Source organism: Lathamus discolor, chromosome 1 (genome assembly GCF_037157495.1).
Source record: "Lathamus discolor isolate bLatDis1 chromosome 1, bLatDis1.hap1, whole genome shotgun sequence".
Taxonomy (NCBI): Eukaryota; Metazoa; Chordata; class Aves; order Psittaciformes; family Psittacidae; genus Lathamus; species Lathamus discolor.
The window spans coordinates 124,356,701-124,610,844 of NC_088884.1; the positions used below are offsets into that span (position 1 = coordinate 124,356,701).

At 37.2% G+C, this 254,144-nt stretch overlaps 1 protein-coding gene across 4 annotated transcripts; it reads right to left on the reverse strand.

The window, feature by feature from the left end:
• Positions 1-44,395: 44,395 nt before the first annotated feature.
• Positions 44,396-240,132, reverse strand: SPOCK3 (SPARC (osteonectin), cwcv and kazal like domains proteoglycan 3). Of its 4 annotated transcripts, none has more exons than XM_065694107.1 (11): positions 239,978-240,132; positions 239,705-239,878; positions 164,197-164,242; positions 142,036-142,150; positions 111,242-111,368; positions 94,728-94,842; positions 62,208-62,327; positions 54,720-54,941; positions 49,011-49,073; positions 47,622-47,759; positions 44,396-46,596 (listed from the first exon to the last, which is right to left on the reverse strand). In XM_065694107.1, the coding sequence occupies exons 2-11, from the start codon at positions 239,876-239,878 to the stop codon at positions 46,424-46,426; spliced, it is 1,293 nt and encodes a 430-aa protein (XP_065550179.1). In that variant the 5' UTR covers positions 239,978-240,132; the 3' UTR covers positions 44,396-46,423. The 4 variants fall into 4 exon arrangements, with proteins under 4 accessions (XP_065550179.1, XP_065550194.1, XP_065550188.1 ...); XM_065694122.1 differs by having other exon boundaries at positions 240,060-240,111; XM_065694116.1 differs by having other exon boundaries at positions 240,041-240,082.
• Between the last annotated feature and the right edge of the window lie 14,012 nt (positions 240,133-254,144).

A 254,144-nucleotide genomic window follows, 5' to 3' on the forward strand; every position in this document is an offset into this window, starting at 1 on the left:
AACAGCTCTGTCAGTGTGCAAGTTTTGATAAAAAATCCATTAGACTCATTCTGTAATTCTTATTGTTAGCCCAGAGCTACTGGTCACAGTAAACGCATTAATTCCCATCATCTAATAACATAAAAAAGAAGGATGTGTATGCCACATTGATCTTCCTTTTGCTAACTTTTGCCACTTACGTGCTTAACCACAAAGAACATTCATAACTGTTTCTGATTTATCATATAAAAAGCTCTAATGTAGATTTACACGTTAGAGAACAGACTAATTGGCCTCCTTTTAGAATCTGAAGCACAAAACTATTTTTTTAGCCAAGAAATCATACTTCTGCATCTAGTATTGTGTAAGTATTTACATAGTGTAACTCACTCTCCCATCAGACCATTAAAGTGCATGCAATTAATAATCTAGACTCAAGCAAGTCTGAGTTGCTCTATCTGAAAAAGTAACTAATCACAAATTTAAAAGGTATTTGACCAAATTTGAAATTAAATAATAGTATTCAAAGGCCAGATTCTCAGCAAGCACAAATGTAGGTCTGAAAACTTACATAAGATGACAAACAAACTCTTACTGGCAAGCTTTCTCACCTGACATTAGACAGACTTGATTTTAATTTTTCCTTTACTACAATGCAATTATTTTAATCAGTGTAGATCATTGCAGTTATTTCCACAGTATTATATTTATTAAAAATACCAAGAAAATCACTCATCTTATTAATCACCTTTCTTGTTAACATAATAAGGGACTACAGTACAACATGTTTAAGCTCAGAAAAATTCGTTTAATCAACCATATGAACTTTATTCACTAAATGGTACTGGATCTGTCAGCCTTATCATGTATGGTTTTTCACTGTAAATTTTCCTGGTTATTTTAATGTATATGTTCTTCTAGTGTGTGTACTAGATAGATACCAATTCCACTAGTTATTCCTAACACTAGTAGTCATGCCACATGTAATTTGGAAGGTAATTTTTTTTTTCCCTTGTCTTGCAGAAATCTTCAGATTTCCTTAAGCAGCAGAAATATCAGCCTATTTTAATCATTCTCAGCTTCAGTAACTCCTACTAGCTCAAAGTAATTGTTATTTATGATCACCAGTAGCATGCGGTATAACAGGCCTATGAGTTGTCAGGGACAGCTCAAGTTCAGCATTACCATAGGATTTTCTCTGGTGTGAGAAAATTCTGAAAGCCAGCACTATATCAAGTGTGACCACTGTAAAATAACTGGGAATTCTTGCATACTGCTTTTCCCCTATGTCATTTACAGAACTTTACAACTCTCAGCAGGTTAACATTTTACCTATTTATTTCATTGTGAAGGCCTCTTGGAAATTTGCAATTTCCTCTCAAACTGACTTTTGCTGATCATGCATACCCTGGGGAAGACAAAGCTAAAATTTGTATTTCTTTTAACTGTCCTGGTTTTTACTGCAACTATCAAACTTTGTACTTTTCAGAATCTAAACACTCTGTGCAATGATCACTCAGGACAAATACTTTCTTAGAAGAAAGGACAGCGTATTTTCATCAGTTGGGTAGATTTTTCTAAGCAGCAGTCATGCTCTGCTGTTTCAGATTCAAAATCTGTTCTCTTTTATTGCTTAGGCCAGAAAAATAGGAGTTGTTTATGTCCTATATGATTCCATTAGGTTTGAGTTTAGTATGTATTTCAGATGCGTTTCTCATCTTGTTTGTCATCACAGTTTGCAAAATTAAGTTCTCCATCTTGACAGATAAATTTTCATTGCACTTCGGTGTTTTGGGTTTTTTTTACAATGTATTTACACATAAAATGGTCGGATTTATCTTAGTTGACCAGATTAAAAACGAAAGCATTTTTAAAATGTTTTATCCAGCAAGAGCATATTATATATTATGACAGGATATCATATAAATTAAGTTATGGAAGTATATAATGTTGCATTTTGTCTAATGGTAGAGTATAATTAAGCTATAAATACATGTTTAGATTATATTAAGTGGCATATTTTCCAGTTGGTGCACAGGAAATTAGCTGTGAATGTCCTATTAGTGTTAAGTGGAAGCTGTATTACTAAATCTGTTTGCATCACTCTAAGGGTTTACCACTTAAGTTAGAAGTAGTCAGGAAATTCAGTGAGAGGGAAATTGTATCTGTCTCTCCATATAGATGTCAAGAGTTTAAAAGCCTCAATATATGACAATATTCATCACATTCAAAAATAATTTTTAACATCTGTTACATATGTATTACTATACATATCAATTTAAAGTAACAGGTAGACTACAGACTGAAGCAACATACTACCAACCACATAACAAAAATCCTTGAACTAACAGTTTTGGGACCCAAATCTGCATGTTATCCCCATTTCTCTTTTAAGACAGATTTATGCAATGAGACGGCACTTTTTGTTTGTCTGTTCCCCTGTCAGACATTGTCATAAAATTCACAAAAATAACACAGGTGCAGAAGATAGATCATGTAATTGCCCAAAGCAGAACCAAATCAAAAACTTCTGTGCCAGAGAGCTTGCACAATTCTGATAGAGCAATCGTGCCTTTCATCTAAACTATGGCAAAATCTTCACCTCCGAGTCTGCAGACAAGTCTCAACATTCAGTCCAGAAATCAAATGTTAGGAACTCTTGTAATTGGTACGCAGAATAGCCTACCCATTTTACACTTCATAGCAAATCTGAAAACCACATGTATATGGTTGTGTAGAGTGTAACATGCACAGACAAACCAGACAGCTGTCAAACTAGTGGCACTGTAGTCGCAGCTACATTGAACTCAGTAGGCACAAATTTATTTTGCCTCTGTGACTACAGTATTGTGTGTTTTTCTAGGGGAATATTTTATCAGAATAATTCTCATATTTCCATTACAGAACGACCAGGATAAAGAGTTTTGATGTAGAGCCTGTCATCTTGGTGATTTACTTAAAACAGCAGATCCAGGTATTTTTAAATATTTTGATCAAGGCTTTAAAGATTTAATAAGAATTTTCTGTTGGAAAATGCTGACTTATAAGTACTAAAAATCTTTACAAAAAAGGTCAGCTTAAGTGCAGTTTTATCAAATATATTTCTAGAAGTCTTAAACACTTGAAATATTTAAAATTAACATTTTCAAACTAAAAAAAAAATAATAATAATCCTGTTTTCTCATTCCAAACCCATTTTTGGAATCACGGTGCCTACATTGTGAAATCAAGGAAAGACTATTTGTCCACAATTTTTACACTTGAGAAAGCACAGTTCAGTTGCAAATCACAGGTGCAAAACTTGTTTATTGCTTGTCATGAACCCACAATCATATCTTTCCTCCAATCACAGTGTCAACAGCAATAAGTTACAGCACTCTGTCTTGACACCTATGAGCTTTACAGGTTTTATTTCCAAGCTTTTCTTAATACTCTTAATTTTTTTCTCTAAGCATTACAGGGAGTTTCACAAGAGTACATCCATTCTTTTTCAACTGGTTTTACTTTTCTTGCTACCTATATTCATGGGTTTGTACCTGTTGATTCAGTTCAGTGAAAGGATACTCATTTACTTTAACAGGTATTAAATCAGATCCTAAATCTAAGAAGTCTACTAATGATGTAGGAACAGTTACAGTGAAAAGATATTGAGTCTCAGGCTGATTTGTTTCTCTAGTATTCCAATATGCTATAAGTGGTTTATTACTTGATTTGTTAGCTTCATGTGATATCAAAGAGCACGTCTGCTGGTTCCATCATACCATGGAAAGAACCTTCATTCACCAGTTTCGCCACAGCTACACTAAATTCTTCAAAATTGTCAGTGCATGAAGCAGACTATCCACATAAATAGAATCGATCTTTTCAGCCACATCAAGACTGATATCAATAATTATCCATACTGTGAAAAAACCCAAACACATCCACTAAAGATTTTCTTCTAGGAAAAATTTGACACCCTTCCAAACCAGCTGTGAATATTTGCATTGCCAAACAGCATGCCCAGAAAATTATTATGACAAAAAAATCCTTTATATGCTTCTGTTGTACAAAACATGTAAAGACTTCATTTGTTAAGGAGGTTAAAGACTATGTCCCAAAGGAAAACATTATTTTAGTGTTAGCTGCAGAGTGCACTTGAGTACAAAGACAAATTATTAGTGAGACGAGAAGATGCTAAGAGAAAGACCTGGCATTTCTTTCATCTTGGCCCTGAACACCACGGAAATATCCTTAAAATCTATCATATAAGAAAAGAAGTATGAAGTAAAAGGACGGCTGGGCTAAAGACAAACGGGACTGAGTTTGTTTTGCACATATGTGTGCATAGCTGTGGACTCTGTCTAAAGGGAGAGCTGTTTATGGTACTACATAGGATCAGAAATGGGCTGTCAGTCATGACACCACAGCTGAGGTCTCATGCGGACAGCCATGAAGCAGAAAATGGAGCAGAAGCTCCTTAACTTTCATTGTAACCCTATTCCCTCAGATGCAAACATTGAACTTTTACAGGTCTTTTAGCAAATACAGTTGTTTTTCAGTGACATTGTGGGCAACTTTTTTCTTCTACCTGTGAAAGAACTTCATAGAGAATAATTTCAGATCATTCAGTTTCATGGAGGTTTTGTACAAACAGGCTATAATATGAGATTTCAAAATTAAAATTAATGGAAAATGGAAAAAAAATGCTTATATAACTAAAGCAAGCAAAAATCATGTAAGGAAATTCACATCTTTTATTATTTATGCCCCTAATTGTTCCATTATCTTGAAGTGCGACATCAAAGGGATACAGGTCGCAAACATGACAAGCCAATGTAACCACATGTTTCTTATGAAAACAGTTGTGCAAATAAAGAAGAGAAGTTATCATGCCCATAAAAAGCCTATTTAAAAGTCTGCTTTTAAAAACAAACATTCTTTTCATCTACCTTTTACAAAGTAATATTTAAAATGCATGAATCAAAACCAGTCATGGACAGACAGCAGTATATACAACACATACCATAAATGAACAGCCACAGCCCCTACTATGTGCTGCAAACCAAATAAAAACACTACTCTTATATGAAGCAGTGTGTTCAAAGTTCAGATTTTTGTTTTTAAAAGACTGAATGGGCATGTTTATGATAAATTCCTAGTACAGAAGCTTGTTTTTAGTTTAGGTAGGGGCTGCCAATTGTAAAGATGGAAGTTGATAGAAGCATGAGTAGATAAGTTTTTATTACTACTGGCTTTAATGCTATAGTTTTGTAGGAAGAAGATGTAAAGTAAAAAAAAAAATCAAATAATATTTCTGTCTCTGGTTATTACAGATTCTATCTGGAAAAACAGAACTTGAAGCTGCTAGCAGTCCACAATGTTATGGAGTCTGCAGAAATCATTAAGTCTGAATGTCACCTTGCTAGCTTCCTGTTGCGTTGAGGAATAATGATCAGGTGCTTCCTATCACCACATCATTTGCTATTCAAATACCTTGATGTATTTTTCTGCAGTGTAGAAATCGCAGTAATGAGGAGACACCTGGAGCTGACTCCCATTTACTCGTACAGACAGTAATAAGAAAAAAAAAACATTAAAATAATCTCAATGCCCCTAAAGACATCTAGTGCAGGTCTCATTCTTCCTCCCTGGATGTATCCATTCAGCTCTAAATGTTAACTACCGTGCCTCCCATGACACAACTACTCTAAGCTTCTTACCAGAACGGTAACCAAGTCTTTTCTGATACACATTGATTAGTGCTGCTTGTCAGCATCTTTGGTGGATATACCCTTGGAGAGAAATGCAAACATATGGCAAAGGCAGAACTGGGGATTGGAATCACCTGCAACTCAGCACTGCTTGGTTACGAACTGCTGAACATTCGACCATTGAAAAACCTGCCCTGACACACTGACTCATAGCAGAGTGCACCCAGGGCTGCCACTCTGCATTCTTTTAAACATAAACAATCATCACATATACTTCATTATCAATTAGAACATGCACAAAAAATGTATTACAACCTGTGGGCTAAAGTTTTCAGATATTACTATCTTCTAGGAAAACAAGCAATGGTAATTTTAGTGCTTATAGATAAGTGTCGTGGTTTAAACCAATCCACACAGCTCGTCCACTCACACACACACACCCCCACACCCCCCCCGACCCTCCCCGTTCCCGGAGGGATGGGGAGGAGAATCAAGAGAATGTAACTCCCACGGGTTGAGATAAGAACAGCCCAGTAACTAAGGTATAACACAAATCACTGCTGCTACCACCAGTGATAATATTGATAAGAGAATATAACAAGAGAATACGATACCACCGCCAAACGAGTTCAACCCCCCCAAAGAGAGAGTGTGCCCTTCCGGGTAACTCCCAGTTACCTCCCTGGGCATGACGTGCTGTGGTATGGAATACCTCTTTGGATAGCTTGGGTCAGGTGTCCTGTCTCTGCTTCCTCCTCGCCTCCCCTCGTCCCCGGCAGATCATGAGACTCACAGAGTCCTTGGCCAGAATAAACATTACTTAACAACAATTAAAAACAATCGGTGTTATCAGCTCTCTGCCCAGGCTGGAAGTCAAAACACAGAGCTTGCACCAGTTACTAAGAAGGAGCAAAACGGCTCCTGGTAAACCCAGGACAATAAGAAAATATTTTCTTGCATGTAAATACAGTACACAAAGATGCTGATTAATATTTATGTTTACTTATGAAAATTCATAGTTTACATGAGGCATACATAAAATAGATATGCATTTGTCAACTTGTTATCTTACCCTAAAATTAATCTATTCTGCATTCTGCAACACGGGGGCAATTTCAAACTTCAGGACTTGGTGTAAGGTAACCTCTTAGAAATTCTACCTCCTGAAAGAAAGTGTGTCCTGTGATAAACTGCACACAGTAATAGTTTTAACTTCTTGTGACAGCCTCTATTAATGTAGAGTTTGTGTCACCTTCAAGTCAAATGTTTGTTAGCATATAAAATAGTATTTTGCTGTTTCCATTTTAGCGTTTCAGGGGTTTATACAATCCAAGCTTTTAAAAATAAGACTTAGATTCATGTTTCCATTGTAAAATTGCTTAACAGACTGACGAAAATATTTATTCTCGAATAATTATTCTACCTACAAACTTGCCATACATTCTTCTTTGCAAAGAATTATTCAGAGAAGGCAGGTATACAAACTGCCAGAATAAATGTCATATATTTCTTTAAGAACAACAAGTTGAACAGCAAACACATTTCACTCTTCTGAAAGCTATGGGGAAATAAACATGAAGCCTATAATACTGATGGAGGATATATGTTTCCAGACTCTATGATTGGATTTTAAAATTATGCACATTATTTAAAATAATACTAGTTATTGCATACAGTAACACAAACAATTGTATTTTTCTTTCCATAGCACACATAGTGTGTGACCAATCCCATAAATAATGTCACACTGCTGATGATTTCTCATCCAAGAAAGCCTCCCCTATGCAAACCTTAGTGAGAAAGACAGATAGACTTCAAAATTGATGGCACACTGTGAAAACGTTAGTTTGTATGTCATACACAGTGTTATGCCAGTTGTGAACCCATTTTATTTTTGTGTGATTTTGGCAGTTGAGAAATGTTTTGGCTCAACAACACTAAAGACACAACATTTATCTACATCATGTGGAGGCAGAGCACAAACCTTTACATTCTGCCCTCCTACATATATGCCTCATGCTACCTTCAATGAAATAAATCTCAGCTGTAGAACAACCCTCTGTGATGTGGCAGAAAATAACCCCATCTCCAAGCTTTAATGCTAAAAAGGTCAGAAAAGGTATAAATACTATTTTCATGTTGAAAGTAACCATTCACAAAAGCTTGTGAATTAAAGGAAATCCTTCTAATGGCAGCAAAGGACCATTCATCTGAAGGAGATAATGGTGAGACTTCACAGAATCACAGAATCACAGAATCCCAAGGGTTGGAAGGGACCTCAAAAGATCATCTAGTCCAACCCCCCTGCAAGAGCAGGGTAACCTACAGTACATCACACAGGAACTTGTCCAGGCGGGCCTTGAATATCTCCAGTGTAGGAGACTCCACAACCCCCACTTCAGCATTGACATGACCAAGAGTGCATTCAGTTTGAGGGCTATAAGGATGCTGATTTTCAGAGACTTTTAATACCCACTGTTTCTGAGTCCTCAATATGTTTTAAAATCTCAGCTCACTTTAAAAAAAACAATTTCATTATTGTTTCCACAAAACAAAAATTTAAAAATTTAATAATTTTTAAAGCAAATTATATTTATAAATTATAGTTATTTTACTAAGTAACATCTATGTGTATATATATGCATACATAAAAGATTTTTCATTCAAGCAACTAACTTTTTAAACTTGCATCTATCTTATCTTCAGTGAAGGCTTACAGCTGGTTCTTTCTCCATTAATTTGTTGGGATCTATGATAGCACTGTTCTTTTAAGAATCTTTTAAGGGTTCTATTAAGAGCCCTTCACATTTTCTGAGTTTTTTACAACTTAATTTACATGAAGTTTTTCTGTTTGTTTTCAACTTACATGCCTTCGGGATTGTCCAAATAGCTCTTTATTCCATACGTATCAATTTTATGACAAGAGAGAGTCATAGAAAGCTGTAATCTAGCCTTCGTCTGGTCTCTTCTGCCAGTACACCTTATTTCCATATCTAGTGTGCATACGCCAGTTGTTTCTATGCTCATTATTAAGATTTAGTACTAGCCACACAACCTTCCTCCCTATACATCTCTCTTTCAATGCAAAAAAGACCAGTCACATATACCTGATGACAGATATGATGTGTTGTAACCAGTGCTTCCCATTCAGCCTTCATATTGTAGTATCCCCATGTACGACTCCTGTGTTAGTTAGGCTGTTGCAAGCAACAGAACATCAGATTGAAAGCTGAGAGATCTCCTTAATTTAGTCTCATATTATCACTGGTAACTGTATTATGTAGTCTTGTCATAATAATTTTCTCTTAGCCCTGAATACTATATATATAGAATAACAGAATATCTAAATATATACCTACCAATGCCTAGCTGTTGGTAAACTGTGGGCTGGCAAAAATGAGAAAAAAAAACCCAAACCAAAAACACTAGAATTATTTTACTTTAAAATGCAGGAAGACACTTGGTTTGTTATTGTGGTACAGCATACCCATTTCTTGGACTATAAATACTTTAAGGTTTATGAGGATATTTTGCTATTTGAGAATTTTAATTTAAGTGGTTTGTCATACTGAGAAATATTTTTAAATACTTGTAAGATCATTACGACATTGCAAGTATAAGTGAAAATAGATATTTAATCGGGGTATAAACAATAATATACCACAAAACATTCATTGATTAGATGTTTTGAGTTATAAAGAGGCACACTTAAGAAAGAGTTTTCAGCAGCTTTTTTCCGAGGATGTCACCTTTTACATTTGTTGGCTGTTCTTCTGTATGAAGAAGGTTGTGAGTATTCAAGTAAAAACATACAGTTTGCTTCTTTGATCTTAATGGGCAATGATGACATTTCCCTTCCAGCTTTTGTTTAAATCCACCTTAGGTTTTCATTAGTAGTTCTGCATTGCGCAAAGAAATTACGTCCTGTTTAATCCCAGTCTAACTTGATGATCAACACCATTATATGTGAAATCGTTACTTGGCTATGCACTAGTTCGAAGAGAAGGATGACAGCTTTAATTTTTGCTGCATGCTAATGGTGGTAGAAGACTGGGAATAAGAGGTGGATAAGCATAATAGGGCTAGTTTTACAAACACATTTAGCAGAATAAACATGCCTAATTGCATTTAATATTCACTGGTTTTGATATATACCAGGATGGAAAAACTGCCATACTATTGTACTGCTTAACGAAAGAAACAAATAAAACCTTGTCACCTGATATGTGTCGACTGAGAAGCTTTCTTTTATGTAGTTACAGATGTTTTTATTAAACTGCAATGATACTGTCACAGAGAAAGCTATAACACTCTCCCCTGTACATGGGCTTAAAATTGTATTTCTGCAATTGTATTCAGCACTAGGTCTTTCCAACTTATTAATTCTTGACAGAAAAATTAAAATAGAAAAAATCAAACCAAGCTATTTTCTAGATTAGCTAAACAATTATTTATTTTCCGGAATTTTCAGCAGAATCACTTTTATTTAAATATGCAGGTACTTTAACTAGATTTATAAATGAAAAGGAGGTTTCAGAGCCTTTATTGACTCCCACTCTTTCCTCTTTTTTCACCCCTCCAGTAATGAGACTTGCCTTGATGTCAAAGACATGGATTAATTCAGAGCAGCAGTTCAAAACTGCCTTAATATGATTGCCAGTGTGTAGTTCTGTGGTTCCCAAGTTATGGCTCACAGGCAGTAACTCGCCCACAAGATCCTCCCAGGCTACTTGTACCTTCCACTTTCTGTAACTATGTCATCTCATAGGCTGACTGGAAAAGCAACATGTAATGTTGCTCGCAGCATCCTATTAGAGCGGAAGAGCTGCAGATCACTGCTTGGAGCATCAGATTTCATTCAAGTTGCTGAAGCAGCAAAACCCAGATAATGTTAATTGACGATTTTTTTCTATCACCCAGCAAATCTTGCAGCAGCAAGTTAAGGGGTGTTGGTGACTTTTTTTCTTTTTAAAGTGCTTTGGAGAACACATTGACGTTGTTTGTTAGTACCACAGCTGAAAACGTTGCTGCTACCACAAATAGAAACCAAATAATAAAATCTCAATTGATTACTGTACGTCTATTTCCAGCAATTCATATTGTATTAGTAATGCATTAAAACTCTCCACAAGCATCATCAGTTTCTGAAGTTAGTCAAGTACTAAGCTTTTCCTCATTATAATGTCATTAAGGATGGAAGCATCCCTTGATGTGATTAATAGAATCATGCAGAAATCTCTGCTTAAGCACTGATCCGTTTCTGGTATTTGCACTTTTTGATGCTTTTTGGTACTTTCTTTTATCTTTCTGGGATCCTTGCCTAAAGAGTCAAAATAGCTTCATTTGGCCTCAGTAACGTGTAACTTCTGCAGGAGGGAGAACTGGGGCCTGAACTGCCTGGCCCTTTGTTGAAAGCTTGTGTTAGTTTTTATTAAGCAAAGCTACCCCACTGATATGACTGCAAATCTACTGACTTATGTTGTGCCCATGGGAGGAAACTGTTCAAATAAGGGGGAGAAAGTGCTTCATTGCCTTGATTAACTGAGATCAAAGTGATTGTGCTGCTGCCAAAACCAAACCAATAGCCATGGTAACATGCCTCAAAGAACTATTCAGTAAATGTCATTGTAACATATTTTATATTTTAATATTCAACCTTTATTTTAAATCACTTCTGCATTACTTCTTTCCTCATTATGCAGTGTTTCTTCCAAGTTGGATTTTAGCCTACCATTATTTCAAGACTAATTTTTGTAGGTTTTCTTTCCTTGTGGGCACTATTTAGTTCCTACACTTTCAAGAGGTCTATTATGGAATGAAAAATAGACTCCAAATGTGCATTTCACATTGACAAGAAGATACAGGTGGAGTTTCCAAAAAGACTTCTCTGGTGAATTCTCACTGGCTCTAGTTGGAGCAGGATTGATACTTTGCCCTTTAGAAAATTCTGCATCAATTGCATGCAAATCTGACTGCTTACTGTCACAACTGTAGAGATGGGTCAGTCGCATTTGGGATGCTACCCAGAGTTCATGGGTACACAGGTGTGACTGCTGAAAGGGGCCATCATCAGAAACAATCCTCTAATTATCGAGATACCCTTTTAGCCATCAAAGTCTATGCTGTCACAGCCTGCTGCCTCCCACTCAGATGTTGCTGCTTTCAATTGTTTTGCTTGTATTTAACTCAGTACATGAAGAATTCTGAGTGTTTAGGTCTTTAGTAAGATTTCAAAATGGATTTGTGAAAGGAAGAACAAAGAAAGTATTGCAGCAATGAACTTACAAATCAATATTCACACACTAGTTCTGGTTTTCAAAAAGGGTTTTCTTTTATCATTACACTGAAGATCCACAATTGATTCTCATTCTCCTTTAAAGTTTCCCAGTATTAGAAATAAGAGATGCTCAGTATCAGCAAAGTTAACAATGGTAACCACAGCAGTTTAATCAATACTGGTGTTACTAATATTTTGCCTCTGTGTCAAACCTGCAACACAATGTGAAATAATACAGACCTTAGGGATATTTGTTCTTCATCTTGTGGTATATAAAGCCTGTTGAAATGTGGCCTCATGTTAGCAGGCAGACCTGATATTTCCTGTAGGCAAAATTTAATGGGCCAGAGAAAAAATATCTTGAAACAATTTGATGCCATGAGGATTTGATATTATCGCTACAGTGCAGGTCCTATCTATGACCAGAACAAGAACCTGAAAGTTGGTCATTTTGATAATATTCAGGGCCTCCACTTGTTCAGGATACAGCACGAATGTCAAAGAAAAGCTGTAGGAAAAGACTAGAAAATCTGAAAATAACAAACCTGCCAACTTTTTCCCCATGTGCCTCAGTGACTTCTCTTTTCCACACAGAGAAATCAGGCTATGAAAACTGCAGCTTTTTATCTATTTCAACCACATTTCAGGCACAGTCTTATTGTGCAACCCCCTTTAAGAGCTCCTATAGTATTGTGCTATCAACCAAGTTGTTTGTTACAGCTTTGAATTTGCTAAGACAGTGATTTTTCTGGAAAGAAAAAAAGAAATATATGTTTCTATTGAACAACTATTTAAGACCAGATGGAATCTTTTCAGGTTTTTCAAACTTAGCTTTTCTTTATAACCATTATGAGAAATGATTCTGCAAAAAAACTTTCACCTGCCTTCCTTTTGAGTTGTTCTGCTTAATGAGGTGTGTATTTTGGGAGCTTTCTAGCTCCAAGTCTCTTCTGGGCTAGGTATACATGCCAGTAGCAAAGCAAAGGTCACCTATACCAGGACCTCAAAAGTGTACAAACAAAATTTTTATTCAATTATCTGGTAAGAAAAGCTCAAGTTTAACAGTTTTAATCATTCAGTAAGTAGCTATTTGAATGAAGATGGATGATTCGGTACAAGATGAAACAATATGTACAGATGTTAATGCTTTGTGTCACTCATAGTTACACTGAGGATTTAATAGAACTATACAGTGTCTAATTTAGTTTCAGAATTAATGTTTAAAACTTTCTATATTTTCCCCCTTACCCAAGGAGTTTTACACAGTGACAGGCAACCTTGGACTGGCAGTGTGCCCTACCTGAGAAGGATCGCGAATGCCTGGTTGACAGTTCTAGCCTTTCAGGCTGCCACAGTGCAGTTCAGACCAAGGGACCACATCTGGCTGTGGTTTGGACCACATAGTTAAAAGAACCCCTTTGCTTAAGCTGGGGTTTTGTGAAATCCCAAAATAGCCAGTGTAAAGCTATATGCCTTACTTGAATCCCTGCCACAAACTCGCTAGCGATTTCTTTATATCTTCCCTCTTCCAGCTCTCCTCCTCAGAATAAGCAGGATGGATGATGGCAGTATCAGACAGGGCATGACCACTTTGGATCCAGTGGCATTTCAAAGAGCAGACTTTCTACCCACAGTCAGAAATTTTAACTTCTGGATATTAATAATTTTCATATTGAGCTACACACTGGGAAGCTGCCACAATATAACCTGGAAAAGAAAGAAAGGAACAAAGCTGCCTGCTTACTGCTTACCACTCAGAGGGAAAGAGAGAGAGAAAAAGGGAGGCGGAGGGCTAACAAAGCATACAATTACGGTTGGATTAAAGCTGATTTTCCACCCTATTCCCCAAGAAAACAGAATACCCCGAAAATACGGAATACTTCAGAATGAAAGAATTTGTCTGCCACAGGTTAGTGCCAATAGCTTTGGGACCATAAGTACCATTTGCACTGGCACCAATAAGACTGATAGCTTTGTGACAGGACATAATGAGTAAGCTTCAGAGACATGGCCTGTACACATATTGTGGTCCATTTAAAAAGCTGGTGGAGCCCCTTGAAGATATACTACAGCAGCATCACTTGTTTCAGTATAGCTGAGTGAAAAATACTATGAAAACTTTTTCCTTATCATCAGAAATACCTTTCAGGAAACGGTGAAGAGTTCTGAATCTGCATTCTTGTGGTTTACCTGGTTGACTTAGTAAAAAAGTTCTTTGTGGAAAAATAAATCAGAAGTTCTAGTCCCCATTTCAAGCTGTTCTTGGATTTGCCATTTATTTTTACTTTTAAATTGTTTAAACAAAAATTAATTTCTTTCTTTAAATCTCTTTTTTCTTTTTTACAGGCCAGGCTTTTTTGGTTTTTTTGTCTTTTTTTTGGGGGGGGGAGGTGTTGGCAGGACTATAAGTGTGTCTCAGTGGAAAAGCTGAGAATCAAAATACCTTTAATTTATTCATTATTTTAAAAACTAGTTCAGCCAACTTGTGATTATTATAACATGATTATGTGCCTAATCATATTATAAACAAAGTGGCTGTAAGCATACACAGCGGAATGAACTATCATTATGAAAAGAAATCCCTGGCGTTTCCCTGCTTGTGTTATTAATGGCAAAAGTTAATCTGTGCTTTCCAACAATGAAGCCCCATCAGGAGGCAATCTCTTCTTTATACAGCAGAGGCAATAAAAGGTGATCATGTAAAGAATCTGTTAATAAAACACGAAAAAGCAGCTTATACTAATACTACTGCATATAAAATTTTTAGTTGGTTTTGTAGCCACAATAATGGGTCTGAGAAAAATATTAACAAATTAATTTTAATTAATGAGAATTGACCTTAATATTTTCAAACAAATAAAGCTCTCTTGCTTTTCTGCATCACCTATAGTAGCTTAAGAGTCGAAGCACACATCATGTAGAATTCTTTTAACATTTCAGGGCCAGAGGAAAGAAACACAGCATGTGCACATCACAACATCTGGAGAGAAGCAAGGAGAAAAGAGAAACAGAGGTAGTTAACAGTGTAATAGGTATTACGTGTTATAACTACTAGAGAGAGACTTTGAGGCTATTAGCTTTTAATTGGCTTGATCTTACATTAATTGATGTAACTGAAAATCTTTCCACCTATTTTAGTGGGATTTGGAGTAGTTTTCAGTATCTTACAGACAAGATGCAATTGCCAAAAGAATTTATTCATTCCTCCCAGGAAAAGTTTTCTGTACAACCTTCAGGGGCACTTAATGCATCTTAAGATTGAAAGTTACTGCTGAAGAAACAAATATGTGCTAGATGTACCGTACCAGAACATAGTCACTGAACAACAGGAACTGAAGGGTTTTTAAAAAAGAAGCAGGAAAACATCAAGGACATTTTCCCATCCTAATTAGTGAAAGAATTGTTGTTTATATTGTGCTATATATATAAACTGTGCAAGGATGCATTATTTAAAAAGACATTCTACACAAGAGTATCACTACTTATAACCACAAAATTTGTGCATTAGTATTAAAACCCTGCTCATGAATAAAAAGACCTTTTCTTTTCATATGCTCAGTGTAGGTATTGCACAAAGAAGCTGTAAAGAGATGTAGCAAGCACCTTTTTAACCTCCAAACAATCTCCACATTTGAATGTACTTATGTCTGAGAATGAGTTCTCCTTTGAGAGAGATTTTCTCCATCAGTATTTTAAAGGCATGTGTTACTTACAGGTTGCAAAACAGAGACATGGAAAAGAGGGCTGAGGAAGTAGGTAGAAAAATCTCTGTAGTAAAATAGAGAAAATAATAGCACAATCTTGGCAGTAATACTTTCAGTCTTGTTTTAATGAGGTATTTATTTGTTGACCGTGTATATACATGTAATATTTCTTTGAGTCTTTACCAACCGTCATTTTGCACATGTGAAGTCATGCTCCGTTCTTGAAACACAGAATCACAGAATCACAGAATCCCAAGGGTTGGAAGGGACCTCAAAAGATCATCTAGTCCAACCCCCCTGCAAGAGCAGGGTAACCTACAGTACATCACACAGGAACTTGTCCAGGCGGGCCTTGAATATCTCCAGTGTAGGAGACTCCACAACCCCCCTGGGCAACCTGTTCCAGTGCTCTGTCACTCTTACAGTAAAGAAGTTCTTCCTGATGTTAACGTGGAACTTCCTATGCTCCAGTTTACACCCATTGCCCCTTGTCCTATCACTGGATATCACTGAAAAAAGCCTAGCTCCATCATCCTGACACCTACCCTTTACATATTTGTAAACATTGATGAGGTCACCCCTCAGTCTCCTCTTCTCCAAGCTAAAGAGACCCAGCTCCCTCAGCCTCTCCTCATAAGGGAGATGTTCCACTCCCTTAATCATCTTTGTGGCTCTGCGCTGGACTCCTTCAAGCAATTCCCTGTCCTTCTTGAACAGAGGGGCCCAGAACTGGACGCAATATTCCAGATGCGGCCTCACCAAGGCTGAGTAGAGGGGGAGAACCTCTCTTGACCTACTAACCACTCCCTTTCTAATGCACCCTAAGATGCCATTTGCCTTCTTGGCCACAAGAGCACATTGCTGGCTCATGGTCATCCTCCTATCCACCAGGACCCCCAGGTCCCTTTCCCCTTCGCTACTTTCCAGCAGGTCAACCCCCAACCTGTACTGGTACATGGGGTTGTTCTTCCCCAGACGCAAGACTCTACACTTGCCCTTGTTAAATTTCATCAAGTTTCTCCCCGCCCAACTCCCCAGCCTGTCCAGGTCTCGCTGAATGGCAGCACAGTCCTCTGGTGTGTCAGCCACTCCTCCCAGTTTTGTGTCATCAGCAAACTTGCTGAGGGTGCACTCAGTTCCCTCATCCAGGTCATTGATGAAAATATTAAACAGCACCGGTCCCAGCACCGACCCCTGAGGAACTCCACTAGTCACAGACCTCCAGCTAGATTCTGCGCCATTGACCACAACTCTCTGCCTTCTTCCTTTCAACCAGTTCTCGATCCACCTCACTACTTGATCGTCAAGCCCACACTTCCTTAGCTTATCTATGAGGATGCTGTGGGAGACAGTATCAAATGCCTTACTGAAATCAAGAAAAACTACATCTACCGCTCTACCATCATCCCTCCACCTAGTCACTTCCTCATAGAAGGCTATAAGGTTGGTCATACATGACTTCCCCCTCATAAAACCATGTTGGCTGTTCTTAATGACCCCCTCATCCTTGATATGCCTAGTGATGGAGTCAAGAATAAGTTGTTCCATCACCTTTCCAGGGATGGAGGTAAGGCTGACCGGTCTATAATTACCCGGGTCCTCCTTCTTGCCCTTCTTATAGATTGGTGTGACCTTTGCCATCCGCCAATCCTCAGGCACCTCGCCCATTTCCCACGACTTACCAAAGATGATGGAAAGTGGCCTAGCAATGACCTCCACCAGCTCCCTCAGCACCCGTGGGTGCATTCCATCCGGACCCATCGATTTACAGATGTCCAGTTTGCATAGCTGATCCCTAACCCAATCCTCATCTACCAAAGCAAACTCCTCCTTTGTCCTGACTCCTTCTGGGGCTATAGAAATCCGGGGCCCTCGGGGAACACAATAGCTAGCTGCATGTAAACCTGATGGGTCTTGTTTGATGCTGTTTTTTGTCTTTTTGTTGGTGTTTTTCTTTCTTTCTTTCTTTCTTTTTTTTTTTTTTTTTAAGCATCAATATCTGTTCAAAATAACATTTGAGTGAAGAAAGGTGAATCTTCAGAAATAAATAAAGCCAATTACTTTCCTGGAACTCTGCAGAGTACCTGGCAGCATTCTCCTAAATTCAAGGTCTCCTTAATAGTACTTGCTGTTGTTTGCCCTCACGCTAGAGCACAAGGAATCTTTAGCCCTCACTCAGCTTCAGCCTCCTTTTAAATCTCTTATCTCAGCAACAAGGTTTTTCTGACATTTATTTATAAAGTTCTTTATCATGAAAGAGAAAGCAAAGAAACTTGAGCAGAGGCCAATGTCATTTCAGCTGATGAATCCATTATTTCAGAGCTTTAGAGCTTCCAAGTGGTGACAAAACTATGCTGCAGAGAATAATTTAAAATTGAAAAATGTTCACATACAATAATGAATGAGGTCCGCATCTGAAACCTTATAAATCTCTTGAGCAAAAAGTCTAAATATTTAAAGGCATAGAGTAGAAGTACTTAGGACATAAAGTAGAGATAGAGCGTGTACAGATACACATGATGACGTGCCTGCCATAAAATCTAACTAAAGGTCACTTTTCTTATATAGACTTGCCTTTTCTTATATCTGCTGAAACGCTCAAAGGAAAACCTGCATGGAAGTTCTGAATAGAGTATCTATATTGTCTGTGGGAAGTGAGACAAAGGATGGCCCAAACAACAAGACATTATCTAGATTTCTTCTAAAGAATACCTCTGGTATTTCCTAAGTCTTAAACCTGTATGGCATAAGGGTTAATAAAAAGAGCACTGTCAGTGAATGGTTATACATAAATGTATGTCAGCGACTGACTGCAGACATACATATGAAACCTGAGACCTTTCTTGGGCCTGAAAGATTTAGAAATTATTTCATTCAGTTGTCTGACAAATGATTAGTCAACTAAAAATAAAGATTATGTTCAGAATATGAACCACAAAGAGAGAATTCTGGCATCAGCTTGTTTTACAAAGAAAAGATTAGGCCCAAGGCCTAGTTTTACTAATTATCTAAACTAATAACTACTTTTCCTATGTAGGAAAACTTTTTTATCTTTCCCTCACAAAATCTTGATAGCAAATGTTAATTAAACCAAAACAAACCAATTTTTGCTCTCACAGCCATACCAGGACTTAAATTTAATCCTTAAAATTAAGCACTCAGACAGACAAATGAAGCTCTTGCTGATCAGAGATGTTCTGTCTGGGGCTGGTTTCCATGACTTACAAAGGAAACAGTCCCACGTATCAGAAGATTTTCATGGGCTACTTACAACTTTCTAAAGAAAGAGTTGAAGTGTTCCTCTGGTAGAATCAGGTGCAAGAACTAACTGCAGACTCCCTTTGGTCAGAAGAAGGGCATTTCCCAGGGCTTCTACCCTGCCGTGCATATTTCAGTCATGAAGGGAACAGTGCAGTCCATTTAGCTGCCGAATGTGTCATCAAAGCAGTTCAAATATGTTACAATAGTGAATTATTGAAGATGTCAGCAAGGACAGACTCCTGGCTCATCAGAAACCTTTCTCTTCTGCTCCTAATCTAGCACTTTCAATTACCACAAGCACCTTTTTGCAGTGTGATCAAGAATATCTCAGGAACTCATGCTGTCACAAAAGAATTCTAAACACTCAGGTCATTCAGCTGGTTTAAATTCAGCAAACGCAACTATGGGCTCCAGCAGGAACCTGATACTGTTTTGTAGATATTTTCTTAGCATCAAAAGGTTGGAGATGTGTAAGTAGGTAATGATTTTGAAAAATAATTTGAATTAATATTTGAATAATATTAATATTTTTCATTATTCATAGAATCATAGAACAGTTAGGGTTGGAAAGGACCTTAAGATCATTCAGTTCCAACCCCCCTGACATGGGCAGGGACACCTCACACTAAACCATCCCACACAACGCTTCATCCAACCTGGCCTTGAACACCGCCAGGGATGGAGCATTCACTCAGAGTCCTCCTCTGGCATCCTTGTAGGCCCCCTTCAGATATTCGCTGACTTGTTGCTGTTTGGGGATATTACAGAATGCTCTACCCACTGTTAATGGATACCTTTGAGTGCATTCTAAAACATCTGAAATAGGTATTAGTCTGCTGAAGGCCCTGGAACAGCTTTCTAGAAAAGTAATTTTTCTTCAGTAAAGATATGAGCTATCATCTACAAGCTATTGGTCAAATCAGTTGGTGTATCAAATATTGTCACTCAGCATTTTCAGCTCTTAAGATTTGAACCTACTTGATCTGAAATTCTGGCAATGATGGGGTAGACAATAACATAATTTGAGAAATATTTTCTTGTCATATCTGTAACAGCTTGAAATGTTTTTAACTTCACAAATATTTCTGTGGGCAAGACTGATCAATATTTTATTCATGTTATATGATATTTAAAGATATGAAATAAGATGCTGTCCCAAGGGCATTTATGTTGGCTTTGTCACACTGAGTATTAAAGTCTTGTTGATTTTTGTATTCTCTCTGTTGTCTCAGGAAAAAAATCCTCAGGTTTATCTCATGATGACAGATGGCTTTGTTAATAAATGTGGCAACAACTCTAATGGTGTCATAGTCCTGGCAGCTGGTATTCCAGGGCACACTACACAGCAGTGCTGAGTGAATCAGTGCAGTGTTACACATCTATGGATCTGTAATCACCTTTTCTTCATTTTCTCTGAGCTGTTACGAGAACAACATGCCTCAGCTCATTTCAAAAGGTTCATGGTTTCTGAACTCTCCCTGGTCAGAGGGAAGTTTCTTTTTCTTCAGTGACACCACAGAACAGAAGGGGCAATGAGTTACTGAAAAGGCTTCTTTTATAAACTTGGAGGAAAAGTAGAGCGCACACGCACATACCTCTCTCCCTCTTTTCAACAGTACAGTTATGATGGCTCTTCAGAGTCTCTTCTCCCACTCCTTGAAAGTAATTTTATCAGTCTCAATGCCATGTCATTTCCTCATATCAGCAGCCTCTTCCTTGGACATGTCTGCAGAATAAGGAAAATACAGGAACTGGATAAAGAGAGGAAAATGGCATGAAGTGATTCCCAAGCAGCCTGGGTTCAGCAGAAAAAGGCACGAGAAAACTTTAGAGGGTAAATTATAAAAGGTTAAGTAAGACTGAATGTGTCAAAAGAAGAGTTAATAAAAGGAGGGGATAAGCAGATAAACAATTTTAATGAATTAATTACCAAACACGGAGTTGGAAGACATCACATAACAGATTAGAGTTACCTTTAGCCATTTTCGAAATGTTCATTTTAAATAGACTTTTCTTAATAAAAGGAAAAAGGTGTCCGTAATGTGTAAAAGAAGGATTTCTAGTGTAGTTACTGAAGGTCAGCTTTGAAAAGATTGCTTTTAGAAAAGCTTTGTTTCTTTCTCTGTCTTTTTAAAGCAGTGATAAAGGGCTCTATATCTTGCATGGTAGTATTTAGGAGAGATTTCCCCTTTTGAGACTCAGAGCTTTACAAATTCATCTTTTTTACATATAAAATGGGACACACTAGGCACATGATTTGACAGTATGAGCCAGCTGCCAAGACACCACATCCATGAACAACTATAGTCAATAATTCCAAAGGGAGCCTTGTAAATACTTTTCCAAATATACTATGAATACAGTTTCACTTTCCTGTCAAGTTGAAAGAAGAGAAGGTGAGCAGGAAAGGAATTTGGTAGAATAGCAGCTGAGCTGTGCAGCAAAGTATCAGAGACCCTAGGAGGCTTTAGACATTTAAAAACCAGTCTCTCTGAGCTAACAGACCAGTTTTAAAAATGGGTCCATTTTCTTTTTCCTTTCATTTTCTTTCTTCTACTTTTCCATTCCTTTCTAAACCATATCTTTAATTTTTCTTTTTAAGCTTCAGTGCCCAATAGCTAAAAGAGCATAAAAATCTTTAAAAAAATAGAAACCTGATCAGTGCTGCATTTTCATTCATCTTTCCAAAGACTGCCCCCTGAGTCTAGATTCCTTATTTGATACCAAGACAGAATTGGTAATTTGGATAATGCAAAAAACCCCCCTAGTTTTTAGTAACACTGTCTAAAAGAAGCTGTTTCTCTTCTACTCACCACCATCTCTTCTATTCAATTCCATTTTATAATCCTGTGCATTGATAAAGTGATTTGGGTCAGGTTTTTTTATGCCAGCACCCCTTACCTCTGCTTCTGCAATATGAAAAAAAATTAGTCTAAGCAATGAAATATGCTTCTCCAGGTATCTTCTGCCCCCTTTTCTCATGACAACTTTCTGCAAAATGTCCATTTTGAGGAGAAGACTCTATTTAATAGGTGTTTCGATATTATAAAACAGATTTTTCATTTCATCTAGAAAACGTTGTCAGATTCATTTAATCACACATTTCCTAGTCTTGGACAAACTTTACCTAAGTTATATATCAGCCGTAACAAAATAATGACAAGAATACTTGTGTTCATTCACATTTCAGGTTCTCTTTAAATTCAACAATACCACACTAAGATACTATTGCATGGAGGATAAAACCAAAACATAATCAGATATGGAACTGGCTGCTGTTTTATAAACTGTTGCTGTCCTCATGCATTCTGTGTGCCTGAAGGAGGAATGGATACCTGACAATGATTCCTGCAGATGAAAATAGTTACGGTTTAAAATAGACATATTGTACCACCACAGGAAGAAATAGTTACCTCTGTTTATTACCTTTTATCTTTCCACCAAAAAATGAAAATCTACAGATGTCATAAAGTGTGATACACTAAGATTCACTTGAGCCTATTGCTAAGGTGGCACTGAAATGTAAATCTGCCATTGTTCATTGGAAAATACAGAGAAATATCTTAGAAATTGATTTATTTCTAAAATTAGCTTGCCAAACCCTAACTGCCTGATCAGATGCTGATTGTTGTCTTTGTTTTCAGCTGTTAAATGACATTTAGAGATGCCAATGATGCTAAATGATGCATTGAGTGTTTTCTTAATATTACACTTTGAATTGCTGCCATTGTTAAAGGAATTCATTTGGTGGTAAATGACAGAGGGGCTGGCTCAGGAGATAACCATTCCAGTCTACCTGGAAGTAAAAGTTTATTGTTTCTCATCTCTCCTACTCTCTCAACAGCACTGAGTTGTAAGTACTGGTGTTGAAACACTGAGTTGTAAGTACTGATTTGTCATTTTAACTCTCCAACAAATTCAGAAGCAATTTAAAAAAAGGACTACAAATACCCCCACCCCACTCTCTTCAATGTTATTATTTAATCTAGGAATACTTTTTTTCCCCCCAAAGATCTGTTAGCCTTAACAAATCTTTCATGCTGGAGAAAATGTCTGTTTTGTCCTCTTAAAAATAAAATAAACAAGGAAAGGATGATGGGGAGATGACATTTTTGCCATTCATTTGTCATTTCATGAACTAGGGGGTCTGAAAATTGTGGACTCTTTCTTCCCTCAGAAATAAGTGTTTCATTCTCAGAGCCATTAAATATTTTTTTTTCTTGCACTCAGAAAAGCGAGGAAGTTACTGCCACAGAGAAAAGCCACAGTTTAAATCCAAATATTGGCAGGTGAAAATGTGATGGGCTTTTTCTTTCCTGTTTGTTAGTTTTGGCCAAGAAATTAAATTACTATTTGAGAAGGATCACAGCAGTGTATTGCACCTTTCACACTTAGCAGAGCCACAAACATTGTGACTAAAGACAGTTACTTTTCTCTTCTTAAAACACCTGACTTTACTCTGACAAAGATCATAACAGGTTAGTGACTGGAAGAAGAAAAAAAAAATCCCTGGTATATATGTTGTTCTATGTTTCTGTTTTGTAGCATTCAACTCTATGTCTTCCTTTTGATGTACACAGATGGCAGATAGTTTCTTGGAAGAGGGTGTTATTTTTCCCCTGACTAAATATCTTAAATAAATAGTAAGTCGTGTCATACCTTCATGCAAAGTCATGCAAGACATTCAGGTACTTGAAAGTACAAAACTTGGAAGTACAAAGTAGAATAACCCTTTAAAAACTTTTTAGAGAGCTCACTTTCATCTATACAACACGATAACAAAATCAGTTCTGCTTAGAAATAACATAAGTGATCTAGTAATTGAAGTAATCTTTACAATACAGCTTGTGCAGTCACAGGAGAAAATGCAAGGTATTTTTTATTTTCTGGAAAATGGCTCAAAGGCAAAGTGAGCAGAGCCCTTTGAGACCTGCAATAACCTACAACGAGGGCAATAGCCATCATACAGAAAATATAACAGATGGCAGCATGGTTGCCTTACTCGCAGATACAGGTTACTGAACAGATGCCTTTAGGGCTTAATATTAGATTTTTTTCCCCCCCTTCTTCTAGACCATGGAATAGCTTTGTGCATATGTCATTTATAAAACAAATGTAAAGCACCATAGGGAAATGAATAAAGTTTCAAATGGTAAAATGTCAACAGAAATACAAATTTACAGAGGATAATGCGATTATTAATGTTGCAAGTATAGGCTGAAACATAACCTTACCCTTTGCAGTACACTGTATCTATCACACATTATTTTGAGCTATGTTACCATAGTTCAAAAAGCAGACATGTAAAATCTGTTATAAACCCTCCATTTGCTTTGCCAGAAAGGTCAGCCACTCAACAAGCTAAAAGTCACCTTTCTTGTTTACCAGCTTTAAACACTCAAAAGCAACAAGACTGGAATAAGGTGAAAAATTGTCAAACACAGCTAGCATGAGGATTTCTGCAGATACCTGAAAAGCTAAATCATACAGAGAAATAGATCATCCATTGGTAAACCAGATAACAGCAAGAAAGATTACTTCCAGCTCCTCACACACCACAGAATTCACAACTTAACCAAGTCATTATGGAGATCAGCCTCCTAACTGCCAATCAGAAGCCAATTTCTTTCCCTGGAAGCCAATTATGTCATCTTACAGGACTTATTAAAACAAAATATTCTGGAAATGCAGTATAAGAGAAAATCCATCCAACCTACCCTACAGGAAGGGTGTTAAGTAGCTAGAGTAGGTTTCCTTCTTCCTTTTTGTCTTTCACCATCTCAAAGTATTCTATTTTCATAGTAAACAGGCAGACATTAACAGACTGACTTGCAATAAAAGGCTTTCACTTAAACAAATTTAAGTCTTTCACCTGATAGATTAACATGCAGAAAGGTTATATCATGAACTGGTTCATCTAGATAGGAAAGAAGGATGGTCCATGGGAATCAATATAAGGTATTGTGTTCGTCCTCATCTTCATTAACCATTACAATAAGGTAATAAAATCACAGAATGATATATAAAGATTAACGCAAAATGGAAGGAGACAAAAAAAAAAAAGAGGAAAAAATCAAGATAACTGACCTACAGAAAATCATATAAAACACAGTAAAATACATTTTGAAAGATACTGGCTATTTATTTTATTATTGGATATTTATTTTATTCAAATAAATCAAGAAATCTTATTCCATTATAGTGACACAGATACTAAATGCAAATGTTAAAAAATAACTGACAATTGAAAGAATTTTAGTCTGAAGATGGAAAAGTCCCAATCACCTTGGCCAAAAGAAACAAACGTGTCTCAGCTGTAAGGGTAGCAGAAATACTGTGCTCCATTTCCAGGCATGTAAATATAAGTGGAAGTAAGTAAGTAAGTAAGTGAAAGATAATTGTAACCTTTATGATGTTGTGGTTAAATTTCAGCCAGCAAATAAATGCTATGCAGGGGCTCTTTCACAGCACCACCTCCCAGTGGAATGGGAGGAAAATCAGAAAGAAGGTAAAAGCCATGGTTTAAGATAAGAGTTTAATAATTTAAGTAAAATATGATCATGATGATGATGATGATAATAATAATGGTAGTCATGAAAAGGGAGACAACAAAAAGAGAGAAGCACCCCCCCTTAAAAAAAACAGGTGATGCACAATACAATTGCTCACTATCTACTGACTGATACCCAGCCCAACTAGAGCAGTGGTCAGCCTCTCCTGGCCAGCTCCCCCCAGTTTCTATACTGGGAATGACGTGCTGTGGTATGGAATACCCATCTGGCTAGTTTGGGTCAGGTGTCCTGTCTCTGCTTCCTCCTGGCTTCTTGTGCCCCTCCTCACTGGCAGAACTTGAGAGACCGAAAAGTCCTTGATCAGGGTAAGTGCTACTGAGCAACAACTAAAACCTCAGTGTGTTAGCAATCAGCATCGCCCTCAGACTAAAGCCAAAACACAGCACGACACCAGCTACCAAGAAGAAAATTAACTCTATTCCAGCTGAAACCAGGACACATGATTATTAAGAAAGAGCAAAAAGAACAAAAGTGGAAAAAAGCTGGTGTTCAAATTGTCAAGTTTGGACTTGGCAATGCTTTTAAAGGTGTATAATATGGTATTATAAATATCTGAAAGGTATAAATCCCAAGGGGGTATAACAGATGTAGTGGTATGAACAAACCCCTCTAAGCTGAATTTATTGAGCAGCTAGATTTATTTTGGTTGAGGAGATCCTTAACCAGATTATTCATATTTCAGACACAGAAAACAGCTTCTTCTTGCCTCCTTCTGAGTCAGAAATATTTTTCATTTGAGTACTAAATATTCCAAGAGATCTGAACGTTTCTGAGAGTCCCCTTTCTTTTTATGCCTGTATACAAAAGGTTAAAAATGTGCAGACTACCAGAGGAAACTCCTTGATTTGACATTCAGACACTATCCTGCCTTGAGCCAGCAATATAAATAAAACTCGGGGTCTGCTCTCAAATGAGTAAGTTCCATGGCTGGTGATATAACCCATCACCAATTACATGCCTCATCTAGTTGAAGAAAGGTAGGCTGACTTTGCTAGAGATGTGCAGCAGCTGACTTCAACCTGCAGGGAAAACTGATTGCACATTTAAAGTATGACAAGAGGCACATTATAAACTGCAACACAAATTTAAGATGTTTGCAGATGATTTTCTCCCTTCTCTCTGCACCACTTCTTACCCAAAGCATGCACTACATTGCAGGCTGCAAATCACTGGTGTGGGGGAACATCTGGTTAAAAATGATTGCTCTTTTTCTTTTTATGTTTACATTCACTCACTTGTGTGTTACCAGACTGTTTTAATGCTCTGCTTCTAAAGAAAATAGTCTAGTTGTCTTCTGAATCCATTTCAGCTTTTCAGTGTTAATTGCCTTTTCCCCATATGTTCATTATTCTGTGCTTCACAGGTTTTGGTTTACTTTGTTTCTCTGGATTTAGGTTATGTTGACTTAATTTCTTCGTTCATTACTAGCACACAGAAGGTAACATTCTCCGAAGCCAGACCTTTCCATAACCAATGTATTGGGTGTATTATTTTGAAAGCCCTAAGGTGAATAATAACTATTTTAGAAAAAAACACTTATTAGACAGAAAATGGGACTGGAGCACCTCCCGTATGAAGACAGGCTGAGGAAGTTGGGGCTGTTCAGCCTGGAGAAGAGAAGGCTGCGTGGGGACCTCATAGCAGCCTTCCAGTACCTGAAGGGGGCCTATAGGGATGCTGGGGAGGGACTCTTTGTCAGGGACTGTAGTGACAGGACAAGGGGTAATGGGTTAAAACTTAAACAGGGGAAGTTTAGATTGGATATAAGGAGGAAATTCTTTCCTGTTAGGGTGGTGAGACACTGGAATGGGTTGCCCAGGGAGGTTGTGAGTGCTCCATCCCTGGCAGTGTTCAAGGCCAGGTTGGATGAAGCCTTGTGTTGGATGGTTTAGTGAGAGGTGTCCCTGTCCATGGCAGGGGGGTTGGAACTAGATGATCTTGAGGTCCTTTCCAACCCTAACCATTCTATGATTCTATGATTCTATAACCATGATTTTAAGTCCACAGATTTTCTTTTCCTTCCTTCCTCTTTGCCTCCTTCCTTTCATATAAATTCTTTCAGACCTAAGAGCTAGTAAAAAGTATGCCTCTCATTTTCTATACCAACTCTGCCTTCTTTTACTCAGATGCTGTACAAAAATGCTTACTGGTATTTTATTAAACAATAATCCATCCCATAAAAGCATAAACTAGATCAATTTGTGCATCCAGAATTCATTTGAAACTATGTTTCTTTTCTAAGTCAAATAGCAAGAGATAAAGTGTTCCCAATATCACTGGCTTAAGTAAAATTGACAACACGATCTCCATGAGAACATAGGAATGATTTCTACCTAACAAAGATGCAGCCTCATCATAGCCTCTCAAAGCTGTCCTGAGCACCTTGCTGAAAGAGCTTAATGTCCCTGAGATGCATAGAAATGTATCTGACAGTTTCTGTGGTGTCTGGTGTTCCCTCTGCATGATGCTGTGATGGAGACTGAGTGGAGGTCCGAGCACTCTGCCTATGGGTTAATACAGGGTATGCATTGCAGGCTTCTTCTCCTTCCTTCTTCTTCTATTTTTCTTCCTTTTAATTAGGAACAACAAAATCCCCCAGGAAAACCCACCCAAGAGCTAACAGTTCACCTATGACTTCAAATGCAGCAATCCTGGGGCAGAGCAGCTGATCAAGTGGGCAGACCATGAATTTCACAATATCGTTAATCATGATCAAGGTCAGGTTTTTATGTCATATTATATTGGGGTATGATAGCAATTTGGAAAAACTGCTGCATCTAACTTTGGATTTATGACATCCTTATAGTGTATCCTCAACGTCCATATGCTAGTTTCTATTTGTAATATGTACAGGACATGTCATGGCACAAAAAACTCATAGGCATTTTACAGGTTTATTCCAGTGGTAGCCATGCAAATTTTGCCTAATTAGTCAAGCTTATGATTAACAGGTCTCGTCACCACACATGTATTTTGTAGGCTATCGCCAAATTGGAATTCAAGGACTGCATAAAAGTATTGTGGACACATTCTGTAAGAAGAATATTAAATATTACAATCTATACATGTTCATATTTCCTTTCTCTTTATTATAATCTAAATCCTTTGTTCCATCTATTGTGTGTGTGGGTTTTGTTGTTTTGTTTTGTTTGTTTCCTAACAAAAGGCAACTGTTATGTTTAAAAAAACCCACCACCACCAAAAAACCCTGAACAAAACTCAGGTTAATAGATTTTTAAATAAAGGGGACTCTATAAACCTTTAGTCTGACCTGAAGAAACAGAAGTTGAAGCTTCCTTGAACTTCTAACCCTGAGACCAAACCCTCTAGCTGCACTGATCTGCTCAAGCAGGTTGCAGCCTGTCTCAACTTCAGCAGCTGTGTGGAGGGACTTTTTTGTGGCCCATGGCAACCTGTTTCAGTAGCTGCCTCTTCTCACTGTTAACATTCTACAACATTAAGCAAGACAGAATTCATCTTGCTTGAGCTCCTGGTCATCAATCCTTAAGAGTTTTAACTAATTATTTACAGCACTTAATGCTGGTGTTTTCCAGGGGCAAACTTGTGCAGTGTGATCCTCCTTATCCAGCACAAGTTAAGGGGGACTCCAGATTTATTCATTCTACAGATCACTGCATAAGTAGACTGACAGTACAGCAAGGCCCCACAATGCCCTGAAGTTCATGGCTGGATACCTGAGACACATTGCCTTAGTTGTCTTAATACTCCACTATTTATACAACCGTATTTACATTTATGTGGTGTTTGACGAAAATGTTATTCTGTGGCTGTGATCTACTAATTATTCTTCACAAGCCCTTTTCAGAAACACTTCTGACCAAGAGAAAAGAACATCATAGACTTCGTTGTTTGTTCCCCAAATATGTGGCTGAACCTTTGCCTATATTATAATTCTTATGGGAAGGCTGGGTCCAGCTAACCAGGGGACTGTGGCATTGAGTCTTTTAAAAATGTACTCTTTGCCTTTCAGGGTCCAAGGAAAACAAAATATTTAGCATCTTTTATACAGATGAATAAATGAGCCATAGGAAAATGAATGACCAGATCCATACAAAAGACACTGTGGGACCGGAGCTGAATCTCTGTGTCCAACTACAGTCCTGAAAAACACATTTACTACATTTACTTCTCCTTTATAACATTTTGTTATACCCTTGTGCATTGAGTCCTTTCACAATGCTCCTCAAATGACAGACTGACTAAATCAGTACCTATCTCACGGTTTAGCCTGGGGATGAATCCAGAAAACAGGACTGCTTTAGTCCTTTCTCTTGAGACTTTAAGTGTAAAACACATAAACATCCCCAGAAGATCTCATATTTCACCTCAAAATTCTTTTCCATGGATTAGAACTGTGGAAATGTGAGTACTGCCACACTAAAAATTACTCTAATTGGTAGGTCTTATGACAGAGCAAGGAAGTGAGAAGGCAGTGAGAAGTCAAGGGCAAGGAGGACATCACCTTACCTTTCCACAGAATAATCCATGTAGCTTGTGGAAGATTTGTCCAATCTTCCAGTTATGGGCTATGAGCTTTCAGTCTATTCTGTTGGCTTGCTTTGAGGAATCCCTCCTACTAGGGGCAGTTTTATCGATACTTTTTTTCTCTTTTTCTAATTTCAGTTCTGTCAGTGCTGTGTAAAACACAGCCCTTACTGTGTCTTTATCTGTTCCCATATGAATCATGGTGGATTTTTTTATGCCTGCTACATTTGAAAAAAGAAGGGTATGATGAGAAGGTGATTTGCCTGAAGGTGAGTTCAAGTGTGTCACAGCAGCTTCGGAGAGAAAATACTTTGCTGACTTTACACCCTGTAAAACCTCAGGGACAGCCTTCACTGATTTTTCTGAAGCTGCATTCATGCTCCTGAGAGGGGAAAAAAGAAAAACCAAAGCAGTAATACATTTTGTGGCTTTATACATTCCATGATTGAAACACGCTTCAGGGCAGGTGTACTAATGTGACAGAAGAGTTTTGCTCATTAACTTCAGTGGCTCAAGTTAGGATAAGATTTGGCCATACAGCATTACCTTCTAATCTTTAGATGAAAGCAGGAAAAGCTACTTATGATACACCAGTACACAGAAACAGATGTCAGCTGCTGACCACAAAACAAGCCTTTGATATGCCTAAAAAGGTGAGTGCTTTCCACAAATTCCTAATAGCTCTCACTTTTGAGCACACCTCTGACTTTCAAAGTGTCTGTCCGCTGGCATGAGCCCAGGTTGGCTCTTTTTTAAACTTCTGGGTTATATGTAAACTCTAACCTGTTTCAACCCATTCTGTACGCATTTTCTGCAGTGAAGGATTTTTCAAACTGATCTTATTTAAGAAGTGTTATTGAACTTCAGAAGAAGATAAATATATCTTCAGTATCAATAACGTCAAGAAACCCCTTATTCTGCAGTTGCTACTGTCAATTCTTTATAGCTTGTGTGCTTGTGCTACCAAATATATATTAAGAGAAAAAAAAAAAAAAAAAAGGAAAAGTATGTTCCTTCTTCAGACACAAGCCCTTCTTTTATGTTGTTCCTTCAGCTGAGATCTCATTTTGGGCAGATAGATGGGGGAATGGATAGCACAATCCAGTAACCATTATAAATAATCCATATTTAGGGGGAAAAAATATTGACTTCCTGTGCACACAGACACTTCAGAAGCTACTTTGAGGCACTTTGTCAGACAATATATTAATGGAAACAAAGAAGAGTTGAAGTGGACCTACATGAGCACTTTAGTTCAGATCAGGAGTGCTCCTTGAGTATGTGCTGATTGTCCTTAGTTGCTGACCTCTGCCCAAAGGCAAGGACTGCCCTGAGGCACACAAGCAGAACATTTTTCTGAATGTATATAACCATATGCATTTTAATGTTAGGAAATCTGCAGCTGTCATAGACTGTGGGGCTTCCTTACCAAATTCAGAAAAAACAGTCATACAGGTTTTATTTCCTGACCACACTCGAAATTACACCTGCAAAATCAGTGATGCACCACACTCACTGATCTTACAACCAAAATATTTTAAATACATGCCTGGGTTTGGTAGAAAAATCTGGAGGTGGGGGTTTGTGTTTTGTTTGGCTTTATTTCTTCCCATATAAACCCTGAGGCTGTTAAGAGATTAGAAAACTATCAAGCTAGAAGCAGCAGATGAAACCCTCTACTGTGTACAAACTCAGCGGAAGGAGCAGGGCTACGGCTTTGCACAAGAGCAAGTGTCACTATTTTCTGGGTTTGCTGTTGGACAAGGAGTGAGTTTGCCCCCTCCTTGCTGGTTTGTTGTGTTTACAAAGGGGCTCGTCAAGATCTTTTAGCAAGAGCCTGTGGAGAACAGCACCCAGTAACTTAATCACCAGCCACACATGGAGTTACAGACTAGGCTTGAAGGGTTCATTAATCTTTCATATTATGGATGGAGGTTTTAATCATATCTATGTTTATCCTACTTTTCTGTAATATATCTAGATGAGAAACTAAACAGAAGGGTGACATGATAGTGATAAAACAGACAGACACTATAAATGCTTTTCTGTGCTTCTTAAGTAAGGCACTAAAGCTGGCAAAAGATGTTTGGTAGAGATTCTCTTTACATCATTCACCCCTTGGTTGGCATCTGTCACATCTCGCAATGTCAATGACAGCCTGGCAGTAATTTCTCTACAACACAGTTATAAAGAATTTGCAATACAGTAACCTGTAATGGCAGGGACCACAGAAACACTAGGGTTTAGTTTCACACAGCCATGTATTCCTCTGTTTTCCTCTATGCCTCCCAGGTAGGTCTTGCACACATGCATGCACTAGGGAGAAGAGTAATTTAAGCCAAGGCAAAGCCCTTGAGGATCAGGGCCATCAACAATAAGTAACTCTTAGCAGTAACAAATCAATGACTTACAATATGGATCCAGGGGAAACAGCTTCTGAATACTAGGACAGAACTCTCTTGGCAAAATTCATTTTCATCCCTGTCAGCCCCATTCAGATAGATGCCATCTTTCCTGTTACTAAAAGGACCCATACATTTTTCCGACCACCAGCTCTGACAATTCTGCTGAGAACTGTCTTTTCCAGTATATCATTATAAGTTTGCCTTTAAAATGAGTTATAAGTATCTAAGCCTGAAATATGCCAGAATGGCAGTTAAGCAAGTTCAGAGGAAGAGAAAAAGGTGCTAAGCCTGTCAAGCTGAGACAGCAGAGTGTTATGAATGCAGACACCTAGCAAATCAGTCACGGGAGAAAGTTAAGCAAAAAGCAGCACTCTTCTTGAACTCCGCAGTAAATCTGAGTGTGGAGTATTGACTGTCCACTAGAAAAAAAGTTTAGAAACTTTTTACTGAGGCCATCAAATAAATTATCATGTGGTAAACCCCAAAATGCCAAGGTCAGGTAATTCTTCCAAAAAAAAATCCCAGTAAAATCATCCCCACACGTTTATAAATTTGCCACAGTAGCACAGAATTTAAAGCTGCACAATGACTCCACTTTGAAAACTGAGAAGCAAGGGATTCAGGTTCATGTGAATACTAAGTACCAAAGTTTAACCCTGAATATCTGAACCAAAAATGCATACAGCATCCAGGATTTTTCTTCAGAACATGTATATCTGAGTACACAATCTCTTTCAAATAATACAGTACCTCTGATTGGAAATAGAGGAGGTCAGAGTAACTAATGATAGGGTTTTTTTATTGTGGGGTTATTACCTGCATAAAATGAGTTGAAGGCTTCACGTTAAGCTAATGTAAATAGATGACCACAGAAAAGTTATTTCAAGCAATCTCTTTGCTGATGGCCTCAGTAAACTTTTCTAAATCGTTGTAACTATAAAGAACATAAAATCCTTTTACCCTGATGGTGTTTTTTTTCAGATAAACACATTTGTACATGACAACACATTTTGGGAAAGCAAGCCTCAGCCTATAGATTGATCCCTTAGTCTCCCTGGGCTTCAAAATTCATTCACTACAAAACAGTTGGAGGAAAGGCCAGTCAACATGCTAAGGGGAAAACATTCATCTTCCCAGCAAGTAAATGTCTGGTATTCAGAGATAATCCTTTTTACATCTCCCATAGTCATTAGAGAAGGTCAGTTAAGCAGAGTTCAGATACACATCCAAGTTTGATTTACTGAGGTTTACTTCTTAGTTTGTTTTAAAAAGTGAAAACCAAATTGGTCAGGACCACTATAGTATCCATACCTGCGTTAGGTTGCAGGGAGACTACAAATCTCCATGTTTTAGAATGAGAGTGACTAAGGACATTCTTACTTTCCTAGTGGTTTTCATCTAGAGCTAGAAACACCCAAGTAGGAAAGCATGTCCGGCTCATTATTGTAATAACAAGATGCTGGCAGTTTGTTATGGTTAAGTTCTCATTTCATAGACTCAGATAGTAAAATTGTAAGTGGGAAATACATTCCTTTCCCACCTTTCTATAGAACTAAATGTGGTAAGATAGAGCATTAGACCCTTTCAAAATTTTGAAATCAAAGTGATTTAAATGAGAGATGAATTAGACCATCTGGCTTAGGGACTTGAAATGACTTCCCACTATCATTTGGTATTTAACTGTAATTAGCGCAATCTATCTGAAACTTTTCAGTAGACCAACAAAAATGCCATTGCCCCCTTTGTCCTGCACATCTGTCCTCGCACATTACTGCACAGCCCCAAAAGTACAGGTCTGCCACTCCCTTGCTGTCCATAGTACATTTTCCCAAGAAGTTGGAAGTCTGCAAATAAAAATATTTTCTAGACCTGCTATTGGCTCCAAAGAAACGTAGGATCAAGCTTCCCATGCAATGCAACTCCGTCAGCCTGCAGCAGAGCAGCATGGGGGATAAAAAGACCTCTGAATCCTGTTAAATGGGGACAGCTGAAAACTAGAACTAAAGTGTTGATCTATAGCCGAAGGGATGCGTGCTGCTGTTGGACTCCAGAAGTAGCTTTGCTTCTCTTTATATACATTCTAGACACTGCATAGACTCATTTGCCAGTAACTTCATTACAGGGCATTTCCTAATTAACAGTGAAAACAATTACTTTTTTTAAGCTCTTTTTAGACCATTTTCCATATTTTTTACAGCAATTCAGGTGTAGAAATGTGAGAACTTGGTAATTATTATGTGTTTAGGGGATTAGCTGGACTAGTTTTTCTCACATTTGACAGGCAAATCAGCTTCTCAAGGCTGTGAAGTCTTCAGTGATAAAATGCTCTTCCGTGTGTTGTCATTAATTTGTCAAATTTTTGACTGCAAAGCACATGAAGGCCCCTCAGACCCAACAGGGGGGTTTGTTCCAGGGTGGTAGAAGAATTAAGAAATGTGCTCTCCTACCAGTCTAATGCCAACTCACCAAACTACCATGGTGGAGGTCGATGGTCAAGAATGGCACTAGAAAATCCCACAGTGAAGGAATCCAGTTTTTAGAGCAAACATGACCTGCAGCACGTACCTCACAAGGAACTTTTATTTACACCCTGCAATACTTAGGTAATAAGGCAAAACTAACATTTAATCAGGACAGATTCTTCAGTTTTTTCTCAGACAAAATACCACTTACCAGACAAGAAGGAGCTCCTTGCAAATTGTGCAAAGGCCTTTGCATTTTGTTTCTAAAACACAAAAAAATGCAGAGAATAGGCAAAAATATCTGGCATCCTGTAAATAATTCCTTTCATTGGAAGTAATACAGAAAGAGTTTCTTCTTTTATCCTTAAGTTGCCACATCACATTATAACTACAGACTTAATCAGAGATCTCACAGCATGCTGCCAGTCTATCCCAGCCCCTGCTGTCAGTAACAAACATGTCTATTTCTGTACGAAGTGTGGAGCTACTCACATCCTGATCCTCTTCACTGTTTAGCCACAACAACCTTTCTTTCCTGACAGCTAACATACAATAAATATTTAAGGTACATAATAGAGACAGACAGAAGAATAAAAAAACCATTCAAAGATTTTATCTAGTGCTTGCTAAGAACATGCTATTGAGAGTCCCAGTTTCAAAAAACTGGAGAGAGGATTGTTCTCTCATGTCACTGGGCTTCCTAGTGACATTTGCTTCAATATTGCTGGGTGAAATCCAAATTTCTTTTGTAAGTAGCCCAGCAAACCTACAGGTATCTGTTCCTGGCTGGCTGAAACAGAATGAAGCTTTTAATCCCAGATTTATTTTAACATCAGATAAGTAGTGAAATAAATCAAGTAGCAGGGGAAAGAAGCTGGTTACTAAAACCATTAGCAGGCATGATGCATAGACACAAAAAGGATAGAAATATGTTTAAGATTTTATCTTATCATACTCTATCATATTCCCACTTACCACCTTTGCTCCAGGACTGAGTATACCAACCTGTTTATCTTCCTAATATGAGCAAATCTTACCTTTCATTATCCTCGTCATCTTTTCCTGTAACTTTTATACTCTTTGGAAACAGGGAAGACACAGAGATCAGCACAGAGAAGGAGCATCATGTGTTTATACAGTGATAAAACTAATGTTCTTTGGGTTTTGTTTTCTATTTCTTTTCATTCTCCTCAAAATAATTTCTGATGTAGTTGCCTTTCTTTGACTGTCATTGAGCATTCAAGTGATGTTTTTAGAGAACATTTTGTTTAAAACTATTCTAAATAATTTTCCATTTCTGAATCAGTAATATTTAATTTAGACCTTGCCATGTATGTAAAGTTACTGTCTAAACACTATTTTATATTTCAGACATGGGAAAAAAAAAATCAGCTCAAACCTTCCAAATATGTATTGTTGAGCAGAAAATTGCAAAGCTACAAACAGTCTATGAGGTAGACTGTGAAACCCTGGAAAAGATTTCAACTCTGACAAACAAGGCAGGATGGAACATAACAGTGAATCACAAATCTCTGCCTAACTGTAGCTGATACTAAATGTTCTTAACTTTCACTTGGAATTATTTAAAGTTGCCTTGAACCTGCATAATTCAGCTCATTTCGTAGCAAAATAACTATGAAAAAATCCAGGGTGCTCTGGAAATTTCTCTGCAGCACTTCAATAATGTAATCCTTTGATGACACCAAGCTGAGTGATGCAGTTGACAATCCTGAGGGACAGGATATCATTCAGAGAGACATGGACAAGCTCGAAAGGCAGGCCAATTTGAACCTCATGAAGTTCAACAAGGCCAAGTGCAGGGACTTGCACCTCGGTTGGGGAAACCCGTATCTATACAGGTGGTGAATGATGGGATTGAGAGCAGCCCTGTGGAAATGCACCTGGGATGCATGAAAGACATGAGCCACAGTGTGCTCTTGCAACCCAGGTGGCCAACTGTATCCTGAGTTGCATCAAAAGGAGTGTGACCAGCAGGGAGGTGTTTCTACCCCTCTACTCTGCTCTGGTAAGACTCTTCCTGGAGTACTGAGTTCAGCTCTGGAGCCCTTAGCACAGGAAAGACATGGACCTGTTAGAGAGGGTTCAGAGAAGGGTGACAAAAATGATCAGAGGGCTAGAGCACCTCTCCTGTGAGGAAAGGGTGAAAGAGTTGGTGTTGTTCAGCCTTCAGAAGAGAAGGCTCCAGGGAGACCTTTTTGTAGCTTTCCAATACTTAAAAGAAGCTTATAAGACAGGGACAGACTTTTTAGCAGGGCACATTGCACTAGGACAAGGGGTAACAGGTTTAAACTAAAAGAGCAGAGATTCAGACTAGATATAGAGAACAAATGGTTTACAATGAGGGTTGTGAAACACTGTACAGTTTGCTCAGAGAAAGTGGTAGATGCCCCATCCCTGAAAATATTCCAGGTGAGGTTGGATGGGGCTCTGAGCAACCTGGTCTGTTGGAAGATGTCTTGGCTCATTGCAGTGGGGGCAGTTTGGACTAGATGACCTTTAAAGGTCCCTTCCAACCCAAAACATTCTATGTTTCTATGATTATTTCAAAAATCAACATTTTTGGTTCCTAGATTCAACTAAAGGAAATTATTGGAAGCCATGGTTTTCAGTGAGCCTTGCATGACATGCTCTAACGTCATCATTCTTACTGTGAAAAATAAAGTGATAACTAGATGTAAGATTGTGATTAAAATGCATAACTCTCAACGTGTGATTTTCTTTCTAAGCGATTTTATCACAAAAAGGTGCTATGCCAAAGGAAAACTGTAACTTTTGACTTTTTTGTGTGTACATCTGCTGCAATATCATTTCTTCCATTCTGAGGGAGAATTACTAGAATCTCTCCTCATGTGAAAAATGTAGCTTTGGCAATTTACAGATGTTTGCTGCATGAGCAGGTATAATCCAGGAAGTATGAGGATAAAGTCTTATCTACAGATTGACACAGGTACCGATTACAAGACTAACAGAACCTTTAGAAAAAGCAGGGAGAGCAAGAGCAGTGTCAGGCTTTCTCACCCTCACTAGGTTAGAATGAGAGTTTTCAGAACTCTGCCTTGGTAGTTCACTGTTTTTTAGACTTCTGCCTTGGTTTTTCTCCCCTTTGCTATGATTTCTTTATTTTTCTAATAGCTCAACCAAGAACACTTTAATTGCAAAGAAGAAAAAAATATAAACAAATCTCACAGCACAATATTTATTCCTTTTTGAGTCAGCTAAAATGGAAAATCAGCTAGCTATTCTGTGTTAATCTAACAGGGAGAAAGTTGACATACCTGGCAGAGCAAATGACTCTTATGAAGACAAAGTGTAGAGCACAGAGAGGCCGGTGTTGTGGGACTATCCAGTTTGCATAACCTCACTATGCAAAAGAGAAAAAATCTTTACCTTTCTTTCATCATGCTTGGCCAAGCAGCAGCAGCACTACCATAAGACCCTTAGGCTTAAGCCATTCCCTTTCAGTACATCTTGGTGGCAGAGCCGATCCCTTTGTGGTCAAGTCTCAACATTATGCATCAGCTACACAGGAGCATAGAGAAGAGTAACACAGAGATGAGATGTGCCAGGCAGTAGAGATGTCTGAAACCCTGTGCTGCTCGCTCAAAACAGCGACATTCTCTCTGTTGTGCCGAAGTAGATGAGGGCTGCATGGCAAGGTTCCTGTATGCACACAAAAAACCTATTTCTGCACAGCAGGAAATAATAGGAATTTTATGCAATTTTATCCATGCTGTTGAGGATTAATAGGCCTTTTTTTTCCTCATTGTTATGTTGTGGTTTTCAAGGAGCAGTGGAATGGGAGAGAATTTAAGATAAATTGACCTTCAATTAACAGTAAAAGACATATTAAATATTTGAAAGGGGAAAAAGGAGCTGCTTTCACTCACTTCCTTATAATAATTGAAATTTAAATATGGCCAGAGAACAGTTAACCAGGCAGCTAGTGCTTATGGTGTAAGTCAGATCTACGAATCATAGGTGTGAGTAGGGGACTGACTCATTACCTGTTCCACCTTAAAGCATACCTTGTGCCAGCACTGACATTTCTTTTATCTTTACAAAACTGATACAGAAAATTTACTTAGGTGGCAATGCTTTTTCTGCCAGTATTGATGATTCAAATGAAAATTACAATGCAGATAGCTTGACTTTCATGTAGTACTAGTTTAATTACCTTAATGGACAAGATTTAAAGCTTTCAATGGCATTATTCCACTGTTACATCAGAATCTAAGTAAATTACCATTTATATAAACAAAAATCATATACAATTTCCTTTCACTGAGTCAGGCAAGAATTTTTAATGGGTGGACTAGGTTACATCTGCGTAACACCTGCTATAAACTATTACTTCTGAGGAACATTTCTAATGTACCAGCAACATGTCCTCAGCTTCCAGGCCAGTCAATGGTGCAATTCCTACAGATATTGTAAGCCATGAACCCACTATAGGAGCTGAACTCCTCTCAGCACTCACATGACCACACCAACCAAGTCTTGGAAGGCAGACACAGGGACTATAAGAATGAAGACCTTGGGCCCACTGTAGGAGAGGATCTGGTCTGAGACCATCTTAAGAACCTGAATGTGCACAAGTCCATGGGACCTGATGAAATCCATCCGCAGGTCCTGAAGGAGATGGCAAATGAAGTTGCTAAGCCACTGGCCATCATATTTGAAAAATCATGGCAGTCAGGTGAAGTTCCCGACGACTGGAAAAAGGGAAATATAGCCCCCATTTTCAAGAAGGGGAAAATGGAAGACCCAGGGAATTACAGACCAGTCAGTCTCACCTCTGTACCTGGTAAAATCTTGGAGCAGATTCTCCTGGACAGCATGCTAAGACACATGAAATAACAACAAGGTGCTTGGTGACAGCCAGCATGGCTTCACTAAGGGGAAATCCTGCCTGACCAATTTGGTGGCCTTCTATGATGGGACTACAAGAACTGATGGACAGGGGTAGAGCAGTTGATGTCATCTACCTGGACTTGTGCAAAGTGTTCAACACTGTCCTACACAACATCCTTGTCTGTAAATTGGAGAGACATCAATTTGAATAGGTGGACCACTCGGTGGTTAAAGAACTGGCTGGACGGCCGCACACAAAGAGTTGTGATCAATGGCTCAATGTCCAGCTGGAGACCAGTAAGGAGTGGCGTCCCTCAGGGGTTGGTGTTGGGATCGGTCTTGTTTAACATCTTCGTCGCTGACATGGAGAGTGGGATTGAGTGCGCCCTCATCAAGTTTGCCAATGACACCAAGCTGTGTGGTCCGGTTGATATGCTGGAGGGAAGGGATGCCATCCAGAGGGACCTTGACACGCTTGTGAGGTGGGCTGATGCCAACCTTATGAAGTTCAACCACGACAACTGCAAGGTCCAACACCTGGGTGGGAGCAATCCCAGGCACGGCTACAGACTGGGCAGAGAAGAGATTCAGAGCGGCCCTGCAGAGAAGGACTTGGGGGTGCTGGTCGATGAGAAAATGAACAGGAGCCTATGATTCTATTTTATTTTCCAATATGAATTATACAGTATAAAGCTAGTTAAGCTACTAAAAACAAGTATGTGAGGAAATTGTGAGGGAAAAGAGCAGCATGAGCAATGAACTTAGAATCCTCATACTTTTTTAATTCAGTGATAGGAGCAGACAGCTACTCAAATACATGGAAGCTGCCCCAACACTGTCTTACTCAAATTTTTCTCCTGCCTTGTTTCCCTTTGAGCTTGCCTGACTTAGAGCATTATTACTTCTTCTTTGTACTAACAAAATTGTCTTCACATTAGCAAAGATTACATTGAGGTACCTTTTCAAGGCATAAATTAAAACTGTTGGCAGGTTTTCTTTACAGTAATCAGTCTTACTTAGAGCACACATTTTAAGCTACTCTGCTTTCAAAGGAGCATCCTTCTTACATTCTGGGATGATTTTTAGTGACAGATCCTAGAGCTCTTATTGCTGAAGGAAGGAGCTCTACTCAGCATTTGATTTTCTCTTCATACACGTGAAGAAATAGACTGGCGCCATCATCTTGTGCTGTTATAGAATCATAGAATAGTTAGGGTTGGAAAGGACCTCAAGATCATCTAGTTCCAACCCCCCTGCCATGGACAGGGACACCTCTCACTAAACCATCCCACACAAGGCTTCATCCAACCTGGCCTTGAACACCGCCAGGGATGGAGCACTCACAACCTCCCTGGGCAACCCATTCCAGTGTCTCACCACCCTAACAGGAAAGAATTTCCTCCTTATATCCAATTTAAACTTCCCCTGTTTAAGTTTTAACCCATTACCCCTTGTCCTGTCACTACAGTCCCTGACAAAGAGTCCCTCCCCAGCATCCCTACAGGCCCCCTTCAGGTACTGGAAGGCTACTGTTGAAGTGTCATTTCACATTGTGTATCCTCTCATCTGAATTGCACTAACACATGAACTTGTGACAACCATTGGGTCATAAATAGTTACAATGAAGACACAGCCCAGTGATATTAGCTTTGCACAAATCTTTCTCTCACACTGAGCAAACACAAAACCTTCCCAACATAAAATAAACTTCTATATAGATACAACTGTACTTTTCAGATGGCTGCTGCAGGTGTTAGAGCAGTAAGTATTCTTAAGACAGTTTTTAACCATTTCAACCTAAATTTTAAAATGTTTGCCTCATATGAACCAATGATGTTCTTATAGCAATTTTTTTACTTTGAGGGAATTGGATTTATACTTGTGATATCTTTAAAATAGTATCTAGATTTCTTCATCTCTTTGTTTTCTTCATAAGCAAATGTTTATAACTAAGAAACAGATCAAAGTCATCCAATAGATTTTGAATTAAAGCATGATTCAGTGCCATAGCACTAATGCAGCACAATGAAATACACAGAAGTGTAGTAAAACGGAGCAAGACCCAAAGCTGTTTTGCAAAATGCTCAAACTCAATTGATAATGAATTACAGTATGCTTTTAAATAACTGCATTATTCTTGAGAAATAAGGAAAAAGAGTCATCATTTTTGCTGCAAAATTATACTCTTACTGTAGATTGCTACTGCTGGGTGGTTTTTGTTGTGTTTGTTTTGAAAGAAGAGAAAACCTCAGTAATCTTTTATAGCTTTCAAACAATTAACAAAGTATTTTTGTTATTCACTACTATGTTCTAACATGCCAAACTCAGTAACAAGTTTTACTAACTTGGTGTGGCTCTCCAGTCCCCTCAGACACATGGCAATCAAGCAGAAGCATTATAGAAGAGATCCAACTTCCTCTTCTTCACAGGGACTAAGTCCAGTAGACAACTTAATCCCACCAAAATGCGCCAGTATTAAATTGCGAAAAGGGATCTTGAGAATCTTCCTAAAACTGGGTATCTGATGTTAATAGCAAGATTCAGAACACACCTTCAGTGCCCTGTGCTGCATACTTGCCTGATGAGTAGTATAATGACTCAAATTGGAGGAATGTGTATTCATGTATAATTCAGCAGACTTGCAGAATGAATTTACGAAGCAGCTGTGAATGTTAAAGGCTACAGCGAAAATGGGCCACCTCTCTGTCCATCTTGATTTTAACTGATAAATTTCAACTATCTCGGCAAAAATGGCCACAGACATGAGCATGAGTCCCCTGGATAACCTTGTCTGAAGTTTTAATCAGATTTTTCAATGGGGTCATGTGTAAAGCTGGTAAGAAATGTAAAACACTCCGTGTTATTACTTATGTTAGAACATAGAGATTTTTCTTACAAATGGAACACACATTTATACATAAAACTCACCTTCAAAATGACAGACATATTGTGCAGTAGTCTCTCTTTCAGGATTTGGTTAAATTAGCATCTGAAACACAACAAAAAATTCAAGCGGAGGTGTCATCCTTTAGGCTAGGCAACTGTTTCCAATTCTTGCTCTGGTTCCTTATCTTCAAAGAGTCATTCCTACTGCCTTTTCCCTGGATGAATTAACAACCTGGCAATCTGCACCCATCCTGTGCATTGACAGTGGAGATCTAACTCATGACATTATTTCAGCACGTCTAATACGGTACTTGCCCTCAGGAGCAGATTGGGGTTTTTTAAACTTTTGATATTTTAATTACTTACCCAGTGACAACTGGTTAAGTTGGAGATTTTTCCAATCCATTATCTTGCTCTTCATGTTTATTCCTGTTTGTGTCTTCAAAAAGAAACTTGGTGACAACTACTTAGTGTCCACTGAACTAGCTGAAATAAAATTGTAGATAATTTGCTACTACTACATTTAGATTAGAGGAAAAACAGTAAGGATTACTGCATTTCAAACAACCCTGTGCACAAAACAAAAAATTCCCTGCTATTATTATGGTCAATCTTCACAATCTTTTACAATAAACCAATTTTCATACAAGCAAACTAATGATGCTGATTCATTTGATTTACAACTAAGCAAATCTATTTGGCTGACCTGAAATATTCCCTTTGATGACTATATAACAACTTATTTCATTGAACTTGGTATTCAGTACTTTTTACTGAATCTGAGAATTATAACTCCACACAGAAAAAGTTTTCTGTGTGGAGTTATAACTCTCAGTATTTCATTGAGAATTATAACACAATCACTGTGTGAAATTCTTCCAATTTGTATCAGTTTCTCTGCATATTTTAAGTACATAAACATGTGCACAATTATAAGATCAGGAAAAAACAACCAATGACAGTGACACTGTAAAAATAATGAAGTTTTAAAATCAAGGACTCCCTACGGTTTTCTGACAGAATATACGCATGAGGACATACCTCAGTGCAAAGGTTTTGGATATGACAGAAAGAAGCAAACCCCTTCTGAATTGCTTAGTTATTTAGTGATTTTATATTATCAGCCTTTGCCTTTATTTATTCTACCTGCTCCTGGTCTCATGCATTTCTTTAATGCTGCAGTGAAGCAGTTTCTGGTACATTTGGTATCACAAAAGCAAATCAACACCTTCATATTAATCCATAGACAAAAAGAAGAATATTTTCAAAGAAACTCACACTATCAGTATTTTCTCTAGCTTTTCCTCATGAATGAGAAACAACCCCAGTGTTGTTGCTGATTTTAGTTTTGGACCACAGAAATTCTCCAAAAATGACCCTGAATTGGAATTGTCACTGTTCTTTAGTAAATTTGGCTAACTTGACATACTTCCGACTTTATGATAGGTAGCTTAGATACTCACGGACTAAAATCCATGCATATTCCCTCCTCTTTCAGTTCAATGGGGGATTTTCAGGGAAGAAAGAATCTGAGCTCTTTCATGCTCTTCTACATGACAGTTCATTTTAGAATGGCCTTCATACTGTAATCACATAAGGCTAAACTCATTACAAGTTCTCTTTCCATACTTTAATTCTGCTAATGTCACAAGTTTTAATGAAATCTGTTTTCAGTTTGTCATCTAATGACCATTTGTCACATCACAAAAAAACCACAACAAACCCACAATAATACTTGCTACATCAACCAATACTGACAACAATTTTTCTTTAGCTTCTTTATTTAAAATCAATTTATATATCAGTTAATTTCAGACATAAGAAACTGTCCTCTGGTAAAATCCCACTATATTGGAATGGTAAACTCTTAACTACTTTTATTTAAGAAAATAATATAAGTATGCCCCATTAATTATGACAGAGTTTGAAAAGAAGGATCTCCTTTCTTTACTATGTAATGAAGACAACATGATAAAAGTACGTAACGCAGCTATAGAAAATTCAGAAAAAACCCACAGAAAAGTAAAAGCTTCGTACGGGTTTTGCCTTAGTCAAAAATTCATTACTGTAAACTAAAACATTAATAAATGGCTTTACTCAAATAAATACATTTTTAATAGGTGAAATGTACCAAATAAATACATTTTTAATAGGTGAAACATTTAATTCTTCCTGTTTGAAAATTTCAAACTATGCAAAAATTCAAAATGATGGGCTATACTGGCCAATAGTTGGTTACAAGAGTCTTTATTTTGCAAACTATACAGAAACAGTAAAAAAGAAAATGCGTTATACTCTGCAATATTACATAGGATAAACATTAAATTTAGTATTTAATGTGTAGAAATTAATTCAGATAAGAAACTGATTTCCCTTTTAATTAATGATGGGAAACCAGTGATCCAATTTTGAAATTATACAACCTGTAGTATTACATTATACAGGTCACATCAATTTTATTGTGGGCAGAAAGCAATAGAAATGATATGAACAAATATGGTGGAGTCTCAAAATGTCTACACAATTAATTAACATGCCAACATAAATACAGTGATTAAAATAATTTTCTCTACAATCAAATCTTAAATGCTACTCTACACAATAATTATAATCTAGTCCACATGGTAATTACATAACAATAGGAGAAAGAAAAACCAGAACAAAACCAAACCCATTTTCTTCATTCCAGCAGCAGTACCTATACTGGTATTAATTTGGTAATTGGGTGTGCTTAGCTATTGCCTAACGTCCTATACTGGTATGCATGCTAAAACCTCTCTATTTCTATTTTGCAAGGCACCTTTACAATACGTTCTCTAAGTTTCTGCTCTAGTAACAGAAAGCAACAGGAATTAAGATGTAAAACTATTTCCTGAATTAAGAAAATAAAAAGTATTATTATACATTTATTAAAAACTACTTTGGGGCTAGTGCCAATACTCTGAACCACTGTCATATATAAAGGTAATATAATTGTAAGCAAATTTTTTTCCCCATGTAAAATATTTTACACTATTCTGATTAGAGAGAAATACAGCGAAACAACAAAGGGTGAAGCAATGTTTGAGTAAATAATGGTAACACCTATACAATCTTGACAGGAAAGAAAAAAAAAATAAAGAAATTACACGAAAACTTTACAATTACAGAATTGGTGCTTGTCCACGCTACTGCTTTTGAAAAATCCTTTCAATAACCTAGCCATTTCGTAAACAAAAAACATAACTACCAATGCAAACACAAAGAAGGACTTTGCTTTATTTTTCCCTCCTGAAAATTTATCTCCATACCTTCGGTTAATTAAAGGTTGGTGAGATGCTACTTGTGCACCAATGCTTTTCTCCTGTAAAACATGTTTGATTTATTAAAAGGACAATTTGCTAAAGCCCACAGGGCCTAAAACACCGACAGACCTAAAGTTAAGTTACAGTATGTGTTCTGAAGAGGTCATGCACAGCTCCAAGTAAGGGCATATATCTTTTCACCGGAGTTTTAGAGACCAGTTTTCTTTATAGTGTGTTTTGCTCATTTTTATTTTCAGTAGCACATTACATTTCTTTCTTCAGGCTAGACTTCCAATGTGTTTTCTTCAGCGCAAAGGCATTTAAAAACTCAAAAGCACGTAATATAATTATTCTTATTTAAACAAACAAAAAAAAAACTATGACTCCAGCTGCAATGTTTGAAATAATCATACAAAATATACATGTTTGTTTGAATCCTTTTGATCTTTGCGAGCAAAGGGATTTTATGAAATGTCATCTTTAGAATTTTGGAAAGGTACAATTATGAAGCCCCTAATATTATCAAATATATCCATCATGGTCATCGTCATCATCAACATCATCATCTCCTTCATCTTCATCATCATCCTCAATTTCATCTTCATCATTCATTATTTCATCTTCGTCATCTTCATCATCTGTCCACCCATGGAAATCACCAGAGGCAAAATCACCTGAAGTCTCTAAATCGATAGCTGAAAAGGTATGAGGGTTATAGAAAAGGAGCAAAAGATATACTACGTATTTGTTGCATAATATATATAAGCATTCAAAGGGGCAAACCAGCGTATTTAGTTTCAGAACAGTTACCTATTTTAAACTACAAAGTGTGACAGTCAGAAAAAAATAATATGAAGATCCTTTTGTCTTAAAATAAAACCACTTCAACAGGGATTAATTTCTCAATGTTAACAAATGGAGACAAATTTTATGGATTTGTAGAACTGTAATGAGCGTCAGGAACAGATTTATGTTTAACTTACAGATGACAATAAGGACTTATGAAAATATACACTGTTTATTATTCAGTTCTTACATACTATCTTGAATTATCTAGAATTCTCCATTTAGCTTGAAATGAGCCTGTGTTAGATGAACAATCTGAAGGCCTGACCTTGTAAATCAAACACTGTGTTAAATTTACTCTTTGTTTCAGGCTATGTTCTTTGTTGCAGAAGAAGTGGAAAGGAGTAATGTAAGGACTAATTCCTTAAAAAAGGAAATTTTTCTTTTGCCATTTTTTTTATATCTGGGACATCAAATAAAAGTGACATGGGAATTCTTGGAAGAAGCTGCAGAGTGCTGCAGGGAAGGAAAAAATAAGGAAGATTTGGTGTGCTAGGAACTTTTGCCAATTGCCTCAAACATAAACTTAAAAAAAAAATAAAAATAAATCAAATTGAATTCACTAGAATGCTGGCTACTCAAAGGGATTTCATCAAGCATTTTGGGGCTTGTGTAACATTGTTCTAGATAATTGATTTTTCCTAAGTTTATATACACTATGCCAAGCTCATATATGAAGTCTATTAATAGCTGACAAAGTGAAAGGAGTTGCAAAAATAATGAAGTAATACCAATAACAAATTATTATTTGTTATTGTTTCAAAATCCATGTACTTGGGTCCCCCCATCTGCTCTTACTGAAGAAATTTAATCTGGCTGGTAATCAAAGAAGAAACACCTCTAAACCAAATGGCACAAAGGGTTGTTAACTTACCACATTCTGCCGCACCATTTGTTCTGGATCCTGTCAACTCATTACCGTATCTGTCAACACACCAGCACTGCCCTACGCTTCCATGGCACTGACTCGGTTTGTAATACCCATCTTCATCACATAAGGGGATGTACTGCCCTGTGATATATAAATATTGAATAAAGATATCAAAAAATGCCTCTTGGCCAATGTAACAATTACAGCAAGAAGTAACTACATTTTGCTGGTTCTCCTCATTTCACTGACTGGTTTACTGTTACTGTTACTGGATTCAGTTAAGCAGAAAGTGACAGAATGTATCAAGTGTGGGAGGGAAATAACATGAATCAATCTTGGATTGATCTCAAGATATAATAGTGACCAATCTTTCTTGAAACTTCTCATTGATGCTGTGATACGCATTCCTTACTCCCTGAACATCTCAGTCAAGATCTTCACTGAATGCTCGGAGAAAGGCTCAAATCTAGGACCCAACCCTGAATGGGATATTCTGTAATCTGTGGAATACAAACAAGCCTAAATAATAAGGACCAGGCTTTCTGATCTAACAAATTATCTGCTACAAGGCTTCGGAGCTATTTTTAAATATATATTTTACAATTCATTTAGTTACCTACTAATATTTAATTACCCCCCAACAGAAGACTAATGCAGTGTAACACACTAATTTTATAAACAACAAATGTCAAAAAAAGAATGTTAAATTTGCATTTATATGAGAAACACCTAGGCAAATTAGACTCTAAACCAAAAGGGTTTCCCACCAGGAGTACAAGAAACAAAATCAGGCACTTATTTTGTGAGGCAGTGACTTGCCAAAGGCTGAATAATCCACTGTTTTTCATCTGGAGCAAATGGAGACTTTTTGAAAGAAACATGGTAGACAAACCCCAACGAACAAAACATTCACATGAAAGCTTTTTGAAGTGTATAGCTGTTGTTAGAAACTATCCTTTTCAGAAATACAGTTTTGACTACTTTGGGCCAAGCTTTTTATTGCAGCTTCTATACAGTGTCCAATGGTAAAACCAAGATTTTATATTTAAGTTATATTGATACAGGATGAACTGATTCACAACAAAGATTTCAATTACTTTAAGAATATTACAGGTAAAGGATCAGCAGAGATACTAATTTAGGAGTGCCTTAGACTGTCCCCTCTATAACTATAAAAATGTACATTCGATTAGGGTAATAAAACAGATGTAATATCTTTTGGTAGGTAAGGTAATAAAACTAAGTTTAATAGCTTTCAAAAATTTCGTAAATTCTGTTGCTGGAATTTACTGCGGCCTATCTTTGTTGGATTAATATTGATTTTATGTTGCTGTTTCGCTAGGATTATTTATGTAAGCAATAAAACCTTCAAAAGAATGATCTATGGCTCACCTAGGAGCTTCTTTCCTCCTTGCTGCTTCTGAATGTTGCTGAGTTCTGTGTGGCAAGGTGGGTCTAAAATGACATAAAAAATGTTAAACAGATTACACTGCATCTACGAAAGAAAGCATGTGACCAAGTTTTCAGTTTGCTATGTTCCAAGGTCACTCTTACTACTGATCTTAAGAAACACACACATCCTGTGTTAGTAGTCATGTTCTAAACTCTGAAATAAAACAATTACTGCACCTTGCTACAGCCCCAGAATTATGAATTAGAGCACCACCAGGATCTTTGCAGAACCCCATTTTCAGTTAACCCAGCTGTAAGCATCTAGTCACTAGTTTGGAAGATGGAGGAACGCTAGACCAAAATAGTAACTCTATCACACACTATTTTATCAGACTACAGAAATCAGACTATGACTGTGAAGCTCTCTTCATGTATTCATTAGAAACAGGATGTCTCTTTTAATTCTCTCTTTTGTCCTTGTTATAAGTCATGTTCAACTCTTGTATTTCACACACTACACTAACAAGATAAGAATTTTCTCCACTGAAGTCTGCAAGATTGTGATTCTGCTGCAACAGTTTGATAGGTACAAAGTCCCATGTTCAGCAAACCAAGTTAAAATCAGTGGCCAAACTTCAGATGGCTCTAAGAGGCAGAACAGGTATTAAACTTCAGTTTTCCATTCTTCAGTTAGAGCTAACTCCAGTTCCAAATAATTTGATTTTCTACTGTCAATAAAAACAAGCCACAGTATGACCCATGAATGTGAAGGAAATAAGAAGTGAATGTGTGCGCATTACTGCCAAATAAGTGAAAGAATAAAAGATTAGCAAAGGACTAATCTCTGAACACTGATATTGCATTCTACACTACACCATTAGCACAAAGGCATTTCTCATTCTGAATCAGCAATAGTATTACCAAGTTTACTTGCATACGTTTTTAGCTCACTGGGACTTGACATAATTGTGTGGGTTTGGGTTTTAAGTATTTAGTCTTTGAGTATATGGTGAGGCTCCATGATTTTTTACATTTCTTCTTATAAGAAGTGCTTTCATGATGATCATCCTCACTATTACGCCAGAGATGTTCATTATGTTTCAAAACTAAGGTTTCTGTCTTTCCTGGTATTTAGAGTTCAGCTCTTAATTGTACAACATTCTGAGGATCAGTTATTCTTAAACCAAAGGTATTTCCAATTACTAAGTAATCTAAAAAATGACAGTCATTTATGCACAGGGGTACCATGGGCTACAAGGATCTAGGATTTTGGTGGACTTGTCAGTGTTTGGTTAACAACTGGACTTGATGGTCTTAAAGGTCTAAATGATTCTACTCTATTCTGTCTTCCGAAAAAGATGGGAAATATCCTAATGGAGAACTAGTCAAATAGGAAAACGACATATATTTTGTTCTATGGAAAATAAGTCTTAAATTAGAAACACAGAGTTGCATACATAAGCACTAACATGGAAATGTAAAAATGACAAACTATGCCTAAAGAAAAACTATCTTAATTTACAGCTATAAATCTTCAGTGGTATAATTATAAAAAGGAATACCACTACCCAAAAGTTAACAAGGCAATGTGAGAACGTTACTTACCCGAAACTCTCTTCTTCTCAGAAGCTAAGTCTTCAAGATTCACACTTAAGCTTTGCTTCTCAGGATAAAAACATCAAAACCTCTTAACAATACTAAATCACTCAGGTACTTAAAACTGTCAAACAGAATGACAGGCTAGGAGTTCAACCATTTAATTCCTTTTGGTCCACAGCATATCCTTTTTCCTCTCTCCTCAGAGCATGCTGCTTCCTTCTTTATTTTGCAGTTAGTTCCTGAGTTTGGAAAAGCTTTCTTTTAGATTTCTGAACTTATTTCAACAGAAAACCAGTGTCACTGGACAGCTTTTGGGAGCCTTGAGGCAAGAAGAAAGAATTCCTTTACAAAAATCAGTCTGGTAGCTCCTTTTGAAACAGAAATGAATCAGACATCAGTCTTTCTGATGATCTGAAGACAAATAATTGAGACCTAATCATTTTCATCCTTAATCTGCTTCCACAGATGTGGCACGAACTGTCTCTCTGACAATAACACAGCATTGTTGAGTGATTCATGAACCATCAGTGCTCGAAGTTCTGATGTACACTAGACTACCCCACATTATTAATACTGCCCCTTGAGAAATCAATATCCAGTTGTGCCAAGAGATACTACAAAGCTAGTATGATTAAGGTTTGATTTAAAAAAGTAAAACTGGTAGATCTGACTAAGAAAGTCTAAGATTTTTAACAGACATGGCTCAAGGAACTTCTACCCACACAGTGCAACTCCAGCATTCACACATTCTTTCCCTTATTCAATTACAAAACAGTGATTTTCCATCTATCAGGTAGGTAATATTCAGTAGAGCCCACAGCTTCTGGCATGTGGCCCATTGCAGATCAAACTGCCAAGCTGTGCCTTGCCTGCGCTTAGGAACAAGTATTCTAATTGTTCTTGGACAACCAAGGCTTGAACTTTAGGGATTTGAAGCATCAATTCTGCATTTCCAGAAATCTTTCTGGGGATCTCAATTATGTGTTAAGGCACATTACACTTTCCTTTATAACCATCTATAAACATATTTGAATTCCTGCAATCTGAAAAGATCAATGTACCAAATATGAATCACAGTATTTATCATTCTTCTCTAAGATTGACTAATTTTAAAGTCATAGAGATGCATTTCAGCCTTGCAGGCAGAAAAGCATGAAAGAAAAAGGCACCTAGAGAAGTGCTGGACTACGAGACCCATGCAGAGGCCTGTGGTAAAAAAAATACTTAGGTTCTGAGAATTAATATTCCAGCAAAATAGGTACTCTCCTACTCTGAAGCAGCGACGCAATAAAATCAAGGCTGTAACAACGATCAAGTAGTGGCACAAAGAAATTCAACCCATAAAAAACAACACTGCCAGTGCCTCAGCATTAGATAACCACCGAAATGTTAAGCTAGAATCAAACAACTAAGAAAAGGTCTGAAGACGGCTGCTGAAGTGAACTGTAGTTGAAACTGGAGGGAAATACTGACCGAAGTGTACAGGAAGACTTGCAAAGGGCACTGTCAAAATGCAGATCTCGAAATTTTGCAGAAATTAGTGTCTTGGATGTATCTCAGAAATACTAAACTACACTTATAGCAGAATAAGGTCAAGAAAAAAAGCAATGAGCACCACTGATTGGTAGGTAAGTGTTTAAGCATTAGTCAAGGTGGGACAGGGAGATCTTATACTGAGCAAGAAAGGTCTGATATAAGTATTCATGAGAAGCTGTGTATATTGACTAGAAGTTGTGAGTAATGTGTAGTAATGGGTCTCGTGTACTGTAATGCATTGTGTCAAACCTCAAGCAGAAAGAAAGAATGAAGAAGACTTGCAAGAACTTGTCTGATTCTCAGTCTTGAACTGTGAAGCTAAGATCAAAAAGCAAGAGGGTTTTCAAAAAAGCACAACAGAGCTTCTACCCCAGTATGATACATCTTGTTGACTAAAATTTGTATTCACTTTGAAGATTGTTAATCAACAGCAGTGCTATAAAATTGTAGATCTGCTCAGAAAGCACCTACTATGCTCAATGAATACAGACAGCAGTCTAAATGGCTTGAAGCATTCGGTTAATATCAACTTATTTTAGTAAACATCAGAAAGAAGCCACCGAATTTCTCTACCTAGTCATCCCTTTGCTACTTATAGCAATGGTCTAGTTAAAGGCCTTATTTAGGTTGTTCAATCAAGTAAAACATAACCAAACACGAACACAGGGAATTAAGTAGGTCACTAATACACTAGGGAGTTAGGATTCAGATAGCTGTGCAAGAGATAATAACATGTGACAGAAGAAGACTGTTAAGTTTTTTTTCCTCCTTACATCTTCATACAAGAGGGATAATACAGGTTTTGTTGACAGCGTTCATCTGGAAGGACGGAGTACATGTTTAATATGTAAGGATAGGCAAAACTGAAATTTCACCTCACTTACCATTTTGAGGATACATTTTTTTTACTATACACTCAAGCACACTGTGGCACCAGTGTTTAAACTGCTGTTTAAATCAGCACCTTATCACAACAACTTGGTTAAGACAGTGAGAAAACTGGAAAGGAAGAAAAGCTTGATAATGTTGGATTCTGCAATGGGGAGAATCAGCGTCACTGAAAGACGGATCCCTGATTTTTGGCCTTCAGGGTACCATTAATATAATTTAGTAGTGTTTTAGATTAGTCTTTATGATACCATCATTGGCCCCTAGTGGTACACTGAGAAAAATATCTTAGACAGACAGTATTTATAGGCTATAGAATGCCAAACTATGTGAAACTCATCTGTGGAAGTGCTTTCTTAATGCCCTGGTTATGCTGTATATGCATTATATGAAATCGGTAGAAAAGCCAATTGGTATAAGAACCTTGGCCCGTACTAGGCCACACGTTATGCGCTGTACTTTCTCTGACAATTTAAAAGAATTATGCTGCCCTCCAAAGAGTAAGGATGTTCATACATTAAGCTGACATGATTCTGGTGATGTTTTTTTTTTTTTTTAATCTTAGAGACAACCAAACAAAACATGTTATGTTCTTTACTTTGTTCTTTACATGTACTTTATTTCTGGGATGGGTTATTTTCCATTTACTAATTTTATTAGCAGTACATACATGCTTATAAAAGGAAAAACCAAAATATTGTTCTACTATGAAACAAACAAGGTGTTTTGAATGATTAAATGTTAACTTTTTAAAGTTTACCAGAGAAGTTTATTTAGTACGTACCAACAGAAGCACAGCTTTATTTTTGTTTAGATTTACAACTGGCAGATGTGGCATGATAAAAATCTTTATTTCCACAGAAATCAGAGTCAAACCATAGATGTCGAGTGCTAATGGGAATTTACCATGAGAGTTTTAAGAACACAAGTGAGATTTAAAAACTGAAATTAAAATTTGGCTGTTTATCCCTTTGAAAATCTCATGTTAGTAAGAAAAAATAAGGGGCCATTCTGTGCAGGTTCAGCCAATATTTCATGACTAAATTCTTTGATTGATTACAACTAGTTTAATCACATAATTTCCGTGGTGTTTCACCTAGATCTATAATTGTTATATGATCCTCATGAAAATAATGCTTTTAGGTTGTGCTTATTTAGAGGAATCACATCAGGACATTAACAAGAAATTCATCTAAGCAGTAAAAATGAATTGGTTTTAGGTCCAAATGTCTGAAAATAACTTTATCCATAATATTCATTCAGTTATTTTAATAGGCTCACAAAATAGAACATTAAGATGCCCTCTTATAGATAAAAAAGTTTATTTATAATGTAGGCAAGTAGATTGGTAAAGAAACCATCTAAGTACTTTTATTCTTTACTTTGATCTCCTTTCTTTGCATGTTTACTGGAAGCTGGCACAAGAAACTGTATTGCAGTAAAAGCATTAGCCAGTCTTTTGCACTTCATTTAGAATCAGTGAATTTCTAGCAAGCCTTTGCATTTAGCCTGGGTTGTTTGTTTGTTTTTTGATTCATTTTAGGTATTCCCGGGAGGCAAAAATCCTTAACACAAATTCATGGTATAGCATTTAAGGGCTTGCAGTTCACTGTAATCTTAAAATGTTAAAAAAAGCAATACAAAAAGGTCAGTCATATACATATGCAGGTTGTTCTTATCTTTTACCTTGCTGTCTTTGGAAGCAGTAGCACCACTCATTGTTAGATATCAAACTGTCCTTGTATGTGTCACAAGAATTGAAGAACGCCCTGGTGCATGGCTCATTCTTGTCAAGATAAATGCTTCCAAGTTCTGACTGGTCCAACAAAAGGTCATAGTTTGTATCAAGCCTGTTAAACATCCAGCCAAGGGAGTCTTTGCAAATTGGCAAAATGCTGGTATCAAATCCTAAGAGGAAAACAAACAGCTAAATAAAATCATATAGCAGGAAAGATACAGCAGCTGCTGAGCTCAGACACCACAAAAGAATGCTGAATCATGGAAATTGCTCCAGCGGTACATAGATACAGTGCATGCTACTGAAATAATACACATAAATTGTATGTATGTCATCTTCATTTAAAAACAGTATTAAATTAACCAGGTAAAAAAATTAATCCCACCATCAGTCTCAAAGTATTTAGAAATACGAGTTTTCTTGTCAAACATTATACCTATAACACACATTATGTACAGTAATAAATGATCTACAGTGACTTCCTGGAAAACAATTCTGTTGAGGAATTTCAGTGACATTATAAATCAGGAGAGTGAAGCTTGAGTGGAGTGAAGCTTGAGTGGTTTGCAGTGGTTTGCAGTGGTTTGCAGTGTTTACAGAACTTAGAAGAGAATAAATCCAGGTAACTTGTTGAAGTCCTTTTTTTTTTTCCTCCTATACCATATATTCAATTCTATGAAAAAGAAGCATGATACTCAGCCTCATCGATGTCCTGAAAGTTATGATATTTTATCTTTACCTGATGTACTTTACAGATTGGAGGAGGCCATGGAAAAGATGATTGCTAAGAGCAGCCGGCTGCCAATATCAGGCCTCCTAATACAGCTTGCATCTTCCTAAACTGTTGCTTGGAAAAAGGTCCATCAGGAACAGGCTAAGTTAATCATTCCCGTAGCCAGAGCTCAGACTTCATGTTTGTTTTTCCTGCATTAACAGTAAAGTATGCAGATTTGCATATGGATATGGATGGGAAATTCAGAAACTGCCAGGCCTCTTGCCTATGTAGAAGACATTAGCTGCATCTGATACACACATATGCTATTATTTACAGGAACTCCTCTGTGGTTTACACACTAGCACTCAAAACATTTCCTCAAAAGGAACCAACAGAAATGCTCCCTGATTATTTCTCAGGGGGAGAATATCAACTCTTAGTAAATATAATCTGCTTTTCAAGGTGGAATATTGTTTTCCTGCTTATTAAACTCCTAAGTAATAAATCCTAGTGCACATTAAGGGAGATAGATAGCTTTTGACATTAGGTAGAAATCAAAACAGCATTCATACAAAATGGCTTACATATTGCATTATATAAAAACTGTTTATCTGATATGCCAAGAGAAGTAAACTACACGATTGTTTCCAATAGCAGTACACTGTCCAGTACAATAAAAGACACTGACAAATCAGATGTGAATAAACACACATGCATTCTGCTACAGTACTGACTGCCATCTAGACCATGGCTTTTACTTGTTCAGCATGCAAGATGCACAGCAAGAAGATTTTCACTTGTGATGGATTTGTCTACTATTTTGGCTATAAGAAAACTTTCAGTTAACAGCATCTCACAGCTGAGGCCTACTGTGCACAAGCTGGGAACACGTTTTTCTTCCTAACAGTTTTATCAGGATAGACCTCAGCCAGAAGGACTAAATTAAAAAGGACTATACAGACATGAATGTTTTCTGTCATATCTGCTGTTCACAGAAGTGATGATCTAGATGAGCCTCATCTGGCTCCATACTAGCCCAAGGAGCACATAGCATTAGGCATAACATTCTCTGTCACCTGTCTAGAATTGTAATATATTTATGCTCCCTATGATTACACAGTTAGAAGCAATGCCTTAGTTAAGGCAAGGCACAGGGAAGGTAACAAAGGTTTTACAATAAACCTAGAATAAGTGGCGTTCATTGTACAACAAAAGGTATACGGGTGTCCTGGGTTCAGCAGTAGCAGTCATTTTTCTCCTTCTTAGTAGCTGGTGCAGTGGTGTGTTTTGACTTTCAGCCTGGGAAAAGCGCTGATAACACCAATATTTTTTAGTTGCTGCTCAGTAATGTTTACCCTGACCAAGGACTTCCTGAGTCTCATGCTCTGCCAGGGAGGAGGGGAAGCCAGGACGAAGCAGAGACAGGACACCTGACCCAAACTAGCCAAAGAGGTATTCCATACCACAGCACGTCATGCCCAGTATATAAACTGGGGGCAGTTACCTGGAAGGGTTAGATCACTGCTCAGGTCAGGATGGGTATTGGTCAGCAGGTGGTGAAAGGTTGTATTCTCTCTCCTTGTTATTTCCCTTATCATTATTATTATTGATGGTAGCAGTAGTGATTGGTGTTATACCTTAGTTACTGGACTGTTCTTATCTCAACCCATGGGAGTTACATTCTTTTGATTCTCCTCCCCATCCCTCCGGGAGTTGGGGGGAGGATGGTGGTGCGGGGGGGAGTGAGGGAGCGGCTGTGTGGCCGAGTTGCCTACTGGGCTTAAAACATGACAGTTCTTTTTCGCGTCCAACATGCGGCTCGAACCCATGATGCTGGGATTAAGAGTCCCATACTCTACTGACTGAGCTAGCCAGGCTAGGTAGCCTATGGCCACACCACCCTGAAAACGCTGAACCCAGGACAACGGGAAATAAAAACAGCATAGCCTCAACATCCCTTTAACACCTGTGAAAGTTGGCATCCAGAATTCTCTCCTTTTCCAGAAAGTGTGTTAGAGAATTTTATAAGGTGGGGGATCAAGATGATTCCTATCGCTGAAAGCTACCAGTTTCCTAACAGACTGACAGTTCAGATGAAATGTATACTGTGGGACATGAAACTGACCATTTTATTAACAGAAGAGACCTGAGGAAGGAGAAATAAAATAAAATGCTACAATAAACATCTATATATGTTTCATTGGGTACAAGGATAATGCTGTACAAAAGATTGAGTCAAACCAAACTTCAGCCAGCAATACTGATTTAGTTAATTCAAAGTCTTAATTTTAAGCCAGGATGCATTAATTTAAAATTCCTGCTCAGAATTACTTCTAGGCTGGATTTCTTTTTCTGGACTCTTGCTGTAAGGATGCCTGGGCTTATGCTAACCTGACACATGCAGAAAGAACCTTGTACTTCTAGTAAACTAGAACTATGGTTCAGGTTGCTAACCTGCGCAACTTTGTAATACAGCTTATGGGACTTTTTCTGAGGTAATTTCAGGTAGTTGCTGAATTCTAGGCAGCCAACATTTGCAAAGCATCAAAAATTAAAAAGGCAGTTATTTTTATCTTTTATAACTATAAAATGACTGTGTGGGAGGGTATTGATAGGAGTAAGCAAACTCTTACTGTTCTGTTTACAAGTTCTGTCTGTACATTAGGGTTTCCAAATATAATTCAGCAATGAAGATCAGGGAAATTTAATTTATCGCTGCATAATGTCAGCTGTGTTTCTTCATTGATAAGGACTTAAGATAGCCAGAAGGAAGTAAAAACCTCCCAGCAAACATCTGAAATTCTTAATTTTATTTACACATTGCTATACAAGATTAGTCTTTTCCTGCTGCAAGTTTGCAAGGATATTTGGCAATTTAGTGTAATAATATCTTACCATGTTCATTCTAGACAAACCAATTACAAGTAATTTTCTTTCAGACTTCTTATATTTTTATGTTACTTTCAAAATTATTAGTGTTTTAGACTCCAAAAAATCATATTATGCCCAGGCCATAAGAAGATTCACTATTACCTTTGGCCTCTGGTCTTTCATCTTCTAATATAAAAAGGCACACAAGTATTCCTCAGAAATAGACTGCCTGTTAGCAGAAATATTTGTGGGCCTACAGTATTTTTTTGTGCTTTGCATTTGACACATTAATTCTCTAGTTTTATCACACTAAATTAATACAGAAATAGAACAAAAATTTTAACAGACTTTAACTAGCTACGTAAAATCTCAATTTTTCAGTGTTCTGTTTCACCATCCACAGGGAATTATGATGGGGGTATTACGATGTATGGGAGTGAAGTGCCCTTCCCCCTTTGATTCTTCTATTTAGACCATACATGGCCTGAGGACAAGATTTGTGTGTTTATATTAGCATTTATAATAATGATACTTCTAGATATATGTAATCCAAATACCTCTGGACACACATGGGATTTCAGAAACAAAACCCTATTAAATTATTTGAAATATTTTAGTCTATATTATTAATAAGATTCAGTTTTGGAAAAAAAAAGTGTCAGACAAAATTTTGTAACTCTTGTAAAAACACCTTACATTTTAACTTGTTATCAGTGTATTGATGGCTCTTGCAGAACAACTTTGGTTTTGTTTAGAAATAATATTAATGATTGTACAGATCAATGTGGACTATTTAATACCTGAAACAACTCTGAAAAGCACCAGCAAGGCACTATAAACTTGCACCACATATACCTTGGTCAGGACTGTGCCCAAGCCTTCTAATAAATGGTGTCCCAAGTGAGACTGAGATATGAGAAGTCCTAAATGCATACAGACAACCAGAAAGAATGACACAAATTGCTTTTTTCAATGCAGAATGGTTTTTAAATGCAGAAGGAACTCTATGACTAAAGGACAGCCTAGGGGAAAGGGTGCCAAAAGAGATTTTTAACTACCCAAGGGTAATGAACATTACAACTCTGAAAGGGGAAGTTGAATTCAGGTGGCTTTTTGTCATAGCTGTTGCTCTGTACAGATCACTAAGTCCCATGTTCTAAGGTTGTTATACATGATTAAGAAGTTCTTTGCAAGATTTATTTCTAAGTGTAGCTCTCAGGCATACCCAAAATAGAGGCTGGACTCTCTGGTATACTTAAAAATTAATGCACCTGATGTCCTGGACCTACTATGACTTTGGAGACTAACTTTGAGGGACTTCATTAGGGATGCTACTGAAGAGCTTAGCTCTTCAAGAACAGTCTTATGAATTTCCTAGTGGTATTAGGAAGGACATTACCATGTTAAATAGTTATCATTATTTTAGTTTCTTTGTGTGTTTCAAGGACATAGTGACCTAATATTTTCTTCTAAACTACAGACATGTCTATTTCTCATAAGATGCAGTACCTTCTACTGCCTCAAGTGAGAAATTTTGAAGTTCAGAAATGTACCTACCAGAAAAAAAGTACAGTTGCGTAAAAGCAACTTTTTAAACAATTTTGTATCCCCAAATTCACAAATAAAGAAAACTACTACTGATCATATACATATTCATTCGATTGCTTTGTCTGTAGATGGACTGTCTTTTTACAGTAACCTGTCAAATTAATTCAATGAAGTCAATATTGGCTATTTATAAAATCAAGTAAATATAGTGCAAATAGGATCTACTATACTTGAAATCCACCCCTCCCCAATTAAATATATGCTATTTGAGTAACTGAGCACAGGACTAAAACACTAGACTCTAAACAGTTATTATCCAAATTTTTTACGAAACACTGTGGGTTTTGCCAAAACACTTTTTTAAAGAGAAATAGAAAAGATAAGACAAACTGAATGACCCACATGTAAATACTTTCTACAATTTGATTTGGTTTGTTTTAGTAAAAAGAAATCAAACAAACACACCAAAGCCTATCACCTAACTTCCATGTTTGCATCCTAGCTCTCCTATAACAAAGAGCAAACTTTTCAGCATTCCTGTAACAATGCTACCTCTATTTTAAGGTTGATGAGCTATACCTCTTTGAAACAGAAAATGTAAATCAAAACCAGCACAGTAATCAAATAATATTTTGTCCAACACTGCAACTGTTTAGGATTAATTTCTGCTACCCTGTTACAAGTCTATGTCAAACATTTCTGACAGTACCATGTTCACAGAGAAATTAAAGTTAGTAACAGAATGAAAACAGACTTTCCCACACAGATTATATTTCCTTACCTATTGATGAAAAAAGGCCTTGAAAAGACTATTCTTAAAATTACTTTCTGAACTTTTGCTGTATAAACAAGCTTCTAAAAAGCTGTGCTGTGTTTTCGTCCTTACCTACGCAGTGTGTTACCCTCAACAAAGTGAGTATTCAGCAAGGAACAGAGCCCTGTGCAGTGTTTCATCTAACCTTTAACTGAGCAATGTGTCAACACTAGCTATATTATTAGATAGATTAGATTTTAGCTAATACAATACAATAAATGCTTACTTAAGAGCTGCAAACTTTGCATTTCTGCTGTTTTCATTCCTGGATGAGAAACATATCACATGCCAGTTATGGGCCCCAACCAGAATGCAAATCATAAAAACATTTTTTTATATGTGTTTCTTTCAGTATCAATAAAAAGTGACATTACTGTATTACCACCTTACCTTTGAAACATTTTTGTCAGTGTTGAGTGTTCCTAGACAACACATAATCAACTTTAAGTCACTGTGTTTTGCAGAATTACTTACCTCTTTATCATGAAAACTCACACAATGAAATGACATTTCCAATTAAATGAAATAGATGGATTTCTTGAAGAAAAGACAAAGTAATGCTACAAACAGCAATCAAGCAAAAGCTAAAAACCCTCGACACAACAAACCTCCAAATACTTAATGAGCCAGTAATGAAGGAACTAAGGTAAAGAGCCGCTGGCCAAGTTTTATGAAAAATGCTCTGGGGAAATTTATAGTTTTTTCCTCATATTAATGAAAGGTAGATTTTTATGGCTTACGAAATCTAATTTGACTTTCTCTTCGCAGCAGGACACCACTCTTGAAACTATTATTGCTCACATCAATTGTTTTTTAAATAAGCCCTTTGACAATTGCATTTTAGAACTACTACTTTCCACAATAACAACAACAAAAATTGAATATTTGAGGGGGTTAAAACCAAATTATGCCCCCTACTGTTTCCACTTCATTAGTGCTCCTGAGTTTTTTCCTATCTGAAGTATACCCATAAGAATTCCTTTTTACTTACAAGCTTCTTTTCCATGTGTTTTTCTGTCGCAGTACCTACAGTGGCATCAACTAGCAATGATAGGTCACACATAATTACAGTTCCTGTATCTCATTTCTTAGGACTAGCCACTCAGTAAATCACTTTTCTCTATGGAAAAGTTGCTCAAAATCCCTACTTGTTTCTTCTGTTTTGTCTCATTATTCAACAGCTAATTATCAAGCTGTATCAAATAGACAATTTGATAGCATTAACAAATGAAAGGATTGTGAATGGTAGCTGCCAATCATTCTTAAAAGCAAGAGTCCTGCCAAGTAATGTTGAAAGTTTAAAGTGAACATCTTGTATCGGTACTAAGCCATAAATAAGAAAATAACTCTAGAAAAACGCAAAGTTATGGTTTTGATACACATACCTACTTACAGCATATGAGAACAAAGCAAGTCTTAGCAATGGAAATACAAATGACAGAAAAGTATCTAAGAGAACATCAAATAAGACAAGTAGAAATCTCTTACTGGTTCTTTCAGGCCTTTGAACAATCCTAGTCTTCTTATTCTGAACTCCACTTTCATGAAGTGCCTTAAACCAGTCTCTCAATCTGTTTGCAACCTCCCTGAATTCCAGGTCATTGCACACTGAAAAAAAAAAAGGCAGAGCTGTTTAATGTTTTTCTCCTGGGTGCTAAATAGAACTTTCAAGCTATGCTAAAAAAGAAAGAAAACCCCATAATATAAAGATATGTTCCACAGCTTCCTTTAATTCAGAAAGTTGACTTTCATTACCTAGGTATGCCTTCAAAACACAATTAAGGTATTTAGAAATAAATACATGATGTATAAAGCAACTATGAAATTATATATATATATATAAAGACATCATTTGCAAACTACTACAAGCACTTCTAGCACAGGTATTTTCACATCTTACTGTAAATGTGGCTGTATGGCACCCATGTCAACCTTTTGGACTTTCATTTCTATGTCCATTAAGCAACAGGAACGAAAGCCCTACCAAAAGGGGTCAGAGATGCGATTTAGGCAGATAACACAGAAACATCCAACTTGCCTTCCTACATTGAAGCGTGAAAAGGGGAAATGGGATTCACAGAGAAGGTGATTCAAGAGTGTCCTGAAAGTTTAGTCAATTGACTGTAATTTTACAAACCAACATTCATGAGCACCTAACTGCAAACAGGCAGCTGGGCAGCGATGGAAAAGATGGTTTCTTTTCCCACACACAGCAAAGGTAGAGAAAGCACGGAAGACCAAAGAGAGCATGTGTAGCACAAAGATCATCAGATTAGTAGCAGACTGACTGAAAGGTGTACAGTACTGCTAGTTAGTACTGACATTAGCAGCAGAAGCAGAAAAGAGATGTGCAGTAAGGAGTCCTATTCACCTCCATTATTAAGCTGCTGGAGAAGACAAAAGGCGTTCTTGGTGCAAGCAGAGAACTCCTTCCAGAACTCTGCTTTTCCATTTCATGTGTTTGAGAGAAGCTGACAAGAGAAATAATAGGGTGTGGAGGATGACAAAAACAGGAAAAGCACTGGATGTATGCTTTCCTAGGCAACAGAATACCTTCCTGTCCTGGGTTCAGCAGCAGAAGTCATTTTTCTCCTTCTTAGTAGCTGGTGCAGTGCTGTAGTTTTGACTTTCAGCCTGGGAACAGCGCTGATAACACCAATATTTTTTAGTTGCTGCTCAGTAATGTTTACCCTGACCAAGGACTTCCTGAGTCTCATGCTCTGCCAGGGAGGAGGGGAAGCTGGGAGGAAGCAGAGACAGGACACCTGACCCAAACTAACCAAAGGGGGATTCCATACCACAGCACGTCATGCCCACTATGTAAACTGGAGGCAGTTACATGGAAGGGTTAGATCACATGCCATCTAACCACTTTGATTTATCTACCCTGCATGATAAATACCACCACAGGTCCCAGAAATAACATAGCTACATTAACGGTGCAAATGCTATTTTAATCTAACTTGTCTATGCAGTGCTACTCCAGTTAACCTCTGATGCTGAGGTGACTGATTCAGAGCCAGAATTGAGCTCATTTATAGGCACAGACCCACACACCTACATATATATCCAAAAATACGTGTGCGTATACGTACATATATAAGGGAGAACATGAGGAAGTGCCAGCTACAGGTAAAGGATTAGCCTGAACAGCATTAACAGAAAGATGCATGTGGCAGCTACATGAAGAAGAGAATGCATGAAATTTTCCTTTTTTCTAGAAGTAGCCAAAATGACACACTAAAACTAATAATTTCCTAAGCTCATTAAGGTGTAAAAAACAAAGCACTAAGAAAAGGAGATAGTACCTCTTTGGCTTTTAGGTATAAGAACAAAATAAAACTTGCTGAAACAGCATCTGGTACCATACACTGTCATGCACAATATGACATGAAACAACATCTTCTTTGCTCCTGTGAATTGCATTCCTTTCCAAATGACAGGTATATATGGCACATTTTGGGCATCAGACACATCCCATATCTGATCTCAAAGGAGATGCTTTCTTCCTACTTTAACTTTCCCAAACTTTGCTTGACAATTTATATTATAGTTTTTATCTCAAACACAATGAGAAAATTGTAATGATCTTGGTCTATTTTAATGATTTTGATAACTTTATCATGCAAATAGATCAACTCCAAAATTAAGGTAATCCAAACCAAGCTGATGAAAACTGTCCTTTGAGTATTTTACACCCCATAGCTACTCAAGTGCTGGAGTCAGCTCTCAAAGATGATGTGTAATTACATTTACTGTATTACTAATTTTAATGCAGAGTGAATTTTTGGGTCATTTCCAATATGCTAAGCAAAAGTAGATGTCTTGTATATGTGAAATATGCACAAGAGATACAGCAGAACTACACTAATCTACACACTTAATAATTTACACGTACAAACTGTGTTCTGATCAAAGATATACAGCATGATATTTGAGCATCACAGTTTTTTACCAAACAACATTTAGTTCATTTACTAGCATCTCAGAAAGACTTAAATGGTAGAAGCAGACAGCATATCAGAATTCTTGCCATGAAACTTTCTATCTATTATTTCCACAGGATGCTTAAAATATGTTAAAATTTTGAGTTGGTTACATAACAACTGATCACGGAATGTAATTTTGACTGCTGTCAAATAAAATACACTGCACTGGATTTCTCTTTTTTTTGATCCTACTCTCCTTCCCCCACCTCTTTTTTTTTTTTTTTTCCTTCTCTATTTTGGAATTTTCCATTGAGAAATTTAGGTTCCAGATTTCTGTATATTTCCTATTTTTCAGTGTGTTTTTTACGATCTAGCTACTCTAACTTTAAGAATAATAAAGAAAAGAAAAAAAGATAATTAAGATCTTATTTTTTTATTTTATGGTTCCTCTTAAGTGGTTTTGGTTGGGGCTACTTTAGGTTAACTCCCTATCATCTGATGTCAGTATGCATTCAATTCCATGGCTACTCTTGCATATGGTCCTCTCTACGTATTCTGTTACATTACATTGTTTGACACATTTCAGAAACATTAAACTGATGAAAATAATTCATTCTTTTTATTGTGTTTACTAGGACTGACATGAGAATATAGAAAAAAAGGACACCTTCTAAGAACATGGTATTTTATATTGAAAAATGACAAAGCAGAAAACAGATTTACACAAGTCTGTAAGAACATACGGTACTGGAAAATAGATCCTTAAAGTAGCACAGCTATTTCTACACTTAAATATTAGCGTTAGACCACTTTCGGGCCAGGACCTCCCAATTCCGAAGTTATTAGGTACACCGTCCTCTGACTACAGAAGCCACGATAGTTGTACGAAAGCTGCGTTCATTATCCCATCAAGTGACACAAGCAGAGGACTACTGGCATGACAGAGAAATTTTCTCAAAGGAAAAAGACAATCTTTTGATTCCAAAGGTAGTAAACCCCCTGTTTGGTCCTATCTCAGCACAGATGCATGTGCCAAAACATGACAGAAAAGAACCAGTCCACTTTGCATGCTTTCATGTTAAGTTATAAACACATAAACCCAGAATCTGTGTATTAGGTTTTCTGCATGTTCTTACGTTAAGAAAATAGTCTGGAAGCTGCTCTACAGCTGTCATGTGTATTCACAGCAAACTGCAAAACCAAATATAACTCTAATGTTTTATATATATAAGATCAATATTATTAACAGCTTTTTGTACAATTATGTTTCACAGCTATGGCTCAAACTCATAAGAATAGGGGCTATCATAACCTAATAAGTAAGTCACAAATACTACTTGTTTTAATGTTGATTTAAACCTTAACTACTTTCTTTTTTTCAGTATTTGGATCAATCTGATCAGTCTTTTTACCACCCTGAAGCAAGTGTAAGTAAGTGGCACCTCAAGCACTCATTCTCAAGTTATGAGAACAGTAATTTCTGGCTTAGAGGGCAAGTACAAGTCTCAGGTAGTCTAGGGGGAAATTTTGCCTTAAGAACTTATATATGTAGTGCAAACTTCAAATACTTTTGAATAATATGGCCTAAAATTATCTATGTTTCTTTATGAATCTGCTGAATAGAGCTGTCTCAAGTCTCATAATCTTGCAAAAAGTTCAATTTTATTAGCATGTAGATTCCATATTAATTCTTACTATGTCATACTACTATAGAAGTTTCCCTTCCTTCTTGTTTCATAATAAAGTCATATTTTTATATTGTGGCCAAAATGACTAAGGCAATATTTGTACATTCTGAGTAAACCCAAGAGCCTCAGACTAGAGAATCTCATTTAATGTTACATGCAGAATCAGCCATACATACAAAGAAACTGAAGATTCTTATCACATGGGTTATTAAAAAAGTATAAATCCTTTCTAACATCTTCCACATGTTAAAGATATGATTTTGAATGTCAAATGTTCAACTACAGAATTTTTTTTTTCAAAAGTACTTATCACACTTCAGATTTTTGTTCCTGTTTTGACATGTAGAAAGGAAAAAAGTAGCAAAATAACCTTTAAAATAGTAAAATAACAATTTATTTTCTCTCACACCAAAACTTATATAAGTTTTGCTCAACTTTCCAAGAACATTCAGATAAGCACTTAACAGATGTAAAAGATGTAAGCCTGAAAAATTGCTTTCGGAAAGTCGTAAGAAGCAGAGAACAATATCCTGACTTTATGAGAGTCAGAAACACATACTTTTTTCCACAGGAGCTGGGCTGCACAATGTAATCCTAAGTGATGCCTAAATAAAATCTTTAGGTCACACACACACAAAAAAATCAGGTATATTTAGTGAAAATTACTACATTTAGCTTAATTTTTGATATGTATCCTGTCTTGGTACATTACCTGTCTCAGCAGTCCACCTTATTTCACAGAGATTTATGTGAATAAACCTTGTATTCTATAACAGAGGGGATCAGGTAACACTGTTCACTGGAACACTATGTGCCATTGAAATGTGCTTGCTCAGGGTTATGCTATATAATGAAAAATTATACTAATTAATGGGTTGATGCATTTTAGAATATGTTTAGGGACTTTTCATTCCAGTAATCAGCTTGTAAAGATACATGCTGCTGAAACTGTTGTACTGATTTAAAATAGGTCAAGATGAAGTAATTCAGATTTATTCAGACTATTATTTCACCTGATAGGCAGGGAGCTTAATCTTTACTGGCGAAAGACAGACCGCAAAGGTTGTAGAAGGTTAGACAGTAATCAAAAAAATGCATATTGTGTCACACGAATCCACTGAGGAACCTGTCTGATTTTGTCTAACGCCAATGCAATGCATTTCTGCCATTACCATCAATTCTAGTACCCATTAAAAGAATTAGTATGGAGTAAAATGAAGTCACTAGCCTAAAGGTTACTGGAGTCTCCTGTCATTTGAAGTAATAAAAACTGCTTTTTGAAACCAACATACACAGTCATGCAAAAATTAAGGGATCTGAAAGTGTACAGGTATCAAATCCAGAAATACCTTTATAATAAATATTATTTAAACGTTAGGTGAAACCAAATGTTAAATTTGTTTTCACATACAGTAAATGTTACAATTTGTGTTGGCATTTGAATATAATTTACTGATTGGAAGAAGAATATTGGAAAATGCTGTATCAGTATGTGTTCTTTTGCTGCCTTTCAACTCAAGCTAATTGATGAAGCAAAAATAGTGCTACTGAAAGCTGTAAAGACATGCAGAAAATATTTTGGGTCTAGCATAACAGACTGAATTCCCTAACATATTTTAACCAGCCTTAGCTTTCTGACATAACAGAAAACAGGTTATTTTAAGTGTATACTTTTTATATAAAGAGACATATATATAAAACAATTATTTGTAGTCTAATGAGTGTAAATCATTCGTATATTGACCTAATAAGCACAACGAAATATCCTTTTATTAAGGAGTAGCTTTTGTTAAGTGAAGGGTCAAAAATTATTTAGAGAAAAAAAAAGGAAGCCATAAAAATACCCCACACTGTGTACCATCATTCACAATAATAGATGGAACTACAAGGCTGTAGATAGAACCTGTGTCTCTTTGTTTACTCTGGGAAGAGATACTTTCACCTACTTTTTCAGCAGCAGACCTCACTCAGTTCAATATTCAATTCTAAGAGGAGAAGGCCTAACAATTGTGAAGCAAGTGATACAAAACTAAATAAATTATTAACACACAGTTAAATGGTAATTTAACTGTAGAACTCACCTATAGATCTGTCTTCTTTTGTGCCCACAGCCAGAATATTCCTAATGTCTTTGCATACTATAATACGTCAGTGCCCAAATCTCCTAATAGCCAGTAAGCCTAAAAACTATAACTTACTGATGATATGGCCACTGGGATTAAGTTGGAGGAGAAAGATTAAGGCTTTGATTCAGACAGAGAGATGAAGTACCCTGCCCTGCCAGAAGGCACACTTCCAAGACAAAAGTGGTACTCCACTATCTCATCATGTGGTTTTGCTTGCCACACAACCTGTCATGTGTTTCAGGATACATTCCCCTCCACTACAACCGGAACTGCAGAAGATCATCCCCAACACATACAATCTCCTGCAGTCGAGCAGAACTATATTCATAAATTCATGTATATAATAAAATAACCAAGAAGTAAATATACACGTAACATGGACGATGTGGAGGACAGGGTACGTATCAACCACCTCCTACATCAAACTAGGAACTATCCCACATGAGATTGGAAACTTAACTGTCAGTCTGTGCTGAAGCAAGACTTCTCATCATCCCAACTTTTCCTACATGTTGGAATCACAAAGAAAATAATTTATGTTGGAAGGGAACTCCAGAAGCTGTTCAGTCCTATCCTCTGCTAAAAGCAGGTCTAATTATATCAGGGCAGTGTCCAGTAGTTCATGTCCTGTGATTATTGTCATTCACATGAAGGTTCCTCACTATATGAAAAACTACCCCTCTTAGAAAGGAGAAATACACTACTATCTTGTAACTCTATGCTGTTTTCACAGAAGAGTACAAAAGATTTTCTCATGCTGTAACTTAAGAATTGTACCCATCTGTCCAGGATTGTTAGACATCCAGAAACCTGGTTACAGCAGCAATTCCAACTCAACCGTGAGAAGGATTATTTAGAGCAGTCCAAAGCTGATGCTTATGTACTCCAATGCTCTTTCAGTGCATTATCTACCATTCATGCACCACTGTATGGCTCCACAGCAAATCTTATGTATCTGAGATGCACTGATTAACTGCACATAACTTATGTGCATTTAAATGTATTCTTTCCCAGAGGGCCATGTGTGACAATACGGTAATCATAATACTGCCATTAGAATTTGGGGCTGCCTTTAAAACCGGTATCTATTAACTAGAACATTATGTAAAGCATACCTACTCAGGCTGCCATTCTGCACAGGTTTATGAATTTAGCCCCGAGAAACTGATTGTTGAAACTGAAAATTACAGTCTTCAAACTAAGGGCTAGTCCCTGTTTGGCTAAATTAAAATGCCTGACAATACCAGAACTAAAATTGTATGCAAATGGCCTTACAATTCCTGCAATACAGGGCAGCATTTCAGGCTCTATCATCTCTGTCATAAATGGGAGGAATAACATATGGCAAAACAAAATGTGGTTGCAAAACCAATAAATTTGGCAGAAGGACGAAAGGCCCTTCAAATTTGTAACTAAAGGATGGGACAGTCATCTTTTCATAGTCCCATATGTATAACTTTTATTTAAAAAAGCTATATATTGAAAATCATCTGTACATTTCTATTTTCATAAGCTCATGAAGTTTATTAGCCATCTGTTAACTCTGGGCCAATGATTTTAGGAAAATACCTTGAAAATAACAAATAAAACCATTCTGATTTCCTTACTATTTAACTAAACAATGAATTTTCTACTTCAGTTAGTCTATGTTACGAGATAATTATATAAATGCTGCAGATATTGTATCAGGGAACTGCAGCTGCTTATTCTTACTGTGTCAAATTAATGTTCCATACAGGCATTCTGCTCATGATTAATGTTTCATAAAATTTAAAATTATTTCTATTAAATTACATTTTTATTAAAATAAATCTGATATTTTTGGGCCCTCACAGTTTTAAAGACTTCACATTTAAATATAATGACTAAGCCCGAGTGCACGCAAAATAGTAGTAACCACAACATGCAGAATTTATGTGCTAATATATTCTTTTTAACTTAAAAGATTTAAATTTACTAAAACATTGCAATTAAGTAAGACAACAGTAATTCTTTAATCTGCCAGAAGTATCACAGAACTATTGTGGAATTTGTTGAGTAAGTTTGTGGAGGACAGTCAATATATACGGCTTCTCTTGCTTACTGCTGCTAACCTTTACTGTTGGTTATCATTTCCCATCATGCTCTGTTATTCTGAACTATTAATTACTGAGGATGAAAATGACCTTATTAATCTGTAAATTGCACACTTATGAAGCTAGATAGTCAGCAAAAGAAGTTAAATAGCAAGGAGATGCTCCACTGTAACATGCTATATTCCAACATCTCTTCATTCCCAAATATTTTTATATGTTCAACTGAATCCAGTATTTCACATAACAGAAGATATGGGAAGTATCGAATAGGGACAGAAGAGCAATCTTCTCAGCAGTGAAAGCTTTTCAGACAACCATACCCCAAAAGTGAGGTAGTTTTCTAAATCCAGTTTCAAAGATTCCTAAAAGCACAACACAGCTCTGTTATAAAGCCAGGACATTTTTTTCCTTCCAAGACAAGATTGATAGGATCCCGCAAAGACTTTTTGCATCTGACATAAAACCCCTTGAAACCTAGTAGACAAAAAGATCACCAAACAATGCTCTTTATAAGAAAATTCATTATATATATATGTAATTTCAGTATTTCAAATTAGATATTTTCTGAAATCAGAAATGTTCTGTGCAGGTAAGAGGCTTCAAAGGTCTTTCACACCAAGTAATTCTGCACATAGAACCTGGAAGGGACTGATGGATCTTTCTATTGTCAGAGAAAACTACCATTGTGCCTTGATAGGACTGTCTAGTGGTTTGCACCTTTTCTTTTGCAGGGAAGGATAGCAGAATTGAATATTGGGCTGAACAATCACTGACTAATAGAAATTAACTCTGTTCTGCAAGTGTCTGGCATAAAGAAACTTTCTATCACAGTGGATACCACTGACAGTTTTAAGGCTTGCATTGCAGCACTTCTTTTCGTATTTACCTTAACTATTTGCTTCTGCTTAATCATTAACATTGCTCTTAATCACTTAAAAGTGTGCTGAAGAGTACAATTGCCTATGGGCCTCTCTGTGAGGACTGAGAGGGAATTACTTCAATTTAGTTAATTATTTGTGTCTTTCCTAAAGTAAGGCCATCAGAGGTAGATTATCCCTTTCTCTAATACTGAAGAAAACTATGGCAGTCAATTAATTGTACCAGTACTCTAAGAGCAGGACCCATTCCACCTGGCACAGGAATCACATGCACTGAGTTGTAAACTCTACTATACTGTACCATCACCTCACTGCAGTCAGAACTCTAGTTAAGTAAATGCAACCTACAACTGTGTCTCCACATAAATTCATTAATCAAAAGTCAAAAGAGAAATGAAGAAAGTAATGATTTTTAAAAAATAAATGATTAGGGCACAAATTTCTGAAATGTTTACATGTGTGTACATGAAATATGCCAGCAAAGTGCAATTATGCTTTGCTAGTCTATGCACTGAACACTAAATGTATTGTTCGTGAATGTCTGATGTAGAACAGAGAATTTTTATGAGATATAGAATATTCATAAAGATACAAATTTATTTAGCCTTGGTAATTTCTGATGTGGTTATTCCTGTCCTTAAGTCCAAAAATCCTGCATTACCAACAGTCACCCTACTGAATTATTATTTTTGAAGAGGATGGGGAAACTCATTCACAGCACTGTTTTATAAATAAATAATAACGATATGAGAAGCATGCATTAACGAGGCATAAGTGGGTGTATGAAATGGTGGAGGGTGCAGTGTCTGATAGGATACCATTTGCTAGTTAAAGGACTATAAATCCTTAAATGTTGCTTTTTCATTCATATAGACTGCAGGAAGAAGTCCATGGAGAAAACTATTCCCAGAGTTACAACTGAAATGGGAACAGCTACTCCAGCAAAGAGGCTGGCACTGAACCAGTAGTGTGGATAACCAAGGGCAAGAGCCAAGAAGCAAACCAATGACCTACATTATTTGTCAGTGCCAACACACCCTTATGAGCTCCCACGTTCTTTCATGCCAAGTCTGTGACCCAGAAATGGAGATCATGTCATGTTCAGTATAAGAAGAAGTGGCTCCAGAGCAAGTAATGATCACTGAATATTTTGCAAGGCATGACAACATTCAGAAAAGAAATAAAATTGTGGGTGTTCTCCTAGTTTAAGGGAAAGATTTAACACCTGTTTTTTTCAGGGGAGATATTGAATTGCAATGCTGAAAATGAACTGAGTATCCTAATAAACTGCTGCAGCATAAAGCAGTTACTAAATAAATGCGTAAGTTTACCCTTAGTAAAGCTTTGAACCTTCTACCAGAGTAAAGAAAATAACACTTCCAGAGGTTGGCACCCTTCTTTCAATATAAAACTGTCAACACAGAATTAACAAAAAAGGGAAAAAATCCCACCAAGAAAGCTTTCCCCTTTTTTGATCAAAATATTCCGCTTTTTCTACCTGTTCAACTGACTGATGTACTGAGATAATACAGGTTTTGTCTGAGCAGACTGGATTCTAACCTCAGGGTTGCTGTTCTCCTATTACAGATCAGGGTCCATGCATGTAGTCACAATACAGACATACAGGACCTAGCAACAGCATGTGCTTTTTGGGAAGCTTAAACTGTGCTTTTCTGCTCTTACATATCCTGTCAATGAGAAACAAAATAGAAAGTTCCTCATCTATATAGCCCTTCCATTTATACTGAACAAAGAGTACAAGGAAAGAAATAGAAGACCTTTGCCATTTAACCAGCTGGATTGAATAACTCTCCTAAATTCTTTAAAAGACCTCTTCTTAAACACACTGATAACAAATTATGATTTGAGGCATCAAAAATAGAAACTAAGTTATCTGAATTGGCAACAGAAGACCATATAAATTTAGCAAAATCAAAGCATTCTGTGAAGTCAATGTGCAAGGCTATCAGAGACTTTGTAGCTTCTGTCATTTGCAATTACATCAAATATAAGTTGAAGAAATCCATAGTTATAACACTGCCAATTAGGATTTCAGAAATCCATTAAATTTCTCCAGAAGAATTGATGGCATTTCTTTTGTTAAGATGAATACTTGGTCTCAAAATGGCTCAGTGCATTCTTCTGGTATCTATACATCTCCTGTGGCATCTAGGAATGCACAGTGTTACTTGGGAACATGGTAGTAGCTGAACAAGAACTGTGGTATGTATTAAAATTTGAGGCCATCAGAGAGGAAAATCAGGTTTCAATCAGAAAAACTGGAGAAGCAAGAAAAACTAAGGGAAGGACTGTAAAACTGCAAGTGAATGTACTCCATTAACCTCCTTTTCAGGCAGAATGAGCTTATTAAACAGGAAAAGGAGATATAAGAAAATTCTGACTACGGCAAATGCAGGAAAACAGTAACATCCCATCATTGAGAATGACAATACAGTTGCTGCAGTCTTTTCATGTTTCAAAGCAATATGGACTTTACTTTTATGAAAGGGCAAGGAGAGAAGAATCTGCTTGATCAAGGTCCTCCTGAAATCTATTCACTATTTATTTGCTACCCTGTAAGGATAAATTTATGAAGGGCAAGTTGCAAATCCTATTGAGAAATTGCTCTGTAGACAACACAACACGATTATGATAAAATATTGCATCACTATTTAATAGACTCTCCTGTTTACTTGAGCCAAGTAAACAGGCAGTGTCTCTAGTAATTTTCATATGTCTCTACTCATATTCCAGGATATGAATCCTGGAATCAACTTCTCAGAACTTAGCCCTCGACATGACATGTCTGTGTTGGTTATGGAAGATCATAAGAGTGGCAACAGTATGTCAGATCACCTACCCCAGTACTCAGTCTCCAATAATGGGTTAATAAGAGTTAGTAACTATGAGGAAAAATAAATATAATAAATATTACATATTATTTTACTATAACATACTGTACACAAAACAGAGTACCTTTTTATAATTTAAAGACAATCCTGGAAGATATTCGATTGTTTCACTGTTTTAAATAGGAATTGATACAGTAAATACTTTGGAAAGGTCATTAAGTTTAGATAATAATTTTATTCAAAGATAACACTATACACTAATTACTGAATAACCGTATTAGATGAGCAGGAAATTCCTTTAAGCACATGGACTGGAGAACAGCAGACCTGCAATATGTGCTCCTTTGCCACAGTGCCACAGACCAGCACCTCAGCGCACATGGCAGAAGACACTAACCATGTCCCCGATCCTCTTCAATGGAAGACCTAATTAGTTTACATTTCTGATCATTTATGTTTAAATCTTATCTAAGGTACCTGACTTTGTACAGAAAGAGTTAAAGAGCACAGCATTCATTCTGTTGGCTGAGCCATAACAGCAGTAGCATAGAGCAGACACATTCAAAACACCACCACTAATCCTGCAATCATCATAGGATTGCTCTGTATGCAAAAAGGTTATAGCCACTTTTAAGCTTTTGCTGCAGTTGACTGAAGACCTGTTAAGAAGTGAAAATCAGTTGAAAGTGTTGTCTACCAATAATCATACATTAATACATGAAAAATGAGAAACTAAGAAGCCTAAATAAATTTGTTGCAGGACATGATGTACCATGGCTAGCAGTTGCCATTATGGTCATCTAGTTTAACTTTCTGTGTAAAAAAATTCAGTACAACTTCAGCTAGTAATTTCTGAGATTAGCCAGTAGTTTGAGCTGTGGAAAGATTTTATTTTCTTTTTAAGTTACATTGAACTATGTAATTTCCAAGTTGAAAGAAGTTACAACAGACAGCCCACCAAACCCAAAAGCATTTCAGTTGCAGTTTAAAATGGCATCACTGTTTAAGCCTCAGAACATAAAATTAAAACAGAAAAACTCATTAAAACTTTAAACTTTACAAGCAACTGGTTTTCCTGTACAGGCTCAGAAGAAAAAAATATTAGGTTTTGTTATCTTCCAGATACTAGAAAGCAAATCTGTGAGTTTTGCTCTTGATGCCTCAAGACATGTTAAACTGCATTTGTGGCAAATCTATTAAACAAGAAAGGGGACAGATTCAGAAACAGAATGATGATTTAGCAATCAGATTAAAATAATGCCTACTTAGAATAGAATAGACTATTTCAGCTGGAAGGGACCTATAGAGATCATCTAGTCCAACTGCCTGACAAACTCAGGACTGACCAAAAAGTTAAAGCATGTTGTTAATGGCGTTGTACAAAATCCTCTTAAACACTTGACAGGTTGCCCCTCAGCCTCATTTTCTCCAAACTAGAAAGGCCAAGCATCCTCTGCCGCTCCTCACAGGACATGCCTTCCAGACCTTTCTCCTGCTTTATTGACCTCCCCTGGACATGTTCAAGGACCTTCACATTCCTCTTACATTGTGGGGCCCACAACTGTGCACAGTATTCAAGGTGAGGATGCACCAATGCTGAATACATTGGGATAATCACCTCTGTTGACCAACTGATCATGCTGTGTTATGCAGTTTTCTCTGCTGGCTGCCAGGGCACACTGCTGAGTCATATTGAGACACATTCAAGCAGCACCTCCAGATTCTTTTTTTGCAAGGCTGCTTTCCAGCCACCCCTCTCCCCATTTATACTGTACCTGACATTACTTAGTAATACTGTTTCTTTCAACATGCGTCAGTGTGAGGGAGCAGTGTGTACTAATACCTGATCCCTTAAAATCAATAGTGCTGCCCTTACCACTGCGACATTGCTGTATAAAATATTTGACATAAGTAAATAGCTTACCAAAATAAATTAATACTGAATGTCATCGCAACTTTAAACCCAAATACGTCAGTCAGATAGGTATCTTAGTAAGAATTATTAAAGGAAACAGAAACTGACATTTTCAAAAGACATTGACATCAATCACCTGTGAATAAGCTGTAGGCAACAGCTCCTCTGATTATTCAGTCACTCAACAGTGATAATCAGAAGAAATTTCCTGAGGATATAGGCAGTGATAACAGCCTGCAGGGGAGCAGTTCACACAAATTCTCCAAAACCTCTCTCGTCACCCAGGTACATTATGTATCTACTTTTTAACTGTTTCTCATTCTCCCCTCTCCTCCCCACACACACAAAAGGAGGTAAACTCTTCAGCATAAGGTAGGAATATAAATATATGTTTGAATCTAGACATAAAATCCCAAGGAGTTCCTCTCCTCTCTTCTTTCAACACAAGGCAGCCAAGCACCTGCCTAGTGGGCACAAAACTTCACTCCCAAGCCAAAGGCATAATTAAAGAATCACCTCCTTGATACTCAACATTTTCTTTCCCTTTATTTTTTTTTTATCTTTCCCCCCTTCAAAGCTGTTTTTTTCTTCACTGTCTCACATTTTGAAGTGTTAAGAGATAATGAGCTACGTATGTTTCAAAAAAAATATACTTGTACAACATGTAATACAGGTGTCCCATTTAATCACTTTGGTCTTGAAAAGTTTTCTGTGAATTGAAGTATTTGCACTCTGCACGTATTTCTGTATCGAAGTAACCTTTACAACTATTACACTGTTACTGAGAGATTTTTGCTCTGGAGCAAAATTATATGCATTTTTTTGAAAAATATTACAATGTAAAACATTTTTTCCCAGGGAATAGTAAGATGCTGAGCAGTTTTCCTTATAGTACTGGAAGATGCAAGAAAACAGTGAAGACGCCCAGTTTGGTATGTTCTGATATTTCATAAGCATCCTCAAAAGTTAAAATAAATAAATAAATAAATAATGCAGTTTTATACTGAGAGGCTTGACAATAAAAAAATAAGATATTGGCGATAATCACTAATATAAAAAATAAAAAATTTAAACTCCTTACATTAGATTCTCTTTTGTCTTGGAGTATTCACTTATGTGCAAGTTCCTTGAACAACTTACACTCAGTATTTTCTGTTTGTTATACTACAAAGATCACAACAGGGAGATGCACTTCGTTTTCATAGTTACTCTTTGACTTCCACTGCAAAAGGAACTTCTCATCATTTAGAATAATGTTTATGAGTGCTTATACTGTTTGATAAGAATTTTTTATTCCTGTTTTATATAACAAGAGTAAGTCGTGCCTGCCTCTACATGATACACTAGAACAAACTGCTAATTTAAATAGAACAAGGGTTACTGCATTTCAATTTTTTATAGTTCTGTTCTTTATCTACCCTAAAACTCAAGGTATAAAAAAGGAATTTCAGTATCCTGGGTACAAAAGCAGAGTATCAGACCGTATCAGAGCAAAAGAAGTATCTCTGACCAGGCCATTTCACATTCAGCTGTCCCAGAAAAGTCTACAATTCAAGCTGTAAGTCATTAAGCTGCAAGCATCTGTAATGCACCAGATTCACTATATATGCAGTGCAACTGATGTGCACATATGGATTGGCTATCTGCTTAGCGCTGAAAAATACATGGCAACACCATCAATCTCTGTGCAAATGCCTTCTTAATGGACATATGCATTTCTATTTCCATTACAGAAGTCCTAAATAGCAAAAGGGGCATTCTTCCAGACTGAAGAAATCTTGCTTAGAGGTAGAGCAAAAGTAACAAGGAATAGCAGATCTGGCAATTACCTGATGACCTCCGTAGTAATGAAATTCAGTGTAACCTCTCCTTTATGCTGTGTATAGTCAACTTTCTTCTACAGATAAATATATATGGCTAGGAATGTAAACATTTCTTCCAAGGCTCCTGTGTCCTTTGTCCAAATGTCAAAAATAAGCTTTTTAATAGGCTAATGATTTATGTCAGATTAAAGTGAATGTTACACCACTGTGGCTAAAACACAGGGAAGGCAAAAGCTGTTTTGCAGGCTTTATTATTTGCAAACATTTTTAATGATCTCAAGGTACAGAAAATAGACATTAGGTTTCTGGACTACTACTACTACTGATTATACTTTTCCATTTATCTTGTATGTGGTTACATTACTCTCCAAGTAAATCACAATGCTCAGTTACATAAAACAATTTCAATGTTTTAGTTGTTACTGGAAAAGATCTATTTGTGTTTGGCATATAGATCTGATAATTATTTTTTAGATATATATTTATATATATGCGCTATATATAAAATGCTTAAATATAGGCATTATAGACTTTTGCATTGCATGTGCATGTAAACAAACTATTTTTTTATCCAAGACATCACTCATAATTAGGAACTCCAGTATACGTTAACACTTAATAACCACTATAAATTGTATCAAGCTCTCTAGGAAATGCATGGATTTTTATCATCATTTTAAAATGATAAAAAATTGTGATAAATACATTTTGAACTATAAATCACATTAACATGATTACATATCATGTTATATGCTAAGCTACACATTTCTCGATTTGTTCCTTAAAAATGTGAAATCAGACTGTATTTCTTTATGTTTTGGCTGAAGGAGGAATATATACATTTGCATACAGAAGCACAGTTAACTAGGTTGGTATTCATTAAGTATAGATATATATAGTTCTTAGACCATTTTTTTAAAGTTTTTTCTCTTTCACAGGTCTTCATCACTAACCAAAATTAGGTACCAGATTCAAATAGGGAACAATACAAAAACCAAGATCCTGAATTTGTTAGTCTCCTTTTTCCTTTTACTTTATTTGATAGGTGATAAGAGCAAGGCCTTCTAAGTTTCTCCTTGAATTTGCCAGGGACAAAAGTATTAGGAACAAGTTGTCCCTGTTTCTTATTATGGAAACTTCACTCTGGTTCATCTTCCACTGTTTTATCAATTTCTGCTCTCCTGCTTTTAAGAATCTCAATAATTTATAACAGGCTTCTATTATAAACAGGATAAATAATGCAAACAATTTTGACAAAAATTGTTATTTCATATATATCAAAGTGTGATTTTTTCTGACTCGTACTCTTATTAATGGCAATTATAAGATCTCATTTTTTTTCCCCACAAAGAGCACATTTCAGTAAATCACAATACAAACCTGTTTTTCAAAGCCATTTAATTTTAGGAAGTAGTTATGTTTTAAAGATGGATGCTTTTCCTTTAACTTTCAGACTATTATAAAGGTGCCACCATGCTAATGAACCAAAGCTTACAATTTGATACAACTGAACAACTGCTGATGCTTGCATGGAAGGTGGCTATAGCACTTGATCTTGCAGTATCAGCAGGAACAACAGTTAAAGCAGATGCCACAGTTAATTTCTTGGATCTTGGTGCCTGCAGGGAAGAAGCTGGGTTTTTCATTTCCCATGAAGACTTTAATATTTTATCTAGAGGATTTCTGACATGTCAAGTAGCCTGCATCTGGGATGTAAAATTAAGATATCAAGAACAAAATTAATATTGTATCCTGTGAAGTAAAATAAAAGGCAAGACAGTTGAGTAATTATGATAATTGGAGCCACAGAGCATCTATCTAATAATTTTATTAATACATGCTTTTATAAAGCTGTTTCATCAAGAATACACAAAAAATTGTTTTTAATTTATAAATAGAAAATCTGCCTTCTTGGTAGTGTAAGTAGTGGAGATAAAAATTATACCACCTGAAACAGATTTAGATCATGCTGATACAAGCACAAATTTGTTTAACATTTCTTAAAAGACTCTGAGTAAAGCTATAGTGACCTGACATGAAGACACACAAACACAGTGTGAGTGCCATCATACCTTCACTGCTCAAATAAACATTTTCTGTCCATCAGTAGATATGCCCTACCCACATAAATGTTCCCCTAGTGCCTCAAAATATTACACCAACCAAAAGAACAGTGGTTCTCAATTATGAGAGTTCAAATGTTTATGCAGAGAAAATAAAAGTGAAACAGTAAATCAATACTGCTCTTCTGTCTCACAAGAGGTCTGCAAGTGTTTTAGACAAAGTTTGTATGTGTAAGAAATTATTGTATTTTAATTATTGGAAGAAAGAGGAAATTGTGTAACCAAGTAAGGACTTGATGATATGAACCGAGACTTTCTTCTTGCACAATAAGTTATTGGCGTATTTGCTTGACTTTAGCTTAAATAGAAATTAATTTTCATGACAGAGGTCAGCTTCAAAACACAGATGTTTAAAATTTTGCCCAAAATCTAACAAGCATAATTAAAAATAAAAAGGTAACAAAAAACCAATTCAGAAAGTGTCATCCTGTCAGCAGGACATTAATTCTGTCATTAGCGTATTTTCTTTCTGCCAATTTCAGTGCAGTAACTATAGAAACATTAACAATAGCTGCCAAAGACAGACTTTTAAATCACTGGCTTTTAAAGGACATTGCCATTTTAAAGAAAATCTCAAAATTCTACCAGCTATTAAAACCGAGTATCTTCAGAAAAGTGATGCTGCAACTATTTAACAGGGAGCATAGATAAATAACACAGTTGAAGATGTGAAGTAAACAGGATATTAAACTACTAAAGATTCAATTACTGCTATTGGGAACAAAACATGTTTTTTTAAATACCATTGGGTTTACATCCTACTTGAAGACAATTCAGTCAAACGCACTCCTTCAGAACACAACTGAATGATCATCAGTTCATTCCTGAGTTTCCTAAGGATCTCAAGTACCCTCACTATCCATTTAACTCTGACACAATTACAGGAAAAACTAACTCAGCAGTAAGTTATACATTTGGCACCACATCTTCTACCTTCTAAAAATAAGAAGGAGGGTAAAATAAACCACTTAAAAAAAAAATGCCAGATAAAAGTATTTTTTTAGCTGTCATAGAATCATAGAACAGTTTGGGTTGGAAAGGACCTTAAGATCAGCTAGTTCCAACCCCCCTGCTGTCCTGAGGGACACCTCACACTAAACCATGTCACCCAAGCTCTGTCCAACCTGGCCTTGAACACCATCAGGGATGGAGCATTCACAACTTCACTGGGCAACCCATTCCAGTGTCCCAGTGCATCACCACCCTTACAGTAAAGAACTTTCTCCTTATATCCAATCTAAACTTCCCCTGTTTAAGTTTTAACCCATTACCCCTTGTTCTATCACTACAGTCCCTAATGAATAGTCCTTCCCCAGCATCCCTATAGGCCCGCTGCAGATACTGGAAGGCTGCTATGAGGTCTCCACGCAGCCTTCTCTTCTCCAGGATGAACAGCCCCAACTTCCTCAGCCTATCTTCATACGTGAGGTGCTCCAGTCCCTTGATCATACTCTTGGCCCTCCTCTGGACTTGTTCCAACAGTTCCAGGTCATTTTTATGTTTGAGGACACCAGAACTGCACACAATACTCCAGGTGAGGTCTCACGCGAGCAGAGTAGAGGGGCAGGATCACCTCCTTCGACCTGCTGGTCACGCTCCTTTTGACGCAGCCCAGGATACGGTTGGCTTTCTGGGCTGAGAGCGCACACTGAAGCCGGCTCATATTAAGTTTCTCTTCAACCAACACCCCCAAGTCCTTCTCTGCAGGGCCGCTCTGAATCTCTTCTCTGCCCAACCTGTAGCTGTGCCTGGGATTGCTCCGACCCAGGTGTAGGACCTTGCACTTGTCGTGGTTGAACTTCATAAGGTTGGCATCAGCCCACCTCACAAGTGTGTCAAGGTCCCTCTGGATGGCATCCCTTCCCTCCAGCATATCAACCGGACCACACAGCTTGGTGTCATCGGCAAACTTGCTGAGGGCACACTCAATCCCACTGTCCATGTCAGCGATGAAGATGTTAAACAAGACCGATCCCAACACTGATCCCTGAGGGACACCACTCGTTACTGGTCTCCAGCCGGACATTGAGCCATTGACCACAACTCTTTGTGTGTGGCCATCCAGCCAGTTCTTTATCCACCGAGTGGTCCGTCCATCAAATTGATATCTCTCCAATTTAGAGACAAGGATGTCATGTTGGACAGTGTCAAACACTTTGCACAAGTCCGGATAGATGACATCAAGTGCTCTACCCCTGTCCATCAGTTCTGTAGCCCCATCATAGAAGGCCAACAAATTGGTCAGGCAGGATTTCCCCTTAGTGAAGCCATGCTGGCTGTCACCAAGCACCTTGTTGTTTTTCATGTGCTTTAGCATGCCTTCCAGGAGAATGTGCTCCAAGATTTTGTCATCTCCCATTGATGAGCAATGAAACATTTTTAAATATAACTGCACATTGATGGTATTAAAATAGTTTTAGTAAGAAATATTACCATCATATCAGTAATTGAGACACAAACATAGCAGCAACCTCTTAGCTTATTCATACATTGCATGAACAGAAAGACAATGCTGATCCAGAAACTTAGCATTTGATCTGCATCTCTTTGGTTATTTAGTCCCAGTACAACTACTGTGACACACTTCTAAAGCCTTTAATGTATCATAAGATTGGCAAAGTTCCTTCATTTACATAATTAAGGCAATTATAGACATTATAATTGAATGCAACACCATTTTAATGGTCTGGACTATATTTATCTTCCAGTTTTATAATCTTTAAAAGCTGGTTGGCAGAGAGCAAAAGAAGATAATGAACATATCCTAAAAAAACCCCATGCTCTCATGACAATCTAAAACAGTTTAATGGAGTTTGTTTTGTTACACAGAGTAAACTTTCCTGACAATGTGGATGTTTTGGAGACTCTAGGACTGAAATTGTGAATTGTTTAATGACCTAGGTTAAAATTAATGATTATCAAACATAAAATTAAACAGCATTAATTATCTTCTTCCATCAAAATGGCCTACCTAACTCCCTTAAAATTGCAGCAGTATGCACGAAACCACAGGATGGTACACTGAAGGTAACATTTTTGCCTCTAAATGCACATTTACTATGAGATTTTCTGGTTTTGTTTCTTTTTTTTTTTTTAATATTTTCCCCCTAGTGAAAAACAAGAGGAACAAAACCAAAGAAATCAACCAGGCTAGTAAAAATTTCCATTATAAATCAATTTAAAGCAATCTCCTACACAGAAGTCTTTTGTGAAAACTATATTAATACCTTGTAGTAGTAAGAAAATAACTCTGAATGACTAATTACTCATCTTGTACGTACTAAGTCTTTATCTAGGTAGAACCAGTGTCTAAATGGCCCTGAGTGTCTGAACAGTCCCACAGAAATCAAGCATTAATAAAAAATTAAAAAAAAAAAGGAGTTTCAGGTCTCCATCCCATGTGTAAGATCACTCTCACATACGGGTTTATAGTGAACCAGCTAGTGTTGCTGAGATGAAATCTGGGAAGTTCACCCTGAAACTGCTCCCTAAGCACCTGATGGGCAAGGCCACCAAGGAATGCCAATCGTCAAACATGCGCACCCGTTTTCAAAGCCTTAATTTGCACAGGACATACAGGCCCTTGGTGTCCTATGATAAAAACACACAGTGAACAGGGATGCAGTACTCACATTATTTTAGACACTCGGAAATTATAAACTGCATTATTCAAATCTTTTTAATACAGGGGCAGATCTGACGGTTAAATGCCCATTTGCTGGTAAAACAGGAAACATAAGAAGCAACTTCTGAAAGTGCAGGCCACCAGAGCAGGCTAGAACTGCTTTACACAGCCTTGACACCAGAGGAATTTTTCACTGAAATGAAATGGGAACATGATACACCTGTACTTGACAAAGCCATGCAGATTTGAGTATCCAATGCTGTCAAAAGCAGCCAAAGAAAGTGGAAGGACTTGGAAACAACAAAGCAGCCTAGAGGAAAAGCAAATTGATCCTGGAGAAGATTGCTGTTGGAAAGACACTTGGAACTGTGAGCAAAGAGTTACATACCCATTTCGAATGGTCATGTAATATTCCAGCTTTCCCCTTAGCATTATAGCTTTCTGTAATATTGACAAGCACTTAGCTAACAATCCTTTCTAAGGATTTCACTTAATCCTGGCAACAGTAAAATGTTCTTTTTCACAGCATTCTTGAATATGTTCTGCAGTGTTACAGGGTTTATTTTTCATAAACACAGCATAGAGTTTCTAGCATTCTAAATTTTTTTTTTTATATAAACTGTACTATTATGGAATGGACAGTCTACCCTTAAGCCTTCATTTCTTACTTGTAAGTCAAGATACTAGAACACCTCTCCCTCATTGTTCTACTTGCATTTGTGCTATCACTTCTTTTCTGCAATATATTTCTATCCCTTGTTCCCAAATATTTTAACCCCTTAAGAATATAAAGCAAACAAAAAATTCTTTTTAGCAAAGGTCATCTATTAATATCTAAACAGTCCTAGTTACCTTTTTTTGAACTGTAGAGGTGTTTAAAACAAAGTGAATACACCCTGCTCCATGCAAGAGTAGTTTGAAATCCCAGGAGAAACTCATGCATTTGAAGCAAAAATGTTGAACAGAGTTACCTCTACAGCCTACCGCTGTGTTACAAAGCTGTATCTCCATTTCCCATCCTTTTAACACAGTTACAGGCCCTTTGTCTTTCTCACACATTTTACCACTTAGTCTCAGCCACGGCACTGAACTTTGGGGTCTTCAAAGTTTACCATCTGCCAAGTTCAGGTGTGCTTTTCCACAACACACATGGACAAGACCTGTCAAGCTGCCCCTCACTTCCAACACTTCCCTGGGTTCCAGGGGAAGGAAGCCTGGGTACCTGGTGTGGTCTGGCTAAGCCCCAGGCTAGATGACGAAGGGACCAGGGGACATGCCATCAGATATGACTTCTCATTCCACACACATTCTCTGTCATTCTGCACCACATTAGGTTGTTATTAATCACACTACATTAGATTACTACTAATTATGATGGAGAAGTCTCTTTTTAGAAAGTCTTAACATGGAGTTTGATTAATGAAAGAAGATACTGCTGACAATTTTCCTTGGCTCAGCATCACTCAAGAAAAAAAAAAAAAAGAAAGAAAAAAAAAAAAATCCTGTTCAAGAATCTAAAGAAGATTCGTGCAGAAAATTTATCTTAACACTGAAGGAACAAACAATAAAATTGGCTCCATTAAGTTTATGTTATTACACAGAGTAATGACTATTAAATAAAAGTCTTTTACAAATACAATAATACAATATTTTTGTGGTAGTAAATTCCCTATCATATCAGATAGAAATAATTTACAGATACAAATGAATTCTTGATAAGATTATTAATCTACTATCTTAGAAATACACTAACATTTATAAAATATAAAGATACTAAAGCAACAAAATCTGATTAAACCATAGTACTTCCTATTAAAGATCAAATAAAAAATAGTCTATAATTCACCTTATATACCAGAGAGGAAAAAAAGACACTCTCAATAAATTACCCTGACTGAATTTCAAAGCATAAAAATCTACAGTGCATCAATTTTCACTTTACCTTCAAAGAGCTTCTATTTATATATAACATATACTTACTTACAGCTCAACATTACTGAAAAAGTATATAATGAATAAAGAGAACTGAAAACCAATATTTTAACTTGCATGCCTGCACAGATAAAGGTCTAAGATGATCAGCTTTGAGATTTAAAAGTGAATACTATGTATTACAGTATAAAAAACAATAAAAACAAATGGACATTTACTGCTATGTCAATACCCTCTAAAGAACTAAAACGGATATATAATATACATTTTAGTTTTGTAGCATCTTTAAAATCACAAAAGGTTTCAGAAACATTAGTAGAGTAGGAAAGCTTGCCTATAAATCACATATTTTCCTCTAACCAGAAACTGAGTCACGGTGTTGGAGCCTGTTTACACTTAAATCAATGGCAAGATTCACATTGTTGCCAGTAATAAAGGCAAGAGCAGAAATACTAGCCCAGATCTGACTTCTGTGGTCAGCCCACCATGACATTAATCTCAAACTGTATGCACCAAAACCAGATCACATAAATTCTTGGCTTTGAGTACTGAACTGATAGCTGTGAACTTGTACTTCAGAATTCACCTAAAGACTATTTTGAGAAAAATAAGCAACATTTTCTAATGAAAATAAAGCAACTATAAAAGTATAGATGTTTTCATTTATTGTTGCATTCTATAGAATTGTAGTAGCAATTACATAACAAAATATTTTACTGAATCATAAATATATGGGTAAGAAAAACAGTAGATTAAAAAGCTGACAATCACCTAAGGCAAAAAAAAACTCACATGTATAAAATGTTGCCACTGTCTGTACTCCCAAACTATTGAGACCACCTTCTTCCTATTTACTGTGCATGTTCTTCAGAGAAAGTTAACAACTGAGAGTAGTTTCTCCGTGATGAAAACCAGCATGCTTCCCTTTGTACTTCTTTTTATAGGCAAGTCAACTTATTTTCCATAGAAGCATGGCAGCGTAAAATTAGCAGCTATAATTAGATCTTTAGGAAATATTTTAAATCATACTAACATAAGTATTTATAAGTAACCCCGAACAGCACTGTAACATAACAATAATTTTATTTAGCCTCTTTTTTTTGTCTTATTTGAGGTCTGAATGTTAAATTTTACCCTTGACCACATGGCAAGAACTTCTTCATCTTATAGATGGGAAATTTGCTCTCTGTCTCATATAAATGGCTTCTCCTGGCTGCCCCATAACTAATTACCGACAATAACAGGCCTAATAATTGGTCTACTGTATGTTGGATGTTTGGATATGGATGTTATTTTACTGATGTCCTGGAGTTAATCTTGCAGAAGAGAAAAAGGGAATTACAAAATAGTACTATCTGTCCTTGAAAGGTAATAATACAAAGTAGAGATTAAGGAGTTAACACTAATGTTATTTTTGGCCCTAAATCTCTTTATTTTTGAGATCTAGAAACCATTCAGTGTTCTCTTTGAACACAAACAAAACAAAAGCTCTTTTTTGGCTTCTATATCTGTACTGTATGAAGAGTGGCTGAGGTCATGTTTTGAGAAGATGCTGCTATGTAAACAAAATAAGAGGATTTGGGAGAGTGCTGTTTTGCTATTTGTTTAAAAAGAGTCCCTATATTTGTTTTTCAAGCACTGATGCACACAACATGAAACAGAATCCACAGTCTGTTTAATCCTGCTATTACTTATCCTCACCTCTCCATAGCAATTAACAATTCGGCAGTATTCACTATAAAATAGGATGCAGCTGAGAGAGCAGCTATATTGTATGATTAAAGTCTTTCAGATATGCTAACTGAAAATACTTTCAGCATGCAAAGTTGCCTTTTAACTTATTTCTGCTAAAGGCTTAGATTCAAAGAGTAGCAGCTTCTTATGTTACCTCTATAGTACTCCACAATCAGAAAAAGAGAATCCTTTTTTTTTTTTTTTTGTTCATTAATATAAGTCTACCTCTATTATTTTAGGGAAAATATCTCAAGTGAGCTCTTACTACAGGATTTATTAAAAATTAACGCAAAAATTGTTGACAGTAAACTATTCTATTTTAGTAGCTAATGAAAATAGATATTACTTATTTTACCCACAATGTTGCAGCTCTTTTCATCTAGCCTGCAAGAACTTCAACTGATTCTGAGCTTTTGTGTACGACTGCATGTCCCAGATGTATCTTCACTGTGTGTCAGGGCAGAACTGTTTCCATTAAAAAGATATACGAAGACACAATACAGGAGGATGCTGCAGCACACATCAGCCAAATATTTGAAACAGACTGTTTGGGAGACCAGGATCTTGGCTATGTCATGGCACACATTTATCACAGTGTTAGTGTAGTTCGTCAGGGACATAAAACACAGGCACTCTGTCAAGCTTTTTGGATTTAAGGAAAATTAAACTTTTGCAATGTATGTACTCTAGAGTAAAGCAAATTCATGTCAACTGACAATGGATGCTTTTCTTAGATACCATTGGAAAGTCTAACCATAGAGTTGTTAGCCATATACCCACCTACTGCCCTGGCATTCCAAACGTGTTTAATGAGTGTACTGTGACAATGAAGAAGCACACCCCAGGTATTGGTCCAGGCAAGAAAAAATAAACAAAAACCATCCGTCAACACCATCTCGTGTTTTGAAGGTTTTAACTGTTACTACTCTCTTATACATTTTTTGGTTTTGACTTACTCAATAGGCCTTTATAAAACCTATACACCAAGTAAATGAGAAAAAAAAGAATGATGCAATAAATGCAGCAACATTTAAGGCAAAGTGAATAATCTCTTTCTGTATCAGTTTCTGAATGGATTTTTAACAATTTTATTTCTGAAACTGATAAATTCCTTCCTCTGCATCATCCTGCAGCTTTTGAGATGTTAAATGCTACAGCTGACCACAGAGAAGGCTGTTCGCTGGGACCTTCCTTTTTATTTTCTGGAAGATGGGTATAAAACTCCTCAGTCCACAAACCTTTACTGTCCTAAGAAATATTTACCCATCTAAGATCATTAATCTGACATACCTCAGCTAGAAGTAAGTACAATGTTAGTAAAAAAGAAATACAAGGAAATATTGAGACTGGAAACAAGGTAAATTTCATAGAGAAAGAGATTAATGATGAATCCAAATCTTGGCTCATGACAGTCCTACCCTGATTTCTTAACCAGTACCCTGTATAAGTCAGAACTGCTTTTTCAGTCTGCTGGAAAATGTAAGGGATTATACATATATAAGCCTCATATACATTACATTAAATGATATTTAAGAAGTAAACACAGTTAACATTTTATGACCTTATTTCTCATTCCCCAGATTACCTTATTTCTTCATGTAGAAAAAAAGACAACATGGTTCTTGACCTATACCATGAGAATTAAATAACAGCAAAAAATTACTTGTCCATATTTTTTTTCCTGTCATATCTTGAACTAATATTTTTTTGCTATTAAAAACTCTGAGGACTTTGCTGTTGACATTCATTCTTCCTTCTAAATTAACAAAACCTCTTAATAAACCTGGCCTTCTAGACCATGCAAGATATACATTAAGAAGCAAATGCACGCTGCAAACTAAACTGAGTAACATTTTAATGCTTGCCAGGCCTAAACATGAAAGCATGCAAACAGGTAAAAAAATTTAATCCATTTAATGGAAAAATAAATTGTTTGGCAATTATGTAATATACTGATTTTCCCTCTTTTTCTTATCTTCTTTCTAACTACAGCTTAGGCCATGAACATCATAAATCAAATTCTGACTTTATTTGGTGAGGCATGTACTCAAGCATTCACATCTAGCAAGCTCTTAATTAAGCTGACTGGTATACAATTTTCTCTCTATTAGAGCCTAAAGGATATTCAGGATTATTTTTCCATGTTTATATAACAAGATACTTATTAAACTTTTGTAGAAATTAACAGAAGACTACAGTTAGTAGGAAAGGTCAATATGGTGTAAGACTATACAGTGGGCAGACATATTTTCAAAGTAATTTCATTATAATTAGAATGGCCAAAGTCACTGAACTGAGTTGAACCCCGAAGTAGAAAGGTTTGTGTAACCTTTACAATTGGTCTGAGTTTGTGGGTTTTTTTTCCCTTTTCATTCATGCTGAAAGACAAGAAAACCCAGTCTTTCCATTACATATCTAGAGGCTCTTGTTAAAAACATTTCTGAGGATAGCTTTATTTGCTAAAGGCTTTTATCATATCTTTTGAATTATATCACATACAATGCAAGGAACGAAGCAACATCTGCTATCTATGAATGAGGACCATTTCAATATATACTCAAAAAATATAAATTGTAACAGATTTCAAGCCAGTATGTCATGTTCAGTAAATGGATTGTCAACACTTATTTCAGAATATGAGTACACTGCTATAGAGAAATGCATTTTGTTAGAAGCTCAAAATATCAAAAGCAACACTAAATAAACTAAAAAGCAAGACAGTGCTTCTGGGATCATGCCAAGGTATCATTGTGTTTGTTAGGCAATTGCAACAGTCATTAATGATGTTCTTTAACATCAAAAGAAGCTCATGCACTTGAGAAAATATTTCGAGTATTAACCTGCAAAATAAAACATTATTGTGAAGCAGAAAGTCCAGTTGTGAACACATTCGTTCAACTTTTTGTTCTTGCTGTTTTCCAACCATTAAGATTACAAAATTCAATAGTTCTTTTTTTGTTGTTTTTTTTTTCTAATAGGATGGTAAAATTTGTGTACCAAAGCCCTGAAGTTGGTTAAGAACTTGAAAAAACTCACCCACAACCTCATTCTTTCAATCAGATTTTAAAACTTGATTTTTTTTTCTCTGAAGAATGCTGGCAATATGTACTTATATTATGCAAATTTGTCCATTTGAGTGTCTATTCAGAGTTTTCAAAACAATTCAGTACAAATCAAACATGAATCAGCAGTGGACAGGAAAAAGTGCCAAATGACAGAAGAGCATTCAATAAAACTATTTTTGTTCTGACCCCCATCTTTTTGAAGGGAACAAATTTAGAAAAATTAAAATCTGTTAATGAGACAAGAAAACATTCCAGTAGAAAAGCCTTATCTCCTTCACCTCTACTTCTCTATTATTAAGTCACCTAAGTTTTCTCAAAGAAATTTTGCTGTTAATATTTTAATTTCAAATTAGCTGACAGGACACATGATTTAAATAAAGTCAAAACAGCCAATTGTTAAAAGCTTTGTAATTTTTTTTTTTTTTTTTTTTTACTTTAATTTACTGAAAGAATGGATGTAGGTCAGTGAATTGTACATTACTAAAAAAATGTAACAAAACTTCAAACAAATGTGCTACTGCAGTATGTGAAATAATAGTTTTAAATGTGAACACTAACAGTTAAGTCTGTTTATGTAGATCTGTGGATGTCTTCAAATTGAACTTTGAACCCTCAAACATAAGGTCGCTACTTCTTAGCTGCAATTGGTATGGACTTGTGTCCATACCAATTCTGATATAAGTTGCATTTCCTGAATCCTTCATTAAATAAAGTGACACAGAACAGAAATTACAGGAGACTGGTTATGCATTGTGTCTCTGTGTACAGACTATTTGGATTAGGAAAATCGGGGTAAGGAGAGTGTGGGTAGTAGGGACTGGAAGGATGTGTTCTGGAAGAAGAATGGCTTTCTAGAAAGAAGAAGGGGTCTCTGAAGGAAGACGTTTAAGATCCTGGCTGATGGAAAGATTCTGGAAACGAAGAGATATCCTGGATATCAATGAGATGCTTTCACTCAAATGCAGGGGAACTCCCAAGGACCATGGCCAGAAACACCCAATAGGCCCTGCATGCAGCTACATGGCAGAAACCAACATGATTTTTTGCCTGATTGCCCCAGGTCAGCAGTGACCTCCATACTTCGAAGATAAGCTGAGATCTAGTGAACACAGTGCTGGGTGAGAGGGTGAGAGAGTGGGTGCAAGAGATGAAATCAAGTTGAATAAAAGCTCTCATCTCATCTGTTCTTAAAAAATTTCAGTATCCAGATGCACTGCAAGTTCTTGTTTACTCTGTCTTGCCTGTTATAGTTACAGAATAGGCTGAGCTTCACTGCAGATGGTAGGTCTACAAGTTCCTATTAGTTTTCAATAGCTGAAACCAGAAGCTAAGCATGCTTTATACCCCAAAAGAAGCAGAAAGAGGACTGATCCGGTGCTTGTTTTCTGGGCAGTTGGGGATGGGTGGAAGGACGTGTGATCTGAATTGCCAGAAGGTAAAACATGATGAGGTGTGCAGAGGTAAGTCTTAAAGTTAACAGGGCTTTGTGTGCCCTTAAAAATGAGCACAACTTCTGCATTTAAGCCATTGACTGGTCTCATCTCCTTTTCCCAGTGATGCAATTGGTAAGCTTACACTTTGCATCACGTGTATTTGCTCTTATCCATAAGACTGGACAACAGGACTAGCAAAACCATAGTATTCTACAATAGACAAAGGCTCAGTATGTTTCAGAGCAAAAGGATCGTAACTGTTATTTGGAACACAAAATGGTACCCAGACACCATCAATGAGACAGAGGTCTTACCAGTCTCATAATATGGGCAGTACACAGAAGCCTTCTTAGTTTCTGCTTCCACATAACCACTGCAAAAAAAGACTCAGAAGAGCTTAGGAAAATAAAGACCTGCACATTCCAGCTCAGGGAAATCCCTACACACACAACTGTGCAAGCCAGTATGACCTGGATAGACCAAATCCTGGCACATACTTGAAGGAGATTAGGGTGAAAATAGGACATGGAACAATGGCTAGGCCTCGAAAACAAGATAGGGTCCTGCAAGTACTTCCTCACTTGTCTCTTAATTAACATCTCTATCACTAGTGATGATGCCTCCCATTCCTTCTGATTTTCCTTTCTTTCTCATTCTGCTTCCAAGCAGCTCCCTAAGTCACCCCTCTCTTCCCATCTTAATTTATTTCTAACTTTGGGTGAACCTTCTCTCCAACACTGCCTCAAGACTTTCCCTCTCTTTTATGTCAGTACACTAAGCTTGTTTTTCTTTCACTTCTCTTTTGAAAAATTATTGGAGCACCTGCTGTAATTTACAGTTTTACCCATTTCTGTCTCAAAACTAAAACCAAAGCAAAAATATGATGAAGAAAGATATTTATTTTATTGTGTCTTTTTTTCCTCATTTGTTTTCTTACTAAGTTATATAGCTAGCTCCAGATCAACTTCTTAGCCCTTTCAAGTTTTGGATTCAAGATAACTGACATGTGCACATACAGCCCAGAACACTTCATGGAGTTCCATTTAAAGAACATGATTATATTCTTAAAAGTTAAACCAAATTTTGTATTCTGTTACTATAATGGATGATATTTCAGCAGTGATACTCAGCTCACTCATATTTCTCATGCCTCCTGGCCTTTGGCCTTGTAAAGAAATGATATTCAAATTTCAGTATTGCAGTAAAATGTAGTAGTGGAAAAGCCCTGTATTTTGCTTGCCCTGACAATCTGTCAGGATGGGATTATAGTGTTAATTCCCATACCCATACAGGATCTTTTTTTCTTTCTCTTTTACATAATTAAGCACAAGTAATCTTGGTCCCTTGGCAGTATAAATCTTCAAGAAGAGTTCATTCCTAGGAGTTAATTCCTAATTAAAACAATTCAATTTTGTTGAAGCAAATAAAATTTGCCTATTGATTGTTTTGGTGTTAAATACAGGAGTACCAAAAAAAGAATGTACTTGAAAGAACACACACAAAGACAAAACACAACTGCATCAGGTGAACCAGCTTCCAGCAGAGAAAACGTTAATTTTATTTTGGTAAAAAACAAGGAAAATGATACCACATTAAAAAACCAACAGTGGACAATGACAGGCCTACTACTCACAGAGATGCTTCTCAGCTCATTACCTTAATTTTATTTCATGCCCACTGTTAAGCAGATATCCCCACATCTCATCTATGCCAAAGATGCAGAAAACTGCAACTGCATTAATGTTATACTACATGTGTTATCAAAAGGGCCACATTAACCACGTAAGGCCGTGTCTTTAAGTGTTTTTCATTCAGGCTGGCAATATAAGGAGATGACAGATCTATCTACTTATTGGTACTACATGAAATTGTAAATTAATGCTTTAAAAAAAATCTCAAGGCAGAGGGGTTATAGCATAGGGAATATGTAATTACACATTCAATTAATATTTAATTACACAATCAATGATATTGCTGAAGGCCAAAAAATTGACCTAAAGGAGTATTTCAGAGTACTTTTAATTGACTTGCATGTCTGCACACAGCTCAATGTTTGCAATGGTCATCTCAGTCATGCTGCTTTTGGCAAATTCAGGTCCATGGTAGCCTAAAACCTCATGCCATGATAGCTTTCTATTCTGGAGCACCAAAGACAGCAAAGATGTTCATTTAACAACAACTTTCTATAGACATTTGGGAGTCACTTAAATACAAACCCACTTGGCCACACATTTGTTTCTCCAAATTGTTGCTGCAAACAGTTGCAATGGCTAAGAAGCAGTGCAAAACAACTATATTTTCCAGCAGCCTAATCTCATGCATGGTTCAAAAGCAGGCTGATTTATTCCTACCAAACCCTTTCAAAGATAAACTCACTTTTGTATGACAGCCTTTACTAATAGTTCCACAGTTTAAGTGCAACTGCTTGCTCCTCTGAGCAGTAACAAGGTCTTTTAAGTTTCCTTTTTTTCTGTCACACTTCATTTTCTTGAATATTCAGTTGAAAACACTGAGGAGCTAGGAATGTATTTTTCTTTGTCTTAACTACAGCCATAAGCAGCTTGAGGAGTATTAGAGCAAAAAAGAACAATAATAACTCATACTACAATTGCTGCACTTGAAAAACACAGCAGTATTTTACTGTAGGCACGTTTCAAAACCCATGGCAAAGAAAGCCTCCTTGAACAAAATAAAGCTGGTTTTATTCAACAATAATCAGTGTTTCCGATTACTTTACTATTCTTAAGCAAAAATCTTCCTAGTTCTAGAAACAAGCTGTTAAAAATATTGTACAAATTGCCATCACTTACCTCTCCTATCATTTCTGCCTGCATTTGTGGATTTGTCAGGAGGGCAAGGGCAACGTCCTTCGCATTTCACTGAGATTTGTTTTCCTGAGACACAGGCTTGATAGTCTAATTTGCACTGTAAGGAGAGAGAATGACTATCATTAACATAAACATCTTTTATAATAAAAATTATAGCTCTTTATGTATTTTGAAGCAATCTTTCATGAAGTGTTTAACTCTGCAGACACAGATGATAGGGCAATTTTTCGGCAGGATATGCTATCTTTGTATCAAGAATTAGATTAGATAAAGCTACAAAGTTTTTGTTCCCTAACCTGGCTACAGTTTCAGGCTCAACTCAGGCATGTATGCATTTGTGGTGTTAGACTGATTTGAATATGCAAGTTAAATGAAGCAGACTGCGTTGTTTTTCATTGGTATTATAAGAGCAAATAAAACAAGGCAACAAAATTCAATATTAGTAAAAAAAGCAATTAACAGTGAATTGTTACAGAATTTATCACTTAATTTCTACCTTTAAGATGACAGCAGCAAAAAGCATAAAACATAAAATAGAAAGCTTTGCCTGATGTAATTCTGCACAGTGACAGATAGCTTTTCCCAATATAAAAAAAGATTTAATTTGTATGGCTCTGATCTGTTTACTTACAGCTCCAATTCAGAAACCATATAATAATTAAATCTAACCATGAAATGGAATTGTTGTTTCAAGCATATAAAAATAACAGTGAAAGACCACATACATTGAAAATAACAATGTTGTAAGCATTGTAATTCTTACTGAAAAGCTGAATTTATTCCAAAAGAAAAGCTCTTGACATAAGGAACTTTCTGTTTTGCCAATATAATATTAGAAAAAACACAATCCCAAATGGGGGGGGGGGGGGGGGGGAGAAAAGCTAAATATCTACAAAGAGCTTTTTCAGAAAAGGACAGGAGGAGATGTTTATGGAGAACACCTCATCCTTGGACAAAAGATGGGAGATTAGTTAGATAAGCGTAGGAGTCAGAAAACCAGTTATAGTAACAAAAATACTACGTTGAGATTCTATGCATCTCAACACTTCAGAAGACCATTCTCGCTAGACTTTGTGCCTTATATTCCCTGACTCATCTTAATGTTTGGGTATCTAACTTTTTTTCCCTGCAATTCCAATATACAATTATCAGCATTTCTGGTAAACTCTAAAGCTGAAGTTGCTCTGCCTCTTCTTAAATGGAGGGGGGGGGGGGAAGAAAAGGGGGGAAGAGAGAGAGAAGGGAGGAGGAGTATTATAGCTATGTAAGAATAAAGGAGCCTCCTGAAAGACCGAGGTTTCCAGAAGTATGCAGACCAGAGATCACAGAACACTGAATTTACAGAACTATATCCACCTTTTATGCAGTCAGACTTCTAACCCCATAACACTGTCATGCAGCTCTCTACCTAGTACAAGTTGTACCGCATCACTGTATTGAAATACCTTTTTGCACCACTGGCAATACCAAAAGGAAGACATTTTAGGAGAGAAAAGAATACCTCAAATTTTGTGTATTTACATAAAATCATTATTATAGTTCAGTTCCGACTGTGCTACCTTTTGCTGAAAAGGCATGGTTAAAGGACAACGAAGCTAAAAGAATCCAAAAGAAATCACAACAAAACAGCAGATCTGCTCCAATTGAAACGTATATGAAGAGCAACAGTATCTCTTAAAGGACCAGAAAACTGAATCAAAGCAAATAGCTCTGCCTATGCTATGAAAAAATTGAGTATCTTTTGTATTCCTGCACAATCAACATGGATGGACAAGGGAGAACTTGCATTAGCCATTATGCCCACCAGACCTCTTCCCAGGCAGTGCATGACTATTCATATTTTAATACCTGAAACAATCTTCAGAGTTAGTAGAATGGATCACAAATACAAATTTAATAGGTGTTTCTTTCAAAAAAAAGATATCTTCCCTTTTTAAGATCTGAGAATTTTTATTATTCAATCTTAGTAGCTTAAGGAGTCAAACCTACAAATACCTGTGCTTTAGGCTTTGATTACACCTGTTGGAGACTGAACTTTATGAAACCACCACTTAAAATATCAAAAATAGACATAATAAAACCCATTTCATGTTTATTTTACTGAGATCAGCATATGAGTGCAAAACAAAGGAATACTTTTTTATTTCTTTAAGATTTCTTTAATCCTTTCCTTGAGACATTATTTTTTTACAAAATCCAGTGCTTCTATTTTGTTTCACTCAAATGTTGCTGAAGAAACTTGTAAATACTTCAAAGCTGTTGCAGCTAATGATGAGCTGTAAGCTTAGTCCTTTCGGTTTATTTTTCTTTAAAGTTGTCTACTCTGTAGTATTTGCAAGTAACATTACCTTTTCCATGTTACGAAAAACATAATGCATGACTCCTGCCGCAGGCACTGACACTGAAGTTAGTGAGTACAATGTCAGCACATAACACTTCCAAACTGGTACTCCCATTCACAGGTATGCTTTCATTTTACACTCACCGAACTCATTTTATGGACAGGCAGGCAGCAGAGACAGATTCCTTGTCTTCAGAAACAAAGCAAAATCCTGATGTTTGTATAAGTCAGGAATGAAACAAGAGGCTGTTTTGAGAATTTCGTATCAGTAGCTAATGACAAAAGGCATATAACTGGTTCAAACCTCTTTTGACTATTGTCCAAATAAACAGTGCACTGGGATACTGCAAATGCAGCTCAGCTAAATAAAGGTGGGCCAGACTTCCCGCAACATTACTCTCAAACTGGCAGAAGAGCAAGCAACAACCTGAAAAACTCCACAGAAGAAGAAAACTGTGGCATACAGAGTACGAGGACATGATAAGAATAAAGGAGAGAGAGTGTTTGGAACAGTGATGAAATAATTTGTTTTATCATGGAAATACATGAAGAGGTTAAAGAGCAGAATAATATATGAACTATTATGTCATGTATAGGAATAAAATAATTCCAATTTATTTGTCTTTATTAGTGACTCTTCTATATGCAGAAAACATCACGAATTTCGTAAGAAACCCAACTGTTGTATTTCACAATATTCCTTATTTATGTTGGTTTTATAAACTATTAACTGCTTGTGCTACTTTGATCACAATCCTTCATATGCATGAAAAAATACCATTTTACTTCTGAATATATCTAGATTTTTTCCTTCTGCTCTTGAATTCCCTTTCCTCTTAGCATACTAGTTTTCTATCCTGGAGTTTCACCCTGTCTCATTTGTACGTTTGATTCTAACTGTGTGCCTCAACTCTTGGAATTTTCACACATTTTGTTTCAAGACAGAAGAGTAAGTATTTCTGACTTCAGAGCAATATGCTGAAAAGTGCTTAAAAAAGGAATAAATCATTTCAGTACAGACAAAGAATATGTAGCGTGTCAGGGTCTCTTGGCAATGTATTTCAGCATGAAAAATTCTTCATTTATGTACTGTCAAGTGTCCCACAGAAAAATGCAATTTCTTTACTCATATTCTGCCCGTTTGAAAACCTGTTCAGTCTTAAATAGACTTGACAGTCTTCAACATTTGCCCAAGGTAGTTGTTTAGTGAAGTAGAGACAAGCAATTAAAATCTGTGGCAAGAACATATATGTCATCTTTAGACAGGATTCTTGCAGGTTTGCTGTTATTAAAGATGAGAACAGTTACATTTCTGAAACAATAACACTGTATGTTATTTTGATATACATGAGCTCTGCTCTTAGAACTACTTGTTGTAGAGTTGGAAAGATTAAATGACAGTGATACATTTTATTAAGCTCTGCCACCTTCCATTCCAAAGTAGCTACCTCTGAAAGGTTTCCAACAGATCTCTGGATATTATACATATAGAGCCTAGTCTTGCTCCCAAATTGAAAAAAAAACCAAACAAACAAAAAACCACTTAGTCTTCCATGGCATATAATGAAAAAAAAAAACCAAAAACCCAAAAAACCAAAACAAACAAGAGGAAAGTATTATTATTTTTGTGTTCATTTGATTGGCATGAATACAAGGTCAGGATACAATTTATTACATGAAGTTCCAAACAATCCCAACTTCCCTTGTATTTGTAATATGGTGTGATATTTGTAATATTTGGTGTGATATTCACCACATTCCAGGTGAATATCACACATTTCCATATATATATGGTTACCTTTAGAAAAACCCCAAATGATCCTCCCGTGAACAACTGACTAATTTTTCAAATATGAATGACAGTTTGCATGACATTAATATATGAGGAGGACACTGAAAAAACTGTGACTTGGGAAAAGCTTCTGATGACTTCAAATAAATAGGAACACTCTATAAAAAGGAGTAGTTAAGTCAGCACAAGTGTCAGCGAGGTAAAATCTCCATGTTGAGCAAAAAAGGATATTCAAAGAATATTTGTACAGTCTAGAAGTTTTCAAATTAGCTGAATTTGATATTTATATCTTTGAACATTTGAACTGGCTAGGCATACTTGCAGGCATTGAGAAACTGAAGGACAGAAAATGCACTATTGGACTGGAAATGAATGAAAGATGAAGAAAATAAAAAGGAAGGAAAAGCTGTTTTCAGAAATTACAGATTAAAAAAACAGCTTTTGATTTCTGAGCACCTGGAAGGAGATGGAATATGCTATAGGGTTTTATTAGGCAAATCATAATAGTTCTAGTTTCACTCTATGGACAAACTTGTAGAAAACACAGATATACTAGACAGCAAATACCTTGATTTTATCAAGGCATGTCATACTCCTTTACATTCCAACCTGGTAAGTCCTACTGAAAAGTATGCTATTTGTGTGCTTATACTGTAAGATGAGTACCAAACTAGTTGAATGTAACCCTCAGGGAATAGCGATCAATGCTCACTTAAATGGTTAAAATGGAAGGCTGCACTGAGTAGACTTTGCAAGGGTAAGTCACAACCCTGGAACTATTCTGTCTTTTCATTAATGGCTTAGAATATGAAATAAAAGATATCCCACTAAGCAGGGAAGAGGCTGGAATAACTTTAGAAGATAGGAATATAATAAAATACTCAACAGAATAGGCTAAAAATATAATGTATTTAAATATAGAATATAGCTATGCTCTACTATTAGTTAGATATAATAATCACGTTCAAAATACAAGCTATGGAACAACTGGCTAGACATCCATTTCAATCAGAAAAAAAAATAATCTAGTGATCATTATGAACAATTGAATGGGGTTTAAAAAGACTGACATACCAGGACACATAAACAGAACTTCAACCTACATATTATGTAAAATAATTCCACACAGATCTGGCAGTGCTTAAAATAGAGTACCTTTAGTCCAGCTTCGTGAACAGGGTTTCCAACAACACAGAATTAAGCACAAAAAGTAAAAACAAAAAGAAAAGGAAAAGAAGAGGACTAGGAAATAGTCACTAAGAAGCTCAAGAAGATATGTTCAGTCTAGAGAAAAGAGGATTCAAATAACAGCTGTCAAATAGGTAAAAGGCACCTGAAAGATACCTGAAAAGAATACCATGACAAATGTTACACAAAATAACTGACTTAAATTGCTGCAGAAAAGTTTCAGGTTAGATGCTAGGAAGACTTTCCAATAATAAGGGTAGTGAAGTATTAAAATAAATTGTTGGAGAAGTTTATTGAATCTTAATGATTGTCTTTACAACCAGAATTAGATAAATCTGTCAGGAATTACAACTGTGTAGTTTATCTTGCTTTGAGAAAATGGGTGGACCAGATGGCATCAAGCTTATTCAATGCAGAAGTATAGGACAGACCTGCTCTGAGAATGAACCAGTGTCATGAGATTATTGCTTGCATAAATCTTGTTCATTTACTGCAGAGATTGAAAGACATGAATGAATGAACTAGGGAGACCAAATGTAAGAAGAGAAAAATAATTCTTATAATGCTTATGCTGGACCATGGATCTTGGACAACTTCAGCAAAATTCTGCTCAGTACTGAGTGTATTTGTGCTCTCCTGAGCTCTTGAAAACCTGAGATCTGATTCAGGAACATGCTATTTTTAGATAAACTGAAAGAAAAATGAATTTAATGTATAAATAATTTGCAATGTGAAACATGAAAAACCCAATCCTTCGACTGGGCATCCAAATTTCATGGATAATTGTTTTGTTTCCATCTGTCTGTAGAATCATTTTCTATCTGTAAAACAACACTCATCACTCAGAGGGACTATGTATGAGACAGTGTAAATTAGATACTATTTACAGAATTATCAATCTACAGGGAATAAAGACATATTAAAGCAGATGATAAATTTAGTTTAACTGTCTGGCTACTGTATAATAAGAGATATAAGACTGTACTAAGCAGTGCAGAGAAAACAGCTGATTAGATACAAGAGAAGAATGTCCATTCTGTGTTTTGAGTGAAGAGCTCTGTGGAAGAAACGGCAACATAATTAGGACTGCAGTATATGTCTACCCAAAAAGACATATTTGTTGCTTGTGCAACATTAACTTGGGCATTTCCCAGCATTTTGTCAATTGTGTTCCTTTTTGAGAATGCTACTACCTCAGTGTCAAGACAATATACTTTCACTCAGTAGTACTGTCTTGCCAGGAGTATCTAATGGCTTTTAAACTGACTAAAGCTAAGTAGAAAGAGAAATGGCATGTATCCTTAAAATAAGGAACAGAAGCTCATCCACTAGTGCGTTCAGGAGCTGTCTGCAGATACCCCTTCCAAATCTTCCTTTCCTTCACCTTATATATACTGGACAGATGGAAGCAGATGTGGTGTACTCCTACAGTATACAAGTCAGCAGAAGCTAGCTGTCAGTGTGTTCTCCTGGATCTCCAATGTGTACTCTGTCCATTACATGCTTCAAGCCCTTGATATAGAAAGAATGAAGTTTGGCCAGGTATGTCAACACACCCTATTCTACCATATAAACATAACTTTGCAGTATTGGATGAAGTGTGAATTCAGTGTAGTCTTTTAGAAATTTTCATGTGCTGAGGTATGAAACACAGGAATGCTTTCTAGAACATCATCTCATTTAATGCTGAGCATTTAGTAAATTACTTTTTAGACAACCAGTAGCTAAAAATTATGCAACTCTACAAAGCATTTCATCTTTGAAAGGTGACTGTCACCTTTAATTATACCTAATCTTAATGAAAGTTCTGTATAAGTCCATGACTTTTTGTGCATTTATAATTAAACAGGGCATGCTACAATTATTATTAACATCCTTGTTCACTCAGCTCTAACCAACCTTCCAGGGTACAGAAAAGAAAAAATAAGTGATTTAGCGCAGGTGAAGCAGGGAATATCAATAGGCACTGGAGAATTCAAAAATCCCGATCTATAGATGCCTTTTTTCCTGTCAGTAACTTGTTAATCATGTGTACTACTTACCTAAACAACAGGAGTTTGGGTTAAAAGCTTTTCAGCACACAAGTACTACTATTTAAAATGAAAATATTTCAGAATATTAAACATTAGGACATGCAAACAGCATTTTGTCCAGAGAACAAAAGGAAATGTGCCTACTGAACCAAGACCCTGAGTAAAGAAAGTCCTCTGTGATTGAAAGAGAAATGACGATACTTTGTTTATAAAGCTATGAGTTATATAAAACAATTTACACAACAAAATTAAAATCTTAATGCAAAGAATTCTTCCTGTTCATTTTTTTTAGCTATTGCTTGTTTTCTTCAGCACTCTGCAGTGCAACAGCACAAAAAGAAAAGCCTGAAATCAGGTCAACTAGCTATTCAGCCTTTTTTGGACACCCTAGAAAACATATTAAGTCACAGAAACAGGCAGATAAGATGCCTACTGAGATTACTTAAATTAGGCACCTACCTGTCTTTGCAGTCATATGTAAAGGATTTTAGAGACATGATACTCAGGAGCTTTGGTAAACCCTACTAAGGACCCATCTAATTTTTAAATCAGTCATCTGAGTTTTTAGGCACCTACTCAGTTTGGAAACACATACCTCAACATCTTTTTATATATATTTTGAAAACAGGTGAACTAGCATTTTATACCACTAAATGAGAATGTAAAACTTAATTTATGCTAAATGACAAAACCCTATGTCTACTTGAAACATGATTACCAGTAACTTAAAAAAATATTAATAATAATGCTTCTAGTCATTTTTTGTGTAGAAAAAAGTAATATATTACCTCATATCCAAATTAATATTTCAACATTCCTTGAAGACAATAAATTCTGTAAAAAACAAGATATTTCAAATACAAAAAATTATAAAAAAATTTTAATGTTTTTAAAAAAACTGATTAACAAAAATATAACTATATTACTCCTACCTATATTATTCCTTCTGATCTTGGCTTATTCGAATATAGTAAACACTGATGCAATTTGAAATCACACAAACAGCTTCTTACAAGCATGCTTAATATTAAAAAAAAATTCTCTTTCTGACATATACACACATACACTAAAATCTATAAATTCTGGCTCTTTATATAGAGCTCTTGCCCATTCAGTCCAAATTTCGGCACTTCATCAGGCTCCTTGCTTCAAACTTCTTCATCATTTTTAGCAGACCCAAGCTACAGAAGCACAGAATGTCACTCAACACCGTATGTACATGAGACCCTAGGTGTACCTTATTGCTTGTATTACAGTTTCATAATTTGGAGGAAATTTCTTAAAAAGAGAAAAAGAAATATCATTCAGAGAAAACTAACTTTGTATTTTTCAAGGTCGCACTTCAAACTTGAAAAATTAACATTCAAAGAAAAATCTAAAATGTGAGCAAACCCATTTAATTCTCCTAAACCATCCCCTTAAAAACTGACGACTACTTTGGTGCAAAATCAGCTTTCAGCTGACATGCAAATTTCTGAGTAATGCCAATGATAAAGTAAAAGTAATGGCAAAGCTATAGAGCCTTACAAAGACACAAATAGCTTGTAAAAGCACGGAATTTTTTGTTAAAAGAATCTGCTTATTGCTCATTAGCATGCATTATCACTGTATTTTTAATGTGGTATGGCTTCCTAAACCATGCTGGCTGATTGCATTACAAATTAAACAAGTTCAATTTATCTAATTACATCTAAACTGAAATATTTATAAAGTTATATGTGAGCTAAAATAGCATCTAAAGGGCATGCTCATTAGTCTTCAATTACAGCAAAAATAATGAAAGCAATAAAAGTAATGTGAATGGACCTAGCTAGTCCATGCTGGATTATCCTGCCCAAGTTTCTGACACATTTAAACTATACCATATGAACTGGCGGGATTGGAGGGGAGAAGGGGAATAAAAAAATTTGTGTAGTTACTCATATGTAGGTGAAAACTTCATCAATAAACTATAGAATCACCGTTTAGATCAGAAGTTAGACACTCCCAGGCACTCTCAGTTTTCTTAGCATCACATGGTCTCTACAGCTGTCTACCCTGTTTTTTCACCCACCTCAAAATGTATGCTAAAATTCATTTGAACTCAAAGTACTAGATTCTATTTATTAAACAGTCAGAAACAGAAGGTTCCATGTGCTATCAGTGAAGATTTTTTTTTTATGAAATTCCACATTCACAATAGTTCACCCTGTCAGGGAAGAAACATACAGTTGTACAAGTGGGAGTTAATATGCCAAGCATGGCTGGCTTTCCCTATATTACATATATCTCTTTTTGAACTTACAGAGATTTATGTGCTGTAGAAACATACAGAACTGTGCCTAAATCCTTCTACTTTTGCTGTTGGTACTTGATTTCTAAAACATACACAAGATTTCCCTGCTTTGTGTCGGACACATATGGATTAAAAACACGACAACACAAAGCCAAGTCTTCACATATCATGTTCTGAAGGAAGAGCTAGATTGGTAAATTTTGCTACAAAACTCTTACTGTTTTCTTCTAGTAAGTCCATGGTGACTTACAATGTTCCTTTTTTTTCTGGAACTTCGCTGTCATTCAGAAGACCTACCTCTGATACTCAGTCATTTTTTTCAGATCTCTGTCTCCCTCTCAGTTCTCATCAATGTCCAGATCTGTTCTTTTGGGACTTAAGTTATTTTACTTTCATACTATTTTCCTTATTTATTCAAGATCCCATCCAAGAGAACATCTGTTTGTTATGAAATACTTGGCTTCACTTTGATCTCAAGATTAATGTAGAAAAAACAAGCAAGAGAGCAAGAAGCACAGTCTTAGCTTGTATGGACATGTAAATAAACAGGTTGGATGGTTTTTTGCTCTGCTAGAAATGAGTGAAGTTGAGGTAGATCACAACCACACCATTGAAGAAAAATGTTGAAGGTAGAAACAAGAAGTTTCCTGAAAGACTGTTCTCTGTTTTTTCAGGAGACCCTTTAAGGATCCTACTTGAGAGCTGGCTAAAACATTTGAAAATTTCTGAATATCAACTTTTCATTTCTTCAAGGTTTCTTCTTCCTTTTTTTTTTTTCCCTGTTTGTTTGCTTGTTTTTCTCCTAAGAGGGAGGGTGGCAGATGTATATTAATGCTTCAGAGTCCTTATGTTAGCATGCTGTGATATTCACACAACCCAGAAATTTCTGGAAGAGTGTTTCCATATGTGGCTTTGGATATTTTAAAGTGACACTGTTTCGGGAGGAAAGTGGATGTGCATCCCATTAGAAAACCTGAATCCCAGATAGCTTTCTGTGGTTCAGTTGTATTATTTAATAGCCACAAACTTAATATACCTGAGCTGTGATAACATGTATTTGGTTGTTTGGGATTTTATTGGTACCATTGTGTGGCTACATATCTTATCCTACAGGATAAATTCAGGAAAATTATCACTTTTAACGATATAAATTTACTGACTTCCATGGCATTCTAGTGACAGAAACAGAGCAAATGCATTCTGAAAAAATGTATAATCATCCTATTCACATACCTATTACAAAACAAGAAATGTCTTTTGTTACATTTTCTTCCATTTCCTCATGTATCTGGACTACTGCCCTGTGTATGAGGACAATTTAGGTAACCATTGTTCTCCCTCACCCCTGGGATATTCGAAAGAATGTTCCAAGGAGAACAGAATGACATGCCTGGGGTGGGAAGTAAGGCTGTCAGAGACATGAGAATAGAATACACCCCTCACCACTAAACTTCTTCCTTTCTAGTAAGTGCTTGCATAGATTCTCCATAAGATCTCCTTCACTGGCATACTCTTTGGGGTCTTCTTTCAGAGCATTATTAATGTAATATTTGAATGCTTTCAAAATATTAACTTCTGCTGGTTAAAGCTACCATTCAGAGAAAGACTGTTCTCCAGAGAAGTATAGATATCTCTAATGCAATGTTAACAGTTTCAGAAACCTGAACCTTTAGCTATCTTCTCAAGTTCACTTTAAGCAATTTGATTTTTCTTGTTTTGTTGGCTGTCCCATTCGACAGTTAATATCCAGGTTTAGATTTTCATGTACAGGCTCTGAATCTGAGTTTTTTCTGTATTCATTATTTTGTATCAATATACTGCTGCTGTGATATAAGAATTATTTAATAAACCCTGACACTTGTTTTACTTTCCCTTATTTGCCCTTTTATTTTATTGGTTTGTCCTTCCAGCCTCGATTGTTTATATTCTAGAGAAAACTGATTACTGTTTTAAAAAAACAACGTAAAGGCATTTCATAGATTAAGGCTTAAGAAAATATTTTCTAGTCCATAAAGCAGCATTTAATTTTGATAGAAGTATTAAAGTTTATTTATATTTTAATATAAATACAATATATAATTTTATATTAAGAAAAATAGTATTCTGGAGGTGAAAAAAAGGAACCAAATTCAATTCTTGCTATTATAAATATGTCATTCTAGTCTAAGATATATTGAGCTGCCCAGAATTTCAAAATATTGAAGATTCTATAAAATAATTTGTAACCTAAGATACTATCTCTATACCTTTAGCAGCTACTTAATTTTAACCCAGTTGATAAAAAAGAGAACCACTATATACAATTTGGAATTTCTAGTGCATCAGCCTATTTGGCAAACTTGATTAAATAAAGTGAGGCACCTCTCTCATGCTTCTCTTTTTTTGAATGCAATATCCTATCTGTTTCAAGGTTCCAGATAAAACTTCAGGCAGTACTGGCAAAATCCATCGATGACAGAAGCTGGCAAACCAGGCAGTCTCATTTCCTGATATTTTATTAACCTTTTTAAGCATATAAACAATAAACAAGGAGTTTCCAGTATTTCTGTAAAGATCAGTTTGTCCTGATAAAGTACACTCCATGGATCAAACAAGCAAGATATATTTTGTCCAAATGGCTACCTGTCAGTCTCATTAAAAAAAAAAGGTTTGTTTTGGTTTTTAACTTGGTTTGGGGTTTTTTGGTTGGTTGTTTTTTTTTTTTTTTTGAGGAGAGTTTGATTTAGTTTTTGTTTAGGGTTTTTTTGGGTGTGTATGTGGAAGAAAGGTTGGTCATGTTTGTTTTTTCTTTATCAGTCAACAACTTTGACTTGTAAATGTACCTCAGCCAATCCACTTTCTAGCAATCTTTTCTAAAGTAGAAAGAAACTGTCAACAGTTCAGGAATGTGACTTGAACACTCACAATAAGCTCATAAATAAGTAAATTTAAATCAATTCAACTTTTATAATAAGAATATGTTTAAAATAACATCAAAGATTAAAAATGTTGATACTTATTTTTAAGTGCTTCCTCCAAATAATGTTTCATACCAAACACACTGCTAAGAGATACAGATTTTTAACATGAAGTCTTTAAAACACCTGAAATTAATAAAGGCAGCCATGATTTTAGAAAGCAAAATGTTAAACATGGAATTCCTGATGTAAAAATTATAAACAATATTTGGATAAAGTAAGCAACCAGTATCAAAATCCCCCCTCCCATAGTGTGATTTTACCCAATGGCTCTCTTTCAGTCTTCTAATAAAAAAGGAATCATAATTTGGGAGACTGAAGAAGGTATTTGAATATTAAAATTACCTAAATTCACATACATATCTAATGTCTATCAAGAACAAATATGCCCTTTACTGACTGTGTGCATTTCTATAACCTTTCCACCTTAGTCTGAGAAGGTAGTTTAGATCCATTATTTTTGCAAAACATTGTTTTATTGGTACTTATAGGGATGTCATCAACCACATGAAGTTTTCATAGGCAGGAGGAAAAAAAATCATAAAAATTTCACTGTTAACATGAAACCAATGTGAGCAAATTGTTGCTAACAAAAAACTGATACAGGACTTACTGCCAAGATGATTCTGGAATAAAATCACAGGGCAATGGCCATATTGTAAAGACTAACTTATTTCTGTGGTGTTTTCCTTTCAAAATACCCAAAACATTGCTCACTGATCTCATTTATAGTTAGATTTTGTTACAGTGGGACTACTTTTGACCACATTCAATCTAAGAGAAAAAAATTCAGCCTATTATAACAAACATCAGAACTGTTAATTAAAATACGCAAAAACTACCCAAAAGACAATTCATCTGATGTGTGACTATTTTTTTACCTTGTGGCCATTTTTCAGAAGGCCCAGAGATAATATAATATACACTATGGGAGAATTTTCCCAACAGATCCGAACAGCATTGTCTCCTCCATAGTTACTCCAGTTTTACTGCATGCATGCTGGACGGCAGTGAGTTGCATCCCTGGGCAAAAGAACAGCAGGAGGTGGGTTGCTGCCACAAAACACTTCATCTGAGCTGTGCTCCATGTCCTTTTTATTTCCATATTAATCCCAGGAAAGATGAAGCTAGAAAAAGGCTGCAAGAGCTGTCTTGGCAGCAGTGACCATGGTTCTTCTGGAGAATACATAGTATGCCAAACACATAGGGGTACCAAAGCCCGATGCCACAGGACTACTTGAGTATTTCTATAGTTAAAATTAATAATAAACTTTCAAGTGCTAAAGTTTAGAGAAGGTAAAACTAGACCAACAAGTGTAAAACACGTACAAGTGCTATTTACAGGCTATTAACTAAAAATCGTTTTACCACCCTGGTATGGACGTGATACGATCTCTATACTGAATTTCTTCGCAAATAATAATTAATGTTCACTTTGAACACTCAGCATTTCAGCATGTAATATTTTTATTTCAACATTCTTGTAATGCTAATAATGAATATCTTACATCTGCTACTTTTCTTTTACGCTGACTGCATATGACTAACTGTAGGCTGAGAACACAGTAAACCTAGCATGGCCTGACAAAATGAATGGGAAACAAAACATGCTTACCTGACTCTGGATCAGTTTAATTAGAAGTTAACCTTTCCTTCTACATTGCCTACCTATTATATAATCATTTTTTCTCTCCAAAGCAAAAAATGTGTGTGAAATACCTACAGTTACAGAATTTGACACTAACATTTGCAGGGGCTTGGCCAGAAAAAGGAGGGCATACTCCCAAAGTAGCGTCCGTCCAACAACTGCCAGCTGCCTGGCTGTTCTACAATACTATTTACTGACTTGTTTTCAGGAAACGTATTCTGCAATTTGCCACAGTCATTGACAAATGCATTCTAAATACAGAAAACTGCTATATAAACTCCTACTGGAGCCTGATGACACAATGAAACTAAACTTTGCCTGAAGTAAAGGAACACAAATATTCATCTTTATGTCAATTCTTAAAATGACTGCTCCTGAAATAACCTTGCAAGGACATTTTAATTCAACTGCACGACAGAATATGAAATCATAACATCACTGATATGAAAGTAAATATCTACAGGTTAGCACAGATCTCCTGTGGTCATTAACTTTTTTAGTGTTATTTATAGACTTCTGCAGAAATAGTTCAAGCCAGACAATAAGAAGCCATAAGGGTCACTTCTGCATATAGGACAATTTAAAATACAGCATTCCCATATGATAACATAAGAAATTACCAATGAGGTTAAAACTGGCTGCGATGTTTATATTACATTAGGTAAAGCATTACCTTCACATGGAACAACAAAAGAAATGCTAAATAGTAGTATCATCTAATGCCTAGCAGGATGCAAGCACATTTCAAGCTCTTAAGACACAGACACAGATTACTGTGAATGAAAAAAAAAAAAAGAGTATTTTCAAATTCCTAAATTAAAACTTTAAGCCATATTATTACTGGAAAAAATTGTTTTCCTGCTAGGTTAGAAAGTCCAAAGCTCAGAGCCTCCGGTATCCTGGTGTAGGGCTTAGAATTTTTTTTTTTTTAATTTTTTAAAGAAAAACTAAGATTCTTGAGCAGTTCGCTATAAAGAAATACATATTCAGCTCATAAGAAAAACATTTTCCAATGTAATATTTAGGACAAAAGCATACAAATTGTTGAGGAAGCGCTAGTTATATTTGATGGTTTTATTTTACCAAGAAGAAAACGTCCTCGGAGCAGATACTTAGGGTTCAATCCAGCAGCCAGGCACTCCTGGAAACTCCAATACTTTTCTGTCAAATTCAGACATAGTTTGCAATTGTAGGGAAGAAGAAAATTCAGGACAGCAAATACTAACTCTAAAATCTTTAAGTCCTGGAAAGCATCATAAAAATATTTTGCTTAAAATGTTATATAGACATTTTTTCTGTATAAGTAATAAACCGAGCTTCTCCATCAATTTAATCTAGAACAATCACCATTATTACTATTATTACTACATTTCTCTTGAAGCACTGGATATTATGTTAGAAACACTTTGTTAGGGAAGGACATGGTGTCAGTATAACAGAACACAGTAGTTTCCCATGCACTACTGCATGCCATTTTTTACAAAAATGGGTTCCTCGAGAGTACTGAAAGTTTTAAGAGAGGATGCTAAACAAATTGGTTTATTTTTAGCATTATAAAGTCCCTCCACTTCACAGGTTTCACCCCAGCACTGTACTAAAGCACTCACATGGATTCTGGACTTCAGCATGAACAGGCAAAAATTTTTCTCCAGAACAGACTGGGTAAACTGACTAGTATTTTTTTATTTACAATTCTGTCTCCAAATAAATATGACAGAAAAGACAAGAAGGTCCATGAATACAGAAGGAAGATTTGGTTATAGCCTTCAAATACATAGAAGGCATGCTGCAGGAAGGAATTATATGCAACAATTATTTACACTATGACAGTATTTTTATGTGGCTATGTTACATTTATGGCTATGTGCTTGGAATGTAAAGCATCCCCATAATTGTCAACTGGAAAATCTGACTTAACATATTTATCCTACCCCCAACTGGGGAAACACAACATTTTTTTCCTTGCTCAAAACCCTGCCCTGGTGTCTGCTGCAGACAGACTTAACCTAGAGCTGTGTCATATTGTGGAGCACTCTCATACTGTGCTGCTTTGGGTATTACTGTTTCATGCTGCTTAGAATTTGCTACCGTTTTGCTTTTTTGCCTTATATACAAGAATTGCCATAAGTTTCAATCTGCAATATATATTTTAGTTAAAACAAATAAATGTTGATTTGTGTTACAATACAGCATTTTACTTTCCAAGAGCTGGAATTGACAGGAACAATGAAAGAATAATTAAGTTATTTATTTAATTCTTACCTGAGAAGAGTATGTGTGACCATCTGATCCACAAACAGGATTGGTATAAACTACTGGACATTGCTTGCAGTTTGATGAAATAGGCCCACCCCTCCACTGTTTATGGCCTAAACCAGCCTCTTTCATACTGTAAGTAAACAAAAAGTATGGAATTCTGATAAGTAGTAGTAAAAATATAACATATTCAGGGTATTTTAATGAATCTTTACAAAAAGTGAGCCATACATGATTTCAACTATCAATAATTTCAATTTTCTTCTAAGTAAAGGGCTGCCACAGTCTTTCATATACAGTCGTTCACCTTTGTATCCTACTGTAGCGATACATGATACCTGCATATTACTTCACTTTCTTAGCAGAAGATGATGATGAACATGATGCTTTAGTGACTTTTACACTTAATGATCAGTGAAAGATGTCTGACTTGTGTAGTATTACTTTTTTGTTGTTATTAAATAGTATGAATGGAGATGTATTAATACTGGTGTTTTAGAAGTTAACATTTAAGTACTAGAAAATTACAACATAAATACTAGAGAAACAAGTAGGTGGTCCTTCAGAGTACTGTTTGCCCCACTTCGACCACAGATTTCACAGCTTACATTTTGTAAAATTCAGACTGTAGCAACAAATGCAAAGTTCAAAGGAAAAAAAAAGAAGGTGCACTGAAGCATGGAATTGATCTGCTTTATCTATTAATGACTTTCATATAAATAAGAAATTAGAACAATAATGCGCAATTTTTAAACTGTGTTTTCTGCTTGGGATTTTACTGAGGTATCTAAAACTGATTATGCTTATAATACAGCAATGACTTTTCAGGACATATTCAAGTAGTAAATGTTCAAATTAAAAAAAAAAAAACTCAAAATCCTTTCTAATGGAGCAGAACTCTTTGAGCTTGGTTCACCTACAGATAAACAAGAACTATTTTACTAATTAGTCATGAAACGCTGTTTGAGAATAACTTGACTGGAGTAATAAAAAGAAGTGAAATGAAGAGAAAATAAACTCCTCATCCTTTGTTTTTATGGTGTTCACAGTACAAGACTAAAAGCACACACTTAACAGTAAACTGGTGATGATCAAAACCAAAAACATTGCCAAGCTATGCTAATGTTTCTGTGCTGTTCATAATTTGGGCTCTAAATGTGGTCTTTAAGAAAAAAAAATAAATCGTGTCAGTTAGAAGTTTACATTCAGATTTTGTTGTGTGGCGAAATTTGGAACTGCACAGAGTTTTTTACAGCGTAAACAGGAACCCGAAATGATGTACACAGAAATTATCAGTTACTTCTTAAAAAACAGTAATAGCTTCAAGTACATGTAGCATAATGAATTGGGTTTATGCCCACCAGGAAGTATAAAAAAAAAAAGGAAAAAATTTAAACATATCATAGAATGATAGAATAGTTAGGGTTGGAAAGGACCTCAAGATCATAAAGTTCCAACCCCCTTGCCATGGGCAGGGACACCTCACACTAAACCATGTCACCCAAGGCTTCATCCAACCTGGCCTTGAACACTGCCAGGGATGGAGCACTCACAACCTCCCTGGGCAACCGATTCCAGTGCCTCACCACCCTAACAGGAAAGAATTTCCTCCTTATATCCAATCTAAACTTCCCCTGTTTAAGTTTTAACCCATTACGCCTTGTCCTGTCACTACAGTCCATAATGAAGAGTCCCTCCCCAGCATCCCTATAGGCCCCCTTCAGGTACTGGAAGGCTGCTATGAGGTCTCCATGCAGCCTTCTTTTCTCCAGGCTGAACAGCCCCAACTTCCTCAGCCTATCTTCATATGGGAGGTGCTCCAGTCCCCTGATCATCCTCGTGGCCTCCTCTGGACTTGTTCCAGCAGTTCCATGTCCTTTTTATGTTGAGGACACCAGAATTGCAGTTGAGGACACCCTAATTAATACCTAATTAATAATAAACAACAATCCTTTCTGCTGAGTTGCATCATTTAAACACTTAGAACAAACCATTTTATTTCTATTATAGCAAGAAAACCAAAGTTGAACTGTATCTCTGTACATGTATAATATATCACAGAATCACAGAATCACAGAATCCCAAGGGTTGGAAGGGAGCTCAAAAGATCATCTAGTCCAACCCCCCTGCAAGAGCAGGGTAACCTACAGTGCATCACACAGGAACTTGTCCAGGCGGGCCTTGAATATCTCCAGTGTAGGGGACTCCACAACCCCCCTGGGCAACCTGTTCCAGTGCTCTGTCACTCTTACAGTAAAGAAGTTCTTCCTGATGTTAACGTGGAACTTCCTATGTTCCAGTTTACACCCATTGCCCCTTGTCCTATCACTGGATATCACTGAAAAAAGCCTAGCTCCATCATCCTGACACCTACCCTTTACATATTTGTAAACATTGATGAGGTCACCCCTCAGTCTCCTCTTCTCCAAGCTAAAGAGACCCAGCTCCCTCAGCCTCTCCTCATAAGGGAGATGTTCCACTCCCTTAATCATCTTTGTGGCTCTGCGCTGGACTCCTTCAAGCAGTTCCCTGTCCTTCTTGAACAGAGGGGCCCAGAACTGGACGCAATATTCCAGATGCGGCCTCACCAAGGCTGAGTAGAGGGGGAGGAGAACCTCTCTTGACCTACTAACCACACCCTTTCTAATGCACCCTAAGATGCCATTTGCCTTCTTGGCCGCAAGAGCATAGTAATAACCTGACTATTGCTGCTCCTCTCACTTGTCTGACAGTTTTCCAGACATCCACATGAGCTCAGCATAATTAGATTTTTAGATGGCTTCTCTTACTTCTTATTACTTTTATAGCTCCCAGTTTTCCAGAAGAGCCTGGGTAGCCTGAGGTTACTGGCAGGACCAGAGCCCCAGCTATCAACCTGATGCAATTTCTGTTTATCTGAGATACAGTAACTCTAAACCACTGCATAAATCAACTGCAAAAGTTCCAGACATCAACAGGGAGAACACCACTGATACCAGTAAAAATCAGAAACTTAGAAGCAGGATTTGTGAGACACACAGGGACTGTTTGGTGTAGATGCCTAAAACATCAAAAAAAGGACCAGTGGTAACTACAGGTCACCAAAAGCGTATCTGCACCCTTGTACATGCCCTCAACAAGAAAAGACACAAGAAAAAAAAAATAAAAAGGAAGGAAAAGAGACTCATGCGTCTCAGAAGGGCCACAAGGAAGATGGACACCAGAACAAGCTCAGTAAATAGAAATCACAGGTCTGTGACAGCCAGTGGAGAGGTATGAAGAAAACAGAAAATATTTTATCCAGTCAGATAGATTACCTTGTCCTCAACTAACCTCTGCTTTGTTAGCCTTTTAAATGCAGAATGTCCCAGGGTACTCATCAGGGTACTTTACGGTGAAGAGAGTCAAGTTTCCTATTATACAAAACTCACCTGAGACCAGCAGATCATTCTTATCAAAATCTAATAATAACTTTCCTGTAATATCTGTATTTTTTTAAACCTGGAATAGAAGGTATAATTATAAATGAATTATAAATAATGATACCTTGAATGTATCAGTCCAGAGACACCTGGTCATGGAAATTCTTTGTCTGGACACCTGTTCAGAAACTTTAGTACGATGATGTGGAAACTAGACTCTGTATTATTAGAACTATTGAACAACTATTTCCTGCTTGTCAGTCACTGAGATAACAGGCAAATATGAAAAATCAATAAAAAACATTTTTAATACTAGTTATGGTAGATACATACATTTCATAAAATATATTAACAATGCCTTTTAATTATGTACCCATTTCCACTCACCGTTCTTTAATGACATCGTATTTGTTCCTGTTGACTATTTCTTTGTTACCAGGTGTTACGCTTATTTTCGTTAAAGCTAGGCAACAAGCGTACATACTACTCTATGACATGGAAATAACTGAAAAACTGTTGTGATGATATAAATCATGTTGAATTAAAATCACTGGTGTATGTGCACAATGTCATGAAATAATACACAGGAAGTCTGCTCAACTACAATATAATTTGTTATAATTTACTTGAAATATGCAGATAAAACAATGCATTTTTACATTTTAAAATGTTAAGGAAGGAATAGTAAACAAAGAAATCAATTACCTGACTATTAAGAAATTACTTCTCTTTCTATCTTGGTCGTGTTTATTACTTTTGATTCTATATGCAAGACCACCCATTCTATATGCAAGACCACCCATACCAGTACAACTTGCAGTTACTAAAATCCTGCCATTAATTTTTTTACCAGCTGTGCTTAAACCACGATACCACTGCAATCACTAAAAATGTTCTAGGGTTTGTTAGTATTTTGTCACAATAAATATATGATGCCACATAAAAGTCAACCTCTTCCACTGAAAAGTCTTAATTTCCTGAAAAGGGCTTTGGGATCTGCCTAATAACGATCTATTAGTGCATGTACAAGCTCCACCTTATGTGACACTGTTGACACCTAAAGTGTAAAATTAAGTATATGGGTTTAATTTACCAGCAACACTTGTGAGTGCATTAATTTGCATACATGAATTTGTACTTATGATTTCAGACTGCACATGAAACTGCAAGCCTAGAAACATAATTACCTAATCTGACCAATTATTCTAGCCTATGTACCTGTTTGCATACATAAACTTACCTTCCTGTGTACACAGTGATTGTGTCCGCAAATACTTTGAGAACGTCTGAAGTAACTATTGAAAATTTAGCTGCAAGCAACTCTTAAGCAACATGACTTACGTAATGACATCTATAAAACGCATGAGTGCCCAATTCACTTGGGAAAATTATCTTGCATAGCTAGATTTGAGAATCTTCAAAAACAAGTCTTCAAATACAGACTAATGGAAACAAATCTGAGTTACTAAACCTCCAATTTTTCAAAGAACTCTTGCAACTCTTGTCCGATAGCTACATTTCTTCGAGATTTCAGAATTATTCCAATTTAAAGATGGCCTGATTATGTTTTGCCGTGACCTTTGGGGGACACAATCAGGCTCTGTCAGATTAATGTAATCTGAAAAAATAACAAATACTTACACTGCAAAATCTAATTTGGTTTCATTAGAGTCGAGTGGATTTACTTCAGAAGTTACCTTATCATGGAAGAAAATGATAGCTGTCAATATATTGTTGAAATGTTTCTTTCAAATGTCAAAACAAACCAAGAGATTACTGCCCTTCTCTGTGTATGCCTATATTAGCCTTGTTTAATTATTTTTCACAACTCCTAGCAAATACAAGAGAAATCACTCTTAAGAAACCAACAATAATTGAATAAATCTAAGCCAAAAAAAACAAAGGCTAATAAAGTTACTACGGGAATAAAAAAATATTTTAGCAACTTTAAATTAACAGTAGTGGCAAGACATTTGCATTTCTTGATGGACCACCATAATGCTTAGCAGATGCATGTGAGATTATATTAATTCAGCTATTATTTTTCCCCAGCATCTGCACCCAACATTAGGTTAGAAAACTGAGCATCATCTATCATTTTTGTCATGACCTCTAAGCATCACAGTATTATTTCAGAATATTTCTTTCTGTGCATGTAGGAAGAAAATGCTATTTACTCAACTACACAGGAGAAGGAAAACAAGATACCTTAAGGATACAAGTTCTTACTACCTCCTTCCACCTACATATATTATTAAAAAGATAAGTCTACACTTTAAGGTACTTTTTTTGCCTTGTTATATAGCTCCATTATTTTCACCACTAGTCTGCCTACTTTGTCAGGTAAAAGAAACCACTATCTTATTCTAAATGCCTATATATTAAACCAAATTCTAACAAAACAGCCATATCTATTAAAAAACAAAACAATAGACAAAAAAAAAAAAACAAACAAAAAACCCGCAAAACGAAACAAAAAAACCACCACAAAAAAAACAACAGCTTCAAGTAATGCTGAATGCTGCTGAAATTTCCTGGAATAATATTTACTTCACTTTTATTGAGTGACATTAACTAGTAGAGTATTTTAACAAGACAGAAAAAGAAAGATTGCACAGCGACACGCAAATCATAGAATGGTTTGGAATGGAAAGGACTTTAAAGATCATCTAGTACCAACAACCCTGCCATGGGCAGGGTCACCTTCCACTACACCAGGCTGCTCAAAGCCCCATCCAACCTGGCCTTTAACACTGCCAGGGATGGGGCAGGCACAGCTTTTGGGCAGCCTGTGCCAGTGCCTCACCACCCTCACACTAAGCTTCTTCCTAATATCTAATCTAAATCTTCCCTTTTTCAGTTTAAAGCCATTCCCCCTTGTCCTATCACTACATGCCCTTGTGAAAAAGTCCCTCACCAGCTCTCTTGTAGGTTCCCTTTAGGTACTGGAAACTGCTATAAGGTCTTCCGGGAGCCTTCACCTCTCCAAGCTGAAAAGCCCAACTCTCGGCCTGTCTTCATAGAAGAGGTACTCCAGCCCTCTGATCACCTTTGTGGCCCTCCTCTGGACTCGCTCCAACAGGTCGACATCCTTCTTATGTTGGGGGCCACAGAGCTGAACACAGTTCTCCAGGTGGGGTCTCACAAGAGCGGAGGAGAGTGGAAGAATCACCTCCCTTGACCTGCTGGTCACACTTCTCTTGATGCAGCCCTGCACCCAGTCGGCTTTCTGGGCTGTGAGCGCACACTGTCAGCTCATGTTAAGTTTCTCATCAACCAACACCCCGAAGTCCTTCCCTTCAGGGCTGTTCTCAATCTATTCTCCACACAGCCTCTATTTGTGCTTAGGATTTCCCTGACCCACATGCAGGATGGAGGAAGGAGGCAATAGGACCTTGGAGTACCACCTTATCCAGTGAGTGGCCCATCCATCAAATCCATGCTTCTTCAATTTAAAGACAAGGATGTCATACAGGACAGTGTCAAATGTATTGCTTAAGTCCAGGTAGATGACATCAGCCAATCTTGCCTTAGCCACTGTTGTGGTTTAAACCGATCCACACAGCTCGTCCACTCACCTCCCCCCCCGACCCTCCCTGCTCCCGGAGGGATGGGGAGGACAATCAAGAGAATGTAACTCCCACGGGTTGAGATAAGAACAACCCAGTAACTAAGGTATAACACAAATCACTACTGCTACCACCAATGACAATATTGATAAGAGAAAATAACAAGAGAATACGATACCACCGCTGAACGAGTTCGACCCCCCCAAAGAGAGAGTGTGCCCTTCTGGGTAACTCCCAGTTACCTCCCTGGGCATGACGTGCTGTGGTATGGAATACCTCTTTGGCTAGTTCGGGTCAGGTGTCCTGTCTCTGCTTCCTCCCAGCCTTCCCTCATCCCCGGCAGAGCATGAGACTCACAAAGTCCTTGGCAGAATAAGCATTACTTAACAACAATTAAAAACAATCGGTGTTATCAGCTCTCTGCCCAGGCTGGAAGTCAAAACACAGAGCTTGCACCAGTTACTAAGAAGGAGCAAAACGGCTCCTGGTAAACCCAGGACAGCCACCAACAGCACAGTCATGTTGTAGAAGGCCCCCAAACTTATCAAGAACCATTTGCCCTTAGGGAAGCCATACTGCATGGCGAATGGATTGAGAGCAGCCCTGTGGAGAAGGGCTTAGGGGTGTTGGCTGACAAGAAACTGGAACACGAGCTGGCAATGTGAGCTCACAGCCCAGAAACCCAACTGTATGCTAAACTGCATCAAAAAGATGCATGGCAGAACTAGACGATCTTAAGGTCCTTTCCAAACCTAACCATTCTACGATTTTATACTTTTAGGTTGCATGTATTCTGCTCATACATTGTAAAAATTGTTTGAACAAAGTGGTCCAAAGAGGGAAGATTAAAACTATAGGTCCAGAAGTAAAGAACACAGTGGAAGAAGACCTTGGATGATGCAGGAGTTTTTGCATGGCAGAGCAATTCACCTATTACAGGAATTCTGATTTGGCTCTTCAGCATACATTTTTGGGCCTCCAACATGAGATATGAAGAATTCTGTAATGCATAGACCCAACCTCTAGAAGACAGTTAAAATATGCATTGATCTCTAGATTATTCACACATTTTTCAGTTCTTTAATGTTGGCAATTTTGTTACACCTGTACTTTCTTTCAACAAAGCAATAAGATTTTTTTTTTTTTTTTTACAGGAAGTGGTCCTATTTCTCTAGAGGCTATTTTCTATGCAGGCATCCATCTGACATCACGAAGTACAGAACGTCCGAATCACTGCGCCATCTAGAGGTTACACTGAGAAATCCTTTCATCACTAACTAATGATCATTACTTAGCAAAGATCATTACCTAATAGATATACGCAAAATAAGAGGATAACCCCTCCCCAACATACCTGGGATACAAGTTAACTTCCTACAGGCTTCAAAGCTGACATCATCAAATGCAAATGCCATGTTTTATAATTTCTACAGTACAATGGCAGTGAATTTTCATTGAGCAGATACAACATTTTTAATTTATATCAGTTGTGTGTAGGCTAGAATCTAAAGATTGTTGATAAAATTTTGGTCCTGTTGAATTTGGTCAGAAAACTTCCATTGCCTTTCGGTGGGCGATAGTTTTAGCCTATTGCATCAGGATCCACATATCACAACTACCGTTCAGGATGCTACACTTCTATAGCAACAACAGAATGATCCCTAAAGATTATAAAGGTCTTTTGGACTAATTCAGCAGTATTAGACATAGACCTTGAATAACAAAATAACATATAACTCTGCCAATGAACACAACCACTGCATCAGCATTAGCAAACAGGTACCATAGGATTACACACACAGAGTGAAACATCAGGTGCTGAGACGCTAAAGACCATGCATTTGGGGGAAAGCGGTGATGGGCTACTTTTCTGTTTAGTTTGTTAACTTTGAACTCACTCTTGTCTGGCATGCCGCCATGCATTAGGTAGGATCCTGGAGCACCTTTTATGTTTTTCCATTTGAAATTTCATATACCCTGAGAGCCATTCCACTATTAAAACCAAAGTAAGCTAAGTGAGATGACCAGTTTTTCCCACAGTAGCACACTCCCAACTGAACCAATCATTAATGTAGACACACAGGGGGTTTTGCTGCCTTTTTTAAGCTTCAGGTTTTTCCTTTCCTGCCTTTTTTTTTTTTTAAGTTTGTTTGTTTTTTTTTTTTGAGGAAAACCAGTATTTCTTTCTAAAAGAACATCACATTACTCTCTTTATTAGATTCACTGCACCCCAATCAACCTATCCCGAAAGAAGAGCTCATTTTAGCACAGAATACCAGGAAAATTACCCCTCTTCTTTCACTGTTTTTTGTTTTCAACTAGAACAACAATTTACCAAGTTTGTGTCTTGGTAAATTACAGCATCACTGTCAAAACCCTCTTCCTTCTAAGAGCCAAACTGCCCCCCTCACAACACAAAAACCACCACCTGATAATTTGAGCCAGCATGTACTACACTCTTATCCCTCACTTTTTCTCCAGGCTCCATAGAGACTGAATAAATGTCTGTAAAACTATAAAGGAAGAAAAAGTTGGATGGCAGACACACAGAAGCATACTAAGACCCAATGCACACATCCATTCACATGCAACAACAATTCCTGTAGATTACATAAACAAACCATGGCCTTCACACTTGTCTCCCTTTTCATGATGAAAATTATTTTTTCACCAAGTTCCCAGGGGCAGATGCTGTCAAAAGGGCTACAGCAATATAATTTAGAAAACCCCCATTACCCTCAGAAGTAAAATAAAACTGCAGGAATAGAAGCTGCTAAAGAATCATAGCAAATAATTTCTGACAAAATACATCATAAAATGATACAGCAAAGCTGAGGTCATATAATAATAGGAGCAACTACTATTAAAAGTTTTCAAGGATTACTGTTTTCAGAAACTGTATAGAACATGAAAAGACCTTTGTACATGAAAGAAGTTTACTATGATCAAAACTCTGTGTATACTCAGCATGCAAAGCAAAATGTTACTCAAAGGCTGGCATTTTTTTTCCTCTCCAATGCAACATTTTGAAGGATATATTTTTTAGCTATGTAAAGGTAAAGAAAAGAAAATCATGCAAGGAAAGAACAGTGAAGTTACAGAAAAAGGTATTTCAATTATTTGAAATTATATGAATACTTACTGTCATTTAAATGATAAAGATGCTTTCTTTGCTAGTTATTATTTTCACATATTGTAGATGGTGAAAAATCACCTTGGTAATACTGACTTCTGAATTTTTAAGCTTATCAACTCAGTTACTATTTTTCCTAATTCCCATTGTTTAGATGACATTTGCCATTTCATAAAAATATTAACCTAAGCATGACAATTTTCCTTTCAGTGAATATACGCATTTTTACTCACCCAAACAGGCAGTGAGAAACCCAGCATCTCCTAACTTTCACAGTCATTTAAGTGCTGTTCTTAGAAAATGGCTTTATATTTTTAATCTGTAAAATCTTAAAACTTCCATGATATCTCCATGATAACAGTCAATGGTTAAAGCTTTCACAAGCACTACAGAAACTGACAGAAAAAAAGTTAAGCAAGTTTGAATAGCTCCAGTGACTATATGGGATGCTCACAATTTTCACCAATTTCAGAACTGAGGCATCAAATTATTTTGTACATATTTTAGTTGTTATAACCTACAGATGAAATTAAAAAATAAAACTGAGATTCATACACACAGACATCCCACTTTGGTAAAGCAATAATGTACTATTTCAGAAAGATTTTCAATAGCAAATGTTAACTTACAAACTTCACCTTTTCATGACTTACCAAGATATGCAAATGTATTTAATGAGTGCTTTCTATGTTAATCTAAGTGTTCAACCTTGCTGCAAATGCAATTTTATAATCATTTCACTTAGAGTTATCACCTTTTCTGAAAAATGTTTTAATTTTATAAAGCTGAAAGAATTATTAAGCAGCTCTCAAACCCATAATTTTCTATTTGGCCAAGACAGAACATTACATAGATTTTGTGTCAGCCTTGCAGTTTACCTCTTTAAATATAAATGTGTTCAATAGCAATTAGTGTTATTGTGAAAAAAACTTAACAAAGATATCAATTTGTGTTCCAAAAGAAAGCAGAGATTCTTCAACATTGTTTCCGATACAGACAACACAGAAGTGCAAATAATTTCCTTTTTTTTTACATATTATTTAATAAAGCAGTATACTACATTTTTTTTCCTGAAGACAGAAACCAGTCCTCTTCAGTCAATGAAAATAATGTTAAGAACTAGATATAATAACCAGAAAATTGTGTCAAGTCTTACATTCTTAACAGTTTGTTTAGCGGGAATCTAAAAGGCCCTAATAAAAGGCAAAGTGCACGCATCAGATGTCATTTAAATGTTGGTTCTATGTATCAGTATGTTTTGTATTAGCAAAACTACAGGGTTGTGTATTGGTTTATTTTTTTAATGCGTACATGTCTATTATTGACAAAGAAGTCAAAGTTATTATTTCAGAGGCTGTTTTGCATACTATGATGCTTTCGTTACCTGCATTTGATAGCCTGATTACAGACACGGTTCTCATCAGAAAGCATTTTAATGCCTGTAAGTCATAAAAATTAACTCAGAGAAGAATAACTGAAACATAAAAGAATAAATTAAAAATAAATTAAAATAAATGAAATTCGTTAAATAACTAGGAATCACTTCTACAGTCCAAAGAAGACAAAAAGTGACAATATTTTGATTACTATTACTATTAGAATGGTCACTCCTACAAGATTTACTATTCTGTTTTGAGTATAAATACAGAACAACGTGCACCAGAAAATAGCTGATTTTCCTATTGGTTCAAAACACTGGCTGCTACAAAAAATTTCTTTCTCTGTTATAAAGGTAGATTGATATTCCACTCATCACATTCAGAACCCTGCTGACAGAGTGATTGTCACACAGTATTTCTCATTGCTTTGCAAGTACAAGTTGCACTCTTGCAGTTCATGCTCCTAGTTCTTTCTTCCCTCAGACTGGATCAATCACAGTGTTTGCTTGACAATGAAGACACAAAATAAGGTAGTCCATTTATAAGCATTAGAATATATATTTCAAATCTGAAAGAACGATTTCCATTTTCCCCTTTTATTATCATCATCAAACATGTCTGCTGCACCAATCACTTGAATTTGAGAGTCAGCATGCAACCCAAAACTTTTATTTCTTCGAATACTTAAAAAGTTTATTTGCATTCTTCAAAAATTTATATTCAGCTCTTCAGGTAGGTAGAACGTATCAGTTCAACATCAATTTCAAAAGAACATACTTTTCTTCCTTCTGAATAGTAAGTACAGAAGACACATTTCTGCAAAGTGATTCATGTATTATTGGAGTTAAAATAATGCATAGCGTGACCATTTAAGCTTTTAATTTTTTCTGTACTTGCTCATTTTTCTCCAAAATCTCATCTGTTTGTGTACTTTTTATAAACTATCCACTTTGTGTAGTAAAAAAATAAATAAATAAATAAAATCTCTTATCTGCAAGGAAGGCATTCTCATATTCCTATACCAATGCTAAAATTACTTAAGGTGACAGTACATTCTCATGAACAGTATTTGTAACATTCGGGAAAACACATCAGCTTCCCAGCAATGACATAACATAAAATACTGAAATGATGCAATTCCCCTCAGGAGAAAAAAAAACAACAAAACAAAACCCACAAACCAACCTAATAACCAAAAAACATCCCAAAATCCAAACCACACCAACCAAAAGCCCCTTTTACACTTTCTTATATATTCATATAATGTTTCTGATCAAATATTCTTACTCTCGAAAAATCCCATAGTATCCTCTATTCATCTTCCTCCAAAGATTTCAGCACTGCTTGGCAGCTCTAATACCTTCATGTCTTTTTCTTATGGGTTAAATAAAGGGAATTCTTTTTTCTCCCAGAAAGGTTACTTTCTCCCTTCCTCAAGGAAGCTTCTTTGGATTTGTGTCCACTTATATCATTATCCTAAGGGCAGATGTTGCAGAATCTGTTTCCACTGTTCTATGATAACAGAGAATACACAATACAACTATAAAATTCAGCTTTACATTTAAATGAAGTGACAGTGATAGAATTTTTACAAGTTCTTCTGTAGGTAAATTCATTTCTTCAGTGTTTTATGTACATTACACATGAACTACATATTCAAAAAAAATCAAGTTTTCTTATGAGTCTTTTCCTGTTGATATTTATGAAAATGTTATTAACACAATTCTTTGCTTTTTCCCCCACATAGAACAATAATTGAAAAGCTCTCAACTAAAATTTTTATGAATGCTGATGTGATTTTACCATATACTACATATAAAACTTTAACTTAAGTTTAAAAATGAGATTGCAAAGTCAAAGCAGGTATTATTTGGGACTGCCTACTGACAGCAGCATGATCTCAGACCTGTTTTATTTTCAGAGCATGAAATGAAGAAGAGTCTCAGATCACCATTCTATGATTCTATCATCTTATTTAAGCAAAGTGGCAAAATTCAGAACTAGGAGAAACAGACTTCTAAGTGTTATACATTAGTCTGACAGACAGCAAGAGAATAAACTGGTGAACATGTAACAGCAGTAAAGACCTGATGAAATAATGTTTTAGCTTTCTCTCAGGATTTCCATTTCATATTTGTTATTTATCGCAGACAATTATATTTGCCATTCTTGGCTTTACAGGGTCAGCCCAACCTGTTTAAAAACCTACAGTTTCATTAAAACCAGCTTCACTTGTAAAAGTCTCTACTAAATCAAAGTGATTTCTTTCAGCTTGAAGTAGGTTTGCGTAGGGAGAAGAGGAGGCTTTGTTGTTGTTTCTTTTTTTACTTAAATGAGCAAATATAATTCAGGAATTGTGCCACATGTGAGTGGTTACTCATACCTTCCTACAATGTTGTGATACCAAGGCAGATGAGACACAGCAACATTCCCTGTACAGAGCAAGTACAAGGGGGAGAAAAAAAATGGCATAACTTTAAAGAAGACTACTTCACATCTGACTAAATTGCTACCATTTCCACTATCAGAACTTGCTTCACACATAACACATTAAGAGATTTGTATATTACAAAGGTAGAAGAAGTTACCCATAGACTTTCTAAATACAGATTCCTTTCTGAAATCTTAACACATCTATGCTACTTTGAGGAGCATGTTAAAAAAAAGTTGTGTATAAATACTCAAGCAGTAGCTGCACAGCCTTCTTTCTCTTTCTATTGCAAATACAAACATGTATGATGTTCCTGCTGTCTTTCATGATAAGGTATGTTTTCAGCTATTCTTGCGGATCTTTCCTGAATACTCTTTACCTCTCAATATTCTTCCTGAATTATAGGCATTCAAATGACACAGTATTGTGTGAACTGTTTCAGTAGAATAGCTAGAGATATTACAACTGCTCTATACCTAATTCAAGATTGCAGTGACCATATCTATGTAGATGGTCCACAGAGGCTGCAAGATCATTCAAAGGGCCTTGGGACATTACATTCCAAATGCTTTCAAGATCTGGTTTACTTCCTGTTCCATATTAATAATTTTATCCCTATGCTGTGTACTGACTGTAAGGCATGGAAGAATAGAAAGCACATTCACATGTATCTCTTAAACCACACTTTGTCATCTAGGGCTGGAGGATGACTACTGCATCCTCCCACTATCTGGCAATCTTTAAGGTCATAGCCAACTCAATGCTGTCTGTAGCACTCTAAGCACTGCTTAGACTATAATATGGTTATTATGCCGGTCCTGTGGTTCCTCACATTCTCCACTGCGGAGGTGGAAGGGAGGGAAATAACGCACAACTGCCTTCTCTTGAGTAGCAGCTCTAAGCCACCCAGGTACTATATCACTACAAGACTGTATTAGTACAGCTCCTCTTCATGATATTACTACAGATTTTTACTAATGCTCACAGATCTCTAACTCATTCCAATTATGTATTTGGCATTATCATTTAAGATTCAAATGTCACAGTTCACTTTTATTTAAATAGTTTTTGAACACTTTTAAATGTGGTGCTTTATCCCCCCTCCACCTCTGTGGCCTTGAGTTCGTAGTGTACAGCTCATAATTTTTGCAACTATCAGCAGAACACACTATCTCTGTTTACACACCTTGCTTAAATGAAAAATCACTGATTTATAATGCGCAAAGCAAAAGCTGACTCTTCTTTATCACATCCCAGGTTTAACTGACAAAACCATCACACTACAGAGAAAAAGAAAACAAAAAGTGCTGCTAATATTAATGGACGCAGCTTGTAAAACCTTTCCCTTTCTATTTCCTTGACAGAAACTATAAAAAAAAAATCTTCAGTTGCCTTTTCCTGTCCGTGTCCTGTCCCCCCCCCCCCCCCCCCGCCAAGAGAAAAAGAAGCATTTATTTCCATAACTGTTCAACTGGCAAATTGATTTGCCGCACTACTTATCTTTGAATGTTTTACTGGATTGTTGTGGTTTTATATGTTTTATTGTTTTTAATTATATCAGCTTCAGTTTTAGCACTTCAACAGAAAAAGAGTATGGCACAATCTAACTTCTGGAAGTACACTAAAATCAGCACTGAATTGAAACCAAATTTCTATTGCATTCACTATGGCTACTAATGTTCTCTTTTTGAACGTTATTTATGTCGATGATAGTTCCACCATCATCATTGTCTTTTCTCACATCAACTGAGACATAGGAAGAAAAACAGAGAATAATCCACTCTTCAGAGGGCAAAAATTACCTGAAGTTGTTTTCTAACACCACATAAAGCAGTCTATTTCAAGCTTACTACCTTTTTTTTTTTTTTTATGGATATGTAACACAGAACTATTTTGAGCCAAAACTGTAAAATTCAAGGAGAGGCATAACAAAGTATCTGAATCTCCAGATTGCATTTAGCAAATCCAAGATCCTCATTGCACATGTGAGGAATGATGAGCCACTTTTGCAAAGAATACATCCAAAGTATTCACATTCAGGGATCTGAGAATCCCTTAATTGCATAAGTGAATCAGGGTTCCTTGAGTCTCTGTAGCACAGAACCTTGCAGCCATTCATCTTAATAAATGTTCCTTGCTCTATATCACAGCTCTGCAGTGAGCATTACCTGCCACCACCCTCTGACCCTCCCTCGTCCCCACCAACCCCCTCCCAAAGTTTTAGCTTTCATTCTATGCTACGTAACTATAACAGTGTGACCTCCCATCCCGATAGCTCAACTTCTTAAACCTTCCAGTTTTATTGTTCTCTACACCTCCAGAAGTACCATATCTGTTTTGCTTAAAAAGTTGAAATGTTTTTACATTAATCTGATATAGGTATTGTGTAATATAATTCTATCTGCGCTGAACACCTGTTTAAATCAAAAAACTTTGAAATTAATACATTCTAGTCTAAATCAAGAACAATTCTGCTAAACAAGAAAATGACATAATAGATAGAACCAAGCCTCTTTATTTACTATCTACTCCCTTGTGCTGAGGAGCAATACAAGGGCATGCAGTGATAGGACAAGGGGGAATGACTTTAAACTGGCAGAAGGGAGATTTAGAAACTTCTTCTCTATATCTAATCTAAAATTACAGCCAAAATGCATTATCTCCCTAAAATTATTTCAAAAGCATTGCAATATCATGTCTGTAGTTACAGATTTGAAGACAGAGCACATACTTGGAAAGAAAATTGTCTTATGCAATGGTGCTCAGGATTACAAGAAATCTTTATATGATATTTAAATTAAAAATGAAGCAGCATTAACTTGAACTCGTTTTGCTGTTGTGATTATATTAACTCAGTTGTGACAAATGCTGTGATGTTTTTAGTTGATGTTTTTAATCAGGTGTTAGAAGAACACATGCAAGTCACAAACAATACAGCTCATGAGTTTTTAAGAGAATGGCATTTGTCTGTGTAGCAGTGCCTCAGAAAAGTAAGGCTCTGTATCCTAGCACTAGTTTACAGCTATGGCATGTCTATGAAAATCAGAATTCCTTTAAGATCATCTAGCCAACTGTCAATTTATTGTACTGTTATCTCCCAAGTGCTCTTTAGATAGATGGAAGACTGCATATCAGCACCACTCGTCTTGCACCCACAGAGAAAGGGGGAGAAAAACTAAATAAAAAAAGAGACAGGAAAGCTTTCAACTTATTATCTTTTCCATTGGTATGATATTTTCTGAATTTATGAATCGTGTCTGATAACATCAGAAAACTGGGAGATAACGCTGACAAGTTGATGTAGAGGTCTGCTCAGAAAAAAAACACATAGCAATAAGTGTATAGTAAGATGACAGTCCAGCAAAAACAGGTACTCAAAATATTCATAGAAAACTAAGTTGTACTAAATTATTTTATTGATAATTTTGTATATTAAATAAAGGACACCTCAAACTCTATATTTTCCTTTTTTAATTTTCTTTCGCTTACTACTGAAGACAGACTAAGTTTCTCATAGGCCAGGAGTGTTTCTCCTTAAATCTCAACTAATTCATCTCACCATCTGCCTATGCAATGAAATTCATACATACACATGGCAAACCCAAAGGAGTACCATTTCTCCTGCACATTCACTTTGTAATAGATCTGTACACTATGGTCAGCCATATTGTCAAATATGCAGAAATTCCTTGAACAAACATCAAAATCTGTGTTGTTCCTCATTGGCACCTAGAAACAACTTTTTTCTGAAACATAAAGTATTATTTGCGCTGTTGCTTGAGGTGAGAAAAACAGATTAAAAGTGTGAGGTTTTCTTAGCTGATAATTCATACACATAAATAAAATAGTTAAAAGATGGAAATTTAACATAAAACAGAGATATCCATGATCAGGACATGGAGGAGAAATAAAATGTCTGAAAAAAAAAGTTTTCAGAACTACTCTAATATTGTTTCATGTTATTCAGTCTAGCATGATAGCTCTATTTTATGTATGTTGGCATTATATTCCCTATATGTCCTCTCATAGAAAAAACAAACCTTGATCTCACAGAATAATTTGGTAGTCAAAAAGGTATATATATCTTTCTCTACTGTCATTAGGAAGCTCCGTAAGGTTCCTATTTTGATTTTTTTTTCTATTAATGTTCATAAGCATCCTCAGTCTAGCCTCTTTCTTCTTTCTTCCTTCCTTAATTACGCTAATGTGAATCCCATAAAATGGTACCTACAGGATAATACATAATCTATCTCTTCACCATTCTAGCCCCCATAAAGCATCTCTTACCATGCCTTATTTCGGGTTTGCAGACATGACTGCGTGAATGTTCAGCCATCCTAAGTACCTCAAGTACTGTGAATCAGCAAAGTAATACATAAAAATTCAACTCTGCATTATTGTTGAAGAGAAAGAACAGTAAAGAAAACTACAGGAAAAATATCAAGAGAACAAATTTTAAGGAAACAAAAACATGCTATGAAAGGTAAAAGAGCAATAATAAGTATTTACATGACGGTAACACCAAGAGAAATGTGTTTCTGCTTTAAGCATTTGGTTTAAACTTTGACTTCATTCTGCATCATACAGTTTGGAAAATCCCCTAAATATTTAGTAATTAATTCAAAACGTTCAGAAAAACTGGAGTGAAAAAAGAAGAAAAAAAAAAGATAATTCAGGCTTCAGCTTTTGCTAAGTTGCTCCTATAAGGCCTCCCTCTTCATACAACTGGGGCTCTTGCTGAGGCCCCAGCTGTGCACCCCTGGTATTCCGCATATCAAAACACGACTTTTATCCTAATTTAGCTGCCTAATATCATCTTTAAAGTAATGATTCTGCAAAATTATGAGTTCATCACTCACTTCAGCCTCAGAGCTGAACACGTTTCCAAATACTTTGCTTTAAAAGATCAACCACAAATCCAGCTTTGAAGTTCTAAGATTGCAATGTGATAAAAGTAACAAAAGGACTGTGGTCACATGGGGGAAGGTAAAAGTAATCTATTGAGAGATAAATGGAAAGAAGTTATTTTTTGCCCCCACTGCGGGGCACAGAAAGCATTTAATAATTTGCCTAAAAGCATGATTTTTTTGCTTGTAGAAATACCGAGAGCAGGCAATGCTACATTTTCCAGTGCTATTTTTCTCATCTGCAATTCATAGTTTAGCTCAATATTTATTTTTATTGTAGTCTTTATATGCTCAAGCAAATATAAAATAACTGTCTTCTGGTATCTGAATAGCTTTAGCAAGGAAGTGAATTGTGGTATCTGATTGGTCCAGTCTGCTGATCCAATAAAGCACCTTCTTTGAGACAGCAGCTATAGCAAAAGCTTGATAGGACAGTGACCACAGGCAAAAGTTACACCTCTATTTCCAAGAACAATTTTGCCACATCAGAAAAATTAGCTGTCTTAACTGTATGCTAGCTTAGAGGACTTTTTTAGCTCTCCACACACATGTAAACTTTCATTTTAACCACAATGCTGACCAAGAGCTCTGTGGCAGTAGGGTCACATCAAAATACAACAGGTTTCTTCAATCTGCTACCTCATGCATGCCAGTATTTTCAGAAATATTTATGTGCCTGGATCTTGAGCTGATCAAGAAATAGAGCAACCCCTGAATTACAATAACGTTACCTACTTTAACTTTTGACATTCTCTTACAAGAAAAAATCTACCTAGGCATATTCCTCTGCGAAACACCTTTCCCAGAGGCAAGATTTCGAAGACTGAAATGGTTGCATTTTAGAGCAGTTTTTATATTTTGGTCTCTGCATTAAAATAATCTACGCTTCAGGTAGAAAGAGTAGGAATTAGAAAGCAGAATAGATAAATGATGTTGCCATGCACAGCATAAAGGATTAAATCACATGAAATCTCAGTGAAAAAAATTACATGTTGATTACTGCATATTCTCTAAGAAGATAACTTTGGATGGCTTGATCCTTAGATGCCATGAACTAGTTTAGTAGTAGATATATATTGAAGGTTTGTACTTCCCTCAAGGGAAGTCTCCCTCAAGGGAATTGAATCAGATCATGCCGGAGTCATGGCTACAGTGAGTGCAGATTTCCTCAAGTATGACCTCTTCTTTTCCTCACCCAGAAGCTTTGTCTAGACAAAAATTGAGCATTTGTCTGAGACTTCCAGACACAGAATCTACAGTGTGACACATTGTGTGGATTGTCTGTACATGTACAATAAACCCAAAGCATCTCCAAAACATCTGTACTGATACTGCCTGAACTAAGGCAGTGGTTCCCACAGATTCAGGAAGCTTTAAATCCAGACTTAACTGTATTGTAATCATAAGCATTTGTTCTTATTGTTACTACTACTGCTACAGAAGTTGCTTAAGAGTTTTAGGAAAAGTATTTGTATAAATATTTTAATATTTAGGTAAAGACATAAAATGGCAAAAAACTTTTTTTATTTCTTTTTTAGGCACTAAGAATCTGATATAGAATATACAGTGGTCTGTGCAAGAAGACATACGTGTAAGTATATTACTGTTCTCTTGGATCAGACTACAGCATTCTATAAAGCAAGCCTAATTCTGACAATCTGGACACATGAAAAGGGTTTTGGCATTTGATTTTAAATGAAAGAGAAATACAAAAGCACTACCAAACAGACACAGTACCCCCTTATATAACTGACCAAGTAACAAAGACGAACATTTACTGACTGCTGACATACCTTTGCTGTTATAAGTACACTATTTGATTTCCAAAAGCAGTAGTACATTTTATTGTAAAGTACCAGTATATGGACATACTTCACTCTACAATGACAAACATCTCCATCTGCTGCAATTAATGTATTTTCCATCACTGGAAACCTTAAATGCATTGTTTTACACGAATGGAAATTAGAAGAATGATTTCTCTTCCCTAAATACTAGTCCTACTCCATTTCTCATACTTAGAGAGTTTTCTCACCACTGATAAGTGAACAAAACAACAGATGCATTCTGATCCTATAAACACAAATTATGAAGCAAGAACCTCACATGAAATGAAATGCATTATATTTATGCTAGACAGTAATAAAAGCACCTAATTATAACCTGATCCAAATTTAAAAACCTGTAAAAGAACCCCCTCGCATATACACATCCTGAAGTTTAATTCTTTTCCATTACCCAGCATTAAGGTATTTTAGCACCAAAAGACGTGCACAAAAACCCAAACCCACAACCCACCAACACTTTCCAAATTAAGCAGCAATTAATTGCAAATGTTTGCATCAGCTATTTTACAATTGATAATGTATTCTAATAAAGCACTCTGAAAACTGATACTGACAGCTAATTTTTCAAGCACTACAAAAACAAATGGCAAGCTTTACTTTAGATAGATATTTGTAAGGAGTGGTTCCTGAATTCATTTTTCATGTTTTTTTCTGATAAAGGGATAGTCAAAGACTTTATTCTTATACTTTTCTATTATTTCTATGTTTACAATAGTCCACAATGAATCTTATTCTTATGGACTACAATCACAACTTCACAATTAGGGACAGAGAAATTATTTATAAGCACTATCTTCATCACTGTTCTTGCTTTTGTTAACAAAAAGGCAGCCTTTCTAAGTTGTAGACTCTCATAAATACTGTAAGGAAAAAGACCATTTTAAAACAATACAAAATCAGAAAAGCTCACAAACCATTTTTTGTTAAAGGGAAGCACATTAGAATTCTCCAGGGTTTAGTCAAGTTTTACACTCTAACAGCAGTACTTTCCTAGATCACACATCACATTTCCTAATTCTTTCCTGCGTTTTTTAACAGAAGTGCCCTGATTTACTGCCTTTTAGGAGGTAGTAGAACTGGGTGTACCTTCAGCAACTGGCAGTAAACCAGAAAGAAATACACCAAATCAGCCTCCATTTTCCTGCAAAAGAATCCCAATCCTAGTTTATAATCTCATTGCAGATGTGGAAAGTAGGACACTCATGATCACTGAAAAACTCATGATGCCAACTGATTATCCAGTGCACCCTGTCACTCCTACAGGCCACTAAGAATTGAACAAGAGTACTGGAGCTGGTAAAATATGAGGAGGTCCAGGACTTACTAACTTAAGTCCACCTGTGTTAGTCTAAAGTAGGAGTCCTTATTTTCCTTAAAACTAGGTGTATCATGGACTTCGAATGGGGAAAGTATAGTGAAAATACCTGTTCTGCTAATAAACAGAATAAGTTCTACTTGGGTCTCTTATTTCAAGTTTGCTTTGATCTCCTACAAAACATATATTACATACCAAGGGGAAAAAAAAAACTAAAAATTCTATTTCTACAGACACAGGCTGGGCTGGGGAGGGATGGGGTTTATTTTTTTTTCTTTTTGGAAGGACAGCAATTTTTGAGTTTTGAAGTTTGTCTGCAAAAAGTATAAATATTGTATGGGTAAGTTACAACCTTAAGAAATATTAATGCTGATATGGACAACACTGGTACTGCAATACACATTCTTGCAATCTACATATGTATCTTCTGTCACTGTTGGCAGAAGTTACAGAGAGAGAATGAATGCCATTAGAGGATTCTATTTTCCTCTAGCTATGTATCCATAACTCCCACTAAAATGAATGGGAGAAACACCCACCAAGGAAAAAGAGGCCTTTGCAACATATGTAAAACCTTTTTTCCTTCCCAACAAAATGAAACAACAGTAAAAAAAAGCTTTACTTTTTTCCTTTAATAAATTAATTCATAGAGCATACAGATATCTCATAAATATTCACATTTTCACCTCTTTTTTAAGCACATAAAAGTCCAAATTTTTTTCTCAACAAGCTCAATTAAGCTATGGCTAAGCAAATTTCCTTTCCAGTACTCTGCAAAGTGCAAGTATGGTCACAATGGCATAGTTACAGAATAATTGGACTAATCAAAGCTATATAATGTTAGTATTGTGAATGAAGTAGTGCTGCTCATTAGCTTATTACAAAAGAATTACTGTAAATTCAGCCTACGTGCAGCATCACTTCCTGTGCAAACAAACATAGATAATGCAACAAGCTTGAAACACTGCCAAGCTGGCATACTGGCAGCACAAATTATGCAGAGAACCAGAAAGCCTTCAGTAGATTCAATAGAGCTTGGAGCATAAGAATGATTAAGTGTTTCTGTGTACAACTACAAATCACAGTAATGAATCAGAGTAAAATTTCCAATAAGGGACTTAACTGCACCAGCTGGCCTTCTTAAGCAGCATTATAATGTGAAACGATGACATCCTAAATAGTGGTGTTTGCAACTTCCACACAATCTGCCCAGAGCAAATCCTTTGTTTTGCTCCAATTTTTTTTTTTCTTAAGTCTTTAGTTGACCTTATAATAAAATGTTGCAGCACCTAAAGATACAGCATAGCTACAAAGCTCTACTGCTCCTTCTCCTCTGTTTTTTTTCTAATCAAATGAGTGCAAAGCTATTTTGGATTCTAATCAAATACAACATCTTCCAGATCAGTTCTAACAGTGTCGCCTTCAAAACTGCATGGACTACTTAATACAACTACTTTTTTTTTTTTTAATTTTCTTTTTTTAACAAAGAAGATTTGCAATTAACAGCTTTTGTTTCTTTTTTTTTTTTTTTTTCCTAGATCAAAGACTTAGTGGTAGCAAGTCTAAATTGAAAACCCTCTTTCTTTAATTGTAAAGTGAGAGCAATAGTAAAATCTCTCATATTTCAAAGTATGAGGTTTTGGAAATCTTGGATACACATGTCCATATGATATGAACAGAAAAAAATGCACACATGTGAATGTATGCATGTAAGTGTGCATTTTTCTTATCAAATAGGCCTCTCATACTTAGATATGGATGCCTTTTATGCTTGGGAGCACAATCTCAGCCATGCAGTACCACATCATGGAAGCAGAAGTTCAGGTTTGCTTTCACAATGGAATCAGTGACACAGTTTTGCAGCACTTGAAATTTACTCCAGACTTCTGTCACATCTATAACAGGAAAAGGTTAACCCATCTCATGCTTCAGGACCCAACACTCACCATTTCAAAGCTGAGATGGAACATTTTCCTCATGTTATAATACTACAGTGAACATACCTAGGGACAAGCTCCTCATAATCCAGTATTTAGACTAGTTTTCCACATTCTTTAAAAACACTGTAAAAGGGAAGGAGTCCAAGGCAAGAGAATGGACTAGATGACCAATGATTTGAACCAAATCAGCACTTGGAAATGTCATTTAACTCAAAAGCCTAAAGGAAGTTATAGGAAGATTAAGTGCTAGCACAAAAAATCACACCATGCAACTAACCTACCTTAGTAAATTAGATCGATTAAGTGATAAAACATTTTGCTATTCTGTGAGTGTATAGTAAACTGACACTCTTTGACATGCTTTAATAGTGAAGTCATTGTAACTTCAGGTCTGCACCCACAAGCAGTTTAATTTTTTTTTGTTACTCCTCCACACAAGCTTAGGGACATTCCTAGAACCCTGAAGAAACAGCAGAGGACCCATTTCACCTAGATAGTACCAGCAACACACTTTCACTATCTTAATACAGTGAATTCTGTATCATTAGGGCCTCTATATTGCTCACATCCTACCCAGCTTCACATTTCACAGAGGTCCAGTCTGCACACTTCCCTGGACCCTGCCTTCTGAAGCTCTAATAAAAAAAGAGCAATTACAACTTTTTGTTTCGTTGTCTTAACTTAGTAAAGTGCTCGTTATGGCTCTCTATCCATTACTAGTGAATTCTTGCCATTTTCCAGGTAAATGACAATCTGTAACTGAAATGCTTTTACCATTAAGTCACCTTTCGTACCTTCAACTTTAACAAAATGAGTTATTTTTAATAATATTTTTAGTTTATAATTATTAAAATTAACATGTATTATAATAAAATATCAATCTTTTGCTTAGCTAATATTTATTGGAAATCAGTTACTCATAAAAAAGATCCAAAAAGCTGCATACGTCTATGGTAAGGCAATTCTGTTCCTCTTATGAACACCTTCCCTAAATTGTCAAAATGACACAGGTATGGACTGTAACCATAAAGAAAAAAGAGCAGTGCAAAAACAAGACAAAGAAGGGACTGTAATCCATAAAAAAGAAAATAAATCATAAGCTGTGTTACAAAAGGAATGATCACTTATTTCTAAATAACTCTAGAGATTTCCTGTACCTAGCATGTGAAATAAAAACTGGATCTGTAATACCTGAATTAGGAAGCCATAGTAATTGTAATCTGAAACCTAAGAATAAATTATTGGAGAGTGTGAGAAATTCAATACAAAGTTTGAGGTCCTTACAGAAATAATAGCTGTTGGTCTTCAAACATTCTATTCCATCTTAACATGCTATGAAAATAACACAGCAGAGAGAAAAGTGCAATCTATTTCTCCCACAGTGGAGAACTGTTGTGTTGACTTGCACATTTCACATAAGAAAAAAACCCCAACAAAACAACAAACAAACATAAAAAGCACAGCAAGACCTTCACAATGGGGACAGGGGACATTACGTATGGTGGGGGATTCATAAAAGAGACAGATCTACATTTACCTAGGAAAACCGCACACACATTTAACGCATTGATAACTTAATGCATCCAAGCATTGATTGATTTAATGTATCCAATCAATTTTACACAGTACATTTTTTTTTACTCATGGAAAAAGAGACTGTTGTATTAGATTCCACTAGAATCAGTAAGTACAATGTTAGTCACTAGCTTATAATATATCAGATACTTAGATTTACTCGGGACATGTTTTTTGGCCCAAAACTGTCTTGCAATTTCCTCATTTTCAGAGCTTATACACGAAACACATTTCTAAATGTTACTGAGCAAGTCATCATTTCAACAGTTTCTTGCAGTAAGCAGCCGAGCCTTGGAATGGACTGCATAATAACTGGATCTCAGCTGAATTTATCTCATTTGTAAATTTTCTCCTGCAGCTGGTTTGAGATAAAAGCAAGGAGAAACATTTGAAGCCAACAGATGCTTTCCCCCCTCCACCTCTCTTTCTTTCACCTTCAATTCATGTTTGTCTTGACAAACACGCAGTACTGAAAAAAAATAAAACTCCAGTAGAAGCAAACCAACTGAAAGCACAGCTATTATCCCATGTTTACTGTTATGCTCACATTAAAATTCTCTGCCACTCTGCGGGGTGGCAACTCTGCCCCGTTTTTTTAAGTTTTCTAGAATCCTGCTCTTTACCTGCAGCTACCCTACTTGCTTAGAACTTCACCTATACACTACTTAGTTTACTACAGCAGCCTACAATTCACAGAATTTTATTCTTCGAGCAAATTACATGATGTGTCACTTCAAATTATAATTGCCTGTTCCAAATCTAAGATTACATTAACAGACTATTTATCAGGACTTATCATGCAAACCTACAATAGATTGCTGCTGGAGTAACTCCTCCACTTTTACGAGCCTAGTTAGCTACCAGCTTTCTGTGGCTTTAATGAGTTCCTACGTGTCATGGTGTCACCTCAAATTCTTTCTTTGTTCAAAGTGGCAACCACAAGTCGGTGATTTAAGGGTATATCTTTCCCACCTGCTGCTCTGCACATGCAAAGCGCACATATTCTACTGCAAGTATTCTGAAATATCCATTGCCACCTACAGTCCTTCTCCTTTGACTCACCCTTTTCAGTTCCTGTCCAATTCTCTTCTAGCTGAGCATTCACTTAACTTTTTTCCTCTTCTCCAAGCTTAGAGGGGTGAACTCATAGTTCCCACAGATTCTCAGTACAGGAGATTCAAGTATTTGAATTACTCCTGAAAGTGACATGATTGAAAACTAAAACGAGTAGACAGATTTCTATTAGCATGATAAAAATCCTGCTTGTCACCATAACATTCACATCACTGCATCACAGTATTGGCAATTTTGTATTCTGATATTCTGCGAGTTGTATTTGTATCTGAATGAGGTATACTCCAAAAGCATTCCATTACTATGTGTACACTTTATAGGTTTCTTTTTTTCCCCATAAAGCCTATCACTTAACCAATAAAAATAATTGGAAAGCACAAAGGGATGGTAAACAACCAAGCAAAAGTTAATATCAACCTCCAGAGTTTCAAAGAATCAATGAAGAATTCTATTTTACACCAGACTTTGAATTATTTATCATGCATCCTATTGCAGATAGCTACTCTCCACAGCAATCCACGTGGAAGTACTTGGATAAGTAACATTAATGCATATCCTGCATGTATTTCCTCTTTCTTTCCTAAGACACAGATAAGAGCATAGCACACAGAACACAGCTTCCAATACAGTTATAGCTAGCAGAGAATCAAACGCAACTACCTGCTGCCAAAAAAAATCTGGCACTTCTAACCATGCCCCCACACCTTCTAAAGCTCTAGTACTCCAAACTAATCTCATGACCAATAAACTACAACATTTATGTCTACTGTTCAGTCTTTCAAGGAGAGTACATAGAGGAAGCTCTTGCATCAGGATGCTGTGGCACTGCAGAAGCATGCTAGAAGAGGACTGGCCATCCTGGCAGTCTCCCAGAAAAGGAAATGAGCCTTGTGTGCAGTACCTCAGGACTGAGGGGAAACCATGATCTCTGCTGCCATGGAAACTGAACCCACACGAAGACAAACATGCTGCAGCAAGAGCACAAAGCTAAGATCCCTGTGAACTAACACAAGTTTTAATACTTAGGAAAGTACATGCAGAATCATCTCATCAATAGTGCTCTGTCACATTATCTAGTCCTATTGAGAACATGTCATATCACATCACTAACAGCTTTAGATATAGTTGGGATATCCACTGATTGCATGCTTCATTCCATGGTACTGAGGTACTCTCAGCAATCCATACAAGGCTACAACAGTTTGGAAATTGGACTGTACAGACACAAAAATGTCTAAGAACACCCTGGACACCATGGAGGGAATAACAGAATGTCCACACCTGAGAGGTTTTTCTCTAAATATTTTTCTAAAAAAAACAAAACAAAACAAACAAAAAAAACCCCACAAAACAAAAAAACCACACACCACTAAAGTGATTCTCCATTTGATACAATTATCAGCCTTCATTGATAAGTAACTCTCTATGTTATTACTTCAAAGAGTGACAGGTTTTATATACAGAAATTTATGAACAAGGTAATAGGGCTGCTTGCAAATGCTGCTTCTAATAACAGAGAATTTAACTGTAAATCTGAGAATTTCAACTTGATGACACTACAGAATAATCTATTTAGCTAAGGAAGAAGTCCTTTACTGTGAGGCACTTGAATGGGTTGCTCAAGGAAGTTGTGAATGCTCCATCCCTGGCAGTGTTCAAGGCCAGGTTGGACAGAGCCTTGGGTGGCATGGTTTAGTGTGAGGTGTCCCTGCCCATGGCAGGGGGGTTGAAACTAGATGATCTTAAGGTCCTTTCCAACCCTAACTATTCTATGATTCTGTAACTGTATTTCATGCTTTTTTTCCATAGCATAGCCCAAAGGTGCCCACAACCTTTTAGTTATCTTGGAGGAATACAGCACCACCTCTTCCCTGTCTTTTCAGGATAATTTTGCCACTGTATCAGTTCACACGCTTTAAATTACTTTTCCTCTGCAAGAGTCTTGGGAATAATCTCTGCAACATCCATGGATGGATCTATACAGCAAATATGCCCAAAGGGAAATCTATGGGCAGGTTTTTTATTAATAGTTTGAAGAGTTCCCAGTAACACGTGAAAAGGTCTCACTTTATTTTTTCCAGAAGACATCCCCAACCGCTTTTCTTTAATAAAAAGAATAAAAATTATCCAACCATTAAAGAATACCACATGCACACAGACAGAGATGAAGCCGAAAGGAAAAATTACTGGGATAAAGTTTTCTAGAGATTTATTCCCAACAGATTGAATACACACAACTGATGTATTAAAAATGAATACAGGTAGATAACCTGACCGTTGATAACTTAGCCTTTCTCATTTAATTTTTACCAAGACTTATAAATGAGTGGACTTGTCCTTTGGGAACTTGGAAAAACTGATGGCTCTGGTGAAAATCAATATGCAAATTGTAGGTATGAGTGAAGGAACAAAATCTTGGGCTAAAAAAAATTAATAGCGGTAAAGGCACCAGCAGACACGACTGCTTGTGAATATGCAAACCATACTCTTATCCCATCATACTACAGAAAGGGCAGAGACTGCATGAAGAAAGCCTCTTTAGAAAGAAAGCACAAAGCAACTGATTGCTCCTTGAACCTGATCATATAGGGGAACAGGGAGATCTAAGGTTGGAAAATGACTGTCCTGGCTCAGGACAGTTAAAAAGAGAATTGCTTCACCTGGCTTACAAGATCAGACTTGCAGTACTTACTGCAATCACCAAGCTGCTGTGATGCCAAAGCTTTCCATTATGAGATTGCATTATATCCAGACAACCTTTGCCTCTTAAAATACTACCTTTCTAAAACAGTGCCAGGACTGTGGGAGGAACAATACAGATACGAAGACAAATCTCAATACATTTATTAATTTGACCACTGTATGCAGCTTCACCTAGTCTAAAAAAGTTTTCAGTCCTTACATGTACACTTAACTTGGAGATATCATTTTTTTAACTGTTTTCAATGGATGTATGTGATACCTCTCAGAAATTGCGTACTCTGTTCACAGCTGACTCTGACATATTCCCCTGACAGTTCACATACGGTTGACACTAGACTACCTCACTCTATCTGCTAATAATTCTTGCACCTTATACAATACTCTATCAAACCAAAATGTCTAGCTCTACATGGAGACTGTTTGATATAAACAGTTTAGCTCTTCAAATAATGCAGAGCTTTTTTGTTAATTAACTGCAACTGCAGATCAATAACAGTTTAAACCTTTCCTTTCACTTTGTACTATCCTGCCTGTTTGAAAAGCTACATATGAGTGTATTTAACACAACTACAGACTCAGAAGAACATTCCTTATATTATTCATAAAACTACTGGCTGTCTAAAAAGCTTGAAACGATCCTCCTACATCAGAAAAGAAAGTCTTTTATTTCACTTAGCTCTTTTCAGCCCCTACTGAGTTAAGCACTTTAACACACACTTATTTCAATCAAGTTATTGAAGTTTAGCCTTTCTGAAGTGCAAAAAATGAACCTCACGTTAAAACTGCAACTTGACTCCATCTCCTCAACAATCTCATGACCTCAACTAAGCATATGATTCTGGTCCCTACATACAAAACTTTCTGCCCCAGATAAGCCACAGAAATACATTCATATTTTGCTACTCTAAGAACTACATAAACAGAGCAGCTGGAACTGTTATTAAAAAAAAAAATAATAATCTGCATTTGGATTCTGGAATAACTTTATCATGTATTTGTTCCTCATATTGAAACAGTCCAGAATGCAAAGAATGGACAAACTGCTCGAATTCATATAAGAGAAAGAAATGAGAAAGAAACAAGAAAGAAAAAACAAAAACCTACAAAACCTGAACATGCAAAAAACCAGCTTACATTGCAATAGGCTGTTACCTGCACTTTAACAGGCAGTTTTGAGTTCTCTAGCTTAATATAAGTGACGAAGTCAAAGTACTATACAGCAGCAGAACATTATCATAATCATTATATTCATTTGGTAATGACACAGTAGGTATTCCCTTAAATGTATTTGTATCAGCAACTTCTGATGTTTAAATATGTACACCCTCTAGTTTACCAGCCTATCAAAAAAAAAATCAAATATTGAACAGTCTAATCAAATCATGCATACATAATTACTTCTAAAATCCACTCTTACTCTGTTCATATGTTGTTTAATAACCAAACTAATTATAGTGTGTTTATGGTTTATAGTCAAGTCATGAATGCTATAAAAAGTCTATAGGATTAACTTTTAAAGTATTTACCTGTGCGTAAGCCTTCGGTGACTAATGCAAACAGCAGTTTGTTGATCCTGTGCAACACAGACCTTATGGCGACTACATTTCATCTTTAAACATGGATCTTTAGCCGGATCTAAAGCTAAAAATAATTTTAGAAAATTGTTAACATTTATCTAGAAACATGCAATTAAGAAAAGAAACACACCACACATAAAACCCACCACATATGTGGAAGGATCTTGCCCTGCCAGACTGAAAGGCTGTGATTGTCACCAGTATAAAACGCAGCACACTCAGAGACAATGCAAAATGAAGTAGTGCAAAATTCCTTACCCTATCCACTCCCTCCTGATCAGCATTTGTAACAAGGCCATCAAAGGCTGCTGGTTTTTACTGCAGCTGAAAACACTTTTTTTAATATTAGAATTTGCTTAGGACTTCTGGGAAGTTTGCATAACCATTATCACAGACTCACAGAATTGATAGGGTTCAAAGGGATTATTCAGTCCAAGCCCCCTGCCACTGCAGGAACCCCCTGCCACTATGTCATTCAGAGTACCAAACTTCTAAAGAAAACAATCTTGAACTGGATTCTGTTGTTTACAGTTCTCCATTTCAGTCATGTCCTTCCTAAACAGAATTAGGTTTGTGATTTTTACAGTTCAAAGGCCACTGCATTTCTGAAACCATAATAAAACCGTAAGCCATAAAACAATGCAAAACAAGTCAGAAAGGCAAATGACATTTGATCAGGAGTTCAGAACATTTGTTCATTCAAATGTTGGCTGCCACATTTTTAAAAGCTGTAAGCTAGGATACTAGTAAGATTAAATAAATTTAACTATAGTTGTAACTATAAATATAAATATATATAAAATGTACTTCCATTCCATCCATTTTTTGTTCTTACTACGAAACAGTAACATCGACTGAGCTACACTGCACAGTAATACTTCAGTAACTCATAAATAGTGATGGGCTGGTCCATAAGAAATTTAATCCAGAAAAGAGGAAAAGCATCCGTCTGCCAAATTCTGCTTTTTTTTTTTTTGCTAAGAAAGTACCCACCACACCTTCTTAAACAATTTCCACTTTCTCACTGTAATCCCCAAATACCAGTATTTCTACTTTGACAGAAGTTTCCCTTTCTTACTAAGACACAACTGGGCTCTTCCGACTCAACATTAAGTGCTGAACAATGACATTGAGTTTACTGAGCAATTATAACTGAGACAAGATTTAAATAAAAGTAAACTAAAATATGCAGGTGCATGGTTTGTATGAGTCCATCCTTAAATACTAATTCTACCTGCAATATTCTAAGTGTCTTATTTCTGCTTCTTGGGTTTGTTTTTTCTGTAGCTGGTCCTTAAGTCATTAATCCACAGTCATCTTTGAGCTACAAACCACAAATACCAATTTCTGGCTGTAATAATCCTGTTCATTACTTACCGTTAAATTTGTACAGCATATTGCCTGAGTAACCATGCCTACATGACAATACAGAAAAGTTTCTGTAAATTTATGCTTTCAAAAGAAAGAATCAACTTCTCCCTTCTCTGATATCCGTGATGTCTTCTTGGGATTCCAAACTCAATTCTTCTACTTAAGTTTAATGCCACCCACTCCATACACAGCCTACCCCCCAACCCCCACACCCCCCCCACCAAATAAAAAACCCCACCAACAAACAAAAAGAAACCACAAAACACAACATACTAGTAAGTTTAACACCAAAGCCTTGCTTAAAATCACTACTGAAAATGCTAAATCACAAAATCATGCAAGAAAGCTATAAACAACTAGAATGCATTTTTCTGTGTTCATCTTCACTTTAGCATATTACTGTCCAGAGTGATATTTCAGAAATGCTCTCTGTTTTCTACATTTGCTTATAAAATACATATTTGTGTACATATTTTCTGAAAGTAAAGTCATGTTTCCTCTGTTCTTCATGATCAAAAGTAAACCTTTAACCACACCTCTACTTGAACTGACAGATTACATTAACTTAAGGCTGACTAACTACATACCCAGGAAACAAAAACCAGGATCATTACTTGCAGTTTTGACACATGACTTTGTGGTGTGAAGTATGATTAAATATAGTCTAAGCAATTACTCTGCCAGTATTATTTCCTTCTTAACAACATATTCAGCTGGGTAAAACATAACATAATACCAACAAAGCAGCAGAGTTATTGAATCATTAATATAATAATAATTCAATGCAGACGGAAAAGAAATATTTTGTTAATTACAGCATAAGACTCATACAAAGATGCAATCCTCTTCCAGGTATTTTTATTTCTACAACAAACTAGTCATAAAGCCACATCAAAAAAGTCATCCAAAATAAGTCTGATTATAACAACTCTAAACAACTAGGAAGAGAATACAGCAAAACATGACTGAACTAGGATAACAGATTTGAAGTAAAAATTTAAAACAGCATATCCAGTATCCTTCTCCAATATACTTTAGATTTTAGATTCCATGTCAAATACTTTCTCTTCTTAAAGTCACTTAATGCACTGGTCCAAGTCCCTCTTCCCAGGATGTTCTCTAATGGAGACACTAAGATAGCAATACTGGAATATAATACTAGCATATCTTAAAATAACTGCTCTGCAAAACTGAATAGGTTAATGGAATAAAAATACATGAGAGGAGAAATCTGAAATCACATAAGGATGCTGAGTTCAGTATCAGCAGCAAACATGTTTAAGGAAAATGAGTGAATTGATCATGTAACTTTCCATTCCCACTGAAACGGTTATTTCTTATCCCAAGTTCTTGGGACTTTGAAGGTGCATTTAGACAATTCCAAAAAAAATCTAGCAAGCCATAACATGTTTTAGACAGTGTTACAGGCAGAACCTAACTTTATAACCGTGAGATGGTACCGTCACCCTTTGCCTTTTTGACAGGGAACACATCTAGTTTACTGCTGGAATCAGAATGACTTTATCCCTAGAAAAGAACACCAGAGGCCAGAGCTAAGATTCCATTTAAAATAAAATTTAAAAATATATATTTCAGTGGAACTCCATGAGATTTGACTAGGAAATCAAATTAGAAACTGGCTTCGAATGGATGATGACACAAAGAGGTGCTGGATTTTGACAGCACTATCAGAAAGATAGGAAGAAAAAGAAATCAAGAATTCCATTGAATGCTGATGCTCCATTAGGTTCCTTATGTATTTAACAGGCTTTTTCACCAAAGATTGCTCTAAACCAGATTGTTTGGAATTCTGTGTTAAAAAATATATCTTGGTATAGCACCCATTCACAAACCGCACCTTTTAAATGAAAGGTAGTAATAGGTGCTCACTGGTAAGGCTCTATTGCTAGAAATCAGTTGTGCAAGACGAGTATCTGCAAGGAAACCACTTCCTGGCCTGTTGTTGATATCAGACTCAGCTGTCTGATATCAACATTTCTGTCCATTTTACTCCTCTAAGAATGTTCTTCAAAGAAAATTTAACATTTTACAAAAATGACTTACAAATGTGGCTAACTGATAACATTCTGTGCACACACAGAGTATTCATCTCATTTTCTATGAAACAGAGAAGTTGAGGTGGTTCAACACTCATGGTCTTGTCATTGACATTAACTCACATTATCACTCAGTGACCTGCTGGACTTCTTGCTCTCTGTCAGCTACAGAAGTCTTTATATGTCACCTTAAATGTGATCTATGGCCTCCATTTTTCCAATACATTTTGGTAAAAGTGTCTTCATTCCCAGTTTTAGTGATGCACAAGACACAGGAGAATGTATGGGTTTGAGCACATTTTTTGAAAAGTTGCCATATCTTATAACAGCCAGGGAGAGACCAAATAAGATACAGAATTTTGGAATGTGAAAATGTCAACTACCTGAGGGGTCAATTCTGCCTAGACTGACACTATAGCTTAGCAAAGAGATAAAATACAGACAGAAATGTTGCTAGGAACTTTGAAAAGCAGCTCAGGCCTTTCTCTTCATTCTTTCAGTATCACATGCTGTAGTCAACCCTACGCTGCAAAGTACACAGGATCCAAATCTTATTAATCTATTTTGCATAATCTCATGTTTTTTAATTTTTAATTTGCTTTTTAAAATTGGTGAACTTATGAATTGCATTAGTGATTTTCCCAGCTTTGAAAGGACTAAAAATATTAGATATTTATGAAAGCACGGAAATGGCTTGCCTTTTTTTAAAGCCTGTTTTACTTCATATTTGGAACAGACAAATGGAAAATTTTCATTGAAAATGAAGACTAAACCACAAGAAAAGCATCTTCTAAAACCGTACTCTGAAGCTTTTCATGCTGGGGAAGAACTGGACTTCTCTTACAATACAGTGACATACCTGACCTGATATATAATCCAGTCTCTACATGGTGTCATAAATATCTTAAAACTACTATGAAAATGCATTAATTTATTCTTGGGAAAGTGTTATTGATTTTATCTAAGCATGTAACTCAGTTACATGTAAACTGTAACTCTGGAAATACATGGCATTGAGCCTTTAATTCATCACTGCATCTTCTAGAAACCTCTTACAAAACATGTCTGCTTTACTTGAGCTCACTCAGACTTGTACTGACAACAACATATATTCCTTTCCATTTCTGCGAAAATATGCCACTATGAAGCAGTACAACGTTCACACCAAAAATATCACAAGAGTCATAATCCCAATGTGCAGCCATTTATGTATCCCTCCGAGCTATTTTCCTCAGTATGAAACAGACATCAATCTGAGTTTTCATCTGATTCACATCTACTAAAATATCTCATAATTATGAAGGCTAGAGGCCTTTTTTTCCATAAATGAAGTGAAAATGTAGATTGTACAGCATAATTATATCATCATTAAAAATAGGTGATTGTTTCCACTATGGTAGGGAGACTCTATACATAAGTTACATGCATTTAGGCCAGAAATCAGTTCTTATTAGCAGCTATAATGTATCAGCTGACTTCTTAGAAAGTCAGATACAACCAGCTTCCAAAGATGCAAATATGATCTTAGCGTCATTAACTTGGTAATATCCAGCTTTATTTAGCTCCTGATATTCAGAAACAGGTTATTTGCTTATATTTGTCCATATATTTGCCTAAAATACTATCAAATCTTGTGTTAATTAAATTTTAACAAGCATAATAATAGCATTGTCATGACAAGTATTACAAAAGTATAAAATACTTTCTATCATCGATTATTTCTCTAAGAACTTGTAAATGAAAAGTAATTTGCTCTGCTGAAAAAAATATGGAACAGCGTTAAGATCATCTGGTGACTTTATAGACGGATATGGACTTGTTATTTTCACATGCTAAAGAAGCAATTAATATTTAAAAAATAATTCAATTATTACTAACGGATCTATTTATTTATAATTCAAATTTGGATAAGCAATTCAGCAAAGCTTTCTATCATCTCTTTTTTAAGTTAATTTACAGCTAGCGCTCCAAGAAACTGACATTAGCCAGAAAATATTTTTTATTATTATTATTGGGTATATAATAGAAAATCAAGATTAGCAAGACACAGCATAGGAATCCTTTTAACAGGAGCTCTGTGGCAGAATCCACAGTAACTGACCATTATTTCACAATCTGCTGAGTGCATTCTGCCATGTTCCTAATATTCCATTCCCAATAAAATGAAAGGTGAAAAAGCTTAAGGACAAAATTTTCAGACTTAGATTCTATTTCCTGCCTCCAAAGTTTGTGATTCATTTCTGATGGGCAAGATAAAAAACAGCTCGACATTTTGCTTTACTACACTTACCGAAACTTAAGCTATGTTTTTAAGTATCCCATGAGTGGTTTAATTCCTCTAGTTTAAAAGGCAGGTCTGACAACTTTGCCTACGAAGTTTTCACATTTGATCACAGCGGACAAAAATGTAAAATCATATACAGATTTTAACTAAAATGCCAATAATTAGATCAAGTGCCTTGGTTACAACCTTACGCAGACAGACACCTAGAAGGAAATTACTCATACTGCATGCTTCAATAAACACACAATTCCTGAAGGTACCTAAAGTGCCTTTACTTCTCCATTTTGAAAGATGGTGATTCTGACCTCCTAAAGCAGAATTTCTCATTGAGAAAAGCATACATCCAGAGAAATGAGGAGAATCCCAGCACCACAGTTTCCAGAAACAGAAGGGAGGAAAGCAAGGCAGATCACATAAACACTCAGCTGATATTGTCAGGTAACATGGAATCTTCATATACTGATGCTTATCAAATGTTTTGATATCTTTAATATTAAACTCTATTTGAAATCTTTCAAAATTAACAAATATTACACTACCAGATGCTGTAGCTTCCCTAGCACAGTTTTTAACTGAACAAAGTTTATACTTAATCCTGATTATTTACTCAGGTTTCGGGCAAGGATGTGAGTATGGCTGGGTGAGTAAGTGAAACAGGAATCTAAAACTTTTTTATCAAGATTTGAAGACCAATTATTGACTCCAGATTTCTTAAACATTGAGTGTTAATTACATAAGAACTTCAGGCACAACCCTGAAATCTTTCCATTCTCTCACAATCCTGTTCATCTAAATGCAAGAACAATGCAGAAGCTACTAACAGGAATTTTATATGCCAGTGCCACACTGCAACTTATATGTCCTAGGATGCAAGTTGTAAAGAACTTACTTTACACATTGTAAATTAAAAATTGCTAAAGAGTTATGCATAAGTCAACCAGAAATAAACATAAAAACAGAGAAACATAGAATAGTTAGGGTTAGAAAGGACCTCAAGATCATCTGGTTCCAACCGCCCTGCCATGGACAGGGACACCTCACACTAAACCATCCCACACAAGGCTTCATCCAACCTGGCCTTGAACACCACCAGGGATGGAGCACTCACAACCTCCCTGGGCAACCGATTCCAGTGTCTCACCACCCTAACAGGAAAGAATTTCCTCCTTATATCCAATTTAAACTTCCCCTGTTTAAGTTTGAACCCGTTACCCCTTGTCCTGTCACTATAGTCCCTGACGAAGAGTCCCTCCCCAGCATCCCTATAGGCCCCCTTCAGGTACTGGAAGGCTGCTATAAAGTCCCCACGCAGCCTTCTCTTCTCCAGCCTGAACAGCCCCAACTTCCTCAGCCTGTCTTCATACGGGAGGTGCTCCAGTCCCCTGATCATCCTCGTGGCCCTCCTCTGGACTTGTTCCAACAGTTCCATGTCCTTTTCATGTTGAGGACACCAGAACTGCACACAATACTCCAGGTGAGGTCTCACAAGAGCAGAGTAGAGGGGCAGGATCACCTCCTTCGACCTGTTGGTCACACTCCTTTTGATGCAGCCCAGGATACGGGTGGCTTTCTGGGCTGCAAGAGCACACTGAAGCCGGCTCATGTTCATTTTCTCATCGACCAGCACCCCCAAGTCCTTCTCTGCAGGGCCGCTCTGAATCTCTTCTCTGCCCAACCTGTAGCTGTGCCTGGGATTGCTCTGACCCAGGTGTAGGACCCTGCACTTGTTGTGGTTGAACTTCATAAGGTTGGCATCAGCCCACCTCACAAGTGCGTCAAGGTCCCTCTGGATGGCATCCCTTCCCTCCAGCGTAGCAACCGAACCACACAGCTTGGTGTCATCAGCAAACTTGCTGAGGGTACACTCAATCCCACTGTCCATGTCAGCGATGAAGATGTTAAACAAGACCAGTCCCAACACCGACCCCTGAGGGACACCACTCGTTACCGGTCTCCAGCCGGACATCGAGCCATTGACCACAACTCTTTGTGTGTGGCCATCCAGCCAGTTCTTTATCCACTGAGTGGTCCATCCATCAAATTGATATCTCTCCAATTTAGAGAGAAGGATGTCGTGTGGGACAGTGTCAAACGCTTTGCACAAGTCCAGGTAGATGACGTCAACTGCTTTACCCTTATCCATCAATTCTGTAGCCCCATCATAGAAGGCCACCAAATCGGCTCAGGCAGGATTTCCCCTTAGTGAAGCCATGCTGGGTGTCACCAACCACCTTGTTGTTTTTCATGTGCCTTAGCACGCTGTCCAGGAGAATGTGCTCCATGATTTTACCAGGCACAGAGGCGAGACTGACTGGTCTGTAATTCCCCAGTTTACAGAAATAGAAAAGGAGCATCTTAGTTATGAAATTAACTAAGAAAACAGGTTTTTAAATATGACGAGGTTAAAAAAAATGAAAATTGTTTCCAAAAGTCAGATTTCAACATTTAAAATGTGCACTAAGAACTGTCATTCCTCTATCCAAGGAAGAAAAATTGTGCAGTCTTTTTTTCTTCTTTACTTTCTTTATTTGGTTGGTTATGTTCACGGGATTTATTAAGGTATTTCTTTTTCCCTCACCACTAAATAGTAATGTGTGATTTCAGATTTCATATTCTTAATAACTACCTTGTTAGCTATGTTACAAGCTTTCTTATTGAATTCCTGTGGCAAACACAGGAAAGTTCATTAGGCAACTAAGTAAACTTGTAAAGAACCAGTAAAGAAGCAGCACCAAAACATATTCAAGCACACAGTCCTCAGGAACTCACAGAATCACAGAATCCCAAGGGTTGGAAGGGACCTAAAAAGATCATCTAGTCCAACCCCCCTGCAAGAGCAGGGTAACCTACAGTACATCACACAGGAACTTGTCCAGGCGGGCCTTGAATATCTCCAGTGTAGGAGACTCCACAACCCCCCTGGGCAACCTGTTCCAGTGCTCTGTCACTCTTACAGTAAAGAAGTTCTTCCTGATGTTAACGTGGAACTTCCTATGTTCCAGTTTACACCCATTGCCCCTTGTCCTATCACTGGATATCACTGAAAAAAGCCTAGCTCCATCATCCTGACACCCACCCTTTACATATTTGTAAACATTGATGAGGTCACCCCTCAGTCTCCTCTTCTCCAAGCTAAAGAGACCCAGCTCCCTCAGCCTCTCCTCATAAGGGAGATGTTCCACTCCCTTAATCATCTTTGTGGCTCTGCGCTGGACTCCTTCAAGCAATTCCCTGTCCTTCTTGAACAGAGGGGCCCAGAACTGGACGCAATATTCCAGATGCGGCCTCACCAAGGCTGAGTAGAGGGGGAGGAGAACCTCTCTTAACCTACTAACCACTCCCTTTCTAATGCACCCTAAGATGCCATTTGCCTTCTTGGCCACAAGAGCACATTGCTGGCTCATGGTCATCCTCCTACCCACCAGGACCCCCAGGTCCCTTTCCCGTTCACTACTTTCCAGCAGGTCAACCCCCAACCTGTACTGGTACATGGGGTTGTTCTTCCCCAGATGCAAGACTCTACACTTGCCCTTGTTAAATTTCATCAAGTTTCTCCCCGCCCAACTCTCCAGCCTGTCCAGGTCCCGCTGAATGGCAGCACAGTCCTCTGGTGTGTCAGCCACTCCTCCCAGTTTTGTGTCATCAGCAAACTTGCTGAGGGTGCACTCAGTTCCCTCATCCAGGTCATTGATGAAAATATTAAACAGCACCGGTCCCAGCACCGACCCCTGAGGAACTCCACTAGTCACAGACCTCCAGCTAGATTCTGCGCCATTGACCACAACTCTCTGCCTTCTTCCTTTCAACCAGTTCTCGATCCACCTCACTACTTGATCGTCAAGCCCACACTTCCTTAGCTTATCTATGAGGATGCTGTGGGAGACAGTATCAAATGCCTTACTGAAATCAAGAAAAACTACATCTACCGCTCTACCATCATCCCTCCACCTAGTCACTTCCTCATAGAAGGCTATAGGGTTGGTCATACATGACTTCCCCCTCATAAAACCATGTTGGCTGTTCTTAATGACCCCCTCATCCTTGATATGCCTAGTGATGGAGTCAAGAATAAGTTGTTCCATCATCTTTCCAGGGATGGAGGTAAGGCTGACCGGTCTATAATTACCCGGGTCCTCCTTCTTGCCCTTCTTATAGATTGGTGTGACCTTTGCCATCCGCCAATCCTCAGGCACCTCGCCCGTTTCCCACGACTTACCAAAGATGATGGAAAGTGGCCTAGCAATGACCTCCGCCAGCTCCCTCAGCACCCGTGGGTGCATTCCATCCGGACCCATCGATTTACAGATGTCCAGTTTGCATAGCTGATCCCTAACCCAATCCTCATCTACCAAAGCAAACTCCTCCTTTGTCCTGACTCCTTCTGGGGCTATAGAAATCCGGGGCCCTTGGGGAGAGTCTGCAGGAGTAAAGACAGAGGCAAAGAAGGCATTCAGCACCTCTGCCTTCTTTATATCCTCTGTCTCCAGGGTACCCACTTCGTTCAGCAGTGGGCCTATATTGCCTCTTGTTTTAGTTTTATTTGCTATGTATTTGAAGAAGCCCTTTCTATTGTCTTTAACCCGACTAGCAAGATTGAGTTCCAAGGAGGCCTTAGCTGTCCTAATTGCCTCCCTACATCCTCTAACAACTGTCCTATATTCCTCCCAAGCGGCCAGCCCCTCCTTCCATAATCCATAGATTCTCCTTTTCCACTTGAGTTTGCCCAGCAGCTCCTTGTTTAACCACGCCGGTCTCCTAGATCCCTTACTTGACTTCCTACTCATTGGGACGCTCCGATCCTGAGCTTGGAAGAAGCGGTCCTTGAATGCTAACCAACTATCTTGAGCCCCTTTACCGCCTAGTACACTTTCCCATGAGACTTCCCTTAGCAGTTGACTGAAGAGGCCAAAGTTGGCCCTTCGGAAATCCAGAACTGTGGCTTTGCTAGGTATTCTATTCCTCCCACACAGGATCCTAAACTCCACCATCTCATGGTCACTGCAGCCAAGGCTGCCATTGACCGTCACCACTTCGACCAAACCCTCCTTGTTGGCGAGTACTAAATCTAGCAGCGCTGCTCCCCTAGTTGGTACGTCCACCATTTGCATTAAGAAATTATCATCAATGCACTCGAGGAACCTCCTAGACTGTGAATGACTGGCTGTGTGAGTCTTCCAGCAAATATCGGGGTAGTTAAAGTCCCCCACGACGACTAAGGCATGTAGTCGCGAGGCTACTTCCAGTTGCCTGTAGAAAGCCTCATCAACTCCTTCGTCCTGATCAGGAGGTCTGTAATAGACCCCCACAACTGTATCACCCGTGCTAGTCAGCCCCTTGATTCGTACCCACAGACATTCCACTTGCTCCTCATCCGACCCCGGACAGAACTCAATACATTCTAGTTGCTCTCTCACGTAAAGAGCAACTCCACCACCTCGCTTTGCTGACCTATCTTTCCTGAAAAGGACATAGCCATCCATGACCACATTCCAGTCATGTGAACTGTCCCACCATGTCTCTGTAATCGCCACTAGATCATAACCTTTAGCCCGCACACAGACTTCTAACTCCTCCTGTTTATTCCCCATGCTGCGTGCATTGGTGTACAGGCATTTCAGGGAGCCAGTCCTAGTACCCTTTTTCCCCTGCGGGACAGGGTCTAAAAAGCTATCCTTTCCCACAAGTGAAACAAGAGATTGATAGTCCTCCTTAGCCCGCCATCCTTCAATCCCTAGCATGTTCCTCTTGGGCTTGTCCCCAACAGGCCCAGTTAAATCCCCTCCCCCCTTCCTAACTAGTTTAAAGCCCTGTCAATAAGCCCTGCTAACTCCTGCCCCAAAACCCTTTTTCTTCTCTGGGACTGGTGTATCCCGCCTGTCACCAGCAAACCAGGTGTCCCATACAGCAGCCCGTGACTGAAAAACCCAAACCCCTGCCTTTGGCACCAGTCACGTAGCCATACATTAACCTGCAGAGTCTTCTTATATATCCCTTCACCCTCGCTTGCAACAGGTATGGAGGCAAACACCACTTGCGCTCCAGACCCTTTAACCAGCCGTCCCAGGGCCCTGTAGTCTCTCTTCATTGCCCTTATGTTCCTCGTAATAATTTCGTCACTGCCAACCTGAAAAACCAGCAGCGGATAGTAGTCAGACGGCTGCACCAGTTCAGAGAGCTTCTTTTTAACATCTCTAATCCAAGCCCCAGGCAGGCAGCAGACCTCCCTGTGGGGTGGATCCGGTCGACAAATGGGCCCTTCTGTTCCCCTCAGAAGGGAGTCACCCACCACAATTACTCTTCTTTTCTTCTTGGTTGGGGAAGTTCTGAGGTATGTGGGTGAGTGAATAGCCCTGGGTGACTCACTAGATAGATTTGCCTCACCATCTCCATTCACCTGGCCCTGAATTTCCAAGACCTCGTACCTGTTATTCAAGGGCAATTGGGAGGGAGGAAGGGATTGTGAGGGTTTTCGCTTACCTCTCCGAGGAGGAACCTCCCTCCATCCATCCTTGTCCATTAAGCTCTCTCCTTCTGTCTGATGGTAGGAGGGAAGGGGATCCATAGCTTGTTGAACCACTTCCCTCTGCCCTTGCCTTAGGGTGTGGTTCCACCAATCTATTTCACTTTCACACTCTCTAATGGCTCTCAACCTTTCTACCTCCTCCCTCAGTTCAGCCACCTGCCTGAGCAGGTCATTTATTTGCTCACAGCGAACACAAGCAGTATCACTGGCTCCCTCCAATACAAGTGCCAGGCTCAGGCATTCGCTGCAGCCAGAGACCTGCACAGCTGCATGTCTGCAGGAAGGCTCAGTCTGGATACCCACATTAGTACTCACTACAGCTTTCGATCGTGTTGTAACCATGATCTATCTGGTCAATCAATCCGTCTACGTCCCTCAGCACTCCTTCCCCCTCCTGTACTCCAGGCGAGTCCTCTCGATGAGGCGGATGGAACGCTTCCCTGCCCGCTCGCCTGCCCGCTCGCCTGCCCGCGCGAACTGCCGCGCGAACTGCCTCGACCCTCTGCCTCGACGCTCTCTGTTTGCCGGCTCTGTTCGCCGCGCTCCCTGGGAAGGTTTTTTAGCCACCCCCAGCTGGTGCCACTCCTCCTGGCTCCGCCCCCTGTGAGTCAGCCCCTCGCGGGAGCTGAGCTTCCGAGTCCTGGGCAAGTCCTGTTGAGGACTTGAGGCTCCCTCCTCAGTGGCTCTTGTCGCTCTGAGGTGAGGCTCCTGGACGCTGATCTCTCCCCTCTCCGCTCCGGTGTTGCAGGCGTCCTCTCTCAAGCTACTCACCTCAGCAACTCAAGACTGTTAACCAGGACATCCCAGCACAGAAGACAGGAGGACTTTAAAAATTAAGATATTTGCAGGACTAAACTTCAGCACATTTGTGAAATGCAAAGAAACAGTTCCACAAACCCTTTGCTCAGCATGCTGCCAGCTTAAGAAGCTCCGGTGCTCCACCTCCATCTAGTCATTGTAGCCCCATGCCATAGTTCTGCTTTTCTGACATAACTATTTGTAGGCCTAAATGGCTACCAAAATCCATGATTTAGCCAGGTTAAAAACAAAAATAATACAAAAAAACCCCACCTTTTAATTTATCTTATGACAATTCAAGATTTGGTGACTATACAGACCTAAAGTGAAGACATAAAGCAAGGGTGGCAGGGGAGCAGGAATGAGGCGTTGTTACTGAAGACAAGCAAAATCTCGTATTATGGGCTGGGTTTAGCCTCACTAAAAATCTTTATATAGTCATTCTTAAAATAGCTCTATGAATTTAGAATCCATTCAATGATTCCACATAAATAAATTCTGAAACAATTTGAGATCCATAATTTAAAAAGCAGATTTAAAAAAGCAGGGAATCTGAGTTAGAAGCAAAGACTGTGAACCATACAGGACAAGGTAGTTCTAAAGTATATCACAGTAGTGAAATTTATTAAAGAGAAATAATAAAAGAACCACTAAAGCACAGCATCAGATAATGAACAAAAAAAAAAAAACCCACCCATTACAGGTTTCCGCAGACATCTACAAAAGATCTTTTCAGGCAAGGGCTGGCTGAAAGTAATAAAAAGCAGTGAGAATCTGTTCAGCACAGGATTTGGTGTATTTTCTCAGTGAGCAGAACTCTTAAACATACCCAAGTACCTGAAACTGGAAACTATTCACCAGATTAAAATGTTGTCTCAGATGAAGATACAGTATCTTTGTTGGAGGATGCTATGAATTCCAAAAAGAACAGAATTGAAAAGCTGTTAATATTTCATGATTATTTACTATTAAGACTAAACTGTATTTAAAGTGATATAGATTACATCTTAATTGCAAAGTACTCAATTTTAACTTGAAAGTTATGGATATATATTTCTAGTTTAAAAAACATCCACAGCTTTGCTATAAAAACTAGATCATGACTGCACACATCAAATGTAGCAAAGTTAAATCTGCATGACTGTTTTCATAGTCTTCAACTAACGGATCTTTATTAAACTCCCTTAAGACCTCCCAAGGCTTGCAAATGAGTGATTCAAATGATTTTATTGAATATGACTCTAAATTGTTTCAGTTCATAGTACAGAAATGTACTCACAAACTGCTTGCACATATTTGCATACCCTTAGTTACTCAAATTATTACGGAACTAAGCAGATGAAACATAAAGAGCTAAAAGGCAAAGGACTCAAAAGTGTCTAAAATTGTTTCAGAATCTATTTCTGTTGTAAAATGGTATCTACCATACCTCTGCTGTAAACAGAAATATAGTATAACCAGATACTATAAAAGCCAAAAATAATTCAGTGGAATGGTTTACAAGAAACTTTATTAATATACCCACAAACCAACTATACCTTCAGGGTGTTCATCCTCCATGGAAATGTCATTTCATATTTTTTCCATTACATGAAAATACTCCACTATTCCTCCAAGGTATTTGTATTGAGCAAAGGAAAGCATCCTTTCCACTTTTAATATATTACACCAGTGTCTTTGTGTATGCAACTTTATTCAATAGCTACACCCTCCAAGCTCTGCTACTATCTGTAGTCTAAAAGTAAAATGTACCTAAGTATTCCATGCATTTTTGCATGGTGTAAAAGTGTTACATGAAGAAAACATGTTAGCAAGTATTGTTGTTTCCTTTTAAACTGAGAAAACATTGATAAAACACACATTAAAGGTACTAAAATGTTCAACTTGGAATAGGCCAAAACACAAAACATCCTAACTGCTTGTTTCTAAAACTACTCAAAACACAAAAACTGCATTTTAGCACCAAGTATGATTAATAGAACATTCTGATTTATTCCAACAAAAATACCTACTGCACGATTGTTTATTAAGAATTCACACTGTGGTGTTTATATAAAAATATAAACACTTATGTGTGTGTATATATCATACAGTCAAAATATTTAAAAACTTTTTTTCTATCTTAGATGTATATATGCAATAGAGTTCAACAGGAACTAGTATTGTTTGCACAAATGTCAGATGTTGCCTTAAGGAACGGCACTGGTGGATTGCACTGCATCTTTTAAAATAACTTAAATTTTGCAGCCCAGGAGTAAATATTACTATATATTTTCATAGTAAAAGCTAACCTCCTGGAATGCTTGGAGATATATTTCCATATAACTACTCTCACCAATACTCAAGGAATTACACAGATCTTTCTACAGGAGCAGTTTTTACATACTTAGCCGTATCAATGTAAGAATGCGTTTAAAAATACACCAAATTATAGAGGAGTGAATTAAGACACTATTAAGATACTTGGTATCATACGCACGACTATTGATTCACTGAACCACTGACTTTTCAAATATGGCCCTGGGACGGCTGGTTAAAGGGTCTGGAGTGCAAGTGGTGTTTGCCTCCATACCTGTTGCAAGCGAGGGTGAAGGGATATATAAGAAGACTCTGCAGGTTAATGTATGGCTACGTGACTGGTGCCAAAGGCAGGGGTTTGGGTTTTTCAGTCACGGGCTGCTGTATGGGACACCTGGTTTGCTGGTGACAGGCGGGATACACCAGTCCCAGAGAAGAAAAAGGGTTTTGGGGCAGGAGTTAGCAGGGCTTATTGACAGGGCTTTAAACTAGTTAGGAAGGGGGGAGGGGATTTAACTGGGCCTGTTGGGGACAAGCCCAAGAGGAACATGCTAGGGATTGAAGGATGGCGGGCTAAGGAGGACTATCAATCTCTTGTTTCACTTGTGGGAAAGGATAGCTTTTTAGACCCTGTCCCGCAGGGGAAAAAGGGTACTAGGACTGGCTCCCTGAAATGCCTGTACACCAATGCACGCAGCATGGGGAATAAACAGGAGGAGTTAGAAGTCTGTGTGCGGGCTAAAGGTTATGATCTAGTGGCGATTACAGAGACATGGTGGGACAGTTCACATGACTGGAATGTGGTCATGGATGGCTATGTCCTTTTCAGGAAAGATAGGTCAGCAAAGCGAGGTGGTGGAGTTGCTCTTTACGTGAGAGAGCAACTAGAATGTATTGAGTTCTGTCCGGGGTCGGATGAGGAGCAAGTGGAATGTCTGTGGGTACGAATCAAGGGGCTGACTGGCACGGGTGATACAGTTGTGGGGGTCTATTACAGACCTCCTGATCAGCACGAAGGAGTTGATGAGGCTTTCTACAGGCAACTGGAAGTAGCCTCGCGACTACATGCCTTAGTCGTCGTGGGGGACTTTAACTACCCCGATATTTGCTGGAAGACTCACACAGCCAGTCATTCACAGTCTAGGAGGTTCCTCGAGTGCATTGATGATAATTTCTTAATGCAAATGGTGGACGTACCAACTAGGGGAGCAGCGCTGCTAGATTTAGTACTCGCCAACAAGGAGGGTTTGGTCGAAGTGGTGACGGTTAATGGCAGCCTTGGCTGCAGTGACCATGAGATGGTGGAGTTTAGGATCCTGTGTGGGAGGAATAGAATACCTAGCAAAGCCACAGTTCTGGATTTCCGAAGGGCCAACTTTGGCCTCTTCAGTCAACTGCTAAGGGAAGTCTCATGGGAAAGTGTACTAGGCGGTAAAGGGGCTCAAGATAGTTGGTTAGCATTCAAGGACCGCTTCTTCCAGTTCAGGATCGGAGCGTCCCAATGAATAGGAAGTCAAGTAAGGGATCTAGGAGACCGGCGTGGTTAAACAAGGAGCTGCTGGGCAAACTCAAGTGGAAAAGGAGAATCTATAGATTATGTAAGGAGGGGCTGGCCGCTTGGGAGGAATATAGGACAGTTGTTAGAGGATGTAGGGAGGCAATTAGGACAGCTAAGGCCTCCTTGGAACTCAATCTTGCTAGTCGGGTTAAAGACAATAGAAAGGGCTTCTTCAAATACATAGCAAATAAAACTAAAACAAGAGGCAATATAGGCCCACTGCTGAACGAAGTGGGTACCCTGGAGACAGAGGATATAAAGAAGGCAGAGGTGCTGAATGCCTTCTTTGCTTCTGTCTTTACTCCTGCAGACTCTCCCCGAGGGCCCCGGATTTCTATAGCCCCAGAAGGAGTCAGGACAAAGGAGGAGTTTGCTTTGGTAGATGAGGATTGGGTTAGGGATCAGCTATGCAAACTGGACATCTGTAAATCGATGGGTCCGGATGGAATGCACCCACGGGTGCTGAGGGAGCTGGCGGAGGTCATTGCTAGGCCACTTTCCATCATCTTTGGTAAGTCGTGGGAAACGGGCGAGGTGCCTGAGGATTGGCGGATGGCAACGGTCACACCAGTCTATAAGAAGGGCAAGAAGGAGGACCCGGGTAATTATAGACCGGTCAGCCTTACCTCCATCCCTGGAAAGATGATGGAACAACTTATTCTTGACTCCATCACTAGGCATATCAAGGATGAGGGGGTCATTAAGAACAGCCAACATGGTTTTATGAGGGGGAAGTCATGTATGACCAACCTTATAGCCTTCTATGAGGAAGTGACTAGGTGGAGGGATGATGGTAGAGCGGTAGATGTAGTTTTTCTTGATTTCAGTAAGGCATTTGATACTGTCTCCCACAGCATCCTCATAGATAAGCTAAGGAAGTGTGGGCTTGACGATCAAGTAGTGAGGTGGATCGAGAACTGGTTGAAAGGAAGAAGGCAGAGAGTTGTGGTCAATGGCGCAGAATCTAGCTGGAGGTCTGTGACTAGTGGAGTTCCTCAGGGGTCGGTGCTGGGACCGGTGCTGTTTAATATTTTCATCAATGACCTGGATGAGGGAACTGAGTGCACCCTCAGCAAGTTTGCTGATGACACAAAACTGGGAGGAGTGGCTGACACACCAGAGGACTGTGCTGCCATTCAGCGAGACCTGGACAGGCTGGAGAGTTGGGCGGGGAGAAACTTGATGAAATTTAACAAGGGCAAGTGTAGAGTCTTGCATCTGGGGAAGAACAACCCCATGTACCAGTACAGGTTGGGGGTTGACCTGCTGGAAAGTAGTGAACGGGAAAGGGACCTGGGGATCCTGGTGGATAGGAGGATGACCATGAGCCAGCAATGTGCTCTTGTGGCCAAGAAGGCAAATGGCATCTTAGGGTGCATTAGAAAGGGAGTGGTTAGTAGGTCAAGAGAGGTTCTCCTCCCCCTCTACTCAGCCTTGGTGAGGCCACATCTGGAATATTGCGTCCAGTTCTGGGCCCCTCTGTTCAAGAAGGACAGGGAATTGCTTGAAGGAGTCCAGCGCAGAGCCACAAAGATGATTAAGGGAGTGGAACATCTCCCTTATGAGGAGAGGCTGAGGGAGCTGGGTCTCTTTAGCTTGGAGAAGAGGAGACTGAGGGGTGACCTCATCAATGTTTACAAATATGTAAAGGGTAGGTGTCAGGATGATGGAGCTAGGCTTTTTTCAGTGATATCCAGTGATAGGACAAGGGGCAATGGGTGTAAACTGGAACATAGGAAGTTCCACGTTAACATCAGGAAGAACTTCTTTACTGTAAGAGTGACAGAGCACTGGAACAGGTTGCCCAGGGGGGTTGTGGAGTCTCCTACACTGGAGATATTCAAGGCCCGCCTGGACAAGTTCCTGTGTGATGTACTGTAGGTTACCCTGCTCTTGCAGGGGGGTTGGACTAGATGATCTTTTTAGGTCCCTTCCAACCCTTGGGATTCTGTGATTCTGTGATTCTGTGATTACCAAAAATAAAAATAAAAATTAGCATTAAGATTTGCATTCAGATTAAGGATGCATTAAAAAAAATAATAAAAGTTACATTATCCATATATAGTAGATCTACAAAAATCTTGGGAAAGGTTTTAACAGTCTTATAGATCTTAGGAAAATAATAACTGTGTAGACCTCAAAGATATGTCTGTATGGCAACCACTGATTCCTCAAAACAACTACCTACAAGTTAATATGGATGTTGGCTGAAAACAGTTTGAGGGTCCCCATATATTGCTGATTTTGAGCAGAATATGTATACATAACATAATAAATGAGAACATAATAACCATAATAATAAGAACCCATTTGTCTGACTACTACTTGTATCGACAAGGAGTTACAACTGTAACAGGTACCTACAACAGCCTAAAAAACAAGGGGTGAAACAGGGGTAAGAGTATTTTTCAATGACAACTAACAATCTGAAAACACAAACATAAAACTAAAGATTCTACCACCACCTTCATTACAGGTAGTCACCTGGCATTTACGCAGTTTAAAGGTCTTCGTATTTGTTCATATATAGATTTCAAAACTTCCAACTATTTGTAATTTCATCATGTAAAGTTGCTATAATTTAAAAAAAAACAAAGAAAAATATTTCTGTAAAAGCACTAGGAATTCCTATGATCCATTGGTTTCTCAGTAAATAGAAAAAATATGACATCTGGTAGACTGGACTTCAGATCTTTTAATACCAAACAGATTCCTTGTTTATTCCATACTTTCACAGATTTATGTGCAATTTTCTGAAAAGACAAATATTGATAAATAAAAAAAATAACATACTGATAAATTGAGGATATTAATTCTTTCTCTCTTGGAAGAGCTTATCTGCATGCATCTTCAGCAGTATTACCACAAACTTTACTACAACACATATGAGAAGTTGCTACTGCTCTTGTTTAAACATCTTTAGTGATCAGCTTTAGTCTCTTACTGCAAGTTTATGTCTGCATTTTAAAATTTGTCGTTCACTTGGGAGATTTATGTTTTCATGGAATGACATTTACAGAGACTATCAGAATGTAACCTAAAACTTAGTTGACTATCGGAATATACACCTAAAACTTAGTTGCTATAGTCTACCAACTCTCACTTTTTCCCATCTTAAGTAATACGAGGAAAAAAAAATGTGTTGAGATTGTCACTGCTGTATGTCTTTTACTGGAAAACACAGGGAATTATAAAAGATCTGAATTCTTCAGTAAATAGTGAAGATTACAATCACTTCTAAGGAACTGACATTTGCAAGATTGCTATGCTTTTAAGTGTGAATGGTTCTTCCTACAAAATAACACCCATGATCACTTTTTCCATCTGATGAAAGAGACATGAATGTATTAACAAGTACATGGTACTTCCATAGTTATATTTAATTCCCAGGAATATTTTGTTATGTTTAAAAAAGATCATTTCCCATTTTACTTAAAAGTAAGAGGAAGCCAATTCTGCCAAGATGTTGACTGGGAAACCCTTTTCTACCTTTTAGTATGTCTTTCAAATCTAGTCAGTAATGCTCTTCACAGATTTTCACTAGAATAACAACAACATACACGTCTCTGATTAATAAAGAATACCTGTATGTCAATCAATCTAAAAAATGTCTAATATTTGAGAAACCATAAATCTTTTGACATATAGCTCCATTCAATATCATTGCTAAATTCAATACAAAAATTGCAGCCATTATTGCAGGAAAACTGAAAAGCACTGGGAGGTAAAAACACCCAACATTCTTTAAATTATATGACTGCCAAATTAAGACACTGAGCAAAATTTACAGTGTATTCAATTCAATGGCTTCTGATGAAAGATTTTGCCACCAGTAAGTCATTAAAGTATAACCTATTGTAGTTCCCATATTAAAAACTTATTTTATAAAAAAAACAAAGAAGAAAAGGAATAGACTAAAGGCTCTTTGTAGTGAAGTGATAAGCCTGCTTCTTAGATGAGGTACTTTACCAAAAGAAAGGAATCTTGTTCTCTGAGGAGTCACAGAGCTCCTTGACTTAAGTCAAGGACTTTTCCTAATGTACTAGAATATAATGAGGAGAAACACATGGTCTGCAAAATTGTCATGTTCTAAAATATTCAGGCTGCCATAGATTTAAATTAATATTCACAAATTTCCACCATACCAGAAGAAAATCACCACAATTCAGAGTAGTGAAAACAACTGTGACTACTCCTGTCTCCCACTAACTAGCAAAACAAGCCAGGTGAATCCATTTAAGAAATTAAGGCATTTCCTTTCACAAGCTTACTACAGCAATCCTGAATTAAAGCGACAAAGGCATAGAACGTAGTGGAAAGTCCATCTCCAAGAGATGCAGTTGTAATACAATATAATTCATCAGAAATCTCCTTTCAAACTCAGTATCCCCTATGGCAGAATTTCTTTAAATTAAGTAAACTTTATTTTTGCAACATATTTTTATCTCAATCTCTTGTGTACAAGCCCCTACATTGTTTCTTCATTACATTTGTGTCATCAGTATTATCAGAAAAGACAAAGACTCTGAATAGCTCCTTGCAGCAATTACAAAAAATAAAAATGTATGCAGAGTCTCAGTAGTTTCACAACAGTAGTCATACACTTTGAAACAACATACATGAAGTGGATTATATTGACAGTAAACATTAAGTTCCAATGCCTGGGGAGGGAATGTTTAATGTGAAAATTTGCTGCGGTTGCTCAAAGGATTCTAAGGCTGTAGCATTCTCAAAGCTCCATCTGTGTTTTGCCTCAAGACAGATCACTTGAACATGACAGAGACTTCCAAAACTGTTTTTCTAGATCTTGGTTTATCAGAAAACTACAAAAAAGAAACTTTCAACATTTTATTTTTTTTTAACTGCAAAAGACAAATATCAGATTACATGCCTGTTTTTCTTCAAGTGGCCTACTGGAAAAGCAGCAATGCATAACGTATATGAAAATAAGCCAAAACAAAATCTCCCAAACCCCAAGTTTGTATAAGGGAAACTTTAAGCTACTTTGGGAGCTTCCTCATGCTCCCATCTCTAATCAATGAAAGCTTGCAAAAAATCACAGATACAAGTTCATGATTGGGCTGAATTTCTGGCTCTCTTTAAATCAAGCATTTGAAGAGGGAGAAAATGACACAGATATACAGGATTTTCAAAAATAGGAGCATAATTGCCAATACTTAAAATTTTATCCCATATAAAATAACTAGTAGCAGAATCTTACCTTGATCAAATGGTTTACCAGGACTCCATGTACGGAAATAATCATCCTGGAGAGGGAGAAACAACCTACATTTAGTAAAATATAAAGACTCAACGTACACATGAAAAACTCACAGAATAATGAAAGACATAAGATGTATACCAACCTCTACTTCCTAGAAAACGCAAGCAGTTAAGGAAAAAAAAAGGGGGGAGAGAATAAGATTACAGTCATCATAATAGGACAAATCACTCAGGAATAAAACAATGTCATTCAGAGGCATTTGTACTCATCAAGTAAAAATGCTATTTAATGTTACTTTCTAGCACTTAAAATAGAAAAATATTACAAATATTACAAAATCAAAAAATAATACTTACACAGGTAATACTTTCTAACACTGCTTTTAAAATCTTACAGTAGTTTTCCTGTACTTTAAGTTCTAAGATACTGATTAACTTAATTACATTTTCCATTAATGATTTTTCAAAAACCAAAGCTCCAAAATAGTCATCAATAAAATATAGCCATGTTTTAAAGAATGATAAATGAGTTTTGGAAAAATAAATACTCTGCCACGTAGTTTTCAACTGCATCAGTCAGAACTGTCATTAAGTAAGTCTAATTAGCTGTTTTCTACAAATCGTTTTCCTAAACATAAAATATTCTCCTAATTATGTCATCAGCTATATTAGACTACTATTTCAAGGAAGAAAAACTTGAATTAAATGAATTGCTTTCTAGATTTTTAAGAAATTTTATTAACTACCAATTCATAGCTGATGTAAACAAAGCAATCTGCACACCTCAGATAACAGGTGGAGCAGAAAAATTACTAGAATTATTTATTATGTCTTAATTTAACTCCTTATTCTCTAGAACAAAACATTTAAAAGACTGTACCAGACATTTTAATGTCTGCATAAATCAAGGTTCACAAACTGCATTGGGTGTATTGTCGCATCCAGCAGTTCCACCCCACTTGCTAAAATATCACTAAAACCACCATAAAGAAACTCAATTTCTAATAAATTGCAACCACTGGGAAAATGCGAGTCTCATATAGTTGTCAAAGCCACATAATCACAATTTCAGAACAATCAAGCATCAAGCACATCTTTACAGGAACAAAACACTCTCTGGGTTTTAGTAGCTCAACAGTCTTACCGCAAAGGTGATGAGGTGGGGGTAAAGGGGAAGGAGTGGTTGCAGCCTGAACTGTATTTGAATGATTATGTTTTATTAGCATAAATGTTATGGAAATGTGTGTTTTGAAAGAGGAAGAAAGAAACGACCAGAATCTGGAAGTGCAAAGTAGAACCACAGTTCTGTAGCAATATGTACACATTCCTGTGATATGGCACAGATTAACAATCTATAATTTTTTTTTAATTATGCAAGACAGAAGCAGAAACTACAATTATGGCAGTGTTTTCCAATTGTATCCCTCCTAATAGTAACTATGGAGATGTTATTCCTACAGTGGTGTTCTGAAGAGGTTTGAGACAGCATTAATGCGATGCTGTTCATTCCATGAACCATATCACATCAATGGCAAATATTTCAACTCTTGAAAAAAGAGGTGTCACACTGCCTTTCCATTTCTACTAAACCAGTAACAACAAGCCTATTCAGACAATATGCTTATTTTTTTTAAATGGTGAAAACAGAATAACTAGAACATATTAGGATTAATTTCTTCACCAAAGGGGTATTCAGACATTGGAACAGGCTGCCCAAGGAAGCTGCCCTGGAAGTGTTCAAAAACAATGTAGATGAGGCCTTCAGTGACATGGTTTAGTGGTGGAATTGGCAGTCATGGGTGAATGGTTGGACTTGATGGTCTTAAAGGTCTTTTCCAACCTAGTTAATTCAGTAAAAAAGCTATTAGAACAAAAGAGCAATCATCCTGAGATTAAAATTCCTTCTAAAACAAGGCATCCAGCATTATGCTTAAGGAAGAACATAGGAGTGAGGCTGCTTGTACAAATTACACATTCTCAATCTGGCCTCAAACTAACCAGACAATAAATAAATTCTTGTTCATCTCTATACTGCAGACAACTTCACAGATCCCAAATACAACATACCTCAGGCTTTTCTAGAAATAAGTCGTAGCTGACTGACTTCTGACTACAAAGCCGCTCCATACCATTCCAGTTACCCTTTCCTCAATCTTTTCCAAGTCTATTTCTTTAAAAAAGGTATGACTAGAATTACACAGATCATTCAAGATTAAATGGAACAACACATCCACACACACTACTATAAAATTATTTTGTTCTGTATTCCTCTCCCCATTAAGGCTATCCCTTTTTTTTTTTTTAGTTTGGGGGGAGTGTTCTGGGTTTTGGTTTTTTGGGGGTTTTTAAATTGTACTATGGTTTGAATGGATTATGGTTTACATGAAATTTTCTATCTTAAATCCAAAGCATATATATCCATATACCATATATATCTATACTGATTTTTCTAAGAGTTAATTTTTCCAATCAACTGTTACTTGAAGAAAGTCCATTACTGGGTATGTTAAAACATTTATGTGCCTCTAACAGCAACATAAAATAGTTGGCTGATTCTCAGATTAAGTAAGGAAATTGCTTCAATAAATTGCAGTTCCACAATTTTACATATATTTCTAAAGCTATTTAACCTACCACATGTATAAGAATCTGGCTTCCTGTTACATTCAGACCTTTCCTGATCTTCAGTCAATAAGAGTTTGATTATTATAATGTTCAATATCCTCTTGAGAATGTCAAGATGATTATGTAATTTAGAAAGCTTCAATTTTCCTAATTTTAATGTAAAATTAAAAACAGAATGAACAAATACACAGTTTACAATGAGGCTGAGTAGCATCACAGCTCCAGCCAAAGTATCTATAAATGCAAAAGCAATGTCTCAGGAGAGAGCCTATGACATCTGACTTTCTTCAGGGGCTTCATTGCCTTTGCCCTGAGCATGTTAAAGGGCAGACTGTAAAGATACACAGAATAAAGTCTCAGATCTGTCACAGTAGCCATACCGCTTTTTTAACGTTTTCTAGCTAATGGTATACACGCATCTGAAACAGAAAATTCATCCTTACTGCTCTACTGGAAACTACATGAAATGTCAATAATTCCTTCAAGTCTCTCTGTCTGAAAGACACATAAAGCCACGTATGATGGATTCCAATGAGTTTAATATCCATGCCTTAAAATTATACATGTTTAAACATTATGTTCAGTCAAGGTCAGTGCTGAACTGTTTCTAAGTGTTGGAAGTTCACGCTACAATTACACATGCACTTTCAGACCAATAAATATTTTTTATGACAGCCTTAAGAAAAGGATTCAAAATGACCAAAAGCAGTTTAGTCAGAGAAGTTCTATTAAAACAAATGAATAAAAACATAATATTAAAAAAAATGAAGTATTTTGTCTTGCACACTTCTATTGCTCTTTTTGGAGTTCTATATTCTTCTATGCGAATCATTCTCTTCTCATTCTTAAAAAAACAGTACAGTAAGAGAGAAAAAAGCTCACTGAATAAAAATCATATCTGACAATGTAGTTATGCAGTAGAAGTTTTGAGCTTCCAAGATAGGAAATTAATAGGATCATATTATTGTGTCTTGTGTACAGCATTTATTACAGATTTTTATTAATCTCTGCAGCATTTTCTGTAGGTGCTGCCATGTACAGTTGACATGACATTAGTTATTACCCAACAGAAATCTATATTGCTAAACCATAATGATACATGGCAGACACAATGAGTCTGACTCAGAGAACAGCAGGTATGCCTCAAGCTGGGAGGGCAGTTTCCTCACAAATATTTTCAGACTGAACTGACCTGAAAAAAACCCACACAGATACAGAAAATCCAGCCCTTGTTCCATGTTCACATTTAATCTCTATTATGGCCTATACATTAAAAGCCTATATATTAAAATCAAACCTGATTTATGTCAGAGAGTCCATTGAAATTGAAGCACTTTTCTAAATTTATAAACATCTTTGTATTTTATCCAAATATAACTTCACTGCTACAGAACAGGTTGTACAGTGTATGACTTACAAACTACCAATTTGGGGAAAAGTCTAACAGGCAACTGTTCAATGTGAGATACCGCTTGATACATAATGCCCTTTAAAGAAAGAATACTTCTAACAGTTACTAAAGCAGGAAAGATACAAGAGTTCCTGAACTTTATTCAATACCAAACTGAATTCTGCCCATACAAAATTCCATTCAACTTTTAAATGATTAAGCATGATGCAAAAAATACATTTTACTGCTGGCCTCTCTATTCCTACACAGGGCTTGTTTTTTTCATATTTTATCAGAAATAGCTACATGTTCCAATTTATAGATGTACATGAAATCCTATTTTGACAATTTCAGAAACAGAAGTCTTTCAGGCTGCACATGCCCCATAATATAACTTAAAACCCACAGTATTAGATTGAGATTTTTTTCCTTGCTGCTATTAGCTTTAAGACTATCATGCTGGTTTTAATTTCAAGGAGCTCTTAATCAGTTTTCTATTCCATTTCTTCTATCTCCATCTCAAGTACATACATCTGTTTTTCATCGGATCTGAAAGCTCTTCACCTCTTTTAGGCTAGGTCTTTGCTATTCAGTAGTTACGCTATTTTCAGACTCCATTTCGACAAGCCAAATGAGTTGAGCCAATAGTCCAACACTGCAGCTTCCCACTTGCCTCCATCTCACTTCTGCAGCAAACTTGAGCTCACAAAGTTATCTCCCCTTCACATCTTTCCATCTCTCCAATAACAAAGAGTTTGACTCATCTGCATCAAACCTTCCCAGTGACACTGTAACATGTATTTATGTTCTAAGTCTCACTGAAATAGCTCTGATAGGGGCGTCACCCAATACCTGTCCCAGCTTCATTCCAGTGCTGGAAAAAGAAAGTTAGCATCAACAGGGTGTAGAAAGTATTTTTCTACTTAGATCTCATTCTAGCACCATCAGCAAGATTGACATTACCCTGCAGAGCCATAAATTGCCAGTCACGCAGGGAAATGTTACAGCAATTAAAGACACCATGAAAGCTTCCATTGTATGGAAAATCCACTACTCCTAACTCTGCAGTTCCCCCAAACAAATGAGGGCCACAGGTAGCATACACAGAATAACTAAGATATTCCAGCTACATCTAATGAGAGTACTCCCCCAAACCATAACTGGGGAAGGATAAGCTGCACCATGACAATGCATGATGCTTGTGTACTGGGAAATTCTTTGACCTGAAATCTGAGCCAGTCTGGAATCTTCATTCATGATACAGACATGCTCTTCAGCAGCATGTGAATACTCACCTGCCTATCAGATGCTGCTTTTCATCTCTGCTGACCTGCATAGATATCTGATCTACCATAAGCCCTGTAAACACTGTTGTATAAATGTGGAGCATTAGTTTAGCCAGTTAACTGCAGGACTGTACACTCAAGGGAATAAGGTAGCTACCACACTCCTCAGCACTCTATTTACTACCATAGCATCTCATGTGTCTCAGAACATCTGTGAGGGAAAGAAGCCTGGACAGACCATGTGCTCTGGAGCACTTTTTCCTAATTGTCCCAGACACATTTAATAGGTTGCTTAATCTGTAGGACAATATGAACATACCTTATGTGACACCACACAGCTTGAGGTCATGAAGTAGAACTAGGAAGAGAACTAGTTTAGGGAGTGCAGGGACTGTTTAGATAGTGGATTTTTTTGGCTCTATAATTTCTTCTCAACAGGATACATCATTTCTCACCAGCTGAGATACCTCTTATGCTTCCCCATGAAGCCACCTTTGAGGATTCCCTTCCAACACTCAAAAAGAGGCACAGAGCAGGAACTCTTCTTTAGCGAATCAAAGTTTAAAGAACAAGTGACCAGATTTATTACCTGGACTGAAGAAATGAGAAAAAAATACTCAGAAGATTTTTACAGGCTAGCAGAAAGGTGACTACTGCCATAACTGACTCCTTTCCCCAGATTAAGTCTCCCATTAGAAATACAACTAGTTTTGCAAAAACCAGAAGAAGTAATTCGGGGTATAAAGCACCTCAGACACAGATAAATGTGCACTCTACACCCAGTACTTCTGGGAACTGGTCAATCTTTAAAATCAGTTTAGTAAGTCAAAAGAATTCATATGAGAAAACAAACACCAGAATACTGAACCACCACAGAGACAAGATCAGCACTACTTCTCTTAGTAAAAAACCTCAACAACTGGAGGTGAGACTGGGGCTTGCTGCACGACTCCCTTCCTGTTGTTTGGCACCCAGCTTCCCTGAGTGAGGTACTGGAGTGACATGTGGAAGGATGCCAGTTTGCTTTTCAATGCTCCAGGGAGGCTGATGTCAGCTTCCACTGCTGCTCCAGACTCCTGGGCCATGCCACCCCCGAGGCCTGTATTCACAGCACTGGCAAAGAACAATTAGAATCAATAGCTGCTTCCAGCAACTCTGGCACTCTGCTTCCCACACTCAATATTTATCCCGCTCCCCTTCTTTGCCTCGCACTTCTAATACCATTGATGAGACTGGGCTAAATGCCACCACTTTTCAGCCCTCTCTCCCTCTATTTCACAGATCTCATTCAGTCAGAATTCTGTGAAGGCTATTTGGTACTACCAGCATTACTAACAGCACATCTGAACAGCACAGTATTGAAATCATTTGCCAAGAAATACCAAATGCTTACTAAAGCTTATATTCAGAAATACTGTGAAAATACTGAAAAACATTTTGAAGAGAAAGGAATTAACATCAAAACATGAACACTACAAGCTTCTAAATCCCAATAAAATTTAAAACATCGTCTCTTTAAGAGTGCTTCTCATTTCTCATCATGAATAAAAAAGCAAATTAACCATTAAATTTAACCATCTTTTCGCTTTAAACACATATAAAAAGTTTTGACCATGTTCCTCCTATTATGCTGTCAAGATTCAACTTGTGAAGAGGGCTTTAAAACAGGTTAGATGACAGGATCTGTAGTCTAATAAACCTGAGAGAAGAGTTGAAAACAGGCTGTATATGTGAGATTGAAGGCCATTTGTGGGACTTCCACATGCCTGTTTAGAAGGGCTGCTGTTCAGTTTCCTCAAATGCCCCTTCACTAATGCAAAAGCTCTTGGCAGTAAGGGCAAAACTTATTCCATGACCTCTACATACAACGCCACAGTCCAGAGGACAGACAGTCAAGACTGGCTGAACAGTAACAACTATACAGAGAGATCAAATCTCATCTTGGGGCTGAAGGGTATTTACCTAAGTGTGTTGAAAGAGATGGCTAATATGATTGTGAGGCTATGGTTTGTATCTAAGAAAAATGGTTGACTGTATCAGGGAGATCTCCGGGAAGTGGAAAAAGAGCTAGCATCTTAAAAAAATTAAAGGTAAGAAGTTAGATGCAGGGAACTACAGGTGAGGTAGCCTTACCTTAGTCCTTGTAAACATCAATGGAAAACACCCTCTGTGAGTCCTTTTCCATGCACATGACAAACAAGAATAAATACTCAGCACAGACCCACCAAGGATTTGCACTGCTTCATCATCAAACTGCCTTCTACAATGAAGTAATAGTTTTGTGCACAAGGGGAAAATGGTGGCTATGTTCATCAAGAAAATACTGTTCAGTGGTTTTTAGCATATTCCATATTTAGAAATGAAGTCAAAAGAGACTTCTTTTGTTGTACTACATCAAATATTGACATTTTTGCCTTGCAGCAGAAAAAGCAGGGTGCCACTTTCAAGGGAGGCAAACTGCATCTTTGTCCTAGGTTGTTCATTAAAAGAACACTCCTGAACAGTATCTCATACAGAAAATACCATCTTAAGACCCGAACGCTAGATATAAGGGAACTTTACAAAAATAAGGTCAGTTTGATTGACATGGAGAACCACAGAAAGAAAATTCAGAGATAAGACAGAATTTGCTATTTCTAAGTCTTTTTCACGTCAAACAATCTTGACAGTGGGACAGCAAGTGATGTACCTTTCAGTGGAAAGAAGTACTTTTCTGTAGCACTACAAACACAGCTCATGTACATGGCCACTGTACTTTCTAATGCACGTGCTTTTCAGTACAAATCAGTCATAGCTTCATTTCTTCATTTAAGACTGCGTGAGAAAAGCTCATTCTTCCTCAAATATCCTGAGGACCTCTATCATTCTTTATAAGCATTAGTCTCATAATTCCTGATGATGGGCTCTTGCTGAGTGAAGAATAAACCAAAACGATTTGGGATAAATCACCGCTAAGAATTAGAACACTCACTGGAGTATCAATTTTGATGCTATTTGAAGCTCTGCCTGTTAAAAAAAGGGTGGATGGTAGACTGGCTCGGCAGCCTACTTGGACCAAATGTGATGAATAAAAATTGGGAAAATAAAAATGTCCTGCTTCAAATGTTGCAGTATTTCAGAAATAGCCAGGGCCCATGTAACTGATCTGCCGTCCCCCCCTCTCCTCTTAAAAAAATAAATAACACAGTTATGAAAATTGTTGCATTGTGTTCAAGACAAAAACTGTGAAAGGTGTGAAAGGCACAAAGGGCACAGACAGAAAGAGTCTATCTTTGAATGGTCTTCTTAGTGTCTAAGAAAGGTATTTGCAAAATCCTTGACCCTTACTCAATTTCTAGAAAACATTTTTTGAACCATATCTGAGGACAGCAAGAGGCAAGAAAAGTGCTACTCATCAGCTCTCCTTCAGGAAGCTGAAAACTTCTGTATTTTTAGCATGTCAAGGAGACCAACCTGCAGTTACAAAAGAGATACTATACTTTTCCCGCTGTTGGCTGTTTTTCAGCCTGAAGAAAATTTATTGCAAAGATAATCATAAGGTCTGCCATAACATACCAGCTGCATGGACAGGATTTTGGTATGTTTCTTCCAACAGGTAGTCACTTACGCCAAGGCATAGAACAACATTCTGGTATAACTCTCATTGCCATGGAGACAGAGAATACCCTAGTGTGAAAAGAGACCAAACCCAAAGAAACTAAACTGAAGAAATTAAGAAATATGAAAGATTATGAGTGAGGCATTACAGCACAATTAACATGACAAAGCAAGTAAGTACAGATGTGGCAACAGAAAAGGGGATGGAAGGAAAACCACAGGTCTACTAAGAACAATGTAATGGAGGCAGTTAAAAATTGAAGAATGCTGCACAGATTTTAAGTAAAGCAAAGCTATGCTGACAGAATTAGTACCTATTTTCATATGATCTCTACTGGTGGTTTCCTTTTTTCTTGTAAACAGCTAAGGAAAAAATCCACATAATCAAAAGATACCTGAACCTGGAATCTATGAAGACACAAGCTGCATTTCAGAATCTCTAATTAAACCTGTGATAGAGATACTCATTCAACATTATGAATATTAACACTGCATGATTATCTTTACACGTATTTGTTATAGCCAAGCCTTATACCAGATGGGGTACAAAAAATACTGTAAATTGGGTAGATCCACAGTGAGTAAAAATAGAAAAAAAACTATATTGTTAAATTAATATAAAACAAATCTATATGCAAAGACATTAATTTGTTCAGAAATTTAATTATTATACAATCACAGTCTGGTAAAACATTATTTTTTTTAAAGCCAAACATAATGTAAGCAAACTCCTCTTTGATTCAAGATGGAATTCAAAATTTCTCAAGAGTTTTGTCCTAAATTCATCACTAAAAAGCACCAAGTCCAATGCATTTTTATGCGTTCTTGCTCCAAGTCCCCCTGTTGAGATTACAAAATTTACTGATACAATCAGTAAAACAGAAGCCTAAAAATATCATATGAATCATCAAATCTCATGAGTTAAACATTAAAAAACTGTATAAAAAGCAATCACTACAACTGCTGTAGTATGGATGTTAATGTATGAACATTTTTAACATACACTTTTTATTTTTAATCAACTAAAAAGAAACTAAAAAAAAGCAGCATGCGCCAAGCACACTGTGAATTTTAAATGGATAACTCATTTCAATAAGATCATCTAATTCTTAACAATAATTTTTGGTCACTGATTTATTGTAACTGGATTTTATTGGTTAACATACCTTTACAATCCTTCAGGTACCTCAGTCCAGTTATTGAGAAATGTTACTATAGATATCCTACAGGCCCTGACTCTGACATATCTTGTTTAAATGTCAAATACCTTCTCCAAGTTTTTAGGGAAACTCTACTGTCTTCTAGCAAATAACTAGTAAGATACCAAATCAATCTAGCTGATAATGAGATAACTGATATAAATCATTACCATAGAATGGTTTGGGTTGGAAGGGACCTTAAAGATCAGTCCAACCACTTTGCCACAGGGAAGGGACACCTTCCACTAGACCAGGTTGCTCCAAGCCCCATCGAACCTGACCTGGAACACTGCCAGGGATGGGTCAGCCACAACTTCTCTGGGCAAGCTCTGCCAGTGCCTCACCACTCTCACAATAAAGAATCTCTTCCTAATGTCTAATCTAAATCTCCTCTGTCAATTTAAAGCTATTCTCCCTTGTCCTGTCACTACACGCCTTTGAAAAAAGCCCCTCTCCAGATTTCTGACCCCTAAGAGACGCCCCTCATCACCAGTCTCCACTTAGACATAGAGTCATCAACTGCAACCTTCTGAGGGAAACCATTTGGCTAATTCCTTTTTTGTCGAGCAGTCCATCCATCAAATCCATGCCTCTCCAGTTTAGAGACAAGGATGTCACGTGGGACGGTGTCAAATGCTTTGCATAAATTCAAGTAGATGATATCAGTCACTCTTGCTTTATCCACTCTTGCTTTATCCACCAACACCACAGTCCTGTCACAGAAGGTCAGCAAATCTGTCAGGCATTATTTGTCCTTAGTGAAGCTATGTTGGCTGTCACCAATCACCTCTTCATTTTCCAGGTACTTTAGCACAGTTCCCAGGAGCATCTGCTCTATGATCTTGCTGAGCACTGAGGTGAGTCTGACTGGTCTGTAGTTCCCCAGGTTTTCCTTTATTCCCTTTTTAAAAATCAGGGTTATATTTCCCCTGTTCCAGTCAGTGTGAACCTCATCAGACTGCCACAATCTACCAAATGATGGATAGTGACTTTACCACTTAACCCAGCAGTTACCTCAGGACCCGCAGATCCATCTCTTCGGGTCCCATGGATTAGTACACCTTGAGGTTCCTTAGGTGGTGTCAAGCCTCATCTCCTACAGCAGGTGGTTCTTCAGTCTACCAATCCCTGATTTTGCCTTCTGTAGTTCAATATGGCAGTATGGCTGGAGCTCTTGCCAGCTAAGAGAGAGGCAAAAAAGTCACTGAATATCTCAGCTTTCTCCACATCCCATGTGACAAGGTCTCTTGTTTCCTTCCACAGGGGGCCCACATTTTCCCTAGTTTTTCTTTCATCACTGATGTGCCTGTAGAAGATTTTCTTTTTGCCCTTGATGTCCCTAGCCAGCTTCAATTCTATCAGGGCTTTAGCTTTTCTAACCTGACCCCTGGCTGCTCAGACAATTTCTTTTTATTCCTCCCAGGTTACCTGTCCCTCCTTTCACCTTCTGTAGGCTTCCTTTTTATGTTGGAGTTTGTCCAGAAGCTCCTTGTCATCCATGCAGGCTTCCTGGCATTCTTGCCTGATGTCCTCTTTGCTTGGATGCACCATTTCTGAGCTTGGAGGAGGGGTGATCCATGAATATTAACCAACTATCTTGGCCCCCTCTTCCCTCCAGGGCTTCATCCCATGATACTCTACCAAGCAGACTCCTCAAGAGGCCAAAGTCTGCTCTCCTGAAGTCCACAGTAGCGAGCTTGCACTCTCCTCACTGCTGTAAAGATCTCAAGGTCTATCATTACACTGTCATTGGAGCTAAAGCTTTACATTCCCCACCAGCCCCTTCTGGTTGGTGGGAAAAAAGTCCAATATAGCACCTCTCCTTATTGGCTTGTCTATCACATGGAGAAGAAAGTTACCATCAACATATTCCAGGAACCTCCTTTATTGCTTATGCCCTGCTGCACTCTCCCTCCAACAAATAGCAGGATAACTCTTGCCACTATACTTGCTCAGGTCCTAGAGTTTCCATTGTGGGTAACAAATGAAAAACAAGTAAGCATTGTTATACAATTTCTTATTTGCAATGTTTTATAACTTTTCACAGAATTTAAGAAGCAAAGGCTAGTGTTTCGCCCAACCTGTTTGAAACCTGTGAAATCTGAGGTGAAACTGTGAAGCCCTGTCTACTTATTCACTTAAGAGGTCACTTATTCAAGTGTCAAAATGACCGAATTCCATTTCAGTATCTCAGTATGTAGATGAACTCGAAAGGTAACTAAGTAGTATTAGTTTCTCTAGACAACTACATATTTAAAGTAAATGGTACGCTGTGTCCAAGTCCTATATGAAATAAGATCCCATACTTAAGGGCAAACTAAGCTGTATCATCACCTTTTATGTCGTTTCTTCCTCTTTTAATAGAGCTTAGAAATCAGAAGTCAAAAATCTGACTACCTAGTATGAAACCAATGCTGAGTCACTATGTGCTGCTTTACAGACTTCCAGAACACAAACATTCCATTTATTATCTGCAAATGCAGCTTTTTCTTGAAAAAAAAAAGATATAAGCACTGTGAGGACTAAGTAGTTGTGATTCAAAATGCACAAGGAAACTCATTTTAATTACTGTCATTTGGGATATTATTGCTATCTTTGCCTTCTAAGGGAAAAGCTCATTTAAAATGCAGTTTGTAGCTCAAGAATGTATGTAGTCTGCCACTAAATTATGAGGAATTTACAAATCTAGAAGTATAGTGTGTAAAATACATTACGTGTCTGCATGAATTACTTGAGTAAGTTACTACGTCTGCCCTTGGTCATTCTTCCATAGAAATAGAGGTAGACACACAGATTTTCCACTGTCACTGTCCACAGACAAAACAGCAAAGCACAAGACTGAAAATACTACTAGCTCACATAAAACCATTAAATACTTTAAAAGAGAAATACTACTAAGGTATGGAAACATTCAAAACTTCTCCACAACACTGAGGAAAGATGTTAGGAATTGCCTTTCTATGCTGCCAGCATGCAAAGTGTTTTTCAACATGAGCAGTTATTTAGCTACAAAATCTATAACCACAGAAAAGATCCTGCAAAATTCCTTGGAATGTGCTGGGAAAGGCTTAAACCAATTTCTGGTGTCTTCTGTGACTCCCTTCTGCAGCCATTCTATATCTTACTAAGATCTTTACCTCCATCACTTTGGCACAAACCCAGAAGAGTCAGTAGCAGGTAGTACAGGAAATAATGGGATGGGAAATGGACTTTTCTTTCTTCAACTCAAAGTTGATTGTACTCATATATATTTATATAAGTGAGAAATATATACTTATTTATCTATTAAACATAGACAATACATTGGTGATGCATATATATATATATATATATATTTTCCCCAACTCAGAACTAATTATACATCGCTCCGTTGGTACTGGCTTTTTTAAAACAGGTTAGTTATTATCATTTCATAATCCATAATTTATTTACAGACCAGTATTCATATTTTTACCACTATTTTTTTGCTGTTTCTGCATTGTACAATAAACTACAGCAAATCTGCCTGTTTATTTTAGAAGTGATAATTTTCAGCAAAAGTACTACAGCATAGTACTTAACAACAGAGCAAGGGTGTTTATAAGACAATCTGGACTAAAATTTTAGCCTGCATTTTACATTTAGATAAAATTAAAAATGCTAAATTAACATTTTTTAATGGACTGCTTTAGCTATTTTACAAGACCAAACACACTGCTATTCCCAACTTTCAAAAAATATTGATGAAAGCTTAAAAGCACCATCAAAACCGTTTTGACAGTATCTATTCACAAGGAATAACCTATTTTCCTTGACGGAACCAATATGTGCTTCCTTTTGGGTTTATCTATGGATTTAATTACATGAAATAAAGCATTTCCAGTAACAAGAAACAATGTTCTTTGGCCTCATTCTGTAAATGAAAAAAATACAGCATTCTCCCATACAAAGGAAAAAAAAAAATAAATAAATCAGCAGTTAAACACACTAAACATACTGATAACCACAGAAGTGAATGAAAATTACCATCTCCTCAGTTCTAATCAATCATTAGAGTCCAGACTGAAGGCAAATCAACAGAAAAAAAAAACATTTTGCTGGAACTGAATATCTGCAACTGCTAGTCAACTACATGTTCTCAACAGTTCACAAGATTGATAGTTACAGTCCAGAGAGAAACAGGTTCACAGAAGAACATTTAAAGGGTAGACTGAAAGATTTTAGTGTTGAGAAATTAAAATTTATTTTACTGCTGTATACAAACCAAGGCCATATGCCATTATATTAGATATTTCTCAAAGTTTATAAGGCCTTGGCTCTGTGCATCTAAAAGAATTCCCTTGGAGACTGTCTGGGGGGTTTTGTCTGTCTTAGCTTTACTGAGGGAAGCAGACAAACAAAAGAAAATCTTCAGCAGCTGAACAATTAAATTACAGCCAAGTAATAACTGTTCTTGTAACTGTAATCTTCTTTAAGGAGCTCCACAGGCAGTAAAGTCTCAGGCTTGTCTGTTTTTTACTCTCAATATTCCCTGTGTGTTTGTGCATATAGGGAAAAACTAGTTGTTCCTTTTAAGTAATGTTTACAACTTCTTTCAATATTGTATTTTCTAGCTTCTGTAGTTTAGGAGTTCCTGATCCACTTGTAGGGGTGGGTGAGCCAGAGAAACTGGGCAGAGGCTCAGCCTTCAAATGAAAACTAGATGGAGCAAGTTGGTGAACACGGAATTGTGGAAAGGACTGCTTCTGCATACAAAATGTTGAGTGGTAGATTAGCAGACTGAAATTTGGAGAGAATGGGAGAATTAATCAGACCTGTATAAGCTTAGTCGTGTTCCTCAAAACACCAAGACTGAATAAGTGTTTCCATTACTGCAATCTAGAAATTCAGGGTAGCTAGAGACACATGAGAGACAGGATTTTTTATTATTATTATTCTGTACATATATACATGTATATCTGTGTTTTCTAAACACAATGCAGATACAAATAAAGTTCACTGACAGTCTCACATCAATTCCCATGTTATTTCTTAGTGGATACAGCTAGCACCCTTTTCCTTGAGAATATGTTCATCACCTAAATGACCTTTTTTCCCCACCCAAATCCGCACTTTGCTCACCAAATATTCCCTGCTGCTGCAGTATGCTAACTTTCGAATGTCAGATAGAAAACACTTTATCTGAATGAGAAAGTACTCACTATAAAGTTTAAAAGCAGTAAAACATCACTTTTTAGTACCTTCTAGGAAGGATCCTAACATAATGAAAGGCATTTCCCAGGATGATTTAACTTCTCAAGTATTAAATAGCTTGTAATTTTTATGTATACTTAGCTTTACATTACCTGCTTTTGAAACTGTATCTGTACATGCCCTATAGATATAATACTGGCTGAGGTATTATGATAGTTAATTTGCTTTAATTTCTAACAAACAGTAGCAGTTTCCTCAGTAGGTTTCAGATTACTCTGAAAATACAATCATAATTATGCCTCTATGATTAAGAAATGTAAATAAGGTGTGAGACAGTTTATTGAAGAAGTATACAGACAAGAGAAAGCTGGTAAGAACTATGTTCCAAATAAGTAAGTCACCCCTTTTTGATTTGTGGGATTCCCACATTTCTTGCCAACATCAGAGAAGCACAAATTTAGAAAACTGGAGAAGACACTAGATATAACACATATAGATTTCATGGTGACATGTTACTTAGTAAAGCCAAAGTAATGTACATTATGGCTTGGGAAAATAAATCCCATTATTAGAGGCATTCGGAAAAGCCCAACTGCCTCACAGAAATGAAAGTTACACTACAGATGAAAAGAATTTCACAGGTATGTCTTTGTCAGTTTAAAGAACACTAAGTCAGGGTTCATTACTTAGAAAAATATTTGCAAGCTTATGTCCCTTGTGATTAACAAGAAACTTAGGTTTTAGTTAATCTCCTTAGGATATGTACTTCACAACTACAAAATTCTTTACAAGAATGTGCCCATCTTTATCACCAGTAAGGTTTGGGCTCATACAACTTACATTTAAAGTGCAAATTAAGACTGAAATTCATAATGCCATTAATTACTTCACCTACTCTGAACTTTGCCTAATCAGAAGTAATGTTTTCTTTCCAAGAAAAGTTCTGTGTTCATTAACAGAGATTAATATAGCACTATGATAGCTTTGAAATAAATCAGCAGAGGTTTAAATCTCAAAAAGCTTTCTGACGTTCCAATTTCTCAAACAGTAGTTCTAGCATGACTTTAAGCGTTTTATTCATCCCTTAAGAATTACCTGTCTTGTGACATTTTTGCTCATCCTATTTGCAAACATTTTATAAAAAATAAAAAAAAAAAAAGTTGATAACACCTTACATTCTTATTACTTTTTCCCTTGACAAAAGCTATGCTAAAATGGAGTTAACATGAGAAAGTTTCAACTGCTTCAAATTACATGCACTCTAGTGATATCAGGTCTATAAACATGACATGAAGTTTAGGCTGAACCCTACTGACACTGAAGTGACAAAAAGTTTACAAAATGTTGGTATCCCAAATAAAAGTAAATTAATTTTGAAGGAATTGCACATTTTCTTTTCTAACTTCAGCCACCATGCCTGTGTTGGGACAGTTAAGGTTGCTTGGATATCCTAACCATGTGTGGAAAATTCCTGTTTATATATGACAGGTGTCACTAAAAAAAACATAAGAATTTCCCACATTAAGTAAATATTGCCTATGATACTTTGTCTCCTAAACTAGGACATATTAGAACTATTTTATTAAATATTAACTTTCATAACAAGAAAATATGAAAGAAGTTAAAACACCCTACCCACTGGCATCAGCAGAAGCCACAAAATAGGTTAGACACAGCAGCCTTCCTCTGTCTTTTGAATGGCAGGTGTAAGTTTAGTAACATCAGAGGCGGCAGCAGAAAAGAGGGCTCAGCTTCCTCCATCAGTATTTCCAGGTATAACACGCAATCTCTGTTACGTGACATATGCTTTCTCCCCCTGCCCATTCATTTCCAGAGCAAGTGATCTAGCCCCAGTTCTGGCTGTGTAAGCCAGCCCCTACAATACTCTTAGACACGCAAACGTACTACACATCCTTTCTGCAACCACCACTCTGCTTATTCATACACACCTTCATTTTATTTTCCTAGCTTGCACAACTGTCTTTCTCCTATACGTATATGTAGACACTACCCTTAACTTCATCCTTAACCTCTCTATTGAGCAGAGCTGATAACATGTGCAAAGCCATGCTTTTGTACCATATAATTTTAAAATTGTTTTTAATCAGTTATCTGTCAAATCTGCTGCACAAGAATAGTCTCCTTCAAGGAAATTTGTGAAGAATTGTTGTCCTCCAAAATGGCTATCTTCCATTGTTTCTAAAGCAAATAGAGCCATCAGTCATTTTCGTTAACAGCAAAGGCTGGCTTCATTTTCATTGTGTGTAACAGCAGCTATTCAGAAAAAGTGCAATATAACACGGAGGTCTCTGTAAGAGAAAATTATCTGCAAGCCCCTAAAGGAATAACTCTTACTGATGAAGCTTAAAGAAAAATAGAATGAAATAAAGGTGTTCAAAGGCAGTTCAATAAAGGAACATAGCGAATTTTAAGCACAAAATGAAGTTTGAAATATCTGCATTATTCTTTTATTAGACTCATCCAGGATAATGAACCAGTATGCCACCAAAGGCTGAATTTATTGAAAGAATTATTCCTACATACAATTTCATTTCAACTCAAACTAATTGACCCATTTCTTGTAGGTCATTAATGACTGCATTATTTTGAAATAATATATATCTTCACATGCAGTATAACATGCAGTATAACATGAAGTTCCTGCTTTACCTGAAAAACTCCAAACAACTTTGGCCAGCAGTGCCACAAAGAATCTTCACAACACATCCCTTGTAGAGCAGCAAAATGAGGAGCACAAAGCAGGCCATTCCTAAATGGTCCTCTAAACATGTCAGTGTTTCTGATCACAGACATCCTGAATTTATAACAGGACAATGTTCTACAGTGAAAATGACAGCAAAGACCAAGCATGAGTGAAGTCTCCTTCCCTGTGCTGGGATCAGACTGATGGTGGAAAAGCTACGCCGAATTTGAGATGAGAATCCAGTCCTTTGAAAGTAAAAAGTCTATTGCCAGCAATCCTGCTTCACGGGCAGATTACTAGATTACTAGTGTAATGGGCACTAACAGACACTATCATTTATTTTCTCCAAATTTCATTTACCAACCACCTATTCTCTACCCTAATTTACTTTCTATCTTTTAGAATTTTTCAGCCTTTTTTCTTTAAAAAGTACATTTTGCTTACTTAAGTCTTTTGATATATTATGCTATTCTTTGTTATGTTTGGTTTGTGTGGCAAGCTTTTGGTATTGTGAGGCTACAGGGATGGCTTCTGTGGGAAACTGCTAAAAGCTTCTACCAGGTCCAATACAGCCAATGCCAGACGGCTCCAAGATGGTCCCATTGATGGGCAAGGCCAAGAACATCAGTGATAGTGGTGGCACCTCTGGAGTAGCATATTTAAGAAGGAAGGGGGGTGTAGGGGTGGGTGTATGTGCAAAACATCTCTTCAGCCAGAGAGAGGAGTGACAATATGTGACAAAACACTTGAGGACATCAAGGTCAGTGAAGAAGGAGAGGAAAACATGCTCCAGGTGCTGGAGCAGAGATTCCTCTGCAGCCCATTGTGCAGCCCATGGCGAGGCAGGCTGGGCTCATGCAGCCCATGGATATCAACGGTGGAGCAGATATAGACCTGCAGCCCACGGAGGACCCTACGCCAGAGAAGGTCAATGGGCCCCAGGAGGCTGTGGCCCCAGAGCAGGGTTCTGGCAGGACCTGTGGCCATGTGGAAAGAGGAGTACAGGCTGGAGCAGGTTAGCTAGTGGGACTTGTGACCCTACAGAGGTCCATTCTGGAGCAGTCTGTTCCTGAAGAATGCACCCTGTGAAAGGGACCCATGGATCCACAGGTCCTATATAAGACCAAACCCATTCCATAGGTCCTATATAGGACACACAGCCCATAACAGAAACAGTGCTAATTTAGGTGGAGTTGAACAGAACCATGTGAATATCTTGTTCTATTCAAATGAAGTAGTGCACAGTGGAAGCAGAAATACAAGACTGGAACTAGAGAGTGGGGGAATGCACTACGCCAAAATCATTGCAGAGATAATCTGTAAAAAACACTGGTCTAGTGATAGAGCCTCTAGGGTTTCTCCATAGCTCAAGGACGTCAGCAGGAATATTCCACTGACTTCAGTGAGATATGGTAGATTATCAAATACCTAACTGCCATTCATTGATTCTACTAAAGGATTAGCTTATTCACATGAAAATGAAAAGCTATGTTTAACACAAAGATCGGTTCGTATCTGCAAACTGCCAATATCAAATTCCGGCTAATGTTACAGTAAAAGACAAGAATCAACACAAATGGTTATTCAACAGTTAAAGAAATTGTGTCATCCTACTTTCATAATCTTGTTGCACCCCTAACATCAACCTCCTTTACCATCCACAAGAGCATTCTGTTATCTCAGTCCCTCAGGTCCTATGTCAGGTTATTATGGCCTTTAATCTCCCAACCAAGTAGATTCGGTCCTTGCTAGGATGACTGACAAAGAATAATCCCAGTTGCTGCAGGAAACCCTGCTGATGCTTCAGTACATGACACACAAAGTCAGCACTGAACTCACAGCGAAGCAGAGTATTAGAAAGGACTGTGCTGCTAGAAGCATTTTTTTCTTTTATGGGACTTCACGCTGAAGACTTGACTATTTTACTTTGGCTAAATTCTTGGCAGCTACAGTTACAACTGGCATGATTCTTTACACACACACAAAAATATTGAAAAAATTGAATACTAGCCTTTTTAGTGTCCAATTAGGAAATCACATTCTGCATTCTTGAGATTTCCTTATGTTTCCAAATCAGTGAGAGCATTCAATATGTCTTAAAATAGAATTACATTGCTGAGCACTAGAATCTGCTATATCCTGCCCAGAATAAAAGTAATTTCAGTGTTACCAAATGTTAATCATTTGTACAGCATAAAGTGAAATTTATTTTGGGATCTTTTCAAATAGAAGGCAATTTGTGAACTTCAGCCTCTTCCTATTTTTTCTTTCACACTTAGTTTGTGAATTAAGCCCTAATGCAGTGCTCTATTCTGAGAACGAAAAGAACCACAACTGTCTACTCTTCTTCAAACAGTGCTATCTTTTCTGTTCAGGCATCTTCTGTAGTATTTTACCGAAGCTTCACTTTGTCAAAAGCCTAAAATGAGCTAAAAGGATATAAAATAAAATTAAATATATTTTTTAGAATATCTCTAAACCACAGTCTGTATACTCACCTCTATTCTATTCCTGTAAGAACCTCAACAGCATTATGCTGAAAAATTCTGTTAAAAATCACCTCATCCCATTTTTCATTTTACTATATCAATTTCTAAGCCTAGCTTTCAGGAACATTTCCCCATAGACTTGACCTAAAATCCACATAAGCCAATAAAAGCTTTTCCAAAGATTTTCCTCACCCTGGGATCAGGCTTCACCATTAGTTTAATCGCTATTCGGGGGAGGGGAAAAAGAAAAAAAAAAGGAATATAAATGAAGAGTCACACTTAATGTATGCAGGAAAAGAGCCTCTGAAAAGTACAAGTAATTATAAAGATCTGCTGAAATGGTAGTTTTCATACATCCAGCATATATCTAGTTGCATTTTTCATACTATCCCAAAAAGCAACACAAGAAAGAATTACTGATCCTTTAATAGCAGAAATAGGATGGGTACTCTTTACCATTACTTTTTATTTAACACAGACCATCTGTATTCAGAGTTTACCTAATAAATACCAAGTAGCACAATCTGTCTTATTAAAAGAAGACTGGCATTGAACTATACTTACATCACACAAATTAAACACATTCTCCTCTTTCCATTTTACAGTGATGTCACTATGAAAAAAATTAAGTATTTTTCTAACCAAGATTTATTAAATACAGGATACCAAATCCAATAAGATATTAGATGTATCTGTCAGTACAAATTTAGATTCCCTGCCCAAGTAAAGCTTGGCACAAAGGAGACTGCTCTAGCAGAAAACAGCAATGATCTCCCATTTCCAAATAGGGAAATGAGATTGCAAATAGAACATCATGGATAAATAATTGTATTAGTTTCATTCTACTTTGGTTCTAAAGGAGGTATATTATATAAGTGGAAGGGGAACAGGACTTTCTCAGTCCGTGTGTCCTCTTTGCCTGACCTTTCCTTGAAATGCTGACATTAATAGTTGACTGCGATTTATCCTGTAAAGAGCACAGGTTTTGCAGTTATCAAGTAGAATGAAAGAACATAACAAATAAAAACAGAAGGACTTTAGTAGTAAAAAATAGCTCTACTTGTAGAGAATGACAGCTCAATGCAGCAGCTGCAATGCTAATGGCATTTTATAAAAACTTGATCTATCTTAAAACTAACTTCTAGAATATTGCACATATAATTTTCTTTCTCTGTCACTGAAGTTGTGCAATAAAAACCAGTTACATATCAAGACTGAGGATCAAATCCTTAGTACCTTTACTGTGCATCTACCTACAAGCTCTACAAGTCAGGTTGCCTCAGTTATGGTGACAAACAAGCAGCAGCAGAATGTCATGGCTGTCAATGTGCTAGTTACAAAATGAAAACAAAACAACATACCAAACATCTGAGGCAATTTCAATGCTAACAAGAACTACAGTTAACATTTAAGATTAGATTCCGATTCTCTTCTTCACTCTACTGGAAACGTTCGGTAACAATGCACTTAATATATAAATTGCAATCATGGCTGAAGAGTACTATCATTTATTATTCCTAATGCCCTATATGTGCCATCTTCCTTCTGCTCAAAAGAAAAACAATAGCCTGAAAGGACACTTGAGTGCATTAACATTTGAGTTCATTAGTTCTCAGTGATACTTTAAAGATAGATTGAGTTCCTATTTTCAACTATGCTCATTTTGCCAGGATCAGTTATAGTTTGCTACAATGGCAAAAAATAAAATGTTTTCCAGACTAACAGCTACAACCTTTTACACTGGACCAACAATCTTCTCCATCAAATACTTCAGAGACCCTGTCCACTTTGGACTATGAGGTCAGTTGGAATCTGAAGCCTTGCTCCAAGCCTCTGCATTCAGACTCCTGTTTTACTCTCTGGACCTTAAAGTATTGCATGAAAATCATGGTGCCTATGAACACAATATATTCTCCCAAATCTTCTATCATAGCATCTCTCGAGTTTTAAGAGAGATGCTTCAATAATTCTGTTAGATCCAGAAGCAGATGACACTCCACTAGACCACCTCAAAAAAATTCCAGGGCCTGAGATTTTTGTTTTTCCTCCCCCTCCCAATGTCACTATGAAGTAAAATTAAAAAAAAAAAAAAAAAAAAAAAAAAAAGACAAATGAAACAAATTAATAAATAGATGCCAGCTGCTTCAGGAGCAGCAGAATTAAAACAGAGGAAAAGTATGTCTCTAAGCTGCCCTGCTGAAGAAGTCTTAACAAAAAAGTACTGATATAAGAGAAGAGGTAGAAATACCCCTTGCTATTAAGATCAAACAGGAATCTTTACTCTCATGAGATAGGGAAATTACTACAACAAAACCACTGTGCATATAGATAAAGGGAGAAAGTAAGACAGGCCATAACAGACAAGGAAACTTGTGCCAAAATGCCCTGAGTCAAAATTAAAACAGAAAACTAGCAATGAATAAAAAAAAAAAAAAAAATTGTCAATGCATTTTTGTTTGTAATCATGGTTAAAAGTCAAGATGAAACTGCGATGTACTAAACTCATAGGTTTTCCACAAAAATCTTAAGTAACATTTGATGCTGCCAAATGGCATGAACAGAAAACTACCTTTGTAAGATATAATCACTTGTCTATCTTTTGCTCTATATTTATGTTAACTAGAAACTAAAAGCAAGTTTCTAGTTTAATAGTGACACTTCTGATAATTTCCGAATTTGTAAACTAGCACGTGTATCTATGTATGCATGTCTAACGTATATATAAATACGCATTTTTTCTGAAAAACTGTCTGCAATTTAGCTTGTATAACTATGTATCATTTGTGTTATTTCTAAAAAGAAACTAAGTTACTTATTGTATCATTCTCTCTCAAATGTTTCCTAGACTCTGCCACTCAAACACATTTTGAATTAGCAGAAGACAGAACATCCTGTAAATTTCCTCAGCAAAACAGTATCAGATCTAATACTTAAAGCTTTCAATTTACATTCACAAATTATACACAGTATTTCCACAGACTCTTTAGCAAACCAAGTTTTAATAGCTTCCTTGTAAGCTATACTTCAGAAGTAAAATAAACTAGGTTGGAAATGACCTCTGGAGGTCATCTAGTCTAACACCTGCTTAAAGTATGTCCAATTAGAACAGGCTGCTCAAAGTCATGCCCAATTAAGATCTGTGTATCTCTAGGGATGGAGATTCCAATCTTGGTCTGGGCAACCCAATCCAGTGTTTGTTCACTCTCTGAAGAGTGAAGAATTTTTTTCCTTTTACTTAATTAGGATTTCCCATGTTATAACATGTCCTTTACCTCTAATCCTGTTCCTGTGTAGCAGTGATGAGAACAGGATGGCTCCATCTTCTCTATACCGTTCTGTGATGCAAACTACATCTTTATTACGAATTTCTACTGCATACATGGAAAGGTCTCAATTCCCTTTTATGATTAAGTTTATTCAGTAAACAAAAGAATTAATTTCCTTATCCTTTCTGGCTTGGCAGCACTGCTTTCAGCCATGTCAGGACCAACCCATTTGCAAATTTCTGTTCTCTTGTTACCTTCGAGATCCCATTTCTGTGCTTCCTCCAGAAGTGGACAGTAACGTATTTGAACTTATTCACAATACCCTGTTGAGGAGACTGCTTTATTGTTAACATTCTTTTGACTTTTTACTCCAAACTCCTTTATACTAAGTCGTCTTTAAGTTTTCAGATTACACTACAGGGTGTAAGAAAGACTTGACTTGATTTGCTTTGGCTTACAATGAAGAAGGAGGAAGAAACAATACTGCCCCCTCTATTGATAAATATATCCACATACAGATTTAGTATCTGAACAGCTTTGGCTGATATTAAGGAATTTATTATCTCTGAGCTAGAATGTTCAGTTACAGATTCTGAAGAATGTACAGGGCAGAAGTGCTTCCTATTTCTCACCCTCCCACTATCCATATCATTAACTTCATTGCAGCTTTCCTGCTTACTGAAATATTAAGATTATTGCTGGAATATTTACACACACCTGCATTTGGACAGGTGCCTTTTACTGAGCTCTCTAAATCCACCCTGAAAAGTCAAAAATTGAGGAATTCTTTTCTAGCTTACTGCCAACAGAAAAAAAATAATAATAATCTTCACTAAAGCACTGCAGTACTTACCAATAAATACATATCTTGGAATAATATTTCATATCAGTTTTATAATGCCATGATTTGTTTCTCACTAGGAAGTAGAGACAGTGTCTAAAATGACCAATAAAAACAACTGTATTTGCTAAACTATTTGATGATTTTAAATGTATGTGCACACATACATATTTAACAAATCACTTTCTTATCTACCTGCTTATAAGGTATGAAACCAGTTATTTTCCATAAGTATTCCGAAACCACTGAAGTCCTTTTTAAGAATTACGTACTGAAACCCATACATGTCTTCATTACACTTACACAAAGCTTTTCTTTCAATCCATTTACTTAATCCCAGAGCAAAATATCCCAGATCAGGCAGTTTTGTTATGAGACACAGATATATACACACACATTTATTAGCAACGCTACTAATAGGAATTCAAGAAAAATGCTTTTATGTTCCCCTTTGCAGATCATGTGTTTTATTTTCTAAATAAGCTCCATTTTAGTTTGTAAGCAACATATTTAACTAGAAAATATTTTTCTAGAAAGATTGAGGAACAGGAAAATGAAATAGAGTAAACAAACTAGAGCTCACATTAAACCATAAGAAACTGTCATCGTCCCAAGGAAAGTAATTTTAAGCATAAAGAGCAAATGCTGCTTTGTAGGTAAGGTTAATCAGCTACTTTATAGCCACTCTTCAGAAGAAAACACCTGATTTGTACTTGAAACTCAGTAAATCTTCAAGCTGGTGCATTACTATCACTGAATACTTATTTCTAGTCACATAATAATGTGCAGTTTAATAAAAATAAATTGTTTCATGCTATTTTTCTTGAAGTAGAAATGGATGCTACACAGATAACAAAAGACATACAGAAGTGAACTTTGTGCTTGCAACAACTTGAATTTTTGCATTATTACACAACATATATAGTACATATTTTCCAGCTATATGAAAGACTCTACTAAACACAGAGAAAAAGAATGGCCAGAAGAAATACAAAGGCAGGACAACAGAAAGACACAATATTCAAGCCCCACTGAGGCAAAAGAATAAACTATCATGGGAACCAAAACGTCTAAGTATCATCCCAAGTAAAAACAAAGATGATATTACTTCATCTTGAACAATTTAAGTCTGAAAGAAGGAAACACTGAGCATAACTTCAGAAAAAAAAATACTTTTTCTTTATAAACAAAAACACATGTAGAAAAATACAAACCAGTCTATTTTAAGAGTTGTACCATTAATTTCTGTGTGTGTACATGAAACATACACTTGCACTGCTGTCACTAAAGATACAACAGAACACTATCAAAACATGCTATCCCCATATACCAACACAACATACCCATAGCTGGGACATACCAAAATGTCTTTGCTAATGAAAAGGAAAAAAAAAGCCAACACAAACCACCACACCACTAACTACTTAAAACATAGAAGACATTTAAGGGTTTATCAACAGCCCACTGCCAGATGTAAACGTGAACATACTATCTGATAGCTCCATATGTTATTTCAGGGAACTACCAGAATCCACATTTCACAGAATCAGAAAAAGAAAAGTTCAGGTTGGCAGGAGGCTCTGAAGACTGCCTAGTTCCACCTATACTTCAAAGCAGGGTCAACCAGAGCAGGCTGCTCAGGGCAGCATTCAGTTGTGGTTTTAATTCATAATTCACTATGACAACTTGCATGAAAGAAACTTTATTGAAACTTCAAGTTTGGTCTCTGCAGTTTACTCTGCAATAAAACATGCCAGCTGAATCAGTTACCTTATATTTTAAAGTAGCATCAGCTTTAAGAATTTAAACAGATTTACAGGTATGTTCACTCTGGGGTTATGCAACCTTTCTCCAAGTTTCACAAGCACAAAGCCCATTGGGGACCTTCCTCATTAAAAAAAAAAAAAATCTTTTAATTAGATTAGTCAGGCTTTTAAGTGTAACATTCTCTTCAGGCATGACAACCAAGTGTATGTTCCATTAAACATGAAAATGTTACAGCATTGATCCATCACTTCCGTTTCACAAAACATTTAATAGCTGTTTCATGGAAAACATTTACTTCGATTAACTTCTCTGAGTTACACTCAGATCATTATTACTTCCTTCAAGTTAGAAAGCTTGAATATTCAAGAAGTGGAGCATTTATTAAGAAAGAAACATAGAAACAAGAAATTAAATCGCAGTACATGACTTGAAGTATCAACTACCTACTCCAGAAGTCCTTCTTTTTTCTTCCTGCACTTCTGTGCCTTATTCAGTAATTATTCTGTACTCTGAAACATGACTGAAACAAACATAATGGCTCAAAGCCCTTCAAAAGACAAGCATGGATCATCTCCAGTTCACAGAAAACCCCTTTCACTTAATAGGTAAAAGATAAGTTAGAGCCTACATCATGCTGCAAATCAACAAAAGGACCAGCCCAGGTATCAGGTTGAAAACTTTATTTAATAATTTCTAAATGCTTGATTTGATAACTGTCATATTCTAAGGATCAGCCTGATATCTGTAAATAAGACTGAGAATATTTTTAAATTTTTAAAGATTTTTTTTTTTCGGGTATTAGTAGTGAAATTACTTGGCCTATGTAACACAGGAAGTCAGAGAAAATAAATACTGATTGTTTTCTGACCTCAAAATTATCAGTCAAGAACATTGCTTCTCATCCCTCAAACATTCTCTACTTGTGGGTCTACTTGTGATGTTTCAGGAACAGTATATGGAAACCTAGAGACCGCCAAGTACAGAAAAAAAAAATAAAAAATGAAAACCCACAAAAAAAAAACCCACGCTACATTTATGTTATTAGAAATACTTGGGAAAATACTTTAAAAAAGCAAAATTTGGACAAATGGTAGTGAATCAAACCCTTGCTAAATTTTATTTTTTCAGTTTCAACTGAATTAACAAAGCTTGTTTGCCACATTTCTTTGATGTCCATGTACCGTTCACTAGATGGAAGAAGACATCCTGTTCTGCTGCCTAAGACCTCCTTACTTTTGATATTTTATTTTTTCATTCTTCAGGTTTTTTTCTAACCTTAGACACTTTAATGCTACCTTAGATACTTTATGGCTACTTTAGTTTCCCTCGTTTTCAGTACTCATTTTCGTTTATTCATCGTTTTTTTTCCTAACCTAACACACTTTATAAACCACAGGGGTGGCACTATGCAAGTTCAAAAGAAAATAAGGCTTTATCAACACGATGCTGCTTATTCAGACTGTGCTTAAGGGGCATCATCTTTGTGTATACCATAAAAATGCATACTTAAAATTCCACTGACCTGACCAGAACTGCTTTACCCCGGCTTTACCAGAGAAGGATCAGAACAATGCAAGAGTAATATTTTTGCACGTGGACTCTGATCCTAGCAATCTTCTCCAACCTAAATGATTCTGTGATTCTAAATTAATCACCCAACATTCTTAAACACTCCCACCCCATCATGAGAAGACAACTTTAAACAACAGCTCTCCTACATACACCATAAAGCAGATATGAATCAAGATGCCAAAACATTACAAGATTTGCAGTCTATTTTTTCTTCAAAATCCTCCAAGAGCACTGAAGAAGGAAAGTAGAAATTATGTCCACATATGGTCCAAGCTCGTTCAAATTAAAAGGAACAAAACAAATCAAAGGAACAATTAAAAAAAAAAAAAAAAACAAACAAAAAAAAAAAAAACCTCCAAAAAACAAAGCCATCACTATTTTCCCCACATGCTCAGCAACTCTTTGTCAGCCAACTTCTTTTGTGAATTCAGATTACTGCCACATCTGAAAGTTTCAAACATTTCAGGTCTTAGGTCAAATTTCCTCTGATTCTAGCTGTATAATTCATACAAGGACAAAATGTGCACACTTGGACTGACAAGGCCAATTACTATTTCAGTTACACCATCTATTTCAAACAAGTGTACCAGGAAAAAATTAATTCTTTAGGCAACTCATATAATACATGCCAAGCAGCAGTCCTTCTATCCCTCTGCAATGAACTTCAGTGCTCATCGTTGAGACCCAGTTTTTGACAGTGAACTCAAATTTAGCACTGACATCATGAATTATCTGCTGCCAGGCACAAAGTTTCCTGGAAGACTCTTTCTCCAGGGTATTTCTGGGTTTTTGTTTTTGTTGGATATCTTGTACAATCAACAACAGCATCAGGATTTAAAGCACCACATTTCAAAAGCATCACTTCTTGTCTTCCCAAAATACAATGTCCACTTCTTTGGTCATATCTCCCCAGAAAAAAGAAAATTACCCGAAACTAAGAAAAATGAATACAGCAAAAACGAAGTTTGAAAACCTCACAGAAAAAGGGAAAAAAAAAAAAAAAGCAGCAAATGTCAAACCCTACTCATGCTAAATAAGACAGTCCTGAAAGATACTGAGATCTCAATGGTGAGGACAAAGCAATGTGAAATCACAGAGAGAGTCCTCCTTACCCATATCAGTCACCAGATACTGTTTTTTAAGCAGTTTCCCAAAGAAATGTGAGTTCAATGTTGCAGCAGTGATATTCCACACTTAAGATTCCACTCTTTCTCAATTACTAAAAGCTACCACAACAGTTCTATTCACAGAACGTACAGTAATAAATATGGAAGACTGGAACTTCTCAGAACAGGGCTAATGAATCCCAGCTCATTAATGAGGGTGATGTTTGTGCTTACTGATCTGCAGATAGCTGGTCAACAGTCTTTAGCAAAAAAATGAAAGCAGTATCCCTTCATCACCATTTCTTGTTCGTATCAATGTCCTAAAATATTAAGTAGCTTCTTATGAGAATCTGCTCTTTTTCATATTTTATCACTTCTTTTGCTCTTTTGAGTATTTCTTCTAATTCTACTTTATCTTGAAGGGTGGGCAGAGGGGGAATGACAATGTACACAATGTGCCCCACTGGATTATACAGGAACTTTACCCTATCTTCTAATTTGTTTTCTATTGTTTTCTAATAGTTACTATCATTTTTGTTTGTTTGTCAGCTGGCTCCTTTTAGTAATGAGAATGTTCTGTAACTCATTACCTGAATTTTGGATGTATAGTAACTGGACTACTTGCAGAAGAAACACCCCTCAACAAAATTAAGTAGAAATTTTATTCAGAGCAATAAGTGGTTCCACTGTTTTGCACTCTCTATTAGATGGAATTATCCCACAAGGTTACTGCCGAGAGAGAGTAAATGTAAGAGAATGCTTCAATGTAACTTCAACATAACAGCATTGTATTGTAATGCCCATTTATAAACAAAAGCCTTATGCCTCCAGTGTTTTCAGTTCACTGACAAACAGCTGCTGGAAAAAAAATTAAATATATATATATGTTATTGACAGTGACAAGAATCGCAGCTAACAATGAAAAAGGATGTTTTCAATACTGCAATCTTAAAAGGTTGAGTGGCAAAGAACCATGGTACATAGTACTCAATACATAAATACATGGCAGGGATGAATTTGTGAAGCTGGTCAAGCACAGAGCTCTGCAACACTACCCATTACAGTGAAAGTTTCACAGTACAATTTCTGTAACATCAAAGTTTATGTAAAACAAGATTCTGCCAAGTACACCAAAAAAAAGGCCCCTCCTCTACCTTGATGAGTAGTAATGAGTGTGAACATCTGACAGCACACACACTATATGCTTATACATCTTACTTTAAGAGAAAAAACGTGCTACAATCTTCATGCATGCTTTATCCAACAGCGTAATTTCAAAACCCATGAAGAGTTAAGTCAACCAATCACAATTCAACAATTTCAGAAATTCAGCAGGTTTCCATACAGAAATAACATATTTCATAGTGTTTCTTAGATAGTTTGACTCATTAGGACTCTAAAATGTCTGAGTCATCCTTTGTTTTGTCTGTTTGCCAAATCAAAGTGCTTATTTTGCATTAGGGAAAGGACAATAATAATTTTAAAAGATTAAACTATAATTAAGTTCATCAAAACCAAGTTCCACACATGTATTTAAGTACATACAAAATAAAATAAGCTCTCTGCCTTGACTACAGCTGCTTTGGCCAAAAAGACTGGAGAACACACAGTGAGAAAAAAAGAAAAAAAAACAACAATGCAAACCGAGTGGGACATAAGACTATGAAAGCACTCAACTCAGTCAACACTGATGAAGTGGGTAATTGTCCTTTTAAGAAAGGAATACATGTGGGTGAGTAATTCAGCACTAATTCATCATATAATGCTTCTACATTAGAAGCTATATTGAAGGCTGGGAGAGGCAGCTACCTCTGACTTCAACCATTTATGAGCAATGTATGATTACAGCAAGTTTGCAAAGTGCTCTTACAGACAGAATGAAAGCAAATCATGTGACAGTCTTGTCTCTCACAGCAGGCTTCATAGCAGGATAGTTAGTGAAAGCAAACATGGACGAAACAAGGAAGAGGCAGAACACTGTCAAGACAGGAAAAAGTACTCAAAGCTTCAGAACTTTTCCTTAGCTTTGATGGAAGCCGTTCATTCAAGATATGAACTGGCAACATAGAGTACCAAGTCTGGCTGGGATGGAATTCCTTTTTGTCTTAGCAGCACAGTTTTTAGATCTATGACCAAAACAGTGTTGGTAACACACTAATGTTTTACCCATTGCTAAATAGTCCCAGAACCAACCAAAAATGAAAGTCTTCTCTTTTTCTCACTCAGCCCTCCTTGCAAGTGGGCCAGAGGTCAGCAAGAGGATAGGAAGAGGGACAGCAGAGACAGCTAAGCCAAAATGACCAAACTGATATTCCATAATACAACATAAAGGTCATCAGTAAAAACCAGGAGAGTTTTCAAACCATTTCCAAAATGGCTGCAGCTCAGAGACTGACTGGGCATCAGGATGCTCTGTGGGAGGCGGCCTTTGCATCACTTAATTCTTTCTTCTTTACTTCACTTATTGAACTGTCTTTTTGTTGACCCATGAGTTTTCACTCGCTTTTGCTCTTCCTATTCTCTTCCAAATCCTGATGATGAGGAAAGAAAGAGGGCCCATGCAGGAGTGAGCAACCAGTCAGTGGAGGTTTATCTGCTGCCAGAGGTCAACCCACCACACAGGGGCACCAGTAAAGCAGGTACAGCTATTAAACATTATACTGAATGCTTATTTTTTGTCATTATCTAACTTTACACTAACAGAAAAAATTAAATTATTAGAATGTATCACTCCATTTTCCAAGTCCATGTTTGGAAGCTGCAAGAAACTCAAGATGTGCCAACAAAGGATACAGTAAGTAGCAGTTTACATCAATGACTGAATTCTAAGATTACCTTACTCTTTACTATTAAAGTAGTTTTATGTATTTAAATTCATATAAATATAAAAGGCAGATTTTTGCACTAATGACAAAAATAGAACACCTATTAACATAAAACTATGCACATGCTCACCAAAAAGCGGCAAAGCTCTGTCATGTGCCTACACATTCTGTTTTAGCATCACTGACTGCCAGAGTCTACTTTTTTCCTCACCTATGAGCCAGCTCCGTCAACGTCAGTTACCTCCACAGCAAACCTGATTGACGCATAAATTCAAATTCTTCAACACCACATTCCAAAAATATACTTTACTTCCTCATCCTCTGAATTACACTGGAGTTACTGAAAACTGTGTTGCCTTTTGCTTCATTTATTTAATGTTTTTCATGAGAAAGAGAAACAAAGGCACAAAAGTGCAGAATACCAATTTTGCAACCTTCCAAGTAATTTACACAATCTCAAAAATATTTCTTGTTCTACCTGAACCCTGTGTTTTCCAGAACTGGAGATGCAAGGCGCCATTACAAAGTTTAAGAATTTTATCCAGCACTTCTCCACAACATTGCACAAACTCACTGTTTTGTACTATACGGCTACTGAGAGCCCACTGCATCTATTGAGGTTTTGTCAATGGCCTTGTTATTTTAGATTCCTCTACAATTAACACGATATTTAACTATCACACTTGTAGTTTATTAAAGTAATCTTGAAGTTTTTCTCCTTACTTTCTTTATTGACTGTTCCCTACATTATCAGAAAATTCCTATTATTTTGACGTCTTGAAGAGCGATCTGTGATGAAAACAAACAACACTTAGCCAGCGTATGCTGCTTAAAAGTGTAGAGCACTATGTAAAATAATTCCAACTGAAATTCTTGGGATAAAAGGTAATAGTGAGATTTGCGTTTGAACAGAATAGACCAACCCATGTCAGTATATATTTCTAGAGATACTCATTTGTCTTTTTAACCTGAATTGCTGTATGTTTCTCCTGATCATTTTAGCAGCAATACAACATTTCACTACAGTAAATTTTATGCCAAGGGAAATTACAGAAGAGCCTACCTCTCAAAAAATGCCTAAATATAGCCAGCAGACTGTAAATTCAGTCATGACCACCATAATCCATAGTTTGTTTCTTTGAAAAGATTTTCACACACAAAAAAGAGCAACTGAAGTCCCATAATAATAATTATGACAGCCAAGTTCAACACGACCGTAAAGTTTATCCTAAAAATACATGCCAAAATATTATTCAATACCGAAGGCCAAAGAGTAGAGGCTAGAATATATGAGAATGATAGGAGGGTAGGATATGAAGAGCTATGGTACTTCGTTAACAAATCATTTGGTAAATTGATATTTTATCCTTTTCCTTATCTGATAATCAGATGGAAAAATAGCACTGCTAAAATTGAATCACCTTCTGAATTTCTAAATATTGCAGATTATAACCTAATTTGAAAGCAGTGCATCTAACTTAGTTGACAACCAGAGGTAAAAAAAGAGGGGGAAAAAATAAAATCATGCAGACTTGATTGCAGCTTGATCAGTATTCTTAGTGTTATTTTAACTGGTACACAACAAAATCCATACAAGCAACGTAAGTGACAACTGAAATTTCTTTAAGAACATCACCAATTTCCGAATAGTCGTAATTCCACAGCCATTCACAACAGTTAAAAACTCCTTCAACGTAAAAGGAGGCTTTACTTTTTTTCCTCTTTTTTTAAGCTTTCAAAATCAGGAAAAAGGGTTTACTGACAGACAGATACAAATATACTGCTAGGAAACCATAAATAACTGATGAAGAGGAAAAAAGGAGAAATAAATGGTCAAGTTCAAGGAAAGCGAGAGTAATCTCTAATTTATACTCAAAAAGTAATCCTAAATATGTTTTTCCTTCATTATCAGAGTGTGAAAGGAAGAATGCAAAAGGCAAGCCAAGTGCTACTTTGACAACTCTATAGCTGTGCATTACTGGCCTGCCTTCTGCAAGCAAACACGGTATGTTTTAAGCAGGTTTCATACAAAGCCATAAAGCTATGAACAGAAGTACAGTTCAATTCAAACAGAATAACTATCACCAAATGTATTAAAAAGGAAAATTTTAAATGGAAGGATAGGGGTCTCAATACAAACCTGCTCATCTGTGACCTGGGCACCAGAGTTGTGCACACTATGCTAACAGCAATCTTGCTAAGCAAGAGTTGATTGCTAAAATAGGGTAATTTTCATAGACAAGACAAATCAATAACCTGAGATTTATAAATTTGCTCCACACCACGGATACCATTTTGGTGTATAAGGGAAACTCCTGATTGCTGGCTAGGAAGTGCTTATGTAAACTTGATAATTGGCCAATGAAGGTTACAAGCTGATTCAAATACTTACTATTTACTACTCAGTGTCCTCAAATCAGGCAGAATGTTTCAAGGAACAGGTACTAAAGACTGCTTAGGGCTAACTCAATCTCTCTATTTGGTATTGCTTTCAGTAGGAAAATGATACTTAGTTTTCAAGTTGCAGATCAAAAATTGCTTTTCATACTTCTCACCTGCTGCTTATCTTATGAAAAAGTTCCCACTGGGACTGGAGGTGGGGTGCAGTTGCCTAAACATTGTGGGATCTAGGAGATTCTACACATCTACACGGGGCAGTTGTGTATGACACAACATTTAAGGGAAATCTGCACTCCTGGCAAGTGGAGAGCAAACAATTTCCAGCATCTAAACCAAACTAGATGTCTGTGCTTAGCTAACTCACTTGTACTCTATGCATCTTAACTTTGGCCAACTGATGTCTGCCTAACACTCCTTTCCCTTAAAATATGCATAGGTAAACAGCTTTGCATCATTAATGTGTCACCCCAAAGCCATTTTCCAAGCTTGATGCCTTGTAATACTATTGCTTCAGAGCCTTTCCACATCACGTCACGTACTGTACCTACTCATAGAGCTTCTTATTAGATTATGAAAGCAATACTGAGAGAACTAAAATACAGAAACTGGCATGCAATCTTATCACAACCTAAATGTTAGATCTATATCTAATGTTTGATATATGGACTGAACATCTTGGTTCCAAGCAACCTTATTCTTGCCCCACTTCAGGAAAAGTTGATGCTATTTCTTCTCTCAACTCTGACACATTTGTAGAAAATATTCCAGAGACATTGATATAGTTACTTCAGAATCTATTCTGCAGAAGGATCAGGTCCAATTATGATTTATTAGAAGCTGAGATGGCTAAGTGACTCCTGAAAAACTCCAGATTCAATTCAAACATGGAATTACAAAACAGACTGCTAATAGCCAGCATCACAAGAAGCAATAGGCAACCTTGCGTATGTGTGGGCTTGTCTATCAATGAAGAAATTTTTTTATTCCCCTTCTAGAAGACCTTAAACTTTAAATCCCCACAGTACTTACAAGATCAAATAGACCAATTGGTTTATATATAGAACAATCCACTTAAAGGACTCTAGAGAAGAGACACAAAAAGCTTAATGGGTATAACTGTAAATTTGAGAGCATTAACCAGCAAAAGACAATCATAAAGTGGATGCAGACTCTTCTTTGCACAATAATTACTTCATTAAGGTGCAATCTATAATTCACTAACTGCACATTACTAAAACAGTAATAATAAAAAACCTACAAACTAAGACAGTTTGTTAAACAAACAAGTATAGTCACCATTAAAAAAATGCTGTATGGCATAGTTATATACACAATGCATGTTCATAATGATTATCTGAAAACACCAGTTTGTTTTTTGTTTTTTTTAAACAAACCACAGAGAGAAAATATGCATACTAAATCATTACGGTTCAAGCTGTCAACAGTGATCTGAGGTAGTTTTGACTTCATATAAACTAGAGTTCATATTAGTGTGTAAGGAATACAATTACTGAAAAGCCATTTTTTCTTTCTGATGTTCCATATTTGAACTATCATTAACTTCTCTCATACAGAGGCAGCAAGACCTTCTATTTGGAACAGAAAATGCAGTGAAAGGAAAGCATCTATGTCAGGTTTTTTGATGCATCTGGAAATCCCTCTGTTGACACAAGAACAGAACATTTTTGTGGAATTGATTCATCATCTCAATAATTCAGTAGATAGCTTATGAATCACCTTGCTTTGAGTAGTGCGTTATACTCTGTTCATGAAACACAAGCTATACGACAAGAAAAACATCAAGTTCCTATTTTTGCAGTTACGTCCAGAAAATACTTTTCATATCTGGAAGTCATCTGGAGTAGACATTCCTACATCTGTTCAAGAACATGAACAACCAAGCCAAGTCTGAGGCAAAAGAAGGAAGAGGGAAAAGAAATACTTAGTGTTAAGATTGTTTACAGTTCAAACAGGACAGGACTTGGTAGTCATGCCATGAGAACAACAATTCTAAATTAATTCTAAAACATATTCCAATATTAAAATCAGGAGAGATTCTTGTGTAAAACCAGAGGTATATTTCCTTCGGCTGTACATGTCAAAACCACCATTTCAGTTCTAAAAAAAAGGAATAGTAATACACTAGGACTGAATATTTTTTCCTTTTAATTGCCAAACGTATTAAGGCATTATAAAATTATCTCCCACATTATTAAGTTGCAGTCTGTTGTTCCAATTTTAGCATAGTCAATTATTTCTTATTCTGTACATCTGCATGCTACAGAACAGCTCTGGGATCTAAAAGTGTATATGTTGAATACAAAGTACTTTCATCTATTTTTGGAAAAAAAAAAGGAGCAAAATATATGCTGTTGTACACATGGTATATGCATGTACATGCATTAGAGTGATTTATCAAAATAACAGGGTTTTGACTCTTCTCATGCTTACTGTGTTTTAATTCAAAAGGAAAAGTGAAATCACACAAACAGTTGCCATTATGGGCTACTGCGTATCAGTAACTCGGAAGGACTTGCTTCCATTTTCTGCTTACTTGGGAGCATTTACTAGGGTTTTGGGTTTTGCTGCTCCGTTTTTTGGTTTTTTTACTCTGGGTTTTGTTGTTGGTTTGCTTTGTTTAGTTTTTAAATCAGACCAGATCAGAACCCATGAATTTAAGTCAGTTAATTCTGGACTATCTTCAGGTGAAGCTCCTTCAAAATCTACCCAAATTTTGTTTTAACAAATTTCTGTTGAAAAAGCAAAACAGCACTGAATTTTATCGAATTAGTCTTTAAGCTGTTTGACCCATAAAAAAGATCAGGCACAAACAAGTATTTTACAAAAGTCTCTGGAAAGTAAAAAGCAAGGAAATGTCATTATGTAGAAATTGTTTCTAAAAATCTTACACTTGCGAGCAAAAATTACTTAAAATCACTGTTCTAGCTTCCAACCCCTCCTACTGAAAACTGGAGTCACCAATAAAAGAAGAGTCATTCTGCTTTTAAAGGCTGTTCTTTCCATTAAGAACAGTCATAGTCACACTTTCTCACTTACATGTGGTTTAACGTGTAAACATTTAAGTTCTCTAGAGCTGTTAAGTGGAATAAATTTAGTAGGTGAATAATCAGTATTTTAACAGTGACTAAATCCTGAATAACAACACTGGATATCTCCATTTTAGCTGCAATAGTTGCAAGGTAATGTATAAAAAAATTTCTGACATTAAGATCACTTTTTCTGTGCTTGCTGACTTCAGGGGCCTCCTCCTCTTCTACAGATTTCTGAGATATTGTTCCTTCCTTCAGCATTGAATTGCACTGCTCCAGAACAGGTTTCTTTTTGAAGAGAGTTTCTAGTCTTATGCTTGATTTCTTGGATTTTTTAACGACTCAGAGACACATCTCCACACAATAACATGTTTATTTTGCCCACTCTTTCGAAAGAAAAGCTTTGTGAAGTGTAATGGATATGGTCAAGAGACTGCGGAAAATATAGCAAACTGCCACTGAAAAAATGGTCCTTTAATTCATTTTGGCAGGTAGGTAGGTGCATATAGATATAATTCTCAAGCATACAAATTGTATGAGTCTCCCTCTACCAGACAGAAAAAAACATAATTATGTTACAACATATTGTCTACAAAACACATCCACTTAGAAGTTGTCAAATACTTAATCTACTCTGTCAGAATTATTTTCTAGCTGTTAAGTGGTCTCATTATAAACCGAGCAATTCTAAATTAACCCAATACAAAATTTCTACAAGGTCACAGGAATCCCAAAAGAACAAAGAACAAATACTAAGATATACTTAGAAATGCTGATAAAGAATGACATTATTTTCTTGCAAAGAGAGCTAAAATTCACGAAGGTTAATAAAACCAAAATTTCTGCAAATCAAAGTTACTCAATATAGAACCTGTCAAAGCACTTCCTTCTATCCTGCAATACCTCATCTACCTTCACAGTGGTTGGATGCAGGCCATATTGAAGTTTTGATGAAATAAAATTAACCACAGCTAAGAAGCTTGAATTCAAACAGAAACATACCAAATCATAGCCTGGTACTGATAAACGCTGGGAAGGAGAGTATACTCATACATTTTCTAAAATCACTATGTAAACTGATGTTTGATGTAAACAATTATTTGATCTGACAGCTATAAGATTATATGAAATAGGAAATATATCCTTTTACAGAAAAGTCAAGTTAAAATTAAGATGTATCTATCACTACACAATGATAGAAGATAATCTAAATTAAAGCTATTAATGGCTCAATGTTCAGCTGGAGACCAGTAATGACTGGTGTCCCTCAGGTATCGGTGTTGGGAACGGTCTTGTTCAACAGCTTTGTCGCTGACATGGACAGTGGGATTGAGTGTGCCCTCAGCAAGTTTGCCGATGACACCAAGCTGTGTGGTTCGGTTGATACACTGGAGGGAAGGGATGCCATCCAGAGGGACCTCAACACGCTTGTGAGGTGGGCTGATGCCAATCTCATGAAGTTTAACTATGCCAAGTGCAAGGTCCTACACCTGGGTCAGAGCAATCCCAGGCACAGCTACAGGTTGGGCAGAGAAGAGATTCAGAGCAGCCCTGTGGAGAAAGACTTGGGGGTGTTGGTTGAAGAGAAACTTAATATGAGCCGGCTTCAGTGTGCGCTCGCAGCCCAGAAAGCCAACTGTATCCTGGGCTGCATCAAAAGGAGCGTGACCAGCAGGTTGAAGGAGGTGATCCTGCCCCTCTGCTCTGCTCGCGTGAGACCTCACCTGGAGTATTGTGTGCAGTTCTGGTGTCCTCAACATAAAAAGGACATGGAACTGTTGGAACAAGTCCAGAGAAGGGCCACGAGGATGATCAGGGGACTGGAGCACCTCCTGTATGAAGACAGGCTGAGGAAGTTGGGGCTGTTCAGCCTGGAGAAGAGAAGGCTGCGTGGAGACCTCATAGCAGCCTTCCAGTATCTGAAGGGGAGGCTTATAAGGATGCTGGGGAGGTACTCATCATTAGGGACTGTAGAGATAGGACAAGGGGCAATGGGTTTAAACTGAAACAGGTGAAGTTCAGGTTTGAAATAAGGAAGAAGTTCTTTACTGTGAGGGTGGTGAGGCACTGGAATCAGTTGCCCACAGAAGTCGTGAGTGCTCCACCCCTGGCAGTGTTCAAGGCCAGGCTGGACAGAGCCTTGGGTGGGATGGTTTAGTGTGAGGTGTCCCTGTCCATGGCAGGGGGGTTGGAACTAGATGATCTTAAGGTCCTTTCCAACCCTAACTATTCTATGATTCTACTAAACTAAACAGTTAAAAGTTATTTTGAAGTGGATTTATTTTTATTCTTAATAGATTTTAATTTTGGATAATTTAAAGAACCATGTACTGTCTTCTACTTCTATTGACATAAAAATACGTCAACATTGGGATGTGTCATCTTTCATAAGTTAACTGAGAACAAATTCAGTATATGCCTTAGCCAATACCTTCATAAATTTTTGTCCAGTAAGCTAGTTTCATCTAAAGGGAAAGTAAACAACAATAACTCTAGGAACTATTTTGAATTATAAATTAACCAAATCTTATCTTGCTTCAAACATACAGGAACTTTCCTTTGAATGCCAGTGTTTGCAGTGTCAGGGAAAGGGACTTTGGAATAGTTTGTTCCAATCTTACATGAATAAAACCTTCTTATTGCTTACAGAAGAATTTGACAGCCTCGTAGTAATTAACGTTCTTTTAGATAGTGATTAGAACCAAAAGAATCACACACCATCTTCTCCTTACAAATGTCACCAAAACCCATCCAGCAGTAAGATGTATTACTAGTTTGCTCATAATTTTTATGAAATTTCTTCTCAACAGCTACTTGCTGTCTCAGACTTGGTCTTTCGGGTTATTGTTGCAACACAGTGAGCCAAGACAATACAAACTCTTCAGTGAAAAAGAAAATTTTCTTGGGAGATGTAAAAAATTAAATATTTACAATTACTATAGAGAAAAAGCAAATTATAATGGCATGAACAATCATGACTGATTTGCAATAACATAGAGAAGGGAGCATGTATGTTTAATTTGCCTTCCCATGGCCACTATTAGAGAAGAGAACAAAAATGCACATTGGCATCAGTACAATTAAAAGGTAGTAAGTGTTACAATTACTTTTTCAGATCTTCATCTAACTTCTCATATATGTTTTAGCACACAACTGTAGCTGTTAACTTGGTATTCCTCCTACAGTGTTTGGCCACATACCTTTTGAGTGTCTACCACTGGTAAGGATCCAGATTTTAGCCAGATTCAAGAGAGTTTAAAAACTAAAAGAATGTTACTTTTTAATCTCCTGGAAAGAGAAAAACATCATGAGTACAGAGAGTTTTGGAAGACAGAAATAACAGCCTGATTTAGTGTTAGGTGTCCCTGCCCATGGCAGAGGGGTTGTAACTAGATGATCTTGAGGTCCTTTCCAACCCTAACTATTCTATGATTCTATGATTTATGCCACTAGACTTCATCGAATCAGAGGATAAAAACAGAGAACCAAGAGAAAATTACTGGAGTTTTTCAAAATCACTTGTGAAATTGTCTGTACATATAAGAGACAACAATCACTCAAAAGCAGACTTTTGTCACTATACACCTCTAAGCATAGGGAATTTGATTCAGTAAAGTATTTGGTAGAGTTTGATGAAGAAACTCACAGCAGGACAGAAAAAAATCTGAAATAAAGAGTGTTACTGAATTACCAAATGAGAAGCCCTTGCATATCTCTGCAGGGGATCACATCTGAGTGTGCTGCACAGAAATACCACACTAAAAATTTCAATTTCTTTTTTTTTAGTTCTAGATAAGACAGTTGGCCAGATAAGCATTACTAGAAAATACCTGATTCTCTGTGAGTCTGAGCAGCAACACATCAAGTTGACCAGCACACAATGGGACATTTTTTCCCATCTTCTTCTCCCCAGGTTGCAACACCCAAAACAAATACACACATCAACTGCATACTTATCATCCAGGACTACTGTAAACCTTTTTTGAAACTAATTAGCTTGGTAGATACTAAAAGGGGCTTTCTTTTGCACAAAGAGTTTCAAGTATAGGAAAATTAAGAAGGTCTCAAGACTTCAGGAGTTGGCAAATAAAGCCTGTATTTCCAAACGACACTAAGAGTTTATCCCAGTGAAGATTCTAAGCAATCCTGCAGCCCCATTATTGCTACATCCAACAAAAGTATTCTGATTGCAAACGTTCAGTAAAGCTGCAAATACTGCCTCACACTGAACAAATGCAGAAGCAGCAGCCTGAAGTTCTGGAAAGACCAAAAGCAAGGTGAGAATGTCTGTTTTCCTCTAGTGACTACCTACTAGCTAAAGAAGCAGTCTAAATATTTGCTTGTTGTATTCTGTATAATACACACAAGGAAAGGGATTTTCTTGACATAGGTGCAACTATATAAAAGCAAACAAACAAACAACATTATTCCCAGTGACTTACGCATAGTAAGACATATTATTGCACCTTAGCCAACTACTTATTTTAAAACAGCCTACAATGAGCATAGTGATAAAATAACAATATCTTTATGAATAAATTTGATAGATGAACTGGGGAATTGTGGATGGAATGATGAAATAATTATCTTCCTTAGTTGCAGTCATCTTAACTATAGTGGAGATAAGTAGCATCTTTTGCTTTATATCATTTTTGTCAAATACACTTTTAATTTGTATAGTAAAGGAGTTTATGGATGAAAGAACTGATGCAATGCTGATAAAGTCTGTAGTATTATTCGCTATTCTGAAGTGCTTTTGTATCATTTTGAAATGACAGCATTATGCCTTTGTCGCTTTTGCATTTCTGTCTTTAGTAGTCTTCATACTTGAACATACAGGGGAGTGAATGGACAGCTTTTTGTCACAGAGCAACAGATCTTGGGATACACAGGTTACATAAAGCCTTCCTTTTCCAGGTATATCCTTATTATTATTTGCATTATTATACGCAAACAAGATTTCAAGCCAGACACTTGCTAGCAATATAAGCCAGTGAAAACAAAAGGAGAAAAGAAAAACCACCTAAGAATACCTGCCTGGTTTCTCTTCACACAGTTCTGTAATATAAAGGTCTGTTTACCAGTGGAAAAGCCATTTTACTAGTTCTCAACAGGTTTCTTTACCAGTGACATTAATTCTGGCATCAGAATAACTTGTTTGCTTCTATTTTAACTGCCTCCTGAAATTGTCCATGTATTTCTCTCCTTTCAAGAGAAACACAGTATTACTTTCCTTCCTTTTCTATCGGACTGTGATGTTACTAAAAAAAAAATAAAATAAAAATCACATTTTCTTCTTGAACAGGTGCACACTTGAGAATTCAGGTTCCTTTATGTTAATCTAGAATGAGAAACAGGCCACTGACATGAGACAAAAGCAGTACTGGAGTTCATCTTAACAATACTGACGATATTTTAAAGACGAGTGCAATTTCCTATAAAATTGCTGGCTAGAAGGCTGATGGGCATGTCATGTATTTAGTTCTTAACTTTTAAAGGTTTCTTTTTCCTCCAGAAAATTTCTCCACAGTGTTGTAAGACAGTATAAAAACAAATTATACACTCATGGTCAGAGCACTCTTAATTCTGTTATCTAAACTTAGATTCGGTAAATTTACCAATATACAAAACCACTAATCCAGGCAAACTCTTACTTCAAATGGTAAACCACTCACTGTGTCTGCCCCAGGATCATATACACAACCAGAAATTTCAGTACAATGAAACACAACTCTAAATAAGATGCGTGCCTTACCACCTTAATCGTTAAAATGTAATTTTTGTCAGTAGAATTGAAGGTATTTCTTGATCCTAGATTTTAGAAAGTCTCTGTCCTTTACAAGAAACAACAATGAAAACATTTACTGAAAAGCTAAACAATTTAATTCTGCCCTTAGCAAAGAGTTATTACGTCTAAAATAACTAGGGAATTATTCCTGCTTATGATCATTTAGAAATGTAAGGCTCTCCTATAAGAGTTTCATAACACCCCTGTCATTAGTGTACTTTCTGCACAATTACTCTGTCTTAACTTAAATAAAGAGAAAGGCTCTCTAGAAAAAGAGAGCTGAATTGTATTGTCTTTAATTTCAATACAACGTTCAAGAGCAGCAAAGTAACCACATCAGCCTGCTGGCTCTGAGAGCAGTCAAGTTCTCATGAGGATGCAAAATACACCTTTTACCTCCAAACCAGTGAAAACACAAAACAGGAAATCCCTTAGACAGCTATATCCCATTCAGTATACAAAGAGAGATGAAGGCTTCTTGTCTAAAGAAAGTAAGTTTTCTTCCCAGGTTACTACTAGAGGATAGGAGCACTCTAGATAAAAAGGACTGCCAGGGCTCTTCAGAACAAGACTTTCAAAGGGATTAAAGAATATTTAGGTTCTGTGGATAAAGTATACCTCCAGAAGGAAGAGAAAAAAAGAGGAAAAAAAATAAAATCAAAATCAATCTACCACTAGCTGGTCACAGCTGTGTGTGACTAAAACTGCAAAAAGAACTCAGGGCTTGCAAAAAACTAGAGAATTCCTCTTCAGGCTACCACAATATAGGTGAAGTCTAAGACCTCAGGATACATTCAAATTTGACTGAAAAGAAAAAAAACCAAAAAAACCCAACAAACCTGAGTCAGACTTAAAACTACTTTGCAGTAAAACTACTTTGAAAGTAGAACAATATATACACACAAAAACTGTTTTCCTATTAGGGTGGATTAAAAAGCCTCTGAAAGGGAAACTGTAACTTTACTTACTATAAATTATGCTATGAAACCACACTGGAAGTTTTAAACAAAATACAATTGCTTAAATAAATACCCCATACAAATACCACTTTTGTTGGGTTTTTTCCCCTCCACTTTCACTGAAGAAAATAGGAAGATGGGATTAAACCTACTTACATCATCCTCTATACTTTTCATAATAAGTGATGCTCCAAGAGCATCAAAAAAATGAACCAGTGAGAGAATTAAACTGTTAATGAACTCCATATAGACTGAGGGATCAGAATCTTGAGTTAACACTTCTTATTCCAGTAAGGCTGCTGTAACACTCAAAAATATAGAAGATACCTAGGTTGTCTGAAGGAACAATAAAGGAAAAGTAAACTAAGATTTTTTCCAGTGTACAGAACCAGTTGTCCTTTGCTTTTAAAGCAAAAGCAACAATGACCATGTCATCATTTTCTTAATTCTTCAGCACAACACAGACCAGCATTTTTATTTCTCAAAAATTTTTAAAAGCATTAGTCCATTAAAAAACAGCACTTATTTATTCCCAGACGCTCAAAATTTCTTTGCTGTCTTTACTCCATTATATAAAGCTTCCATTTAATGCACTCAAAAGACTTTCTAAAAGTATTTCACATAGACAATTTATATGAAACAGTCTACTTTTGATTCTTCTTTCCAGAATGTTTTCCTGAGTATATCCAACAGTCCAAAATACTTTAGTTTTATAAGCTGAACACAAGAGATCTCATACACCAGAATAAAATTTGGATTTTGATTAGCTAGAAAATAAGATTCAATCAGAAAATGTTTTTTAAAACTACTTGCAAACACAGCTACCTCTTCTCTTTTGGCTGAAGGAGAAAGAATGCCTTTAGTCAGGATGTTTCAGGAGCTAATGAGCCACCAAAATCCTTTCTTGACCTCATGTGCCTGCCTGTGCCACCTTCTTAAAAAAGTCCCTTAGGTTAAGTAAGACCCTATTTCAGAATATTTTTACTTTGAACTCCCATTGCCTCTCAGCCTAAGGCTATGTAGGACAAGAAATGTTTCTAATGAACACTTTCATTTAACAAAAAATGCTGGAAATGGTAATCACATTCTTTTTTTCTTTTTTTTTTCTTTTTTTTTTTTTAATATTCTGGGCATTTTTGTGTAAAGTCCCAAGCTTTTATCTCTGTACAGGTGATTTAATACTGTGTGCAATCCTCTTTTTTTTCACTTCAGGCTCAAAACCTAACAGATGCAGTGCAAAACTTACAGGTTTCCCCATATTCCTTTGTACATGCAGCTGCCACTTCATAAGACCATATAATGCATCACTAGATAACCAGAATATGACATGAAGTATCCACAAAACTGTTTGCTTCACTTCTTTTTTTCAAATTTTCCCCCTTTTTTGCTGAACATTTTTTTCCTGTGCATAGATATACCTGCATATTTTTCCTCATATTTGTGTCACTTTTGCTTCATTTATGAAGTTGGGGGATTTTTAAACATTGACCTCATCTGCTTTCATTTCCTTTTTTCTTCTTTCCTGCAGAATTTATTACTGACCCATTTGTTACTCTGATCAGCAGTTTTGAAGGTTCTCCCAGAAACTACTGAAAATAAATGGATGTGGTTAGCTTGATTGACAGAAGATCGATGCACAGCTATACAGCTACACTTCCTTAACAAACTATACCACACTTTATACTGTTCTTTCTGAATCACCCTGAAGAAAGCAACATCTGCTCTTGCAGACTGCAAAAAAACCACAATTCTTGACAAGACATACATGCCTACACCTACTTCAGAGAAAGTACTGAAACATATCACACACAGGGCGGTGAAAAAGTAAGTTACAAGACATTCATATCCATTGAGTGCATTAATCAGCACGCTGTCTTCAAAGTCCAACCCACAGAACATTGAAGTACTCTAAAAGATTTCCAAGAATTTCAGGTCAGTTCTGCAATACTTCACAAATAAACAAGCTGATCTGAAAATCAGCCACTTCTGTGAAAAATCTGAGAAATAGTTAAATATCTTCTCCTACATAGGTGTAGTCATAAAAGGGGTAGTCATACAAGTCATAAAAATGATCTATTAATCAACAATCTGATTGAAATTAAAGGACAGAATAGGAAAAAAAAAAGAACAAACACCCAACTGTAAAGCCCCTGCAAAGAATAACTCTGAAAGTCTACATTATTGTGAAGGAATAACCTTCAACCTGGTTAGACGTAGAAGAAGAATGTTGACACAATAATAAATTTTTATGTTTCAGTAGATGTTTGGCACAATAGGTTTTAGAGAAAAGACTGCTAACTATGTAATAATTATACATATCAGGGCTAATATTTTTCCTTTTTTTGCTTCAGCAGTATCATGCTTCACTGAAAAAAATTTAAATGGTCTACACACAAAGCAACTGTAACATGCAGGTTCTATCCTTTATTCTATTACAGACTGAACTTACAGAAGAAAAACAGAATTGTCTCTCCATCCACTTGTACGAAATACCTGTATTTTGGGTCTTGGTCTAATACAGACTAACTGCACCTAATTTTAGTCATTCAAAACCTAGCTGTTTCATCTGTACAGAGCATCTAAGATAACCAGTCTTCCTGACAGAAAAAGGTGACCACTTTCAGAGGATGATACATCATAGACAAAATTGCAAGGAAAAAAAAAAAAACCTGCTTAAAGCAGACATCTGTCTCCAGAAGGAAGTCTGCAGAAAATTAACTTATTCTAAGCTTTCACACTATTAAGATTTAGGCAAGATGAGTCTTAGCTTTACCTTAATAATACTACAGCTTCACTACCCAATAGTTACTCAGTTAAGCAAGGAAACCTTATGATCTCACAACCCACACAAAACCCAGTAGTATTTTACCTAAGATACTGAACAAGTTTCCTTTGTTTTGCAAAATTTACCCAAAAATAACTGAACTTTTTCAAATGCAGCTATTTCCCCAAGGGAAATAAAAAAACCACAAACACACACACAACTTACATAATAGTTTTAGGCTTGTAACATTAAGCTAAACAAACAAAAAGAAGGAATACATTGCTATCACAGTTAATTCAATCTCCATCAGAATTAGCTTTCTGCAAGCTCATAAAAAAATTGTTCATTTAGTTTGGTTCTTTTTTTTCCTGAGGAAAAAATAAAAGTATTTTTTAATGCTGATATTTTTTCTAGGCAAAAGGAACCAATAATTCCACTTATAATATGGCAATGTCTAATCTACATTCTCCACTACTCATGAGAAAAGACCATTTATATGTCTAGCCTCAAGTCTTGGTGAAAATAACATTCATAATTTGGAAGACTTGAAAAGAAACAGCAGAAATGTAAAGACAGAAATTAAGTATGGTAAATAAGGGGAAAGAAATTTCTGATTGCTTAAGGAGCCACAGCAAGAGTCCTGGCACTGCACAGCTTTCCTAGTCCAACACAAGCCATGGAAGTCATATCCTAATTTTACCTCTTTCCCAGTAATAATTCGAGAAAAAAAAACCCCAAACATAAATATATATGATCTATACAAAGCAGGTCCCTCCTTAAAGTTTCTCCACTACTAGCTATGTAATTTTTAGTACGATAGATGCAGCTAGCCATGAGAAACTGCATGATATCCTGACATCCTTGAGAAATAGCATTCTGATTATCAAAACTTTTCATGGCCCAATTCTTTAAGTTTTCTCAGGTTCTAATAACTTTTATCCCAGTCATTAAGACACAAATTATGAAAAAGTAGACTGCGGTGCTCAGAAGGAGGGATGAAAGGTTACAGAAAATAGCAGGTTTTTAATTTACTTCTATTTCTACTAGCAAAACTTTCGCAATATAAAAATTAAAATCTGCTTTTGCCCTATCACAGGACATTGTTTTCTCCTCCTAGCACAAAGAAATGCAACAAAGTTTTGACGTACTTGACATTTGGATTAAAGCAAAGTTCCTCCATGGTGACTATGCTCATAACTGCAAAGAAAGGCAACAAACACTAGTAGTGCACTACCAATCTACTGTGGAACTGCTCCTGAGCTGGAAAATTTCACCCATGACATATTTTTTCAGCAGTATTGGTCAAACAATTCCCTAGCAAATTTCACGTCTTGGTATTGCAAAACTAGAGCCAAACTCTTTGCATCTGCAGTAACATGGCACAGTTATCAGACCAGGATACTGGGGTACAGAGCACAGACCTTTCACACACCACACCTTCTGATTTAAGGCAGAGATCGTAACAGCCACTCAACCAAAACCAACGCTGTCATATACAGAGCTTGAAAGCTTTTCATTCCTCTGATGATAATGTTAGCAATTTACCCTCGCCTGGACTGTATTCTTAATGATCAGGATGGAGAGGGAAAAAAGCTTACATATAGCTTTAAAAGGCTTATACAAGGGGGAAAGAAGGAGAAAGAGTTCTTTAGAAGGAAACCCAGGCACCCGGGAAGCAGAATTTGTGCTGATAGCAGATTTGCCCTTTTAAACTAGTATCTATTAAGCTCACTCCCCTTTTAAACAGCTCTGCTTTTAATTACAACTCAGATTATGTGGAAAATGGATGACCTTTGAGGAGTTGGAAACTTCTGCAAAATTTCTCCTTCTCCAACTGTCACACTAATCAAAGCTGAAAGGCTTAAGAGATAAACATCTTACTAATTCCTCCATTTCCATATAGTCTCACAATGAAAAACAGAAAATAGTCTAATGTAAAGGAACATAGTTACCAAAGTAGAAGGGTTACTGTAATATTGACTAGTAACTCCTAATGTTAATTCTGTCAAGAATATTATATACACACTTAAAGAGACTTCAGCTTCTCTTAAATAATCTCATAATCATAAAGCTGTCATGCAACAGTGATAACAACATCCAATATCAATCATATGCTTTCCCACATAAGTATGATCTGTCATTTCAGTACTTTGAGGTCAAGCTCCTAATCTTTCTTTACAGGAAAAGGGAAGATGCAATAGCCTAAAGTAAATTAAATTACACCTCTAAGAGGTACTTGAACACGTATGTATTTCCCAGAGGCTGGTTTATATTTGAGAGCACTGAAGCAACATATCAACAGGAAGAGGCATCTCTCATTTTGCTGCTAAATGGGCAAATCACTTAAATATTATGTGTAAACATAGCAAATATTATGTGCATACATAGCAAAGGACATGAACATCACTCAGTTTTCACTCAGTCTGTTGGAAATTTTCTTTCTCCAGTCACTGTCAAAGATAAGGAAAAAACACTTTCCCCCTCCATTCTAAATTTTTCAGTGTGAATATTCTTTTGTTTACCTCTCTCAATTCAATTCTCTTTGCTCTTACTCCTTTAGTTACCACAGCTAAGAAAAGATGAAAGACTTTCTCCTCTCATACTGCAGTTGCTATAACAAAAATGTTTCAAAAATGAAAAAAACAGTCACTTTGAAACCTTGAGGGTCCTGAATTGAGTTTCAATTGAAATGTGAGAAATGCTACAGCAGTATGGATGATTTAGGAATACTATTTGTAAACAGAGACACTGATCTCCACAGGGTCTTTCTCTGGTACTCACATTCAGACAGCTCCATAGCATAACTGAAAGAGACGGCACAACTTCTGAAGTGTGTTAAATATGGTGGTTTGGTTTGGTTTAGTTTAGTTTTGGTTAGGTTTTTTAATATTTTGTCCTTTGCTTTTCAATTAAATTTTAGTTACCAAATCAGGAAATAAGGCACACCAACAACTGAAATGTCAAGTTTCAGGTTCAACAATTCATAAGCTAAACTACTTAGAACCTTTTTGATAAAAGCAGTGATTTTCATTTTCTACTTTTACAACAGTGTTCAAAAATAAGTTCAATGAACTAACCACTGTACATAAGAAAGAAAAATAACTGTTCTGCAATAACTTTTCAACTCGTGTTCGTAAAAATGAGTTTTATATTCAGCTACTCCATATAAATGCAGCTAAGTATTTTGTTATATAACCATACATTTTGTCTAAAATTCTATACGGATATATCCAAACCATCTCTGCACACCAAATTCAAACATCGAAATCAATAAAAAGGACATGGAACTGTTGGAACAAGTCCAGAGGAGGGCCACGAGGATGATCAGGGGGCTGGAGCACCTCCCGTATGAAGACAGGCTGAGGAAGTTGGGGCTGTTCAGCCTGGAGAAGAGAAGGTTGAGTGAAGACCTCATAGCAGCCTTACAGTATCTGAAGGGGGCCTATAGGGATGCTGGGGAGGGACTTTTCATTAGGGACGGTAGTGACAGGACAAGGGGTAACGGGTTCAAACTTAAACAGGGGAGGTTTAGATTGGATATATGGAAGAAATTCTTTCCTGGTAGGGTACTGAGGCACTGGAATGGGTTGCCCACGGCGGGCTGTGAATGCTCCATCCCTGGCAGTGCTCAAGACCAGGTTGGACGAGGCCTTGGGTGGCATGGTTTAGTGTGAGGTGTCCGTCCCCATGTCAGGGGGGTTGAACCTAGATGATCTTGAGGTCCTTCCCAACCCTAGCTATTCTATGATTCTATAATTCTATAATAAAAGTGTAAGTACATATTGGGTTTGTAGGCTTTGCTCAGAAACATAACAAATTTCCTTGTTTAATGCCCTGCATTACTACAGCTATACTCTTTCTATTATTATTACTTCTATATCCTCATTCATTACACGTATCTCTTGAGAATATTTTGCCATGTAGATGCACCTTCAGTCTCCCCATAAGAATCTATCACAAGGAATTGCTAAAGTATTGCAATTTGTTCTCCATCCCTGCTTATTCTACAGTAATGTTCACATAAACATGTGAGTTGTTGATAAGAATTTTGTAATCAGGACTCAATTACACAGATATTACTATTTTCAGCAAAACACTACCTGAATCAGTAGCTTGTATCATTCTTCAAGATACAACTCAAAGACACAAAACTCATCTGACAGAAAGTGCTCAGTAGAAATTAGTACCTGTTGGAATGACTGATGCCCTTGTGACAAGAACTTTTTTGAGCAAATGATGAAAAATTGTAGGAAGATATTCCATTTTAATTTGGGGAGAAAAAGTAATTCCAATCTTCTCTATGCTTATTAAAAATGAGATGGCAAGGATGACATGCTGTCTATTTATCACACACGTAAGTTCTTCCTAACCTTTCCAAGTTAACTGAAAAACTTCTATTATGAGACCAAAGTTTTAATTGTACGCATGACAAACACCCTTCCCTTCAAGCTTAGCTCTGTAATTAGAAAAAGAAAAATAAAATTAATATCTGGTCTCATCTGTTATTTCTTGCAGTCTAAAAAAAAAAAAAAAGAGACTAATATTAATGTCTTAATCATATATTTAACAGTTAAAGGACTCTTATGCAGAAAAAATATCCACCACTTGCATATATATGCACAGAAAAAAAAAAACAACCTGCTCCTCCTGCAAACAGACATATATTTGCCTTGCTGTTTTGCTTATAAATCTAAAACACATAATACCAGCTTTAAAATTCCAGTTATGAAGAAATTACCATACTGCTGCTATCATTTTTAACATCAGTGAGTATATCCTTCTAGTGCTTATGGTGCATATTCGTCAACATTTTATTTTGCTGTTTTCCCCTTGAGAACCTCTCAGATTCCTTTGTTCCATCAGTTATCTAATAAAGCAATAGGAAAGTAATCACAAGACACAGTAATATGAAAAACATGGTAGTACAGCCATAAAAACAAATGGGAAAGCATATGAAAATGTAAAGTGCATGAAATTACTCCTTAAAAAGGGAAAGCAAACATTAAGCGCACTTTTTGCCTTTAATTAGACTATGTAAGCTAAAGAATTTAACACCAAAAAATCCATTAATACTGACTTAATAACCAGAAAATTTAATTACATGCAACAGTTTCTTTTTTTTTTTTTTTTGCTTTTTTGCTGTTTGTTTGGTTTTTTAAATACCAGCATAAGAACCACATATACCTCTACATACACTCAATCACCAAAATCCATCAAGAAATACAATGCCTATTGTGAATCAAACTGCAGTATCATATCACTAAGTCAGCGATACAGGAGCAGAAAGAGGAGAAAACTGAATGAAAAAAAACAAGAAACACATAGACTACAAATAACTTTTACCATTATGAAACATAAGAATTGGGAGAGCATATTACCATTGCATTGTACTCTATATCATACACCTAGTTGTCATTCAAGAGTTTCCAACGTGTATTTTACAGCATTTTTCAAAGGCCTGATAACATACATCATTTTCAGTCCTAGGTCAGGGTTCTCCTTGGATTCACTGCAACTCATGAAAACCCTTACCATATAAACAGTACATATGATGACTTTTTTTTTTTTTCCTGCAGATGGTGTTCTGTAACACTTAATATTACATGGTTTTGAGCATGCAACTTTCCATACAAGTTTCTCAACTAAACAGTACATCATTTCCTATCAAAAAAAGTCTCAATGACAAATTGACTGCCCTGTTTCAAACACTTCAGTGCAAATCATCAGATCTGATGAAAATAATTTATTTTTTAAAAGTCCAAATTGCGTTTTTCTAGTTTGTTTTTTGTTTTGCTTTTGGCTTTTTATTAATGAATAACATAGAGGAAACCCACTGGATAAGGTGATTTTCCATCTAAACAACTGTTTTCTACATATATTCCATTTAAAGTTACTTTAATCTTCTGCTGAAATGATCAGTTGTCCTAAATAACCCGAATCGTTCTTTTTATCAACACAAAACTTTCCCAGGGAATTAAAAAAAAAAAAACACAAATCTAGTTCAGAACAGTTCAGAACAGCATCTTCAGAGTAGCAGTTCTAGCTGTAATAAAACCACAAAAACAGTGGGATTTGGTTGCTAAAGGAAACCTGGTCCATAGTTCATGATACTCATATTACACTTCATAAAATAAGTGCTCCCCTAGGATATAAAAAATTGAGGTCATGCCTTTGAGTTCTGTTGTACTTGACTAGTTACTGCTTATTCTTCAGGAAGTTACTGTGAGAGATCTAGAATAAAAACACATTTACAGAGAAACAAGTAGGTGTACAAACAAGGCAAGTTTCAAAAAAATAAAACAACAAACTGTCAATGTGTGTATTATAGAAATATCTAACTTTTTTTTTAAAAAGAGTTAAGTCATGGACAAGGTAGGTAGGGGTTGTCTACAAAATATCAGAATTCTCAGGCACAGAAACGCACACTAAAAAGATGTGATACGTAGATGCACAATAAAAAGACGTGATACACAGCTGAAGTTGCAGAAATTGTTTAAACCACAACACTGAGTGACATCTTAAATTCAAATACAAACTTCCTTTCGGCTTTTCTGTTGAACAAAAATTTCAAAGCTGTCTGAAATACTATAAAGACTTTGGGTTTCCTGACATATATTCCTCATGAATAAAGTTTAAAATACTGAAAAGAATAGTGTCTACTCAGGATAGTTATACCTGCAAATAACTAACTAGAAAATTAATCCACAGGTTTCAACACAATTGATCTGATATTTACTGGCAGTAGTATTATTTACTTCTGCACAGCAGATCCCTCCACAAAATCTATTTTCTAGATATTTACATTGCATAGTAATGAGAAACTTAATCCTTCCAAAGTACTAGATATTTTACTTTGTGAAGTGTCAAAGTGATCTTGTATCAAAAAAAACACAATTGTTTTACACAGCAAAAAAATACTACACACACACTAAGCAGTGTAGAAAAGTGTTAGTCACTGCAGAATTAGGATAAACTTAAATCTGAATAAAACTGAATATTGGTGTTTGTTCCATTAAATTTAGTATCTAATTTCCCATGCAACTAACATCTATAGATAAAAATTGTTGGTTTTCAATAGAGAAACATCTGTTAAAAGAAGAAATGCAAATGTTTCTTTTAAATGCTATTAAAAAGAAGCTGACCTTAAAAAAGTGGATTTAAAAATAGTGTTCTATGATTCCATGTAATCCCATCATAATAGTAGTTTAAGTGGACAGGTAGACCAATATTTCTCCCAACAAAACATAATGGCAGAGGTTGTTTGACCACCTCAGAATTAATGCCTGCAAGTTTTGTTCTCTTTCTGCTCTAAAATTAACAGTCTGAAATTTGTGTTTTGCTACTTAAGAAATTTCTTAACCAAAGTACAAATAAGCCAACCAAACTGCCCAATTTTTGAGTATTAAGAGGAATATAAGATGTAGAATACTTCACTGTCCACATTATTTTTCTCTGAACATAATTTATTAAGTCATTACATGTTCCTGAGAGGTCTATTAATCATTAGTCAACGCACGGGGTACACCTTTAATCTAAATTTAAAACAAACGGGATTTTAGTCAACACAGAAAACTAAAGTTTTAAAACTTTACATACCTTACTTTAACTGACAGTGGCACCAAAACCCTTTTTGATAGCTAGCAAAACAAATAATAGAAGAACCTTTAAGGAGAAAATACCTTCCAAACTCAGAGAAAAGCGACAGAAATTTAAAATTACCAACAGGAAAATTGAAAATCTAATGCCTGGTACCTTGCGCAATATTACCATCATTACTGCTTCCAATTTCAGGTTTCCTAACCAAGATCTTGCGGGAAGTGTTTAGCAAAGGAACAAAGCCCCTAATAACACTGGCATGACTTCTCCAACAGAATATACAACGACTCACAAATATTCTCATACAAAATTTCCACTTGTAGGAAGCATTTTTTTTTTTCCATTAAATGCCACATATTTTAAACTAACTTGCTTTTATTAAAAAGCTTTATGGAAAAAATATTTAATAGGAGATAACTTTCAAGCCCACCAATAATAGCATTATCCATACATAAAGCAAACAAACTCACTTAACTGAAACATAGCAAGTGATTTCAAAGGAAGCCTGCTTGTAAGGCTTATGTTAACCATAGCCCTAAGCTCTTTGCTGGATAGAGCACAGAGCACTCGGGACATGAGAAATTTGAATTCACTGTGCAGAAATATATACAATTCCAGCAGCAAGTAACTAATCATGGCTACCCTGTTAGTAGAGTTCACTGTGGAAACCCACTGCCAGAAACCCTCTAAGATTAATGTCGATCATCGTGATCAGTGGCACTGGACTAAACATAGATCTTTATGTTTAAATGCTGTACTAACAGATCAGTCTCCTAGACCACCTCACCACTCATAGTTAAGGATGCAACACACTTACGTTTTAAACATTGTGAAAACTGACACTTGGCACGCAGTCTTACTTTTACCAGATTACTAAGAGATTTAGGGAAATAAGCATGGTGTTTTTCTAGTGTAGTAAAAGACAGACCTCTAGAAATAAACAAGGAATCTGGTATTTGTAAAAGAATCTGATAAATTTCATTTCTCCAAGTAAGCACATACAGTAGGTTTCCTAGATAGGGTAGCTAGACATCAATAAAATAAGAAAACTCAGTACCCAGAAACTTTTGGATACATTATCACAAATTCTGCTGTTCTATTCTCACAAGAAATCATGAAACAATACTCATGCAACTGTAAAACAGTGATTATTTTTTTTTTAGATCCCTGTGAATTATTCTTAAGCTTTTGGGGGAGGGGGGCATCATTCCATCCCAACACACCCAGTCAGTTGCCAACACCTATAATAAATGCTTGGAACAATGTAGATATATTCCAGCTGCTCCAGCCAACGAGCCGGCTTCAATTGGAGCTCGTCTCAGATGCCTCTATACAAACACCCGTAGCATGAGCATGATGGAGCTAGGCTTTTTTCAGTGATATCCAGTGATAGGACAAGGGGCAATGGGTGTAAACTGGAACATAGGAAGTTCCACGTTAACATCAGGAAGAACTTCTTTACTGTAAGAGTGACAGAGCACTGGAACAGGTTGCCCAGGGTGGTTGTGGAGTCTCCTACACTGGAGATATTCAAGGCCCGCCTGGACAAGTTCCTGTGTGATGTACTGTAGGTTACCCTGCTCTTGCAGGGGGGTTGGACTAGATGATCTTTTAGGTCCCTTCCAACCCTTGGGATTCTGTGAATTAGAGATGTGTGCACATCTACGGGGGTATGATATAATAGGCATCACAGAAACATGGTGGGATGGCTCCTATGACTGGAGTGTTGCAATGGAAGGTTACAGGCTCTTTAGAAAGGACAGGCCTGGAAGGCGGGGAGGGGGAGTTGCCCTTTATGTTAGGGATAGGCTGGAGAGTATGGAACTCTGTCTGGGGGCGGGTGATCACTTAACAGAGAGTTTGTGGGTCAGGGTTAAAGGGAAAAGAGCCATGGGAGACATTACTGTGGGGATCTGTTACAGGCCGCCTGATCAAGGAGAACCTGCGGATGAAGCACTCTACAGACAGACAGGAAAAGCCTCAAGCTCGCAGGCCCTTGTTTTCATGGGGGATTTCAACCACCCTGACATCTGTTGGAACGATGGCACTGCACGGCACAAGCAATCCAGGAGGTTCCTCGATTGTGTGGAAGACAACTTCCTTCTGCAAGTAATAGAGGAGCAGACAAGGAGAGGTGCCATGATTGACCTTGTGCTCACCAACAGGGAAGGGGTCGTTGGAAATGTGACACTCCAGGGCAGCCTTGGATGCAGCGATCACGAGATGGTCGAATTTGAGATCCCCGGGAGAGTGAGAAGAGCGTGTAGCAAGCTCACTGCCCTGGACTTCAAAAGAACAGACTTTGGCCTCTTCAGGAACCTGCTCAGTAAGGTTCCATGGGATATAGCCCTGGAGGGCAGGGGGGCCCAAGACTCTTGGTTGATATTCAAGGATCACCTGCTACAAGCTCAGGAGTGTTGCATCCCAACTAGAAGGAAGTGCAGCAGGAGGGCCAGGAGACCTCCTTGGATGGATAGAGAGCTGATGAGGAAAATTCAAAGGAAAAAAGAGGCTTATAAAAAATGGAAGCAAGGACAGGCGGCCGGGGTAGAGTACAGGGATGTTGTCCGGGAAGCTAGGGACCAGGTTAGGAAGCCTAAGGCCCAGTTAGAATTAAACCTAGCCAGGGACGTTAAGGATAACAGGAAGGGATTCTACAGGTATGTAGCAAATAAAAAACAGACTAGGGACAAAATAGGCCTGAGGAAGCTTTCGGGAGAAATGGCTACACAGGATTTGGAGAAGACTGAGGTTCTGAATGACTTCTTCACCTCGGTCTTCACTGGCAAAGGCTCTGACTGCACCACCCAGTTCTTAGAAGGTAGACGCAGGGACTGTGAGAATGAAGACCTTGGGCCCACTGTAGGAGAGGATCTGGTTCGAGACCATCTTCAAAATCTGAACGCGCACAAGTCCGTGGGACCTGATGGAATCCATCCGCGGGTCCTGAAGGAGCTGGCAAATGAAGTTGCAAAGCCACTGTCCATCATATTTGAAAAATCATGGCAGTCAGGTGAAGTTCCCGATGACTGGAAAAAGGGAAATATAACCCCCATTTTCAAGAAGAGGGAAATGGATGACCCAGGGAATTACAGACCAGTCAGTCTCGCCTCCGTGTCTGGCAAAGTCTTGGAGCAGATTCTCCTGAACGGCATGCTAAGGCACATGGGAAACAACAAGGTGCTTGGTGACAGCCAGCATGGCTTCACTAAGGGGAAATCCTGCCCGACCAATTTGGTGGCCTTCTATGATGGGGCTACAGAATTGATGGATAAGGGTAAAGCAGTTGATGTCATCTACCTGGACTTGTGCAAAGCGTTTGACACTGTCCCACACGACATCCTTCTCTCTAACTTGGAGAGATATCAATTTGATGGATGGACCACTCGGTGGATAAAGAACTGGCTGGATGGCCACACAAAAAGAGTTGTGGTCAATGGCTCGATGTCCGGCTGGAGACCGGTAACGAGTGGTGCCCCTCAGGGATCGGTGTTGGGACCGGTCCTCTTTAACATCTTCGTCGCTGACATGGACAGTGGGATTGAGTGCACCCTCAGCAAGTTTGCCGATGACACCAAGCTGTGTGGTCCGGTTGATATGCTGTAGGGAAGGGATGCCATCCAGAGGGACCTTGACACGCTTGTGAGGTGGGCTGATGCCAACCTTATGAAGTTCAACCACAACAAGGGCAAGGTCCTACACCTGGGTTGGAGCAATCCCAGGCACAGCTACAGACTGGGCAAAGAAGAGATTCAGAGCAGCCCCGCAGAGAAGGACTTGGGGGTGCTAGTCGATGAGAAAATGAACATGAGCCAGCTACAGTGTGCGCTCGCAGCCCAGAAAGCCAACCGTATCCTGGGCTGCATCAAAAGGAGCGTGACCAGCAGGTCGAAGGAGCTGATCCTGCCCTGGAGTATTGTGTGCAGTTCTGGTGTCCTCAACATAAAAAAGACATGGAACTGCTGGAACAAGTCCAGAGGAGGGCCACGAGGATGATCAGGGGACTGGAGCACCTCCTGTATGAAGACAGGCTGAGGAAGTTGGGGCTGTTCAGCCTGGAGAAGAGAAGGCTGCGTGGAGACCTCACAGCAGCCTTCCAGTATCTGAAGGGGGCCTATAGGGATGCTGAGGAGGGTCTCTTCGTCAGGGACTGTAGTGACAGGACAAGGGGTAATGGGTCAAAACTTAAACAGGGGAAGTTTAGATTGGATATAAGGAGGAAATTCTTTCCTGTTAGGGTGGTGAGGCACTGGAATCGGTTGCCCAAGGAGGTTGTGAGTGCTCCATCCCTGGTGGTGTTCAAGGCCAGGTTGGATGAAGCCTTGTGTGGGATGGTTTAGTGTGAGGTGTCCCTGTCCATGGCAGGGGGGTTGGAACTAGATGATCTTGAGGTCCTTTCCAACCCTAACTATTCTATGATTCTATTTCTCCTTAGAGTGATGATTTAATTGCTGTAAGAAATGAAAGAGAAAAAAATAATTTGAACACAAAAATTAAACAAGGAGAGAAACAGTAAATCAAACAACAACATGCAATAAATCATTCCTATTGTGTTACCTCTTTTTAACTTTAAGATTATTGCAGTGGATAATACTATTTTATATTTAACATGAAAAAGTTCAGAGTATTCTGTTGTTCCATAAGACTTGACATATTTTCTCAAGCTATTCTTAGAAAAATAATACATAGTGTTTGAAGACAATTTTAGGATTCTCCCCATCCTGGAAATCTAGTTGGCAGCAGACATACCAGCCAGTCATTACAAGTAACTGTTCATAACAGCTCAAGCCAAAAATCACTCAGAGATGCAATGCACAGCTAGATTACAGTACCAGGTCTAAATAATTTTATGCGGTTGAAGTGAAACTCTTAACCTCTTCTCACTCACATATAACTGGATCATTTCTTAAACCCTTTTCCCAGTGAGCAACCTAGAGAGTCTTCAGGACATTTTCCCTGGAAAAATTGCCCTGGTTTGTAATAGAAATTAGGGTCATTGTACCTCGTAACTTAATCAGGTTAGGAAAGCTAAAGCCAGGAGAGAATTACAGCTGGCTAGGGACATTAAAGGCAAGAAGAAAAGTTTCTATAGGTATATTGGCGATGAAAGGAAGATAAAGGAAAATGTGGGCCCTCTCCAGAAGGCAACAGCAGACCATGTCACCCAGGACATGGAGAAGGCTGAAGTACTCAATGGCATTTTTGCCTCAGTCTTCAAAAGCAAGAGCTTCAATGACACTTCCCGAGTCACAGAAGAGAAAGTCAGGGACTGGGAGAACGAAGAATCACCTGCTGTAGAAGATCAGGTTTCAAACCACCTAAGGAACCTGAAGGTTCACAAGTCCATGGGACCTGACAAGATGCATCTGCAGGTCCTGAGGGAACTGGTGGATGAAGTTTCCAAGCCACTGGAAGTTGGGCTTGTTCAGCCTGGAGAAGAGAAGGCTCAGAAGACACCTTCCGGAAGTTTTCAAATACCTGAAAGGGACCTACAAGGGCATGTAACTGTAGGACAAGGGGTCATTCAGCTGCAAGAGGGTAGATTTAGTTTAGATATTAGGAATGGGTCCTTTACTGTGAGAGTGGCAAGGCACTAGAACAGGTTGCCCAGAGAATCTGTGGATGCCCCACTCAAGCAAGCACACCATTCATTCAAATTTGATAGGTGGACAACTATGTGGATAACGAACTGGCTGGATGGCCGCACACAAAGAGTTGTGGTCAATGGCTCAGTGTAATGACTGGTGTCCCTCAGGTATCGGTGTTGGGAACGGTCTTGTTCAACAGCTTTGTCGCTGACATGGACAGTGGGATTGAGTGGGCCCCTCAGCAAGTTTGCCGATGACACCAAGCTGTGTGGTTCAGTTGATACACTGGAGGGAAGGGATGCCATCCAGAGGGACCTTGACACGCTTGTGAGGTGGCCTGATGCCAATCTCATGAAGTTTAACCATGCCAAGTGTAAGGTCCTACACCTGGGTCAGAGCAATCCCAGGCACAGCTACAGACTGGGCAGAGAAGAGATTCAGAGCGGCCCTGCAGAGAAGGACTTGGGGGTGCTGGTCGATGAGAAACTTAATATGAGCCAGCTTCAGTGTGCGCTCGCAGCCCAGAAAGCCAACCGTATCCTGGGCTGCATCAAAAGAAGCGTGACCAGCAGGTCGAAGGAGGTGATCCTGCCCCTCTACTCTGCTCGCGTGAGACCTCACCTGGCGTATTGTGTGCAGTTCTGGTGTCCTCAACATAAAAAGGACATGGAACTGTTGGAACAAGTCCAGAGGAGGGCCACGAGGATGATCAGGGGGCTGGAGCACCTCCCGTATGAAGACAGGCTGAGGAAGTTGGGGCTGTTCAGCCTGGAGAAGAGAAGGCTGCGTGGAGACCTCATAGCAGCCTTCCAGTACCTGAAGGGGGCCTATAGGGATGCTGGGGAGTGACTCTTCATCAGGGACTGTAGTGACAGGACAAGGGGTAACAGGTTCAAACTTAAACAGGGGAAGTTTGGATATAAGGAAGAAGTTCTTTACTGTTAGGGTGGTGAGGCACTGGAATGGGTTGCCCAGGGAAGTTGTGAATGCCCCACCCCTGGCAGTGTTCAAGGCCAGGCTGGACAGAGCTTTGGGTGGCATGTCTTAGTGGGAGGTGTGCCTACCCATGGCAGGGGGGCTGGAACTAGATGAACTTAAGGTCCTTTCCAACCCTAACTATTCTATGATTCCATGATTCTAAATCCTTCTGTAAGAAACTTAAACTTGCAATATGCAAGAAGGAAGACTTTAGATTCATACAGCCTACCACCAGAAAGTGGCCTAGAAGCAGAAAAAGACTCTACTAGTCAGAGAAAAATATTTCCACTCTGAATTCTCTCACTCGAAGTTTAATTCTCAAATGGAATGGTACTTTTTTTCTCCAAATTTATGGTATAAGTAATGATAAGATCTGGAATTCTGATCTGATTGATACCTAATGTGACAAAACTTACGTAAGTTCTATTTCTGACACAACTAAACTGAGCAGCTTTCTACTAATCTACAAAGACAGCAGGGAGTTACACATTTACTAACACTACCACTCAAAGTTTCCAATGGCTGGTGCTGTTGACCTTCATTTCCAGAGTTATAGTCTCATGCATTTAGCCAATTAAAACACAAGAGACCTTGAATATCTAGACCCAGGCTGAAAGAGGGTTCTGTTCTCTTCTAGTTCCTTCACACCACATACATAAAAACTATTTCAGCCAGCACAAAGAACACATAAAAATCACTGGTTGTGGTCTGAAGCCTTTGAGCAAGGACACTGCCACTGAAATGTTTATGTGAATGACCAGGGATTTGAACCTGGTGTAAAGGCTGCATAGAAAGGGACATTTATCAGCAAGACCAGTACCAAAGAAATCTCCATACAAACAATCTACATGCTGCAAATTCCTGTAGTTGACAAAATGGCCATACAATTCTGACTTTCATTTTATCATTCCCTTGTTTCCAATTTTCTGGAAAACCTACAAAAGGGAAGAGATGTAAAATGTTTTGGTTTTAAAGAAAATATTTAAATCTCTGTGCTGCCTAGGCAGAGGAGGGAAGAAAATTTTTACTGATTTCTGAATAAAGATGAGGACAAATAAGCATGTTGGAAACATCAAGTGACCCCGTAATGTTGTAAGAACATAAAGCTTAGGCAGGTGTAACAGAACTTCAAAACTCTGAAGACAAGCAAAGTAAGCAGGATATACCATAACGAGAACAGAAAATAAACTACAGACTTCAAAAAAGTTAATTTGAGTTATACTATGGTATCTTAAACCAGATTTTTATTCACTCCAGATCCCTTGTTTATTGGCACACAGAAGTTTCCTTATGAGAGATTCTGATACAGAAGGCAGTATCATATACTTGTAAAATCAAGATAAAGCACTGACTGCAGATTTATGCCTTACTTTGGATATCTAAGAATCACTATACTAGATGATCCATCTAATCCAGCATCAGATCCTAGGGAGAAAGAAAAAAAAATAAATCCAGTTTTAAATAAAAGAAACAAATACTAGGTAAAATCCATCCCAATGTTCAGCTTTGCCATAAACTCTTATAATTTCCTACAGAATTAAGCCATGCAGCAGATGTTTTAATACCCCTCACAAAATAAATTATTCAGCTTTAGTTTTTAATAGTATTATCTATATAAATGGCCTTTGTGATACAGGATGAAAATCTTGTCTCATAACATCATAATATTGTCTTGCTATGCTCTGTACAGCTTTTTTATGCTGGTCTTACTTTAATTGCCACCCCCCAATTAACTGAATCTCTGTTTCGCAAGTGCAACATGGGATTCAGCTACAGGGGAAAGCAGAGTGCATCATACAATACGCAATTTATTGTAGAAGCATGGCAGGTAAGGCAGCATAGAGGCACCTACCTACAACTCCATGAAGCAATGTAGCAAACGAATCACAGATTATAAATACGCAAACTGAAATCCTCTCAGAAGAATTAACCAAAATGAAATATTTTATATTCAGGTTAGTGAACTGAAAGACTGCTTTCCACCCTCACCTCAAAGAAAGGCAGAGGCAGAAGCAGCAGAAAAACCAAGTTAACAACTTACACAGGAAAATATTTCATTTTAAAAGAGAAATAAAATCCCCAATCAAATCCAGTAGCTTAAGGGAAAAAAACAAAATGTTTCCATTGTTCTCCAAGAAGTAGCAACAAATTAAGAATTCCCTTATATATAACAAAGAAAAAAAGAAAAAAGGCGAATAAAACAACCACACAACAATCTTAATATTTATTCTACTTTAAACCACTAGATAGGATTTTCTAATGAAAAGAAGTTATCATTGTATGGATGACTTGGTTTGTTCTCCAGTTCAAGCTTGTTTTCTTTCCATTTTTCACAGAAGCAAAATACATTCAGAAATCAGTTTAGCAGACCTAACGTTCAAATCATGATTTTAGATAAGTAGACTGGCATAATTAAATATTTACTCCATGTCCCATAAACACCAGTGAACATATTCTCAGTAGCCTCGATTAGACAAGGGAAGAGTCCATGCAAATTGGACTGAGATCCCATCTACTACAGCATTATCCCAGTGAAATCCTCAGTGAAGGTTTGATAAAGAGGTGGGGGAAAAGCATTTCACTTCCTGCATAACTACTTAAAAATACACTATTTGAAAGAACTGTTGTAACATTTCAGGCACTACAGGGTTACCTGACTACACATCACTGAGGTTTTTAAATTATATGATAGTAATTAATTCAGCATTTTGAAGATTTTTTTCTTCTTTCCCTTTTTACTTCTTTTTCCTTTATTCAAGCACTTCTCTTGATAAATGCCAGCATAAAATGGTAAATCACAATGTCTTTTGTTTCATCCCTATGCTTGATTACCCTTGGCAGTTTTCTTGGTCTAATGAGCAAGCTGTTTGGCTAAAGCCACCTAAGCTAAGCAACTGAAAAATTCAGTTGTCAAATCTGGAGAGCTTGCTTTTCTAGCTTTTGTTTTATTGCAGTATAAGTAAATTATGAAGATTGATATATTTTAAATCAGTTGCATAAATAATGTGCACAATTTTACAGCTACGGAAATTTCAGCTTCAACTAGAACATGTATTCAGTAAAATATGTTCTGATAAAGCCAAGCAACAGGACAATCTCTGTATGTGGGAATTAAGCATTCGCAAATTACTAACTTTTACCTGCACTAGATTAAAGACTTTGGAGCAGAACTATCTAATGAAAAACTGTATTATGCAGATAATAATAAAACTTACTATTTATTATTCTCATTAAAGGTTGACAGTAACTTGCAACATTTTAAGAAAAAAGTTTCATAGCATTCATGCTACTGAATAGTCCAACTATACATAAAGTAGGTTGGAAAGTCACAGTCCAACACTTTGTAAAAAAAATTCTAAAGATTCCCTCACTTTCAAACAAAAGGAATAACAAGTTGACAAGAAAAATTCCTTTTTTTTTCTTTTTTTTTTTAATTTAAACGATGTAGAATACTATCCCATTTTACAACCAGATGAGCACTGTATTATTCTAACTCCAGGTTTGCTCACAGAATAATTTTGCAAATTGTATTAAAACACTTTCATACCTTCTCCTAGCTTTTTGGGGGAAACGGGAATTCAGCACATTTTCTTGAAAATCTCTATAGATGCTTGCAGTTATACTTGTCTTATTCTTATGTACTACTTAAAGGGAGGTAAAAAATTAGGTATTTTTTCCAACCGATAAACTGAACTACAGTAAACAACTGCCCACATGAGCCAGGAATTCAGAATTATTCTGTACACCATAAACATTGTTAAACCCATGTCACACTCAGTATATACCCCAAAATGATCTGCGACCAATGGGATATCAAAATCTGATGGCAAGATAAAATCTGCAGACATCATGAGGCTGGATGTGTGAAATACTTGTAAGACTGTATAAGGCGTTGCAATGTTCCCCAGCATGAGGGATGGATGGAGTAAAATCTCTTTTAATTGTTTTAAATAGTTGAGATATCAGCCTGTGTGTGCGCATGCACTCAGACATGTATGTGGCATGCATTCATAATTATAAAAAACACAAGAGCTCGACTTTTCAACGTCCTGAACATCAAATACTAACATTAGCACTTAAAATCTTCTATGAAAAAATGTTACTTACTCATGTTCAACTTAAAGAAGCTGTTTATAAAAATAAAGTGACAATTCAAATCTAGAAAACTTGAGGGGAAAAGAGGAGAAGTGAGTTTCATGTGCCCTATAAAACTATACCACTTTTTAAAAAAAGTGTAAACATTCAGTGTACGCAAAAATTAAGCAAAGACAGAAAGGTGTGGCAGCTGTTGTCCAAACTAGGCACCGAGGTGCCCAAGGATTAAGGCTGTGTAGAATTGTTTATAAATACTCATTCAGTTCTACTGAAGAGTACTGAAATGTTTTGAGGTTTTATACATCTCTATTAGTTTAATCTCTAGCACAAAACTACATACTTAAGTTTACTTCTGCATATCCCTCTTCCTCCATCTTTATGAGACTGAGTCACACAGATCTCGGAGCAAAATCCCATGATTCATCAGCATGTTACACTTCACTTAGCTCAGGTGTTACAGTAACTCCAATGAAGTTTTGGAGATACATACCTGTATTCATTGAGAGGATATTTTCTTTTGAGGAGCCCATGCATTACAGGCGGAACCAACTGCTTATTTTCCTAACATAACTGATTCTTCTTCTTACTACTGTAAAAAAAAACCAAACCTGTCCATTCACGCCCCAACTATCAGAGTTCACCAAAACAGGACCTTGCAACTGCCAAACAAGAATTCCGAATAAAGTTAGATACAGACAACTTTAAAATGCACACATGGATGAAAAACTAAACATCTCAACAGCTTAGAAGCAAAATGCTGTATTTATTAAGATTTAGAAAAATAGATATGCACTTAAGAGCACTCTATTCTCCTTCACGTAAGAAGTATTGCACGCTACTTGCCATAAGCTGCACCCTTTGCTGGCTTTGGGATATATGAATCTACTGAGCTCTTCATACTCATGCTTTTCAATTCTGGCTGCTGGAAACAAGACAGCCTAACTAATTCTTAGTATGTTATAAAACCTACACTCCAGATTAAGATAAAAAATACATATCTCAGTGAATACCTTAATGGAAATTCAGAAGCCATTTCTCCATCTTCCTTAGGCTGTGAATTGATTTGTACTCCAATATCATTTGTGATTTTTTTTTTTTTTGCATAAAAGTAATCAGTAACTACTACTGACAATAAACTTTAAAAAAAAAAAAAATGCTATGAAGGTGGCAAAATGGAATTCCTTTTAAACAGCAAAGAAAGGTGAACCAAGCACCAGCCATTGTCATACTTGGGCCAAAGAAGGAAGCACTCCCAGATTACTTTGTACTTAAACAGTATTCTTCCTTGTTCTGCTTAGAACATAAATTTGTTATCTAGATCATAGCGGAATATTGCAGCTACTTAATTCCCTCACACTGCAGGCCTCAGAGATCAAAATCTTTACCATAATCAGTGCAAGCAGCACCCAGTACAGCCTCCCGAAACACCTGTGCCCAACTAGAATTTCTGGGTTTAATACAATCTGTCACGGTAAATGTTAATGAGCCAGTATACATATGCAAGCATATTATCAAATTCAATGTTGTATTTTGGCCCTAAACTTGATTAATAAAAAGAGTTCTCTGTTTCACATGGATGTCCTAAATCTGACCAAACTTGTGGATCAGTCTGCAAGTCCAGAGGGCCACAAAGATCATCAGAGGGCTGGAGCACCTTTCCTGTTAATACAGAATTGTGCTTGTTCAGCTTGGCAAAGAGAAGGCTCATGGGAGACCTTACAGCAGCTTCCAGTAACTAAAGGGGGCCTATCAGAAAACTAGAGATGGACTTTATACAAGGGCACGTAGTGACAGGACAAGGGGTTTACCTTTCAGCTGAAAGATGGTAGATTTAGATTAGATATTAAGAAGTTCTTTAACTGTGAGGGTGGTGAGGCACTGAAACAGGTTGCCCAAAGAAGCTATGGATGCCCCATCCTTGGAAGCTTTCAAGGTCAGGTTGAAGCAACCTGGTCTGGTGGAAGGTGGCAAGGGCGTTAGAACTTTTAAGAGCCCTTCCTACACAAACCATTCTACAGTTCTATGATTCTATGAATTTACTCTTCTGCAAAAGGCTGGAAGGGCACTTTACACAGTGAATTCCTGAAACTGCTGCTTTATACACCAACTCACTGATTCTGCTTTTAAGAATCATTGTTCCTGTTTTCTGCTGAAGTGATACTTCAGTCACCAACACAACCACCTCCAAATCCTTAAAATACCTGCATGTTTAATATATACTCCACAGCCTTCCTATTAATCACTTTTCTTTATTTTAATAAATAGCAGTTAAAACACAAGTCATTTTCCATACTCCTTGGTATATACTTCTGAGGAAGTTCTGTACTTTTTATTGCTATGCTACACAGATCTAATAACTGGAGCGACTTCTGTCAACAGTGCAAGCTCAAAAATGTCAAAGGAGCTTGTTTTCGGCTGCATGCAGGCCCCAGCGTAAGTGCACTACATAAAATTATTTGATGACTTGCAGACTTTTTTAGAGATGCTGAACAAGCTACAAACTGAGTGCCTCCTTTGAGCCAATGATTACACATCACTTGAAAAAGTAAAACAGTTCGTAAGAATTTTCTTAAGAAAAGTGTAAAGCACTGGATAGCCTTTAATAACAACATACTGAGACAATACTCTCTAGAAGTGGCAAAATACCAAAAAGTTTGGATGATTTACATCTTTTAAACCCATTCTTTTAGTGTGTTCTCTTACTTGTGAGATAACAACAGAGCAGTGAAATTGCATCCTCATTGTAATGGGAAAGGTTTGTCATGGGTTTGAATTTCATGCCGGCTCTCTCTGTGTCCTGTCCAAGACTGCTACCTAACACTGCACCACCTTTCTTAGGTAAATGTTCAGCAGTAGCAGTCATTTTTCTCCTTCTTAGTAGCTGATGCAGTGCTGTGGTTTTGACTTTCAACCTGGAAACAGTGCTGATAACACCCATGTTTTCAGTTCTTGCTAAGTAATGTTTACTCTGACCATGGACTTTCTGAGTCTCATGCTCTGCCAGGGAGGAGGCGAAGCTGGGAGGAAGCAGAGACAGGACACCTGACCCAGACTAGCCAAAGGGGTATTCCATACCACAGCATGTCATGCCCAGGATGTAGAACTGGGGGCAGTTACCCAGAAGGGCTAGATCACTGCCGGGGTCGGGCTGGGTATCAAGTCAGTGGGTGGTGAGCGGTTGTGTTCTCTTCCCTTGTTATTTCCCTTATCATTATTATCATTGGTGGTAGCAGCAGTGGGTTTGTGTTATACCTTAGTTACTGGACTGTTCTTACCTCAACCTGTGGGACTTACATTCTTTCGATTCTTCTCCCCATCCCTCTTGGAGTAGGGCCGGGGGGGGGAGCGAGCAAGCAGCTGTGTGGTTCTGGGTTGCCAGCTGGGCTTAAACCATGAAAGTAAATCATTAATTCCTACAATAGATTTTGCTACTGTAACCTATCAGTGTGGAATGAGGAGAAATTAGAAAGAAAAAGTGAAAAATCATTAAAAAAAAAAAAAAGACAAAACTCTTTTAAATAACCAAAGAATATTCACCCTTGGTAAGAATACTCAGTGAAGCTTTGATCACTGATATTACTAGCCACAGACTTCTCTTACAGAAATTAAACTTCAAAAAAATATGAAAATTACAAGAACTTTTCATAAAACATAGTTCATTACCATTTACTACCATTGCCTCCATATTTATTTCTAAGGCAAGCAAGACAGAGTTTTAAAACTCAGCATTGTCAAACTGAGACTTAACACCAGATACAGAAGAAGCAGTGTTTCATCCGTGGTTACTAACACACTCAAATATGTCAGATTAAGACAAATATACAATAAGAAAAATACCACTGCAAAATTAATGTTGATTTTTAAGAAGGACTACATTAGAAAAATATCCACAAAGAAAAACTGAAGCTATCTTACTGACAAGTACTTTTCATGTACTGATAGGAAAAAGATAGAAACATTTTAGTTAGAATAAAAGTTTCCTTTTGCTTGAAAACTTAGGAGTTACTATAAGGCTAGGTACAAAAAGAAATAATTAACTGTTCAAAGATTTCCTTTATTTCATTCAGCATATCTTGGGAGAGATGGACCAGCATTGAAGGGGAAGGACAAATGACACAACACACAACTATATAAACTTCAGTGCTTATTTAAAGGCATTATGCTTGAAAACCGGCCAACATTCGCAACATATTAAGCAGAGTTATTATTCCTCCCTTCTGCAGCTAGTTCCTTCCAATGCTTCAATGATTATGAAGTAATAGAGATGGAGGAGACAGCAAAAAGAATTGATGCTGTAAGTCTGAAAACATATTCTAATTACGCTCATATTCGATTGTTTTCTATGTTCAGCTTCCCCTCATAATATACCTCTTGCTCCAGACTTCTTTCCTTTCTGATTGTAAAACAGTCTACGCTGTTTCTGTTACTGTTACCATCTATTAGTGTATTACAAAGCTATTTATACTATAGTGTAATAAGCACAGATGGCTAGAGTCAATTCCAATAAGATTTAATGATAAGACAAGAGAAGACTGGGTATCCATATCCCCTAAACAACCTACAGCAAATAAAACAGAGATTATTCTTTGGAGAAAGGAGATAAAGATAAGACGAAACAATATTATCAGCTTTACTTTAGATTATGAGGGCAATCTAAGGAAAAGCACATTACAGTTTACTTAACTCCTAAACGTTAGCTATATAAAGAGCTTCCAAGCTAATGCCTTCTAAGAGACAGTTAAGAGTTCAACGTTAGCAATAGTTTGAGATTAGCAGACTCTGGCTCTGCAGACAAAAAATACTTACCATTAGAAATAAGCAGCACAACCAGACCAGAGCAATGCAACCATGTGAAAGAAAAAACAAATGAAATCCATACTTGAGAACAAACTAACAGCAAATATAAAAATCAGAAGCCTTTTACTATAATACAGAAAAAAAATAATAAAAAAACCCAAGATTTTTCATTACTCCTTCCCATTATAATTTGACATGCTCAATTTATAAGTGCTGAACAATTAAACAGCTTCTTAAATTTCCTTGATTAAAATTAATGCAAATTCCTAATAATTTCCTATATTTCACAGTTTAAAAATCAGTTCTTTACTCTCCATTAGTTTAATTTCACAGGTAGAAATTAGAGGTGTAGGTACAAAATATTCTAGGATGACATCTAGGATGACATATAAGAGTCAGATCTCCTAGGTTTCAATTTTTTTTCCTCCTTCAGCATATTAATAAAACTAAGATCATACAAAATGAGTCATGAAAAAAGAGAAAGACTGATACCACTTTAGAATAACCGATAACAAGTTTCAAGCAACAAACTTGCATGCGGCAAATAGATTCAATGACCTCATTAAAAAACTAACTTATTAAAAAGTTCTTGCTTTAACTTAGACCCAGGACAACATAACAAAGAATTTAATCTTTCGTGTTCTGCAATTCCATTTTTTCCTGATGTCCTAATCATGATTTTCTATCAAAACACATATACGGAGTAAAACAGCTGCCCTACCCACTAATAAGGAAAGAGGTAATTTTACTTGCCCTAAATCATAAAATATACAGGACAAATAAGCCTACTGGACCTATTTTCACAGTTACCAAGTTAAGATTAGTGAAGAGAGACTGATGAGTGCTCTTAAATACCAACTTCTTCCAAAGTACATTCACGATCCTCCATAAACTACAAGGGATTCTAGCACAATGCAATAGACTTGTTGAACGCAAGTCCTTCTCCTGTTCAAATAAGGTTATCGGTATTCCACTCTGGAAACATGAAAGCCTGCCAAATATTCACACGGTGATTTTGCAAAATTAAGTGCAAAAACTTGTGATGAATCCTTTCTAAAACAGCCTTTTGCTTTCTTACCTGTACAATAATGAAGTTGTGTGGATGTACAGTTGGGCAGAGATGCTCTGCTCACAATAGTAAAGAAACGCCAAGTGTATAGTTGGTGGGAAGCTTAATTGGGAGTCTGGGGGGACAGAGTGCTTCTTCTTGGGAAGCCTCAAACCTCTAAACAGATAAAAGAATTATTAATACTGGCAACTGCTGAATCAGTATGGAGACCTAGTATTTGATTCAACTCCCTTCTAAACAGAAAGGTTTAGATTTCAACTAATGTTGAAAAAAACATATTCTTTAAATGTCTTCAGAAGACTCACCTGGGAGGCCAACATGAGCTGCCCAGACTTGACAAATTTTAGAAGGTAATATATTGCCTTCATGGTCAATGTGAGAATACTTCATACAGAGGCAGAGTAAAAGGTAGTATTACCAGCACAAACTTCCCCTTCATAGTTAATAGTTTATAAGGTCTGTTAATTTTTTTCTACTTTCTTTACCTTTAATGACGGTATTAATATGGTAGGATGATAGTAACGCTATGGTATGATGCAAAGTGATCCCACTGATCAACTGACCATATTATTTTGTAACAATATTATGCCACAGCCGAGTTGTGCAGTCTATTTACATACTAAAATATCTTCCACTACAAAGTTCCCTATACAGGAATTACTTAAATTCTGATCTCTTTGAAAAGAAAAAGTGAAAATCACTAACAAGTAAGTTAGATTATAAATAACTCTCATTAAGCAGCATGTAAAATTTACCATATAAACTACATTATACAGTCATTTTAATGAATACAAATGAACAGGACTCAATTTCCAAATATATATTTAAAAAAAAATTGTGTTATAAATGACAAATCCATTGTGTTTTGTTCTAGAATTAAAAATAATATCATTACTTGGAATCAAGTAATAAAGAATAAAAAATTATCCCTATATTTTGGGTTTCTCCACAGATTTACAGCATTATGAGTAATGAAGGTTTGATACATAAGATTTAGGAGGTACTAAGCATAAAAGTATAAATGTAACGCCATTACCCAACATTTTTAAATGGTATAATATTCATTTTAATAAAACTCAGATTCATATCTATTTTTACCAAATGTCTGGTGCAACCACCATAGACTAGACCATCAGCACAAAGCTCTATAAATAAAATAAAATATGAATGAAGAAGATTCCCATAACTTAGCATCTACTGAAGAACCTCAATTCCCAAGCATGAAAGTAAAGAAAGGATATGTACACATGGGCTAGGACATAGAATCATAGAATAGTTAGGGTTGGAAAGGACCTTAAGATCCTCATGTTCCAACCCCCCTGCCATAGGCAGGGACACCTCACACTAAACCATCTCACTCAAGGCTCTGTCCAACCTGGCCTTGAACACTGCCAGGGATGGAGCATTCACAACTTCCCTGGGCATGACACCACTGCTGAAGCACCCTAAGCAGGCTGCTTAAAGGACCTTAATAAACACATCAGCTCTGAGACTTAGTTTAGTGACAGACATGAGCTGCAGCTACTCACCAACTACACTGCAGCAGCACTGAGTTAAAAATTCTTCCTCCCCAGTTACTGTAGGCAAAAAGTAAACATATCCTTGTATATAACCCAAAATGTTTGACTCACATAAAAATTGAGGTAGTTGATATTTGACATATGAAAAATATAATTTCCCTTCCCCCCATCTTTAAGGCAGAAAGCCTCCTATTTCTTAATAAAGAGCTCATTCTCAATTTTGCACAAGAAAAAGATGTGAGAAGATAGCCTCTAACACACACCCAGCTTCTCGTTGCTCTGCATGAAGGCACAGTTCTTCCCTAGACTTATTTCATTATTTTCAACAGATTTGTCAGAATGATCAAGATTGTTCAAGAGAATTGAAGAAACAGTTACAGTTTTGCCTGTACGAAGTACTGAAAAGATCTTAGTTAATACTATCATGCTAATAAAAACCTTTACAGGCAAATCTGACATTTTAGAGGATATTAAGACAGCTAGGTTTGGGTTTTCCAGGTTTGTCTGGGAGAGGGAGGGTTGGGGAGTTTTTTTTCAGGGGGTGGTTTTGTTTGCTTTTAATAGAAGATCATAGCTTGGTTTATTAGGTTTTGTAAGGGTTCATTTCTGAATGACTATGTTCTTTCTCACTGTGATCTAAAACTCTAAGAAACTGAGCCAATGAGCCAGAAGTCAGGGTCATTATCTTCCACATTAATCAGTCCTGTCAGTTAAGTCTTAAGTTAAGCCTTTAAATACTTCTTTTCACACTAGATTTCCATCTCACCCTAGGAGTAGGATATTTAAAGCCCAGAAAGATACACTGCTCTCTGATCAGAGAAGTAAATTACAAACACAGGCCTTGCATACCTTTATTTTGTTCTAACTCTGCAAGACTGTTATTCCTACATATGTTTAAAATGCAGTTGTGCTGTTCCTTTAACAGGAGGCAACATTTGAATCACTAATTAAATTGCTAATCAGTTTCAAAACCAACAAATTAGTCATACAAGTAAATTTACCAATTATATAAAACTGAAGGATGTTAATAGAACTTCTCCACCATGTTATACTTAAGGATGGTAAGTAAGATACTTTTCTAATGTGTTCCTGTGCAGGTAGATTGACTGATAAATACTTTTTTTTTTTTTTTACAATTATACCTTGTGAATTACTGAAAACCATCCATGCTTTAAAAGCAAAGTCTTGTGAAGCATTAGGACCATCCAGCAGATATTCCAGATGAAGTACCAATCAATAGGATATAAGCACTCTCCACAAGAAATAAAAGCATATTCCTCACTGAAGTACCAGCCTTAGAAAACTTCAAACAGTGTAAAAACAAATATGCCAGTGTATTTGCAAATTGCCTCAGAAGAATCAGTATGCAGTACTTCCTCTATGCAGTCACTCTTAAAATCCTTGGGGACACCTACTTGTCACAGAATAAATTATCTGGCTAATATCCAGTATTACAGTATATGTCATTGGGCACCCAGGAGACAGGCATTAAAGAGCACTTAGCTTCTTCAGCCTTGCAGGGTAGTCCTTACATAAATGACTTTGACCAATTACAAAACATAACTGATGTACTTATTTTGGAGTTTTCTACCAGCAGCCTTTCATCCTAAACCATTTATACAGCACAGAGTATTTTGTTTTTTTCCAAAATCACAGATCCCAAAGTACAGCACACTAAACAGGTTGTTACAGTTGGGTGGTTTTTTTTTTTTAAACACGAACATAATTTCTTAAGATATTTAAAAGAAACAAAAATATCTGAACACCGATTTCGGTGTTCTCAAGCTCATTAATAATACTACTGGGGAAGCAAGTTCTCCCACAATTCTAACAATAGCTCTTCTTTCCTAGTTACTTAACATAAATAGACAAGTTTGCATCCCACATGCAATATACACAGAAAGCTAGAAAATACATGCACCACAAGCATGCTAGAGCTCTCAGAATAATAAAAGAGACTTCTTGGAGACATTTACTTCAGTTCGCTAAAGCAAACCACAGCCACCAACAAGCTGTAGCACAAGAAACCTGTTGACTTTGAAGTTGCAAACCAAATCAGTGCTTTAGACTGAAATCCAGTAAGCAACAGGGTAAAGCTGACCAAAAAATTATTTTGCAAGCTTGGAATTTAGGTTTTTCAATGTGACACCAAAGAAAGCCGGATACTGGTAACTCGGGGAAAACTTTCACTGAAAGAAACGCGAAGGACTTGCGAAAATCGACTGGGCTTTACTGAACTTGCAACAGAGCACGAGCTGAGCGCAAAAGCGAAGCACTCTGGAGGACGAGGGCCACCCTTCAGTAGCAGGTTTCGTAACTGACGAGGATTCGGGTCAGACTGGGTCTGGCGTACACTCACTCAGCGCATGGCGCTCCGGACGCACCGTTCATTTATACGACTTACCGCCTTACCTAGCTGGCTTCCCTGCCACGACCCGCGCTCCTACCACCCCGCAGGCCCCCGGCCCGCCCTCCCGGCACTCCGACAGCGGCCAGGTGAGGCCGGGCAGCCCAGTCCGCTGCACGCTCCAGGTGCCCGGGGCTCTGCCCTGCCATGCCCAGCGGCCACGGGGCAAGCCCCTATTCCCCCCGCCGCGCCCGGCTTCAGCGGGGAGCAGGGCCGGCAGAGGGGGCAGGGGTGTCCTCATCGCAGCCCTTCCCGCAGCCACCGCGTATCGGAAATCGAGGTGGAGGAAGAACAAACGCAACTGCCCGCACACCTCCGCCGCCTTTTAACGGCTGGCGACCCGCAGGACAAGAAGCAGCTCCCGTTCACCGGCTCACTGGGCCCCAGAGGTACTGCCTGCGAGCGGGGCACACCGGGCGGTCCTCGCCGCGCAGCGGCGGCAGCGCACCGGGAACTGCCCGGTGGGACCTTCCTCGTCCTGCCGAGTCGCCGCGGGGAATTAACGTAAGAACTGAAACCAGGGGAGATGGAGGGAAGTGGAGCTGCACCCCCGACCTGGCTGCCCGAGGGATGCCCTCAGAGAACGGAACCCGCCCGCCGCCGCAGGAGCGGGCGGGCGCGGCTGACGGCCGGCAGGGTGCAAGGGGCGAACTTACGTCTCGGAATTTGTTCCACTGCCCGACCTCCTTGTCGTACTGCGAGATGGTCGTGAGCCATTGTTTATCGTCCAGAAAATTGCCGCTGTCCGGTCTGCCCCCGGCCGCCGCCGCCAGCGCCGGGCTGCACCAGGCTGCTGCACACACGCACACCAAGGCTACTACCTTGAGCATCTGGGCGAGAGGAGACACGAGGACGGGGGTTACCCACACCACAGCTGAACCCCTGCGGAGGGACCGGGACAGCCGCCCGCAGCGGACTCCTTTGCCCACCTTGAAGGGGACAAGGGCTGCGGAAGGAGGGGTAGAGGAAGGGGCGGCCGCCCAACCCGTCACCTCGCTGCCAGCCCCGCACCCGCGCTCCTGGCCGCGGCCGGAAAGGCGGCCCGCTCCCTCCCCACACGCGCCGCCGTCTGCAGCCCCGCGCCTCGCGCTCCGCCCGCCCCCCGGCCCGCCCCGCCCCGCCCCCGTGCCGCTCCGCGCGCGCCGCCGCCGCCGCCGGGGACGCCGCGCCCGGGGCTAGCGGCCTGCGCGCGGGGCCGTGTGCGGAGCTGAGCGCCGCCGGGCAGCGCCGAGCCGCGGCCGCTGCGCCTCCCGCTCCCATCATGGTCCCGGCAGGAGCCGCGCCGCCCGCGCCTCCAGGCTGCGGTGGAAGCCGAGGAACTTCTCTCCGCGGTGCGAGCGCCTCGCGCCCCAGGCTAAGCCTGCGGGAGCCTGAGGCGGGTACAGCCGCTCAGAGCTCCCAGTGATTTCGGATAAAACTTGAGGTACCTTAGGGGAAGCGAGGCGCGCAAGCTCTCTCACCGCCGCAGGATGCTGATTTAGGTACATCCTGGCATTGTGATGCTGCCTGTGTTATTCCCTTTTGTAGTGATCTTGCACTCCCTTCACCTCTTCCTGTCTTTTTGTCTTTTAAAACGCAGCTGTGTAGTAACTCAGAGGCCTCAGTGACATCCAGTTTCTCTCTCAAATTAGTTAATTTAGAAATGAGCAAGGTGTGGAAACAGTTCAATTACCTTTCCAGCACAGCTGACTCAATATTTAATTTGAAATTCCATCTGCTATCCTGATGACCTAAATCATCTAATTGTGTAATGTTAGCTTTATTCCCTAGACTTGAGTGACGTTCTGCCTTCTAGGTTCGTACTGGCCCCATCTCACAAAGTTTTGATAGCAAGGGACTGCAGGGTTGGCCTCTGTGGAAAGAGGTATAGGGCTGCCCCAAGTGCTACTTCCTGCCAGGTCCAGAGTCGAGCAAGGCTGGTGGTGCCTCTGTGAAAGCATAGCTAATAAAGGGCAGAAAATGCTGTGTGGAGAGAGGACATGGGAACAAGAACAAGAAACGAAGGAACACCAAGGTCAGGGAGAGAAGGAGGAGGCGGAGGTGATGCCGCATAGCAGAGTGCTGCATCCCCTGGAAGACCCACGCAAATGGATGTACCCAAAGGATCTGTGGTGATCACACACTGAAGCACATTTTCCTAAAGGGCTGCAACTCATGGAGAAGCCATGCCAGAGCAGAGCAAAGCATAAGAAGGAAAGAGCAGTGAATTAAAAGCGTTACATATTGACTGTACAACTCCACCTCCCCTAGTTCCCCCCTGTGCTCTACCAGAAGAAGAGTCTGGAATGATGTGGAGCCTGGGAAAGTGGGAAGAAAAGGTGTTGGTTTAGTATGTGTCTTCTTATTTCCCACTACCCAAATTAACAGTTACATTTTTAACTAGCAATAAACTAATCTTCTCTAAGTCAAGTCTGTTTTGTTTCCAAAAGTAACTGTTAGGCAATATCTCTGATTTTATCTTAACCCAGGAGCTTTCTCATTACAGTTCTTCCTATTTTCTCCCTCTGCCCTGCTGGGGGGGGCTGCAAGCAACTGGGTGGAAGTTTGGTTGTTGGCCAAGGTTAATCCTCTAAAAGGTTGCCAAGTATGTTAAGAGAACACAAAACTTCTAGTGCGGTATTCCACGGTAAAAACTGAGAGTTACTTTCAGACTTTAAACAAGGGCCAAGTCCATCAAGAGATTTTCAGATATGATAAGCAATGTCACTTCATGCAAAAAAGAGAAGTGAATATGAGATTGTGACTAATCTTAGCAAGTTTTAAGTTTGCTCATAAACTGTAACTACGGACAGATAGTAAAGAAGGAATTAAGTCCACTAACCTGCATCTTACACTAAATAATACATGCCCTTTTGTTCCTAAACCTGTATCACTAAAATCAGTGAGAATCTTGTCACCAGTCTGACATATCAAGAGGATGATTGCCAGAATAGAATTTATGTGCCTGACCCTGAAAATGTTACCTATCCAGAATGATATTATATTCTGTAATAAATGAATCATAAAATTCAAAGCACAGGGATAGAGGGCCTGCACAGAGGCTAAATAAGAATCAATAAAACAGTCATGTTATTCTCAGGGTGGGTTATAGAGGCAGTCCTTCATACAATCATTCTCTGACAATCCAGTTTGCACTTGTCAGTCTTTATGTTAATTTCCTACAGATTGTTCTGCTCTTTGACAAAGAAGAAATTATCTATAAATGATTTTGGGGCTTGGGGTTTTTTTGTTTGGTTGGTTTTTTTTTTCAAGAATCACATATTTTGAACTTTTTTAAAAGCATCACAATCCCTAAATTCGTGGTTTCACTTACCAAGCAATCAAGGTAATCTATTTTGGGCTTGCTTCATCTGTTTCACGTTTTCATCCAGATAACATTATTCAGTACTTTTAACATGAGGTGCATCTTTCCATACTTGGGAGAAGATGAATAAAAGTGCTGGGATTTGTATTCAGTAAAAACCCCTAGAAAAGGGAGCTCTGGTATGGTTTGGGTTTTACAAAAGTTTCACTGCAATTTCTCTGATCTTCCACACCTATGACTGCAGTTTTTACTGACAACACATACTAAATGATCAATTATATGTAATTTTGCCTGAACCAAGCTATTTGAAGCCTTTAATAATTCTAAGTGTATTCCTTATAATTTTAAGCACTCTGATCTCCACATAATTGGTTTAAGAGCCTCATTCTGATGAAGGACTTTACAGTAATTCCATTTATTCAAGCACACAAAAAATGATACTTGATTGAAATAGCATTTTGAAGATACAAAACTAAGTTTTCTTTTTTTCCTCATTAATTTCACTGCTCTTCAAAGATTAAATTCATGTATCGAGAATTATTCTTTCCTTTATTTTAAAGGTACATACAGTTCTCGCAGAAAATTTGTCTGTATTGTTGTTACATGCTGACATGCCCAACAATAGCATCTTTAAAATGTGACAGGGAATCCCGTACTCCAGTAGTGCTAAGAGTATAATGGTAATGGTAACAGGTATTTAACTTTAAACAGAGAGTTTAGAAACTCTAATAGCTCCTTCATCATTATCCAGTTAATAAACATTGCTGTTATTAAGAAAAAATTATCTTCCTTCTCAATTTCAAAATATTATATATTTTCCAAGTTTTCGGTAATACCGATTTTTCAAATATTACAACTTACTCGTTTAAAATCATAACCATTCAGGTTGCTTTACTTCTGACTAGCTGATGGAGCCTACAGGGAGAGAGCAAAGAAGATGGTGCAGCTGGTAATATACTTGTAGAAGATTACAAGATTCCCCTAAACAATATGCATGTTGTATAACTAAAAGGATGGAGAGCTGTAAAAAGAAGGAGCATACATGTAAATAGGTATTTTGTATACACAACTGTATGTTACACGAAAGGGTGTTAGAATTATGTAAGAATCACCAAGAGATATATTGGAAGAAAAGTTTGCATGTATAGGTTAATGATGAAACAGAAGGGAAATGCTGAGAAGTTACTAGGAAATACAAATAAATTTATACCCTGAATGCTGTGTCTCAAAAGTGCTCTACCTGCTTTCCTGAATGTGTTCATTTGCGGCACTAAGTCATGGAGTTAAGTTTACCCAAATATAATAACATACCCCTTGCACTTCAAATGTTTATTTTTAATTATGCTGAAAGGAATCCCAAGAGAACAACTAGCTATCCCATTGCCCACAAGCAAAACCAGATACACCTTATCACTTCTGGCAGATGTAGATCTAAATCTATTTTTAGACCACGGGATCACCATTTGTGGTGTCTCTGTCAGTGATGGAAACTCCAGACTAGTCTATGTCAGTGACTTTTACTAGTCTAACTTCAGAAGAGGTTTTCTATACCTGAAACAAGCTGTTCTTGTTGTAATTTAAGCTTATAACTTCTTATGGTGAATCCTATTCACCAAAACCACAAAGAACAAAGTGCTAACTTCTTCTGTTCAGCAGTCTCTTCTACATTGTAAACTGCTGTAACCCCTTTCTGTATTTCTTCCCTGTGACATGTTTATTACCATATTTTTACCCTTTTCTTTTAATCTTACACCATGCTCTTAAGACCTCTGATGACTCTTTCTATTACCCTGTTGAATGTTTCAAATCTGGCTACCCATTTTTTCATCTTCAGTACCTAGAACACTTGAATACCCTGTCTATGCCTCCCAACTGTTGAACAGAGCAGAAGGATTACTTCATGAAGAGAAATTATTTTGGCTTGGTATGATTTGTTGAATCAAATACATGCTGAATGTTATGCATCTTTTTGGTATATTCCAGGCATCTAGAGGTAGTGTACAGAATTACCTGTCCCTGTATTTTCTAGAAATTGAGAGTAGGACAACAGAAGTTTCATTTTCTGATGCTTTTTTCAACCTACTCTTTCAAAGGTCCCTTTTAAAAACAAACAAACAAGCAAAACAACAACAAAAAAAAAGACCACAAACTAACAAAAAAAAAAATCCAAAACCAAAAACTTTTAATTTGCTCTTTTGCAGTCACCTGGTACCCCACTTGTTCTCTACAGTGTCTCAAAAGCAGCTGCTAACAATTCTGAGATTCTTTCACACAATTTTGTAAATTAAACAAGCACATTTTTACAAAAATTACAAAATTGAATTGTTACAAAGTCTTATCTACTAAGCCCTTTCTTTTTTCTTGTCACTGCTGTGATAGCTAACTACCTACATGCCACTGGTATTTGGTACATAGGCTTATGATTGTTTCTTCCATTTCGCTGCTTACTACATTCTCCCTCCCCAACAGGGCACTTAGCTTTCTTTTACCCTCTTTATAGTAATATATACTGTGTTCATAATGACTTCTCCTTAGAAGTCTTCTGCTAGCTGCATATTTTTACTGTGGGGTAAATGCTCCAAGATGTTCATAGATCTTATTCTTCATGAATATGATTAGATTGCTAAACATCTGTGGATGTCTGCTGACACAAAAAGACAGAAACCACAAAGATCAAAAGAGCACGGAAGCTCAGGAGACCAAGAAATCTCCATCTGTAATCACTGATATACCACAGTGATCACAGCTTATATACCTTTCAGAATGGGCTTGTCCAAGATCAGGGGTAGAACACCATCTCAAGACAGGTCTGAGCACAGTTCTTACAGGCTTTGAACTGGAAAAGAGAACATCTTCCTGGTGTGACATCTGTGCCTTACATCTCATTGAATCTTTCTGCCATTCTATATAGCCCCAACAGCGAAACAGGTGAAACAGGCGAAACAGGCATTCACATAAATAAATCCCGGAACTCAAACCTTCAAAAATAAGAGCATTTAAAGGGGTTTGAGTTCTTCATCCAGTGCTTTTAAACACGGAAAGATCTAGCTTTTCATCTAATACAAGCTACAGAACTTCTACACCAACCTCAGCAGCTCATATTTGACCTATCCTATTAAACACCTTGTCTAGATGCATACATTTTCATTTTTCACTTTGACTACTGCATATTTTCAGTTACTGTCATTGCTAGAGTTAAGGTTATATCTCTAGGAAAGTATGCAATGACGTTTTGTATTTCCTGATGTTCAAAAATTCAAAACTCTCTTCATATCTTCTGAACAATTTAAACTGCATGTTAGAATTTAGAACACAATAATATGCAGTGCCTTGATGCCAAGGACACATTACAGCTTCCAGAAAAATACAGACATCTCACTGCACCCTAGATGCAGACATGCCCTTTCAAAATACACATTTTATGCAGTAAATATTCTATAAACAAAACAGTCATAACATGCTAAGATGGATGGCTCCTTTACCTAAAGTCATCTTAAAACAATGCCTGTTAAAACCTTCATGTGTTATTCACAGTCTCCTTGAAAAAAACACCTTCCTAGTTTAGGCACCTCTAGCTATTTTATATGTGCCTTATGCAGAAGTAGGCAGCTTCCATAGCTGAGCTTGAATTTTCAGCTTTGACCAAAAAGCACCAAAAAATTTTGAGCAGTCAGTAAAGCTTTGTGTTTTGTGGTGATGTGTTTTAACCATCTCACACCATAAAATCTCAATAGAAGCAATTCAGAAGTTGGGTAGGACTTTGTGAGCTTTGACTGCTCTATATTTCTTTCTTATTAATTAATAAGAACATATGGGAGTTCAGGTTCCTTTACCAGCAGAGTGGGCTCAACTGCCACTGTATTCCCCTGATTCTACTCTGTTACTTATAATTCAAGACATGCTTTGGAAATTAATATTTTTGTCTTTAGTGATTTTTTTCATTAAGAGTGTACATATGATGGGGATTTTTTTCAGTTGTGTGACTTTTTTCCTTGACATCCCAAGAGGTGTAAAACTGTTTAATTCACAATTTTCTATAATTAAGTATCCTAGAAGGTTAAGGAGTAGGTCAACAGCTCTCTAATTCATATGCCCTATAGTTTCTGTTTTCCAAAGTATATGACTGGAGAAGGTCTTCCACACATTTTTCGTCCTCAAGCAAAAATGTGAAATAAGGATAAGCATAGAAAATTAGCTACTTCGGCTACTTTTGCCCACTGAAATTTTCTTGTTAGCTCAAATATATTGCTCAGAACTACAGAGGTACAATTGAGTTATGATTAACAAAAGGTATTGAAGATAACACTGTGATGTGAAAAGTATATTGTAGTATATAACCTTATTTCATAAAGGATTTTGAGGTCTGAAACAACTTAGAAGAATAATTTTGCAAATCTACTTGCGTAACTTACCTGCGCAAGTATTTCTAGTACAAAGCTAGAGGATGAAATATATAATGAAACTTTTTTTAAAATCCGAATTCAGTTAGTATGCAGGTTAGGTCTTCATTCTTTCAAATAAGAACTAAAATAACATTAAAAAAAAAAAAAGGTGAAACAAGCTCTCCTGTTCTTCCTTACTATGGATATCACCAGCATCTCTTAAATAATGTCTCTTCATCATACAGTTTTAAAAATCCATTAATTATTCTAATTATTGTGGTTGATTAAACAGGTAGGGGTCCTTTTTGATTCTTCATTTACCACTTTTTCCTCCTTCCTGATAGTTCTGCACAGCTGGAGATTTTCAACCCCATTGTATACTCCTCATCTTAGTGAAGCTCTTTTGGCATGCTAATTAATCTCCTTTCTAATATTTACTCTCCTGGCCACAAGCTATTGTCTGCTTTTACATCTTATTTTGAAGAGACAGGGTTCTTAAAATTCTTGAGTGTCTCTCTTAACAATAGAACAATAGCTCTAGTCTATACATAAAGTGGCAAGCGAGAAAATTACTTAATGACAAATAAAATTCTAACACATTTTTCTTTTTTTTCAACATTGCTCTTTCTTTTTTTGTGCAAAACTAGTTTTTTTTTCCTATTTTACCAAAATGCTAAACAAAATGACAAAGTTTACTCAAACAATTAAACAATTTTTAATCAAATTAACAAATACAAAAATATTCTGCTCTGAGTTCATAGTCTAGGCTTTTTTAAAATCTTATTTATTGAAAAATAAATAAAACCAGGCAGCTTGTTTCAATGCTTGAAACCCTTTAATATCCGGTATAAACCTTCCCTCGTGCAACTTGAGGTAATTTCCTCTTTTACTATCACTTGTTACTTGGGAGAAGAGACCAACCCCCACCTCACTACAACCTCCTTTCATGTAGTTGTAGAGAGCAATAAGGTTTCCCCTGGAGCTTTTTCTTCTCCAGACTAAACAACCCCATTTCCCTCAACCAAGTCTTGCTCTCCAGACCTTCCACCAGCTTTGTTGCCCTTCTTCTCTGGACCCGCTCCAGCATCTCAATGTCTTTCCTGTAGTGAGGGGCCCAGAACTGAACACAGGATTCAAGGTGCAGGCTCAGCAGTGCCCAGTACAGGGGGATGATCACTGCCCTGGTCTAATACAGGCCAGGATGCCATTGGCCTTCTTGGCTACCTGGGCACACTGCTTGTGTGTGTACACACAGCTGGCTGTCAATCAACACCCCCCCCACACAGGTCTTGTTCCACCAGACAGCCTTCCAGCCATTCTTCCCCAAGCCCAGAGCATTGCATGGGGTTGTTGTGGCCCAGGTGCAGGACTCATCACTGAGCCTTGTTGAACTTCATACCATTGGCCTCAGCCCATTGATCCAGCCTGTCCAGATCCCTCTGCAAAACCTTCCTACCCTCCAGCAGATCAATGCTTCCACCCAACTTGATGCAAATTTGGAGGACCACACATACTCAAGAGAGTTTTTCTGTGAAAGCCACCGGGATTTGGGGAGAATCAGTACAAAGATTTATTGATACAACAATAAGTAAAAAGCAAATGACAACTTTGTTATCATGTTAGATTCTGGAGCGAAGTGTAAGCATTAAAGTAATCTGTATTACAACAGGAAAAGAATCTTATTCCCATTTTCAGTCACATCACAAACTGCATTTATTCTATGCCCCTGTTTCTGTACCTCAATAAAACATTTCAGAATTACATGGTTTTACTTTACTGGCGTTTTTTTTTTTCTTCAAAACCACATCTTCTGTTGGAGCCAAGTCCATTTATAATCAAATCATTTGTGCCCATTACATTAATTTGTTTGGGGGCTGTAGGCACTGTTACGCATGATGTATGTCTTAGCTTGTTACCAAATCATTTAGAAGCAAGAGGAAGCTACACAATTATGTATAATTTCTTTACAAATAACCTTGATATGCAGTCTAGGTCTTTGAAACTATCTTCATATATATATATATATATATATATAAACTTGTGCTGTAATCATTAAACTTTCTATATAATTTAGAAGTAAATTTAATCATAAATCTTGCAAAAAGTAAGGTAGGATTTTTAGGATATAACTCAGAAGAGGCTGATTCGGAGAAATCTCCAGGAGCTTGCCAACAAAGTTATTAGCAGGTATTCTTCATTGCGGCGCTTGGAGACATGGGGGATAGCTCCTCCTAGAGTGTCTCGTCTGAGCATCAAACAGGCTGTGATTATATTGTCCTTAAACATACATATTCATTACATTGCATATATATTCATTGAGTTACTTATACATTACATCATAGGATCGTTGTCATGTCAGTAACCACCAGGCAGGTTCTGGCCAGTTCTTGGGCAGTGCTTATCTCAGCCATTTCCTTATCTCTATAGTTGCTAACAAAGCCTAAAGTCCTTGAAATTATTTATTTACAACCCCGTTCTTCAATCAACCCCACTCTTCAATAAACCCTATTCTTCAATCAACCCCATTCTTCAAGGCTTTGCACATCTCTATAAAATTCTGAAATATGAAAATATGAAGTTTACTGCAGGACAAAACTTTTCAATGATGCATTGCATCACAGGCCCTGTTTACAGATATTTTTTTTTTTTTATTAAAACCACTTATGTCTTTCCCATCTTTGTGTCACTGGCTCTCTTTCAAAATCACTTCTTTCCAATTCATGTCCTTTTCTTTGATTTTCAGAATAAAAACACCTAGTTTCTCTTCTAATTACTCTTTTCCATCTTTTTCTTCTTTCCCTTATCCTCTCACGTTCTTCAGTTGGCTGGTTTTTTAACTTCATAAATAATCACATATGTAGTCTATTACAGAAGTGGAAAATTGATGTGGAACAACACAAACAACACTGCTGTAAACTACAGTTAGCCTTCCAGATTACTGGGGTTTATAAAACTGTTTGGAGTAGATTGGTACAAATTTATAAATTATTTAATGTCCAGCCAAATCTCTCTATACTGAGCCGGTCATTTTGAATTGGCAGCAGCGTTTCTCTATTGGCAGCTTGTCTTAATCAGGAGAACTAGAAACCAAATTAAGATTTTGCTATATGATCATTCTTGTTACTTTTTTTTTTTTTTTCAGGACCTTTGTAACATCAAAAATCAGAAACAAGGTTCCAAAGGAAAAACAAACAAACAAACAAAAAAACCCCACCAGAAAATATACTTAATGAACAGAGGAAAAGAACTCCAGTTCCATGGTACCCCAGTCAACAGTTAAAATGTGCATCTGCAAAGTAATTATTTCCTGTGGGATTCTAATTCTTCTTGTACAGTGGCCATTTTCATACACCAAACCAAACACATTCAACCAAACTGAAAGATCTAATTTTGTCAAAAAGTAGCTGAACAGTAAGTTTCCAGGTTGGTCAGAATTAATTGACTGCAATTTTTAGTTGCAGTATTTCAAAGACTAAGTTCTTCAGACCCCCTGTCTCTCTGGGCCAGATGTGTGTCAGAACCTCAAAAGAGACCATGGTGAATTGTAAAAGATGTAGTTTTCCTACAGTGCATGGTTAGAGACCTGTAAATTTCTAACCATCTGGCTTCTTAGGTGGACCATAGGAGAGAACAGAAACACAGAGTCTTTAGACAGTAAGGAAGTAATTTAGAGATACCAGTAGATGCAATTTGACAGACTCAAATTTGGAATATTCAAATGATATTAAATTAAAATTAATGTTTCAATTCAGTGCAATCAGAACACTGAAAATAACAGAAAAAAATAAAGTTTGTATTCTAGAGGAAGTTTTAGGACATTAACTTTTCATCTAGATTTGACATGGAAGAAAATGTGAAAAGAATGAACATTTTACACATAGTGAGGAGTCTGGAAACCAGTTTATAAATCTGTTGGAAACCTGAATGCCTTTTACATAATGGTGATTTTCCTGTAGGATGATCTGGCTCAAAGGGCACAAGATACCGCTGGAAGAATTACCGTAAATCCAGTCTGAAATCTAAATCCCTTTTTGATGGCAGCTTTTACACACTAAGAATTTCTTCTTAACATAGACCCATGGTATACCAAATAGCTGTGCATGGGTGGGGGGTGTATAGGGAGAAAGAATTGCTCAATCTGTTCTTTGCCTCTCCACACATGCTGCTGAGCACAGACCTTCAAAACTCTGCAATTTATCCAGAGTTTAATACAGGTTTGACTAGATTAGTCAGGTCACAGTTTTAACATTTCTGCTGAAGTTTTCTGGTTTTGAATAGGGGTCACATTTTAATTCAGTATTCTATAGTGCCTGTACAAACAGCAGTGAATATGCTAGCATCAGGTTGATGGTAACCCACTGAGATACACTATAGATACGGCAGATAGAACCCCACCAGTAGACCTCAGTTCCTCCAAGACTCCTATAGAGCTCAACAGAAATGCAGAAATTTATTGATCCAGTTGAAACTTCCTTCTTTGTTTTCTCTCTCTTCGCATGTGACTAGGCTGTATACTAGACCATAAGCTAACCTTCAATTAATAGCTCTTCAAAGAGTCCTTGTTTAGGTATTTTATTAGCTTGAAACACTAGGTGCCCAATAGTTTTCCAATTCACTAAAGTAAAATAATAGTATGATAGGACACAACTGCTTCCCAATTTTTTAAAGGCTGTGATATTTCTGCATCTGTCACCATAATAAATTAGTATGTTTTATACTTTTATTATATTAACATGTAGTACACCCATTTTAACTATACCAACCCATGAGAGTACAACACCAAGTAATTCTAGTCTCCAACTACTATGTGTATTGGGTTTTTTTTATTTTGGTTTGGGTTTTGGTATCCCCCCCTTCTCTACTTCAGGTCATCAAGATAAACACCAAGGATCTCAAAATTCTTCTTCCCTTCAACCATTGTGAAGATCACATTACTTGCCTATATTAAAGCTCCAGCATGCATCTCAGGGAGGATGCTTGCATTTCAGAGAACCTTCTTATACCCAGCATAGTATCTCCAAATAAAAAATAATAAGTTATTACTGAAATAATAGAGGAATATATTTATTACTGAAATATAAAAGAGAAAGAAGGCTGGCCTTCCCAGGATTTTTTACTTGATTGTACAAGCATAGCTCTGGATGCTATACAGGAATTTAATTTTCACATGCCACTCTGATTCATACACTCAATAACAGAAGGAGAGTCAAGAACATAGGAGTTGATAATTGCCAGCATCTTTTGAGAACCCAAACCCCAAACTATCAACACCTCTGAAGGAGGGATTACATTGCATTCATTAAAGTATACAAATCCAAAGAAATTCTAAGAAATCAATGTCTCAGATTTTCCAAAATACTGGAGAGCATCCAGCATTGTGTTTATTAGAATTATATCAAAGAATTACCTATTCTTAATAACAGGGTTTCTCTGAAAGGTTCAGAGTTGAAGAATAGGAACAGTTTTAGCCATATGACACAAGACCTCCTTTTGCTCAAGGATGAGGGACATCCCCATTCTTCATCACTCCATAATATTTTATATTGCTGACCACGTATCAAGAGTTATAATGCTGGGGTGAAGCAATCCTTTCTTTTGAGAGAGACTCAAAATAAACAACTACATTTTCACCTAAAATACTGCTGTGAGAGGGAGCATGCACCATGAGAAGCTTGAAAACCAGCAGTGAGTGAATGATGTAGAGCTTTCTAAATTTTTACATCAACCTGTAACTTATCTCATTAGTGTGAAAATTAGCTCCATGATTTTTGAATAGACATTAGTTGTCAGAACAAAATGGAAGCTACGATGATAGGTAATATTTTGATGGACATGGTACAGACATTTTTAGACAGTGTCATAGAACTTCTGCATATAAAATTTGCATCTTGATGCTTCCTCTCAGAAATAGTTCTGAAAATGGTGCATAGAATTAGAATAACAGAAGGACATTATATCTTCCACATAGAACATTAAATTAATAGACTGCATTGATCGATATATATCAGGTCATGTTATGTATGCCAGAAGTCTGCATTAATTACTGAAGACTTGATATTATGTCTGAATCTGATTATCCCTGATCCTAGGCCGTGTACCCAGAGAATATACGAAGACAGGTAGTTATAAAGCATGCAATTAATGTTTTTCTCTTAATAATAATTTTTGTATTTAAAATGTAACTGCCCTTTTCATAACTTGTTCACTGTGTTTTTTCCAACCCGAAAAGCATATGTAGGTATTGAGTGAAGTGCCCATTGTCCTAATACTTTATTATATTTTGAAGTTATGTTTTTTAAGAGGTTATAGCAAAGTAAACTGAAAGTACATACTGAAATTTATGAAGTCTGATATATAATACTCTTTCATGTTTTATAGTGCCATTACTCAGCTTTGGGGGTTTGGGGAGGTTTTTTGAGGGGTTGGGTTTTTTGGGTTTTTTTTGAATGGCAGATCTTGTTCATTTCTCAGATCCTATTCAGATTTACTCATGAACTGCTTTATTCAGCTGGAAATGAACTTTTTTGTCCTGTGTACAGTGTAAATGTATTTGGAGGGAATCAAACGAGTTAAAGGTCTGAAGAATGCTAACAGTTAACTTACATACACAGAACATTTTTATCTTTTGTTACTTTAAGTTAAAGAGTATTAGGTCATAATTTTTTTCAAAAGTATATGGATAATGGATACGTATTAACTAATGTTAATGATTACAAACTGACAATGAAGAACGTCACAGTCTTCTGAGAGTATTTTTGAGTTCTAAGCAAGAATAAGATATTTAATGATCTTCATGAACTAACACAAATCAGGAGAATACATTAAACATCCCTTTTCCTCAAGACACAGTCATCTTTTTAAAATAGAAACCAATGTTTCTAAACAAATTTTTAAATTGAATTTAGTCAAGGATTAACAAAATCAAGGAATGTGATGAAAGGTTAATTACAAACATATTCTTAACTTTTAGCATTTACTTCTAGAAACACAGAAAACTCTTTAAGACGGCCCACGTCCATGTACTTAACATCTCGTCGAGAAAACCTGTTTATTTATAGCAATGTAACTTTTGTACCGTTTTCTTAATGTATTTAGGAGAGGAGCGCCCCCTGGTGATAAGCGAAAATGGCTGTTTTAAACGTCAGGCAAGCTGCGTTTGAGAGATGCAAGTGGAGTTATTACAATTCTTGTACTTGCACACCATCCCAGCATCCTAGTTTTATTTTTAAATTAAAATATTTTATTTCCTTTCAAATTATTTATTTAATTAAAATTGATATTTCTTGACAATGGACGTGTTTCTATTTGGCCCTTACAATATAGTTATAAAAAATTCTTCATCCTGGAAACTGTACTTGTAGTTACCAGAACTCATGCCTTAACAGTTATCCTAAGCTTTTCTGGCACTCC

Coding starts and splice junctions, on each gene's coding strand:
- SPOCK3 (XM_065694107.1), bottom strand. CDS start 239,878: ATGCTCAAGGTAGTAGCCTTGGTGTGCGTGTGTGCAGCAGCCTGGTGC. Junction 49,074..54,719: donor CTGCTTCCAAAGACAGCAAG/GTAAAAGATAAG, acceptor ATGTCATTTTAG/ACCCACCTTGCCACACAGAA. Junction 47,760..49,010: donor AGGAGGAAAGAAGCTCCTAG/GTGAGCCATAGA, acceptor TATATATCACAG/GGCAGTACATCCCCTTATGT.